This window comes from Mauremys mutica, chromosome 14 (genome assembly GCF_020497125.1).
Source record: "Mauremys mutica isolate MM-2020 ecotype Southern chromosome 14, ASM2049712v1, whole genome shotgun sequence".
NCBI classification, from domain to species: domain Eukaryota; kingdom Metazoa; phylum Chordata; order Testudines; family Geoemydidae; genus Mauremys; species Mauremys mutica.
In genome coordinates this window covers 21,452,449-21,724,675 of record NC_059085.1, presented here as the reverse complement: position 1 = coordinate 21,724,675, position 272,227 = coordinate 21,452,449, and the positions used below count along the sequence as shown (strand labels likewise).

The window sequence follows — 272,227 nt, the reverse complement described above, 5'->3', positions numbered from 1 at the left end:
AGCCCAGCTCTCTCGGGACCACGTCAGAGCCCCCGTGGGGGCTGAAAAGCCGTTTCTGCCCCTCCGTGTCTTGACACAATGACAGTTTTGTGTCCCCAGGCCTGCGGTGCCGTTGGGTTCTTATCACATGGACGTGGCCCATTCGTTTGCCTCAAAAAGTGCTGAGCCTTCCTGTGCTGATGTTCACAGAGTCCCATATGACTTCAGGTCACTAGCCCTGCCCCCCTTGTAGTCTCTGCACTTGTTCTGCACCTCTTATTGTCTCCCTTTAATGATTGACTTGTTTTCTGTTATCAGCAAATGATTGTCATACAGGCTACATACATACCCTGAATAGGTCCCTGGCAGTACTGAGGCAGCTAGCCTGAGCTGAAGCCTGTCCCACTGCATCTTCACTGCTATTATTACCTAAAGCTAGCACAGATATGCCTACTTGCATTATAATTACAGCTTCATTTACTGTGTACGCTTACCCTTGGTTTTCAGTTCTGTTAAGGCAAAAATTTATAACATGTATGAGTTGTAAACATGGTAGTTGCTCCAAATTGCTAATTATATGATAGCACTCCTAAGTGTGATGTCGAAAATCCATTAAAAGATCCCTGTGCCAAGGGTCTTCATTCTGCAATTGATCTGTACAAGCAAATATTTACGTGGGTGTCTGCATGAATCTGGGACCCCAGATCAGGTCCCAAATTAAGAGTTCCATGGCAAAACACCCCAGCTTTATAGTTGTAAATTCCCATTTGAGTCCATGCATTTTGCAATCTCATCCTGTAATCACTAGTCCGTAAGTGGTGTTATCATTTGATGAAAGAACAGGAGTACTTGTGGCACCTTAGAGACTAGCAAATTTATTTGAGCATAAGCTTTCGTGGGCTATAACCCACTGCGCATCGGATGCATAGAATGGAACATATAATAAGAGCGTGCACGCACGCCATACCAGCTCTAAGAGGCTAATTAATTAAGATGACCTATTATCAGCAGGAAAAAAACGTTTGTAGTGATAATTAAGATGGTCAATTACAGACAGTTGACAAGAGGTTAAGGATAGTTATCATAAGGAAATAGATTCAAGTAGTGTAATGACTCAGCCATTCCCAGTCTCTATTCAAGCCAGAGTTAATGATATCTAATTTGCAAATCAATTCAAGCTTAGCAGTTTCTCTTTGGAGTCTGTTTTTGAAGTTTTTCTGTTGCAAAATTGCCACCTTCGAGTCTGTTACTGAGTGGCCAGAGAGGCTGAAGTGTTCTCCTACTGGTTTTTGAGTGTGATGATTCCTGATGTCAGATTTGTGTCCGTTTATTCTTTTGCGTAGAGACTGTCCGGTTTGGCCAATGTACATGGCAGAGGGGCATTGCTGGCACATGATGGCATATATTACATTGGTAGATGTGCAGGTGAACGAGCCCCTGATGGCATGGCTGATGTGATTAGGTCCAGTGATGATGTCGAATAGATATGTGGACAGAGTTCGCATCGGGCTTTGTTGCAAGGATAGGTTCCTGGGTTGTGTTTTTGTTATGTGGTGTATGGTTGCTGGTGAGTATTTGCTTCAGGTTACGGGGATGTCTGTAAGCGAGGACTGGTCTGACTCCCAAGATCTGTGAGAGTGAGGGATCATCTTTCAGGATAGGTTGAAAATCTTTGATGATGCACTGGAGAGGTTTTAGTTGGGGGCTGAAGGTGACGGCTAGTGGCGTCCTGTTATTTTCTTTGTTGGGCCTGTCCTGTAGTAGGTGACTTCTGGGTACTCTTCTGGCTCTGTCAATGTGGTTTTTCACTTCAGCAGGTGGGTATTGTAGTTTTAAGAACACTTGATAGAGCTCTTGTAGGTGTTTGTCTCTGTCTGAGGGATTGGAGCAAATGCGGTTGTATCTTAGAGTTTGGCTATAGACAATGGATGGAGTGGTGTGTCCTGGATGGAAGCTGGAGGCATGTAGGTAAGTATAGTGGTCAGTAGGTTTTCGGTATAGGGTGGTGTTTATGTGATCATCGTTTATGTCCACAGTAGTGTCCAGGAAGTGGACCGCTTGTGTGGATTGGTCCAGGCTGAGGTTGATGGTGGGATGGAAATTGTTGAAATCATGGTGGAATTCCTCAAGGGCTTCTTTTCCATGAGTCCAGATGATGAAGATGTCACCTATGTAGCATACGTAGAGTAGGGGCGTAAGGGGACGAGAGCTAAGGAAGCGTTGTTCTAAGTCAGCCATGAAAATGTTGGCATTCTGTGTGGCCATGTGGGTGCCCATAGCAGTGCCGCTGACTTGAAGGTATATATTGTCTCCAAATGTGAAATAGTTGTGGGTGAGGACAAAGTCACAAAGTTCAGCCACCAGGTTAGCTGTGACATTATCGGGGATACTGTTCCTGACAGCTTGTAGTCCATCTTTGTGTGGAATGTTGGTGTAGAGGGCCTCCACATCCATAGTGGCCAGGATGGTGTTTTTTTGGCGATAACTGATGGTGATCATTTGATGGTTATTGTCAGGCTTCCCATCATTATCTTCTATTTGTTGTCTTCGGGGGTGCCTGCCTCACCTCTGAGGAATGCTGCTAACATGCTGCTAACATGTTTAGCGTTGGATACAATGGATGTTTTCTGATTGTCTCCTGGCCTTTCCAAGTCTCTAACTTTTTCTTGACTATCTGGACATTTGTGATGGCTTTCACACCTTATCTTTTCCTGATGCATGCATTCCTCATTCACACAAACAATCTCTTACAGAAATCTTCAAAGGTATTCAGACAGCAGTATTGTATATTCAGCAGAATACATTGTAAATCCAGCCTTGCTAAATCTTTTAAGTAAAACAATTCACATTGGGGCTTCAGGCCCTCAACATTCCTGTAACCTTAACATAGATACAATACAAGATCCTGTCTTACTTACTAAAACCTTAAAACAAAGAAATGTATATTTAACTAGAGTGCCTATTTTGTAATACATATAGGAAACCATAGTAGACATTATAACTTATCCCAAAACAAAAGGGTGACCATAATCAGTCAGAAGGATTGTTCTGGTCCGTTATTCCTTTCTGCTATTCAAAAAGGGTGGCTGACAGGATGAAATCAAATCATACATTAATTCTCATAGGACATTATAAAATCCTGTTCCTACAATTACATCAGTTTCTAAACCAATTTAACTACACAAATACAACTGTAAGTAAAGAGAAGCATATAATCTAAACCAATTTTATGGTGTTCCCACACTTTAGTTTTAAATATGCAAAGTTTTTTGTAATAATTGCATATAACTGCATACAGAAGTTGTCATGGGGATACTGCATCCATGGAATTGTGGAATATAAAGGGCCCTACTTAAGAAATACCTGTCCATTACTGAATGTGTGACTCCTTTAAAAAAAAAATCTTTAACTTTTATAGAACTACATTCAACAATTTATGTTAAAAGAGCATTATTTTGGTTGTAAAGTCAAGCACTTGAAAGTTAGGAAATGCAAGAATTAAAACTGCCCGTGCAACCTTAATGCAGCCCCCTCTGTGCATATGCAACATGATACTGCCTGTAATTACATGACTGCATACTATTTTTCCATAGGACCCTCTTCTCATTCACGGAAACAGTGAAACTGTCTTTAAACAGCGTGCTTTTTCATTTATAGTAATCCTTGGTGTTACTTGTAACAATAGTAGATAAATTATCAGTCAGAAATGTGATTTTTACTTGATGACAAAATAGAAAAAAAGGAAGAGAAAAAGTAGTTCAAACCAATTTATAGTACTTGTATTAGCATCACCTCCACCTGCATCTAAACATAGTCACACCTTTCTTCTCCGTTTTGCTGCCTTAGGCCCCAATCTTGCAAACAAGCATGTAAGTAACTTTACACATCTGAGTAGTCCCTTTTGGCTCAATGGAACTACTTATATGTTTAAAGTTATGCTTGTATTTAAGTGTTTGCAGGACAGGGGCCTTAGTGTATAGTCTTTCTCTAGTTTAAGTCAATGATAAAATTCCTATTGATTTCATCTGGAGCAGGCCCTTTAACAGTACCTTTCTATGGGCCTAATTTTGCAAGTATGCACAAGCTTAACTTAATTCACATGAGAATTCTCTTGACTTCAAACGACAACTCACATGAGCAAAGTAAAAAATGTGCATGAGCATTGGCAGGATCAGGACCTATATGATTATGGAAAAAATGCCACAGTTTCTCATATTATGCCAGCTTTCTCATCAGTTAATACAAGTTTACATAATCCACTTTAGGCCCCCATCCAGCAAATCACTTAAGCACATGCATAACAATTTTCACCATGTGAGTAAACCTAATGAAGTCAATGTAACTATTCACATGTGTTTAAGTCCTTTGGTGGATCCGGATCCAATTCTCCATGTTGGTTGAAGTCTTTCAGAAGTTTGGAAGAGGAGACCCATGTATATTTTTTATTTTCAATACAATTTTTATATGTATATTTGTAATGATGTTTCTTGATTTACTACTTAGTGACTGGATAGTTTTCTATTGTCTATTTGAATTTATTATCCAGATGGTTTTCAATAGCCTACTTGTTCCTTTCAGTGGCCAGAAAGCACTTAGTTTTGTATGCTGCTATTATGTCAGATCTGCTAAACCTCACTCTTATACATTCACATTTGGGATTAAGTTGAAGGTCACTTCTGGTGATGCAGGATTTTGCAATCAGTTTCAATATCAGAATTTTTTAGTCCTGCCTTGTGTAAACAAAGCTACTTAAAGATGTATAATGGAAAAATAAACTTCTCTGAAGTATAAATGCTTTGCACAAACCATTCTCTCTCCAAATCTTGTATTTATATGGTGCCATGAAATCTTTCCATGTAAACAGTCTGGTACACTGAATACCCATCCATAGTTAAGGTTGCAACCAGCTTTCATTATAAAGGCCTATTTTAGTACCCTCATAAGTTTGGCATGGAAAATTTTTCTGGCCTAAAAATTACCATATTTAATCTAAAGACTAAGGTGAGAGTATTTCTGCAATGTTCGAAGGAAATTCATGAGACTTTTTGAGTTACTCTGATCTGAAAATATGACTTTTGTCTGAACCATTTTTTGTCTAGCTCAAAGATGACTTGTTATTGTCCAACCAAGTTTTCCATATCGTTAAATCTCCTTGAAAATGTACATCAGCTATACTTGAAGAAAATAGGTCCAATTAAGCAAAATTATTAATTATTTTTGTTGTGGATAGTTGTGGGCCAAATTGTGCATCAACATGATGTCAGTAGATTTTGGGGATTTTTTTTTCATTGATTTCAGCATGGAGTAGAGTCAATCACTGTATGTATAAACACGTGCTCTATTGGCTGGCTGAAGTTTAGAAAGATTATAAGGCGCCTTCTGTAGGTGATAACTAAAAGAGATCTTCCTTTAGTTCCAACGGTAGAAGCTGGTATTTCTGGAGATCAAGGACCAGAATTCTAGTCCCTGCTCCAGAGGTCTATGTGACTTATTACTGGGAGGTGGTAGCATTTCCATAGTTAAGCTCCTGATCCTGCAAACACTTATTGCTTAACCATATGCATAATGTTTGCAAGATCAGAGCCCAGGTTTGAGATCGCACTCTTGTTATAATGCTGATTAGGATCCCCATTAAAGAAAGAAAGAAAGAAAGAAAGAAAGAAAAATCATCATATTGTTTCACAGCAACCTTATCCCTGACCTATGGATTGTTGATTTTTTTTATATTACTTTTATATTCTGTATTATGTTATCTAAATATTTGCTTTTAAGGGAATATCAGTTAATACGTTTTGTGACTGAGTAGGAATTTTTAGTAATTTTTTTAGTAATTGCTGTTTCATGAGAATAATTTTATATATATTGTTTAGTAGGAAAAGTGTATAATACAATCATTTTTTGTTAATATTATATATGTACGGGGACTTGCAGTTTAGGGTGATCTATATATGTATCATTAGTGGATAAATATAATTTTCATAAGGGTTTCTGTTTTTATATTTAAAGATTATGTTCACTGATAAAAATATTTATTTTGGGTCAAATTTAAAGTTGTTGTGTTATGAAGAAAATTACACACGTCATACCTAGTTTCACAGATCATAGTTTTTTAGTCTTGTCCAAAAATATTATGTTTTGTATTTATAGTTCTTTTAATTAAAGTATCTCCAAACACCTTAACACACCATATGATAATTAATCAGTTCAGCAAATCTAAGACTAGATACATTTTATTATTTCCATTTTACAAATGGAAAGTAAGGCAGAGAGAAGCAAATTAATTTATCCAAGGTTATGCAGAATGTCATGCTGAGAATAGACCCTAATTTTTTCCTCCAATCTTTAGACAACATTCCCTTCCTTACAGATATTATTATTTTGTATTTAATTAGCTAAAAAGAACAAAAATATTCACATTCATTTTTATTTAGTTATTGCTAAAACACTTAAGGTTCATTCACACTGTAAAAATTTAAATGCATCTGATTTTAAAAAATGAGGAGTGATATTTTAAAAGTCTCATTGAAACACATTCATTACAAGAGTGAAATACTTTCAAAACTGGCATAAAATTAAGCACAAATAAATTAATCTTTTCTCAACAGTGATAAAACTTGGCAGGTCTGCCTTGAGATTTCTCACTGTTTGAGGCTGAGAAGTATGGTGGCCAGTGGTTGGAGAGATCGATGCTCAGATTTTGTAGCTGAATCCAGCTGGTAGGGCAGAAGTCCAGCATCCTTTCAAAACATTTCATACAAGGCTTGATACTGCCAGATTCTGAGCACTCTAGACCCAACCAAGCAAAGCACTTGGGCACATGCCCAATTTTAAATTTGTGAGTAGTACCATTGAAGCTAATGGGACTGCTCACATGCTTACAGTTAATTACTTGCTTAAGAGTGATTTTCAAAAGTCCCTAAAGGAATTGAGTGCCTAACTCCCTTAGGCACTTCTGAAAATCCCATCCTAAGTACTTTGCTATATTGGGACCAGAATATTCAGCACCTAAAAGATCAAGTTCAGAATGACACACAATTTATGTATGCTTTCTTTGAGAAGGATATGAGTAAGAGGAATTGTTGAAGGTAATACAATACACCAATTGAAGAAAGAGCCATTCTGTCAGTGGCATGATGGGTACACTGGAGGTGCAGGAACTCTTGGCCAACCATCGATGTAAAGATTGAATGTAGTAACTTTTCTATGGAATAAAACAATTTAAATATTGAATTTTGGAAGCATATTTTGTTGAGTTGGACAAAGCAGCAAGAATGCAGTGCAAAACAGGCAATAAGAGGGTGATAACACTAAATTACCTGGCCTTTTTTTACATCTACTGTAATTCTGTATATGTTGTTTTTAAACATTTGCAAGAAAAAATACAAGGCTCTATGGGATATTTAAGCTATTTCTGCAAAGTGATACATTATTTACCATAAATACAAGCCCCAATCTTTTTCATTGTATTTTTGTTTTGATTTAACCAATGATCATCCTCCCCATAAATAGTAAATATTGTTAAAAAATTACCAATTTGATAAACCACATATGGTTTTTGCAATTCACATCTCACAGTATCATGGAAAGGAAGACAATAACAACTGTGAGTGCAAACATCCAAGAATGTTCTTAGAGTTTGGGGGTACAGTAATATTGTAAATTTGTTACTGGTTTCTCATTGCTAGCAAGACTACTTTGTTTCATTCACACTCCTCAGTGCATTTTCTATCTGTGTTATTTAGGAACTTGGAAGGCAAAGAAGCTGACAGTATCATAGTATGTTTACATGTGCAAAATGCGTTCATAAAAAAGCTATCTTACTTTTTCACATGTAAACATTGATCGTTACTTCTTAGATGTGGTAATTTAATTTACATAGTAGCACGATATTCTGAGCAAACAATATAAAATATCACAGGAAAGGAATTTAGGGATAGGCTAAAGATCTCCATATAAGGGTTGTTGGACTAAACCTACTTTCTACACATTTTTACAGATTTCCTGAAAAATGTAAGCTTTAAGACCCCAAATCTGCAAAGACTTAGACATATGCAGTGTTGCCAACTCCTGAGTCTTGCATATTTGATGTTTTTCTAAGATGCTTTTCTGACACCGATGATTACTTAAGAATCTCAGTTTTCATTTTAAAAAGGGTTACAGAGAAAAGCTTGAAAATGTGAATCATAACGTTTCAAAAGCACGAAGACAAATAACAAAATCCCAAATTTATTACTTTAAGTATCTCATGATTTTTAAGCCAATCTTGTGATTTTTGGAGTCTGAGTCATCATTTTGGATTATTTGGGATTGGCAATCCTGATGTGCCAATTGATTTAAGTCGGATTACTCACAGTAAATGAAGTTAAGCATGAGTGTAAATCTTTGCAGGATCGGAGCCTAACTAGCAACAAGCCACACAGGAAGCATTTGCTTTCTATTTATAGTGTAGCTGGATGAGGAAATCTTTCATTGGCAAGTCTTCGATCATCATTTAAAAGGACAGAACTTGAAAAATCACATTTTCATGTGAACGTTTTGTATTTACAATTGTCATAAGTAATCCCTACATTAACTATAAATAAAAGAGATTAGTGATTATTTTAAAATTCTCTTTTCTGTTTTATTTTTAACTTTGTGCACTTGACAGTATTTCGTGTATAGTTATTTTAACTATTTGGTTTATGATTTATGCCCTTCCTCAGGCTCTGCAAGAGGATGTTTACCAGTAACAGCAACAACAGAGCTGAAAGAGAGAATAGGCAGAAGACAAGTATTGTGCAAATAGAAAAGGGAAATACAAGAATGTTTAGTGTTGCTATGGATTTGCCCAAAGCACACTTCAAAACAACAAAAAGGGAGCCACACAAAATATTTTTTACTGACTAAAAAATCAGAAACTATTGAAAAAGTGTTCTGTCAGAAAATTGGCTTGTTTGGTTTTTCCTAATTCATCAATTTTAAAAAATTAAGTTCATACTGACCTTTTAATAACTGCTGATTACTTTGCCAATAATTCCTTTTATCAAAAACATATAGGTTTATTTTGTAATATGGATTTTTAGGACCTCATAGGAACTACTCTTCAGGGTTTCCTAAGAAATTACTTCTAATGCCTCGATCCTGCAAATACTTATGCATATGCGTAAACGTTATGCATGTGCCTAGGCCCATTGAAGTCAATGGAACTACTTATGTTTGTGAAGTATGTACATAAGCGTTTGCAGAATCAGAGCCCAAGTTGCAATATTGGATTAGCTCTTTGGGAGCATTGTGTAATTAGCATACATCTCACCTTTTATCAACCATCTTATAGGCCCTGTTCATTCCCTCTTTGATGCCTGGCCCTTGGATCCTGAGTTCTTCTAGCTGTCTTACTACGCAGAAATTTCAGGATTAGGCTGTTCTCATGATTTTTCTGTATGTGACTTTGACGCTGTTAGAAAAAAATTGGATATGGTAAGGTTTCTAACAATCCTTTTTATTTTCAGCCATATACTGGTATGTGACTCATTGTGAGTTCATGGAGCTCAGTGGAAACGCTTACGTGTGTCATGCCCTATAGGCAACTATTGTCTTGCTTTTTTTAGCAAGGGAGGGAAGCAAATGGGTGTCTGCTATTATGTGGCTGAAGTAGCCCAGGTAAATTCCTGTTATCAAATTTCTTCATTTAAGCATTAGCACTCAATAGCCAATACAATGTATTTCCTTGCACCATAGCAAGGCTCAGCCCTTATTTTAACCCAATGTAGATTTTATAATAAAATATTCTAAAGTCAATGCGATGGGGTTACAATATGGAGTTACTGAGCTATCGTGGATGCAATCAGCCCTGCCTCCCTACACCTGTAAGAGATGTCAGACTTGGAGGGAAAAACTTAAAAGGGGAGAACATAATACAGTTCCTTGATCAGAGGAGATTTTTACTCCTCAGTGTGTAGAGAACGGTAAACTGAAGGGAAGTGCTTCTTGGGTGGCTGTTTATTTTGGCCCCTCCTGGAAATGTGGGTAGGTGGGCAGGCTGGCGGGCTTAGTGTTGAACCACCGTTGTAAGACTATTATTCTATATGAACTGTGAGCCTAGTTGGGGCCACAACTTATAGAAGCCCTCTGAAGAATGACAAAGAGTCCCGTGGCACCTTATAGACTAACAGTCGTATTGGAGCATAAGCTTTCGTGGGTGAATACCCACTTCGTCAGACGCATGTGGTGGAAATTTCCAGAGGCAGGTTTAAATATGCAGGAAGAATCAGTCTAGAGATAACAAGGTTAGTTCAATCAGGGAGGATGAGGCCCTCTTCTAGCAGTTGAGGTGTGAACACCAAGGGCTGCCCTCATCCTGCTAGAAGAGGGCCTCATCCTCTCTGATTGAACTAACCTCGTTATCTCTAGACTGATTCTTGCCTGCATATTTATACCTGCCTCTGGAAATTTCCACTACATGCGTCTGACGAAGTGGGTATTCACCCACGAAAGCTTATGGTCCAATATGTCTGTTACTCTATAAGGTGCCACAGGACTCTGTCGCTTTTTACAGATCCAGACTAACACGGCTATCCCTCTGATATCTGAAGAATGAGAGTCCTACCATGCCTGGGGGACTGTTCATTTGTGTCTGTTGATAATCCCAGAAGGAGTGGACTATCTCAGGCTCAGTTGGAGAGCTGAGACTCTTATGAGCGGGGTGGTGGAATGCCTGGATGTCACAGATCGGAGTGTGGGTGCATGCAAAGATCCCATCCCTACCCTTAAGGGGTGCTCTGGGAGAGGAACATGGTAACATCCCTCAAAGTACATCTGTAGAGATGATGGGTATAGCTCTGAATTCTTGCACAAATCTGTTCTGGAATCTTACGTGTGTAGTCTCCTTAGTGCACACAACTTCCATTAATACTAATATTATTAGTGTGCCTCCTTGATGGATTTATAGATATCGTATCAAGAAAAGGGGAAAATGCATCCTTTAGATTGTAACCGTCTCCATAGTAGATTGTAACCGTCTCAATTGTATCTTCTATATTTGTACAGTGCACAGCACAATGCCGCTGACATCCCAACTAGGACCTTTAGGCATATACCAGAATATACATTCCTAATAAATAGAATAACAAAGCAGTGAATCAGTTGAAAAACTGAAGACAATGCACTAGTAATTAATTAAATGACTCATGCCACACAGTTCTAATGTAGCAGGATGAAGTGAGGGAGACTGACTCCCTTCTACACTGAAACAAGGGAGAGGCTGAAAGTAGCACACTCTACTAGTAACACAACCTGAGATCGCTGCAGGTACGATGTTTCTCTCTGGCAACAGTAGAATACCAGGAAAGGCTCTAACAGCCTGCATCTCTCTCCAGTTGCCTTGCGGGGGGACTGCTGATGGATTGGGCTCTATCTTTTGGCAGAAGAAATTATGCAGGGAGATGCAGTTGGCAGTCCACTCATTTCCCCCTCCCCACCACCCACCCTTGTCAGACATATCAATCACATACTTCAGGAGTGACTTTTGTACCTATTGCCAGAGAACAACTTTCTTTTCTTATTTGGGAGACAGCAGGCCAGATTCTTATGTGATTTACACCTACGTGAATCTAGATTAATTCCAGTAGATTTATTCTAATTACACTGGTGTAACTGAGGTCAGAATCTGTCCCAAGTTCTCTTTGGCCAGATCCTCAGTTGGTGTAAATCAGTATAACTCCATTGACTTAAATGGAGTAAGCTCAGTTTACACTGCTGAGGATCTGGCCCCTTGTTTTTAACTCAACTGATATGAACAGTATTTAGTAGGATTTATGCCAAGGTTTGTACTGCATTTTTTGTTTCAACATTCTTTACAATGATTAATTTAAATAACTGAATTTTCTCTTGAGAAAAAGAATAACTTTTTTGAGATTATATAAAAAGACATGTTTGGAGGAAGAAATCTTTAGATGAGTGACCGTACATGTTCTGTAGTGTGAACATAACAAAGACTCCACCATGCTACCTCATAACAGAATAAAAAATGAATGTCAGACTAGTTTTGAAATGAAATCCAAGGAAATCTTTTAGAGGATTATTGAAAGATGAGGTCATAACTTTGTATTGGAAAATAACATTTAGTACAAAGTAGCATTACATTGCACTGTACAAGTATGTAGCCATTTTTTTCATAGTGCCTTTAAAAAACAGTTTCATACAGTAATTATGTTAGACTTGGTTTGCACACATTCCAACAGTGCAGAAGACATCCAGGTATAATGAGTGATCATTTATGTTGTTTAAGGTAAATATTAACAAATCTATGTGCTGAGAGGTTAATTTTTATTGTATCATGCTCTGAAAATAACTTAAATAAGAAACTGAAAGTCACTTAGCATTTAAACTGTAAACTGCTAAGTAGGTGGGGCCTGGTACTGCAAACACCTATGCATTGGGGCCTTAGTTAAGTACCTGTATTTTTAGATAGATTTTTTGGTCAACATTCTGGTAAAATCATAAATTTAAAATAATAGGAAGTACAATGTAAGACTGTACAATTTATCAACTCAAAAGTTCTTTTGGTTTAGTCATTCTGGGGATTTATGATGATCTTTTGAAATTACATACAAATGTTAAAAAATATTAATTTAATGCTGGTGAAATGTCCCAGATAAACATCTACGGGACCATTTAAACTATCATCAGCTCAGTAAAGCAGGCTAGGAAATCAAGAAATGCACAGAGTGGCTACCCCCTGATCCTCCAGTTTTGAAACTTTAATGGCTTCAGAATTGGGGGTGAGGGGGAGAGTGTGTAGGTGGGAGAGAGAGAGAGAATGAGCAGAGCCTACAATTAGGCCCAAGTTTAAAACAGTAATTAAATCTGCCAAGGGTTAGCCTGACAGTCTAGAAACAGCATGCAGCCAAGCAGGGGATCAAAGTTTGAGTTTAGAAGTATTTTGGTTTAGTTTATTTTTTTAAATGCTAAAGCTATTACAGCTGGATTAGAGATAGCATGTTTTTAAGAAAATCAATAGGCTCTTTACACAGTTAATGCACATAGATGGTCATTTTACCAATTATTATGACAGAAAGCGCCTGTCTGGCCCTTCCTGTAATACAAGAGTCTGGCAATGCATATTCTGGGGAAAATAATGACAGTGATAGTTCTTCTGTAGGAACTTTCTCCTTTGCAACAGCTTTGTCAATAGCTACTACATGTTGCCTCAAATTTGTCCTCTTCTTGTGAAATTGCTGCATGTTACCATTTTACAGGTGCTGTGTGAATCTTATGGTATTTATCAAACCTTATGAAAACACTATTTTCCTCCACTGAGTAGAATGGAGAGATTACAAGGAATCCCACAGCTCTGTTCACCACATTGCATTACTGACCATTGGCATTTAGGCTCAGTTAGGCCTTGATTCAGCAAAGCACTGAAGCACATGCTTTCCTTTAAGCAGCTGAGTAGTCCCATCCCAGTTCAGCAAAACACAAACATGTGAGCTACACCCTCACTATTGGGGAAAAGCACTGAAAGACATGTTTAACTCATAGTGAAGTCAATGGGGCTACTTACATGCTTAAGTGTTTTGCTTAATCAGGGCCTTAGTTTGTTGCTCTTTTCATGGGAAATCTAGTGTGATCTTATGGCAATTCCCACGATCACTGTGTACCACAACAACATATGTTAGAATAAGGAGGGGAGATAAATAAGACATTGAGATCTTACTAGCAGGGGCAGATTTTACTACTTTTGGGAAATTCATAAAGACCTCCTGGTAGTTTCAAATTGTTTATAACAGGTGAGGATTGCTCATAAGCATTCTAGGCATTATTTTGCCCTTGCTTTTGTGTGCTACTCCTTTACATCAGGAGTGTAAACACAGCTATAATCAATGGAGTTACACCACTGTAGTACTGATGTAAATGAGAGGAGTATCAGGTCCTGCTTGTGCAGCTTTTCCCAAGGTAGATGGTGACCTCATCCAACAGTTGCACATTATGTGCATATTATAGGAATTAGGCAGCAAGCCAAAAAGACATAGATCTGAGTGGTCAGCAATGCAGTATGGGGCATGTAGCTGTTGAAATTCTAGCATACCCTTCAAGCACTGTGTGTTACTTCACTGCACTATGATGACAGATGATAATTTAGAAAATGACAAAATCACAAATATACATGTACATATACAAATGCAGTTTGCATCCCACCTTTTGCCATGGAAATGATTTGGTCAAGAAAAATGATGGTCAAAAGTCAGTGAAGATACAAAACATGGAGTGAAATTGTGGAGGATAAGTATACTATCTTGAAACAACTAATTAACATTATCACACTAAAACTGACTCCTCCCAAATAATTCCATAATCCTCCTACAGCCACCACCCCCCAACACACATTCAGGCAGAAGCCTAGACTGAATAAGATGAACCTCGTACCATGCTCTGAAGATCACATAGGGCTGGTAGACCTATGAGAGAAGCCTGAAACAGTCAGATTCCCTTTGTTATGAATGCCCCACCTCCAATACCCAGATACTGAAATCTAGGAACTATGGTCCAGATCATTAAAGGTATTTAGGTGCCTAACTCCTATTGAAATCAATGGGAGTTAGATGCCTAACTACCTTTGAGGATCTAGGTGTATTAGAGATTCTGTAGGGTGCTTTTTCTATTATGACAGAGCATGGGGATAAAGAGGTTTCTCAGGTGGTAGCCACTCCATGGCCCAAGCCATGAAAGGATTTTTAAATTAAGCTCAACACCTTGAATTCCTGCCCAGAAACAAACAGGAAGCTGGTGCAGCCTTTGGAGAACAGGTATGATATATGATCTGTAACTGACACAGCTAAGCAAGTTGGGCTGCTGCATTCTGTACTAACTAAAGCTTTCTGAATAGCACACACAGCTGCAATCAAATCAATGTCCCAGCCCCTGTATGTGTAATCAGCCTTCAGGGAAACCCCATAGCCCACATGGCCTAGCTTCTGCTCATGCCCTGCCATGCTGGCCAGTTCTTTAGATGGTGGTTCCTATTGTTTCAGCAGCCCTCATTACACCAAGAGGCATTTAACTGCTCCTTCATTTGGCCTGAATAAGAGGTGCTTGTGCCCATAAACTTCATCCAGGTCTGTGATTGATGGGGGCCATTTAAGACCTTCCAGTATAACAATATTAAGAGAGTGCCTCTTGTGAGTTAGGAGATGACAACGCTCTCTCTCTTCCTTCCGTGAGGTACCACAACAAAATGCTGCAGCTGGCTCTAGAGGCAGTACTGTAGTCAAGGGTAAACATGGGTAAATGGAATTTACTTGCTTCTCATTTGGGGAAAATGGAGTTTAATTAAAGTTAGTTTACCCACTACTTTTTTACCTCTACACCACTGCTTAGAAGCTTTGATGGTTTGTTTTCTTAATGAATCAGTGAAAATGACGGTATTATCATGGGAAAGTTTTTGGGTGAAGAAGTGGGCTTTTCACTGAGCTCTGAATGCAGCTGGGTTAGTAGTCTTTATTATTTCGTCAGGCAGTAAGCTAAGTATTCTCTAAACCCTGTATTCTGATGACAAAGTGCACTCTGGAGAAAAGGGGTAGATTTTTTGTTCACAGTCTTGCCCTTTGAAATGCATTTATAGACCTCTATAGCTCTCTCCTTCTCTATCTCAAAGATACGTTGTCACCAATAATTGCACATATATAGCACCTTTCATCATGTGAGCCTAACGTACTTTGAAACTAAGGGCTCGATCACAGAATGCTCCACACTGATTTTAATGGGAGGTTTGACTGAGTAAAGACTGCAGGATTGGACCTTAACAGACAGTAACGTGAGCTCTCAAATTGGAAAATGAGTCTCCTTGAAGAACCTGTCTGGTTCAAAGAAGTCTAATTGTGTATTCTCCCTGAGACTGCTGATTTACCAGAGCAGTGGGAAAATTATAAAAGACAACATTCTGTGTTCCACCTGAGTACTAAGGGAGCCTGAGGCATTATAATGTTCTTGGATATGAATGCCTATTTTATATTGCTAGTCTTTTTCAAGCAACAGTAACATCAATTACAACTGTACTACCTAGTGTTTTCTTCCAACCCACCCCGCCTAGACTGATCGTGTTTGTACAGGAAACCTTTGAATCACAAGCTTTCTTTTATTCAGTGAGGTCACTGTAATAAGGTTATCCTAGGTCTCATGAGATGCATCTTGAAACACGGCCTGGTTTGCAGCAGGATAATTCAAAGACGGTAATGTGATGAAATTGTTAGCCATCCTATTTGGTATGGTAATATTGAGCTTTGCCAGTTGCATCACTACAATTTTTCATATTAAAACTGCTTCTTTAGATTCCTGTAATGCTTTATTAGCTTGTCTCAGGTGTGTGAATAGAACACTTCTGTGTTCAACGTTCTCCATGGAAAGGATAGGATTGCCTTTTTTTTTTTAACTGAACCATTAAACTTCATTCATAAAATATTAAATATACATATACACCACTACCCCAATATAATGCGACCCGATATAACACGAATTCGGATATAACATGGTAAAGCAGCGCTCCGGGGGGGTGGGGCTGCGCACGCTGGCGGATCAAAGCAAGGTCGATATAACGCGATTTCACCTATAACACGGTAAGATTTTTTGGCTCCCGCGGACAGCATTATATCGAGGTAGAGGGGTGTGTATATACACACACACACACACACACGCACACAAAGTCAACACACAATTAAATAAAAAAATCTCTTAAGCTTTTATATGTGAAATAAATCCGTGGGGGTTTTATGATTAACTTGTAGGAAGATGATACAGTTATAGGGCTGCATGGGAGAATTTATAGCTTGTCAGCTGTGTAAAGATATCATCTTCCAAAGTATTTTCTGGGTGATATGGCAACAAAATTCACCCAGACATTAAACAGAAATCCTTTGTAAGCTCTGTCTGAGTTAGCTGTGATACTGATTAAAAGTGAATTTCTCTCTAAATGAGCTAAAGCAGACATCATTTGAACATATGCAGAGTAAAATAAACATCCATTTTAATAATGTAGGGACTAAATCCTGCCCTGGTTGGCCCAGCAGGGATAAGCAGTTTGGATTCCACAGGCATACCACAGGGTCGGGAGGTGCTTCAAGCAATGCCATACAATATCCATTGCTGCCCATCTTACACCAGGTCTCTCAGGAAAAAAGTATACTATACTACATTATTTGTGAAATCATATGCAGTTATGTAACTTGTTACTGTACAATGTTTACAAACATGGGCAGAGTTAAGGTTGCATGCACAGACCCAACCTTGCTATTCTTTACCTTTTAGTGTTTATACAAGCAAGGTCAATACTCTCTTCAGGCAGCTTTTTTAATGGAATTTCCTAGTTTTTCCTTTCTTTTTTAAAGAAGAAACAAACTCTAATATCCGAACATTTCTTGCAGCCACAAAGCTACTCTTGTGTTTAGCCTCTCCACGCACTCTGGGCTAGCAGCAGAGGAAGCTACTGCCACAGTGGCACATTGGTTATATGTACAGACTAGATTAACTTTTTAAAATCATTATAGTTTGGGGGCCAAATTCATCCATTAACTTTGGTGGAGTTATACCACAGATGAATTTGGTCCTTTATCTTCCTAGGATTTGCAATAATTTTAATTTGTTTAAACAGTAGCCACCAGTATATTTGCACATTGACCCTTCTGTAAACACCCTTGGCCTGCTGGGCTGTACTAGCTCTGGAAACCCTTGGATGCTGATTCCATGGCAGGCCGACCAAGCCATGACTGGCCAAAGACAGAAGGCCAAAGTGGAAAAATCCCACCAAAAGCTCCCAGCTGCATGACACAAACCTGCTTTGGACAGGGGAAGAGAGGTCATGCAAATAAGCTCCCCAACAATTCTTTATATTAGAACCAGTGCTCCCTCTACTGGGACCACGTAGTGCCTGGAATTCCTACCTCCCTAGGGCTAGAGTAACTTATCTGTAGAGAGAAAACCAACTTACCACATATTCCTGGAGGTGAGTTGGGAAGGAACCTTCTGACTACGTCTTTCATATCTGCTGCCACTGGCTCTTGGAGGGTGCTTTTCCTTTCCCCATTGGATCTGAAGCTCTTGCCTCCTCTTGCAGTGACTGCCATCTGAAAAGCTTTCTCCTGAAGGGCACTCACGCTGTACCCAACTTCAGGTTTTAGACTAATTCATTTTTCAGAATTGCAAACCTTCCTTCAACTCTCTGGTTGGCAGATCCATTGAGGAACCTGCTTTCAGCTGTGGCCCCTTCTAATTTTTCCCATGACTTAACTGATTACGACAAGCTCTGCAATATCATTCCTATCATTATGACTGCTTCCTGGCAATTAAGCACAGCAGAGTAAGAGGGTAACCCTCATATTTGATACCAAGTGGGAACATAAGAACCTGCAACCACAGGGGGTTCTTCGGGGCCCCTGACACCACCACATCATCACCACTAGAGCCTTAGGCAAGGCATTCCTGGGAGGACCCTGCAAAGCTAGGCTTGGCAGGAAGTACTGCACCACAGAGCCTGCGTGGCAACCCCTCACAGCCCACTGATTGGCTGATACCAGTATATAAACCAGGAAGCCATGATTAGAAGCTGTCTGAGCAACAACATAGACTGCTTGCCTGCTTCTGCTCCAGATCCTAAAATCTTAAAGGGAACAAGTCACTCAGAACTTTGAGATGTGACAGTTGGTGTTTCCTACATACTGACCATGATATTATATGTGGCACAAACCATGTAGAAAACATGTTACATTGTGCTTGTAACCTAGTAAAGTTCATTGAGTTAGGCAAAATTTGGAAGTGTTCACTTCTATTTATCTAGGAGCTTATACTTTGCTCATCACTGTGGTATTGGAGCACTGCTTCATTACTTGGGGATAGCTGTGGCATTTAGTCACAGTCCTGGCTAACAGGTGATGCAGAACTTCACAGTTCTAGGGGTAGCATGGGAAGGATTGTCTTGGAGGCACAGTCCCTCTGTGGGAGTGCGTAGAACACCCCCGTCCCCAACAACAAAATTTGATTGGCTGATGTGGGAAGTGCCACTCCAGAACAAGGACACAGAACTGGCTACAGCCCAGCCAGGAGGCTTTGAGTCAATGAGCAGATTTGGGGGAGGAGGGCGATGGGACAGAGGGACTAGTCTGTAAGTGCAGGAAGTTTGGAGGGGAACAAGGGGCCTGAACCGCTGCAGCAGGACCAGATCACAGATGCCACATTGGGGCAGAGAGACACCAAAGTGCAAGGGTGCTCAATCTGAACTGGGAGCTGTTGAAAGGACAACTCACAGCTGCACTGGTGATAGCAGATGCACAGTTTGGAGCTGACAGGACATCAGAGCCCACACATTCTGAGCTCACAGAGCACACCAGTGTCAGAGTACTAGAACGGGTTAGACTGATCCATGGGGGTTTGAACTGATGTGGGGTGGAGAGTCTATGTGCCTAGCTAATCAAGGTGTGTGTGTCAGGAAGGGGCTGTATGCTGTACTGGGGCAAGGAAGTATGAGTAACCCCTTCTAGGAATCCTTCCCTGAGTTTACTCCTAACTTTGCCTGAGTTAGATTAAGTGTTCTAAGCGTGGTACTTGTTACAGGGTTAACTCTGACCCCTAGGAGAGAGGGTTGGTGTTTGTGCAGAGGCATGTGGCTGAGACTTGGGACCCCTTCCTCAACTCAGGGAATCTCCCACCTGACAGCTGGTGTCAGGAACAGAATTTGGGGAGGTTAGGCAGGGACCCCTGAGGTCAGTGTCTGAGGTACAGGTATCTGGAAGGTCAGGGACATCTTTGAGAAACTCTCAGCCAACCCCTCACAACACTGTCCTTGTCCTGGCAGCCTGCCCTGTCACAGTGATTATGGCATACTACATTGGGGGCGGGCATGGATACCCCAGTTTACAGGTGATGGCCAGACCAACTTCATGATTTTCTGGAATCCACCTTTAACATGTACTGCCTCCCCGAGTACCAAATTTTGGGATCCTGTCGGGCCAGCTTAATCCCCCACCTGATGCCTTCTCAGGGTGTGTGCTCACGCTGCTTCCTCTCTAGATGGTGCAGCATGCTCTGTGGGCTGCTGTGGGAGAAGGGTGCCTTCCTGCCTGTCTCCTACAGGGAAATTTGTGTCCCCTGGGAGTGCTTGGATGGAGTAGTCCCTGTAATCCCAAGTGCAGGCACTGCAAGTATTCCCTTGTCCTTGTGTCAGGTACAAAGAAGAGTGTGGTCTACTTGTGCCCTTTTCCTCCTGTGCATCTGCAGAAGGACTAGGGAAGATCTGGCCACTAGCTGTCACCTTCAGCCCCCAACTAAAATCTCTCCAGCGCATAATCAAGGATCTCAACCTATCCTGAAGGACGAACCCTCACTCTCACAGATCTTGGGAGACAGGCCAGTCCTCGCTTACAGACAGCCCCCCAACCTGAAGCAAATATTCACCAGCTACCATACACCACACAACACTAACCCAGGAACCTATCCTTGCAACAAAGCCTACTGCCAACACTGTCCATATATCTATTCCGGAGACACCATCGTAGGACCTAATCACATCAGCCACACCATCAGGGGCTCGTTCACCTGCACATCTACCAATGTGATATATGCCATCATGTGCCAGCAATGCCCCTCTGCCATGTACATTGACCAAACCAGACAGTCTCTATGCAAAAGAATAAATGGACACAAATCAGATGTCAAGAACTGTAACATTCAAAAACCAGTCAGAGAACACTCCCTGGTCACTCAATTACAGACCTAAAAGTCGCAATTATTCAACAAAAAAAAACTTCAAAAACAGACTCCAACAAGAAACTGCAGAACTAGAATTAATTTGCAAAATGGACACCATTAAATTAGGCTTGAATAAAGACTGGGAGTGGATGCATCATTACACAAACTAAAAACTATTTCCCCATGCTAATTTTCCCCCTACCGTTACTCACATCTTCTTGTCAACTGTTTGAAATGGGCCAATCTGATTATCACTACAAAAGTTTTATCTGCTGCTTATAATAGCCCACCGTAATCAATTATTCTCATTAGAGTTGGTATGGCAACCCCCATGTTTTCACATTCTCTGTATATCTATCTATATCTTCCTACTGTATTTTCCACTGCATGCATCTGATGAAGTGGGCTTTAGCCCACAAAAGCTTATGCTCAAATAAATTTGCTAATCTCTATGGTGCCACAAGTACTCCTGTTCTTTTTGCTCATCATGATTGTAATTCATGGGGCTGTCCTACTAAACAGCCTTGTATGCCTGCATGAGATCCCAAAAAACTCTACTGCTGATAGACTTCTTCTCTCCCCTCATGTCATATCTGAGGCAGATCTTTGCAAGGGAATGTAGCAGGGGAAATGTGGTGAAATTGCCCACAAACAAAGCAGTGGACAGAGGGTCGACATAATCCAGCTGCAGATGGCCCAAACATGCAATGGGAGAGAAACAGCAGCCTGTGTCTTTCGAGGTCCCTTCCAGTCCTACAATCTATGAATCTATGAATCTCCCTGAAGTGACTTACAGTAGCTGGCAGCTGGAGAGCATTGTGGGTTACAAGATACTGAAGTACACTTTGGGACTTAGACTCCTTTTGTCAGCCGGACTGTTCAAGGGAACTTGTTCATATTTGCACACTTTTTTGATCATTGGCTCACTTTACAGGCTTGGGCCTAATGTGTGTGAAACCCAGTTTTACAGCTGAATGCATTACTTGGATAAACAACATAATAATTACACCTACATGCCACAAATCTGACACTTACACTGGCTCACATGGCTGTATTCATTGAGAAGACAGTGATTTACAGTGCTGAGTGCATCACACTGACCCTTAGTGTGGTTTTAGAAAGCATTTCACATCCACAGGGTATGTGTTTTTTAAATGAGAATCCTCAGGCATCACCCCAAGCTTAAACACATGTGTACACTCCATTTTTCATGCAATGATTAGAGTCCCCACATCAGGCATATAACATTACATACCAGAGGTGACTTGCTGTCTTCACCCCACCCCCTCCATTTTTCAGTGAAATGAGGTTTCTGTCTCCTCAGGGCTCTACCATTTCCTTTTACTTTCTCCATGCCTGTAGGCATGGAGCAGCAGGTGTTGAAGCCCTTCCCTATATCCTCTGTTGGCTGTAGTGAGTGATTTTCAGGCTTGGTGTATACAGGACCCTCATTAGGAGAGATTAACTTTAGCCAGGAGATATCTCTCTGGTTTGGAGAAGTTGAGCTGTCTCCTTCTGTTGTATTATGGCAGTAACTTCACCTTGTGAAGCAGCTGTGATAGGTCTGTTCACTCTAGTGAAAGTGTAGGTTGGTGCCTAACTACTGAAGAAGCAAGCCTGAGTATGCTGTATGCATTATTGTATATGTGTTACAGTCTTCTTGAAGATGTTTATACATGGGGGTGGGGAGCTAATGCCTCCATTTCATAGGAGGCTATTGATATAGTGGAATTATGGGAGCGGCAGGGCATGGAGAGGTAAAGTAGAAGGCATTCATACCTCATTTGTGCTGTGGAACACAAGTCTATGCCATCTCCACTGCAGACTCATAGGAGGAGCAATGAGGGACAGGACAGGTAAGCAGATCCCTTGCCAAGTAGATCCACTGGTCTGACCCACACAGAGCAGCATATAGGGGCTATGGATGCTACTGAACCTTTGATGCTGCAGTAGCTGCTGTGGGGGTACTCTGCCCCTTATTCTCAGTTTGTGAGAAGGATTCTGACTCCTGGCATAGTTCCTTTGTTCACAGAACACATACATTTGAAGGACCGGATACAAAGCTGACTGGGGTCTATGGAAAAGCTTCTGTTGGTTTTAATGGGTTTGGAATCATGGCCTAGATTACATTTTATATTTTTGCCTTCAGTTGTTTTTGTGTGTGCGCATGTCTCTCCATCTGCCTATCCTTGAACTGGAAGTTAACTCTTTTTATGCCCATCAATACAAATGCAATTTTTCAGGCATCTCTCCAGGCACCTTTTAATCACAGTGTAAGGTTGTATTTTCCCAAGAAAATTATAACAAAGTCTGGGTTATGGATGCTGGAATCTCTGCTGCCTTAAACTATTTGAGCCTAAAGTGCAGACTAATTGCTCAAGTCTCGAAATCTCCCAACTGGAAAGAGATTCCTACCTGTAATTGAGTCTATTAGCTGTGTGCGTACCTTCAATTCTCTAGGGTATAACTCAGGGATAACAAAGGGAATAATATCTCAAAGCCATAAGTGGCTCTAAATTAAGTCCCACAGTTACTGTATAATCTGTCTCTTTTTGTTTCTCCTATCCTAGTAATTATTGAGAGGCCCCACTGGATAAAAGGGAATGCAGAGAGAATTTTTGATGAAATAGCTAGGACCACTAAGAGGTATGTCTGGATGTGTGCAGCATGAATTAAGTCATTACTGGTACCCAAGTTCTGACTGTCCTAGCTTTGGTACAAAGATTTTGCAGGTGAGCCCCAATTTTAGGAGGGGCTGAATAGGATATAATTTATTTCATGAGAAAGCCTTTGCTGCTGTGAAAAATTCTATAATGTAGAATGTTCACTCTAGAGCTATACTGATTTACTCCCCACATACATCCCATCCCCAAAAGACTGTAGTTCTGTGGGATGACCCTAATCTGACGGTAGAATTAAAATGGCAGCGGCTGCTTCTCTTGCTCTTGCTTTACTTGGCAAACTTAAATATGAAGAATATTCATAATTTTAAAAATACAATTGAAGAGCTGGCACAGTGACCTAGCAATGGTGCTTTGCATTGTCAAGCAAACCTGGGGTCGATGCAAGAAATCTCCACTCCTCCTTGCATGCCGATTAAAGGCAGCAACAATAGAAATCATTGTGCTCTCTCCTGTTGCTTTCAGGAAGCAAGGTGGCTGAAAGTAGGTGGGGCCACAGCTACATTCTTCCCCATTGCCCCAGGGAGCTGGACTGACATTGTGGAGTAGCACAGGGAGAGACTGTACTGACATTGCTCCTTCCTGGGCACTGAGGCTCCACATTGTACCATGGTTGGTACATGGCACTAAATTCTAGTCCAGAATAGGCAAATCACAGGCAGCAGCAGTGAAAGCTATTCCAATTCTACCTTGCAATTTTGTTACTGTTCAGATTATAAACAAATTGATTGTATTTTGACGCTCTCACAATTTACATTTCAAGGCCCTAGACATTTTGACAAATGTCAGCATAAGTGTGAATTCATGCCAGGTCATTAATATGCTTCCCAACAAATGTTATGTAACCTTGCATCAATTTTAGCATAGCATCTCTATCATTTTTATGTGAATCCGTGGCTGTGTGTGCGTGTGTGTGTGCGTGCGTGTGTGTATGTGCACACGCAAGAGAGAGCGCAAGCACCTGTGTTTTTAAGATATATGCATGCACATTTGACATAGTTTCAAAATAAATTTCTGTATCCTCTAGGTCCATTAGCACACCATGTGGATGTCCTTCTACTGAAGAATGGAATTCTATTCCCTGTATTCTCACTGCTAATACTACAGACACTTTTATTTGCAAGACTCCCAAATAATGGGTGCTCTTCCTTTTTCTTTCTTTCTTTCTTTCTTTCTTTCTTTCTTTCACCTACCCATGAAATACCTGAAACTACCTGGATAAGGATCTCAGGAATTGGCCTTTCATTTATAAAGCAATTTACAGAATCATTATATAAATGCTAAAGGTCAACTTTCTTGGTGCTATCCTTGCAACCCCATTGAAATTAGTGGAATTACACGGATGGGTATGAGGGCAAGATTTGGCCTATCAAGAATAATCTCCCCACCTAATCTGTGTGTGTGTGTGTATGTGTGTTCGTTCCTTTTTCCAGTATAAAAAAAAAATCTTGCGGGAGTCACTGATTCCTGCAGAAGGCCTGCAGTAGCAGTGAGAGCGCAAGACACAGTGAAACAGGAGCTTAAACCAGAAGAGCGTTTAAAGGGGAAGAAACCATCAATCCTTCACTTTGGAAAGTATTAGCTACAGCAGGCTGGACTGCTGCAAAATTTCTTACCTGGAGCCTCAGTCTCCGTGGGCATATTAAGAGGTCCAGTAGTCAGCTGGAGGGGCTATAATTATCCCACACTTGGTCCTGACATCAGTAATGGTGGAGCTGGTGACTGGTTTTAGCAAGACACTAGACAAACCCACGAGCTTGGGGGTCAGCATGTAGGCTCTTATTTCCTCTCTGTACATTTTTAACTTTTGAATGGGGTCTCTGCTACTGCAAACACAAAGAAATATCCTGCAAATGACAGAAATATTACTCCACTGAGGTCAAGTTCAAGAAAAATTGTAAATATATATTGCCTGTGTTTGTGGTTGAGATTTTTTGTTAATATGAAGCAGCTGGTACTGAGACTTGATGAGGGACTCATATCCCCAAAGGCTAGAAGTCCCAGTCCCAGGAATTCTATTTTCACCTTACAAGATACAAGACACTCCCAGTGGTGACCTCAGCCTGTTCTCTACTATGGGCCAAAAAAAAAAAGCCAAACACTTAGATGGTCTGCAGACTTTGCTGGCAGGAGTTGTTCAGTCCAATTGCATGTGGTGTGTTCTGCACCTGTCACTAGTCCCAAGTCTAGTCTCTTCCTGTGCAATTCGCTAACTGTTACTAAATCCATAAGAGGGTTGAGGGACTGTGCTGGTACTGGTACTCTGGAGTCCTCTACTTCCACACTAGTTATAAAAACATTTGGGCCTAAGAGACAGATGGACCAGCCTCTTCCCTTGTGGCAACAGCAGACTTGGTTCAACCAGTCCTAGGGGTCCCCAGATCCGTGAGAGAATGACCCTGATCTGAGATGTAGAACTGCCGCTAGGAGTGACTTTAGAAGTGTAATACTCCCAGACAAGGCCAGTTTTAAAACTGGAGTTTTATTAAATTTAGTATTTAAAAAAACAAACCAAAACAGCTTGCACATTGCTGCTCCATCCTTTCACAGAACACAAAACTCTGCTCCAATCAGAGGTATCCCCTCAACAGACCTTCAGTCCTTAAAAAGGGACAAGGCACAGTAAATCTAACCATTACTTTCTCTTATGAGAGCAACAGAAGCACATTTACTTCAACATCACCCCTGACATATTGTTGATACATATTGTCACTATAGGAGCTCCAGGAAACCAATTATAGCGCCCTTGAATCTAGCAGCACCTGATATGAGTGGTTAGGGAGCAGTTAGCTAGAAAACAGGACTGTAGATGGTTCCACATAGCTTGAGGAGAAGGTCATTTGGGGAGTGGACCAGGAAGGATGATCTCCTGAGGAGACTGGAGAAATCAGAGTCCCTGTTTCTCTGTCAGGGCAGGATGGAGAGACTTCTTTGACTTTCCTGAGCCTCCCATTAACTCTCATCAGCATGAGCCAAATACAGAATGTTTGTTCCTTCTTAATAAATCTAAAACTGTATATTTGGCTTAACTTAATACAAAAGATTGATCATTCCTTCCTGTCTTACAACGTGTCACGTGGATTCAGTTGCCATGTGATAATCCCCTAAATGGCTGCATCATACCTCGTTTAGAGTCCAGCATGAGCATCTCTGCTTGAGCATCTTCACTCCCAATATGCCCCCTTTTCCTGTCCTGCAGGATGCAGTAGATCTGTAGAGAATTGGTAGTGGACCTGCACAGCCCAGTGCAGCATGTGGAATAGCCTCTGATGCAGCAGATGAGCTAGTGTAACTGTGAAGAATTACAGTGGTAGTCAGCTACAGAGGATGCACCTACTGTACTGAATGTCCCCAAGCAGGATCAGGTCCCTATACAAACAAATCACTAAAGGGTTGGGGAGGGGGAGGATTCAACTGAAAACAGTAACAAATGCTGCATTACAGAACCATCTCCAAGAAAAGGGACAAAAGCAAGGCAGAAGCATTTCTAAGCACAAATAATACAAGTAAACATATACCTATAAAATACTAGTATTATAAATTTAATTTTTTATTTAAAGTAAATCTTTACCTCGCTGCCACAAGTCATATTCTCTTACACAGCATCAAAATGAGGCTGTGTGAACGTGTAGACACAAAGGCAGCACTGAAGTTTCCTTAGCAACAGGATCCATATGAACATCCCTCCTCCTCTCTCCTTGTCTTATTGCTCAGATTTCCTATTGCTTTAGTAGCTCATGAGCTTACTTATCTAGGTTCATAGGGACGTAGACTAGGGATTTAATTAATCTTTTGAAGTGTGCTGTGTGAGAGAGCAGACACTCCCTGTTTGACAGTTTTGAAAGTACTTCAGCTTATTGGCATAACTCAACAGCATCTCTGAAAACTATCCTTTTAACTATTTTCTGGAGCAGTGGAGTACTGATAAGCCACATGAGACAAATTCTGGGCAGTGTTTGAGCTACACATAGGCCACAAAACATAGGAGTAAGTGGTGCAACAAGTGTCCTTCTCTGCACGCCCTCTGCTGAGGCTCCATAAATTATAACTAGGAGACCCATTCCCTAACTAGAGGTTTTACAGTGCATTATTAACCACAAAGAACATTTAATTCTTAAAATGTGTTTAAAATTTTGTGTAAAAAAAGATCTTGCAATACAAGTTTAGTTTAAATAAGAATGATATACAGTATCAAAAAGAGGAATTTTTTAATGGAAGTGCTTATAGCAATCTTGAATAACAACACTGTCCGAATATAACATATATTCTGAAATTCTTGGCGTCACTTTCAGTAAGTAGGTGAGCATTCATTTGTGAATATAAGCACACCTACTTTGTGCATGCCCTACTGGATGTGCACATGCAAATCCCCAATACACATGACTGGCTAAGCACTTACTAAATCCAGTATGCATGTGCAAAGTAGGCATGTATTTTTGTGTGCACATTTCTAGTTGCGGAAAATCAGGCCCATAAATTAAACATATATGGTAGTGCTGAATTACAAAAAATGTGAAATCTGTCTTAAGAAACCACACATCAGACCATCAGAAACTGTATGCCTGATAGAGAAAGCCAAACAAAATTTGTGTTGGTCATTTAAAAGGGTGGGGGGAAGCGGGGTGCCAATTTGAGGGCAGATTTTGATGTATATGAAATCCAAAAAAGGCACCATTGTGATTCTTTTGGTTCTTTAGTTCCACTCTAGGTCTGACTATGCTGGATTATATATTAAAAAGTGCCTTGTGTGTGGAACCCACACACCTTCTGGGTGTGGTGTTCTGTCCCATCTCGTGGCACCGAGACCACTTAAAGAGAGAGATAAAATGAGTCTGCTCTACAGCCTTAGCTAACAGCCAGTTGGCTTTTAGCTCATGCTGTAGAGGCTCATGCACTAAGCTCCAGAGGTCCCTGGGTTTGATCCTGCTTGCCGATGACCAGGGTCTGTCAGCGTTACATGTGCATATTGAGATCAGTTCCAACAAAGCCGCTGTTCAGATCTGACATTGTCCTGTGAGCAGACAATGTTAGCACAACGTGTAAGAGACACAATGGGTATTTTAAAAAAAAGTTATTTACAAAAATGTAACCTTGGCACATTAATTTCAAAACAGCTGTTAGTGAATCCTTTGCTGATGAAGGCAAAGTCAATACAATTCAACTACAGTAACAAAACAAACAAACCATAATCTCAACAGCCACCCAACAACATATTTGTTTTTCAGCTTCCTGGTTGCAGACCAGCATAATTCAGTGTCACTCCCAAATTTGTAAGAGAGTAGCAGATGAAGAGAATATTTCATAAAGTGAGAACTTTACTCCGCAGGTACTGAAGATGCTGCTTAATTCTTCTTCAAAAGCCAGAGTTTTCAGAAGTCCTCAGAGCCCATTAATGCACCTCAGCAATTGCCAGAATTTCAAAAGAGATCAGCACTTCGGGTGCATATTGGATGCTGAGCTCTTTTGAAAATCTGGCTCCAACTCTAGGTGCTGAGCACTTGACGATATGGCCCTAAATGCTTTAACATTGGGCAAAAATGTTGAAAATATGTTCCAGGGTAAAATCCTTTATCGTTTCTATTCCATTTTAGATCTTTAAACAACTCAGAAAAGGTTTCCACTGTTCCTAGACATACCTGTCTGGCATATGATCCATTAGCTGTGGAAGTCTGGGGGGAAAGGTGGCATGCTCCACTGAGATTTTATAAATGGTACTATGTGGTGAATTTTAGGACTATTTACATTTTATCTCCTCAGTCTTGCACAGGTGCCTTACAAACACACAATGGATGATTTAATACCTATATATACAAGAAGCTGCCAAAACTTTTTTTAAATTTCTCTAGTGGAATTAGGAGCTAAAAACTAGGACACTTGCTGTGCAAACCTTACCTTTATTTGCTGTGGGAAGAAATATGATCAAGGACACCAGGACTCTGAAAAAGTGCCAGAGCTTTGCTGTCCCAGATTTAAAAGAGAAATAGCAATAGCGGCGTCTGCTACACTGAGATTGACTCCTACAAGCCTGAGGGAAGACAGATGAAAAGCAATACTATTTTTTTTTTATGACAACAGAAGGTTCTAAATTTAAACTGCCAGGTAGAAAGATCTTGTCCGGATTTTAAAAAGATGCTGTATCTGATGTTTATGAGCAAGCTTTTATTTATTTTTTAAATCACATTCACATTTGTCTAAGCAACAGCATTGAGGTTATTGTAATACTTTGAAAATATTAATGAAGATAAAGGGCAACAGTCTGCTGGTCTTGTGCATCAAGGGAGAGATGGTGCAAGGTACTTCTTTCCCCTTCTAGTGTGTGCGCCCAGGAGAGAAGTAAAAGAGACACCTGACTCTGCCTTGAGTGCTAGTCTGTGCAATGGGGTAGCATGCCTGGCAGTTCATCAGGCATGGCCTGCTGGGTTGGAGCCCCTCTAGAGAAACTGGAGAAGTGATACATCAGCCTGAACTCTCCCAGTTCACTCACAGAGGAGAGTCGATGTACATCAATGGACTACACTCTGCTTTCATTCACATCAGAGTAAATCTTGAGTAATTCCATCACTACCAGTGGTGTTTACTGTGTACACTGGTGAAACTTGACAGCAGAACGTGGTCCAACAGCTTTAAGATAGGCCTGCCAGTTTCCTCCCAGAAATAATTCCATCCTCAAGTTCTTCAGAACAGCTTTCACTGTCCCTAAAGGCAATCTCTGTTAGTCACCCACTTAGCTTATTCTATGTAGCAGATGTAAGCAGTCCGGTCTATCAGTTGCTAATTTGCTGTCTATCCCCTTTGTTTTTTCAAGCAAGGTGTCAGTGGACCACGTCCTTGTACTTTGGACTTCACTCATTCCAGCAACCAAGCCTCCAGGGGAGACCTCTTATATTACATTATTACAGTGCAAAAGGAAAGTTCTTAAAATATAAGCTATTTCATGTAAAATACTTTAGGATGCCTTGGAAAGAATGCCTGGAATTCAATGACATTTCAGAAAGAATTAGAATCTGTATACAAAACTTCTTTTTACTTTAAATGTTTCCTGTAGAATTACGTCAGTAGAGTCGCTATATTATTAATCTCACTCTGAAGTGTACTACAAAGTGACCCAATTAAATTAATTATTTAAAACAATTAGAATGAAAACATAGCCCAAAGCCAATACCACAGAAACAATGTATCGTTTTCAACTACACATGCTAAAGTATGAATCAGTTTATTTTACAAGTAACCGAAGAAGTGAGAACCGATACAAGAGTAAACTTTCAAAGAAGTATACCGGAATTTGACTGCAAGACTCCTATTAATTAGGATCTCATGTTTTAACACACACATCCCCATTTTAAAACTTACCCTGCTGTGTTTTGAGATAATTTGAAAAATAATGGATAACACTTCTGAGATCTGATAACTTAAATTCAGTGGGCTGTACAATGTATAGGGCAGAATCTATTCCTTTTTTTTTTTAAATTTTGTTAACTTCAGAGGTGTGAGAACCCTAATAACTTTTAAATGTTGCATCTGGGCATAATCTCTGTGATTTAGATGCCAAAGGCCTAGGTATGTTTCAAACAAGCAATTTATTTTGGTTTAAAATCAGTCCATGCATATACCCACATCCCCCTACTGGGGCTTGGTTACCAGTACCACATGGACTTTTGCCCGCTATAAGCTGGGCAGTGGGCCAAACACAACCTTTCCATTGGCCTTTGATAGATTTTTTTTCTATCAAATCAACAAAAATTGCACAGGGACATTCAACAAGTGATTATTTTTATGCTCCAAAAATCTAGCTTGCTTATTTGTGTAAATAAAACCTTAAAGAGCAGCTGTCACAAGGCCAATGGTGACTGATGCTCACATACTTGGTGCTGCATGCGTTAATCCCGTATTCATGTTCTTGACATCCAAATTGTTGTTTGAAATTGTCTAAAACACTTAAAAAAGGTATCAGTTAATGTAGACCCCGTTAGACTAATGTTTACTCTGGATTCTGGATGTTTTTATAATTATCTCTGTTGCCAGTTACTAAATGTTTATACAGTTTCTCCACACATGCTAAGCATTTTTAATGTGCAAGTAAAGTGATGCATCTGAACAAATATATACCAGTAGTTGGCCTGATCCAGCAGTAGCTCCAAGGAATTCCCTTTAACTTCAAGGGGTGTTCTGCATTCAGAACTGCTCCAGGATCATGTGTAGAGTTTTTTCTACATTCACAATTGTATATTGCTCCAACTTTTTATTTAAAAAATTCATAACTTTCAGACTTATCTGTTCAGAAATGAAAGTAATTTTTACATTAACACATACCAGGGGTTTAAATGAAAAGACAGAAAATATGTTTTGAGGAAGGAAAATAGCTATAGAGAAAAAGCCACCAGGGGACCCAGCTGTGATCCAGCCTTCTGTATAGCAGAATGCCTTCCAGATGTTGGCCCACTCTGTCACTGGTCCAGTAGGACACTGTGATCTTTAATCCTCTTTCAGGTCCCTATGGCACCACTGCTTGACTTCTCTTTATGGATTCTAAACTTCTCCCAGTAGAATGTCACTGTGATACATATTTACAACAGTCCCACTTTCTCGTTGGAGGTCCCTTATGAAAGTGCAAGCAAATGTGAAGATTGGGGAGGACAGAATCTTCCTACAATCTTGTTTCCAATCCATTGAGCCGCTGGGAAATGTTTATTCATTCATTGGCTACTATTGTAGCAGATACAGTTCTTTATATGTCCCTTACATGGTGATGTTGCTGTTCTCTTTACACTTCTTTATATTGTCCTAGAGAGAGAGTTGAAGAGGAGCAGTGCTTTAAGATACACAAGGAGAGCAGAGTTCCCAGATACAGACACTGATCTTTTTTTCCTGGCTTTGCACTCACATGGGGGAACAGGAAAAGGGTGGGCAGATTTTGTCCCAAATCTGTCCTATTTCTGAATTTAACCATCTGTAAAATACCTACCTACTTACCTCATCAGGGAGCAGTGGGAGCTTAATGTAACAATATTTTATCATTACATAACTCTTCACATATTCAGCGAGCTTTACAAAATGAATCCTCATTACACATCTGAGACAATCATACTTACCAGTCTCAATTTTACAGATGGAAAACTGATATTTTTTGCTTCTGGGATATAAAGAGCTATGCAATTACAAGGTGTCAGCACACACATTTAATGGCAGCATACGTCCACACCCACAGCCACAGAAGGTTAATACAAACTGGGGTACATATGTTGTGTTACACCTGCACCATGCAAAAGAAATTCTTTATTAACTGCACATGGATTCAACTCCCCAAATTGTCCATAAATCACAGAAGGAACACGAGCTGCCCGTGTAATTTTCTTTTCATGAACAGGGCCTATTGTTTTGAAATTACAACTACCTTATAATAGCCAGAACTTTGAATTTATTCACTAACTAATCAGTGTCCTTCGGGGTTATAAACATTTGTAGCAGATGTGTGTAAATATTATGAAAGTTCACTCAAAAGTATATAGAAAGGAATATTTTCTGTAAAGTCTAATCCTGAGAGGTGCAGAGAATTCTCATCTTTCATTGTCTTCAGCACTTCGCAGGATTAGGACCTAAAGGACCAAAATACCTACACAAACCTATGAAATCAACTGGAAGTTTAATAAATGACTAGCAAAACAACCTATTATATTCATGGCAAAATAACAAACAATAGGGGGCGGGATCAATCCTTAGTGAAAAATCTCATTGATTGGGATTGCAGCAGGATCCAGTCCTCTATCTGGGCAACATTTTTCCTGGAACATTTTTATATATATCCACCATAAATCCCACTGTAGTAGCATTATGCAGGTGAACATCAATTTCCTCTCCACATTTTCCTTAAAATACTTAATATACTGGGTGGGGATATTTATCGAAAGTCAGTTAGCTGAATTGACAGTGAATTTATCTCAAAAGAGTAAGGCAAACAGAGCACTCAAAGCACCAGACACCTATTGCAGTTGACTGGAGAGATGCCAGTTTGCTCTCACAATGTTCCTTGACTAAATTAGATCCATATGTTTACATGGAATAAAATATTAACAAATGTCTCCCAAGGCAGCCAATAGTTAGTGAAGGAGTGCATTAATAATCTAGACCCAAATTTCTTTAAGGGGACAACCAGGACCTTAGCCAGAAAGATACTCTGGATTATTTTATTTTATATTTTCTAATAATGCAGGGTGTTTTATTCTAATTTAGTTCCTTGTTATCTTAATTAAATGTGGAGCTAAAAGGGACTTTGAGAAGTCATCAAGTCCAGCCCCGCCGCCCCCACTGAAGCAGGACCAAGTAAACCTAGGCCATCTCTGACAGGTGTTTGTCCAACCTGTTTTTAAAGACCTCCAATGATGGGGATTCCACAACCTCCATTGGAAGCCTATTTCAGAATTTAACTATTCTTATAGTTAGAAAGTTTTTCCTAATATCCAACCTCAAGTTCTCTTGCTGCACACTAAACCCAATACTTCTTGTCCTACCTTCAGGGGACATGGAGAGCAATTGATAAAAGCCCTTAACATATTTGAAGACTTATCAGGTCCCTCCCAGTCTTTTCTCAAGACTAAACATATCTGGGTTTTTTTTAACTTTTCCTCACTGGTCAGGTTTTCTAAACCTTCTATCATTTTTGTTACTCTCCACTGCACTCTCTCCAATTTATCCACATCTTTCCTAAAGTGTGGCACCCAGAACTGGACACAGTACTCTAGCTGAGGCTTCACTAGTGCTCAGTAGAGCAGGATAGATACCTCCCATGTCTTACATATGACACGCCTGTCAATGCACCCCAAAATTATATTAGTCTTTTCTGCAATTGTATCCCACTCTTGACTCATGTTCTATTTGTGATCCACTAGAACCCCAAGATCCTTTTCAGCACCACAAGTGCCTAGCCAATTATTCCCCATTTTGTAGTTGTAAATTTGATTTTTCCTAGTGTGATACCCTCCACTGGTCTTTATTGAATTTCATCTTGGTAATTTCAAGCCAATTCTCCATTTTGTCAAAGTTGTTTTAAATTCTACTCCTGTCCTCCAAAGTACTTACAACTCCTCCCAGCTTGGTGTCATCCACAAATGTTATAAGCACCCTCCACTCTATTATCCAAGTCATTAATGAAAATATTGAATAATACCAGACATGTATGAAAACAATAATAAAGTTCTTCTTCTAATCATATGGTTCCAATTATAGTTGTTTTTAATTTAAAAAAAAGCTCTTGTTATAGTTTTCTTTCTTTGGACCACAAATCAGATTTTTGGTAAGAGAAATATGTATGAATTTAAGTAAGAAGTTGAATTTACATTAGAAAACTTGGCTTACATAGCCCACCATTTTGTCCCTCTATCAGAGTAACTTAGCTGCTATTTTGCAGTAATCCAATTAACCAACAATCTTGCAGTCCTTCTGCAGGTAAAACTCACACAGATGCTATTATTTAATAGGAATTTTCTGCAGCTTTGCAAAGACAAATAGCTCAACTTAAAAATCCACCATCAAAATTACTGGATGGCAGAGGCCATCTTCAGTCTGTCTTTGCTGGCAAAACATTTCACAGTTTGGTGAGCTACAGCTAATGATATCTTTCATTTGAGAGTCTATTTAAGTCCCAGACTTAATAAAAATTAGTGGAAGTTTGCCTGTGTGGACTTTAGGGTAGGGATCATAACTGACATGCATCTCCATTAAGCCCATTCCTTTCTCCTGGGTTCATAGTATAACAGGATTCTAGCTCACACTTCCTAAGGTTGTGCCTGGCCCAGTGTTCTTTATGCTCCTAAACTTTCAGTTTGTTTTAGTTGGAGTCCAAGAATGCAAGACACGGCCTAACATATTATAAAATATAACTATTTTGAGAATTCAGATAACATATTAGATTTCTTTGTATTTAAACTTTACATTTCACTTCTTTAAAGACACCCCAACACCAGTGTAGTGAGGCGGTCTGGCTCCCGGCCGCACCTGAGAGGGAGGAGCCAGAACAGCCGCCACAGTGGGCGGAGCCATTGCCGCCTATCCCCGCCCCCCAGAAGTCAAGGGGCGGGACAGGAAGTATAAAAGCCCCTGCCCAGCGCTCAGTTGCAGCCCGGCGGCCGGAGAGGACAGTCGCTCCTGACCGAGCTCCTGCTGGACCGAGCCTGCCCCGAGCCAGGTACCCTGAAGAAGGCTGGCCGAGCCTTCCCCGAGCCCAGTATCCTGAAGTGGACTGGCCGCGCCTTCCCTGAGCACGGTACCCCGAGGAGGACTGGCCGAGCCTTCCCCGGGCCCGGTACCCCGAGAAGCTACCCGAGCGTAACCCCGACCCGCGTCCTGAGGAGCAGCCCGAGCTAGCCGACACTCAGCACGACGAGGAGCCCATGGTGTGGGACCCAGCGCCGGACACCAGTACTGAGCAGGTACCCATGGAGGGGGAAATGGAAAGTAGCCCGGGGGTAGCTGACCCCAGTCTGGCTACAGCAGACGTTGAGCCGATGTCGGTGTGTTGCGGTCAGGACCCCACCGACCCAGCAGCAGACTAACTGCTGCTGTTAGGGCCCCGGGCTGGGACACAGTGGAGTGGGTGGGCCTGTGTCCCCCCTGCCACCCCACTCATGGGTGGCAGTCTCCCCCTCACCCCAGCGCTCAGACAGTGAGCCCTGCACTATTGCTGTTGCTCAGCTCCTGCCAAGGACCTGAGCCCTGAACTATTGCTGTTGCTCAGCTCCTGCCAAGGACCTGAGCCCTGAACTATTGCTGTTGCTCAACTCCTGCCAAGGACCTGAGCCTAGAACTGCTGTTGGTTGCCCCGCCCTGACTGAGGGATGGGGCTTAAACCACTGACTCTGTGTGCTCAGCCCCTGCCTGAGGGTCTGAGCCTAGAACTGCTGTTGGTTGCCCCGCCCTGACTGAGGACTTGGGGCCTAATCTACTGACTCTGTTTGTTTTTGCTCAGCCCCTGCCTGAGGGTCTGAGCCCATGGACCTTCGGAGACTGACTTGTGGATTTAGGCCGTGTAGTGACGCGGCCTGGCTCCCGGCCGCACCTGAGACAGCCGAGCCCCCACACCGGACGCTTACAACCAGCCACCAATCTACGTAGTGGTCTGTCAGAGAGATACAACTTCAAGGATGATTCACAGTATTTGTCCTTAAAATAGTTTTTGGGTCTGGTTCATTGTAAGCCAAATCCAGAAGTGCTACTCAGTCTTTATTCAGGCAAATGGCCATTACTCAACCTCTCCTTGGCACACGTCCCCTCTCATTGGCCACATCCTTGGCATGCCCCCTAGTGCTGCACCAGTTCTGTATCACAGAAATCTTCAGCTGTCTGGTTAGAACTGATTTCTGGCATGTTTGCATCACCAGAGCAGTGAAATCTGTAGCAGTAGCATGAGCCAGGATCTGGCCCAGAGTCTTTAAAGGAAAATATTTTTGAAATGCGGGAAACTGTCTTTATTTTACATACCAATTCTATTAAAGTTTATCAGAATTAAACCATAACTTCTTATCTGAAAATATGCAGGCAATCTGGGCAGCCTCACGTGTCCTGCAACAAACTTCGTACAAAGCAGAGACTTTGCAACAATAGAAAAGATGCAATGAGTAGATCTTGTTTCCTTTAGTTTGCCACTGGAGATTTCTTTTAGAATTGTGCCATTCTACCAGAGTTAGCCCCTGCTAATAGTGGGACTTGCTTGGTCCTGAGTACACGCATAAATCACCATCTCACTTTTCACCTTGCTCAAATCTTAGAAAGCTGATATTAGTAAACAAGAGCAGATACTGAATGTGTAATTGGCATATGGCTGAGTTATTATGGGCCATATTCTGTTGTTAGTGACACACTGTTGTAAATATGTGTCAGTGGAGTTACAGGTTCGGATCAATACAATTATTCCAGATTTACATTGTTCTGAGATACTTTTTGATGCTCACTAGCTGAGACTGGGGCATTAAACTCCCAAGAAAGCACTCAGATACATGGAGAAGGTTGCTGTGTAAAACCTGGGTAGATTAGATTAAAGAGGCACCTTTGAAAATCCTAGCCTATTGGCTTGTGGGGGTTAGGCACTCAATCCCCATTTAACTTCCATGGCAGTTGGGTACCTAGCTCCCTTCGGCCCTTTTGAAAATCCCAGTCATAGGCAGTAACAGGACACCTTCCTCATTTCAAATTGCAGCTCTTTTGCTGATTATCTGACTCTGTTCCAAATGCAGCATCCTTTAATGAAAGCGATAAAACCTTCCCTGGTAGGTAGCGCTGGTAGTTAGCATCACAATTTGAAGCGAGGCCTCATCATTCTCCAACCTCCCAGCACCCACGTGAGGCCTTAGTGCTTAATTAATCTTCATTTGTGTTCAGTTCCAGAAAATTGATTGGTAGTAGGACCTTTGAAATGTTTCACTTGTTAACTGAGATAATGGGCTGGGATTTACATCAAAGCAAAAGGATATTGACTATATTTTAGGGCTGCAAGTACTACAGAACAAAAGCTTCAGTGTAATCTTTTTGACAGGAATTACCATCCACAACCTAAAAATACCTGCACTTTCACATATGGAAATTTACTGCACTGCACTCATACTGAACTGAAAATATCAGTAAATAAGGGGGAAGGGAAAGTATGATGCCATTTCTGATTTTCTTAGTAATGGTGCTTATAACTATGGAAACCCAAGAGCTAGTTAAATGAAAATTGTCACTAACAAGCTGACATCTGTGCTTTGTTTTTGTGAATCATGTCACCTGATATTTATATTTTCTGTTGGGTTTGGATTTGTCTACATTTATGTAGGTGGCTTACTGGGAAAGAGAGCTATGTTTTAAGGCCATATATCTGAGTGGCTCCATTAACTATGGAGTGCCTTTAACTTTGTTATGCCCACTTCAAGACACCTAGGACCCAGGTTTTCATTGGTGCTGAGCCCTCACAGCCATTAAAAAATCATCTCTAGAAACAGCAAGCCTAAGGGTGCATTATGACGGAGCTATTTTTTAAACGCATTGTGCCCAGCAGAATGAATAAGAAACTAAGTTTCACTGGGTCAGCCCTAGGTATATTGGAAGTTTTTGGTCTCTTTCTCTAAGCCAACAAAAGGAATCTCCTAGCTCTTTGCCCTTTCCAGGCTTTTCACAATCAGTCTCTCTTTCTCCCACCTGGTAGCTTCTCTATCCCTCTTTGCTGCCTTTTCCTCTATTCCTCTCCTCTTTTCCTTTCTTGCTGTCTCCCCACCTTAGCTCCCCTACGATTTCCTCATTATTGTTTCCTCACTTCTTGGTTTCTAAATCTTTCTTCCTTTCCACCACCATCCATCTCCATCTCTTTCCTTTCCACCTTACTGGGGTAAAGAACTTTATTGTGGCCAGTCATCCTCCAGCTGCAGCAGGATAGTACTTCTGTGGAACAACTTATAAAGTCATAACACCACTCAGAAGAACAGCACCCTAGGTTGCTATCTATTGAGTCAATGCCTGAAGTCATTTCTGCAGTTGCAGTCTTCTGCATTCCTTTTGTGTGATGCTCTGTTGGGATTATAGCCTTACTTGCGTGTGGCTAGTTCCTGGAAAGCACATTTTCCAGATGTCATTGAGGAAAAATATCTAGAAATGTTTTCATTACTAGATGGGAACCAGGAAAGGGAAGTGAAGGAGCTGTCAGAAATGAAAGGGCAGATCTGTGCATATAGCCTTAAACTCCAACATAAATTAAATACAAAAGGCAAATACTATCAGAACTAAATGAAAACCAGGATTGCAGATCTAACAGAATCTAATCATAATCATAATCGTAAACAAAAAGTGCTAAATTAATCCTGGTGTAACTGTAAGGGCTTCAGATTTTTACATAGTTTGTGCTGCAAATTTCAGTGGTCAGATACTGAGGTCCTTTGAGTTTCACCTGAAAAAGGACTGAGTAGTAACTGAGCTAGGACTTCAGGATTTGACTGTCTATCATAGGGTTCTACACAGCTGCTCACCACCATATATCTGAGCACTGTCCACATGCAATCAATAGCAACAGCAAAGCCCCTGTTGGACTCCATGAAGTATGTGGCATGTCTCCCTTTTAAGGATCACAACTCTGCTTGTGGTAGAATTTTTATTCATTTATTTTTGTAGGTAGATTATTTCAGGATCTCTCGCTCTCTCTTTTGTTTTGTTTAGCTAGCACTTTTTGGGCCAATGAGAGTATCAGCATCACTCTAATGGTGGAAAGGCCTTTTCCAAGAAGATTTTGCAGTATTTCCTACAGCTGGTCAGACTCTGGATTTGCCTACTCTCCCTCAGTTAGATCCCTTTGACTGAAAATGCTTCATTTCCCAGTCCTCATACGGTTTGTCCAGGGCTTTGGGATCTGCATCATTGCAGAGGATTGCTGTTACCTCAGTGGCTCATAGATTGAAATTCAGTATCTAACGTAGTAGGGGCTTGCACCATTAATTGACTAACATGTCTTGTAGTTAGTTTTATACATAAACTGAGATAGAAATATTTTGTTTACTTGTAGTCTATGGAACAACAGTATTGTTGATTAGCCAAAGCAATTAGCATGTGAGAGGTTCATGCTTTGCATATAAGTGAGTGGCAACAATCGCCAATGTCCTTAGCTTTATTTAGAAACAATCTGAGCACCCACATCGACTTATATGGGAATGAGGACTGGGCAGGGAATGATGCTGAGCAATTCAAGTAGTAGACAGATGACAGGAGACACATCTATGGGAATGGGTTTATGGTGGACAATCATCTTGACATAGAAATTATAGCTTCCTATAGACCAGAATCATTTCCGCATACAGTGGGTGAACGCCCCATTCCTAATAATGCAATTGGTGCATGGGAGGCATCAATGTTACAAACAGTTTGAACATATAACAACAAAGTCCATTTAACTGGAAAGGAAACTGCAGGTTCAGACATACATGCTCCAGCTACACTTGCTCACACCACAGGCAAAGCATGTCACCTTAAAGCAGATTAAGTTTCTAGCAAGTCACTGGAACTTATCTATGAAGCTATCTCAGATGGTCCATCTTGGCTTGACACCTACAGTAGCTGCCTTGATGACAGGAGTAATTAAACTCAGTCATTTTGTTATGGTAACCAGGTAGCTAAAAGAATATATTGCTGTTGGAGGGTCCCTGGAGAATTTTCATGATCCAGTTAAATGCCACATACCATCAGTATCTAAAAAAGACCAGTTTCTTACAGATGTACTGGGATAATAGTTTGGGGGCTTCATGAGAGACACCACAAGAAGTGATGGTTATGAGATAAACTGAATGTTATTGTTACACGTTTTTATGTATAGAAAACCATACCTAGAAACAAATCTTTCAGTGTAGCTCTTATACAAACAAATCCCAGAAGTGCTGCTGAAAAATAAATCCCCTCAGCCACCTCCTACAAATAACACCCCATTTCCTCACCCTCCCTAAACAAGCCACTAAAAATGAAATGAAAGTAGTTTTTAGCCTTACCCTTTGATTCTGTCACTCTTGGCTTTCCTCCTTCACTCCCCTCTTAAATGTCATTACAGTCAGAGGGGGTATCATGTATAGTTAGATCAGAAGCTCCTCAGGGCATGTACATACAGCATCTAACTCACAAATAGATACCACAGACGGCATACTTGGCACAAATTGGAGAACACACTAAAGTCTCAGAGGAGCTATAGCATACATTGAGTGTGTGACCATTTCCAGAATCATGAGCTCTGGCAGAGATAGCCAGTCAGAGAAAGCTTTTGCTTCCTTTCTTCTCAAGATTTATTGTGGGATTGCCAGCCCTGCCAGCCCCTGTTTATGCCTTCATAACATTAAGGGGTGAAATCCCGACTCCAATTAAATTAATGGCAAAATGCCCATTGACTTCAATGGAGTCAAGATCTTACCCATAACCTAAAAGTGGAGGCACATTGCAATAGGCAGGCAATACAGGCTAAGGGATAAAAGATGGAAAAGGGACGCAGTGGTGAGGAATGTTACATTTTTCTAACTCTTTCTCATAACAATTGTGTATACAGTCACGTGGGGAGGCGGCCAAGGAAATTTTGGAGATGTGGGGATTATGGAGAGTATGAGTGTTGGGAAAGTTATGCAGGCAATTTACAGGAATTAGCTGCATAACTGAAAAACTACAAAATATGAAATCCTACCTCAGACACATACTTAGATTCAGTGGATTGTATCATCCCCTACAGTCCTGCTGTTATGAAACAAGTCTTGTCACGCAGCGTTTTGTTGCTGATGTTTCATTATGACAATATCTTCATCCCCTTACTACGTTTAGGGTCTAGAGTTAGAAATTGCAAATTCTGGAGACAAAATGTCCTGCAACTGTATGCTTCAGTGATTAGATGCCTAGGGGAAAGGTCCACAGCAAGAGGTCCATGCTAATGTAGTATGGCCTAGGCATAGATAACCAAATTTATAATTCTCACTTATATGTTCATTGATTTCAAAGCTGATTGTTGGAGACAGAAGCCTAACAATAACTTAACCAGTTCCAGAAACCCTGGAGACACTTGGCTATTAAAATGCCATGACCTGCTATGGAAATCAGATATCTCCTGCCCCACCACTCCCCTAGCACATGATCATGATAGAGATATTTCCAGATTTATTTTCTGTAAGATTAACAAATGGCCAATCCAGAATGGCAGATTTATATATCCTTTAAAATAGAGATGTATAAACATTCTTTTCATCATAGCAGCACAAATGGAATCCAAAGTACTGTAAATATTTTAATTGATACTGACACCTTTAAACAGGAAAAGCAAGTATGAAGACCCTTAGGGGAAATCAGTCTGAGAAGCCTATGTGGAAAACAAAGAAATTACGACTTCATGTCATTACGGAATGCAGTTGAAGTCTCTTTTATCTGGCAATAAATATTCACATTATTCAACCACATAGTAAGAATTTTGGAGCCAAATTCTGATCCTCTTGTGCAAAACTCCCACTGACTACAGGACAACCAACGTTTGGCCCCACAGAAATTCACGGGCATGTCATTATATACTCAAACCCAAAGAAACCATTGCGTGCATATAATTTTATGGAACTCCACCGACATTCCATAATGGGGCCTGTATTAATCTAGTTTTGATATGCTGAACTACATGTGGAATACACAGCCTGACTCATGTTTGCAAAACAATGGAAGCAACAGGACATTATCATTTAAGTTATCATTGTTTTTCTAATATGATAGGGAAGATAGAATGTAATTCCCCCCCTCGCCCCAATGATAAGCTCCAATTCAAACAAGAAGTAATTCAGGGAAGTCCAATGGCATAAGTTAGACAGATCAGACTTGATTATCACAATGGTCCCTTTTGGCCTCAATCTATGAATACTAAACACTTATCTTTAATGGAAAATCTCATTAAATATAAAGTGGGGGACAAAGGGAAAATGGGGGGGAGGGGGACTGACCAAATTCTGCTCTTCGTTATCCTGTGTCTCTTGAATTTCATGCCTTGCAAATGCCAAAACCTCATGAAGTTGCCTCTCCGATGCAGACAGAATACTTCCTGTTTCCATGCTATTCTTTTTGGCCATGGTCCTTTGGATCGACATGTATGCACTGTCCACAGCCAGTATTTGGCTCATATAATGTACAACATCATGCCATGCCATGTAGGACCCATGCCATGTAGCAACCCTTACTTATTGTGAATAGCTCTCACTCACATGAGCTGGTCCCACTGACATCCAGAAAAGTTTCAGAATTAAGCTCATAGTTAATGAAAACAATTAAAAGCCAGCAGCAAAATCAAGGTGGGCTTTTTGAATGTAGTATTAGGAAGAAGTTCCATGAGAACTTTTGTTCTTTAAAACCGAGGAATTTTTTAAACTGTAGCATTATCTTACTACATACTAGCATTACACCATACTGCACTAGCATTCAATAGGTAGTATTTTCAATTACAGACCTGAAAAAACTCAGAGGCAAAACTCTCATCAAAACCAAACTGAATTTTGTCTTAGGCCACGTTTACACTTACCGGGACGGTCGACGCGGCGAGTTCGACTGCTCGGAGTTCGAACTATCGCGTCTGATCTAGACGCGATAGTTCGAACCCCGGAAGCGCTAGTTCGAACTCCGGTACTCCACCGCGGCAGGAGGAGTTGCCGGAGTCGACCTTCGAGCCGCGGAGTTCGCTTCCGCGGCGTCTGGACGGGTAAGTAAGTCGAACTAGGGTAGTTCGAATTCAGCTACGTTATTCACGTAGCTGAATTCGCGTACCCTAGTTCGACCCCCGAGCTTAGTGTAGACCAGGGCTGAGTAAAGTTTAGGGACTTAGTCCATTGAGACCTGTACTTGTGAATAGGAAAACCTTTTTTTTTTTTTTTTTTTTTGCCACAAGCAACTTATCAAAAACACTAGGAAAAAAATCTCACTGTAATACATTTTTTATGGTGGGATAGTACTATATGTCACATTGGACTGAGCTTGCATCTTGGGACACCCTTGTGGTCTAGCTAGCCCTGTGTGGGCTTGGCTACACTTACAAGTTGCAGCGCTGGTGGAGGCTTTCCAGCGCTGCAACAACACCCCGTCCACACTTGCAGGGCACAACCAGCGCTGCAACTCCCTGGTTGCAGCGCTGGCTGAAAACCCATCCCGGCAGGGGTATAAGGAGTGCAGCGCTGGTGATCCAGCGCTGCCCAGCAGGTGTGGACACTCACCAGCGCTTTACCTGTCCTCCAGGGAATAAGTAGTTATCCCAGAATTCCTGTTCAGCCACTCTGCACATCAGTTTGCACTCTACTGCTCTTGCCTCAGGTGACCCGCCCTGTAAATGCCCCGGGAAATTTAAAAATCTCCTTCCTGTTTGCTGCAGCCAGGTGTGGAGTGCAATCAGTTTTAATCAGTTACAGGTGACCATGCCTCCACGCGGCAAACGAGCCCCAGCATGGAGCACTGGTGAATTGCAGGACCTCATCAGTGTTTGGGGTGAGGCATCTGTTCAGGCACAGCTGCGCTCCGGCCGTAGGAATTACGATATCTTTGAGCAGATATCAAGGGCCATGCTGGATCGGGGCCATGATCGGGACGCAGTACAATGCAGGGTGAAAATTAAAGAGCTGCGGAGTGCCTATTACAAAGCCCGAGAGGGGAATCGACGATCCGGAGCTGCTCCCACGACCTGCCGTTTTTACAGGGAGATGGATGAGATACTTGGGGGTGACCCCACTGCCAATCCCAGGATAACGATGGACACTTCTGAGCAGGCTGGGGACAGGAGGAGGAGGCGGAGGAGGCGGCGGAGGCGGAGGCGTGGGGGGGGGAGGAAACCGCGAGTGAAGCTCCTGGCATGGGGGAAGAAACCGCAGATTCCCTGGAGGCATGCAGCCAGGAGCTCTTCTCAAGCCAGGAGGAAAGCACCCAATCGCAGCAGCCAGCAGTTGCAGAAGGACAAGCAGAGGAGCGTGTTACCGGTAAGCGGCTTTTATTTTCTGGGTGAAATGTTTCTGGAGAGGAGGGGGGGTTATGGATGCATGCATGCCAGCCTCTAGATGTGGAATAGCCCGTTGATGTGGTCTATCACGTCGCGGTAATCTGCCTCAGTTATCTCAGCAAAAGCTTCATCCAGAGCGTGGGCAATATGCCTGCGCAGGTTTATAGGCAGAGCCACTGTGTCCCTTGTCCCAGTGACGGTGACGCGTCCGCGCCACTCTTCTGCCAGTGGTGGGGGGACCATTTCTGAACACAGGCAAGCCGCATAGGGTCCCGGGCGGAATCCACATTGCTCTAAAAGAGCCCCCCGCTGTTCCCTAGTGACTCGCAGTAGGGAAACATCTTCCAGGATTAAGTCCTGTGAAAAATGTTGGGAGACTCTTTAGTGAAGAGATAGGGAGATAAGATCACCCCTGCATCTGCATCTTCATTTCACTCAACCCCTCTAGCACTCCAGATTACCCGAAGCAACCAGCTCCCCTCTATCACCCAAGCCCCACTTCTCCCCATATAAGCACTGCTCACTCACCATGTCGTGGCTTCTGTAGTGTTATGCGTGTGGGTAAAAGAATGCTTAAATAAGAACTCACTCCCTCAGTGTAACAATTCATGTCTGGAGATAGTGGATACAATGCTGCCCGTGTTAAATGTTGTCATTTCTGTTTCTACAGTGACCTTGACTACTGGACTGCCCAGATGTTCAACATCACAGAGGCTTCAAAATTTGAGAAAAAATCCCCGAAAGAGCAAAGAAGACATGCTGAAAACTGTTCTTAATCAGTCTGCTCGAGAGAGTAAGGACTTGAAGGATTGGCGAGAGAAAGAAAGCAGGACACGCAAGAGAAATGCAGTGGCCAAGAGGAAAACCACGGAGCGGCTGCTAAGCATCCTGGAGCGCCAAGCGGAGTCTATAGAGTCACTCGTTGCCATGCAAGCAGAGCACTACCGTGCTACTCCCCCACCCGCCCCGTCCTTTGTTCCTTGTGCCCCAATGTCAGCTCAAACCACCTTTCCCCAGCATCCAGGTTCTTACCACCACCAGCTGCCTCCAACACCTGTATGTTCCCCAACCAGCCCTGATACCTACCACCACCCTTACCCTCTGCATTCAACCCCCATCACCATGCAGTATATGAACCCTGAAGTGCAGGATTCATTAAACAGCAATCCAGACAGGGCATATGCAAACTTGTGACTGTACAGTTCACCAACCCACACCCCTGCCCTCTTGTGTTCATGAAATGTTGTGTGTCTGTCTGTCTGTCAAGGAAGTTTTTTTCTTTTCAATAAAACAATTCTTGGCTTTGAAAACAGTCTTTATTATAGCAGATAGTGAAAGATACCTTAGCCCAGTAAAGAAAGAGGCACTACAAATCATATTATTATTATGGATAATAGAATAACAGTGTAAGCAGTGCAATTCACTCCCATGCAAGGCAGCAAACATTATTGTTGGCTTTCAGCCTCAAATTCTTCCCTCAAGGCATCCCTAATCCTTGTAGCCCTGTGCTGGGCCTCTCTATTAGCCCTGCTCTCTGGCTGTGCATATTCAGCCTCCAGGACTTGAACCTCGGTGGTCCATGCCTCACTGAATGTTTCACCCTTCCCTTCACAAATATTATGGAGGGTACAGCAAGCGCATATAACCGCGGGGATGCTGCTTTCCCCCAAGTCTAGCTTCCCATACAAGCAACGCCAGCGGGCTTTTAAACGCCCAAAAGCACACTCCACAGTCATTCTGCACCGGCTCAGCCTGTAGTTGAACCGGTCCTTGCTCCTGTCAAGCTTCCCTGTATAGGGTTTCATGAGCCAAGGCAGTAACGGGTACGCGGGGTCTCCAAGGATCACAGTGGGCATTTCGACATCCCCTACTGTGATCTTCCTGTCTGGGAAAAAAGTCCCTGCCTGCATCTTCCTGAACAGGCCACTGTTCCGAAAGATGCGTGCATCATGCACCTTTCCAGGCCAGCCTGTGTAAATGTCAATGAAACGCCCGCGGTGATCCACAAGCGCCTGGAGAACCATAGAGAAATACCCCTTCCGATTAACGTACTCTGATGCCAGGTGGGGGGGGGCCAGAATAGGAATATGCGTCCCATCTATCGCCCCTCCACAGTTAGGGAAACCCATGTGTGCAAAGCCATCCACAATGTCCTGCACGCTCCCCAGAGTCACGGTCTTTCTTAGCAGGATGCGATTAATTGCCTTGCAAACTTGCATCAAAACGATTCCCACGGTCGACTTTCCCACACCAAACTGGTTCCCGACCGACCGGTAGCTGTCTGGAGTTGCCAGCTTCCAGATTGCAATAGCCACTCGCTTTTCCACCGTCAGGGCAGCTCTCAATCTTGTGTCCTTGCGCCGCAGAGTGGGGGCGAGCTCAGCACACAGTCCCATGAAAGTGGCTTTTCTCATACGAAAGTTCTGCAGCCACTGCTCGTCATCCCAGACTTCCATGACGATGTGATCCCACCACTCAGTGCTTGTTTCCCGAGCCCAAAAGCGGCGTTCAACGGTGCTGAGCATTTCCGTAAATGCCGCAAGCACTTTAGTGTCACACGCGGCAGGCAAATCCATATTGATATCATCGTCGGAATCCTCACTGTCACTTTGGAGCTGAAGGAATAGCTGGACTGCCAAACGTGTTGTGCTGGTGACACTCATCAGCAGAGTCCTCAGCAGATCGGGCTCCATTTGCCACAGAAATCGCGATTCACACAGAGAGTAACAGAAAGACACTCACAATGGCGCCAAACGCTGCTGGAAAGAGTGAATGCTGGGATGTGAAGCGATGCACCACGGGGCGCTGGCAAACAGGAAGCGGAATGACCCGCACACTTCCTTCCCCTTCCCACAATACTCAGCGCCAAAACGGCGCCAAAACGGGACGAGGTGCTCTGTGGGATAGCTGCCCACAATGCACCTCTCAATACAGCGCTGGAAAGTGCTGCAAGTGTGGCCACACTGCAGCGCTGGTAGCTGTCAGTGTGGCCACACTCCAGCGCTGGCCCTTCCACAGCTGCATGACCAGCGCTGTAACTCCCAGCGCTGCAACTTGTAAGTGTAGCCAAGCCCTCAGACAGTGACTCTGTCTATCTTGTTAGCAACAAGCGTGTGGGATAGGGGAAAGCAATAAGAATTTTTTTAAAAATCTATTATTTCTGCAAGTTCCTTTTCAAAGTGAATCTTACTTTTCTGTTGATTTACATGTACTTTTCATCCTTCAGATAAGCACAATGCTCTGATTATAACCATTTACATAATTATTCATAATTAGCAGGGCTATCTATGCACTCCTTGTTATCTAGGCATTTGTTTATTACATGTACACTACAAAGCAGATCCCCAAAATAGAAATTTCCATTTAATCTCTTCTGTGTTACACAGAAATATCTTGGCATTTGTTCATAATACATTAGCTTCTCAGTAATATAATAGAGCTAACTGTGATCGTCCGGGCTATTTCTGAAGCTGCTAATTTATTTATTTTTTTGCAACAAACAGAAACTCTTTTTCCATTATATATACAATCATATAGCTCTTCTGCTCACACAGATTTATCCCTGATTGCAGTGTAACTAAATAATCCAATCAGACAAGTTGTTTTTGTTTTGTTTTTGCTTTTTCTGTTTTGTCATTTTGTTTGTGTAAAATATCTTTTAGCCAAAGGGTCCCATACATACTGTGATGGGACATGGCGTGACTATGTAATAATTCATGACTATTATACATTTTATGTTAGTCTGGTGTAAAGGGGTCTGCTCTCTAAACACAAAGGATTAAATATTGGAATGTTTACTGTGTCTCTGTATGGGGGGTGGGAAATGAACTGAGGCTGTTTACAGGCAGGCAGGAAAACCAGTGGTATCAAATAGCTACTTGTCTACCAATACTTAAGGGACAATTAGTTTTGATAAAAGTGATATTCTCAAGGATGGTTGACCTTGCCCCTCCAGTGTTTATCCAGAGCCCAACATATTTGATATTTAGTTTTAGGTTTCATTATTAATCACAGAGCCTATGGAAATAGAAAAGACAGAATTCAAGTTACTTTGTATTTACATGGCCCTGCCAACTCTGCCTTCACTCCATAACTGCTGAATTGGTAGGTGTATGGCGGCACCTCCTGGATTTATTTACTTATTTATTACTCTGGGCCTGATCCTGTACTCCTTGTTCTCTTAAAATTTAGACGTTAGTGGGCATTTTGCCTGAGCCTGGAGTGCAGGATCTGGTCCTGTTAGGAGGGTGCAGTTTGACCTACCAAAAATCCTGAACTATTCTAGGATCAAACTGGATTTGCACACTGCCACATAAGTGACATATTTAGATGCCTCTGATTCAACTCTATTATCCATCTCTCTCTTTACTTATTAAGTTGTTGGCCAACTTCCATCCACTTGCTTATAGACGGAGACCTGGGCTGCCCAGGGGAGATTAGGCAAATCAAATGTAATGGTATATGTTCTGCCTTTGAGATATTATAAGTCCTTGATTTGTGGATTTCTCAAAGCAGATTTAACCACTACCACCAATAACCTCTAGCCATATTGCATTACTAATATTCAGCTGATGTTTTAGAATCTGTTTCCAATTAAACAATTGGAGATACTTTGAAGGGTAGTAGATAGATTTAGCTTGATCAAATCCAGAGTGCTCTGAGTATTATCTTGAATTGCTGATCCTATTTCTCAATGTTTTCATATAATACATTTATGAATTTTTAGGAAGCTTAAATTGCAGACATTCCAAGACATTGATCTGTAGAATTCCTGTCAGTAGTGGCTTCCAGTTTTATATTCGTTTGGTTGAACCAAAAGTAGGTTGAAAGAATTTGATTCAGAAAACTTTCCTCAGTTCATATTAAAACACTACTTTTTGGTCATTTAAATTGAAACCAAATGTGATTCACTTAGCCAGGCTTTGGTATACAGAATGAATCAGGAGTCCGGTGGCACCTTAAAGACTAACAAATTTATTTGGGCATAAGCTTTCATGGGTAAAAAACCTCACTTCTAGTCTTTAAGGTGCCACCGGACTCCTTGTTGTTTTTGTGGATACAAACTAACACAGCTACCCCCGATACTTGACAGAATGAATTAGGTAAATAGTTTCATCCCTGTAAATCTGAGAAACATGTCAAATTAAATATTTAAAGCTACGGAATTTAAGAAAATCTCTCAGGTACTAGAAAGAGGGACAACTGCTTTAATCTAGTTGACTAACTACCATGGTAAAGGTGATAGCTAAGAAATGCCTGAAGATATATCTGCTTGACACACTGAAAATTAAGATTTCTAAACTTGGGGAACCCATCAGCTTTCCTGTTTGTTATCATAATTTGTTGTTTTTAGTTTCTGCTATTGCCTGCAATGTGCTAGGTGCTGTACAAACACAGGAAGTCAGTGTCTCTGTCCTGAAGAGCTTGTAGTGTAAAAAGACAGAACAGGAAAGGGTAAAGGCAAAGGTGAACTACATACATGTAAAGTAAGTTGGGCACATTTTGGTAATACAGTGGTGTTGAGCTAGTGTATAAATCTTTTTAAATATGTCTCCTGTAATCTCTCATAGAATTATAGAAGATTAGGGTTGGAAGAGATCTCAGGAGGTCATCTGGTCCAACCCCCTGCTCAAAGCAGGACCAATTCCAACTAAATCAGGGGTGGGCAACCTGAGCCTGAGAAGGAGCCAGAATTTACCAATGTATATTGCCAAAGAGTCACAGTAATATGTCAGCAGCTCCCCATTAGCTCTCCCCATTGCTCCCAGCGCCTCCCACCCACTGGCAGCCCCGTCCATCAGCACCTCTCCCTCCCTCCCCGCACCTCCCAATCAGCTGTTTTGTGGTAGTGAGCACCCCCTGGCACCTTGGAAAGTTGGCGCCTGTAGCTCCAGCCCTGGAGTCAGTGCCTATACAAGGAGCCACATATTCACTTCTGAAGAGCTGCATGTGGCTCTGGAAGCACAGGTTGGCCACCCCTGAACTAAATCATCCCAGCCAGGGCTTTGTCAAGCCGGCCCTTAAAAACCTCTAAGGAAGGAGATTCCACCACCTCCCTAGGTAACACATTCCAGTGTTTCACCAACCTCCTAGTGAAATAGATTTTCCTAATATCCAAACTAAACTTCCTCCACTGCAACTTGAGACCATTGCTCCTTGTTCTGTCATCTGCCACCACTGAGAACAGCTGAGCTGCATCCTCTTTGGAACCCCCCTTCAGGTAGTTGAAGGCTGCTATCAAATCCCCCCTCACTCTTCTCTTCTGCAGACTAAATAAGCCCAGTCCCCTCAGCCTCTCCTTGTAAGTATGTGCCCCAGCCCCTAATCATTTTCGTTGCCCTCAGCTGGACTCTCTCCAATTTGTCCACATCCTTTCTGTAGTGGGGGCCCCAAAACTGGATGCAATGCTCCAGATGCAGCCTCACCAGCGCCAAATAGAGGGGAATAATCACTTCCCTCAATCTGCTGGCAATGCTCCTACTAATGCAGCCCAATATGCCATTAGCCTGCTTGGCAACAAGGGCACACTGCTAACTCATATCCAGCTTCTCATCTACTGTAATCCCCAGGTACTTTTCTGCAGAACTGACGCTTAGCCAGTCGGTCCCCAGTCTGTAGCAGTGCATGGGATTCTTCCGTCCTAAGTGCAGTGTAGAACCTCATCAGATTTCTTTTGGCCCAATCCTGCAATTTGTCTAGGTCACTCTGGATCCTAGCCCTACCCTGCATTATCACTGTTAGACAGCTAATTTCTTGTAAACTGCCTTCTTTCTTATGACTTAAAACAGCAAAGTTAGATGTTCAAGTCTAAGTTGGTGATCCAGCTGATTGCTTCAGATGTTGCAGAGTGGATGGCAGAGATACTACCAGGGTATGATCATTTGGAACATTGGCTGACAAGATATTCCACAGTTTGAAGTCAGTTTCCAGAGTCGCAAATACGACTGTATCTCAGTCCCCATGTATGGAGAAGGTAGATGCCTCTGCTATGTGATGTGCAAATGCAGTTCAAAAGTGGACCATGGGAGGGAAAAGCAACTAGGTTCTTTGATTGGGTCCTCAATGAGATGTTTGTTCAGGATGTTGGCATCCTTTCACTTTGCTTGCCACCAGGAGCGGATTTTCCATTAAACAGGCAGCGCTGCGTGGAGATCCCCTGCCCCTGCCCTGCCTAAGAGCCACTGCCAGGGTGGGGTGTGCCAGTCGCTTTGGGAGCTGTGCCATCCAAGGTAAGCCCCCCCCGCCTGCCTCCCACACCCCAACCCCCTGCCCCAGCCCAGAGCCCACACCCAACATCCAAACTCCCTCCTAGAGCCCGACCCCCGCACTCTCTCCCACACTCCTGCCCCAGCCCAGATCCCGCATCCAGCACCCAAACTCCCTCTCAGAGCCCGACTCCTGCACCTCCTCCCACACCGCAACCCCCTGCCCCAATCAAGGTACCTCACTTTATTTTCATTTACTTCCCATTACTTATAATATAAGAGGACGATGAAGGGAAAAAAAGAATGAAAAATGGTGGGGAGATAAGAGAGAATGTTCTTTTTCTTGGCTGGGTCCCAAGGGGGGCCCCACAAAAATGAAGCTGTGCACAGGTCCCCACTAGCTCTAAATCCACCACTGCTTGCCACTGATCTTCAGGGGAAACCCCCCGAGTCTTCATGCTCTTGCACTGAAAGCCAAAAAGGTTTTCTAGATTTAAGTCAGAATCTTGGTATGCTTTTTAGGCCCTCATGTATTGGGAGATCTTTATTCCCTAGAATATAATAGGACTCCTGAAGAATTCTCATGTCATGACAAATTTGGGGTAGGTGGTATGGGAAGCCCTGGTTGTGGTGTTGATTTTACTATGCCCATAATGATCCATATGGCAGTGTTAAGAATTGATGTGTGATGTGTGGGAGCTTTGTGGTGGAGTATATGAGAGCCAATGAAGATGTCCCAAGTACTTGCATCAGCTCCCCAAGTTGTTCCTGCTAGTTTCTGGATGAGATTTACATGCATCTTTATTTTGTGGTGGATATTTTTCAAGTGCTGATAGTATGTCAGTCTAATGTCATACCAAGATGTTTTGGGGGTGGGATAGTGTTTTATCTGCTGTTACAGAAGCCCCGGTGCAGTTCCACACTAGTCCTTTGATTGTTTAAATGAAATGCCCTCAACAGTCTTGGGGTTTGGTTTTAGCCATGAATGTCAGAAATGCGATTTGTTCGATGGTAACTAAATCCTGTGCATGTGCAGTTAGAGCAATGCCATCAGCATAGGCAAATTTCCAAAAGGATGACTGAGGAAGGTTGCTGGTATTGATATTGAACCCTAGAACTGATCTCTGTGGTAAACCATTGTTAAGAGTATGTAGCCTACTGACCTGGTCACCAAAGAAAATGCAAACCCTATTATTTGACAGAACTTCTCAGAAGAATTTTATCTTGCATTGCGTGGGATAATTTTGCTAGCTTTCAGAAGAAGGCTGTTCTTCCGCATGGTGTGGTAGGCAGCAGATAAGTCTAGGAAAGCTGGGGCAGGTGATGACAATCTTCTTATATTCTGCCATGTTATGTTGTCAAGGCACAACCAACATAATCAAAATGGCATCCACATGTTGCTCAGTGAAGTCCCATATTGAACAGCAAAAGGAAATAATTTTCTTACAGGTGTCCTGGTAGAAATGGGTCTTGCGGAGTCATCTGAATGCAGAGAGGGTAGAGACTGTGTAGTACAACTTCAGAAGGTCACCCAATGTATAGGAGCTGGTGAGAATGATATTGTGGAGATAGTTCTGGGGGTGAGCAGACTAACCATGTGTCAAGGCTGGCATCATTGATAGAGCTGAGGAGACTTGAGTGATGCAAAAAAGGAACAGGGGCAGATAAATAGGAAGAGGTAGAGTTCTGTAAGACCTTGAAAATGAGGACAAGAAGTTTGAACTCAATGTGGTGAAGAATGGGAAGCCAGAGGAGGGATCCAAAGAAGATGGATGCTTCATGATTCGAGTGAAGGGCAAGGAAGATGGCCGTGTGAGCAGTATTTTTGAAGGGCTGGAATGGAGAAATATGGATGTCAGGCAGTTTGGAGAGGAGAAGGTTACAATAGTTAAGATGGGAGGCAATGAGAGTCTGAATGAGAGTTTAAAGGGACAGAAAGAAGAGGGCAGATCTTATAAAAGCTGTGGAGGAAGAAATGGTAGGATTTGAACACAGTCCAGATGTATGGAGCAAGGGAGAAGAAGGAGTTAAAGATGACTTCTGGCTTGTGCCTTGGACTGACAGGGAGGGTGATGGTGATGTCAAGAACAGCAGAGAAAGGATGCGAGGAGAGGAGAGGGCTTAGGAAGGAAGATTTCATATAGACGGGGATGTTTCTTGTATACCACCTGTTTTTGTTGGCATTGTCAGTATGCACTGATTGTGGAAAGCAATGCACTTAATAGCACATACCCGCATGCTGACACACATTGGCGGGGGAGTGTAGGAAGCCTCCATTGCTACTGCCCATATTGTCTCTGTTCTGTAGATAAACAGAGGACTTCAGTCCATGACTAGCATTCTGGCATCTTTCACTATCCATTAAAAAGATCTTTTTTCCAAGCAATGTTTTTCATTCCTTTTTAAAAAAAAAACCTGAAGCCTCTTTGAATTAGAGGATATACAACTTTTAAAAGCAGGGAACTCTGCAAAAGGAAGTAAAAATGATTGCTTATTGCTGCAGACATCACTTATGGCTGCAGATTTCTTTGAGTTTCATGCAAGTCATGCTGAACAGCTGTTTTCTGAAGCGATGGCAGCTAGTCAATCCCCAAAATATCACACAGACTTCTGTAAATGTTAACTCATCAGTATCAAAATGATTCTCAGAGGGGCTGATCACCAACAACACAGTGACATAAGTGTGTGTGTGTGGCGGGGGATGCGTGGTGCTGCTTTGCACTTTCTGCACTTCAAGCCTCAGCTGCCTAAAAGCTGGGCACCTAGAAATTGTGGCCCCCAAAACCAGGGACTAATTGTGAGAATTTTTCTACAGTGGACAGGGAATGGAGTGGCCAGTTCAGGTACGGGAAAGATAATCTTTCCCATCTCGCGCTTCCAAGGAGATCTTCAGCCACACACCCTTTTCCTAGAGCCAGGCCCTTTACCCTGGGAACTAGGGGAGAAAAGGGCAGCACAGAAGCAATTACACTAACTCTATGCCAGCAGAAGCTTATCTGATGCTAGGGGGAGCCTCCTGTGGCTGCTTACAGTAGCCCAAGGACTGTTTTGCCTAGATTATATGTAGCAAACTGGCCACACTACAGAGCAGGAGCTGGGCTGGGGTGAGACCCTCGCTCTTTATCTGCTTAAATTTTATAGCATGCTACTGGGGTGGCGGTGGGGGGAAGTAAGGTGTATTCACGCCTGTAAAAGTTGAAGTCAGGAGCTGGGTAATGTGCGCTGTGAAGGAGTTAAAGAGGTTTCTTGTTAAAGCAGGAAGAATGTATAGCCCAAAGTTGCAATAAATCTCAGTTCCCTAGGGCCCTCAAGGTATCTCCACAGAGCCCTGTCAGCACAGAGTGGCAATGTAGCAGAACATATCATGCAACTATGAATGGCCTCCACTACTGAAATGGGGGTTCCTTGTGGCTGCCAGTTTGGGAACTATACTTTCATAAGTATAGCATGGATGAAAAGTGAGTCTCTCCCAATCCAGGGTATTTGTACAAGCCTTTGAGGACTGGGATGATCACTAATCTTAGTTGGCATGATTCAGTTTCCTCCATGCAGTGCCAATTGAGACGATTCTGCTAGTAAAAGGCCCCAGCAGTTAGTGTGGTATGAAAAAGTTTATTTCATCCCACAAATGGGATATGAAAACAACAAAATGGTGCATCATTTAAAAGTGAACAATAGCAGCCCCATATACAAACAAAACCAGTCGTGCATTTGTATTATCTCTTTAAGAGTTAGAAGCAGCAAAGAATCCTGTGGCACCTTATAGACTAACAGACGTTTTGTAGCATGAGCTTTCGTGGGTGAATACCCACTTCTTCGGATGCAAGTGGGTATTCACCCACGAAAGCTCATGCTACAAAACGTCTGTTAGTCTATAAAGTGCCACAGGATTCTTTGCTGCTTCTACAGAACCAGACTAACACGGCTACCCCTCTGATACTGTTATTTTGGTAAAAAATTGCACAGGAATCTGGAAGCTTTATTATGGAAAATTCCTCACAAAGATATTCTTTCAAGCCGGGAAGGGGAGGTTGGATTGGAAACCATGTTATGTAAATTTATTGTTCCAAAAGCCAAAACCCAGCCCCACAGATTGCACAACACACTTGCAAGAGAGAGCCAAAATCTGTTACATAAAAATGGAATGCTGATGACAATTCAGCAACAGCTACTGACATTCTCATCTGGTCCTGTTGGGATAAACAAGGCATTTATTGTCACTTGTTATTTACTAGAGCAGATTCTGTGCAACTTGACTTTTTAATTCCACTTTCACAGCATAAACAAAGAGATCAATGACTTTTTCTTCTAAAAAAAAAAAAAGACTGGGCAGAGTGGATCATGCTGACATCACTCTGCTGTTCTTTTAAATGCTGAAGGAGCTGTAAACTGATGGTATAATCTCAACTGCTAAAGGAAGTGGGAGAGGCAGAGGTCAGCAGGATACTCCACAGAGCAATGACAAAAAAGAGGGGCAACCAAACAAGATGAGCTCTTCTGAGTGTGGAGAACACCTAGCTAATCAACCCCACTAATTTAAACCAACATGAGAGAATAAGGTTGTGTGTATTTTTAAAGGACCTGATTGTGTGTGTCCACTGAACTGGATAGGTGCAGGTAAGCACTGAAATACTTCCTATTTCAGCTGGACAGAAGAGCTAGTGAACTGGATTGTTCAGCTAGAACCAGTCTCCTCATAGGAGGCTGATCTCACAGTGCTTCACATGGTCTATCCCCGGTGGCTGGTAGGAGGATATACCTGCTTGCCACAGGAAGCAGAGAAATGGAATGCTTCCCCCATCCATCCCACCATCTACACAGAGCAGTGTAACTTTCTGACTATCACATGTACTAGGTGACTTAGGGTTTACTAATTAAGAAGCAAGTGTCCCTTGTCAGAGTCCTGACTTACTGTCTACCTTTCTGCCTTCTCAAGCTCTGTCACATATTAAATATGCCACAAAGGAAAATGGACCAAACTTTAGACAGTTAAGGTTCACCGTTACACAAAGTTTGCATCCAGTGAATTATAACAAATGTATTTTAAAATGTGTTGAGTCTGTGGATCTAGCTGACTGAGTGCCTCAATACCTAATTTACTTCAGTTAAAAAATTTTGCAAGCAGAGTACCTACAATTTCTAGTTTTGTTAAAATCAAGCACTTCTCTATTGGGCTTACAAAACTTTTCTTGCATGACTGTATGTATAACAAGTTACAAATACAGAGAGCTATCTAGCTAGAGTCTTTAAAAGAGAAGTTTAATTAAAAGGCATTTGTTTCCATAATGTGCTTGTAATGGATCTTGTATAGCTATTAAAATGTTATTTTGCTCATATAGCTACTATTATATTCCAAAACATGTTATCCTGAGTGCAAATTTAATTAACAATGATCAGTGCAAACAGAAGCAAACAGTTAGCACACACATATTGCATCTTTGTTCTTCCATTACAGTGAATTTACAAAAAAAAGTATAATATACTATACTGTTACCTTTTAAATGCCGAACACTGCAGGTCACATCCTGTCATGTTTACTCAGACGATTCATTCTCCCTAATATACATTGTCCCAATGGCTCGAGAGTGGCAGCAGGGAGACTGTACTGTCCTCTCTGCCACCTGCATGTCAACGTGGGAATGACCTCATTAGGTCCTGTTAAAATCTTTGGTATACTGAGCAGGTTCAGAAGAGATCTTCTCCCAGACTCTTACGAGTGGTTTTAGTGCTTACTACTATGAGTAATCTCATGCTTTTTTAAACTAAGGTAAAACAGACATAGAAGCACCAATCAGGTTAGACCCACTGACTTTACATTTTAAAATAAATATCTGTTGCTTGAAACTTTCCAGCAGTGATTCTTAGCTAAACTAACGTTGGCTAAGATGTCAATGGGCTACTAATAGCAGTTAGCACTATTCATGGTAGTAAGAGTAGAATCAGATCCCTAGCTAAAAGATTGTTCCTCATGGAGGACTAGCCACATTCTAAGTTTGAAATGGTTTTTTGTTCAGTTATTTCTCAGTTATTAGTTAGCAAAAAACAAAAGAAGAAACTGTATTTCCCACCTTCCCCCTCCACTCTCACATAATCAGGATGAATAAACTTCACTCGACCTTTGGACCTAAGCATGGGAAATTTTGGCCTCAAAAAATGAAGCATTTTCAGAATGTTATAGACTGGTGTTAAGGTGTTTGAAGGGTACTCTCTATATAACATTAATTACACCCAATTTAAAAGCAGAATGCTTGTTGTTAGTGTTTCATCTGTTTAAACATTACATTTATTGATTTATTAATGAGGGAATTCTTTGATGTAACTGCAGGCTAATTTAGTTAGATCTCTCTTCCTTTGCAGCAACAGTTCTCTAACCAGGGCCTGTTGAGTCTTTTCTGGTGATCCACAGAATACAATGTTTTGAGAGCCACAAAGTGAGGGATTGGGAGAGGAGGTGGGTCAATATTTCTCCTGCAAAGTTGTCAGCAGAATAAAAGTTGGAAAACTACTGAATTGGGTTCTTTGAGAAGCACTGATATCTAATAGTTTTAATCACTCTGATTTCTTTTTAGCTCTGTAAAACGAGGCACAAGTAATACCTGAAACCAAGGAAGCAACCATGTATACAGTCATATAAGATAAATGTATTCGCCACTTCTCCACCAATTTATATCACAATTGGCTTAAAAAAACCTGTTAGTATTGTGCAATATAACAAGACATACTAATATACCCATAAAACAACCTAGCCCAACATTTGTATTGCTGATTGCTCTCCAAGGCAGGGAGGATTAAATGAGTCTAGAATGCAATTAGAAGCTGTACTGAATCCAGAGCTCAGTAATTAATTATATGTACTGGGAGCGGGTGTACTAGAAGAAGGCTTTTTGCATCTCTGATTTTTAAGATTGTATGATTCTAACATTAAAATCAAGAAAGTTTACCATGCCCACACAATCATCAGCCCTTCCTACACAGCCAAATGACGAGTGACTAGTCCATATATCCTAGCTACCTCTGAGAGGTATGAAATCATCCTGGACATGCCTTAACAGATCCTACATTTTATTAGTATTAACAAATAACAAAAACCAAATACAAAGACAACAAGAGACACATTCAATCCCAGCATTATTTCACACAGTTATCCACACAATGGGCTAGACACAATTATTTGGTGCCACATAAGTGATCATCTCCTTTGTAGGCCCCTACATCAACGTTGGTGCTTTCCCCAAGTTCGGAAAATGTGTTTATACTGGATAGCCATCTGTCTTGGATGGTTTAGACACAACAAATCTTGCATCTTCGCAGAGGGTTAGGCTAGCTGTCCCTTGTGGTCCCTTGTTCTAACCCAATGATTCTATGATTGCATCCGACGAAGTGGGTATTCACCCACGAAAGCTCATGCTCCAATACATCTATTAGTCTATAAGGTGCCACAGGACTCTTTGCTGCTTTTACAGATCCAGACTAACACGGCTACCCCTCTGATACTATGATTCTAGGTTGCACATGGTTCCAGCTAAAGAGTTTTCTGAGTATATCTGGCTAACAAACATACATGAGGTCAAACCAGCAGAGACAGCGTATATCTTTACACCATCCCTACCTAGCCTATAATAGGACTCTTAAATGCGGTTCTCCATAGTTTGGCCCTGTTGTAGAAACTGGTTTAGCTGGAATCAGGTTTTCAACTACCTTCTCAACCGTGGTCACAGGTCCAGCCTAGATACTCTCGGATTCTTTGCAGCTTCCCCGCCACAATGGCTGTGCTAGAGATGAAGTTTTGCAAATGAAGTTACAGCATCTCTCTGGACCCTGATTTAGGATTTTACTTATCTCCTTGGGCGCAGAGGTCAGGCTCCTCTAGTCTCCTTTGAAAAAGGTAGTGGACTGCTTCACAGTCAGTTCTGGCCTGATGTTTTGCTTTGGATGTTGGCATTCCCCAGATGATCAAAAGAGCATTTTGGCCATGTATCTTTACAGTTCCCTAAAAATTATTTAAAAAATTAAAGTTAAATAATAGATGGTTGATTAAACAGACCTCTGTGAAAGGTCTTTCTACCTAGAGCTCTAAATATCCAGCTCTCAGACTGCTTTTCATTTATTACAACATTTGAATCAATGCCAAGCAACGCAGACTGTTAGTTAAGTTTCCTTTGAAACTTCAGGCAGTAAGCTAGACAAATTGTGCAATCTTTTTAACTTTTGTCAAGACAAATTTGCATATGGCAAGACAACTTTCAATAAAGCAGGTAAAATGTGATAATGTAACAACCTTACTAGGGGACAGATTTTGTAAAGGTACTTAGGCACCTACAGATGCAGAAAGGCACTTAGAGATAGATTCACAAGGTGAACATTTAGGCATCCTATCACCTAGTGGAATTCACAACCCTGAGTTGGGTGCCCAGGTTTCCTGTACAATGCGTGGGGATAGTTAGAGAAACCAGTACACTGAGCAGGGAGCTACCTATGCTAGCCACTACAGCAGTGTTTCTCAAACTGGGGTCGCTGCTTTTGTAGGGAAAGGCCCTGGTGGGCCAGGCCCATTTGTTTGCCTGCCCCGTCTGCAAGTCCGGCTGATCGCGGCTCCCACTGGCCACGGTTTGCTGCTCCAGGCCAATGGGAGCTGCTGGAAGTGGCGGCCAGTAAGTCCCTTGGCCTGCGCCACTTCCAGCAGCCCCCATTGGCCTGCAGAGGTGAACCGTGGCCAGTGGGAGCCGCAATCGGCTGGCCCTGTGGACGGGGCAGGTAAACAAACGGGCCTGGCCTGCCTAGGGCTTTCCCTACGCAAGCGGCAACCCCAGTTTGAGAAACACTGTACTACAGAATGTGAGTGAGTGAGTCAGAATGTGAGTGAGAAGAAGAGGGGTGTGGCCTAAGTCTCACACTTCAAAAGGAGTTAGGTGCTTAACTCTGGATGGGAGGGAGCGGGAGATGCTTCCCTCTATCTGAGATTCTCAGGCATGAACCCCCTCCTGGGTTTAGTGACTAAGCTGGGTCAGCCAATTCTCATGAAAAATCAGTAGTGGTGATGCCCTAACACTCCCAGAGTAGTTGTTTTTGGACTCCTTTTCTCATCTCATTCATGATTAGCGATTGCAGTTTATGATGTGACCTGTGGTTTGTCCTTAAAGAGGCATTTGCTAAATCAAAGTGGGTCCAAATTTATCATTGGTGTAATTTCACTGAAGTCACTAAGTTATGCTGAGAATGATTTTGAGCCATACTGTTTAGGAAACTGGTCAAATGTTTTTCGATAGCAAGTGGTACGCACTTAATAATAAGAAGAACATTAAAAGTACTGGCAGGAGATACTATACATAAGTAAACTTGTTAGCTGTAGTCTATATCATGGATAAGCCAGGCTACTAATGGGCACAATGAAACACAGACAAATTCAGCCCCATTATAAGCTGGTATCTTCACTGAGATGAATGAAGTTGCAGCTGTACCTGCTTCCACTAAGGTTGAATTTCCCTCATCACTCCAGTCCAAACCAACTTCCCAAAACTTCAAGCGTTTATTAAAGGCATAAGGATGATGTGTCTTGCTCTTTACACAACATGCATATAGGAAGGAACCACACCGGCAGAGTGGGATTAAAATATCCATGTTTACTATTTACAGCATGCATGGCCTAGCTACGTATACACACTGCTGCTTTGGTACAGGTCTGGTGCCTTCTCAAGCCTAGAAGACAGGGATGGCCACTCAAGTGCTCACAAATTGTTTAAAGGGATGCTACTCAATTCCCATGCACGACATATAATAAAGAAGTAAATTACAAAGCTATACAGAATTGCTAACTTTAGTACACAATGAGAATGATCAAACTAATGTGGAATAGCACGGTTTCTATTCTAGAATGAGTGCCTGGCATGCTGTTAGTGCTACACAAACACAAAACCAACTGACCAGATATGTATCCAATACCAATGTGATCACTTTGCATGGACATTACAGCCCTTTCTTTCCTTTGTTCTTTAAGTGTTTAATCTTTGAAGTCAATGGCAAATCTCCCATTGACTTCAGTGGTGCGATATAAGGCTCTAAACTGCATAAATAATAAATACAATAACATTTTCCTGGTTTTATATTTGTTTCACATTTAAACAGAATTCCTGAACATGTTGCCAAACTAAGGGTATGCGCAGCTTACTTTAATCACTTGCAACTCACAAGGTCCATTTACTCTTCCAGTTCATTTCAGCACACTGTAGATGTCATCTTCTTTATAATATTCACTTCCCAGTACTGTAATTGACTTACCATAATCATCCAGCTAACCTGATCCATAGAATTACAACTGGAATTACTGATTAAGATTACCCACTTAAATGTCCTCTATTGTATGGGAATATGCATGATGGATTGTACTATGCAAAACTTATGACAAGATCACATTCGTAGGCCAGGATAGTCTACAGTGCCTCAACATTAGCAAAAATTGGACATTTGTAATACAAATTGGTATTGACCCTGTTACTTTTGTTACTACTCTACAGTAGCTCTTGCAAGGCAAGTAGAATCTCTAAGCTTACCATACAGCATGACTCTTAAATAAAGGAACTCTTCATAGTATTAAAGTGCCAGACCAGTTTTTTAGCAGATGGAGTTAATTAACAAATGCAGCATACCAGGCCAGTAAAGAATGTCCTGAAACAGTACGAACTTAAGGCAGAACTTCATATGTGGAATATCAATTGCATACAATTTGCTAATTGTTTTCCCCTTTAAAATCTTATCTTTCTCAGATTCACCTCGTTGACTACCCAAGCATATAATACAGGAAATTTATACTCACAAAGTGTGTACGGTGGGGAAAGTAGGGGAATCTGTAGCTTTTTGGTGGAATTTTTTTCATGAGATTTCCTGTTGAGTTGTTCTACTTGGGTATCTAGCTAGTTTTCATTGGCAGGATTTACTGCTGTTGAAGGGCTGGAATGCTGAAGGGTTTACACACACAAAGACACACACACAGACACACGCAGAAAAAGAGAGAGAGAGATCTCTGATTTACGTGCTTTGGCAATTCTAAAAATGCCAAATCTAAATCAAATGCAGCACATGAGGAAGATTATTTCTCTTCCATAGCGCATACCTTAGGCAAGTACTGTGTGTGTGTCAAATTCTATTTTATCTACTCTCCTACATAAAGGGGACTAACAGTACTTGTAAAATAGTCTCCTGGAATTTTAATGGCCATAATAATCTGCTAAAGAAAAAGAAGGTGCTTAATTATCTTAAGAAGCTACCTCCTGATACTGTAGGCATACAAAAGACTCATCTCACAGGTGATGAGTCAGCTAAATTAAAATAAAACTTGGACTGAAGAGTATATTTTGCATCCTATCAAAGGAAAAAGCAAAGAAAAAATAGAAAACTCTTCATTCTAAATTATGCCATCTTTATCTGACAAAGAGAGTAGAGATGTACCTGTATCTGGAAATATAAACAGACAAGGAACTATCTTAATAAATCTTTATACCCTGATGAAACAAGCAAAGAATTTACTAATAGTATTCTTTTAGACCTTACTCCATAAATTGAAGGGTATCTTATTTTTGTTTAGGGAAGTCAGACTTAGAGCTACGCAGAAAGTCTGATAAAACATTAATATGTGGAAAGAAGGAAAATATGATAAGCAATCTTCAAAATCAGTCTCTGAAATGCAGTTGGTTGATATGTGGAAATAATCGCATTCTGGAAGAAAAGACTAGAAAATATATTGGAATAGTCAGTGTTCATATTCCAGAATAGAATGTTTATGTTTGTCAATTGTAAACCTTTATATAGAGACTATAAAAATGGCATAGACAATATTATTTTTTCAAAACAGGCCTTAATGTGAGCTGCTGTATAAACTGTAGATATGGGAAAAACAAGGAAAGCACTGAATATGAAATTATACTCTACATCAGAACATCAGTGTCACAGATTTAAAATGCTGGAATATGTGATATTAAATGATATAGGAGTTACCAGTTATGGTACTCTGTGGGATGCAGCAAACATTGTATTTTGAGGGAAATTGCTTGGAATGGCTAGCAATGTAAAGAAAAAAAATGACAGGGAAGAACTGCTTTCCTTGAGAAAGAAAAAGAAAGACTGGAGGCTCTGCGTAAGAGCACATAAGAACAGCTATATTGGGTCAGACTAATGGTCCATCTAGCCCCTTATCCTATCTTCTGACAGTGGCTGGTGCCAGATGCTTTAGAGGGAATGAACATAACAGGGTAATTTCAAGTGATCCATTTCCTATCATCCAGTCCCAGCTTCTGGCAGTTGGAGGTTTAGTAACTTCCAGAGCAAAAGACATTACCTCGTCCACCTTGCCACCTCAATGTGGGACAGTTTCTCAAATTTGTCACCTAAAAAGAATGGCTCAGGTGAGAGGATCGCTCCCACATCCTCTGCAGTGAAGGCAGATACAAAGGATTCATTTAGCTTCTCTGCAATGGCTCTGTCTTCCCTGAGTGCTCCTTTAGCACCTGGATTGTATAGTGGCCCCACTGACTGTTTGGCAGGCTTCCTGCCTCTGGTGTTTTTCAAAATAATTTTGCTGTTAGTTTTTGTGTCTTTAGCTAGTTCCTCTTCACATTGTTTCTTGACCTGCCTTATTATACATTCTCACTTGACTTGCCAGAGTTTTTGCTCCTTTCTACTTTCCTCACTGGCATTTGACTTCCAATTTTTAAAGGATGCCTTTACTGCCTCTTTTTCTCTGCTGTTTAGTCGTGGTGGCAGTTTTTGATCCTGTGTTTTTTTAATGATTTATTATTTTTGTTATTTATTATTATTATTTGGGGTATACATTTAGTTTGAGCCTCTATTATGGTGATTTTAAATAGATTGACTGCAGTTTACAGGCATTTCACCTTTGTATTGTTCCTTTTAATTTCCAATTAACTAGCTTCCTCATTTTTGCGTAATTCCCCTTTTTGAAGTTAAATGGTACTCTGGTGGGTTTCTTTGATATTTCCCCCCCACTAGGATGTTAAATTTAATTACATTTTTGTCACTATTACTGAGCAGTTCAGCTACAGTAGAACCTCAGAGTTACCAACACCTCAGGAACAGAGGGTTTTTGTAACTCTGAAATGTTCATAACTCTGAACAAAATGTTATGGTTGTTCTTTCAAAACTTTACAATTGAACATTGACTTAATGCAGCTTTGAATCTTTACTATACCGAAGAAAAATGCTGTAAGAAGCATCTTTAATTATGACTACAATAAAGAACTGGACCTGATTAAAAAAGAAACTTGGAAAAATAAACAAGTTAACAATAGTTACCTTAACTACTGGAAAGCCTAATAATTGAGAAAGTAGCTTATCAGAAAATATTATATACTACTTTATTTCAGAGTTTATACCACTGAGGAATATCAGGAATAGAAGGGATTTTTTTAATTTCCTTTCGTAATTGTTTCCAGCTGTGTAGTGTTTCAACAGAAAAAAAAGATGTACAAATAACTCAAGACATAACTGAATTGAAGACAGTTTTATTCCAGGATTCTCCATGGAAAGGAATAATAGGTAGAACAAAGGGAACAAAATAAGCCTTAAAGAATGGGGGAAAGCAGTTGACTTCTAAATATAAGAAGAATGTAATCAGATAATATATAGTGGATGCCATGCTACTGCCTATAATTTGATGGGAACACCATATCACCCGTACATAGATTCTGTTCCTCTGCTTCCAGATAATGGGCTATGGAAATTACATTGTTGGAGAAACTGCAGTGGAGAAGGGAGCTTGGACCAAATTATATGGTACTGTCCCAAAATATATAGACATATTGCCAGAAACAGCAACTGTCACCAAAAATGAAAGATATTGAGATCTCCCTGCTGGGAATAATGAGAAAAATACAAATGTAAAGCTGCATGATCTCCTTTCTTAAGTGACATGACAGAGCATCCTTAGGTGCTGCAGCACAGGAGACAGAGACAAAAGGACAATTTAAACTGAAATTGGACAGACCCAACTCAGCCTTTGTGAAGTATCAGATTTTCCAGGTGCCTTGTGTCACCGGAGTATGGTGTACAACTATTATGGTATGCAGATATTGGCTTTCAAATGTACATAGAGCCAAATAGATCATGACCTGCTGTTATGCAGGTGTAAGGGGAAAGAAGGGGAGAGAGCAAGAAACCTTCCTCAGCCCTTGAATCATCAACAAGATTTGCAGCCCCTGCACTTGGGGGAGGACAGAACTGCATCCAAGTTGTGCCCCATCAGGAGCAGACCACCACCTCCTGTGCCTACAAACGGAGTTGTGAGGCGGTAACTATGCTGCACTTCTACATGTGGTGTAGCAGTGTCCATGCTCCCCCATGCACTAGAGAGCTCTGGGGGCTTTCTGCCTATCATAGACTGAAGGGTCTTGGTGATCCTCCTGGAATGATACCCCACACCACCTCCAGCTCAGGGCTGTGCCTTAAAAGTCACAGTCTAGCCCATAGTGAGTATTAGACTTAAGATAGATCATAGAATATTTATCAATATTATTTATTTGTATTACAGCAACACCTAGAAGACTCAACCAAGACTGGTACTCCATTATGCTAGGTGCTGTACAAGCAGAGTGAAATACAGTTCATTCCCAGAAGAGCTTACAGTGTAAACATACAATAAAACAAAAGTTTGGGGGTGGGATATGAGTACAGGGAACAACGTGATGCTTGTAATATATTTAATGTTTTTCCTTTGAGTTTTTGCTGTTTAATAGTTTTCTTTTTGTTTTTAGCTCTGTCTAATAGTTCCAGAGCAGGTGAGCTCAAAGGAAGAAAGGTTGAAGTCTCAAGTCAATGTACAGGTGTGATTATTCTAAGAATGTTTACTCACAGTATATTTTGTATCTGATTCTGATGTATTGACAAGACTTCAATAAAAAGCTACAGTGAAAAGCCAAAACTTTGAACTCAGATTCTGAAAAAAAGAGAAATTACTCCCCATTTATTAGCACCAAAATCCCCTCCAGCATTACAAATATGACATACATAACTATATTGCATCTTCAGTAAAATATTACTAAATTTTTTTACCTTGATATTTTATACAGAGCAGCAAGATAGTTAAAACTAAACACTTGTCTACATGGGGAAATTAACTGGCATAACTATTTTTATAATTGTTCCACGACAACTCTGCTGGTATAACTCCCCAGGTGAGGACACTATTCCAGAAGAAAACTGATTTTAGAACAAAAAGGACTTCAGTAGGCGGTAGGCATCTAGGCACTTCTGAATATCCTGTAGACATCTATCTGCATCTGTAGGCATCTAACTCCCACTGCCTAGCAATGAGGCTCCTAGGGCCCAGCTTCTCAAATGTATTTAGGCACCTAACTCCTATTGAAACCAACAGATGTTAGGAGCCTAAATACCTTTAATGATCTGGGCCTAAGTGCCTAAATCCCCTTTGAAAATGGGACTCAGGCTCCTAAGTCACTAGTTTTAAAAAAATTATTCTGTATCCCTTCACCACCACTGAACTTCAGGTACTTCTGGGATGGAAGGTGACTATAAACTATTCCACAACACTCTGCTTATGGAGCAAGGAGAATGGTGACTGAGGACATTGCAGCAAACCCTGCTTTTAGTAAAACTGAAAGCAATGAAACATTGAAGCAGGTAAATTTATGTCTGTGTAATTCCCATGCTGGTAATCACTGATCTTGCCTGCATGTCTAAGGTATTAATTACTTGGGAATATAACAGGTTCTTATCTTGCCAATAACTGCTATAATGAAGTAGTGATCGCATGAATGTTCATGTGTTGATAAAGTAGTATCTGTTGTAGTAACTTGGCAAAAGGCATAATTGTTTTGCTATAAATTATTAAAAATCATTCTGAAAGGACTGACATTCCCCTGCAGCACAATGGCTATGAGCATGATACACCAAATGGATGTTCTGGATGCCTGCCTGCTGCAGCCTAGCTGATTTGCCCCGTAACATGTGAAGGTTTGATTGTATGTTGGTATGAAATCAATGCCTAACGGCCCAAAAGAGCTCCTGACATACTTTCAAAATATTTCATGGTTTTTGCTTTCACGGTTGTTCCCAGGCCTTAGTTTATCCTCCACCAAAACTCCTGTTATGAATGTTGCCCTATAAGTGTTTACTTAAAACTTTTGTACACAAGCTATTTTTTAAAAAGAGAAACTGTTTGTGGTTTTAAGAAAACATATACAGCAGGCAATGAATGCGCTATATAAAAATGAAATAACAATCACAACATTCTTGGTATAACTGCCATGCCATTAATCTGTGTGCACTAACAGTTGTGAGGTAAGCCTCTTACAAGTGTTTGTCTCCTTCGGAATTCCTCTGTATTTAAATAGTGATGAAGAGATGACTGGTCTGTTTAACCACAGAGAATCCTGAGCAGCTGCCTCTGTATTTATTAGCTCAGCCTCCTTGAACAAAAATTTACAATATGGTGGCATGACTCCCAGGTTACACAAGTGTTTTGTTAAATCTTCCTTGTCCTGTGGAGAGTCATATATAAAGTGGTTGTGCAGAAATACTAGCCTCTTTAAAGTTATTGAGCCAATTAATTAAGTTGCTGTGACTGACAAACTTGCAATCAGAATATGGAACACATTGGTTCTTATAATTCATTAAATGAAATTATTCATGGACAAAAAATTAACGAGAGCCAATCTGCAAACTAGTGTAACACCCTGTGAAGTTTGGAGGTGCCACGTCTCTTATGCCAGATTTTGCAAGATTAATATATTATGGTCAGACAATTTGTTCCATTTACCTCATCAGTTGTATCTGGGATGTGTCCTTACCTGGGCTTTTATGTTATTTTAAAAATCATATAAAACCAATCTTCTAAGCCTATGCCAGATGTCTATAGATTTCTACTGCTTCTGGCAAAGAAATCAAAGCGCTGTGACAATATTGAAAAAAGATATGGAAAAACTCTCAGCTAACTCGTCCTTTTGCGGGCTGGCAGAGTCTGTATTTTTTTTTTAAATACCAGAGGTTCCATTAGTTGTTCGTATGGTCTGCAAAGATGCCATCTGCTGGATATAGGTTCACACACTGAGTTAATCCAGAACTGTCACAGAGGGCATATGGTCAAGGGGAGAGAGAGCATATGGTCTGGGGAAGAGCATTTGCTTTAGCTGCTGAACCCTCCCCAGCTGGCTTATCTGTTGAGTAAGCCTAAGAGTTCATTGAAGAAGACTGACTGTCCGGGGGGAGGGGGGTGTCAATATAAAGTGTCCATGCTCAAGCCAACATGCTCAGATCAAACTGAAATCTATACACTGAGGTTTTCGTTTTAGAATGGGTCAGAAAATAAGTAAAAACCTAGGTAAGAGAAAGCAGTCTCTGGAAGTAAATCAAATACAATTGAAATAGCTATCCATGAACCATGGCACAGACTTCTAAATAGAGACTCATTAAAGATGTCTAGTACACAATATAGTATTTGATTGTTATACAGCTCAGCAGGAGCCCAACCTGCAGACTTTACTCAATTAACCTTAATGGGTCTATGCACTTGTCTAAAGGGCTGAAGAAGCAAGTCCCAAGTGATTCCACACTCCTATCCCTGCTGGTTGTGATGTATATTTGCTTTCTTTGGCCCTGATTCAGCAAAGCACTTATGTACCTGCTAAAGGGCTTTGGTGAGTCAGAGCCTTGATTATGACATTTAAAAAAAATTGAAGGGAAAAAAGAGGAACGGATAAAAAAAGAGCTTGGATGGAAAAATCTAAGCGGAAAACCAAGTCTTATATCTCCATATCTGATCACCCAGAGGGGATGCAATGACTGAAATATAGACAGTACAAAGGTTGGTTGGTTCTCACAATTGTCTTAATTGCCAATTCTATTTTCATTACATTCAACCAGAATTCAGCCAGGGAATCATTAGAGAGGGACAGTGTCCCATTTATTTATTTTATCTGAGACAGACATTGTTTTCCCTCAGCTCTTTATACTCTATTCACCACCAATGGTGGGGGACGAGGAGTGAATTTATGGCAGTTTATAATGGAAAGAATTAGGAAAATCATGGCTTTGTTATGACAAAAACCGGCCTGGGCTGCCAGGGGCTTTCCCTACACAAGCGGCGACCCCAGTTTGAGAAACACTGCTTTAATGGGATTACATGTGTGTAAAGTGGAGGGTTTGAGCATTAGCCTGCTAAGCCCAGAGTTGTGAGTTCAATCCTTGAGGGGGCCATTTAGTTGGGGATTGGTCCTGCTTTGAGCAGGGGGTTGGACTAGATGATCTCCTGAGGTCCCTTCCAACCCTGATAGTCTATGAGAAGAGATGGTTCTATGAGAAGATGTGCATGTTTTCAGGATTGGGGCTCTATAGTATGAGGAGGCCCTGATGTTGGATGGGACCTTCAGGCACTATTACAAAGAAGAAGGTGAAATCATGACACAAAATCCTTTAATTGAAGTTATGAGTTATGAGAAACATCAAATAAAAAGATATTTTATTTCACACTATGAATTATTCAAAGTCGGATAATATTTAGTTGATATTTTAAAGCCATTTTAATAGCCACCATGAAATACACTGGACATACCGACCTTGATCCTGCAGACAGTTAAGCATGTTCATAACTTTACTCATGTGAGTATACCTAAGTAAATGGGGCTACCCAATAGTTACTTATATGCATAAATGTTTGCAGGATCAAGTCCTTAACAATGACAAATTCTGTCAAACTGTGGTAAGCCAACGTATTTGGTGACAAACACTTTTGGCACTTCTAAAAATAGACTTTTGATCTATAACAAATATATCCATTGTATTTGAAAAATGAGCCTAGTCTCTGTTCTGTTAGAAACACAGTAAAACAACACTTCTTCAATTAACCAATTTCTTTGGGTTTGGACTAGACTCATGAAAGTTGTCAGCAGGAATAAGCACAGCTCTGGGCAGCATATCTGCCTGGATCTGAGATGGTCCACTACTGGGGCTTCTCAGCACTATGATAATTCAAATAATATTGATCCCCACAAAAACAGATGCTATTTTCTGTTGCCTTTTCAGTGGCGAATTTTTTTTAAACTGGAGAATGTTTTCCAATAGCACACATTTGAAGATAGGTGAATGTGGGGCTTACACCACTTTACAATTTGCTTTGAAATTAGAAACCATAAATATCCCCATCCTTGCTCCTGCACAGGGAGCTGCTGGTGTGGAGCTCAGTTTAAACAAGAGATTCTCACCATTTATGTGAAGTGAGGTTCTATTCTGAAAAGTGACTGAATGGCCAGTGCTTGTCTACATGGTGCCTTAGTCTGCATCAGATGGGGGTGTAAACTCCAATGTGCACCAGTTAAGACTCCGCTGGTGCATGCTAAAATTTCCTTAGTATGGGTTAAGGTAGTACTGTTTAATGTATGACTACATTAATCCATACTAGGGAACTTTTACTGCACACCAATAGGGTTCAGACGGGCCAGTTAGTGCATAACACACTGGTGTGCATTGGAATTTACACCCCAGCTGGTGCAGACTAAGGCATCATGTAGACAAGACCTTTGTAAAAATAGCATCTTTTTACTCAAAGATGTGCCCTGGGTATACCCAATGTCCTATCTGTTCATTTTAGTGACAGAAATATGGCTTTGATCCCACAAGTTGTTCTGCAGGATTGCTGACTAGTGCCCTAATCCTGCAACGATTTATGCAGGTGCTTAACATTAAGCCCCTGATTAAGCATGTGTTAGTTTTCCTGTGTTTCCAATGGAACAGAAATGATGCACATTAAGCACCATTGAGTTCCATTTATTATATGCATAAATGTTCAAGAGGGTCTTCTCATGGTGTTTGAAGTTAAGCACATGGGTAAGTCTTTGCTGGCCTATCATAGCTCTGTAGGCCTATGTTTTTGCCTTTTACTCCTACGAGCCCTACACAGCCACCATAGATCAGACAGTGTGTGCTGGTGAGGGTGAGTCTGTGTTTTATCAGCAGGATTGTTGACTAATTCCAATACTGTACATCTGAGCAAACCTACTGAGGGACATAGGATTGCACAGGTGTTGCTGAGGGTGCCACTTGCAGAACCTTTCTTATTTGTGCAGAATCAGAAACAAGTAGCCCACCTTGAATCTTAGATCCTAAGGTGAGTTTGCAGGGCTGACAATTAGGGAGAGGAAAATAAATGATCTTTTCTGTCATAAATGGAGCTGATTTGATAGGGAAATAATTGCTATTGAACCTCATGACATGTCTAGAGAGTCTTTTTTTTCCAGAGGAACAAAGTACAAAGAAATGCCATCATTTACCTCATTTTTAATTGGCTTTTCCGAAAGGAAACATGAACTGTTTTTCTTTTAATTCATTATGGAGCTTCATCAATACTAGTGCTTCCTCATGCTCCTCTGCAGAGAGGATCTTTGTGAGGAATCAGGACCCAGTATAATCAATGTAGAAGCTTGTAACCAGCTTTTCCTCTTCCTCCCACCCTGTGTTACTATTGACATCAGCTGGAGTAAGATGGGGACCTATCTCTTACTCAATATGCTAGTTTATTCTTTGATGCTTATAGCAATGCTAAAGAAAACATTGAACTGCTTTTCTTATTCTGATATTAGATTGTAGAACTGTGTGTCTAGATGATATAAAATGTTTTCTAGGGAATTCACTTATGGAGAAAGTACTTTACATTGAAAGGAACTGGATGGGACACGCCTTTGCTTTCTTTTAAAGTATTTTTGGAGAAAGCTTATATATAAGCAAGGCCATCTTGGTAGGTTATAGATTTTAAAAAAATACCTGGTTGAGTGAGTGAATGTGTGTGTGTACCATGATTGCTACCAGGCCCCTGACTGTCTTCATTCTGGCTCCCGCTGCTTCCTCTGAGCTGCTGCTGCCACCCAGATATCACTGTCTGCCGCTTCCCAGGGGAAGTTGTGGGGTGAGAGTGCCTCTGGGGCATGCGTGACCCACCTTTTGGGAAACACTTCTAATTCAAAGCCCTCTGTTGTAAACATTTCCTGCGGAAAGCTATTTACAAACCACAGCATATCCTCCTCCTCCTTCCCCCTCGAAGTCCTGCCAGTCTCGGATCTGACCTTCATGCTCTTCCAGTATTTTCAGGCTCTTTGCAATTTCAGACTGATCACGGACCAAGACCCCATTGTGCTAGTCACTGTACCAACACAGAACAAAAGGATGGTCCGTGCCCTAAACAGTTTACAATGTAAGTATAAGGGCAAGAGACATCTGATGGATACTGACAGTGCAATGGGGGAGCGCAAAGAAACAGTGAGACAAAGAAACAAACTTCTATGTTAAGTCTGAGTAACTGTGCAAACATTTGCTATGATCACACATCCCTATATAAGCGCACACCTTTTTTCTTAATGCCTGAGAAATTGTAACTTTTCATCTCCTTCTGAAAGAACTGGCTACGGGCTCCCCCTGCAGTTACTTTAGTGCCATCAACACACAGATTTCCTAGTAGGGGATGTTTTTAATGGTACTATGGACTGTTTTCTGTTAGCTAATCATTTTTTTTTCTTTTGACCTGTTCTTTTTTTTTACTTTTGATGTGAAGTGTATGGATTTTGGCTTTACAAGTGACAACTGGTTCTTCATCTTCACGTGCTACCACTGTGCCTGCTTGTCTGTTTTTGTTTTTATTCGCATGAAAACCTCATTTTATTTTCTTGCCGGTATCCTTGCTGGACTGTGTTTTCTCTTACAACATATTTCATTATCAGTAGGGCCCTACCAAATTCACGGTCCATTTTGATCAATTTGGTCACGGTCATAGGATTTTTAAAATCGTATATTTCATGATTTTACCTATTTAAATCTGAAATTTCACGGTGTTGTAATTGTAGGGGTCCTGACCCAAAAAGGAGTTCTGGAGAGGTTGCCAGGTTATTGTAGGGGGGATTGTGGTACTGCTACTCTTACTTCTGCACTGCTGCTGGCGGCAGCGCTGCCTTCAGAGTTCTGGCTGCTGGCCGGGAGCCCCGCTCTGAAGGAAGAGCCGCTGCCAGCAGCAGTGCAGAAATAAGGATGGCCTGGTATGGTATTGCCACCTTTACTTCTGTGCTGCTGTCTGCGGAGCTGGACCCTCAGTCAGCAGCTGCCACTCTTTGGCCACCCAGCTCTGAAGGCAGCAGTGCAGAAGTAAGGGTAGTCTGGTATGGGATTGCCACCCTTACTTTGGCTGCTGCTGGCAGGGCGCTGCCTTCAGAGCTGGGCACCTGGCCAACAGTCGCCACTCTCTGGCTGCCCAGCTCTGAAGGCAGCTCAGAAGTAAGGGTGGCAATACCATGACCTCCCTAAAATAACCTTGTGACGCCCCCTGCCCGCAACTCCCTTTTAGGTCAGGCCCTCTAATATGAGAAATGCTTGTCTTCCCTGTGAAATCTGTATAGTATAGGGTAAAAACACACAAAAGACCAGAGTTCACAGGGAGAGACCAGATTTCACAGTCCATGACATGTTTTTCATGGCTGTGAATTTGGTAGGGCCCTAACGATCAGATATATCGCTGGCATTGCAGATTTTAAAAGACCCATCACCTTGAATAATGAACTTCCATTTATAAACTAGACAGTGGAACAACAGGTCACAGTGGGCTGATACTCAAAGGACTGGCTCACCTATTCTATCATTTGTGGTTGAGTACAAGAAATAAGGCCAGTTGCTCAAGTGGTGTAAATTGGCACAGTTCCACTGCAGTCATTAGAACATAGTTTCCAGATTTTGATCATGATATAAGTAATTGCTTTTCTTTCAAAATGTGCCAGTTATTTGCTCCTGAGAAGCTGTAAAATGTCACGTACCTAAATGGTGTTTGTTTTCTGAACATTTGGACCCTCTTGGCTCTAAAAGAGCTTTCTGTTAGAACATACTTGCCTAGAATTGGGGGTTTTAAAATGTTTTATATTCAGAAATTCAATACAAGTCTTAAAGAATTAACAATATTTTACAGAGTTAAATTGTCTCAATTTTATACTGACTATTCCTCATTCTTTGGAATGCGTTTTTTTTTAAATGGGGGAGACAGTGTCTTATTTTTGTAGTGATGATGCAATCATTTTAGCTATAATGAAATCTGATGGGGTTTAATCAGTTGTAATTAAGGTAGTAAAACTGGTTGGTTTTCCTGAGAAGTCACGAGGATTGTAGTCTACATAGCTGCAGTGTTTCAGGATGTAACCACATGTTTTAAGCATAAGTATGCACAGGTAGGTGAAAGAATTTGTATGCACAAAACCTATTTGTGCATGAACAGTTTATCAACTATGCCCAGGCATTATAGTCTTTCAGCTGTGTGCACAGATATTAGCATACCAAAATACATATGCACAAAAACAGGTCTGGTTGAGATTGCACTGAAAAATAGGTCAAACATCCTTGAGAGCCCTGACGGACAGGTACAGGCCTGTTGGGTTTATGCCCTCTGCCAGCAGGTGGAAATGGGAACATACCAGATATGTGCCTAGTTTTATAAGCAGATTTTTCCACATATCAGAACCCCTCTAGCATTAGAATATGACAACTTACTTAGCTGACAGCACATTAGGAGGTCTTAAATAAACTTGCAGATCAAATAATTTTCTTATTAAAAGAACATGTCATACTGCATACATCACAGTAGAGGGAACTACAAACTTCCCACGAGGGAGAACCATTCAGAACATAATCAGGCCTTCATCCAGAAATAGCACACAGTGCAGAAAAAACATCACTGAGAGAGAGGCGTTCATATAAAATGCAGCCCGTGGGCTTGTGAACTAGAAGGAGACCATATCAGAGTCAATAAAAGCACTGTATGAGTCAATGTCCTTCCCCAGAAGGGCTGTTCAGACACTTATGCCATTACCAGAAGCGCTCTTCCAAAAATTAGCTAGAGACAGATTCCAGCAGCCTGAGTAAGGCACTGAATGAGAGGCAGAGATTTAGAGCCAGATTGTGATCCCATTGCTTATGCTGGGTACTATATAATCTAACCCTTGGATCCTAAACTCTTCAGGACAGGTACCATGTTTTCTTGTCTGTTACACACAATATTACACAAATTTGTACTTCTCCTCAGCAACAACAGCAAGAACAAAAAAGCCAGGGTACAAAAAGCCAAGGCATTCAGCCACCATGGAGATGGGCATGCTATAAGACCCTACACATGGTGAAGCAGACTACACAATACTCACTATCACCCACTATTTAGACAGGACTGTCTCTACTGTTTCCCACTCAAAGCACTGACTCAGGAGCAGCCAGAGACTGTATTCTAAGGACTCCGTTCCCAGCTCTGGCATATGGAGTGTGCTGGAGGTGGGGAGTGAAATGTAGTTCTGTGAGAAGCCCCTGCAGGGCTAAGTTACATCAGGGGCCACTTGGACCCAAATAGCCCAGAATCAGAGGAGCACAAAGGTGGCCCAAAGCCTTACCTCACTCCCTCTTGAGGTGCAGCAGAGAACCGTACCTGCTTCCCCAAAAGTATTCTAATACAGTTGAGATGTCCATTTTTCGGCTTTCAAATGTTGGCAAGTATGAAATTGGGACAAAAGGACAAAACCACAATGTATATACATAAAGGTGCTGGACTCTTCTCATCAGCACTCCAAAGATGGAAGTTAATGAAGCCAGTATGCACATGAAAGCGGGCAGGTGTATGCAGTGAGTTTTAAGATTGCCAAATTCTGCAAGATACAAGATCAGATACACACAGATGTTCACCGACAGTATCGGCCATTGCCTGCATTAAGTTATCACAGTGGCTCTCATACTTTTTTAATGGTGACCCCTTTCACATAGCAAGCCTCTGAGTGCGACCCCGCTTATAAATTAAAAACACTTTTTTATACAGTATATTTAACACCATTATAACTGCTGGAGACATCTGTCAGTCAGGGGCAGGGAAGTGTGGCTCCACCTCTGAGAAACTCCCATTTAAGACATTTTCCAAAGAGCCCTTTCGGTGTGGGTGGATCCATGGACCTCATCACGCCGAGAAAGGAATTTTTTAGATAAGGCACAGTTAATTTTTTCTATTTTTATTCATAATGAGTTCCACAGGTGCATGGCATTGGGATTTTCATAGCAGTGTCCACTTGGGGTGGTGGGAACTGCAGTATAATTCCAGGTACCTGAATTTGCCTTCTCCAAAATCCCTAGTCATCCAGATCCACAGTAAGTCCCCCCTGTGAAAAGGCAGTTCAAAATAGCACTACTATTTATCCAAATGCCCGATTATCTGAAAGTTTCAGATGTCCTCCAGGCCGTTCAGATAAACAGAAGCATACTGTAAACACAGTTATGTACAGATGCAAAAGAATATAACCCTTTCCTAATAGCTACTCGGATATTACCCACCTACAGAAGGCTTCGTCAGATGCTGACAGGATGTCCAGTTTGTAGAATCTGAAGATGGTATGAATAAATGGCCAGCTGGTTACTTTACAAATGTCCTTGTATGAGGAATGTGATATTTCTGTCCATGAAGCTGCCACAGCTCTGAGGGAGTGAGCTCTAATATTGCAAGACAGTTACGTTTTTTGACTTTATGCTTCGGAGATACAATATCTCAGCCACCTGGAAATGGAAGTTTCGAAGTTCCTTTGACGCTGGAGAATAAAGCACAAAGAAAGCACTTGTCATGACTCCTCTTCTTCATCAGGGAGAGGCCATTAGGCCATGCAATTAAAAAAATTTTTTTTTAAAGAAATTGAGAGGGACCATCCTTGAAATGCCATCCACCCATGTTAGCATTCAGGGGTGGCCAAACTTACTGACCCTCCGAGCTGCATACGACAATCTTCAAAAGTTTAAGAGCTGGAGTACGCCAGCCAGAACTCGGGGCTTCAGCCCTGGGGTGGCCTGGTGAGGCTAGGAGCTCCTGCCCTCAGGGGAGGAGGGTCTCAGGGCTTCAGACCCACAGGAGGCACCTGCCAAGGCTCAGGGTGTCAGCCCTTTGGGGAGAGGTTCTTGGGGCTGAAGCCCCGGCAGGGACGCCCTGTGGGGCTGAAGCCTCAATATCCCCCTCTCCGCTGGGCAGAAGCCCTGAGCTCCCCCCATCTGGTAGGTGGAGAATGATGGGTTTTTTTTGCGGGGGGGGGGGCTCTGCAAGCTACACTTTAATTGTAAAAGAGCCACATGTGCCTCGCGAGCTGCAGTTTGGCCACCCGTTAGCATTGCTTGTGAAGGCATGTGGGGGCAATAGGGTGTCAGATAACAGTTCTTTTTTGTTTGCTCATCTTGGCCTAATGACCCCCATATTTATTTTCATGTGTGAAGGAGGGGGCTGAGATATGCTTGCTTGGAATTGGCTACTTGTCAAAGGCTATATAGTGAGGCGGTCCCACGTTTGATCGCTACTGCCAATGCCCCTGCGTGGGTTGGTGTTACAAGTGGTGGCCCGTATGGGGAATTCAGGCAATTCAACTGAGAAAGTCGCTGAAGCTTAGAGACGTGTTTCAATGCCCAGGAGGAGTATGTAACCCCGGCATGCTCAGAGTGGTGCTCTGTCCCCCTCTACTGGTGGCTAAGCCGCCTAGAGATTGATGAGCCTTGGCTAAGAGCAGCATGATATGGGGCTGCGAGCTCCAGCGGGCCGCGCGGCATCCATACACGCTGCCCTAAGCAGCATGGTAAGGGGTCCGGGCTGGGGCCGGGAGGAGGGGTTGGATAAGAGGCCGGGAGCGGTTGGAGGGGGCAGAGGTTTTGGGAGGCGGTCAGGGAACGGGGTGGGTTGGGTAGGCGTGGGCGTTCCAGGGGTCTGTCGGGGTGGTGGTGAATGAGGTCAGGGCAGTCAGGGGACAGGGAGCGGGGTGAGATGGGTAGGAGGTGGGGCCCTGGGGGGCTTTGGGGAGGGTGTCTCAGGCTTGTACTCACTGGGCGGTGCTTAATAACCGGTTCCCTACCGGGTCGTCGTCAGCACTTCGGTGGCGGGTCGTTCACTCACTCCGGGTCTTTGCCGGCACTGAAGGACCCGCTGCCGAACTGCCACCGAAGACCTGTAGCGAGTGAAGGACCCGCCACCGAAGACCCAGTATGGAACCGGTTATTAATATTCTGGCAGCTCATCACTGGGTGCAAGGCCCCAGCTGCAGGGGCACAGAAACAGGGGGCGTGCAGCCCTTGCTCTGAAGCTGGCTGCAGCAGTGGGACAGGGGTGCACGGCCCCAGCCACAGCCTGGGAGGGAGGTGCAGCCCCCGCTGCAGCCCCTGCTGCGAACAGGAGTGTGTGGCCCCAGCTGCAGCCCCCAGCTGGGCTGCAGCCCCTGCCACAAGCCACAGGGCAGAGGCTGCAGAGTCCTGGTTCCAGCCACAGTTGCAAGTCAGGGGTGCACAGTCCCGCCTCCTGCCCTAGCTTCAGGCCCTGACAGCTGAAGCAGAAGTCATGGAGGTCCAGTAAAGTCACGCAATCCGTGACTGCAGGGACCCCTGTGGCTAAATCTTAGCCGTACTCATAGGAAATGGATGGCAGCTCCCCTGTCTCAGGGGTGAGGAGAAGGTAAGTGGAGTCTCCATCTGAGCAGTCAGGCAGAGGAGTGCATTTTGTGTGCATTAAGGGTTGACTTTTCCACCTGAAATGATCTCATACACACATTGGCAGAGAAGTAGAAGGGAGTTCAAAAGACAGACTAAAAAGCATGAAACCATTTTTTTTTAGTCTCATGATTTTTGGGGTTCTGACTGATGATTTTTGATCTCTTGAAGTTAGCAATATTGGGACTGTCAGTCTGAAATTTCTCTCTCTCCACCGGAGGAGGATCAAGGGAAGGCATAAGAAAGACTCAGTTGTTCAAATGCCTCTAGCGACCCTAACCTAAAGCACTGAGGGAAGAGATAGTCCCCCTGATTTCCTTCATCTTCTGAAGAGTCTCACTTAGGGGATTCTCCAAGGTGTTCTAAAGGTTTGTCTACACTGTACCTCTGTTCACATTAGCTGGGGTGTAAATTCTAATATGCACCAGTGTGTCACACAGTAACTGGCCCATGTGGACCCTGCTGGTGCCCACTAAAAGTTTCCTAGTGCACGTTAATGCAGTCCCATTTCACACAGTACTACATTAATGTGCACTAGGGAACTTTCAGCGCATGCCAGCAGGGTCCACACAGATCAGTTAGTGCATGTCACGCTGCTGTATGTTACAATTTACTCCCCAACTAGTGACGACTAAGCCACCATGTAGACAAGCCCTAAGAGGCACAAAATGAAATCTTTCCCTCAAACTGCATACGTCTGCAAAGTGCAGTAAGGCAGGTAGTCCTCAGCTCCTGAGTTCCCTGTTGCTCTGCATGAAGTGCAGCACAGGGGATAATCATGAGGGCTGGGTTCCTCTGCTCATCCTCACCAGGGGCGGCTCTACAAATTTGGCCGCCCCAAGCAGTCATGCCCGGGAGGCGCCCCCGAGCCGCGGGAGCAGCGGACCTCCCGCGGGCATGACTGCGGAGGGTCCGCTGGTCACGCGGCTCGGCTGGACCTCCCGCAGCTGCGGGCGGTTCGCTGGTCCGGCGGCTCCGCTTGAGCTGCCGCAGTCATGCCTGCGGGAGGTCCAGCCGAGCCGCGGGACCAGCGAACCGTCCGCAGTCATGCCTGCGGGAGGTCCACTGGAGCCGCCGGCCGAGCGTCCCCTCCGCAGTCATGCCTGCGGCAGGTCCGCTGCTCCCGGGGCTCCGGTGGACCTCCCGCAGGCATGACTGCGGCAGGTCCGCCGGCCCAGCCTGCCGCCCTCCCGGGAAAGGGCCGCCCCAGGCGGGTGCTTGCCCCGCTGGGCTCTGGAGCCGGCCCTGATCCTCACACATGACAAATCAATGCAGAAAAGACCATGCCATAGATATGCTGTTTCTTCTAGGTGTGCATGCACAACCACACGAGGGAATTTTCTGAAAATACACAGAGGATAGACTTTGAGGAAAGAAATTAGTGAGAGTTGTAAACTGCTCTGAGGTTTGCAGATTCCCTAGACAAGCTATAGCTATATATCCCTCCTCGTGCAGCCTGTGAGGATGTAATAGTGGGATATAGGGTATCCTAATGCACCTAAAAAACTGAGGAAGACTTTCACTAAAAATAACCATGACAAAATCTTAGCCTTAACTATCAGTGTCTTGACTCCCTCCCCTTCTAGTTTATTTCCTTTGCTAAAAGAAGGTCTGAATGGTAAGTAGTTTGAGATCACTAACCTAATTAATGCATCATGATTCACACTTGCAAATAGAATATATATGACATTTTAGGGTTGATAAATTATAGATATACATATTAAAGAACTTGAAGTCCTGCTTTCAGAATATAGCTGAACAGCATGCAGCGTCATATTTCAGAATGGGGATCCTAGACAAAAATGAGCATTATACGCAACAGAAGAGAAGTCAGCTCTGTCATTACTTACAAGTAAATTCATATGTTTATGTAGTACAGTAACGCCTCACTTGAAGTCGACCCGGTTAACATTGTTTCTTTGTTACGTTGCTGATCAGTTAGGGAACATGCTCATATAAAGTTGCGCAATGCTCCCTTCTAAAGCAGTTTGGCAGCTGCCTGCTTTGTCCATTGCTTGCAGGAAGAGCAGCCTGTTGCAGCCAGCTGGTGGGGGCTTGGAACCAAGGTGGACCGGCAGCCCCCCTATCAGCTCCCCTCCCCGCTCCCCTAAATTCCCTGTGCAGCAGCTCCCAGCAGGCTATCAATTGCAGCTGTCCCTCCCCTCACTGCCATGTGCTGCTTCTGCTCTCTGCCTTGGAGCTGCTCCCCGAACCTCCTGCTTGCTGTGCAGGGGATGGGGGGGGGCAAGAGGAGGAGCTAATGTCAGGGTGTCCCCCTCCCCCTACACCCCGCTTACCCCTTCTTCTCCATATAGAGCAGGGTGGGGACACAGACCAAGAGAGACAGAGAGCCTGGGGCAGCAGCTACTGGTCTCAACTTCCTGATCCACTTAACAAGACAATGCACTTAAGAGTGGGTCAGCTTACTTAAAGGGGCAGTGTGTATTTCTCTCTCTCCCACACACAAGGTGTGTGTCTGTCTCTGTCTGCCATGCTGTCTCCCCTCCCCTCCATTCCTGTTGCCTTGTGGAGTGAGAGGCTACATTAACAACAATGTGTTAACCCTTGAGAGCTCAGCCCAGAGTTCATTATTTAGCACAGGGGTTCTCAAACTGGGAGTCGGGACCCCTCAGGGGGTTGCAAAGTTATTACATGGGGGGGTCGCGAGCTGTCAGCCTCCACCCCAAACCATACTTTCCCTCCAGCATTTATAATGGTTTTAAATATATACAAAAGTATTTTTAATTTATATGGGGAGGGGTCGCACTCAGAGGCTTGCTATGTGAAAGGGGTCATCACCAGTACAAAAGTTTGAGAACCACTGATTTAGCAGCAAGGCATTCCCTGGGAATATCCCACCCTCTTCCACCCTCTAACTGCACCACCTCAACCAGGCTTCACAATCATCATAGCTGTGAACAGTATTAAATTGTTTGTTTAAAACATATACTGTGTGTATATATATATATATAAAAATATATAAAATAAATTGTTTTTTGTCTGGTGAAAAAAATTTCCCTGGAACCTAACCCCCCATTTACATTAATTCTTATGGGAAAATTGGATTAGCTTAACATCGTTTCATTTAAAGTCACATTTTTCAGGAACATAACTACAACATTAAGTGAGGAGTTACTGTACTGCAATTAAAGAACAGATGCCATTTGCAAGTAAGTATGAAATAACTAATCAATGTTTGTGATTGGGCAACTAACACATAACCAGTATCTTTAGGGAGCACAGTGTTGTATAATCTCCTGCCACTAAAAAATGTGTTGAAAGTATTTGTAATATTCCAAAAATCATCTTATAATGACAGTGCTTCTTTGCAAAAAAAAATATCTATGATTCATATAAGCAATGTCACAGTAAAAACAAGATGGGATTGGTTTATAGCCTTTTGCAAGAAATACTTCCCTGATCTTCCAGTCCCCCTGCAATTCCTTCTTTGATTCCCCTCCCTGGCCAAGCACTCCTATTCTGGACCCCTTCCACTTCACCCCCTTCCCTCCTCTCTTCCACTGCCTTCTGCTGGGCCAGTGATTCAGCCACTCTTCTTGGGGCAGTGGGAGGCATGTCCTCACAAGAGCTCCTCCTGCAGGCTCCAAAATCCTGTGACTTGCCTGTTAATTTGCAAGGGCTGGCAATACTGCAGTCTGGGGGGTAGGGAGGGGTGGACCTTGTGGTTACTCTTTAGAGTAGTTTTCTTAAGGGGGAGCGGGTTGGGAAGACTGTGCTGGAGGAAATCCAGAAGTGTGTGTGTGGGGGAAGGGTACAGCATCCCATGTTTTGTTCAAGGGAGATTCTTGGACATGGCCTGGACATAGGCTGACCCCACCCTAGGAGCTTTTGACGCCAACCTTGGTGGGTCTAAGGGAGTCCTCGGCTCAGGAGCTGCACTGGGACTTGGTGCGGAACAGATGGAGGGGGTGGGCCTGAGGGCCTCTTACCAGGCTCTCGTTGGTGTCTCTGGATCCCTGTCAGTAGCTCCCTGCGGCTGCAGCTGGGAGAAGGGCTGGGTGACTGCTTCACGGTCACTCAAATCTGCGAGTGCAGGCTCCACTGGCTGGTTGGGAACAGGAAAGAGTCCTTGGACCTTTGATTTTGGATTTCAACCTACGTTCCCCCCTCCTGCCACAGGAAGGGAATGGGGGAACTGCCACTTGTACTACTCCCAGGGCCACTGCTTCTCCCTCTGCCAGGCCTGAGGGGATTGTGCTGCTGAGGAGCTGCCACTGCTTCCTGAGAGCACTTCCCAGGGAAGTCCTGGGAGGGAGGCTACAGGAAAGCCTGCCCCTGCCTGAGCACTTGAGAGGGGCCTGAGTCTCCACAGAACAACATAGACAGATCTCCATGCAGGCTCTCAATCAGAGGGGGAGGTGCAGGAGCCATGGTGTCTGGCTTTCCCTCTTTTCTTCACCTTCTCTGCCATTCTGCACTCCTTGTGAGGGAGCACAGGGAGTCCCTGTGACTAGGTAATCCTCTCTGACACTAAAGGCAGATCCTCACGGCCTAGAAATATTAAGCTTTTTCTTCTTAAATTTGCTCTGCAGCAGGGAGTAGCTGGTCTCCCTATTTGCAGCTGGAGAGCCAGACACAAGCAGGAGGTTTCTGAGGTGGAGTCACACCCCCTCTGCCTCTGACTGACAGCTGTGGTCTGCCTCCAAGGCTGTATAGAGGAGAGTCCCCACCATCAAGGATCTGTGGGCCTCATTACAAAGAAATGAAATGTGGTCTACCCTGACCTATTAGGGCTGAGATTTTACATGCAATACAGGCAAGAATTTCACTATGGTTGCTATGGGAACCATAACATGGCCAAATTGCACACTTAGTTACCAAATAGACCAAGACTACTACATACGTTCAAGTAGAATGAGTTACAGTTCAGATGGCAGCCACAGCGAGATTTTTTGAGAATTGCACATAAAAGTGTTATTTAAAAATGTTTCTCTTCTTATGCTTCTGAATTTACTCAGTTTTAGGAATATTTTATCCTGACTTGCTCAGTAGACTTTGCCTGGAGCTGCTAAGGACTGTAACTTTATCTACATATTTATAATTCTTAGATTTGTATTCTTGGAGCATGTGAGCACATCAGCTAATCCTGTAGCTGTGAGCAGGTGGTATATGCATTTTATGCCTGGTTAGGGTCAGGTGGGATGCTTTCTGAATCTTTCCATTTCAGTAAAAATACCATCAATAGACTAGAAACGGTATAGAGTTGTACAGTCTCAAAAAAAGATCCATCACTTTGCTCACACAGGCTTACAGTATTGCCAGCCTCGAGATATATATATATATATTTAAATCTCATGATTTTTTAAGTCCATCTTTTGAATTTTGAACTCCTGCACCCATCCCCCTCCATGAAAGACATTTAATGGTACCCACTCTCCCAAATGTATTGGGTAAGGTGATTTTGGCCCCAGGTGAATAATCTGTCACCACAGCATCTGCCCATGCCCTGACCACTGGTTAAATCTACCCTCAAACGCCCCATTAGTTCAGCCTTCCTCAGTGCAAACATGCATGAATTCAGCCCTCCCAGCGGTTCTGGCACTCCAGCTTCACTTCTTCTCCTCCTAGGATTCTTCATTCTCCTCTCCCCATTCCAGGCTGGGGGTGCAGCTCCAACAATTCTTCACCCCTCCCTATGCCTTTCCCAGGCCAGGTGCTGTAGTGAGGGAGAGGGGAGGAGTCACCCTGTCCTCCCTGCTCACAGGAGGGAGCAGACTCATCCTGAGTTGCTGGGCTCTTTAACTCTCCATTACAGCCCCACCTCTCTCAAGAATGGCTTTGGGTTGCTCTGGGGAGAAGAGAGCTCTGCCTGCACAAGCTCTGATTGGTTATTCTGGCCCAGGAGATGGACAAGTGGGGCAGGCAACCAGTCAGAGGGCTGGAGTTTCTCACATCATTTATAATAAATAAATAAATAAAAATAACAAGATTTGGCAACACTGTCCCTTCTAGACTACCAAAGGCATAATTTTTAATAAATCATTGCACAATTTTCCTTCGATTCATGTAAATTTTAAAAAGCCTAGAAAAAAGTTATATAAGCAAACTCCTTTTCTTCAGCTTAAACCAAGCTGCTGATGCGATGAGTAAGTAGAGCTACTGGTTCCAACAATGCTTTGAGGCTCAGTGTCCCCTCTGACACCACCTGGTGGGCCTCCAGTTTAATGCATCTTGTGCAGCTCCTCTGGGACCAGCACACCAATCCAAATCCAAGGTACTTAAGGGCCAAGATTTTATGAACACTCTCTTCAGCTATGGGAAGTTCTAGTCACCAACAACCCAGCATTTAATACAGTTTGTAAGAAAAGTCAAGAACAAGTTAAGATGACTGGTAATTATGTATAGGACAGAAGAATACAGCTTCATTTTCAGTAACTAAGTTGAGATCACAGTACTAGCAACTAAAACTGAACAGGTAACTTATAAACAGCAAGTTTTATATGAAAAGCATTGGACAAAATAGTGTAAAGATTTTTTATTTTTGGGGGGCCAAGAGACCCTTTCTGACCATAAAAAAAATAAAATAAAAATCAGTTACTTGGCATCTTCAAACTGTGGTGGTTCTTTTAAAAGCATTTTTCTGTTATAGTGGCTTATGGATGTACATTTCTGTTTTAACAGTCCTATGTGGAAATACCCTAAGGTATTAACCCCCAATCTGGATTAGTACGGTGAGTGAATTCAGTTTAAGAATGAAGTAATTTTAGAACTACCTGAGAACCAAAATCCCACGCATGTGTACAGACTAATGTTTATTTCCTGGCCTCCTGCAATAGCAGAATTCTTTCCTGTAAGGTTTTTATGTTAATAATGTTGTTTAAAATTATGTTCAACAGCCCTCTCACTATTTATTCCCTAAATGGTGCCACAGTAGCACTGTCTCAGTCATCAATTTAGTTCTCTTTGCTTGTATGTTCTTTTGATTATATGAATTGGCATTTTTGAATTTCAGTTAGAAGCCCTTTTCTTGGTCATTACAAACTAATGGATACAAGATGCCACCTAGTGGCATTACTTCTACAATACAGAGAAAATGTAATATTCTATAATAGTACAAGCAATTCCAACCCAGTGGCAAAACACAATTACTTGAAGGTGTGTACTTAATGCTAATGAGACTATGTGCATACATCTGGCAAATACATCCCCCAATGGTGAACTGTTTTAAAGGTTCCATTTTCATCTTATATTTTAAAATAAATATTCTAATCTGAGTATGTGTCAAACGTGACCTTCCCTCCCTTAAGTATAATTAAGAAATGAGTACAAATACACTATTCTAAAGTGAACTGCTACTTCTTTAATAAACAATTCCAAGGAGGCAGAAGCAAAGTTTTGTTTTCTTTCACAAAAAATGTTAATACAAATCTGTAATAGCAGCATAACTTAATTTATCAAAAAAGGTTGATGCCTGAAAGCCCTAGGGATATGCACAAAAAATAGTTCATATCTTTTTATACAAATAAAAGTATTTTTTGAATAGTCATAAAGTGACGATGACACGGAGCAACATGTATCTTCACACTGATATTCAAAGTTTAGATGGATCAGTTGCAATGTAAGACCCCTGTATCATACTCAGTCAAGCACCATGGCAGATAGTGCATTAAGGTCTCTCATGAATGGATGTTCAGCTAGTATTCGATCAATCTTCTGTCTTTGCTCAGAATCAGGAAATATTTTTATCAATGCTTCCCTTAGTTGTATTGTTTCTGTAGTAGATCTTTGTGGTGGAACTGTTAGACCAGTCTGTATGTTTGGCAAGTTTGGTTCAAATGGAAGCCTGGCAGATGGAGGACCACCATGTACTTGGTTCATAGGTTGTCTATTATTACTGCATGACTTGGGTATTGGCATGAAGTGTGAGGTCCCAGAAGAATGCAGTCTTCCAGTCGGTAGAGTTATTTGTGCTGGTGGAAAATCTCTATAGAACAAAAATGAAATCTCTGGTAAATTAAGGAAGAGGTGATACTGTTCTGAGTATAAAAAGTGTAGGCAAAATAAAGCCTCTGAACCCCTACATTCTAGTATTCTTCAGATTGTTTTGGATTAAAGATGCAGTTCACTTGATTCCATCAAAGTGATACAAAACAGTAAGTACACCTCTACCTTGATATAACATGACCAGATATAACACAAATTCGGATATAACGTGGTAAAGCAGTGCTCCAGAGGGGCGGGACTGTGCACTCTCGTGGATTGAAGCAAGTTCAATATAACGTGGTTTCACTTATAATGTGGTAAGATTTTTCGGCTCCCGAGGACAGCGTTATATCGGGGTAAAGGTGTACAACAATCTAGCTAAGGGACTTCAAATCTGAAACTTAAGAGATAGTAACATGGATTACCATTAGATATGACTGGCTATGATGCACGTTTTAGACAGGTAAAGAGTGCTCAACATACAACAAAACATTCAAGTAATCAGTTTAACATTTTTACAAAATGCCATGTACTAACTTCAGTATTACTTAGTTACAGTAGAGATGGATTAAAAAAAACTATTAAGTCAGCCAGTTCATTACATAAACTGTCATACATGATGCTGAAAATCAGCCAATAACTATTTTTATCTTATCTCTAATGAAATAGTCATGTTTTAAAGAGTTACATGTTTATTATTATGATCATCATCATTAATATAAATACTGTAGTATTTTCAAGCTTTAAGGTTAAGTCTCAAGAATCCCCAGATCAGGGCTCTTTCTATTCCAAATGCTGAAAATACTGCCACTACTTATCTGTTCAAGATTCATTTCACTGATTTAGAGACTAGGAAAGTCATTACGTGGTGCAATGGAAAAAACAAAAGTCTGAACTCATGTCTTTGTAAGAATATACAGGAATATCTGATTTTTAAATATATTTCTGAATATGTGGTAGTAAATTTAAATCTACACATTTTAAAACAAAATTAAGATTAAAAATGAAATAGATTTAAAAGTTATTTAGTTCCAGAAGTCTTGGCAGGCATTCTTAATAGTATGATGTAGTAACCTGAGGGTAGCTTGGAAAATGAAAAACAGAAATAGAAAAAAAGTTGTGTCTTTCTCATGTGCAGAATATACTGTTAATATGTCTATTTATCTTAGGTTTTTCTATAGTGCTCCTATCATCCAAATGCTGATCATCAGTAAGGGGTAATCAAGGATATATTTAGATGAACTCATTCTATTTCTTAGGAAACAGAGTCATTAGTTATGCATCATAGGTTTGTATAATACCAATATGCTATGTGGACCACCACATTTATGTAACGCCACCACAATCAAACCTCAGAGGAAGTTACTGAGGCACTTGCCTTACTTATTGTGAGATCCTGGTTAGATGCATATAATGTCACCACCACTTTTTGAACAGACTAAGGTAACAAATAAGAACACATTTTTTTCCTGTAAAGCTATTACATCTTTAGAGCTCGTGCTCTTAATATATTTTTCATACTGTACACTGTGACTTTGTTTAAGTAAATTGCTTCAGGTTTCAGTTAAAGCATTTATTGCCCCTTGTAAGCCTTGGCTCTCAAAGCAGAATGAAGAGACTGCTATACCTAAAACAGCATTCACTCCGAAGGAAATCCTCTAATCTAGGTCCATTTCTTCCCAAAGGATCATCAGGAACCATGAATATGTCCCCAACAAATGTGTATTGGAGCAACCTGCAACAGTAAATAATAATGAAATAGCTCTACCAATACAATTAGTTTTTTCAACCTCCCACTCCCAATATGTAGAATTAACTACCTCAGGATAGCCACCTAATTTCATAGCCAGAATCAGTGTAGTCTGATCAATGAACTTCTATTCTGCTATAGCTAAAAATGACATTCCCTTTCAAAATCATGAATTAATGGGTGATTATATGGAAATGAAAATCCCACCACTATTCCTGACTACAGTGGGTTCTTAAACTGGAAGGTCTGGGCCACTGCAAAATAAGAGACAGAGAAAGGACTACAGAAGATTTTATTGTATTATACTTGTTTAAACTCTCCTTCCTTGTCTGTATATTCAAATGATTAGCTCAAGACTCCTACATCATTGCAAGCCGCACAACTGATTGGGATCTGTGACCAAAACACAATAGAGTATCTCCAGGGGACAGGCACTAGATGCTGACTAGTCTTGTGTGAAGATTTTTTTATTTAAAGTTAGTTGGCTGCAAATCCTTAGCATTAATCAGAAGTTCCTGTGTTTATATATACTAAATATAAACTTGAAATACAATAGTGGAAGAGATTATTTCTGTATCATTTAAGCACCTTCTTCCTATTTAAATCCTTTAATACAGTGTTTCCCAAACTTGGGATGCCACTTGTAGGGAAAGCCCCTGGCAGCCGGGCTAGTTTGTGTACCTGTCGCGTCCACAGGTCCGGCCGATCGTGGCTCCCACTGGCCGCAGTTTGCCGCTCCAGGCCAATGGGAGCTGCTGGAAGCGACGCGGGCTGAGGGACGTACTGGCTGCTGCTTCCAGCAGCTCCCATTGGCCTGGAGCGGCGAACCGCGGCCAGTGGGAGCCACGATCGGCTGGACCTGCGGATGCGGCAAGTACACAAACCGGCCCGGCCCGCCAGGGGCTTTCCCTACACAAGCGGTGTCCCAAGTTTGGGAAATAATGCTTTAATAAAAACTACTTATTCAGAAGACAAAATACTAATAGACTATAGGGCCCGTTTCAAAGTTTACTGAAGCCAGTTGGATTCTTTCCATTGACGTGGGATTAGACTCTGAATAATATGGAATAACTGGTGTATCATTTAAATTTAATGACACACCCAATTTTTAAGATTTTACATTTAGATTTTAGACTTTGTTTACATAACTTTAAGAAACTAAAAGTTAATTGTTGAAGGAGGTTGTTTACAGGTAAACATGCAGGTGTATTGTACCTGCAATATGGCTCTTCTCCATGTCATTAATTGGGATAGTTTGACAAAAATCAACATGTTCAGAATAGAAAGCACTGAAAAAAGTCTATGGCAAAAATTATCAATGAAGTGTTGAAATTAATAAATACCCATATGGCATAGGCCATTGTATTTTTTCATTAAAATGAGAAAGGTACAATACAGAAGCACCAAAATGGTATTTTTAATATGCCTTTGTCACTTCATGATTAGACTACTGCAGTGGACCCTATAAAAGGCTACTCCTTAAAACCACCGATAAACTAAAGATTCTGCAGCATGCAATGACCCAGCAGAGAAATGGAGTATCTCACTGTAAGAATCTGAGGTCAGTGCTCTGTGAAATTCCATCCAGAAACCAAGCTACTGGTTTTGACCAGCAAAGCCTTAAATGCTTCAGACCTACTTAACTATCTGACAAACCGCCTTGCTCCCTATGCCGAAGTACCATAGCTGAGATTAGCAAAGGTTCTCAAGCTTATGTAACCATGCATCTTCAATGGGAGGGACTACTGGCAGGATGTTTGGAAGAGGAGGGGGAGGGAGGCACAGCTTTAAATTTTCTTCCCACCTCAGTCTAAAACAGCCCAAATAAGGATTACTTTCAGATATGCCTTTTTGCCTCCCAGACGTTTGAAAGTGGGGGTAAGTTGTTGGAGCAGGATGTCAGGTGAGGAGTTTTGTTGTATGATATTGCTAAAGTTTATGTCACAGCGTTATTTTAAAAATTATATTAAGGGCATCTAGAGCATAAGGATAGGACTCTTTTAGGGTTTGTATAAATCCACATAATTACCTTTTTTCAATAATCTCTCTCCAAGAATATGATTCCGTCACAAATTCTCTGAAATTATCATTGGTAACAATAATGCCTCCAGTTTTATCAGCAAGATGCAGCAAAAATCTACAACAACATTTATTTCAAAGACAGTTAAAATATTTTTTCAGTTTAGTCCTGGCCAAAGCCATTCACATCAGCTAGAAAACAAGCATCATAATCATATAAGAGGAGCCTTCCCTAATTAGACAGCGTAGTTCTGCTAATTAAAACACCTGTTTTAAAAGTTTTTATAAAGAGGGACTGGTTGACCTCAACCAACCAACTAAAAAATGAATCCCAAGCCTCAACTGACTGCAAGCTGCACTGCTTACTCAGGCATGTTTTTAAGTTAAGTCTTTGGTGCTGGTGGTTATCATAGAAATGCTAACTAAGAACGCTGAATTAGTTTTACAAAAAGTGTACGTAGAGGTAAATAAAGCTGCATGTCTAAAATAAACCAGTAAAGTTGAAAGTTCATTACGCAATTCAACCTAAGTCCACTGCCACACATTCTCTTTTGGCTAATCTGCTGCGTCCCCTTGTGCAGCAGGATAATACTTCAGCCCCATTGCATTACTACCATTATGCTTGCCTGTTTCATCAGCTGTTTTATCAATGAGTAATATATCCTTTTCATAATTATATGATTAAAATTAATGCAAGTTTTTATTATTGATATTATAATACAAGAAATACAGGGACCACCTTGAAAGTACACAATCCCACTTTTTGCTATTTAAAAATACCAATTATGAACTATTTTGGAAGTACAGAGTTTAAAAAGAATAAATTATTCTCAAAGAGTTTTGTGAACACAGATTCAATGTAAACACTCTGATTTCCACAGCAATCAGAAGTCTTTCCAATGAAAGTATACAGCATTTTGTATTATAATCAATGCGGTTCTATTTTAAGGCATAAGTTTAAAAGTATGTGAGATGACAGAACATAAAAGAACTACAGTGGGAACAACTATGGATTGCCTACATTTTGTACCTTTTAATTTTCTGACATAACATTGCATTAATGGAGGGGGTTTTGGTTATTTATTTTTAAGAACTACTAAAATGTGCTGGTGCATTTACTTTTATTTTCATGTTTAATGAGTACATGATGGTTAGATTGCATATTCAACAACATCAGTCATGCACTATGTGCAAGAACATGCCATCTCCTCAGTCAGTAGAAAAACAAAAGGGTGGATTGCTTACCAGCTGGGAGGGAGGGAGATGCAGCCAAAAAGCTAGCTTCCAGATGGCTAGCTCAGAACTTCAGCTGCTTGTCTTTGCCAACCTTTAAAGGGTTAGCTGATAAAAGAAACTTTTCTAGCATGCTCTTCTAACTAGTGGCCTTGCATTGGGAGACTTTAGTAGTAATCATTCAATGATTAAGAAAGCTAACTGACTGGAAAGAAACTCCCCACTTGCGATAAGTGAGACAGATCTGTTGAAAGACTTCCCCAGAACTTCAAGGTTGGAGGTGGTGTTTAAAATAACTATGATATTTTGTTGACATGTTTCTAAATAAAACTGGGATGCAAGTCTGACATTAACTTTGTGTATAGTTTACCACGATATGGCACACTAGGGCTATGATCACCTTGAGTGCAGCAAGTCTTAAGAGAGTCAACATTTGAACATATGCAACCTATGGAACTCAAGCACAAGGTAACAATCTCTTGTCTCTCCCACGCCATCTTAGGGGCTGGAAGGTAGAAAAAGGGTCAGGCAAAAAACTCCCTCTTTAGTTCCTCTTAAGTAGTTAACATGTTATTTCAATGAGCACAGATCCAGACACATGTGTATTCAATCTCCACAAGTCAATGGGTTATAAATTAGTAAACTTCAGCAAGTGATTTATACAAAACTTGTCAAAGACACTTGTCCTCAGTGAGGACTAAAATCCATGACAAGTTTTAATGAGAGAAGCTACCAAATTATACAGAATACCCACATCATGCAAGGATGAATGATGATAGTTTAAAGTTGCTAAGATTTGGCTACATATAATGCCATTAAAAATGCTGGCCTTACTGACATTCTGAAAGCAGAAGGTGTACAAGGGTAGGACAGATACACCACAGTTGCACATAAAGATATGGAACACCTCTTAGACATGAAATTGGTGCTTGGCTCTCCAGGTTAATGGCTATCTCACAATATCAGTCATGAGGTATGACAGAGTCATTGTGTATCTTTTAAAAGGGTTTAACTCCCATCTTTCATACCTGTCATCATGAGCAGCAATTGTTGCTCCCAATACCATCCTTGCAGGAGTTAGAGACAATATTCCAACATCCTGGAGCTGTGTTAAAAAATGCTGCTCTGTTAAAAGGGTAAAACAAACATTCAGTTTTAAAGGCAAGGCTTTCTTCTTTAAAGTGTTTATTTACAGAATTTACATCTCGTCTACATAACACACAAAACAGCTTATCTTCTCCGAGAACAGTACCTACTGATCTGCATGGGTGGCCCGCTACATCTTAGAAATGGACGTGGATGGAGTCAATGGCCCATAAGTTCCTAAATTCTAACCTGCCTCTAAAACCCATTTCCACCCGTGGCAGTCAGTTAGACTAAAAACATTTAAAACTAGAGTGCTTAAAGTTAGGCACCTAAACAGGTAGCTTGATTTTCAGTGATGGTGAACACCCAAAAGTCCCATTAACTGAGTGTTTTATTTTCCTAATTAAAGTGAAGCTACTGCTTCTTTACTTCACAGAACTGTCTCAAGGATGAACTAGCTTAGTCTTATAAATAAGTTTAAAAATTTAAAGTTATTCAAGAGGTGAGAATGATTTTAAAAGAAATTAAGAATAGTGGAGGAGAGGTAAAGCTGTGAGTTTAAGGACCTGTAAGCATTAAGGCCTTGCCTTCACTAGGAAAAAGATGTGTTAACTCACATTAGCTACCACGAGTTAAAAACCTAGTGAAGACAAGGTAGTTTGTAGTTTTCACACAAGTTAGGTCAAGTTAAAGACTATGGGAGCACCTAAGGTTTAACTCAACCTGCTAACTCTCATGGAACCTACAAACTGCCAATGCCGGGTTTTACTTTATGTTAGCTAATTCGAGGTAAGAATACATTTTTTATGATAAAGATGAACCCTCAGTGTCTTAATGAAAGTGAAATAAATATCAGCTCTTCAAATAATGGTCTTCAACACTGTTGACAAAACCTGGAAAGGTTTCTCTAAATACCCAAATGTTAAAGTAAAGTATATAACACCTAACTGGATATTGTCAAGTGATTCAATAAAATTCAGAGAGATGTAAAAAAAACTTAATAGAAATGTCAGTTACTTAGCAATTCAAAATTAGGTTATTTATCAATTACATTTTTGTGACAGGTCCCAAATATCAAGAGCTGAACTTGGAAAGAGAGTTAATTAGACTGAATCCAAAAGAAAATAAAGCAGGACATTATTTGCCTCACCTTTGATGTTAGGATGACGTTTTGTTCTCCACTGTGGAACAAACACAGTAATATTTCTGTGGCCACGTTTCCAAAAGTAATCAACAGCTATTGCAATTCCTCGACAGGAGAAGAACTTCTGTAGACCATGACTATAAAAAACAAGTGAGATTGGTTCATGATGAGTTGTGCAACTATGAACACTGAAGAAATTCAAAGTGTTACGGTGAAGTTATATCTTACACTATAAATACAATACCATCAAAAAAATAAAGGTAGGGGAATGCTTATTGCTCTAGTTACATACAAGGTGCTCCATACAAGGAAGAGAGTTTAGCGCAAAAAAGGGAGAAGTGTCTCTACTGCCATATTACCAGACTCCTCCCTCTCAAAGCAAGGCAGATACACAGATTAGCCCGCTTCAAGTTTTGTAGGCAGAACTACAGCCATCAGTCATGGCAGGGACCAGGCCCTTGTGAAGAGCCCAGCAGCTGAGATCTTCCGAAGTTGAAGCATATTCTAGTTTTATGATTAGCTATCAATTACAGATTAAAATGATCCATATCCAATGAATTATAATGAAAATAAGTATTGTGCCGCCAAGCACCAGACCCACCTTCTCTCCAGTTGGCACCAAAACGTATTTCACTGGGAGGGCCAGATGTTAGGATCTGCCTTGTTAGATTCCTTGGAATAGCAGATATTGAGTTTGGGAAACAGAAGGCCCTTCACTCCTTTCCTCTCCATTATTTTGGGCCAGTAATTTTTAGCAAGATCAATGGATTATGTAATACCTCTGAGGCTAAGCTTCCTGAATTTTTTGCAGTTCAGATAAACTATGACAGGAATAAAGTGGTACCACCTTCCTATTTTTGTGACCTAGCCAAGTGGCTCTAATAAAGGAAAGCAAACCAAGAAAGCATGGAACTAGCCTAACATGGAAGATACAGGTCAATTTACCAGAAGTTAAGATGTCTTGTTACACAGCAAGACTTGATGGAAGTTAAGAAATGAAAATAGGCGGCTAAGAATTTGATTCCCAAATCAGTGGCTAAATCCTTCAATTACAAATGTTGAAAGTATTTAATAACTGTATGATTATAGTCCTGAGGAATATTACTTATTACAGACTTTAACAAGAGTTAGTGATAATACACAGCAATTACAGTGTGGATTATAAAAGTGGCTACAGTTAAAATAAATATTGAGCCCTGAGTGTAAGAGCCCAATACTTCAATTTTTATCTCCTACTAAAGTTACTTTTGAAAATGATTAGACTCAGCTGTTCAAAAAATTCCAACTAGGATAGGATGTAAACAGATAGGAATAATAATGCTTTTATATGCAAAAGAAACCGATGCAGTTCAGCAAAAATGAATAGAACAGTATTCAGTACATGTAAAATTGGCAAATATTGAACAGAATTTAAGTTTTTATTCCAGAAACCATGATTTCCAGCATCCAACTTCCCAAATGAAAAAGCTGCATAGGCCACTTAGCAGTCCACCCAATTTCAAGAACTGAACTAGGTAAGAGAATTGGGCAAAGGGAAGACCTAAATAGCAACAGGTAGAGAGAGATCTCCTTATATTACAAAACAAAATCTCACTGAAAGTTTATGAAACAGATTAAACAAGACTAATACCAGTTTAAATTTTTAAAATCACTATGTTTCATATCCTTCTACAGATCAGAAGCCAGATTTATAGGAGAGCCACACACAGAGTAGAGACAGCAGGTTAGATTATAACAGGTTCAACAGAATTTAAATAGACAGGAAAGCAACTTAATGAAACATCGCTCTGAACAGAAACGAGGGCAGCAGGTTTCAACACACGTGTCATGTTTTCTAATCAGGCAGATACCAAGAGAATGTAAAGTTATGTGCATAAGGCAAGAACTAAACACATCGTGGATCATATGCATTTCAGATCAGGGATCTCAGAAATAAGGCAGTAGGCTGCATTATTCAGTACTTTAGGATATGTCTACACTGCAATTGGGAGGTGTGATGCAGCACAGGTAGGCACACCTGAGCTAGCTTTTAGTATCTCACTAAAAATACCAGCAAAGCCACAGCAGCATGGGCAATGACATGGACTAGCTGCCCAAATACATACTGAAAGTCCCAGAAGAGCTTCACTCAAGTGGCTCGTGCCAATTTAGCTACTTTGTCACTATATTTGGTGACTTTTTGGTTTCCCTAGTGCAGGGGTCGGCAACCTTTCAGAAGTGGTGTGCCGAGTCTTCATTTATTCACTCAGATTTAAGGTTTCCCATGCCAGTAATACATCTTAACGTTTTTATAAGGTCTCTTTCTATAAGCCTATAGTATAACACTAAACTATTGTTGTATGTAAAGTAAATAAGGTTTTTAAAATGTTTAAGCAGCTTCATTTAAAATTAAATTAAAATGCGGAGCCCCCCGGACTGGTGGCCAGAACCCAGGCAGCGTGAGTGCCACTGAAAATCAGCTCGCGTGCCACCTTCGGCACACGAGCCATAGGTTGCCTACCCTTGCCCTAGTGAGAAGATAAGTGTCAAAGTGACCAGTGACAAATCTAGCGAGTTTCACTGCCAATTACAGTGACATTCAGAGAAAGAAGTCACCAATATGTATAGTCACAAAATCATTCATAAGCAGCTCAATAGCGTTAATAAAATCCATTCCATGCTGTTCTTACTACATTCTGTTGCGCACCAAGTCAACATTATGTCTCAATTGAGCATGTCCTCGGAAGGAATCACAGTCCAGGGCTTATTGGGCTGAGATCACTCTAATCTGTAGGTGAGGAAAAGAAGTTTGTGGAGGCTAATTAAATATGTTACTAAAGTCAGGCACACTTTGGAGAAAGCAGCATTTTGCCAGGGCTTATTTTTACTCAAATGTGTTCTTTCTCACTGCTCCATAATAGGTAGCACACCCTGTGATGCAGGGAAATACGGCTATACTGGGTGGAGGAGGCAGGTTAGCCAGTGAGGAGAGCTGCAAGGATAAAGATGGGGGGCGGTGGAAATGAGACAGGGCCATGTGCCCCATTGGGGCATGGGGAGGAGGGGCACCGTGCCTTCAGGGATGAAGCCCTTACTACAGGATCAAAGGTGGAGCTAGCTTGATTTAAGTTCCCCTTTACTCCTTTCCCTGGCTTGGCCTGGGATTAGCTGCCTAGCTGTTTTCAGAAGTGAAACCCTGGAAGCATGGGGGGGAAGGGGTCTGGCTAGCGGATTTTTGTTTTTAAGTCTATTTTCTTGGGTCCCTGCAGCGCTGAGCTCAGGTCAGAAGAATGCCCTCTTCCCCCTGGTTCTGGGATCTCCCTTTCATTAACCTGTAGACTCAAATTCAGGCTGGCAAGAAAGGGAGGTTCAGCTGATTTTAATCAACCCCAGCTAACCTGGACTGCAGTGTACAGAGCACTCTTCCCAATGAGCAGAGGACTGCAGTTTCCTTCTCAAATGAGCAGAGGGCGCCCTCCTGATGATAGTGTACTGTTGTAGTTGCTTCCGGTGTGCAACAAAATGTAGTAAGAACAGCATGGAATGGATTTTAATATCACTATTGAGCTGCTTGTGAATTATTGTGACTATACTTGCCTGCGTGTGTGTGTGTGTGTGTGTGTGTGTGTGTGTGTGTGTGTGTGTGTGTGTGTGTGTGTGTGTGTAAAAATATATATTAATTTTTGGCTCCTTTTGAGTGCTTAAACAGCTACATCTAGAGACTTTTCAGGATTTGTCTGGGGTCTTCCTGCTATATGTGGAGTTGGCAACGTTGCGCACCTCCATGGCTTCATTGCTATTTTTAGCAAGCTAGCTAGATCAAAGCTACCCTGGGTATGCCTGTGTGTACTGTAATCACACCTCCTGGCTGCAGTGTGGACATACCCTAAATGTTTTGAAGTCTACACTTATTCCTTGAACAGCTAGTTTAGAGACTTTAGATCAACTAAATAACCAACTTATAAAATAAGATCTGCTAGCAGACATCCTAAATTAATGTCTGTACCGCACTTTAATCCCCAGTAATCCTCCCCCCCGTTTTTTTTTTAAATCCTCTTTTTCTAAATTTCATCCTTACTTTCTATTTTTGATGCCACCTACTTCAATCTCAGATCAATTCTCTGAGTGGGGCTGGAGCAGAAGGGGAAAGATAGACAGACCACTAATTATATTTGAACTGTAAACGAGAAACAATGTGGCTCCATTTATGTAACACAACATGATTGTGCTTTTTCCTGATAGAAATAGTACAGTGTGTGCTTCACACAACAAACATCAACATTTAAATAAAGTAATGCAATTGTCATAAAGAGTTAGCCCTCACAGAAAACCCTTACCTTCCAAACCCTACTGTGCAACCTTTTTTTTTTTTTTTTAATTTTAAAAAAGAAACCTATGCTTGATAATTTTAGCACCTGAATAGTCTTAGCTGGCTTTTGACATTCAGATCTTTGCTACTGATTCTTGTTTTGCAGAAAACTCTGCTATCAAAGAACACATTAATTCACATGATGACTGTATTTTTGTAAAAGGGTTATTTTTATTTAAAAGAGTGTAGCATTTGAAGGCTACAGAAAGCAGCAGAACTGGCAACGGCTCCTAAAACTGTAAGTTATGCCTCTCCTGCAGTCTCTCTTGTTGCAAGACTTTAAAAAAAAAATGACACGAATGATTTTGCCACCTGCATTTGAACAACAGACTTACAATCTCTCTCATGTAATCAAACTGTCCAGGCAGAAGCCTTAGAGCAGCAGCTCTTGACCCTCAAGACTCATGGAGCTGGCAGGCAGGCAAAATGTGCAGTGATAAAGAGAGTGCGTCTTCCTTAAAGGTGATCTGCATGGGCAAAAAGAGGGGAGGGGCATTTTTGCTGCTTTATTATGTATAGAGAAGGTAGGATTGGGTCGGGGGGGGTCTAAGGTTATCAATTTATAATTCATGGCAAGAGAAAACTGATAAAGAATTTAAACTGCTTGTGTTCTACCCCCTTCCCCATCTTGCATCTGTCTTGGCTGTTGAGACTATGTTCTTCAAGGCAGGGACAGTTGAGTATTGGATTTGTATAATGCCTAGCACAATACTCTCTCCCCCCCCACTCTTAGTTGGACCTTAGGCACTACTGTAATAAACAATAATAATAATAATGAAATAACGAAGCCTGGGTAAACGGGGCACTGCTAAAGAAGCTGAACTGTGAAATGTGGTACTTGAACTAGGCAGGCCTTTAAAAGACAGCAAGTAACTGTTGTTAAAGACTCATCTTATTCTCAGTTGCTCATGTCCCATGGAATTCAGTGTTCCCCAACTTGTGTATTTACAGCAAGGCAACGTAGAGAAGATAGTAAGCAGCATAGCATAGCAGCAGCAGGACAATGTCAGAGACAGCATTTGCTTTCTAAAACATGTAAGGTTTTTTCTTTTCTATAACTAAGAAAAGAGAAGCCAGCTTGGCTGGGCTTTTCCAAAGAATCCAGATGAGATGTTATTTTTTATGCCGCTCTAATTTCTCTCTCTTATTTTAATAAATATTGTTTAATGTTGCATGGATGTTTCCCACAGTCCACCTGAAAGGCCTTCTCTTCATTAAGAAAAAAAAGGTATGTTTTTAAACACAAATTAGCTGGTTAAGGTAAACTCTAAGCTGACTGAAGTAACACTCCCCTAGGGTTCACCTGAACTACGTAACAAGTGTTAAAACTACAACTTGCCTAAACCAGGATTTTACACATTAACATGTCAGACATACACCTCTTATTCTCTATCTAGACATAACCTAAAAGAATAAAGTTCTTCAATCTCTCAGGAGGGGTACAAAAGGCGTGTCTAGAGCCTGATGCCCACTCAGTTTCAGTTTAACAGGCATGGACAGAGATTTTCCCTCCCAAAGAGGTGTGTTGCATGGGGAGAGGGGTGTGGGTGCATCTCAGGGTAGAAGCCAAAATGACACAGAGGAGGCATGATTTGGTGGAGGTGCAGATGACAGTTTCAAAATCCCCATTTTAAAGTATATAGAAAGCTGTGGATTTAAACAAAACCAAAAAAACCTCAGGCCTTTCCTATACACAACAAGGCTGCAATAAACAAATCAAGGGCACAACCTTGACAAAAGGTCAGATACTCAGTAAAGTATTTAAACTTCTTGATGGTTCTGTTACTTCTAGCTAACTTTCCTCACCCTCATGTTTTGTAATCAAAGTTTTCAGCTGACTGAACAAGGAGGCAGGTGTCATTGTGAACAGGTTTAGGGAAAGCACTTCAGGGTATGTCTACAGGGGTTCTCAAACTTCACTGCACTGCGACCCCCTTCTGACAACAAAAATGGCCACATGACCCCAGCCGGGGAGACCAAAGCCTGAGCCCATCCAAGCCCCATTGCCCTGGGCAGGGGGGCCAAACCCCAAACCCAAGCCCTGTCACCCAGGGCTGAAGCCCCTGAGCTTTGGCCCCTGGCAATGGGACGTGAGCTTTGGCCCTGGGCCCCAGCAAGTCTAATGCCAGCCCTGGCAACCCCATTACAATGGGGTTCCAATCCACAGTTTGAGAACTGCTAGTCAACACTGCATCTGGGAGCGAACCTCCCACCCTGGATCCACAGATTTGTAGTGGTGAGGCTCAGACTAGTGCACTAAAAATAGATGTGTTGCTTTGATTTAGGCTTGAGAGCCTGAGCCAGAATGTCTACAGCTATTTTTAGCACACTAGCACAAGCCCCACCACAAGTCTTTCCACCATGGTTGGGAGGCTTGCTCCCAGATACAGTGTAGACATTCTGTAGGGGTTTGTCTTCACTGCAACAGTTATCTTGTTACTCTACTTGAGCTGGTCTAGCTCTAGTGAGCACAACCATACTGCGAAACACTCAAAAGCAAAAGCTGCCCAGAGTGATCGGATAAGCAGCATATAGTGATCTGATTAATAGCTGATAAGTTGTAACTCCAGCTGCTGCATCCCCACAGCATTATTAAGGCCATGTCTACACTACCACTTATGTCGGCAAAACTTAGGTCACTCGGGGTGGGGAGGGGGGTTGAAAAAATACACACCTGTGTGACAGTTTCGCTGGCATAAGTGGTAGGGTGCACAGCACTATGTCGGTGGAAGAGCTTCTCCTGCCAACATAATTAAACCACCCCCAACAAGCAGGGGGAGGGACAGCTCAGTGGTTTGCACATTGGCCTGCTAAACCCAGAGTTGTGAGTTCAATCCTTGAGGGGGCCACTTAGGGATCTGGGGCAAAAAATCAGAACTTGGTCCTGCTAGTGAAGGCAGGGGGCTGGACTCAATGACCTTTCAAGGTCCCTTCCAGTTCTAAGAGATATATCTATCTCCAATTATTATTATTATTATTTTATTGTAAGCAGCAATAGCTATGTCAATGGGAGAGCTCTCTCCCATCAGCATAGAGCAGCTAGACAAGAGAGCTTACAACAGAGCAGCTGCGCCATTGTAAGCTCTCTAGTGTAGACAGAGCCTAAACCTGAGTATCAGAAAGCACACAGGCTTCAACCTGTACCACTCCCTCAACCAGCAAGCTAGCCTGAGCCTAAAGGACCACTCAGCTCATGCTAGAGAGCTGTTTGTGTGGATGGGAGTTGGGTTAGAGGCAAAACTCAAGTAATACCTTGAGCTAACAATGTAACAAAAACAAGCCTTAAGAGTAAGGGTCTGTATGGAAGTGAAACTTTAGGCAATGGCTTAAGAATGCTTTAAGGTATTTTCTTTTTAATTCACTATCTGTTAATTGAGTGGTCATTTCAGAGTTTTTACACCAAGCATAATACATCTAATACATCCAGATATTTATTTTTTGAAGCATCCAATACCTTCTTGAGTGCTAGGAAGAACAATGCACATTATATCTTCTGACAGAATTTTGAGCTCATACTATTACATAAAACCCCATTCTCTTTCCCCAGAAAAATGCTCCTTCTGTAATAAGTAGATATTAAAGAGGATGTGGTGAATTTGTTACTTTCTACATAACCCCAGCAATTTGCATTTCTTTTCCATTAATATAAGTTTGGGAAATCAGTCTAAAAAGGTTAAGATAAATTATGACTCAATTATGACTTGCAGTTTGCATGACTATTTTCTAAAGAACAAAATCTGAACAATGAGGAAATAGTTCATTTGTAAAGCTATTTACAGTAATGAAAACACTGTACTTTTATTCAAGTAATGTCATACAGTTGTGGGTCATAAAAAATTTCCCCGTAAGAGCTACCAGGACTGCAACAGTCAAGTGACAGGAAGTGTTAATCAAATACTTCCGTTAACTCTTATAATACTGGCATTTTCAAGACTGGTATCCAAATTAATTCTTCAGAGGATATACCTATGGGTGCTTAAACTGAAGTTAGAATAATAGCTACCAAATTATCTCCTTTGGTTAATAACCTCATACTTTAAGGAAGGTAACACACTGTATTTGAAAGCTTCCTACATTATCTAACAATAGACTGGGTAAATTATTTATCTTGGAACAAATGGTTAACTCACTTCATTGACCATTCAAGATATGCCACAAGCAAAAAGAGGCCAATTTCCTCAGATATATTCATTTACTCAAAACTTGCTTTTCTGACTCCTTCCCCTCCCCCCCTTTTAGAAAAAAAAATCTTTCTGGACTGATTACAAAGAGGTCTATGAGACCATTATTAGATCTTTGCTCTTTAAAATGCATTAGTTGTATTTAGCCAGTGAAAGTAAGATTTGTTCTCTGACTGCAAGAGTGTGCAACTACTTTCAGCATGAATATTTGGCACCTGTGAATTTAAAGCCCGTCAGTGAAGTAGGTGCTCAGACATTACGGTGCTAGAGGCTACAAGTACCTTTTTGAAAAAAGGTATAATAAGAAACCTTAAGAATACTCTTAGAGATCTGCCAGAAAGCACTGAATCTCTGGCCATGGGTAAGGTTCCAAGAGATGAGATATGAGGATAGTAGCCAGTTCTGGAAACACTCCCAGGTCTACTCAACTATCAGCAAATATAAGTGGCCTGAAACAGAAGTCATCAGGCTAGCACTAGGGGAAAAAGAAAAACAGAAATCTGTCATAAAGTAGATGGAATAAAAGGGTGAAGGAAAAGATCAGAGAGTTTTTGTAATGCACTTAGTACTGTGATGTCTGAGCAGCCTTGAAAAAAATCTACACTTTTGGGAATGTACCTGTACTTTATTGTTCTTTATCACTAGTTAGACCATTTTTAAACTATTTAAAAAATATTGACAATAGACTAATAGGATGTTCTAACTAGGAAACACTGCACCCCACAAAGTAACATCTCTCAGACGCCAAAAAAATCAGTCCATGATATTTATGTTAGTAACCTATTTTAATTCTACTGAGGGCTAAAGAATTAGTCACTATTAATGTTTTGTATTCTAGGATTTCAGTCTAAATTGAAATACAGTTAAGAGCTACAATATGAACTCCTAAAGTAACATACTTTGTTAGGAATCTGACACATACCCTTAACTACAGTACTAACAGGTGCTGCTGTTTTAAGACAAATTGCTTTCTTTTAATCTTTCTTCTGAGAAGCTATCAGGCTTTAAGGATGATCTGTAGGAGTCCAGGGAACATCTGATGAGACCAGCACCTGTTGAGATCAAATTTCTGCCGAAAGCTCTACCTGATTTAACATCATGAAATTTCAACTCAACATGCAGAATTTTTTTTCCTTCAATTTTAATTTCTTTTGTGGCTCTAACAGCTATGGCATAAATTTCTTCCTGAGTAATGGAACTTTAGCACGTGAATGTTTATTCCTATGCAACAAAACAAAAATGTCCAGCTCAAAAGGGATGTGAAGGATCCAGGCCAAGCTGTCGCTAAAATATCCAATGCAAGAAAGGTATCTTTCTTAAAGCCTTGAAGGAATGAAATAAAGTTCAAACCTCCTATTCCCAGCAAAATAAGGGAAAAGCTATCTTTACAGTAGGTAAGTACACTCTGAAGATATGATTAGAAGTGGGGATACCTAGACTAATTGTGCAGCTTAACAGTAAGAGAGACTTCAGAAACAACCATGATCTGCATCTGAATAGCAGAAAATAAGGTCACAATCTGCATAACCTCAAATATCTAAACTTGAAATATTCAATTTATAATGCACTACAATACATTGACTTTTTATAAGCCATTATAAAGATAAATGAGAGGAGATTTCAAAACCAGAAGCATGATACACTACAAAATAATCCACAGTTAAGAGTTCCACAGAATATATATTAAGTCATAAGTACTTTGGTAAAACAAAGATATTTTTGTGCTAAATATTATTCTGTTGTACACAAGCATTCATTACATCCTCTGCACTCTCACATTTTCTATGACCGAGCATGATTTTATTTTTGCTGTAAGTAATCAATTTTTATTTTTTGCTGGTGAGTTTTAAGATGAGACACTTATTTTCATAGTAGACAGTTTCTTTGTTCTCATTGCAGAGGAACTCAAAGCAAGATAGGGTTACGTCTTATCTTAGCATTAGCCAGTGGAGCAACAGAAAGCTCAATTAGTCTATTCCTGGAAAACAGCACTTCCCCAAAAAAGAAATGAAATGTTCCTAGATTATCACACTTCCACATTCCATTTTTGTGAAGAATTCTCAAGCAAGTAATCATTCTGCTTCTCGTTTGCGATGCATGAGATCAACCAAAGGAGAGGGCAATTTAGAAGTCCCACCTCAGGGCTCATCTATACTTACAGCTAAATCAGCACTGCCGCAATCAATGCAGCAGTGTCAATTTAGAGAGTCTGGTGAAGACAAGCTAAGTTGATGGAACAGCGCTCTCCTGTCAATGTCTGTACTCCACCTCCCTGAGAGGCGGAAGGTAAGTTAGTGGGAGAGCATCTCCCGTCAACACATTGTGGTATCGGCACTAATGTAAGTCAACCTAAGTTACGTCGACTTCAATTACGTAACTTACATAACTGAAGTAGCACAACTTAGGTTGACTTACAGCTTTAGTGTAGACCAGCCCTCAGTCTCACTCTTAACAAGTACAGGTAAAAATTGCGAACACCTAAAATTAGTATAACTGAAAGGGAAAAGTATTTTCAGTAACAGAGGGGTAGCTGTATTAGTCTGGATCTGTAAAAAGCGACAAAGAGTCCTGTGGTACCTTATAGACTAACAGAAGTATTGGAGCATAAGCTTTCGTGGGTGAATACCCACTTCGTCAGACGCATGTGGGACTCTCACTTTTTTTCAGTAAGTTTACTTTGTATACTGTCCTTTTCACTGTTTCCTCTGTTTGTTAGTCTTTCACACAGCACCCAGTAGGCAACAAACAAAATACACAACCCCCCTTAGTCTGTCAACTTTTGGGGGGCAGAGACTACTTTTACTGCATGTTTTCACAGTGTCTAGCACAGTGGGGCCCTGATCCTTGATTGCAAGGGAGTACTAATGCACTATAAATATTTTTAGAGGCAGGAAAATGCAACTATAAAAAAAGCAAAAATTGGCAAGACAACTTCAGGCAAATGTAAAAAGCCAACCCCCTTTTACTCATTTTTTAAATAATTAGATTTTAAATGTGATGCTTACCCTTAACTCCATTGATAATTTATAAAATATTCTCACTGTTCAAGCATTACATTCTTACTGTTAATTATTTTTGTTTTCACTTGTTAAGAAGATGCTCATTAGTTGTCTGCCAGAACACAATGTCAGGTTACTGTTTATTTGTAAGTTTCAATCATACAATTTTTATAAAGCTATAGTATTAGGTTAGGGCTCACTGCTGAGTTCTCTTTCTGAATTTAAGTGGGGATGCGTTTCATTGAGATTGCATAGTGATAGTTTAAAGCAGTTGATTAAAAAAGTGCACATATCAGATTGTGTTTGATAGTTGCTTAATAAAAAACCCTGTAGATTTAATAAATGCAAAATGAAAACCGAATTACCTTAGAAAGGATCTCTTCTCTCCCTGGCCCTATCTGATTTTAGTTTTCTATATTACAAAACAATGTTAAAAAGAATTCTATATTGTATTAATAAAATATATACATTCTTATGTAAAAATATGAAGTGTGCATTTGATCATTTACAATCATGTCTATTAATGTGTTTGTGCACAAATATGAAATTAAAGAAATTAAATCCCGGGACACCTGTTGTATATTTTCAGGACTCTCCTCAGTTCTTGCCAAGATGCGGAAGTCAAATCTTTAAAGTTACCACAGAATAACATTTAAAATATAAAAACTTAGAATTAGGACAATAGGCTATATATAGTTTCTCAACTATTAGTATGTACTATTTTATTTTTTAATTGACTTACAAATATTAACAATTATAGTTAAACTCACACCTATTTTCTCAAATACTAAAAACTTTAATAAATAGATAGTAGCTCTATTTAGCATAAGGTCAAAGTCCTTCCCCCCCTCAAACATATACACTCTTCTCTGGGAATTGCTTAACACATGACAGAAATGGGACTGCTATTCTTATACCACCCACATCAGCACAGTATTTGAGCATCATTTCCGAGGTATGTATTTAGAAGAATTTCTAAAGCACCTAAATGGAACATGGCAACCATTAAAACAGTAACACCATACATGTTTATAACAGAAACTGGAGAATACAGGTATTAAACTGCAATTTCTTCTACAGTTTAAATAAACAATTAAATGAGGTTCATATTGCTCATCTAGCTTGCAATGGACAGAATTCACCACTATACACCTTACCAAATTAGCCCATTACTACAAGATTGCTGGGGAAATCTGTTGGAGTAGTAAATATATAGCTGGTCATATGGAGGCCAGTTAACAAGAATTTTTTACAAGAAAAGCTTTTATACCCAGGTTGTGCTCGCTCCTCCCAGTTTCACTTTGAAATTCATTGACACTTAATAAAGAAAAGTAGCGCAAACTAGCAATACTTACGAAATTGCAACGTTGCTTCCATCTATAATGATGTGTTTTAAATATGCTCTCCCAGGTTCATTTTTCAACTCCAGATTATACGGCTTTTTCAGAGAATCCATAAACCTTTGAACCCCAGTAACTGAGGCATCTGTATGATGACTGTATGGTCCCACTATCTTCCTCTCTCGATTTGAAGCATGCAGTTGGGATGGAAACACAGAAGTTGGAAGAGGACATTCAATGGGTTTTGGGATATCAAAAGAGGGTTGGTGCAGGAGTCTAAACTGGGAAGGATTGCCATGTCCTGGTCTTTCCACATGAACAGGTTGATTATTCTGCGTATTCGAGGGCCCTGCAGATTTTTGCTGAACTACAGTTTCAGTCTGAACTGATGCATGCTCTCGGTCTGAGCTCCCTCTTGCTACAAAGTCAACATCTTTTAGTGCTCCATATTTCTTTAATTCTTGTGCAGTGTTAAAAGACGGTATGTGACCATCAGTTTCTATATCATTTGTCCTGGAACTGGGACTCTGATCAGAAGAATTCAGATGTACTTGTTTACAATGCTCTGTTGAATTTTCAATGGAAGGAAGAGCAGTTTTATTTTTATAGTCTGTCACATGCATTTTGTCTTCTGCCCGGAGCTGTGCACGTGGTGAATTCGCTCTTTTTTGTTTTACGTTTTTTGTCTCCTTTAAAGTATGACTGGGTTTAAGTTGATTTTTACTGACAGAACCTCTATCTGCATTACCACCTGAATGCACACTTACGGTTCTAGATATCTGCGGTGACTGTTCCTTTTCCTTCTGAAATGTTGTACTTTCCTTTTCTATTGCTTCCAGCAGCATTAATGGTTCCATTGATTGTCCCAGTTCACTAATAACTTTCTCTACAATTTTTTGGGAATATCCCATGGTCCTGAAAAAGTTTACAAGAATCTTGTATTCCATTTCCTCACTAATGTCATCACAGTCTGTAACTGAAAAGGGTGGATCATCCGACTCACTGCAGGTATCAGAAATCAGATCAATAACTGCATCCCTATCTGGATCTTTATTGCATGGTGTAGGCCTGCCCTCCTGATCACTTTCTAATGAAAACTGTTTCTTAGGAAGCCTTTCCTCAGCATCAGAGCACCTCCTTTTACATGACTGTCTCTCTTTGGAAACAGATGCCTCAAGTGGAGTCAAACCATTAATAGGAACAAAACACTTTCCTGGTGCATTGGAAAACACCATATCCATTTGTTTTGTAAGCTCTGTTACAGGGGTTCCAGCTTTTTTTCTTGCTTCCTCTCCAATTGTTCTTCCATCTCCACTCATTACAGTTAGTTTTGTGGTTTTGTTCTGTGAAAACTCTGGTGTACTTTCAGAATCTGTAGTAAGATCTATAATATTGCCATCTGCTTCACAGCAATCATTTTGTGTAAGATTCAGAAGTTCTCTTTTAAGGGAGCTAGGCAAGATCAACAAGTCCATTGTATATTTATCTGCATGTGCTTCCACAAATTGTTTAAATTGCTTTTTTATGTTAGATTCTTTATCACTTAATAAGCCTTCATTGTTTTCAAAGAGCATCACAAACTGCTGAATATGACTTCTAGCCATCACAACAGCCTCTGCACCACCCTTAATACTAAGTAATCCTATTTCCTGCACTGTTATATCAGCACAGGTATCCTGAATAAGACAGTTAAGAAACAGGCTCTGTGCTCCAACAAAAATGCAGTGCATGTCCTTTGGATAACATTCCTTTTCTTCTAGTTCAGGTTCACAGAGTCCCTTAATATACTCCTATAAAGGGGGACAGGGGGAGGAAAAGAGAGAAAGCATAATGAACAACTTTTTACAAATCAAAAGTGTCTATACAATGTCAATATTTTTTGTTTAGGCCAATGATAAGCCACTATAATAGACAGTAAAGCCAGTTTATTATGATGTATGAAGTTATCAGCTTGAGGAAGATATCCAAGATAAGCGTAAACATTGCATTTCAAATGTCTGTTATGGGTTTCCCAGGAGACTACAGTCTAAGGCAGAGGTTCCCAAACTGTGGCGTGTGCCCCAAAGTGCAACGTTTCCGGGGGGAGACATGAGGGGGCCAGGCCAGCCCCTTTGGGGCTGGGTGTGGGGGGCTGGGAGGGAGTGCCACCCAGCCCCCAGCTGTGGCCCCAGCTCCCGGCCCTATCCCCAGCCTTGGCTCCATTCCCAGCCCAAGGCCGAGGCTGGTGGTGGGAGCGGAGCTGTACCTGGCTGCGGGCCCCTATCGCAGCCTGGCTACAGCTCTGCTCCCTCCCCCAGCCTTGGCCCCTGACTGCGGCTCCATCCTCAGCCCCACTCCTGGACCCAGACGCACCCCCAGCTGCGGCCTTGGCCCCCTTACCTTGTCTGCCCCCCCCCCGAGCTGTAGCCCCGCTCCCAGCCCCAGTGGCAGGGGGGCATGGACAGGGGTAAAGAGGGGCACAACCCTTAAAAGTTCAGGGATCACTGGTCTAAGGTTTGTCAAAGTGATAATCTTTACACAGAAGCATTTACATGCATAGAAAGTTCGGCTACCAAAGTTTCTAAATCTGCCTCAAAACCCTGAAATCTATGCCAAGTTAAAATAGTTATTCCCAATATTCATACAATATGTTAATTAGGTCTTATTTTCTTTTGGGATACAGATTGCTGAATGTATACACAGTCTGATTTTTTTTTTTTAAAAATCAGATTTGTAAGAATAGAAACTGTGTTGATTTATTATGCTTGGCTGTGCTATCAGCTAACTCATTTGAAACAAACATTGATTTCTTATGCTTTTTATAGCTGAAGTTGACATGGTGGTTTATTGATTCTCTTAAAAAAAAGACAATATAAGGATGCACTTTACCAATATTAGTCAGAGAAGAGACATGCTCTTCTGAAGTTGACTCAAACAATGTCATAAGGTAATTCTGGCTCATAAATAACATGCTGGAACAAAACAACAGTTTGCACAAGACTATTTTCAAGGGTTATTCTTATGGCAATTTCCCTATAGTTATGAATAATAAATCAAGTTCATCTGTGACATGCAGTCCTGCAATGTGGTCTGATATAACTAATATGTCCCAGTGTCAGCTACAAAGATATTCTGCAGAAAATTGATGCTGAAATGATGCATGTTTTTACTGGAGGGGTGAGGTTTAACCCACAAATTTATCTCTGTTTAAAAGATTATAGTATTCCAACACCAAAAAGGAAGAAAATTAACAAATGTTTTAAAATATTGCAATAGGTATTAGTAATATCAAGAATTTTTACAGTTATATTTTATGCTAGTACTGTTTAATTATTCACTCGAGATCAGTATTTAAACATCGGAATGCATACATCAAGCTACAAAAACATTTTTAACATAAAGCTAGTTTCAATACCAATCCTAATATAGGTAGTTATTTCCTTTAAGAAACCAACCAAACACACCCCATCATGGTATCCAGATGCCAACAATTATAGATTCTTCCATTACCTGAATAAAATATTCATTATATTATTTTAAACTGCAACTCCATTAGTCAGTCACGTATTTAGAACTGGCAGTTATACTTAAAGAAAGCCACACACACACACACAAAATCATCTACACTTTTTATAATTCAGTTTTAAAGAATAAGATTCTAAAAGGACAGATTCTGGTAGGAAATGGAAGAGTGATTGAATGACAGAGCTCCACAATCAAATCATTTCTATATCTAAACAGAGAAAACAAGAAAAGTCATTCCAAGTATGTTTGTTCCTTTATAGACACATTTCTGTTGTCATCACAATATAGGTGGCACAGCTAGCAACACCTATAGACAGGCAAACACTTTCCAAAGCTTTGTTTTCAGTTGCTTATAACTTTGCCAAACTAATCATTGGACTGAAGTTTTCCATGCCGGCTGTCTGTCTCTAGATAATTTTTTTTTTTAAAAAGTTTCAGCTAACATGGTTCAGCCATCTCTGAGAATGAGGTTAGGGAAAATTATATTTTGGCTATTTAAAAAAAAAATCCTGTAATTATTTCACTGAGATGATCTAGTGCCTACATGTTTTGGAGAAGGGACTTGAAATTTGGAGAGATGATTATTCTGATATCAGGGATGTAATTTTCATGAAAATTCACCCAAATCTGGCCAAGCTATAAACTTCAAAACACAAAAAAACAAACCAAAACCCAATTTGTACATGCTCAGTAGAAACCTGTTGGAACTGACAGCTAAGTTCTCTGAAGTCCATGTGAACTGAGCAGGCTTCAGCCTCAGTTCCTATATACAGACATGAAAAGATTTGTGCTAGTCCTACACAGCAACTGAATGCTCCATTCCAGGCTGCAGGGGCAGAGCAGGATTTTCCCTGTAAATACTCCTCCCCTCTGCCGGGGCCATTGCTATGGCAGGCAATGGAATCAAGAGCAACAAGAACATCTCTCAATGCTCTCACTCACACAGCAAGGTGAAGGAGGAGAGCAGCTTGACTTGAATACAGAGGGATTGAAGAATGGGGCGGGTGGGATGGAGCGATGGAGGAAAAAGAGACAGGAGCAGGTATCAGGATGAAGACCATGGAAAGGAAAAGGGAAACGGTTAAGATAAGGGAACACAGGTAGAAGCTGAGGGAGGGAGATGGGGGCAGGGGAAGGACAGGGCAAAAGTCAGGCATAGGGTGGTAGAATGGGCAAGAGGGGACAGGTCAGAGGGATCTAAGCACAGAGTGCTGAACACAAAACTTTAATGGTCTTTTCACAGGTTTTTTTGGATATAATTCTGTTTCAGAAAAATGAATGGCATCCATTAAAGAGGCAATGGAGGAGAGAAGAGCTACACAGAGCTCTCAAAAGCTTGTTTCTTTCACCAACAGAAGTTGGTCCAATAAAAGATATTATCTCACCCACCTTCTGTCTTTAATATCCTGGGACCAATATGGCTACAACACCACTGCAAATGACATCCATTAAAGTTAGTTTTAAATCTTACAATGGTAATAAATCAAGTCTCACAATGGACTGACAAAACTATCTTTTATTTATTTATTTATTTATTAAGCTATAAAGAGTACCTTGGCATTAACCTTGCCAATGTAGCTGGGTGTTTTGCAATGTCTGTTTTAAAGAATGAAGCAATATAGTAAATTTTTGGGTTTCTCTTTTCTCTTCTCTTCAGACAATAATCAAAGTGGTGACATGTCTAATTAATTCTCTATCTTCCACAGAGGTGTTTAAATATAATTTCTATGTAACAGACATGCATTTGTTTCTTTCTAGTACATAATTATCTTTCCTTTTTTTCAGCCAGTACACAACCCAGGCCTCTACTATACTGATCTTGGCTTTTGTGGCTCCCTACCTAGTCTTGAACTATATTTTATGCTAATAATTAGCATTAAAGATAAATGTCTAGCTTATTTCACAGCAGTGGTTCTCAAGACCATTTAATAAGAAAAGCCTTACCCTTCCATTTTCCACAGATCACCTCTTTTAACCTCCCAAACTACAACCGCCTGATTTTAACAAATATCTAATATTGAAGACCACTAAGAAAAGTTTTACAGCCCAGAGTGTGAGAATCAGGTTTTAGAGAATTGGTGTTCAAGCCATTTTCTTAAACATCCATAGTTAGAGCTCTGGTAATGGATTATAACCTGTAGAATAGTGCTTAGTAGAGAGCCATAGGAGATGAGCATGTCCATTGGCATCTTCAGAAAAGCAGGTCTAATTTTCATTTTCAGCTTATCGGAGCTTTCAAAATAAAAGTGGAGGTGCTCATATACAAAATTAGTTTAGTATCCAGATAGTCACAGTAAACACCACAGTTGCATCTATTGCTGGAGATAAATGATTTTTGGCATCTCTTCCTCCTTATCTGCTGCATTTATTTGACAATTCTTGCGTAACTTGGAAAGTCAAGCATGTTCTTGGCTCGCAGGCAATATCAGGACAAGAATTCAGACAACTTGTTCTAAATATGTAAAAGCCACCAACGAAAGCCTCCTGTTTCTACAGTTAACGTTCTATCATGCCATGAAGCCAGTTTCTAAACCACTGAAGTTAGCATACCTACAGGCTCCGAAACATCATGTATTAACTCTACACATTAACATGATTAATGGTAGTCCACCAAGATTCAAATCAACGACCTCCAGCTTCAAAGCTAGATCATGTAACTGGAACAAAATATATTGGCAATTCAGTCTGCAGCAGCTTCAGCATTGGTGATTTTAAAGGCCACTTGTGATTTATTGGTTTGCAACACTCTTACAACAAAACAAAAACAATAAAAAGAACATCCAACCAATTTTGTTCTCTATCTCCACTTTGTTTTGAATGGAACTGAAAATAAATATTATGTGATGGACAGTGTGACTGCCTTGTGCCATCTTTGATTCTCATCAACACAGTTTTAAGGATTGGATGCTGCAAGACTACACAGTAGTACAAACTGCTGCTGTAACATAAGCTGAAGGAGGCAAGTTTTTTGTTTTTTTTTGTGCAGGCCAGAAAAACTGAGTCCCCTCCCCCATAAAAATAGCAATACAATGGTAGTGAAAGTGAGACATTCAGTATCTGGAAAGTTTCTAAAGTCATATATAGTAGTAAAAATGCTTTCTGAAGTGACTTTACTGCTTGTGATTGACAGACCTGGAGTCTGAAGTTCTTTGTTTTTATAAGGCAACGGCAATGCACAGTTACACACACTGCCCAGCCAATATCCTTTCAGATCTTGACCTGGAGGGATCTACAAGGCTCATTCAAATGCTTGGATTCTCACTGAACCTGCCAACATGTGTCGATTATAACCACTAACTCATCCCCCACAGGCTATCAAACAGTAACTTTTGTTATCATCTACCTGGGCTAGGTTCTATTATCCATTTCAAATTTTTAAGTCATCTGATCAAATAAATAACAATTTTCAGGTTAGTTATTTCATGGATACTATAAATATTATGCAAAATGTCAGTCATTTTGGATTATACTAGCCATCTGTGATTGATTATTAAATATTTGAAATTGTAAACCCATTGTTTTATTCTACATTTTTGCTCTATCCAATGCAGAAGTAACTTTTCAAGTTGTTGCAGAAGACTATCATAGTGGAACTCTTAACATTTTATTCCCTGATTCGTTTTACCATGAACCTAAAATGAGCAGACAAATTCACACTTACATTACCTAGTAGTCAGGCAGGGTATCAGAGCTAAAACCCAGCATTACTCTATGCATACTCACTTTGTGTGCACTGTATCTATGTATAGTTTACTCATAAGGTTCATGATCAATGGGTAAATTCAAGATTTGGGTTGAAAAGAGTCCTTCCTCTATCATGTTTTGTAATATCTGTTACTCAGAATTGAAGAAAACACTTAAATGGGTTTCCACTGCAGCTCAGCTTCCCTTAAACAAAAGTATTTCTGTTACTATACCTATAAATCTCAGCAACATATCAATTAGTCATGAATACAGTTCTTAACACTGGACACTTCCACCTATAAAGAGCTGGTCAAATTCTTCCAAAACAAACTAGAGCGCTCTCTCTTTTAAATATAAATGGTAGATTCTTTTCATGGACTCCATGAACTAGGAGGTACAAATTAATTTCCAGTAGTTACAGCTAATAGTAATTGAAAATCAATACCATCACCTCTGTGGCTGTCTCTATACTAGTATGTCACAAGTTTTTCCAAAAAAAAAATACTACAGTACTACAGTGTCCACCAGATGACAGTTTTAACCACTGTGTCATCTAACCCTGCCCAGAGCAGGTCTGGGCAACTTTTAAAATATTTAAAATATTTTAAAATATTGACAATTTGTTGCTTCAGTTAAAGTAAGAATTTAAAGGGGACCTCCCAAACAACACCCACAACCGGCACTTTTTATGGTAGTCTCCATAGAGAAGCCAAGGATTTATTTGGAGCAGTGATACTCAGACTGAGATTTGAGAGTTACAAATGGCTCTTTGCGGCACATATTAAAACACTGTGTGATTTAATTATTAACCTAAAGTTATTAACCAATCAGGATGCTTTTACTTTGTTATTAACCAATCGTAGATGATAAAATAACAACATGGTCAATCATTTTACTGTGAGAATAATATAAACTAAGTATTTCCCCATCATACTGTTTAAATATGAATATATAGTACTATAGTAAATTAAAAGAAGAATTCACACTACTGCAACTCTTTTGGGTAATGTTGATGGCTAATTTGGTTCCTGAACCACAGAGGCCCGAGTATCACTGCTTTAGAAGTATAAAGTAGGGGATAATTATCATGCTCAAGTGAAGGCACATTAGTAGGACCATTGGCTTTTCCTCTGTATATGTTTTACCGTATTTTTCCGTGTATAAGATGCCCCCATGTATAAGACGCCCCAACTTTTCTAACCCCAAATTCAGGTTTTTTGTTTTGTTTTCTTTTCTTTGCCGCTCCAGCCGCGCTTCAGCTGTCCCCCCCGCGACTTTGCCGCTCAGGCACAGGAAGAGAATGCCGAGATAGGGGTAGAGGGGCCGAGGAGGGCCATGCGCCCCGGCTGGTCTCCGGCGGCGGCCCTGCCCGGCTCCTGCCGCATCCCTCCCCGACCGCGCGACTCCTGCCCTGGCCCCGCGTCCCCGGCCGCGCGACTCCTGCCCTGGCCCCGCATCCCTGGCCGCCCGGCTCCTGCCCCGCGTCCCCGGCCGCCCGGATCCCCGCGTCCCCGACTCCGCAGCCCCCCGGCCCCAGCCACCCAGCTCCCCGCGTCCCCAGCCACCCGCTCACCGGCCGCCCAGCCCTGCGTCCCCAGCCGCCGGCCCCTCGGCCCCGGCTCCCCGCGTCCCCGACCCACCGCGTCCCCAGCCACCCGGCGCCCGCGTCCCTAGCCGCCCGGCTCCCCAGCCGCCCGGCCCCCCGCTTCGCCGGCCGCCCGGCCCCCCGCTTCGCCGGCCCCGCTTCACCAGCCGGCCGCCCGGTCCCGCTTCCCCGCCCGCCCCTGCTTCCCCGGCCGCCCGCCCGGCCCCGCTTCGCCGGCCGCCCGCCCGGCCCCTCTTACCCGTCCCTGCTTTGCCAGCCGCCCGTCCCCGCTTACCCGTCCCCGCTTCCCTGCTTCGCCTGCCGCCCAGCCCTGCTTATCCGGTCCGGCTTTGCCGGCTGCCCGTCCCCGCTTACCCGGTCCCGCTTCCCTGGCTGCCCGGCCCCGCTTCCCTGGCCCCGCTTCGCCGGATCCAGCCACGTGCAGGCAGCGGGGTAAGGGGGCAGGGAGGGGGTGTTGGAGAGAGGGCAGGGAAGTTCAGGGGTGGGGGGGTGGATAGGGGTTGGGGGGGTCAGAAGGCAGGGAACAGGGGGTTTACTTCCGTGTATAAGACTACCCTCAATTTTTAGTCTAAGGATTTTAGGAAAAAGTATAGTCTTATACACGGAAAAATACGGTACTTATTCTGTAAATGACTAGAACAGTTAAATTTCTAGTGCTATGACTAGCACATTTACAAGCACAACAAATTAACTTTTTCTTAAGTATCAGAGGGGTAGCCATGTTAGTCTGGATCTGTAAAAAGCGACAAAGAGACCTGTGGCACCTTATAGACTAACAGATGTATTGGAGCATAAGCTTTCGCGGGTGAATACCCACTTCGTCAGATGCATGGCGTTTCTTGAAAGCAGTGTTTACAGAATGACTAGCTCATCCACAATGTTCAAAGAAAACTCAATTTTTCTAAAAACACATTTTAAAATTTTCTGCTACTTTCTACCGACCTTGCTGTTAGGAAAAGAAATACTTATTCAGTTGTAATGGAAGCTCTTTGGAGAGGGGAAACTTCTGTGTGTGTGTTTGTACAGCACATGGGACAATGAGATGCTGAGCCTGTTAGGGTTTCTATTATATAAATAATAGTAAAAACTTTAAGCTTCTGAGAGTTGGTGGCTTTTTCAATCTAGAAATCATTCATAGATTTAACTGAAATAAATTATTCTGCAGTTCCACAGCTAAAGAATCAAACTTAAAGAACTAAAATGTAAAGCTAAAATTATTATTGAATTAGACCTACGAATAGGTGCTAAGAACCTCTACTAATACAAGGAGGACACACACAACAGGAATTACTTTTTGCAGACTCGTTCCTAAACAAATTATGATGCTTAATCTGCCATTCTCCCCACATGCCTCAAATGGGCTACAGTTGCCAGGTTCATGTAATTAACTATTGGAGTAATGCCAATTGCAACATTGTAGTTGCACCCCCAAAAAGTTAGCCAAAGAAATTTGATTACAAAATCACTCTTAGGAGATTGTTTCACATCAGTTAGTGTCACACCCAACACTCCAAAATATCAGAGACTGTAAGAACAGGAAAGACTAGCTAGCCTTTTCCTGGCTTAGCATAACTCATTTTTTTGCTTTTTAATTGGAAAATTGCCACCTATTCCAAGAACTAAACTGATGAAATCATGTAGGCTCTGTCTGCTCTGATGCTGAAGAGGTATTAGCAATGTCAAACTGTTAGCATTCTTCAAGGAAGAACCGTGTTAAAACCATTCAATGCAATGATAAACAGAGCCTTAGGCTACAAAAATGCCATGAAAATAGACATTTAAAACTGTATAACATGGCTGGGGCATAACCACTTCATAACAGATTTTTCTAGACTGCGCAAGCAGGAAAAACAAAACAAGAACTATATTCTAAATCACATTAAAAAAAACATGTTTTAGTCAACATATTTTTTACCATCCACACAGCCCTCAAGAAGAAACCAAATTATTATGGTTGCAGCCTGACTGTCAGATAGCTCTCAAGGAGAAATCAAGTTGCATACATGGTAAAAACCATGCTGACTAAAACATTTCTTAACATGATTAGAATATGGTTTTTGTTTTGTTTTTTCCTGCCTGCACAGTCTAGAAGAAACTGATATAAAATGCTTAGGACACAGCCATTTTTCACAATTGTGACACAGCAGGGCTACACTTTAATATTGACAGAATCGTATAATGTTTGGTTCCTTATTTCCTTTATTTCCTATAAACAATGGCACAAAAAACAATACACTGGCAATCTGAACACACCAACTTGTTAGGACAAGTCAGTATCTGAGTTGGAGTTCTTTTTATACAGATGTATTTTATTTCTATTTCGTCCGCCTCCTCCCTTTACACACAAATACTCAATCTAAAGCTATCTGAGGTAGGGTAGGGCTGATCCATAGCTGTTTATGTTACACCAATACAAACATACACTAAGGCCATGTCTATACTATTGGGACTATAGTAGCACAGCTATGGCGCCATAGCTATATACCAGTATAACTCCATAGTTAACCTCATTTTTAGTTTTTACTGAAAAATTCCCAGGTTTTACAAAAGCTATTACTAAATTATTATTATTTAGTGATTTTCATCTGAATTTTGGACAACGTAAGTACATGAAAATACTGATTATGTTAAGAAAATCCAATTCATTGCATTGGGTAGATGTTGCATCTAGACTAATTTATTAACAAACACATGAGGCTGTCTGTTAAAGTAAGGCAACACATGCCTGCACATATGTGTATGTACTGTTAATGTACAGTTAATTGACAGCATTAAACTCCTTTTATTTTTAATACTCTTACTCTGTTGCTTTTTTCTATCTTCCTATCCCCCAATATTTCACCCACAAAACTTAATTTTTTTGTACTGAATTACACCCATTTTTCAAATTCCCAGGAAACTTAATAAAAACTGAAAATGGAGGGCCTTACCCATAGTTTAGATCCAGTTTACAGTGATGAAGGGATTTTTTGTGGTTTTAGGATCACTACCTGCCTGAGCAATGGTAACTAGGTGGACAGAAGCATTCAACCTAGCTGCATCTACACTGGGGGTTAGGTCATCATAACTACAGAGTTCAGGGCATGGATTCAAAAATAACCAAACTCAGGCAACCACGTGTAAAACAAAACCAGCCCTAGTCTGTGCTGAAGTGCCCCCCTCCTCCCTCCTGTGTGGCCAGTAGAGACTCAACATAAGCATCATCATTATTTGTTAGACGCTGACAGCGTGCTCAGCGCTGTACAGGGCCCCTCTCCCCGCCAGCCAGAGCGTGGCTGTGAGCCAGCCTTGTTCTCACACTGGGTCCAGCGCGGCACGGGGCCCTGTCAGGAGCCGGGGGAGGGGGTGGACTAAGAGGGGGGGCGGGAGGGACAGATGAGGAGAGTTCCCGGCGGGCGGGAGGGAGGGGGGACCCCCGGCTGGGAGCATCCAAGGGGCTGATGTACCTGAGGAACCGCCCCGCCCCTTGTTACCTTGGCGCTGCGCACAGTCTCCTTGTCCCCGGAGAGCCGCAGCCAGATCCTGTCAGTGGCCGGGCCCGAGCCAGGGGGCTGTCCCGAGGGGCCACAGCCTCCCGGCGCCCCCAGCACGGCGAGCCGCACCCCGAACAGGCTCTGAATGCGGCCTCGACTCTTCTCCAGGAAGCGGCTCTTCTCCGCCGGAGCCGTGAACTCGTCCAGCACCGGCACGGGGCCGCTGACCGCTCCGGGCGCCGCCATCAGAGCCAGCCAGGGAGCCCTGCGCTGTTGCCTCCCATAGTTCCGGACCCCAGGGACAACAACACCAGCGGGGAAACCCCTGCCGCCCTCATCACGGCGGGACAGGTACGTCATGCCTCTGCGACGCTAGTTCAGCGCGGGGTGCCCTGACTCCGCCCAATCACTCAGCGGCCGTTAACGTTATTGGGAAGGGCCACCCGCTTCCCCTCCGAGAAAAAGACGCGTGGCGACCATCTTTGTTATGGGCAAGACGCCTAGCTGCCATCTTTACTGAGGGCAAAACAAGCGCCCTGCCCGACGCTGTATCGAGATGAGCCATGTTTACTGAGGGTAGCGCCCTTCCCCCGCCCTTCAGTGGAACGCGAAACGCGAGACAGAAACGTCACCAGTAACGTCCTCAAAAATTCCCCAGCTCGTTTCAGTCGGAGCTGAGCCCTGGCCTTCCCTTCAGCATCTGGTTAGAGTGACTTAGGGAAAAGTCCTTCCTGGGCGGATGACAAACCCCTCCGCAGCCGCCTTGCCTTGCATTTGTGCTGTAAATAGTGCGACGCTGGCTCGGGACGGTGAGAGGGGCATGGAAATTGCCTTATGAAGGAGAGTGGCTAAGCAGCATTGTTTGTTTGTGAGCGCAGGGGAGCCTTTTCTGGAAAAGTAACCAGTGGCTTCAACTCCCCTCCTATAGTCTCACCATATTTGGTGGGTTCCTCTCCCCCCCTCCCTTAAAGTCTCAGTTCCTGGAATCATGTTATTACCTCAGAATCTCAGCTTTCATTTAAGAGAAAAGTAAGTTCCTGCCCCTCATAGTTGCAGATAAATACTTGTTATTTGTAAACTAATTCTCATGATTTTTTGAGACATGATGGGTGAGGTAATATTTTTTTATTGGACCAACTTCTGTTGGTGAGAGAGAAAAGCTGTTTCTTCAGAAGAGTTCTCTGTAAGCTCCAAAGCTTGCCTCACTGACTTGCCTGTGGCTTGGCAAAAAAATAGAAAAGACTATCAGAGGGGTAGCCGTGTTAGTCTGGATCTGTAAAAGCAGCGAAGAGTCCTTTGGCACCTTATAGACTAACAGACGTTTTGGAGCATGAGCTTTCGTGGGTGAATACCCACTTTGTCGGATGCATGTAGTGGAAATTTCCAGGGGCAGGCATATAAAAGACTATGAAACCAGAGCGCTTTTTTTTGGTTCAGACTTTGAGCAGATAAATGAGGTAATTCCTAGCACAAACAGACCGTGCTAAAAATGAAATTCTGGTCTCCAGAACACAGACTATTTCCAAGAGGATTCTCCTTTCCTTTAGCTTACATAGTTGCATTTTGTTTTTCCATCATGATGCTACTTTTTGTAACAAGCAAACCTAGACTATACATAACACCTCTCTGGCTGATTTCTTGAGATGATTGGTGCCATCTGTTGTTCAAATGCAGCTAGTGCAAGCTCTGGTAATTCCAAATGGAAAGTAGGAAGTTTTATTGTGGATACGAATTTACAAGCAGCTGAGATAGAGAACATCATTACGACTCCAAAAGCCAATGTTTTGAGATCTAGCTGTGCAGTCTGCTGTACATTTTGTAGATGACTCAGCACAACCAAAGGCTTAAGTGTTTCATAAACAAATTGGCCCCTTCTTGAGACTTAATTTATTTCTTTGTGCTGTTTTGTCATATTGTGTTTCTCAGTGCTTTGCATTTATAAGTCTTGATCCAAGGGTTGAATGGACAATACATTAAAATAGTCAATATTATATTAAATGTGGTTTGTAGCATACAATGATCTGAGCCTTCTTGTAATAAAGTTCTCAGAGAACATGTCCCTGCTCATTAAAATTAAGTAGCACGTGAGATTATAATGCTCAGGACAAGCCAAATTTTTTTTTTAAATTTCTAGTCTAAAATAGGATATTAAATTATAGGCTTAGGTTGTGATCCTGCAAACAGTTATTCATATGCTTAATTTTACACAGACGTGTAAGGGTATGGTTACACTGTAAAGAAAAACCCATGGTGCTGAGTATCAGAGCCAGGGTCAAATAGACTTGGGCTTGGACTGTAGGGCTAAAGATAGCAGTGTAGACCTTTGGGCTTGGACTCTGAAACCCAGCAAGCGTGGAGGGTCTGTCAGCTCAGGCTCCTGCCCAAGCCTGAACATTTACATTGCTATTTTTAGCCCCACAGCCTGAGCCCAAGTCAGCTGACCTGGGCTCCGAGACTTGGTGCAATAGGTTTTTATTTTGCAATGTAGACATACCGTAAGTGTATGAAGGAGCAGAGATTTAGTTTTAGGGGCCCTCACAAATTGAAATGAAAGCTAGATTTGTCAAAAGGTCTGCTGAGGTTTGCAAACATGCATCAAGTGTGAGGCAAATCTGGGTTGATTTATGACTTCAGATGGAACCTAGAGAAACTTTTTTTTCACGTGGCTGTGACTCAAAGCTAGACAAAACCTGTAGGTTACAGCAGAGATTTATTTTGTATTCACTTGAAATTATAGCTCACAACTAATCTCCCTTGTAATTTGGAGAATCACAGAATCATAGGACTGGAAGGGACCTCGAGAGGTCATCTAGTCCAGTCCCCTGCACTCATGGCAGGGCTAAGTATTGTCTTTACCATTCCTGACAGGTGTTTGTCTAACCTGCTCTTAAAAATCTGCAATGATGGAGATTCCATAACCTCCCTAGACAATTTATTCCAGTGCTTAACCACCAGTTAGGAAGTTTTTCCTAATGTCCAACCTAAACCACCCTTGCTGCAATTTAAGCCCACTGTTTCTTGTCCTATCCATAAAGGTTAAGAAGAACAATTTTTCTCCCTCCTCCTTGTAACAACCTTTTATGTATTTGATAACTGTTATTATGTCCCCTCTAAGTCTTCTCTTTTCCAGACTAAACAAATCCAGTTTTTTCAGTCTTCAGTCTTCTCTCATAGGTCATGCTTTTTAGACCTTTAATCATTTTTGTTGCTCTTCTCTGGACTTTCCAATTTGTCCACATCTTTCCTGAAATGTGGCAGCCAGAACTGGACACAATACTCCAGTTGAGGCCTAATCAGCGTGGAGTAGAGCAGAAGAATTACTTCTCATTTCTTGCTTACAACACTACTGCTAATACATCCCAGAATGATGTTTGGGTTTTTTGCAACAGTGTTACACTGTTGATTCATATTTAGCTTATGGTCCACTATGACCCCCCCCCCCCCGATCCCTTTCGCAGTACTCACTACAAAAATTAATTTTTCCTCTGCTGATCCTTCTTGTCAACTGTTGAGAATAGGCTGACATCCATCTTAATTGAATTGGCCTCGTTAGCACTGACCCCCTCACTTGGTAAGGCAACTCCCATCTTTTCATGTGCTGCTTACTGTATTTTTCACTCCATGCATCTGATGAAGTGGGTTTTAACCCACGAAAGTTTATACCCAAATAAATTTGTTAGTCTCTAAGGTGCCACAAAGACTCCTCATTGTTCTTCCTAGGCAGTCATTTCCCATTTTGTATGTGTGCAACTGATTGTTCCTTCCTAAATGGAGTACTTTGCATTTGTCCTTATTGAATTTCATCCTATTTACTTCAGACCATTTCTCCAGTTTGTCCAGATCATTTTGAATTTTAATCCTATCCTCCAAAGCACTTGCAACCCCTCCCAGCTTGGTATCGTCCGCAGACTTTATAAGTGTACTCTCTATGCCATTATCTAAATCATTGATGAAGATATTGAACAGAACCGGATCCCTGCGGGACCCCACTTGTTATGCCTTTCCAGCATGACTGTGAACCACTGATAACTACTCTCTGGGAATGGTTTTCCAACCAGTTTTGCACCCACCTTGTAATAGCTCCATCTAGGTTGTATTTCCCTAGTTTGTTTATGAGAAGGTCATGTGAGTCAGTAGCAAAAGCTTTACTAAAGTCAAGATATGCCACATCTACCACTTCCCCCCCCCATCTACAAGGCTTGTTACCCTGTCAAAAAAAGCTTCCAGGTTGGTTTGACACAATTTATTCTTGACAAATCCATGCTGACTGTTACTTATTATCTTCTAGATGTTTGCACATTGATTGCTTAATTATTTGCTCCATTATCTTTCTGGGTACAGAAATTAAGCTGACTGATCTGTAATTCCCTGGTTGTCCTTATTTCCCTTTTTATAGATTACACTATATTTGCTCTTTTCCAGTCTTCTGGAATCACTCCCGTCTTTCATGACTTTTCAAGGATAATCGCTAATGGCTCAGCTATCTCCTCAGTCAGCTCCTTGAGTATTCTAGGATGCATTTCATCAGGCCCTGGTGACTTGAAGACATCTAAATTGTCTAAGTAATTTTTGACTTGTTCTTTCCCTATTTTAGCCTCTGATCCTACCTCATTTTCACTGACATTCACTATATTAGATGTCCAATCACCACCAACCTGCTTGATGAAAACCGAAACAAAGAAGTCATTAAGCACCTCTTCCGTTTCTGCATTTTCTTTTGTTATTCTGTGTCCTCCCACCCCCCGCTTTCACCACCCATTGAGTAACAGGCCTTCCCTGTCCTTGGTCTTCCTCTTACTTCTGATGTATTTGTAGAATATTTTTTTGTTATCCTTTATGTCTCTAGCTAGTTTGGTCTCGTTTTGTGCCTTGGCCTTTCTAATTTTGTCCCTACATACTTTTGTTATTTGTTTATATTCATCCTTTGTCATTTGACCTAGTTTCCACTTTTTGTAGGACTCTTTTTTGATTTTTAGATCATTGAAGATCTCCTGGTTAAGCCAAGGTGGTCTCTTGCCATACTTCCTATCTTTCCAACACAGTGGGATAATTAAGGGCACAAGAGCAAACTATGTCGCTTTGAAAAACTGCCAACTGTCTTCAGTTTTTTTTCCCCTTAGACTTGCTTCCCATGGCATCTTACCTACCAACTCCTTGAGTTTGCTAAAGTCTGCCTTCTTGAAATCCATTGTCTTTATTTTGCTGTTCTTCCTCCTACCATTCCTTAGAATCATGAACTCTATCATTTCATAATCACTTTCATCCAAGCTGCCTTCCACTTTCAGATTCTCAACCAGTTCCTCCCTATTTGTCAAAATCAAATCTAGAACAGCCACTCCCCTAGTAGCTTTCTACACCTTCTGAAATAAAAATTTTTCTCCAATACATTCCAAGAACTTGTTGGATAATCTGTGCCCTGCTGTGTTATTTTTCCAACAGATGTTTGGGTAGTTGAAGTCCCCCATCACTACCAAGTCCTGTTCTTTGGATGATTTTGTTAGTTGTTTAAAAAAAGCCTCATCCACCTCTTCTTCCTGATTAAGTGGTCTGTAGTAGACCCCTACCATGACAGAGAAGTCTGAACTGGGATCTTAACTTCCTATCTCAGGCCCAGAACTGTACTTGAACCAGATTCAGAATTTGAGCAAATTCTTGTATTACTTTACTTTATTAACAATGAACATTTGCTGAGGAAGTAGGGAATAAATGACAAAGGCTTTCTACAGTAAACTCTCATAATTGAGGGGGCTGTTAGCAAGAGGGGAACTTCTCTCTGTAGCTGCATCCCATAGGTTTGAGGGAGGGAGACCTCTATTTATTATTTATTTATTTATTTATTATCTGTCAACAGTTAGTAGAGAAGACCAACCATATTCTTCTCCTGCTCCTGGATTTCCACATGGAGTACCAGAAGGAGCTTGTACCCCCAAGGACATTTTATGAATTATCCAAAAGCAGGACTATATGTGAGATGAATGCCAAGATATCGATTATTTATATTAGAGCTGGGAAAATACCACAAAACATTTTTAACTTATATTTGCTCAAACTGAAAAAATTAACTAGTTTCAACCATGCTACATGCCTGTGTGCTTCCCATGGACATTCCTGCAACTGAGTTTTGATTGCTCAAATGATCATGGAAAATGAACTTTAGGCTTTCATCCTGAAATATTTACACCTGAGAGATATACTTCATACAGGATGGGCTGTTGCTTGACACAGCATGGAGTCGAGACTCACTCCCATAATCACCCTTTAGAGCCTTGACAGAAGAGCTGTTCAATGAGCCAGTCAGGATTTGATGATACCTGTAACAAATACTGCCCTGATCCTGGCAAACACTTACACATGAGCATATAACGTTATGCATGTGGATAGTGTCACTGACTCCAATAGGACTACTACTGGTATGTGCATAAAGTTAAACAGATATGTACACAATTACTTTGTTGACTCCGCTGAGAGGAAACTAAGATTAAATCTGCACCAATATTAAATATTACAGTTGCCCAATTTTCCTGGGAATGATACATCAGGAATGATGATCCATGTGGCCCAGAAATGAAAAGATTTCGACTTTTCTAACATTCTCCAATCCTGATTATCTGCTACCTCTCCCTAAGACATACACACTTCCAAGGGCTCTGTCAAGTCCTCCTTGGGAGGTTCTGAGAACTTGTATTAATTGATTATAGAAATAAAAAAAGCTAAAAGCAAAAATAGATTAAAAAAAAGACTGAGGTGGATTCACAGAGCTGCATGAAGAAGACTGCATTGTTCAAGTTTCCAATTGTGTTCTCACTGAGCTCACGGCTGACTTGTATGCTCATGTGGAGATTGTTGGTTTGTAGGCAAGGAGATGTTGCCTGCATGGAGCTTATTGCTAGAGCTAGACTGTAGTGACCCTAGTGTATAATATGCTCTGCTCTAGACAGTGATGTTACTTCTTTGATTCCAAGAGCACAAGTTTATATAAATAATTCAACATGAAGTGTAGGTTTAGTACCGGTAATTAGGACAGTTCTTTTGACTGAGCTGAGTTTGTCCCTTCCGTTTCAAAAGCAGTTGATTTATTACCTCTTCCTCCCCCTCCCACAGCTGATTTTGAAAACCACTGAATTTTCAGAAAGGGAGTAAAAGAAGCACATTTTCCAATTACAGACTCAGCAATTGCTGAAGCTGGTGTTAGCTTTTTTAATTAATGGAGTCTGCATCTGTGTTTGAGGCATTTTTGAATGTGTTTGCTGGAGTTCCTTAATTAGTTACAAAAAGCTGCAGGTGTGCTGGCAAAGACTATTAGTGAGACTGGGAAGTATTCCAGAAGAGAGTTTTTTAATGTAAATATTTAGCTGTCTGATTATGAGTCATTTTAAAGTTTTTCAACACTATTTGGTCTATGCACAGTGGTGTTTTAAAATATGCTGGCTTCATTTGAATGGTTGACAAATAGATGATAATGGAGGAATATAATCTTCATTATGACAGAATTAAACACTATTTATTAAGTTACTTGCAAGAATGACAAGTGATGTTCTTGGGTTGTCACTGTAATACAAATCTCTTGTCTTTTAGGAGTAGCTGCCCCAAATTTAGCTGTAATGTTACACACGTTATGAACTTTAATTACTACACTATACATGAGTTTAAAAGGAATACACTTTGTTGCAGTTTCAGAAACTGTCAGTGAAGGAAATAGTCTTGCTGAAGTTGTAGTGTGGGAAGTTCAAAACTTTTTAAAATATTATTGTGTTTATAAATTATTCAAATGTAGACTTAGAATAGTAAACACTTTGTTTTTCCACTTCAGATGGGATTTTTTTTTTCTCAAATAGGCAGAGGTCAGGAATTAATTTGGGCTGTAGTTATTGGGCTAGATACTTGGATGTACTGTGGCCACTTAGTGGTGTATTGTTGATGGAATCTGACCTTAGGTCTGCAGTATCCTGCCCTAGGAAGATCATTCCAGGATAGGCAAGCTGGTGTAGGGGGCATGCTTGGAAGAAAGGGGGCTTTGTCCGGGAAGCCTATATGCTACACTGAGCTCTGGCTGTGATTTTGGCACTTTGGGACCATGAGAAGCAGTTAGGGTCTATGGACCGGCCCAACATGCAGCAATTCCAGGGTCAGAGGAATCCAAAAATGAGCTTGACACTGCTTTTTCATCTATTTACCCTTGATCAGAAGCGTATGCAGACCACATCATCTTTATGTGGAAGTATTGTGTTGACACAACTTATATAAGTCTTATTAATTAAATATAGTGTCCATGTAGGGGAAAGAGAGCTGACTGACCCCTACCTCCATGACAGTAGCTAGGGAGGAAGACATAGCTCCAAATAAAAAATGTGGTTGAACAGGAGGTGCTGGGATGTTGATTCAGCTCAGTTTTTAACCAGTTAAAAGATTGGTTGGTTAGTTCTCACGCTGTTACTTGGACAGCAGAGAGGCCACCAAACACGTAATGTAGCTCCATGATGTTCTGTCCTGAGCCAAAGCTGGTGCGTTATGGAGTAGGATCCCTCTGAGGGATAAGTGCCTGTTAACACCATCTAGCAATCACATTTTAGGTGTTCAGAAGGGGATGGGGTCAGGTGTGTTGTATTAATTTAGATGGAATATATGTGTTAAAAGTGTTAACATAAACCAGTCATGGTTTAACATTAAACAGGGTTCAACAAGTTCTGCGGTTTGATATACAGAAACTTTAGCCTGCTTTGTACTGTAGCAAACACGGTATTAGTTTTTTAACCATTTATTAAAGATGAAGAAAAGAAGGAAAAACAGTTAAAGCATTTGACATGTAAAGTAGTAACTAAGGCCTTCATTTTAACAACATTTTACTTCCTTCATTTTCCTTTTGGAAGGAAAACCCTGCTGTTTGACAGTATCTTAGGTGGCATTAAAAATGGTAATAATTGTCCTTTTGGGGAAAAGAGAAGAAGTTAGTAGAGATGGGATGAAACTGTCGTTGCTGTTGTTAAAGTCTGATCCCACTTCCAAGAGGCAAAACAAGGCAAACACACACACCAAAGAAGAGCAAAGGAAGAAAATGCAGCTTCTGTCTCCGGAGTGAACTCTCACTTGCAGCCTTACTGCTGAAAAATACTGGCCCAGCACACAGTCTTATCAGCCACCTCAAGATTTGGAAACTTGTACTAGCTGTGATGCTGCAGGAATGAAACATGACCATTTATATCATTAATATTTCCACTGTTAGACAATTGTAACAAATCCTGTACAAAGTATGTCATGTAAGGTGTCAATGGAAAAATTACGATTGGCTGAGTATGATTATCCTGTTTATATGCATATATTATTTTTGTATCTGAAATTATAAATATTGACTATATATTGGTATCCTACCTCTGTGCAGTATTCCTGGGCAACACCTATACAGTAGTTTATATCCAGTCTAGCCGGCGATTGTGAATGGACTATTCAAGCTTGATGGTCCATTGAAGGCAATTAAATCTCATAATGGGCATAGAAGAAATTCATCCCGCCCAGTGAGCCTTCCTGTGGATACCATAGCCAGAATATGGGTAATGGCTGCTCCTGTGAATCATCAAAACATGTAAAGGCATGTGATTTGCTCATGTGATCCTGGACTCCATCTTGTGCCTGAAAGTTTCCACAAACTAAGACTAAGAGCATTCCCTCCGTATGGGAGAAGGTATAAAGGACCCTGGAAGCATCTCCATTTTGCCTCCTTCCTGCTCTGATCTCTGGACTATGGATTTACACTAAACGGAGCATTCCAATCAATGGGCTGAGAACCTTCCAATCTTTTGGAAGTTGCCAGCAGTCTGTAACATCACTACTACAGACCTGATCCAAGAACTTTGTGACCATTGTAATGCTCTCCTTTTTCTTTTCTCTTATAAATAAACCTTGAAATATTAGACACTAAAGAATTGGCAACAGCGTGAGTCTGCCCTATTTCTCAGCATCGGGCTGTTAAGGGCACTGCTTTTAGCTGCCTCTTTCTGGTCACAGGCTTACAGCAGTGTTTCAAAAAATGCAGTCTTGTCTGGGCTAAGCCAGACTCTTATTTGACATAAAGAAAAAGGAGGCTAGGAAAGAGAAGAAATAAGGTGGAGAGGTGAAAGGACACATAGGGCTAGAGAGGGACAAAGTTTCACATGTCAGGTGTTATTCAGGACTCAGAGGTGGCAGTGTCATCTGCATCCCTCCTTCTGGCCCGGTCTGGTCAAGACATTTCTCAGGATCAGGATGACAAAGACCCAGGGTCCTAGGAAACAGTGGAGGTAGCAGCCATGTTAGTGAAGCACGCTCCAGTAACAATTTTTTCTCTCAAAGTCTCTTTCTTTAAGAACACCAAAGTGTTGCCAACTCCATGTAGCAGAAAGTCACTGGGCAAACCCTGAAAAGTGGTTAGATGCAGCTGTTTAAGCATTCAAAAGGAGTTAAAAATTCACTATACAAAATTTCCAGAGAATTCAACAGAGAATTTTATATTTTTACGCATGTGCACACGACCAGGTGAGTATAGTCACAAAATCATTCACAAGCAGCTCAATAGTGTTAATAAAATCCATTCTACATTCTTCTTACAACATTCTGCTGGACACCAAGTCAATATCATTATGTCTCAATTGAGCATGTCTTCGGAAGGAATCACATTCCAGGGCTTCTTGAGCTAAGATCACTATAAACTGCTGGTGAGGAAAAGAAATTTGTGGGGGCTAATTACAGTAAATATTTTGCTAAAGCCATGCACATTTTAGAGAGAGCAGCACATTAGCCAGGGCTTGTTTTTAGCCAAATGTATTCTGTCTCGCTGCTATGTAGTAGGTAGCACACCCTGTGGTGCAGGGAAATGAAGTGGGCAGGGTGCGGAAGGCAGGTTGGTCAGTGAGGATAGTTGCAAGGATGGAAGGTGGGGTGGGATGAGAAAGGGCCAAGTGCCCCAATGGAGTGGAGGGCACTGTGCCTCCAGGGAGAAAGCCCTGAATAGGGTTGCCATCTCTGACTGAAGCTATTCTGGGAGATTTCCCCCCCCCCCACATGACATAATGTTATTTTCTTAAAATATCCTATTAAAATCTCCTGGATTGCTTTCAATAGTCACCAGGAGATTGATGCCAATTCTGGGAGACTCCAGGCCAACCCTGGAGGGTTGGGAACCCTATTACTACAGGATCAAAGATGGAGCTAGCTTGATTTTGGCTCCCTTTTACTCCTTCCCCTGGCTTGGCCTGGAAGTGGGGGGGAAGGGGTCCGGCTAGTGGATTTTTGTTTTTAAATCTACTTTCTTGGTTCCCTAAAGTGCCGAGCTCAGGTCAGATGAGCTCTGTGCCCTCCCTTTCACTAACCTGTCGGCTCAAATCCAGGCTGACGAGAATAGCCCATCTCCTCATTATTCTATCCACCGATTAGGCCTAATATCTGACATACCAATTTTGATTTATTGATTTTTTTTAGTCTCTCACTGTTCTTGTTTACTAAGCTTGATTGTAATACAATTCTTTAATCATATCAGTAGATCTTTTTGTTCAGTTTTTCTGCCTCCCTTTTGTAACCTTTTCCCAGCAACTTTTGCTATTAAATGTTATTGTGACCTTTTATAAACTTTCACTCACTTTTTACAGTTGAGCTCATAATTAGGGTAAATTTGTTGGCCCATTATCACAGCAGGTCTTTTGCATCCTGCTTTCATTGAGTCAAAGTCAAAGATCATTCTTGCAGGGAAGTTGATAGGCATTCCGAGCAGAAGACCATACCACCTAAGAGAGCATTGGGCATCTGATTGAGAGAGTGGGATATTTTTAGTTAGAAAATGGATCTCTTCATTTGACTTGAATTCATACCATTTGATGGTTTTGATTGGTTGGAGATGATTTATCTGAATGGTGTCCAATTGCTTTTCAATCTCAACAGTGAGGGGCCATGTGTCAGTCCTCTAGATCACAATATTGACAAAACATTTTATATCCTAGGTTTTGTCTCTCTACTTATCATGGTGTTTGGTTTGTGAAAGATAGTCTCAATGAGGTGCTCCGTGACTGACAACGCTTTTGCAGTGCAGGCTTCAAGTTCATTCTCGACGCTGCCTGTGCTATCAACGACAGAGCTAAGGCAAGAGAAACCACCCTGTGTATTTGCCGACTAACATGCTGGAGCCCTCAGGGTGTTCAGAATCACTGATTAGAAGAATTTTGGTTTTACCCCAATTAATTTTCAGGCAATTATTTGCCACTTTGCTGCAACAAGCTCATCCATTGATTCACCAACTAGTTCTATATTATCAGCAAAATCAACATTGGTGAGATTCTTATCACCAAGGCATATCCCTAAAATTCATTTGCTTAGGCCAGCGTTTCTCCAACTGGGGTCCGCAGACCCCTGGGGGTCCAGGCGGGTGCTCCAGGGGGTCCGCGGACCCCGCTGATCAACTCTTCCCCATCCCTCCTTCACCCTGGGGAACAGCTGTTCAGTGGCATGCAGGAGGCGCTTAGGAGGAGGAGGAGCGGGGCCGGTGCACGCTTGGAGAAGGTGGCAGAAAGGGGAGGGGCAGAGGTGGGGTGGGAGTGGGCCTGGAGGGAAGGGGCGGAGGGGGGCAGGGCTTGGGATGAGCGGGAATTTGGGGGCCTGCAAATTTTTCAAAATCAAAATGGGGGTCCTTGGGTTGCTAAAGTTTGAGAACTGCTGGCTTAGGCCAGGTCTACACTATGGGCGCGACAACAGCAGAACTACAGTGCTGCAGCTATGCCTCTGTTATGCCATAGTGTAGATGCTTGCTACAGTGATGGAAGGGTTTTTTAATCAATGTAGTTAATCCATCACCCTGAGCAGCAGTAGCTAGGTCGATAGTTAAGAATCTTAACTATGGTGCTCAGGGATGTGAATTTTTCACACTCTGAGTGCTGTAGCTATTTCAGCCTAACTTTACGTGTGGACTAGGCCTTAGTGTCTATCAAGTATATAGCCTATGGCAGCATTGAAGAATTCTGGGGTAGCAAGATATCCTTGTCAAATGCCTCTCACTTCAGAAGAAGGTGGTTCTTTTCCTGTTTACAAGAACTCAGTTTGAGGAGGCATCATGTGGGAGATGGAAAATTCTACAGAGCTTGCAAGAGAGGCCTGTGAGTTTCATGATCAGCCAAAGTGATTCATTGTCAACAGAGTCAAATGTGGCTGTGGTATCCGAAAATGCAATGTGAGCAGGGCACTTGAATTCTTGTGCATTCTTAATAAGGTGGCATGCTGTGAAGATTTGCTCTATCATGGAATGGCTGAGAATGAAGTCAATTTGTTGTGGTCTTCTCTTGTTCCTTAAGATAGCAGCAGCTCAGGTCAGCAAGACAAAAAGCAAAAACTTTCCCCTGGATGGATAGAAGAGCAATGCTGCAATAGTTCCAACAGTCTTGTTTGCTGTCTTATGTTTCCAAAGCAGTAAAATAGTTCCTTTTTTTCCAGTCAGACAGAACTAACTCTGTTTTCCACATGATATAGAACAGCATCTGCAGTCACAAAACAATAGCTGGTCCCAGGGCCGGATTCATTTTTTGTGGGCCCGGTGCCAAACATATTTGTGGGCCCCCATTGGGGAAATAAGGCATGTGATGGGGAGTGGTCCGCAGAGCGAGGGGCCGGTTGGGGGCAATGAGTGCAGCGGGAGTAGCCCCACTCAGCCCAGCACAAGGGCACTGTTTACAAACCCATAACTGCTAGACGCACACTGGCCCACCCAGCCCTGCACTTCCAGCATGCCCCTTCCACAGTGCCCCCTTGCCCAGTACCCTGCCCTTATGCCCAGCACCCCCTCACCCAGAGACCTCCCCCACAGATTCCTATGCCCCCGGACCCGCTATGCCCAGCACCCCCCGCCCAGAGACCCCTCTCACTGACTTCCCACCACAACTGCACAGCACCCTGCACACCATACCCCCTGCCCAGCTCCCCAGCCACAGATCCCCTACTGTCCGGCATCCCCTTCATAGTCCCATCATCACAGCTGTATAGCGCCCCATATTCCTGAGGGAATTCTGCATCAAATTCTGTGCATAATATTTTAAAATTCTGCAAAAATTTTTTTACAATAAATGTGGCAGCTCCACCATGTCAGTGGGGAGCACAGGCCACTGGCTGCATGGACGTGGGAGAATACCCTGCAACCTTCCCGCCCCCTGGGACAGGGACTTGGCAGTGAGGCTGAACCTGACACAGCACAAGGGCCATGCTTGCCACAGAAACACCCTGGGGCCCTGCCTGTTTTGCGCCAGGCACACCAGATGTGGGCAGGGAGGCTCAACCTGGCAGCAGGATCCAAGTGCAGAGGGACTTAGTGTGGGGGGGATCAAGATGGGGGTAAGAGGGTTCTGTGTGGGGCAGTCTGGGTGCAGGCAGCTCAGTGTGGGATCTGGATGCACAGGGAGGTGCCAGGTGCAGGGCAATGGGAGTCTGCAGGGGGGACCAAATGAAAGTGGTTGGAGCTCAGTGGGGAGGGGGCGTGTCTGGGTACAGGGGAGGTGGGATTCATTTGGGTGGGGGTCCAGGTGTAGGTGGTTGGGGCTCAGTGGGGAGGGTGTCTGGGAGGGCTCATTGGGGTGGTACAGATGCAGGGGAGGTGGGGCTTGTCAGGGTGAGGGTTTGATGGGCCTGCTTAACAGGGGAGCCCCAGCTGCTGCCAAGGGGATCTGCATGCTGGGCCCCTGTGTCCCTTATCCCCTTTTCTTCCCTTTCCCATGCCTTCTCCACTGCTACATCTCCTCCTCATCCCACCCCCTTCCTTCCCCACTGCCTCTTTCCCCCTACCCCCGCTTTCCCTATCCCCTTCTCGTCCCCATCTCATGCCCCTTCCCCACCACTCCATCTCCTCCACATCCCACCCCCTTTCTTTCCCCTGCCCCCTCGTCCCCCATCCTCTTCTCTTCCTCATCCCATGCCCCTTCCCCACTGCTCCATCTCCTCCCCAGGCTTGGGGGACAGAGGGGAAACCGCCCCCCAGCACAAGCTGGCAGAGCGGGCTGGGGCTGGGTCACTCCACTTCCCACCACCTGGTGAGTGCAGGGCAGGCCCAACCCCTGCTGCAGTCCCCTGGGACGTTGCTCAGGGGAAGGGGTGGAGTGGGGGCAGGGCTGGGGTGGAGCAAGGGTGGGAAGAGGTGGGGCGGGGCGGAGCAGAGGCAGGGGCTTTGAGGAAGAGGCGGAGCAGGGGCGGGGGCAGCTTTCCTGGCTGGCTCAGCCAGCTGGGGAATCAGGCTGGCTGGGGCCCGTTCTGACTCTGGGCCCGGCGCCATGGTCAGCCCGGTACTGGCTGGTCCAGCACTTCTTAACAATTCTCAGGAATTCCACAGATTCCTGCTGCCTTATTTCCATTAAGCTTCTTTACATCTCTGTGACTTTTGTTTGTAAATGCATCAGGATCATTTTGTGCAGAAGAGGTGAACTTGGCAGTGGCCTTAATGCCAGGGTCCAAAGAAACTGGAGGTGTGATAAGCAACTGGCTGAAATGTTCGCTCCATTTCTGTATTAGTTAGCTGATCAGAACTGGAGTAGAACACACCAAGTGAATGTGAGGTCATTCAAATGTTTATACAAGAAGATGATGTTGTTTCTGGCAGAAGCTTTCTCAAGTGTGATGGCTTTAGCTTCCATAAAAGCTTTGTGGTCAATGTGTATCGCTTTATAATGAGTGCCATTTAGTTAATGATACATGACCATATCACCTCTCAAGTCATGTGATGCTGTCCAGTGATGGGTAGGGTATTAACGGAGATCCAGGGTTTCTTGGTTCTTTGTTTAGGACCAATGATGCTCATAGCAGCATTGGTTATTTGAGATCTGAAGTTTGTCCAGGTGGATTCAGTATATTCTGGCAAGGTCTCAAACCTGTTCTAGATTTCAGATGCATAGCAGTTTCAAATGCTATCGATTTGTAGCATAGATAGTTCAAATTTTGTTAACTCAATTATTACTTTGCTTGTGATTTTTAATCTAAGATGGAAATTTGCAGAGACTAATTTGTGTTCAGTGTTACCAAGCTCAGTGGACCAATAAGTTCTGCAGTTGCTGATGGATGATTTCCAACGACAAGAGATTATAATCTAATCAATCATCTTCTTTGTTCAGACATCATTACTCAACCAAATAAATTAGCGAATTTGCTTCCTATGAAACCACATGTTTGTAATGACAAGCTTACAAGAAACACCCAACTGTAAAAGGTGTTTGCCATTGACATTTAAAATATCTGAGTTAACAGGCCCAGTGACTTATGAGGAGAGGCTGAGGGAACTGAGATTGTTTAGTCTGCAGAAGAGAAGAATGAGGGGAGATTTGATAGCTGCTTTCAACTACCTGAAAGGGGGTTCCAAAGAGGATGGATCTAGACTGTGTTCAGCGGTACCAGATGACAGAACAAGGAGTAATGGTCTCAAGTTGCAGTTGGGGAGGTTTAGGTTGGATATTAGGAAAAACTTTTTCACTAGGAGGGTGGTGAAGCATTGGAATAGGTTACCTAGGGAGGTGGTGGACTCTCCTTCCTTAGAGGTTTTTAAGGTCAGGCTTGACAAAGCCCTGGCTGGGATTATTTAGTTGGGGATTGGTCCTGCTTTGAGCAGGGGGTTGGACTAGATGACCTCCTGAGGCCCCTTCCAACCCTGATATTCTATGATTCTATGAATGATGTTTTTCCATGCTCCACTCAAATTATCAACAGTAGCATTAAAGTTGCTGAAGAGAGTGATGATGGGATTCGAGATAGTTGAAAGAAGAGAGCTGAGCTGATTGTAGAATTCTGTCCCTGTCTTCATCAGATATAGAGCTGAGCCGATTGTAGAATTCTGTCCCTGTCTTCATCAGATATTTCATTGGTTGGACCATAGCAAGGAATAATTATTCGTCTTCCATGTTTATGCTGGAACTAGAATTATTTAAGTAGGCAACTGGAAATTTATGCAAATGATATATCGATATACAGATGTAAAGTTTAAAGAGGAGTCTGACTCCTTCCTTTCTCAAATTCCAAGCACTCGACCACATAAGATGGTAGTTAGCTGGGAGAAAAGAACAGGCATCTTTAAGGTAGGTTAAAAGGTGGAAATTCTAATTCTATAGAAAACAGCTGCTGATTCAGAAAAGTCTCTGAACAGATTTTACACAATGAAAGATCGACAAGACCTTGATCAAAGGCATGATTGACAAGGACAGAATAAAGGGCAAGATTCTGTAACTCTGACATTGGCCCAGATTTTCTGCTGCTTTACATCTTGTGCTGTTATTAACACTTGTACAAAATGAGCACAAAATACGTGTAAACACTGCCAAATCAGAACTGTAGCAGTTTGCTCCCACTTTGCTCAGGAGCAAATTACTACACAAGGTTCAAGGGAGCGGAGATTTAGTCTCATTGAGTATTATTTACTCATATGAGTAGTCTCATTGGATTCAGTCAGACTGCTGACATGAGTAAATAAATATTATTCTGCATGAATAAAGGGTTGCAGAATTTGACCGCATGTTTTGGGGTCATGTATGAACATTGATGTGAACAAGCAGTAAGCACTCTCTAAAGGGCCAGATAAACAATTCTGTTGTAATTAAATACAGAAACCTGAGTAGTAACAAAGTGAGACAGAAAAAAGTGACTGAATTAATCATTTCAACTTTTTAGATAATCTATTAACATAAAAAGTATAAAAGAAATACCGGTAATTACGCAATCACGCAGTGTCATATTCTTGTGAGTAATGTCATTGCTGCCAGTGGGACTGTAGGCATGAATACTGATTACTTTCAGGAGAAAGATTTTGTAGGATTTGGCCTAAATTTGAATTTTATTTTAGCTTCTAAAGGAGAGTGATACCATTCCATTTATATTCTTTAGTTCAGAAACAGGTAGAATTTTTTTAAATTAATGAAGACAGTTTCTATCTGATGAGTATGCTGTGTTCTAATATCCCCTTTGTTCTTTTGTGTTACGTGTATTTTCTTTATTTTAACAATAGACAGTCCCCTGCATTTCATCTTGTATAGTCATTTACAACTGCACAAAGTAAGTACAAAATGCTTCCATTCTGATTTAGTAGTGGTTTACACCCAATTTGCACACCCGTACATGATAACACAAGGACCAAGGCAGTGGAGAATCAGGCTCACAGGCTTTCAGTCAAAGTAGCAGACAGAGGTCTTGATCAAGAGGACCCTACTGAAGTCAATAAGCTAGATCTTCAACTGGTGTAAATCAGTATATTTCCACTGACTTCAGTTGAGTTTTGCTAATTTATACCAGCTGAGGATCTGGTCCAAGCTACACTGGTGTAAAACTGGTATACATGAGAAGTGAATTAAGCTCTGTGCTTTTACATAGAAACCAAAGAGGCATTTACACTGACTACACTATATTTTCCTGCATGCCTTGAAGCAAAAGCCATGCAATTAAATATCAGATGAGGGCTCTTTCCAGGCAGAGACCTTTGGAAATTGCTCTAACCCTTTAACATTTAGAGAAGCATGTTTATAGAACTGGAGTGCCTTACTATGTTTGCTTGTTTTCACAAAAGTAAAAACAGAAGAAAAAAATCCCAAGGATGCTATGATCCCATTTCAGTCTCTTCCAATAGGAGTACTAGAAAGACAGTCCACATTAAGGAGTGTGTGTTGGCGCTGAAGAATCTCCTGTCCAGATTCAAGAAAGAGATAACTTGGAGGTAATTTATTTTATACTGGTTTTCTAAAGAGATGACATTTCCACTTCCGCTTGTTATTTAATCTGCTCTCCCATACTAATGAATATTAATTCCTAGTGGTTATTTACAATCTATTAAATAGAAAATAATGGAGCATCCTAAAATATTAGCACAGTTGGATCATTATGAATGTACAAATGCCAGGAACTCAGAAATGATTTCTACAACTATATCTATCTGTTAATATTTGAACACAGCTAAATGTTATTGAGGAATGACATGAAAATGTGGATAATCAGAATTATTTATTCCTCCAGTGCCTACTGTTATGATGGTTTTTAACAAATCAGCTTATGCTGTGATTTAAAAAAAACAGAGCTCACCTTTTTGTATTACTAATATTAAGCTAGACCCTCAGCTTGTTTAAATCAGCGTAGCATTTGACTTCAGTGGGGCTACACTCATTTACACTACCTGAGGATCTAGCTGAATGATTATCATCAGATCATCTCAAAGTAGTCAAATGGGCAGAATTTAGCCCATTAAGACCAAAATCTTCCAAACTGATCCACGTGGGTGGATGTTTACATCTGTAAGATTGGCTTGCCGGTTCATGGCCTAATATTGTGGAGCAATAGGTCAGAAGACAGAATATTTCAAGTTAAGACTAGAAATCTTAGTTTTTCCTATGCCATATATTGGGCCTTTTGAAAAACACAATGTGGGTGACTAGCAGATATAATCAATAACATTATTGATATTTAGGCTTTTAACATAATATTAACAGAGGTGATATTTTATAAAATCTCATAAACCAGGCAGGATTGGTCTGGTCAGTATTTGAAAGGAAACCATGAAGGAAATGCCAGTTGCTAGAAGAAATATATGTCATCTACTGAATCATGAATGCCAGATCTCTGGTCCTATACTTGTGTAGACCCTATTGACTTCACCACTGGGCCTAAGTCAGTATGAAACCTTACCATGGTGGGAGGGGATACTGTGCAGTTAGAGGTGACATCTCCAAGATTACAGGTTCTGAGTGCTTGTGTTCATTAAAGATCTTCTAGCCCTTTTCACAAGAGTAAGGGAGTTCTCCATTAGAGAAAGTGTCTTTCCAAATTTAGGCTTGCTTTTATTTAATCCATTTATAGGACACCTAGCACATGCTTCTACATGTTGTACTTGGGCAATTACATACTGCTTGTCAGCATCTAAATTCCTCTTGCAGCATCAACAGGTTATGGTATTGTTCTTCACACTTTCTCCTGCTTTAAGATGTGTGGTGGTTCTGTGCACCATAAAATAGCTGATGCATTCAATTGCAGAGGCAGCAGCGGCTACTCAACACCTTTGTTGTATGAAGTTTACTCCCTCTGCCCCATGTGGCTGGCCAGTGCATGGGGTTGGGGGAGACGTTGACCTCTGCCTGCCCTTTTTGCGGAACTATGTCCCCACAGGGGAGCGGAAATGGTGCAACTCTTGTGTTCTCCAGAGTACAGGTGCTTCAGTTGGGCCTGGCCTTATGCTGCATAAGTATATGGGGAAGACTCTTTATGTCCTCCCATAAGGGCCACATAAGGTCCAGGCAGAATCTGGCCTTACAGTTGTAAAGTCTGGTATGTGCTTCAGGATCCTTTGGGTTGAAAAGCTAGAGATATGAGATAGTAGTGAAATATATATATTTTTAAAATACCACCAGAACAAGTGAAGCTTTAAAGCTTTGTATTAAACAGCTCATGCTACCTAAATAGTATCTGGTCTGATTTTACTGATGGTGTATTTACTGTTTTCATTTTGTTTCTGCTGTCCCATAAACACTTTTAAGCTGTGGACTTTTTGTGCCACATTCCCTTGTAACTCCTTTGGGCAGGGACAGGTGGCAGCAACTTTCAGATTTTTCCAAAATGTCCTTTCTAATCATTATTCCAACCTCTGTTTCAACAGTACTAAGACAAAAGACCTGATTCTTCTTTTATTTAGCATGTGTACATTTCTCTAGTGATGTCAATGGAGCTACACTGGTATAAAACTGGTACAAGTGAGAAGAGAATCAGGCTCTAGCTCTACAATATTTCAGTTTTTCTTTCTTCTGAAGAGTATTTCAAACAATGACCCTTCCCCCTTACCTGCCCATCAAGAAACTCATTACAACAGTAGCTGTGATCCAAGACCTAAACAACAGAGCTGGGAATTGAACTGTGGTTGTCCAGAACTCAAAGGCATTAGATGCTCTCTGTTATTTATTAGTGAATTGTATCACCTTAGTAGCTACCGACAGAAAAATCAATCCTGTCATTTCTACTATTTGAAAAACATAATTACCATATAAAGACTGATTTAATACTTGATGTATTAAATTTTAAATGAAAAATTACTTGCTAAGTTGCATGGTTTTTTTGTCCAAAATCTTCTGAGAAATATAAAGGTTTCACATTCACCCTAGCTGTATACATTTCATGTAATTTCCTCTGTAAGGTACTGTTCTTCATGTATTTTAATTAAAACGAGGAAAAGAAATGTATCATCTTTGCTATATCTCATGCTAAGGAATACTAGTTAGTTTGAAAATACATGTTTATTGATTTTACATGATAATTTCTTTTCTTAGATCCAAAAGATGCTATTTATCCAAGAACATTTCTAAAAACAGTAGGGGGCATCATTTCACTTTTGTAATTCTTCTGAGACATTATCCCAGAGCATTATGTGTGCAAACTGAATTTTCTTTTTTGTTTATGGCATTAATCCTGAGGTTAAGGTTGGCCTGTGGTGAGCAATAATAAGTTTAACCTTTGACTTCATACAATAAGATGTAATTTATCATTTCTATACTCTTTTGTAAGTCCTATTACCCTCACTTTTGTTTAAGATAAATTGAGACAAGTGAACACTTGATATCAGTGATCCACACATGCAAAACATAAAGAAAATGAGTAAATTAGATTCTTAGTTCTTTAGCCTCTGAATATATATTAAAAAGCTCACACATATGTTTAAAGAACTCTTGAACTGTAAGTCAGCTTTTGTACTGTGCAGAACATTCTGTCCTTTAAAAAGATTTTAAGCAAATAAACATAGCTCCTCCTGGCATTTCAATATTTGAAAAACTTTTCATTAAAAAAGGATAATCCTAATATCTTCAAGGAAATAGAAGCAAATTATAGCATGGGAAGTAGCCATGCATTTGTTGTAATTTACTTGCTGTGTAACTTATGAATGGAAAAGTGTTTTTTCAAATTAATGTTTAAAGACAGATTCAACAGTTTTATACAATTTAAAGTCAATTGAACAATTGTCTTTAAATGTATTATTATAGCTGTAGTTATTCATCTGTAAAGTATCTGTGTACTGTCTTTATGTATCATCTCCTTGGTTTTTTTTCTTGTAGCTTGTTAAATATTATTTCTTTGAAAGCTGTAAATTTTTCTGCACTTCCCTGTTTGACTATAGTTTCACTGTGGATTTAAAGGACAGATTTGGTTTTAACCCATCTATACTATAGCCTGGCCATTGGAAGTAGAGCCAAGTAATATCCCTTTCTGATTGGATTTCCCTTAAACCCAGAATGCCCGCATTCAACTCCAGAACCTAGTGTCTCCTGCTGAAAGGAATTGTCATCTCATTTTACTGAGAAGATCTCTTGCATCTGGGATGACTTCATGGGACACCATCAAAAACAAGTTGAACACAGAACTGAAAATAAAGTACCCTCCTTCCAAGAATATGGCCCATTTGCACAAGAAGTAGCCATGGAAGTACTAACAGCATTTAGAGTGACCACATGTGACTCTGACCCCAACCCTTTTTGTCTAATATAAGAGTAGAGAACATCTGAGATATTGTTAACAGTATTCCAAAGAATGATTCCTATCTCCTACTCTAAGCCTGCAGTTATCCAACCAGTACTAGAGAGTCTTTCACTTGATGCTGGTGGTGACCTATGAAGTGGCTTAGGTACCTGACTTATTAGTTACTGTCTAATGTCTAACCTTCCTGTTTTAAGCAAGCATAATACAATATCCAACATCAGCTGTTGGTTCCCAGTATCCTAGATCCTTCTCAGTCAGGTTTCAGGGTGAGGAATAGTATTGAGACAACACTTGTTCTGGTGGATGACCTCATCCTGGATATACACAGCATCACAGTTTCAGGATAACTGTATCTGTATTTGTATTAAACAAAAGAAAGATAAAGAAAAACGTGTAAGCAGCTCCCTCCAGGATAGTCCACTTCTGTAGTCCACTTCAGGAGTTCCCAGTCAGGTCTCAAGTCTCCTGCTGACACCTGTCTCTTGGCAGGGACGCTTGTCCCACTCTCTTCTGACTGGGGAAGTTTTAAGGCTGCACAGCTCCTTGCCTTACACTGTGATTAATTGGGCCAGAGAGAAAGAGAGAGAGTGATAATGACTGTGTATGTTAGTGGTTCAGACACCCACCAGGGAGGTAGGAGATCCAGGGTCTTGTCTCCTGCTCTAATGACTCTTTGATTATTTATACACAGTGGAATAGCTTCAGCAGAAGAGACTGAGGGAGCCCCATATCAGACTATCCCATAGCTTGTACTTAGAGTACAGCCCTGAGAGGTAGGAGATCCCTGTTCAAAGCCTTTCTCCCCAGGAGGAGAGAGGGGAATTGAACATGGCTCTCCCACATCCCAGCTGACTGCTCTAACCAGGCTAAAAGTTATAAAGTACTGTGATGGGGTATTATATACCTCACACTGGCATGGAAGGGAGGATGTTATGGAGCTGCTTTTGGGTTAAAAGGCCCCAGCCCACCTCCCCTCCCAATCATGCCAGGAGTGAAGGAGGAGTTAAAAAGAGGGAACTTCACTCAGATGGGGGAAACCCTACGAAAGGAACAGACTGTTGTGCTTCTCCAGCCTTGGAGAGAGGGCTAACACCCTATAAAAGCCCTGCCCTTGCAAAAGGAGGGTGCAGAACCCCTGAGTTAAAGGGGGAAAGAACTAAGGCTTGCTCTGGAACCCAGTGAGCTCTGAAATGGACCTTGATACTCACAATGCCCCTCTGAAGTAAGAGAGGCCCATATCCTGGAGGGAGCTGCTTACACGTTTTTTATCTTTCGTTTAATCCTTTTGCTGGCTAGGGGTTGTTTGGTGGCATCACTGGGGACACATAGTGGACGAGACAGTTGAGAGGCCCTGGCTGGAAGGTGAGCACTGGCTTGCTAAAAGGACACCCTGCAGCACCTCTGCACATCCCATGTAGCCTAAAGGGGGTGCTCTATCATGGACAGATTCATGACAGGTAGGCAACTCCAGCTGCTTTGTTTGGAGTGAGGCAGTTGCTTAACAAGGCGTGGCTTAGGTACCTGACTCCGAGACATTAAGGCCAACTGACTGAGTTATTGAAGTCTTTAAATCAGGATTTAAGTTACAGAGAACCCACCATTTATTCTAGTTTAAACCAGCAAGTGACCTGTGTCCCATGCTACAGAAGAAGGCAAAAGCCCCTCAGGGACTCTGCCAATCTGACCTTGGGAAAAATTCCTTCCTGTCCGCAAATATGGTGAGCAGTTAGACCATGAGCATGTTGGCAAGACCCACCAGCTAGAGACCTGGGAAAGAATTCACTGTAGTAACTCAAAGCCCTCCCCATCTAGTGTCCCATCTCCAGCTGTTGGGGATGTTTGCTACTAGCAGTCACATATGAGTCACATGCCATTGTAGGCAATTTCATCATACTATCCTCTCCATAAATTTATCAGACTCAGTCTTGAAACCAAATAGGATTTTTGCCCCCACTGCTCCCCTTGGAAGGATGTTCCAGAACTTCACTCCTCTGACAGTTAGAAACCTTCATTTCAAGCCTAAACTTGCTGATGGCCAGTTTATATCCATTTGTTTTTGTGCCAACATTAGTGCTTAACTTAAATAACTCCTCTGCTACCCTGATATTTATCCCTCTGATATATTTTTATAAAGAGAAATTACATCTCCCCTTAGCCTTATTTTTGTTAGGCTAAACAAGCCTAGCTCCTTGACTCTCCTCTCATAAGGTAGGTTTTCCATTCCTCTGATCATCCTAGTAGCCCTTCTCTGCACTTGTTCCAGTTTGAATTCTTAAACATCAGAGATCAGAACTGCACACAATATTCCAGTTGAGGTTTCACCAGTGTATTGTATAATGTTAATAACACTTTCCTATCTCTACTGGAAATACCTTGCCTGATGCATCCAAGGATTACGTTAATGGTTCATAGTCATCCTCTGATTAACTAATACACCCAGGTCTTTCTCCTTCTTTGTTGCTTCCAACTGATCTGTCCCCAGCTTATAGCAAAAATTCTTGTTGTTTTTCCCTATGAGCATGACTTCGCACTATTACATTTTTTCTCATTTCTATTACTCCAGTTTTCAAGGTCATCCTAGGGTGACCAGATGTCCCAATAAAATCAGGACTGTCCTGATTTTGAGGAGTTTGTCCCACATCCCGACCAGAGTATGGTCGGGGCGCCATTTGTCCTGATATTGTGTTTCCTGGTCTTCGTTGGCAATTCGGCGGAGAGTCCTTCAGTTGCGGATGGTCTTCAGCGGTATTTCAGCGGCGGGTGCTTGTGTCTCTGGTGGCTTGTGTTTTTGCTGAAATACTGCCGAAGACTGTCCGCGACTGAAGGGCTCTGCCGAATTGCCACTGAACTCCCAGATGGGTGAGTGTAAAAAAACAAAAACGCCCCCCCTGCGGCAGTCCCGATATTTTCCCCTTAACCTCTGGTCATGCTAAGGTCATCCAGATCTTCTTGTATGATGTTCCTGTCCTCCACCGTATTGGCAATACCTCCCCATTTTGTGTCATGCAAATTATATTAGCACACACCTACTTTTTGTGCCAAGGCCATTAATGAAAATATTAAATACGGTTGGTCTGAAGACCGATCCCTGAGATACTCCACTAGTAACTTTCCTCCAGCCTGACAGGTCACCTTTCAGTATGACTCCATTGTATTCTCTCCTTTTTAACCAGGTCCTTATCCACCTTTCAATTCTTGTATTAATCCCCAGCTTCTCCTATTTAACTATTCATTTCCCATATGGAATTTTATTGAAATCCATGTAGGTTAGATCTATTGTTTAAAAAAAATCAGTTATCTTTTCAAAGAAAGAGATACAGTTGGTCTCACATGATCTATCTTTTATAAAACCATGTTATATTTTATCTCAATTTCTGTTTACCTCTATATCTTTAACTAATTTCTCTTTCAAAATTTATTCTAAGACTTTGCATGCAACTGAGGTCAAACTAATGTGCTTGTAGTTTCCTGGATCACTTTTTTCCCTTTCTTAAAATAGGTTCTATTTTAGTAATTCTCAAGTCATAGGGTACGACCCCTATGACTATGGATTTATTAAAAATCCTTGCTATTGGGCTGGCAATTTCACATACCAGTTACTATAATATTCTTGGATGGAATTATGTGGGCCCCCTGATTTGGTCCCATTAAGCTGTTTGAATTTGACTTCCACCTCAAATGTGGTAATTTGTACTTCCATATCCTCATTTCCATTAGCCACCCCTAAGCTCCTTATTACTCTTATTAAAAACTCAGGCAAAGCATTCATTTAGGTGTTGGGCCATGCCTAGATTATCTTTAATCTCAGCCTCATCCTCAGTGTTTAATAGTCCCACTTCTTCTTTTCTTTTTATTTAAATGGCTAAAGAACTTCCAGGAGAGAGGTTCCTGGTTGTGGATTGCTAGCTGAGATAGGCCTGTCCCTGAAGCCTGGATTTAGGTACCTATCTCTGTGAGGGTCAGGATTTAGGACTCGCCTTTCTCATTTGCACCTCCCATTGGCTACTTTAGGCAGCTATCTGTCTAGCATGTATACTTTTGTGGATCGCAGTCTTAGGCACCTATCTCTCCCCACTGGGTAGGAGCCTAGGCATATAATTCAGGCTTTGTGAATCACAATGTTGTTCCTATGATTTTCTAGATTACTAAAAGGTAGATGTTGAAACATTGAGCATTGCAACAGCTAAGTTCCTTTGTGGATCTGAGCATTGGCCCATTCATAGGCCTTCAGATTGCAAACTTAAAGAGGAGGTGTGTATGTAGTTCTGTGCACATTAAGGCTATGTCTACCCTGCAAGCCAGGGGTGTGAATTCCCTGCACGTGTAAATATACTTGTACTAGCTCAATAAATAGAAGTGTAGTCATGATAGCATGGGTAGCAGCAGTGGAGGCAAAGCTGAGCCATGCCAAGTATGAACCTGCCTGAAACTGGTGGGTATTTACTTGGCATGGTTCAGCCATGCATCCACTGCAGCTACCCATGCTAGCAAGGCCACACTACTGTTTATACTCATGCTAACTTGATGAGAGCTGGCGCAAGTATGTGTACATAAGCAGGGGAATGACATCCCTTGCTCATAGCATAGACATGAAGATTGATGTATGGGTGTCAAGCAGGTGGTTGTTACAGACAGAGGTGCCCAATCTTTGTTGCACTGAAGGCAACTTTGACAGCTTGCTGGTAGTCTCAGCCCTACAATTTATTTCCTTGTAATATTATTTGGGAACAGCTAACTAACTAAATGCCTATATCCATAATATTGACTTGCACTAGAGTCTTTCTTAGTAAAATAGAGGTTGGATGGTGGCTAAGTTTGTCCAAAACAAAAAACCTGTGGTTGATCAGCTTTGCCTTGCTGGAGGGCTACAGGCAAAAGGAAGACATGGGCAGAATATTAGGATTCTAAGGGCACCAGTTGGCCCTCATGCCACACATTAGTCAATGCTAGTCCATAGGGATGATAATAAGTGTGCTTGTAAGTGAAATTTTATGCTCCTGCTGAAGTCTACATGCAACTATAATTTGGAGTTTTGTTTAGGTTTATAATTTTTTGGTAATGAAGGAGTAATTGCAAGAGTTGAGGATATGACCATTTAGGCCATTTTCATACTCCACAGATGTGCTGAGCGGAATGTGTTTATATATGAATTGAGAAGGAGCAAATTATCCTACTGATTCTTATGGGGAAAGGAAAGAAGAAAGGAAGTGCCCTTTTTTGAAATGTCACATATGTTCAAGAAAAACCTTTAATGTTTTTAATAGATCACAAGATAACACAAGAGCTGATGAGAAATGAAGAGGGTATTGGTTGGTGGTGAACAAAGGAAAAGAGATTGCGCTAAACCATCTTTCATATCTCAGCATACTATAGGAAGTTAAACACATTTGAAATAGAGGTCAATTTCCAAACACAACAACTTTCTTAAGTGGGTTTGGACTTGAGATCCTTAGCACCAAAACATGATTTCTACCACTTCAGCTAAAGAAGCAACTCCTTTAGATAGTAGTAATAGTAGGCTGTTATTCTCTGTATGGATCTGCTACTATAGGAGGACATGATATATTTTACAAGAACATTGTATAAATGCCTGCAACTGTCCTAAAAAAGTTTAGCAGCTCTCAGGATGTGTCCCATCATCAGTCAGCAGCCTTTTCTACTTTCTATAGCTCTCATTTCAGAGGTATTAATATTTGATGTACATTTGTGAAAATAATGTGGGACCAAATCCTGGGAACTTTGCATGAGGCAAAGATGATTTGGCCTGAAATGTCTGACTTGGACAGTCCCAATTTAATGAAAGCTCAACTGCCCTGACCTAAAGGATCAAGAGCATACTGAAATGCAATATATAATATTTTAGCAGCTTAAAGGAAAATGTCTGAGTAGACCCACCAGAAATATTGATAATATGGGATGCATGTGGCTTGTTTGCTTCCAGTGCTTCCATTCCTACATATCCTAGGAAAATGCTTTAATTCATAATGGTTTGTCACTTTTGTAATGCTGGTTTAGTAACAGGTTAAAAAGCTGTGGTTCAGTGGTCTAAAAATAAAGTTGCTGAAAGTTTGCAGGTTCTCAAGATGTTAATTGGAGAGCAGATAATGTAAATAGGTACGCGAGTTCTATGTGTTTTCTGTGTACACATTGGATGATAGTGACAAGAAGGAACAGTACCAATGCTGAACACTGGTAAAAAATAAAAAAAGTTTCCATTTGTTCGGTCAGTTATACTTACTCTCCAGCCCCTTTGCTTGGGCTGATGTCAAGGGTTTGCTAGCCTCTCTTGGATGTGTACTAGAGCATGGTATATAACAAGATCAACCCTCGATCTTTAAAACAATGGAGTTCTGTACTGTGACAATCAAGACCACCAGTCAACCCTGGGGCTAATAAGTCTTTAGGGAAATGTATTTCCAACACATTCTTGGTGAATGGGATTGTAACTCAGATCATATTTCTTACAACTTAAAATGGTAGGAGTGATGCCAAATCTTGTACAAACACGTATCTTATATTTTAGTTTCTCAATATTCAAACTGAAGGAAGGACAGCGGGAATTCCTTGATTATGGTGGAATTCATTTCCTCCATCCTGTGGATATTGCTAAATTATTTCTGGCAGAGATTACTTCTCTTGCCAGATCACAGTAAATTTCACCCCTTCTCCAGATTGCACCAAGTGGCAGATATTATCTAAAATATCATCCTGGATCCCCTTGAGACTCTCTCCTCCTCTCTTCAAACTACTCTATTCAAACATTTGCTTTTCCATCAGACTCAAAAATGTTTAGAGGTTGTGATGAGAAAATGTTGTGGGTGGTGTTTGAAGTCCATTTGGGATAAGGCCATGTATAAAAAGTTACATGCAAAACAGGTTTGCGATTTAAAAAATAAGACCTTTTAAAATATGCAAACCATTTAAAGTCTAAAATATGGCATTGGCCTATGGGATGCATGCATACATCTTAGTGCACCTATTGTGTCCTTTGTGCTTATAGGGCAGCTGTAGTAGCAGGGCACATAACTACTAGTGAGCATCTGACCTACAGGAAGTCAGATACAAGGCATGCTGTCTCCTGGGAAGGGGTAATAACCCTGAGCACCACAAGATCAGGGAAGTTCTAATATGGCTTTCTCCACAATAGCTAAGAGAGGCTCCTAAAAGGGGAAGGGTGTATCCTCTCCCTGCTGAGCTGATGGAAGCTGGGACAGCTTTGGGTGGCTCATACTCAGCTTTGTGAGTTTATTTGCTCTTGTTTTGGAACTCTTGTTTGAAAATAAAGCCAGCCCTGAAGAAAGGGTTTTGGACTGAATGGAATTAGGAGCTACAGTCTATCTTCCCTGACTTTTTAGTCTACTTCCTAGCTTATACCAAGCATTTGCATCTCAGGGAAATTATTTGCCTTTAAATATCATGAGTTATGGTGGAGAAGAGACAAAGTTATGGTTCAAAGGGAGAAAAGAAGAACTTTGATGGGTAAAGCTGCCTAAAAGGCTTGCAGCAGGGAGCTGATCTATCACACTTATTAATTCTAGGGTTTTCTCTGTGCTGGAAATTAGCCCTTATTATAGATGAACCAGTGGTGTAGTTTAACTGGTGCAGTTCCTAGTGCAGATGGGCAAAGCTGCTGCTGCACTGGTGGAATATATCCTGATTTCAAGATGGAATTTATCTTGGTTTCAAACAGGGTAAAATGTATTGGTGCAAATGGTAGTTCTGCATATCTGCTAGGGGTTTTCACTGGAGTAGCTGTCCACCAGTGGCTGTAACTGGAGCAAACATCCTGTGTAGGGAGCATAAGGGCTGAAGAAAAACAGTAGAAAACAGTAAAGTAAGTGAAAACTAGCTATCATGCAAATTAAGCTGAAATACTGAGAACTATTTTCAGACTGGCCTGTGAGGTTGTTCTCATTTTGGTTATTTACTTTCCCCTCTAAAAGCCTTCATTGGTTGGCCAGCAGCCAAGGGAAGAATTGCACTCTGACAGTTCTGCCTTTTTATTATCCTATCAAATACTCTTAACCACCCAATTAAAGCAGCTTCTTTTCCACTAACATGCTCTTTCCCTGGTATCTTCCATCAAGAAATTTCTCTGAGCTTAAATACTTGAATTACTGCTTCAAAAGGACAGTTGAACATTTTTGGTTATGCTGAGATCACTTCAGGTTATTTTTCCTGATAGGTTGTTATGACTTAAAGAGTTCCACAGATTCTGATACAGTGGCATCTGAATGAAGTTTCTACATCCACATCCAGAGTCTGGCAGCGGGTTTCAGTGCATTGTCTTCACCTCCCTATGCACACTTCTTTTTTTTTTTTAAGCATAACAAAATTTCTGGGTATTTCCAAGATGCGCAGCACACTTCATTTTCAGCTGTCAGTATAGCTGACAGCTTATTGTGGTATCATGAATAAATTTTTCAAAGGCTCACACCTAAAACAAAATCAGCTTTTGCTTGCTTTTTTTAAAAGCTGACATTTTAAGTTTATATTAAACATAATATCACCTTGATACACACTGCATGAAAACGTAGACTACTCAGAATGAATTATTAATGAAAAGATTTTACTCTCTCAGGTGTTCTGAAGTTACCGTACAGGCTACCAAGGGATATGTGTTTGAGAAAGAACTGGTGGCTTATGAGACATATAATAGGCTGCAGTACCTGCAGTTGTCATAGCTCAGCAGCTTTTCTCCATAGGGCAAAGTTCTCTATTGCGAGATGCTGCGTAGAGACAGTGGTGCAAGTAGAAATAATTTCTTGCTGGTACTGCACTCATGGGAGGGACACAAGGGGGGGCATGTGACCTCCCCACATGACCCTCCATGTGACTCTTCCCTGCCCAGCTCGGGGCCCCCACGCTCTCCTTGTCCCCTCTGACATCCCACTTTGTATATACAAACATCAGCATGCTTAACTACTCACTTTCCCCGAACATATGTAGTGTTCAGTCTATTTATATGGAATATGGGAGTTGGGTGAGGAGCCATTTCAGGATATGTATGACTTATTAAAAGACAAATTTTAAGTAGAGCTGTATCCTAAACTGCTTTAGGTAACATTGCATTTCAATGGGGGATTCAACTTCCTTTATAGGAACAGACTTCTGAAACTCTTACCAGTCCACAAAAGTGGTCAACAGTCATGCAAACAGTCCCATTTGTTTTCAGTGGGATTGATCAAATGATTAAGGGTTTACAGGATTAGGTTCCAAGTTTGTAAATTGTTCTGGATGAAACTGACAATGCCTGAGCTGTCAAATCAGAAGGAGCTTCATTTGAATAAAGGTGGGCAGGTGTATAAATTTTAGCTCCGTTGCTAAAATGACGAACATATTTTCAGCAAAGTTCTTGGCAGATTCCTCAGTCAGTTGGTTTAAGGCCGTCAGTGTCCAGCATTATAATTTTCACTTAGTTCTCTCACCCACAAAGTGGAAAATGAGGCATTTGGTTTCTTTGTTTTGCTGCTCCAGTTCCAGTTAACAAAATGCATGTAAGACTAGTTTGGCTGCAAAGAAGAATTCTGTACACTGGGGACAACATCTGATTTCTGTAAGGCTGCAGAACTGGGCTGACATCAGAATCCAAACATCCTCTGGTCAGTGCAAATAGAGGCCTTCCTCTAATGATTTGGATTCGATGTGATGCAGTATGGATGTCATGGATAATTCAGACCAATGAGGAGAAACAGAATAAAAAAAACACTGTTTAAACACCTTCCGTCCCCCACCCCTCCCCTCTTGAGGACTCCTGACCAACGTAACAGCATAAAACAGTAAGCTTTGTTTAAGTTTGTTAGTATATGTATTGTGCTGTTAAAGCCATTTAAAGAATGAGTGCCCTCCCTAGCCACATTAGCACACACACACACCCCGGAGCGGGGGGCTAGCCCCAAGTCTTTCTGGTACCCCGTACCTGCTAAAAATCTCTTGCTGGTACTGCATACTTGCGGGTACCACCCTATTTGCACTCCTGCGTAGAGAATTCTAATCATGTTATGCGGAGCAACAGTAGTGCTATGGTATGTGTGTTTGTTTATTTTAGGTCTCTTCTTGGTAATTCTAGGATGACTGCATATCCAAGGTTCTTTGTAGTTTAAAGATTGTCAGTACTCATAGAATCTAATTAGTCAATGAGTTCAGTATAGTTTTCTTAATGGTGATATTTAAAGTATGTCAAAGTTTAATCTTGTTCTAATGATATCTGAGCAGCTGTCAGTCTCCATGCATCTCTATGAGATTCTTTGAAACATTCAGGCTGCTCATAACTAACCAGAGGAATGAACTATAAATATGAGTTAAATGTTCAGAGAATGTGCTGGTAGGTGCTTTAGAAATAGCATTGATGGATAGGTAACAATCACTTATAAATAAAGGTTGCAGGGTTTGGCCCTTGTTCTTGTGGTTTGGTTATACTGGTTTAGAATTTTAGATCATTATATCTTTCTAAATAAGTTCTTGAAAAGCATCATGACTAATATTGTAGCATTAGGACTCCCATTGATTGCAGTGGGCTTTGGATGAGGCTGTAGGTATTTGGTTACTTAACATCAGAAGGTATTTCATACTTTTGGGTCTCATCAGGCTCCCACTGAAGTGGGAGTTCCAGAATTCCAAATTACATATCTATATAATAATAGGTTCATAAAAAGATATAAACCACATCTGGAACAGTTTGAAAACTGTGTCACCGTGCAAATTATTTTTAAAATAATGGGGGAAGTTGAATCCCCCATTTTAAGGCCAAGATTTAAAATAAAAATAACAAAAACAAAGTCAACAAAGCCTAAAGGTTGTTAAGTCTTTACTTAGGTTAAAACTTCTGAAAAGCACCTAATTGAATTAGGAGCCCAAGTTCCATTTTCAAAAGTGACTTAGACACTTAGGAGTATAGATACTGTTGCCTCTCAATGAAACTTAGGAGCCTAAGTCACTTTTGAAAATAAGGCTTGTGCTTTTAAGGGCTTGTCTACATGCTGGTGTAATGCACATTATGTGCATGTGCTTTGTAAAGCACACGAAAGTGTTGCGAATTAATTGGTCCATATAGACCCTGCAGTGCACACTAAAGGTTCCCTACTGCGTTTTAAGGTAGTTCTGTTTCAAATAGCACTCTATTAAAGCTCACTAGGTAACCTTTAGTGAGCATCAGCAGGGTCTACATGGACGAGTTAGTGTGCCTTAGAAATCACACTCCCATAGTGCACATTGCTGCACAGTGTAAACAAGCCCTAAGTCTCTTAAGTACTTTTGAAAATCGTATTTTTAGTCCCTTCAATAAGTGGTCTGATTTTTAAATTTTTTTTTAAAGTATTGCTCTCATCAAACCGAGTTTGCACTGAGAACAAAATGGCTACCATCTCTGCAAAAAAGGAGAGTTCTTAGAAATGTAAGGGTGTACTACCTTAAAAACAAAGGTAACTCAGCTTTACAGCTCATGCAGTGCATCACAGATTCAAAACTGAGTTTATTTTTAGCCTATTTCTCAGCTTGACTCATCCCTTCTAGTTTCCCCAATTTGCAGCAGTGGCTTTAGAAATTCTACAAAGTGGCAAAACAGGAGATTTTATAGCATATCTGCATTTGTCTCTAGAACACCTTTCCCTTTTATAAAATCCCTTCCCTTTCTTTGTTGGCAGGGTTGGGATCTTTACTGGTAATAAAAGTATGAAGTGTTTCCCTGTCTTCCTTTTATTACTGCATCCTCCTCTGCTCCTCTCCTTTATCTTCCTCCCTGTTGGGTGATTTTTCTTCTGGGTATATTTCACTCTGACTTTGTCACTGTCCACTACATGCTGCTATTTATTTCAGACAAAAAGAATCAGACCTTTTAAAACCCAATAAGAACAAATGAATAGAACTGTTGTTTCGTGCTGCTTTCTAGAACCTGGGATTCAAAGAATGTGTCTCGAATCATCAGTGAAAATGAGAATGGTTTCAACTACATGCAGTGAGATTAGTAGTCTTTGCTCAGGAGAGGCCCAAGGCTGGAATGTAGTGTTACAGGTTGGGACTATGGTATGCTGGTAGAGCTACTGACACCTGCCTATGTAAAGGCTACAGATAGCTCCTTTTCTTTAACCAATTATATTTAAAGGGCCTGAATGCCTCAGACTAGATCTTTCTTTCTTCCACTGGTGGGAGGTGTGACAATTCAGTCAGACTCAAACTGATGACTGAAGTTAAACTCCTGTTTCCCCTATATTAAACAACTAAACTGAACATCTCTAGCCCAACGCATTCGAAGAGTGACCAGTGGAACCTCTGTCTCAATCTTCTTTGCTACTGTCATGCTTCTCAGTAAACAGCACTGTTTAAAGAGTCCTGGACCTGAGAGATTTTTGTACACAGTTCTCTTCCTACATGACGTTACTGAAGTCTCTTTGATTTGTCTTTTAGCTCAAAGACTTGAAATTGGTGTGTAGGAAATTATTTTGTTATCGAGAGTCTCTGGGGATGAATTTTGAAATCAGGTTTGATGGGCTCCATTCAGATAAAATAAGATTTACAGTAAATGTGCATTCTGGGATTTTCCTGCAGTCCTCCTGCAGCCAGAGTAAGGAAAATTATTGCTGTGTCTAGAGGCACATTGGAGGGATTTAGGTGAATGTGCAAACTAGTGTAAAAAATCAAGCCTGAGAGAATGATATCGGTATCCTCTTTTCTCCAGCATGAGGATCAATCTGCTGCACAGAAGGTTCAATAACTGGGGATCAGGATAGTCACTGATAGATTATCAGACTTCATTTTGCAATAATAGTGCACAAAGGTGGAGATAGCTGAAAATGTAGGTGCCAGACACATCACTTTCACCTGCCATTTCCTTCTAGTATTTTTCATGACTTTCAATAAAGTAACTAATTGCTTGTAAAAAAAAAAATTGTGGAGTGTGAATACCAAATATCTTTGAAAACAAGTCCACAGGTGATTTACCGCTGACCTCTATGGGGAAGTATTGTGTCCTTGATCAAAAGCACCACCTTTAATGCTGAAGATGCAGGAGACAGTAATTAAAATATATTTAATAGATGCCACCCTCATTTTGAAGCCGCCCTCAGTTTAAAGCCTCAGGGAAAACTAAGTAATTAAGTTTAGTGGCCGCTTCTAAATGAAGTTATCTAGTAACTGGTTAAAAAAACTGCTATGATTTGGCCAGCATTAAAATAACTTGAAAGGCTCCCACTCCACCTTAGAATAAGGCTCTCTGAAATAACTTCACTGGATGCACTGTGTAAAGTAATGTTAATTTCATTGAACACTGGAGTCAGACATACATACATCTACATACACAGAGATCACAGTGTTAAGCCTACTGCAGTCTGAGCAACAGAATTTGTGTAATTCACTTGGCATTTCACCCAACAGTACGAAGCCATTGCCTCCCCAACTGCAGTGGAGGAGAGACTGCTGAGGTTTGCAAGCAAAGTCTCTCCAAGGGTCACTGGAGCAGGAAACAAAGAAGAAACACTCCAAGTGGATTGCAAAGTGGGAAAGATAGCAGGCAAAGTGGTCTATGCAAGTTGATGGGTGGGTAGGGCGGACACAGAGGGAAACGAGGAAGCAGAGAGAACTGAAAGCAGCACTAGGGGGTGTGTGTTCCAGACCTAATCAGTTGTATGTTATGTAAAACAAGAACTTTTAAAATTTATTTTTAATGTATACAAATTCTGGAGTTATAATTCCATTGAGAGGTTCTGCAAACCACCCAAACTTCTTTGCCATGGTTTACAATGCACCATAACCCTCCCGCCACTCACGTACCATCCTCTCAGGCCAGGAATATGCTTGCTTGGTTAGCTAATACCTAGTGTGTTGCTATTTTGCCACAGCCAGGCCTACTCTGGTTCACAGTCTTTGGTTCATACTGTTAGTTATGCCTAGGGCTCCTGCAAGGCTACACTTGTCACTTAGGTCCCATCTGGTGTAGTACTATTGTCCCACTGTTTATTTCAGGTTTACACATACAGCACTATGTTATGGGAAAGGAAAGGGACACATCTTTGTATCCCAAATTAATGATGAAACCCCAATAATACAGCCTATGTTGTGGGAGGATACGAGAGTCCTGCCCGCCTCTCTTGTGAATGAAAACTATACTCAGATCTTTTTCATGAAGGGAAAAGGAATAAACCCCAGTCCACTGGCCAATTGTCCTTTTAATAAGTTCCAGTGCCTAAAGCTGTGTGTGAGCTTTTGCTGAGTGTCTAATAGCTGCCACATTTTCCTACACAGTCATGGTGCTATCAGTACTTAAGTAATTGCTTTGTAAAATGCTTTGGGACACTATGTGCGTGAAAGGCACTATATAAAACCAAATTCTGTTCTCTTCTATCCCCTGAAGTGGTGCTATTCACTTTTTAAAAACACTGTTCATTGCCAAATTGGTGGGCATCATTCTGTTGTTTATGCATCTGCCACTGTCAATGCAACATTGTGCTAGATACTTAAATCTAAGAATCAAAAGGAAGAAGCAGGTAACTATGCTGGTCTGGTAGGAAAAGGGACACGATTGTCACAATATAAACTGGTGTTTTCATTCTAAACATGTTTACTTTGATTTTCTAGGGGAGAGAATATCCATTCTATCTAGATAAACTTGGGAATTTTCACTGTCCTCCCAAATAATTAAACCAGCATATGACTATTACAAAAGCCATACAAAATTATTGGCTGGTATTTATTATAACTGGGGATAATTCTCCTCACATTTATACCTGCAAATTTCCAGAAAGTCCCTTGTAGTCAATGGGGTTGCAGCAGTGTAACAGCAATGCAACTGAGGGGATGTCTACACTACGAAATTAGGTCGAATTTATAGAAGTTGATTTTTTAGGAAGCGATTTTATACAGTCGATTGTGTGTCTCCTCACTAAGTGCATTAAGTCGGTGGAGTGCGTCCACAGTACCGAGGCTAGCATCGTATTCCAATGTTGTACCTTGTTGCCTGCACCCAACATGGCTGTCAGGGAGAACGGTTTCTCCGCTTGCCTGCTGTGCGCTACCCTCTTCCTCCTCCTCATCTTCCTCGTCCCCAAAAGCCTCATCCCTGTTGCGTGAGACTCCCTCCTTGCAGGAGTCCACGAACAGGGGTGGGGTAGTGGTGGGGGCACCCCCTAGAATTGCACGCAGCTCATCATAGAAGTGGCATGTTTGGGAGTCTGACCCAGAGTGGCCGTTTGGCTCTTTGGTTTTTTGGTAGGCTTACCTGAGGTCCTTAAGTTTCACGTAGCACTGCTGTGGGTCCCTGTTATAGCCTCTGTCCTTCATGCCCTTGGAGATTTTTTCAAATATTTTGGCATTTTGTCTCTTGGAACGGAGTTCTGATAGCACAGATTCATCTCCCCATACAACGATCAGATCCATACCTCCCGTTCTGTCAATGCTGGAGCTCTTTTGCGATTCTGTGACTCCATGGTTACCTCTGCTGATGAGCTCTGCATGGTCATCTGTGCTGATCAGCTTGCCACGCTGGCCAAACAGGAAATGAAATTCAAAAGTTCATGGGGCTTTTCCTGTCTACCTGACTAGTGCATCTGAGTTGAGAGTGCTGTCCAGAGTGGTCGCAATGGAGCACTCTGGGATAGCTCCCGGAGGCCAATACCGACGAATTGCATCCACACTACCCCAAATTCGACCCGGCGATGTTGATTTCAGCACTAATCCCCTTGGGGAGGAGTACAGCAATCGATTTTAAGAGCTCTTTAAGTTGACAAAAATGGCTTTGTCATGTGGATGGGTGCAGGGTTAAATCTATCTAACACAGCTAAATTCGACCTAAACTCATAGTGTAGACCAGGGCTGACAGCAAAATCAATATCACTATTTTTACTATGTTTAAGTGTTCACAGTGTTGTATGCACATTCCTAGCTAGTGTTCTTCATGTTGATGAATCATAATTAAAAATATAGCTCTATTTCCAGCTAACATTCCAGATTTAATTGGTGTGGTAAAGATTTGCCTGTAAGAATGGGGACCTACTGCCATTCACACTCCTCTTGCTTCAAGGATGTTTCATTTAAAACACTACAGCTGGTGCAAATTTGTACACTTAACTCATACTTCTCGTCTATTTATGTGCTCCTGGAATAATATGGATGCTAGTTAAGCACGTTGTAAAAAAGTTCAGCATGTTCCATGTTTGTTCTTCCTAGAAAGAGGCCACTGAATCAGAGCATCTATAAATTATCAAGAGTTGGCAACTGTACACTTCATTTCCTTGATTTCAGAAAGTTCATTGTCAAGAATGTATTTGTTGTGTGTAAAGTACATACTTACTGAACCATCTAGGTTCCCTACTTTGATTGTACACTACTTATTATAAGGCCTTTATTTTTTTTTTAATTTTTTAAGGTGTTTATAGAAAGAGTGAATGAAAGAGGCAAAGGAGTGCTTTGGGCATTTAACCGGAGAACAATAGTCTAGAATCCACATATAAAATGGAATCATCATCAACTACTAAAATAATCTCTCCTTAAAGAGAACAACTACAGATTTAAAAGAAGGGAATTTTGTCACCATATTTAGGTTCTTCAAGAAAAGCTTGAATTTCTGTGACCTGGCTACAGCTCTAACAATTTTACCTATTGACCTTTTTTCTATAATCAGTCAACTGTTTTCAAACGTTGTCATTGGAAAGTAGAATTAGCCACTGTAATGTTTGTTGTTTAAATCTTGAAGTAACTTTTCAATAATGTCAAAATATTGAAGATAGGACTTTTCTCTCAAACTAAACCATTATGTATAGATAAAAGTTAAAAAATATAATACAAAAGGTAAATACAAAACAAAATTATAATGAAATAGCTCTCAGAACCTCTGGTTTTAATGGCTTGCTTGTTGCATCTTCTTCCAATAATTATATGATTATATTTAGAATCCTGTGACTGTGGGAATGTTCTAACCTTTATGATGTTCCAAGCATTTATCATGTAGATGCCATATTTCTGGTTTTCACGTGCCTTGTGAAAGAGAGTAAACAATCCACATGGCACCATTCCAATCATTTGACACTCGGAAGAACAACATGGAAATACAGCTGCCCTTATGAGCATCTTTGGAATGAAATGTGGTTGAATCCATCCCTTGTTTAGATGCTTCTAAAAAAGAGTCCTTCCCAGTCAGCACAGTGTTTTTCACATGCCAGGTGTGATACTGTAGCCACACCAATGGTGTAATTTGCTGCTCTCAACATGGGTAGTGGAAAAACAGCTGCTACCTTTTCCTTATAGAAATGTATCAAGGGTGACTGGCATGCAACATTCTCTCTTACTGAGATTGGGAAGGGAGTATAGTAAGTGTCAGGCACTCTATATGTTGTCTCATAGCACACATTTGCTTTCAAGGACAGAGGAATCTATAATGTGTGAAGAAGCACAATGTTTCAGTAAAGAAAGAGTTGAGTTTTTAGTTTCTATTCCATGTATGTTGGATGATGAGAATGAGAAATAATGTAGTTTGTCTGCACCAGAGAATCCAGTATATAGAGAAGAGATTCTGTCTGTGCCATTGTAGCTCATGAGTTTTATGTGTAAATTAACTTTTAATTTGTCTAGCTGTATGTTAACCTACAGTTAAAACTAATACAGAGAACCTCAAAAGTCCAGTAAGATAAAATAAACAAAAAAAGTATAGCAAAGGAAATCAATTTTTTTTGTTTTTACTGCATGTAAATCAGAAAATCTTTGTGGTTTTGTCATACCCACAGCTTGAAAAAAAACAATTCACTTGTTTGCCTACAGTAAGTAGGAATCTTTCCTGGAAAATGCCATCAATTCTACAGAATCTCATCCTTCCTCTTTTTCCTTTTTTTTTTTAAATAAAAGGGTTTAGCTCCCCCCCCCCCCCCACAAGAAACCTTCCAAATACGAACTGGGTACAAACCAACAGATTGCTACCTTTCTAAGGCCGTGTCTATGTAAAAAGGTTGTACAGTTTTAATCACACTAGTATAGTTAAAGTGGGACAACCCCCCTAGTGTGGACACAGTTATACCAATATAAATATGCTTATAATTATACTAGTATAACATGTTCCTGCCAGGGAAGGGAAATAAGTTATACTGCTATAAGGCAGTTTTATACTGGTATAACTACATCCACAATAGAGGTTATAACTATGTTGATAAATAAATCACATTCCTAACAGACATAGATAAGAAAAAGTATACAGGCTTCCAGTGGCTGGTGAGACACATGGGAGACTAAGAGAGCTAGACAGCAAAGTTTGATTGCAGAGGAAGGCAGGGAGGTAATTCCCCCTTCCCCCAGTAATTTGCAGGTACTGTACAAGGAAAAACCTGCAATGGGAGGAAAACAGGGTATGGCTAAACACTATTGCTAGCTCTTCCTCTGCCTGCACCTGTGGGGGAACCCCCACCAGACAGCCATCCTGACCCTGGAAACTTCCACTGATGTCCTGGTATGACTTGCTGGGAATCCAGCCTGTATGTCCCTGCCTGTCAACAAAAGCCAGGCAAGGGGAACCACCCAGTGTGAGAGATGTCTGGGGGTGAAGTCCTTCAGGAAGCAGGTCAGAGAGCTGCAGGTGGAGGCAGCTCATCTATGTAGCATACAGGAACATGAGTACTTTACCAACAGGATCCACATGGAAACTTTTGGGATGGAGGATGCTAGCCAAACACAGATGAATTCAGCAGCATCAGAGGAGAAAGGAGAATCAGTTGCTGTATGGGGAGGAGACAGGCTGCTGGCCACTTTGGGCAGTAGACAGTACTCAACCCTCCCACCCAGGTCCTCCATCCATTGTGTCTGAGAACCAGTATTGACAACAGGAGGTGACGAGCAGCCCCCAGTGGCTGAGGAGGAGCCACCTGCCTCCAGGGATGGGAGGTTTACAGGAGGAGGTGTAGGGTGCTGGTGGTCAGGGAGTCCCTTCTGAAGGGCACTGAGGTATCCATCTGCCAACCTGACATGATGTCCCAGGAGGTGTGCTGCCTGCCTAGAACCTGGATCCAAGATGTTATGGAAAAGTTGCTGAGGCTCATCCATTTCTCTGACTACTACCCCATACTACTCATCCATCTGGCCACTAATGATACTTCCAGGCATGACCTTGAGCAGATCAACAGTGATTACAGGGATCTGGCAATGAGGGTGAAGGAGTCCAGGGCACAGGTAGTCTTCTTGTCTGTTCTCCCAGTTGAGAGTAAGGGCATAGGCAGAGACATGCACATCCTGGAGATGAGTGCACGGCTGTGCAGATGGTGTCAATGGAAGGGCTTTGGCTTCCTCAACCATGGGATGCTGTTCCAGGAAGGACTGCTAGGAAAAGATGGGGTCCACCTGACCAGGAAGGGGAAGAGCATCTTTGCATGTCAACTCACTGACCCAGTGAGGAGGGGTTTTAACCTAAGTTCAAAGGGGACAGGTGACAAAAGCTCACAGGTAAGCATTAAAAAAGGCAACCTTAACAGAGGGCTAGGTGTTGGAGTGGGACCTGAAAAGATACTGGAACAAATTATTAAACAATCAATTTGTAATCACCCAGAGGAAACGGGGTGTAAGGAGTAGACAGTATGGATTTCTTAAGAACAAATCATGCCAAACCAACTTCATTTCCTTCTTTGACAGGGTTACCGGCCTAGTGGATGGGAGAGGAAATAGCCATGATATATTTTGATCACACAGCCTCATGACATTCTTATGAGCAAACTAGAGAAATGTGATCTAGATGAAATTACTATAAGGTGGGTGCACACCTGGTTGAAAGACCATACTCAAAGAACAGTTATCTGTGGTTTGCTGCCAAACTGAGAGGGTGTATCCAGAGGGCTCCCACAGGGTCTGTCCTGGGTCTAGTACTAGTCTATATATTAATTAATCACATGGATAATGGAGTGGAGAGTATGCTTATCAAATTTGAAGATGAAACCAAGCTACTGGGAGTTGTAAGCACTTTGGAGGGCAGGATTAGACTTTGAAATTACCTTGACAAATAAAAGAATTTGTCTGAAATCAATAAGATGAAATTCAATAAAGACAAGTGCAAAGTACTACATGTAGGAAGGGAAAAATCAAATGCACAACTACATAATGGAGAATAACAGGATAGGTGGTTGTACTGTTGAAGCGTATCGGGGGGTTATAGTGGATCACAAACTGAGTATCAGTCAGCAATGTGATGCAGTTGCAAAAAAGGCTAATATAATGCTGGAGTGTATTAACAGGAGTGTCATATGTAAGACATGAGAGGTAACTGTACATCTCTACTGGTGAGGCCTCAGCTGGAGTACTGTGTCCAGTTCTGGGTACCACGCTTTAGGAAAGATGTGGATAAATGGGAGAGTCAAGAGAAGAGCAACAAAAATAAAATGTTTAGAAAACCTGACTTATCAGAAAGGGTTAAAAAACTGAGATTGTTTAGTCATGAGAAAAGAAGACTGAGGGATGACCTGATAATAGTCTTCAAATATAATAAGGGGTGTTATAAAGAGGATGGTGATCAGCAGACATGCCAAACCTGCGAAAACAATGCAGAAATTGGCCTTGTTTTTGGCTTAATTGGCTTGTGAGTTGCTTGTTGGCTGGTTTTTGGCTTGTAGCTTGTTGCTGCTTTTTTTTTTTTTGATTGGCTCCTGGCAAGCAGAGACAAGGGGCAAGCAGGGGAGAAAGTCAGGGGTGCACAGCGGGCTGACCACAGTCCCAGACTGCATGCTGTGGGGGATCTAGTCACAAAGTGTTGGGGTTCTTAGGGATTGGCTTGTTTTGGCCTTGTTTTGAAATGGGATTAGTTTAATTTTTGGCTTATTGTGAAAGTCGGGGTGCTTATTTACCGTGTGAAAGTTGACAACTGTGGTGATCCGTTGTTCTTCATGTCCACTGAAGGTAGGACAAGAAGGAATGGACTTAATCTTCAGCAAGAGAGATTTAGGTTCAATAACAGGAAAAGCTTTCTAATTATAAGGATATTTAAGCTCTGGATTAGACTTCCAAGGGAGATTGTGGAATCCCCATTATTGTGGGTTTTTAAGAACATGCCATACAAACACCTGCCAGGGATGGTCTAGGTCAGTGGTTCTCAAACTAGGGCCACCGCTTGTTCAGGGAAAGCCCCTGGCGGGCTGGGCCAGTTTGTTTACCTGCCGCATCCGCAGGTTCGGCCAATCACAGCTCCCAGTGGCCGCTGTTCGCCGCTCCAGGCCAGTGGGAGATGCAGGAAGTGGCGCAGGCCGAGGGACGTACTGGCCGCCACTTCCCGCGCCCCCATTGGCCTGGGGTGGCGAACCACGGCCACTGGGAGCTGTGATTGGCCGAACCTGCGGATGCGGCAGGTAAACAGACTGGTCCGGCCCGCCAGGGGCTTTCCCTGAACAAGCGGCGTCCGTAGTTTGAGAACCACTGGTCTAGGTTTACTTGGTCCTACCTCACTTCTTGGGGCTGGATTTGACGACCTCTTGAGTTCCCTTCCAGTCCTATATTTCTATGAATCTATGATATCAGAACAAAAATGGTGTGTAGATCAGGCCTACATCTGCAGAGTCTCTGCTATCACATCTTAGAGCTTTGCCAAACTCTGTCAGAGGGAAAACTGGTCAGATTATTTTTTCTGTTGCTATTTGGCATACTGTTGGTAGCAGCGACACTTAAAAGAATCAGAGCAACAAGGTGGGTGAGGTATATCTTTTATTGGCACAATTTCTTTTGGTGAAATAGAGCTCTTCTTCAGGTGACCTAAGGAACAGCTCTGGGGAGCTTGAGAGCATGTCTCCATCAACAGAAGCTGGTCCAATAAAAGATATACCTCACCTACCTTGTCTTTCTCATATACTGGGACCAACACAGCTACAACAACACTGCAAACAGTTACAAGAATCAGATCAACTGTGACCAGCAACAGAAGTAGACTTTGGAGCTATTAATGGAAGAGGAGGAGGAGGACAAATACAGAGGCTAGTGGAGGGAAGATTAGGAGAGACCTCTCCTCCCTGCCAGCATTCCTTCACTTGCCAAGAGGTTCTGTTGTGGGAAAAGTTGGGGTAGGAGGGGGAGAGAGAAAATAAAATTCTTCTTTCTGTAAGCCAGACAATTTTTGGAAGGGGGAGAGGGCTAAGGGGCTTCAAATGTCAGACATTTACTAGCTAAGGCTACAAAATATAGAACTGCTAAACTAGGTCCAGTGTTAATCTGGAGATCCTGGTCATAATGCAAGCACCAACCGCTCTTGCAGCAGACTAGGGGTGAGGGTGGCTTGGCTTCTCAACTGGGCATTGTCTCTGGCTAATGGGTCCCCTCATCTTAATTTAGTCCTCTGAAAATTCAGGTGTATGATAAACTATTCAAGTTCATTCTGATTTAATTCTATTGTTGTCACATTCTGCATATACTATGCACTAAGATGTGTGAGTGCGTACATGCACACACATACACATACTGGCTTCTGAGATGTTCTCAGTCTTTTAGAAATTGTGATCATTGCTCTATGTTGGACTGATGTATTCAAAGCTGAAAGAATAGTAGGACTATGTAATGGTAAGAGCACAGTGTTGTCTGACAATTTACAAGCCAGCAGACCTTGGGAACATTGCCAGCATCCTGATTACTCCTAGTTCAGGGAAGATTCAAAGCAGAACTGCAGCTAATGAGCTGAATTATTTGATGAGGGAAAGTCTGTCTAATCATGCCCTAAAGTTGTGAACTTGGTGCTATTTGTGGGTTGGTGTTACTAAACTGGATTTTATAAAAAAATCTGCCCTGTGTAAGTATAACAGCTGCCATCTTGTTTGTCACTGGGGATTGAACTAGGGACTCCAAAGCAAAAAGCGTGGGCTAAAGATCTAGGCTCACAAACTGAGAGCTGTAAGAGAGCCACATCCATCATGGATCAGGCACAGATGGAGGAAAATGTAACACTCACTGACCAGGGAGTTACATATGTACTAGCAGGAACTCATTAAATTGTGATGTAGTACTCCACCCCTCCATGTCTGTGTTTCACTCTCCCTTTTCCTTTTCTCCTCCTTTCCCTTTCTGCCCTCTGAATAGAGTATTGCTGAGTAATGGCATTTATCATCCCCCTTCTCTATTCTTATTCTTTCTTCCTTGCTCATCTTCTCCTTTGCTTTGAGAGTTCGTGTATCTGTTTGTGAAAGTGCTTGGGGAAATCACCAGGATGGAAAGAGTTATTCTGGATCTAATTATTATACAAGGGCAAATTATTATAATGCCAATCATAGTTGCTCTTCCGGTACAGTTTATATAATATGCAAAAATGACAAGGAAGACAATTCTGGTTGGATGAGCAAGACATGGTAAGTAGTATGATATGTATAGTCATGCTTACAATTGCCAATAGAAAAATACTTAAATGTGTATACAGCAGTATATGGTGTACACATAGGCATAGGTTTATACCAATGCATAGTACATAAGCAGGTTGGTAGCAGAACTACTGCCACTGTTAAAATCTATTTGATTATATATTAAAAAAATAAAGAAGAGACATGGAGGTTGTGTAACACCATGTTCCTATAACTGTTATCCTGACCCACTTTCCTCTCTTTCCTGCATTTGTTTGTTACATCCACACGTTAGATCTTATCTTAATTTAGTCTCTAACCTCCTCAAGAAAAGGACTGCCTTTTGCTATATATTTTAACAGTGTCCCCTGCCCAGCACAATGGGGCTCAGATTAAGGCTCCTGAGTGCTACCATACAAACAGAGCTGAACAAATAATTGTGGGGTTTTTTTTTTGGCTTGGTGCCCAAACCGATGCCCTTGTCCCCCAAAAATATTCAGTGTGTTTTGAGCCCAAACTGAATATTTTTAGTTTTTCTTGCTAAAATAACAAGCAAAAAATTTTTTTGTTGAGGTTGATTTGGCATTTTTTAAATTAAATATCTATTCGAATGTCAGAATTAACCTTTCTGACTTTTTCAAACGTTTTCCCAATATGTTTTATTTGGTTATAACTGCATTTTTTGGCTAATTTACTGTTCACCAAAATAATTCACCCACCTCTAAATATAGATAATTATTTATAAGTTGATCACTACCTGTATTTCTCAGAATTGGTGATATGGAAATCCTGCTCACAAGCAAAGGTTTGCAAAAAAATAAGGTGGGCTGGGGGTGGAGGGCAGAAAATCTTACTGCAGCTACTGATATAGTCTAGTGAGAAATCTACTCAAATTTTTCTCTTATACACTCTTTATTTCAAAAGAGTCTATATTTGCCCTAAGGACTGAAACAACACAAACAAGCTAAGTTGTGAATACTTAGAATATTTAAAAGTGCCGTGGTCTATCTTTCACTTGAAAGTGGTATTCAGCTGAAATGTAATGGGGCCTCCAGTTTTTATAACAAATAAAGTCATTAGACTCAGAAAGCCAAAGATTAGTATTATATGAAGCTGAATGAGAAAGGAATTGGATGTTTGTTCGCTGCTATAATCACTTCCTTAGCGGTGATGCTACCAGAGAGAAATCTCACAAATGTAATCCCAGACAGAAGTTAGTTGTCCTTGAGAAAACTTAACAAGAGGACAGTTCTTAGTGCTTTCCTCAGTGAGAGAATATTGGTTTGGTTTAGAGCCACATAGCAAGCTGTTACCCAGGTGGTTTCACTGTACCAGGCTGAATGCATTTATTAGGTCTGGGGGGATATAGACTGAGCCTCACAACTGTCCACTGCACCAATGAGAAATTCAAAATGCTCCAAACATAAGCAACAGTTTTCCTGAAGGAAATGTACAGTATGTTTAGAATGGATGTTTAGAATTCGCATCCTGTAACAAATTAGTCCTGTGTGTGATGCAAGCCCAGGACACAACTGGTGTATCAGCAAGGTAGACTGGGGGCCTGAACCTCCTCTTACTTACACCAGTTTAACAGTAATACAACTTAATGGATTCTACTGGAGTTGGATCTGATTTACATTACTGTGAGAGGAGAATTAAGCCATAGAATTGGTGCGGGAGGGGGAAGGGTAGGCAAAGAGTCAAAATGCTGGAAATAACATTGTAAGTACTTAAGCATGTGGAATCTGAGCCCTGGTCTACACTGTGGGGGAGGCGGGGAGGATCGATCTAAGTTACTCAACTTCAGCTATGTCGATGTACTTAGATCGACTTACCATGGTGTCTTCACCGTGGTGAGTTGGCTGCTGCCGCCCCCCCATCAACTCTGCCTGCACCTCTCGCCATGCTGGAGAACAGGAATCGATGGGAGAGTGCTCTGGGATTGATTTATTGCATCTAGACTAGACACGATAAATTGATCACCACTGGATCGATTGCTGCCCACTGATCCGGCACGTAGTGTAGACATAAAGAGGGATAATTCCTACTTCCATGTGTTTTACCTCTCAAGTCTATTGTATATTTTAGACTTGATTTTATTTATTTTTTGTAATGCTATGAAATAATAAAACTATAAACACTAAAAGAAAGAAAACAAAGGTGAAATCCAAAGGGCGATCTTGCAGTAATTCTCCTTTCCACACACCAAGCCTCAGAGAGGGGATGACAGTAGGGAAAAAGTGTGTGGGCTGAGATATAAAATGTTCACCATATAAACCCCCCAGTTTCATATTGTTGGCATTTTCTGATTTTCAGGTATTCTTAGCATACGTGCAATGTGCCTCAGGTGGTACGTGATCAAGATTCATCACTGAATTTGGTCTGCTGGTATTTATCTCCATGTATCATTTTCCAGTGCTTCATTGTTTATCTCTCCTGACTTAATTAAGCTCCCCTTAGGTTGCAAGCCTGGCAAATGCGAAGAGCTTTTTAATTTTTCTAAAATGAGCTTTCCTGCCAAGTTGGTTTCCTCCTAGTTCACTTAGATCCAGCTTTGTTTACTTTCAAATGGCAAAGGTCTCTAAGAAGTGGTAACCTCAAACAAAGTGCTCAGAAGAAAGCATCTGAAATCCCTATTGCAGTTAGAAATATCTGAGGAAAGGTGTATGTAGTATACACGTGAGAGATGCAAAAGGAGAAGATGCACTGTAAGATATTGATTGGGATGTAGAACAGATGCTATTCCTGGCATTTTACAAAAGAGCACTTCTACACTGATTTTTAAAGGAAGCTCAGCTAGTGTTACTTCTGTCCCATAGATGGAGGAATGTAGATATTTTCACAATAATAAAGATGTTTCTCTTCATGTCAATGAGTATTTCTCCGGCTTTAGCATTGTGCAGATCAATTTGTAGAAGAAAATCTCTAGATCCCCAATACTCTCACTGTTTGGTTCTTAGTGTTTCTGTGGATTATCGGGAAGGACTCTGCGGACTGCTTGTGGTCCACAGATCAGTTTGAGAACCACTACTGCAATTTTTTTTACCCCTTGTGCATGCTGTAAAGAATCTAAATGAGAGACCACATAAGGGATTCTCAATCAAGACATGAGGTTAGCTAACAAATGATTTCTCAATAACAGAGCTTTTACTCATGGAAAAAACTAAGAATATCCACAGGGAAAATCTTTGCTTCTGTAGCTTTATATTTAGATTACAGTAGCTGGAAGTTAATTAGCCTTGCTAGCCTTTATCTTTCTGGCTAATTAGAAAGAAAACTGGATTAAAGAAAGCTGGAGTCATATCAAGAGAAAAAAATTTAACATTTTATACATAACAGCCCCTTTGGAGGATATTATCTCCATAATGACCATAAGATGCTTTGTGTTCTGACAGGATGTAGTTCTGCAGTCTCTGGACTCATTTAGGCACCATCTAAGGCATTAATGATTTTAGGTCTAGCTGCTTTGCAATAGCCAGATGAAACCACATGCCACATTGTTTAATTATGCAGTGATCAGCAGCTTTTACATGTTAATTAGGCAGCCACTGTAATGAAGCCGTCCACTTTTGCATGTGGCTTATTGGGCTGAAAGGTCTTCTTCACTAATTGGTTGTTTGGAAACTTAATCTTGACATAGCAATGCAGGTACACTTGTCTTTACCTCATTTCTAATGTGTTCTCTGGTCTTTTTTCATTTGGCTAATTAGCGCTAATAATTTAAAAGTTACATGGCATTCTAAAGCTCCCACTGTTTACTATACCTGTAGCTGTTTCATTAACAGATTTTAAATACTGCTAATATGTGTTGACATATTGTTATCACCTGCATCCAATCATCTTTAGTTTTGCCAGATCACAGGAATGACCTATCACACTTTTCATTCACTAGGAGTTGCTAGTGAAAGAGGTTCCACTGTGTTTTTATAACCATTTTCAATATTCTTTCTTGTGCATTGGCATTGAAAACGGCATGATTTATTTTGTGCTTAAGATTTTTTAATGATTAATTCATGAATACATCCACAAGAATGCCAAGGTCTCCAAAATAATGAAAACCTATCCTTTTGTTGTTGTTGTTAGCTTTGATTTGAAATGAAAAACAATCTGTCTTGTTTGTTTAAAAAAACAGTAATAGTCTGTTCCTTCCACTAGGGTCTTGATAGCATTTTGACAAGTAAATGAATTAATTTACATTTATCAAATCAAGTAAATAGGGCTTCCATCTTCCCCTGCTTTATTCTGTAAGTTTTTGTGAGCAGGGGAACATTTCCCAGCCTGCTCTGCAAACAAAGTCCACACACTATGAAGAGTCCAAACTTTCCCTCTCCCTACTGTTTTACTTTATTAAGAAAGAAAGAAGCAATAACATAACAAAGTTCATCTCAAACCTTTTCCCCAGTCTTGGCTGCTGGTTAGGATCCTACCTCAGGACTTCTTTATGCACACCCATAGCCTCTCTCCTTAGAGAGCTACTCCCATTTCCCTTATATTCAAGTGGGGTGAAAAACTTGCTTCAGTGGATCAGCAGAACCCACTTAATCCTTTCCCAGCAGGATCAGCATGTGCTAATAGGCTGGTGTATCCTAGACAAACACTGCCACTGCCATCTTGTTAGAGTTCCACTCTGATTAGTATTGATTAAACTAAGGGTCAGATGCTTTCATTTGTCACTTCCCAACCAACCACCTTGTGGCAGCCCTATTAGGGCCATGGGCGATGGGGATAGGGTGACCAGATGTCCCTATTTTCTAGGGATAGTCCCGATATTTGAGGCATTTTCTTCTATAGGCGCCTATTACCCCCCATCCCCATCCCGATTTTTCACACTTGCTGTCTGGTCACCCTAGATGAGGATCCATCTACTTCAGGTGTTATACAGCAATTCAAAGTTTAGATCCAGAGGCACAACTTTAAAAGGAATGCTTCATCTAAGTCATTTCTTGTGCATTTCAGGAAAGCAGTTTAAAGAAACCAATAGCTTTATAATCTAGTACTAGATTGTAAACTGTTTGGAGCAGGGACTGTTTCTTACTGTGTGGTTTTACAGCATCTCGCAAACTGGGGCATCAGTCCTGACTGGGGCATCTAGGAACTGTTTCAATACTGATAATAATCTATTAACAAAAAAAATCTTGGCACTAACAAGACATGTGCCCTCTATCAACTCGCTGCCCCATTCCTGCAAACACACAGGTGGGTAGTCCTATTGTTTCCTGTGGAACTACCCATGTGCATAAAGTTATTTGAGTAGGTGTTTGCAAGATCAGGGCCTTTGTTTGTATATTACATTCCTCCTCTGCATTTTGTCTGTTTTTAATCCATTTAATGTGTAAAGATTTTGCATCAGTGACCTGTCTGTAGAGCATCTAGCACACTTTGGGTGCTATGGAAACAAAAACACCATTAATTCTTTTTTTCAGAAAAAAACACAAACGATTACAAATGTAATACAGGCTGGTTTGTGATAGTGCTGTTTGTGCTAACCTTCACATTCTGGGCTAGATAAGCAAAGAATACTTTGTTACCTTTAAAAAGGTGTTTTGGCATAGATTAAGTACTAGATATAATTTTTTTATGTTTAAATAATTTCCACAGTGGGATGGTCTGATGAGGTATAATATCATCTCTTTTATATGGATAATATACTAATACATTCACATTGCTTTAGTGCAAGGGAAATTCATATAATACAAGATCTATCATGTATCAGAGGGGTAGCCATGTTAGTCTGGATCTGTAAAAGCAGCAAAGAATCCTGTGGCATCTTATAGACTAACAGACATATAAGATCTATCATATAATAAATACTTGGGTCCAAGTCTTAGTTCCACTGAAGTTAGTGCTAAAACTCTCACTAACTGTAGTGTGGAAAGGCTAAGGCTGTAGATATTGGTAAGAACCTTGCACATAAATAAAGTTCAAATTAAAATGAATAACATAAGACCAGATCTTCCTGAGGGGATATGCACATGAACCTTCCTTGCTTGCATGGAAGGAATATCATCTCCAGGTCAAAATCTTGTCTAGAGGATCCCATAAAGAGTCCTGCATGAGGCTTGGGCCTTGTCTACACTACAAGACTATTTCGAATCAACTTAGTTCGAATTTGTGGATTTGACCTTATGAAGTCGAATTTGTGTATCCATACTAAATACACTAATTCGAATTTCTGAGTCCACATTCACGGGGCCAGCGTCGACTTTGGAAGCGGTGCACTGTGGGAAGCTATCCCACAGTTCCCACACTCCCCGCTGCCCATTGGAATGCTGGGTAGAGCCCCCAATGCCTGCTGGGGGAAAAAATGTGCCGAGGGTGGTTTTGGGTAACTGTCATTATTGAACCGTCACTCCCGCCCTCTCTCCCTGAAAGCGCCGGCGGGAAATCTGTTCGCGCCCTTCTCTTGTCAGTTACAGCGCGTACGCCACAGCACTGCGAGCATGGAGCCCGCTGCGATCATCGCTGCACTTATGGCCGTTGTCAACTCCTCGCACCTTATCGTCCACCTCTTCCACAGTCAGCTGCTGAGAAATCGGGCGAGGAGGCTCCGGCAGCGCGGTGAGGACAGGAAGTCACAGAGTGGCGCAGACCTCTCACAAAGCAGGGTACGCCGCGCCGTGGAGATCATGGTGGCAATGGGTCAAGTTCATGGTGTGGAACGGCGATTCTGGGCCCGGGAAACCAGCACGGACTGGTGGGACCGCATAGTGCTGCAGGTCTGGGATGAATCACAGTGGCTGCGAAACTTCAGGATGCGTAAGGGCACTTTCCTTGAACTCTGTGACTTGCTGGCCCCTGCCCTGAAGCGACAGGACACACGGATGCGAGCAGCCCTGAGTGTGCAGAAGCGAGTGGCCATAGCCCTCTGGAAACTTGCAACGCCAGACAGCTACCGGTCAGTAGCGAACCACTTTGGCGTGGGCAAATCTACCGTGGGGGTTGCTGTGATGCAAGTAGCCCACGCAATCGTTGAGCAACTGCTCTCAAAGGTAGTGACTCTCGGAAACGTCCAGGACATCATAGATGGCTTCGCCGCGATGGGATTCCCAAACTGCGGTGGGGCTATAGATGGGACTCACATCCCTATCCTGGCACCAGCCCACCAGGCCAGCGAGTACATTAACCGAAAGGGCTACTTTTCAATGGTGCTGCAAGCACTGGTGGACCATAGGGGACGTTTTACCAACATCTTCGTTGGTTGGGCGGGCAAGGTTCATGACGCGCGTGTGTTCAGGAACTCTGGTCTGTTTAGACGCCTCCAGGCAGGAACTTTCTTCCCGGACCACAAAATAACGGTTGGGGATGTGCAGATGCCTACAGTGATCCTCGGGGACCCAGCCTACCCGCTAATGCCCTGGCTCATGAAGCCCTATACAGGCGCCTTGGACAGAGAGAAGGAACTCTTCAACTACCGGCTGAGCAAGTGCAGAATGGTGGTGGAGTGTGCTTTCGGACGTCTCAAGGGGAGATGGCGGAGCTTACTGACTCGCTCGGACATCAGCGAAAAGAATATCCCCGTAGTTATTGCTGCTTGCTGTGTGCTACACAATCTCTGTGAGAGCAAGGGCGAGACCTTTTTGTCCGGATGGGAGGTTGAGGCAAATCGCCTGGCTGCAGTTTATGCGCAGCCAGACACCCGTGCCGAGAGAATATCCCAGCGGGAAGCGCTGTGTATCCGGGAGGCTTTGAAAGCAAGTTTCCTCGGAGAGCAGGGTAACCTATGACTCTCCACTTGCTTTCAAGAGAAACTGACCCTGGGCCTGTGTCTGTATGTGTCGATTTCGATCTGCGGTTACATACCCCGTTCTCCAAGTTTCCCCCACTTCCAAAGCACGTTTTAAAGCAAATTAATTGTTACACTCATTATTAATAAATCTTTGTTTTACTTTGCATTTCTGTTCAGGTGTTGAAACATGGACGCATACTGTGCTGGGTACGGTGTGCACTGATGTACATACAGCTTGTACAATACAGGACGGACATCCTCCTGCTCCTACATAGGTCTCTGGGGTGGGGGACGGTTTCAAGTGGTTGTGCATGTAGGGGTGGGTTTGCAGGAAGGGGCGAGTGGTGCCGTCTTTGCATACGGAATTGGATGCAGGCTCTGGGCTGTGGGTTTGGGCGTAGGGGAAGGGTGAGTATCTGTCCGTGGATGATGGCTCTTGTTGGGGCTCAGGGCAGCGGAGAGGATCGCGCCTACGGTGGAAGTGCATGGTAAGGGCAGCATGCCTTAACATTAGGGGGTGGCAGGCGCTAGGACCGTGGACAAGCGTACACATCACAGAATGACCCGGGGCAGCATACACCACACAGAGGGACCCTGGTGACTACTGAATGCAGTCTGTGTGTGCCCTGCAGTTGATCCTGCCCCCGATAGTCTGTACCCTGCTAATGTAGGCTATCCCGTGCAATTATAAATCCCCTGCCCCCCCCCACATACACAGTCTTCTGACACGAAAGACGTGACGGAAAGAGTGAACAACAGCAAACAGCTTTTATTAATCTACTACATAGTGGGGTGATGAAACTTGGATTTGGGACTGGGTGATCCTGTAAGGGAAGCGCTTCTAAACAGTTATAGCGTCAGAGGTGTGTGGAACATTAGCGCTCAGCTGTGGTGCAGTGACAGTTCTCACGGCCCCTACCGCCCCTCCGTCTTGTAATTTTCGGTGAGGGGGGGACAGGACTTCTTGGCGTTGGAGGGTGGTTGCAGATACAGTGCAGGGGGGCTCTCTCCTCCTGCCTGCGGTCCTGCAGAACATCAACAAGGCGCCGGAGCGTGTCCGTTTGCTCCCTCATTAGCCCAAGCAGCGTTTGAGTCGCCTGATGGTCTTCCTGCCGCCACCTATCCTCCCGTTCGATGTGTGTGCGATGCTGTTGAGAGAGGGTCTCCCTCCACTGTCTCTGCTCTGCCGCTTCGCCTCTGGAGCAGGCCATCAGTTCCGCGAACATCTCTTCCCGAGTCTTTTTCTTTCGCCGCCTAATCTGAGCCAGCCTCTGCGAGGGGGATGCCGGGGCAGTCCGGGAAAGATCAGAAGCTGTGTGATGGGAAACAGTAAATGATTTCCTTGAACAGATACATGTTTGCGAACAGTGAACACAGTCTAGTCAGTTTCTCTGAACAAGACCATACAGGGCACCAAGTCTCACGAGATCTCAGGAAAAGTTCGAGATTTCGGAATACGCTCTCATTGGCGGCGCCATTGCACAGGAGAGCGGACAAGCGGGGAGAGACAGCATAATCCGTCTTGCAGACAGTCCTGGTTAGCCTTAAAGTAGATCATGCTTATCAGTTAGTGGATAGCTGTGCTCTCCTGCTAAAGGCAATCTGGAAAGCAGAAAGGCTGAGCCTTTTCCAGCCCCTCCCGCCAGTGCACGGGAAAGATCAATGTCTGCTTGTTCTCTGTGGCCTCCAGCACGTGGCTGTTAAGCGAGGGTCGTTGTTATGCAACCTAATTGTAAACCGTTAACAATAGTAACAATACACTAATTGCCCGACTTAGATGCAGCCTGTCCAGACCGACATCACCCTGAGGCGGGTCACTCGCAGTCAGAGAGAGCGGATGCTACTGGAAGCCTTGCACAGACCAGGACCATATGCAGCAATGCTGGTGGAGGTGATGATTCCTCTCTACATTAGGATCTCCTGGCGCGGAAGAGTGTGCTTCCATGGAGCACCGAATAAGGCACCTCTCCCCAGGAACCTCCTGCGGAGGCTTTTCGAGCTGCTCTCTGAGAGCTTTGTTGAACTGTCCCAAGAGGATTACTGTTCAATCCCTATATGTGTGGACCTACTATTTATATAGTTTGACATGTAAAATTTTGTATATAGTATTTCTATTTTTTCTATACCCGTTTTTAAAAAAATAAAAGTTTCCATGTTTATAGCACTTACCGCCTGATCCTTCCCCTGATTCTGAGTCCGGGTTAACGGGCGGGGAGGGTTGGTAGGGGATCTCTGTGAGGGTGATGAAGAGATCCTGGCTGTCAGGGCAAGCGGTATTGTGTTCGCTGTCGCCTGCGCCGTCCTCCACAAACCCTTCCTCATCTTCCCCATCGGCGAACATCGCCGAGGAACTGTCCAGGTTCACTATGCCATCCTCAGAGTCCACGGTCACTGGTGGGGCAGTGGTGGCAGACCCACCGAGAATGGCATGCAGTGCCTCGTAGAAGCGGCATGTCTGGGGCTGTGCTCCGGAGCGTCCGTTTGCCGCTCTGACTTTTTGGTAACCTTGTCTCAGGTCCTTGACTTTCACGCGGCACTGCATCGCATCCCGGCTGTATCCTTTCTCTATCATGGCTTTGGAGACCTTCTCGAAGGTCTTTGCATTCCGCTTGCTGGAGCGCAGCTCCGAGAGCACAGACTCCTCGCCCCACACAGCAATCAGATCCAGGACTTCCCGGTCTGTCCATGCTGGGGACCTCTTTCTATTCTTGGATTGGCCGGACTCCTCTGCTGGAGAGCTCTGCATCGTTGCAGGTGCTGCGGAGCTCGCCCCGATGTCCAGCCAGGACGTCAGATTCAAAGTGCCCAGACAGGAAAAGGAATTCAAATTTTCCCGGGTCATTTCCTGTGTGGCTGGTCAGAGAATCCAAGCTCGGACTGCTGTCCAGAGCGTCAACAGAGTGGTGCACTGTGGGATAGCTCCCGGAGCTACTAAGTTCGATTAGCATCCACACCTAGCCTAATTCGAGCTAGCCATGTCGAATTTAGCGCTACTCCACCTGTCGAGGTGGAGTACCAAATTTGAACTAAAGAGCCCTCTAGTTCGAATTAAATGGCTTCCTGGTGTGGACGGTTGAGCGGTTAGTTCGAATTAACGCTGCTAAATTCGAATTAAAGTCCTAGTGTAGACCAGGCCTTGGACAAGAACTTTGAGCCAACAAAGCTCTAAAGCACACACATGCTTGAAGGCAGGAAGGAGAAAAGCAGGGATGGGGGCCTGGAGATATATGTGCCACGTTCATCATCGCCCACTAACAATAAACAGGAAATCCACTGAAAAATTAATACAGGCTAAGGTTATGTTAACTCTTCTGCAGAACCCCTCTACGTTGTGGAGTCACTACTTCAGTGAAGAGCAGTTCCAGGGCAGCAGCAGACTATGGAATCATTGTTCTCTGTCTAGTCTGGTGGAAGGCAAATTGCCCCACCAGGGATCAGTCTGGGAGAAGCTCTCACAGAATTTTCCTCCCAGGTGGTGATCTGGTCCAAAGATTGGATCAGAAGCTTTAACTTTTGACAGAAAAATATATTTTTTCATTGTCTAGTTTTGGAACATTATGTATCTGGATCAAGTATCGTCAAAGCTCAGATGACATAAAGAAAATATAAAATAACGAGGCAGGTTTGTTCTAGATGAAGTAAATAGTTCAAAGGGATCCCCAAGATCCTAAGAGCAGTTTAGCTCCAGCAACATGGGAGGCTGAGAAGCAGGAAGATGAAGAGAAAGAGAAAGAGGGAATATTACCTTTGATACAGATGCACTTGTAGGGCGTGGAGTTTAATAGAGTCCATATTATTCCAAAGCCTAACTAAGTCCTTCAGCCCCATACAGGTTACTACACAAAAAACCCACTGAGCCTCCCACCAGAGTTTAATGATATATCATGATACCTTACTATAGTGCATATTAGTATGCTGTGCTTTGCAGTATTCTCTTTATGATCATATAGCATAAAACATCTATTTATATGTTCAAAGATGCACTTCAAAGCAGGGCTGGCTCTACAGTTTTCGCTGTCCCAAACAGCGTGCTGAATTGCTGCCGCGGGCAGCGGGGGCAGTCCGTGTGCCCTTAGGGCGGCAGGCGCGTTTCTGTGGCGGCGGCAATTTGGCGGCAGCTTCTATGTTTAGCTGAAGCCACCCCGGACAGCTAAACATAGAAGCTGCCGCCGAATTGCCCTCACCGCGGAAACGCACCTGCCACCCTAAGGGCACACGGACTGCCCCCGCCCTCCGCGGCGGCAATTCGGCGTGCTGCTTGGGGGCAAAACAACAGGGACTGCTGCCCCTTGCAGAATGCCGCCCCAAGCACCAGGTTGGAATGCTGGTGCCTGGAGCCGGCCCTGCTTCAAAGAGAGCTTAGGACTAACCTCCCATTCTTAGCAACAAATGGTGATTTAAAATAGAACCATAACAAATTACTTTCCCTTAAAAATATCGATCTTGAGGCATAGACTTTAAGATAGAGTGGCCATGAATGTGACAGACATAGGGTACGTCTACACTACGGGATTATTCCAAATTTACATAAACCGGTTTAGTAAAACAGATTGTATAAAATCGAGTGCACGCGGCCACACTAAGCACATTAAATCGGTGGTGTGCGTCCACGGTCCGAGGCTAGCGTCGATTTCTGGAGCGTTGCACTGTGGGTAGCTATTCCGTAGCTATCCCATAGTTCCCGCAGTCTCCCCCGCCCCTTGGAATTCTGGGTTGAGATCCCAGTGCCTGATGGGGCAAAAATCATTGTTGCGGGTGGTTCTGGGTAAATGTCGTCAGTCATTTCTTCCTCCGGGGAAGCAACGGCAGACAATCATTTTGCGCCCTTTTTCCCTGGATTGTCCTGGCAGATGCCATATCATGGCAACCATGGAGCCTGTTTTGCCTCTTGTCACTGTCACCGTATGTGTACTAGATGCCGCTGACAGAGGCGATTCAGCAGCGCTACACAGCAGCATTCATTTGCTTTTGCATGATAGCAGAGATGGTTATCAGCCGTACTGTACCATCTACCATGCCATTGTAAATTGGCAATGTGATGACGATTACCAGTCCTTTTGTGCTGCACCATCTACTGCTGTCATAGGTGCCCCTGGCTGAGATCGGCTGGGGGCGCAAAAGACAAAAATGGGAATGACTCCCCGAGTCAATCCCTCCTTTACGGTATCTAAAAATAGAATCAATCCTGCCTAGAATATGGGGCAAGTGTACTAGAGAACCAGTGTATCAGAGAACCAGAGAGCACAACCGCTCCGTGTCAGATCCCGCAGAAATGATGAGCTGTATGCCATTCACAGGGGGCGCCCCTGCAACAACCCCACCTGTTGATTCCCTCCTCCCCCAGCCTTCCTGGGCTACCGTTGCAGTGTCCCCCCATTTGTGTGATGAAGTAATAAAGAATGCAGGAATAAGAAACAGTGACTTGTTAGTGAGATATGAGGGGAAGGCAGCCTCCAGCTGCTATGATAGTCCAGACAGGACATTAAGCAGTGTGGGGGAGAGGAGCCCAGCATCCCGCTGCTATGATAGTCCAGGCAGAACAGAATCTTTTCTTTACACATGAAGGGCGGGGGCTGATGGAGCTCAGCCCCCTGTTGCTATGATGAAGATGGTTACCAGCCGTACTGCACCATCTACCGGGAATGATCAGGAGTTTTTTACCCAGGCGCCCCCGGCCGACCTCACCGGAGGCCAGCCAGGAGCACTCACGGACTGATGATGAAGACAGATACCAGTCCTTTTGTACTGCACCATCTGCCACAAGGCTGATGATGACGATGGATATCAGCCATATTGTACCATCAGCCACCCATGGGGGGGGCGAGGATGCTGCCGTTGACTATCAGCAGCATTCAGTAAACATAGGGTGACATTTTTAAAAGAGTCAAGAGAGGATTTTTTTCCCTTTTACTTCTGAGGGTGGGTGAGGGGGGTAAATTGACGAGCTATGCCCTGAACCACCGTGGACAATGTGTTTGACACTACAGCCATTGGGAGCTCAGCCAAGAATGCAAATGCTTTTCGGAGACTGCAGGAACTGTGGGATAGCTTGAGTCCTCAGTCCCCCCTCCCTCCCTCCATGAGCGTCCATTTGATTCTTTGGCTTTCCGTTACGTTTGTCACGCAGCAGCGTGCTGAGTCCCTGCTGTGGCCTCTGTCTGGAGATTTTTTAAAAATGCTTTGGAATTTCGTCTTCTGTAACGGAGCTCTGATAGAACAGATTTGCCTGCCCATACAGCGATCACATCCGTACGGTCCACGCTGGAGCTCTTTTTGGATTTTGATTTTGGACTGCATCGCCACCCGTGCTGATCGGAGCTCCACGCTGGGCAAACAGGAAATGATATTCAAAAGTTCGCGGGGCTTTTCCTGTCTACCTGGCCACTGCATCCGAGTTCTGATCTGATTGCTGTCCAGAGCGGTCAGTGGTGCACTGTGGGATACCGCCCGGAGGCCAATACCGTCGATTTGCGGCCACACTAACCCTAATCCAATATGGCAATACCGATATTAGCGCTACTCATCTCGTTGGGGAGGAGTACAGAAACCGGTTTAAAGAGCCCTTTATATCGATATAAAGGGCCTCTTAGTGTGGATGGGTGCGGCGTTAAATCGGTTTAACGCTCCTAAAACCGGTTTAAACGCGTAGTGTAGACCAGGCCTAACTCTTATGGGAAAGCTGGGATTTCTGAAAAGAGAGCAACATCTGGGTAGCAGAATGGCAGATGTTGCAATTCAACAGCACTATTTACAGTGAGCACTATTTGTCTCTCAAGGTAGCTGATTCAATCACTTTGCCCAGGAAGTAATTTTTTCTTGTGGCCACAGGAACTGAAGTAACCCCTCGATGAAACAAGAATTCTGAGTCCTTTTGATGAATCTCTTTATGAATACTGGTGCTACAGTTACAGCTGTGCAACTTTCTAATTTGACTGGGATCAAATGTCTTGTGACTAAGCCTTATCTTTCAGCCAAATGAATTTTGTTGTGTGTGCAGAAAATGAACTTGTCACTTAAGACAACAGGGCTGTATGGGTAAAGAGCTGAAGTGGTTTTAGCAAGACATTGTATGTGCATGCTGTAAGGCTGAATATGATGCTTATTTTTGAATTCCTTTGTCTGTGCTATTTCAAACAATACAAGCTTCTGTTTAAACAACTGGGCTTGAATTGCTGAAGTTTCCCAATTAACTCTCCCTTTCCTCTAGGATTGCATCTCTCAGGACTACTACTCACTAATGACTCAATCCTTCACAGTGCTGAGCACTTTCTCTGATACAGCAAAGTATTTAAGCACATGCTTAACTTTTACCATGTGAGTAGTGCCATTAATTTCATTAGCCTTGTTGGAGCTATTCATATTTCAGTGAAGCCAGCTGGGCTACTTTCATGCTTAGAATTTAAGCATGTCCTGAAAGTGCTTTGCTGGATCAAGGCCAGAGTGCTCAGCAGGATCAAGCTCTAAGTAATGGATAAGGGATGAGAACCATAGCCATTAATTTGTTCTTAAAGGTCTATCGTTTTGAAGATATGACCAATTCTGTGACTGTTGAGGGAATGTGCCTTCTGAAAATAATTTCATGATTTAGGTTTCTGATTATTAATAAGAATGTGCTAAAATATGGCCTATAAGATGCCTTTACGAAGAACATTATACTGCATTATGACTAGATAAATCTTGATCCCTGACATTCCTGAAATAGAAGAAAATACTCTGTATCTCTTATCTTTTGCCAAATCTATTTCAATTAGCTACATCTTTGAGACAGCCATGTTGATTCTCTCTCCCAAGTGAGACAATGATTTTCAAGAGATTTTTAGATCTTTGAAACTCAAGCAACTTAGGTGATTTTGTGAAGTTGTATATAGAGTTCTTGGGTGGAATCTCTCTTATGTATATATTATTGCCTTGTATATATTATTGCCTCCAGGATAAATGGAGACTTAGGCAACAGGTTAGCACAGCAGGTGCTTAAGCATTTTGACTTCAATGGGACTTAAGTGCTTTGCTGAATGAGGACTGAAAGGTGAAGTAAATAGATAGCTACTTTGAAGCAGGATTTAAAGGATGCACCAGAAGTGGAACTATTTTATGTTCTTGGGCCTTCCCTCCCATCTCCTCCCAAACAAATCTTTCCATTATCTTAAAAGCAAGTTATTTTAGTAAAGACTGAACTCCTGAAGGAAAGATTTTTATAGATCTTTTCCTTTTCTTATTAGTGAGATCCACCAGAATCTGATTGAGAGACTTTATCTGTGATTGAGGCACACTTGATCTTTTCTTTTGCAGGAACTAGAAGTGGAATAAGAGAGGGGAGGAAAGTGAAAATAAAGTCACATGATAAAATCCTGGCCCCAGTGAAATCAAAGGGAATTTTGCAATTGACTTCAGTGGGGCCAGGATTTCACCCACATTCTTTTGAATGAGGTATAAATATACAGGTACATTGCTTTGAAAGTTTGTTTTGATCATTCTAGTCTCAATGGAAGGGAATGATTTCAAAGACTCCTTAATGGGAGTTGGATGCCTAATTCCCTTAGGCTCCTTTGAAAATCCCAATCCTACATCAGGAGGTGGAAGGGCAGGGTGTTGTTATTATGTATTCTGGTATTCAGAGATTCATTGCCAAGGTAAATAGCAGGAATAATCATTGTGACTTCCACAATGCCCCATGTCACTTTGTCAGATGCCCAGCCCATGGGGAGAATGGGGCATCAAGCAACCAACCTGAAGTACAACACTGTGAGGCAATGTGCTTCAATAGGAAAATACATTTTTCCACAGGAAACTCGTTCCAGTGGAAAATTCCTGTCCAGCTATTATCAGCCTTCTCTGGTGCCCTGTCGAATTTGAAGAGTGATGATTTTAAGATGTTTGCTTGGACTTTAGAAGGAAGGTCTTTGAAGGTTTGTCTTTGAAAATATATTAATCGCTGATATATACTATGTGGTATAATAAGACAAACAGATACAGCCGCTTCTGCCAAATGCTTCCTTTGCATCTAGATCCTGATTCAGAAATCTGTCTCTATTTAGCAAAGCACTTAAGCACATAGAATCATAGAAGATTAGGGTTGGAAGAGACCTCAGGAGGTCATCTAGTCCAACCCCCTGCTCAAAGCAGGACCAATCCCAACCAAATCATCCCAGCCAGGGCTTTGTCAAGCCGGGCCTTAAAAACCTCTAAGGATGGAGATTCCATCAGGTCCCTAGGTAACCCATTCCAGTGCTTCACCATCCTCCTGGTGAAATAGTTTTTCCTACCTCCCCCACTGCAACTTGAGACCATTGCTCCTTGTTCTGTCATCTGCCACCACTTTGAACAGCCTGGCTCTATCCTCTTTGGAATGCCCCCTTCAGGTAGTTGAAGGCTGCTATCAAATCCCCCCTCATTGTTCTCTTCTGCAGACTAAATAAGCCCAGTTCCCTCAGCCTCTCCTCATAAGTCATGTGTTCCAGCCCCCTAATCATTTTTGTTGCCCTCCGCTGGACTCTCTCCAATTTGTCCACATCCTTTCTGCAGTGGGGGGACCAATACTGGACACAGTACTCCAGATGTAGCCTCACTAGTGCCGAATAGAGGGGAATAATCACGTCCCTCGATCTGCTGCCAGTGCTCCTACTAATGCAGCCCAATATGCCGTTAACCTTATTGGCAACAAGGGCACACTGCTGACTCATATCCAGCTTCTCATTCACTGTAATCTCCAGGTCCTTTTCTGCAGAACTGCTGCTTAACCAGTCGGTTCCCAGCCTGTAACGGTGCATGGGATTCTTCCATCCTAAGTGCAGGACTCTGTGCTTGTCCTTGTTGAACCTCATCAGATGTCTTTTGGCCCAATCCTCCAATTTGTCTTGGTCACTCTGGATCCTATCCCTACCCTCCAGCATATCTACCTCTCCCCACATCTTAATGTCATCCATGAACTTGCTGAGTGTGCAATCCATCCCATCATCCAGATTATTAATGAAGATGTTGAACAAAACCAGCCCCAGGACTGACCTTTGGGGCACTCTGCTTGATACCGGCTGCCAACTAGACATCGAGTCGTTGATCACCACCCATTGAGCCCAACGATCTAGCCAGCTTTCTATTCACCTGATAGTCCATTCATCCAATCCATACTTTTTTAACTTGCTGGCAAGAATACTGTGGGAGACCTTATCAAAAGCTTTGGTAAAGTCAAGATATATCATGTCCACTGCTTTCCCCATATCCACAGAGCCAGTTATCTCATCATAGAAGGCAATCAGGTTGGTCAGGCATGACTTGCCCTCGGTGAATCCATGTTGACTGTTCCTGATCACCTTCCTCTCCTCCAAGTGCTTCATATTTGACTTTAGGCACATGCTAAAATGCTTTGATGAATTGGGGCCTAGTTATTAAACTTTTTAGTTATACAGAATGAAGTTTCTAAAAGCTTTAAAATGAGAGGCCCAAAGAGCTAGAATCATTATGTTTGTATAGAAAGCTGAATGCCAAACATAAATAATAGCTGCATCTCTCAGTTTGTGAAGTTCTCAGAAGACTGACCTTCTATGCAAAGAGAATTCTTTGCAAAAGTGCCCTCAAGTGATATGAGGTCTTTGAAATGATGGGAAGCAGCCATTTGTATTATAGAGAGATTAGCATTTAATTAGAATATTATCAGCATCATGCCATCTGATAGAGGTTTTGATAACGCGGTCCCAGATCTTCCTTGGTAGTTTTTAGGTAGAAAAATATATAGTTTAGGTATATTTTCGATAACATGTTGCACATATTGTTTAGTTTAATTTTTTGTGACAGCATATAGACTATTTGTTAATATAAAATTCCTACAGTTTTTATCATATTAAACTATCAAGATATGACTATTTTTTAAAATTAAAGAGGAATAGAACTGTTCAGACTGCTAGTTATTTTTTCAGACAAAATTGGTATAACCCCAAGAGCTTCAAAGCATATATTATGAGGAGAACCCAGGACTAAATTTGTAATAGGGTTACTAGAGACTTCAGTGGGGTTATAAAGGGATTAATTTGGCCCTAGTTGTCTTATTATTTTATTTAAACTCAGGAGTTTTGTTAGGGTTCATTTTGAGGAAAAGATAAAATCCAGTGTCTATTGACCTCTGACTTGTACAAGTGAAAAGTATGATTATTCTTGAGTATAACCAAACACAATTGTATATAGAGCTCAAGAACCATTGACTATCATCTATAAAATCCCTGAAATATTGCAGGTTGGAGAATTTGAATACTCTAATTATAACAATATCAAGATTAAATGTTTCTCATATAAGTTTTATACTATGCTATGTTTGATTTCATATGGAACATGTATTTGATTTCATATGAATATATCACCTATTTTATTTTCCATAATACAGTGCCTATCTAAAAATGGTGCTATAGAAAGCTCAAGTGGACTAATTTTATGTTCCTTAAACTGTACAAATATTTTTTTAATTTTTTCAACCAACTCATACTTTTCATCTGCAGTTTTGAAAGACAGGAGCTTTTGACACTTCCAATGATAACCACAGAAATAAACAAATTTACATTAAGTATATAGCGCTTTAATTGAATTTATGTGCTATTTCAAGGGAAGTTTTGGTTGGATGCAAATTTACATGTGTTTAGAAAGTGTTTTTATATCTTTTTATGCCATGTTTATGTAAATGAACTTATCCTCTTTCTGTAAACGTCTTTATTTTGATTGCTTAATGGCTTGGAACAAGTCAGTGTATTTAAATGCAGTTAAAAAGATGAAACTGAAATATGCTGAACTCCAAATATATTAAAAGAGACTCTGAGAAGCTGACATGATGATTCATCCTGCAGGGAAAAAAATACTCATAGTTTTCTTTTATTGTGTTGTATTCAATTTATAAGATGCCCATTAGAATAATGTAAAAAACTCAAATATAGACTATCGGTTGCAACATGCCTTTTGTATTTAGGTGACACTATTTTTTAAAAATGAAATGCAGTATCAAAATGTTCTTCAGAATTATTTGCAGTGGGTGGATATAGTAATATTTAATTTTTTAACATCTTGAGAGCATTAGTTAATTAAAACTCACCACATCCCTGGGAAGTAGGTCATTTAGAAAAACATTTTACTATACACTAGGGGTGATATCATGGAAAACTCCCAATGACTTCAATGGGCCAGGATTTCACCCTAGGTATTAATCAAAGTCCTGATCCTTTTCTGTTCTTTATAGGTTCTTGTACCGACCTCATCACCACAGTGTCTGAATGTCTTCCAATAGTACATTAAGTGACATGACTAGCATCTGTCCATTTGAAGTCAATGTGAGTTTGACCATTAAATAGCAGTAGGATTGGGCCTCAGTTTGGGTGCATTTTAGTCTATCCAGATCTTATTTTTCAATTACACCACTATTTGCTTGCTTTCAGCTTCTGAACTGAATAATCATTTGCCAAAGTACTTCTTTCTTCTAGCTAATACTGGGAAATAACAGTTCAGCATGCAGGCTAATTTAGGAGATAAGTCTTGATGAATTATAAATACCGAGTCTAGTTTCCTTAATGTGTAAAAGTATGCTGTCCTGGATTATGTCAGGTTAGTCAGTTCATCATGTGACACAGCATACGCTGATGTCACATAACTCAATATAGTTGCCTGGGTGTACAAATATCACAAATTCACAAAAAGCACTGTGGGTAAGAAAAAAGATAAACACTATTAAAGGTAGCAAAATACAGTACTGCATGCAGATGATGTAGATGATAATACTCACATCAGCAGCTGGTGGTTCATCATATCTACTTAAAGTTTGTAACACTAACATTTCCCATAACAGATTTAAATTAGATACTTTTGGAATTCAAAGCAACTATCTAACTTGAAAATAGGATGCTGAAATTTTAGAGGTTGTATTTGGATTTTTATGACTAAATTTTAATTATGCCATATCGACATAGCTGGTAAAGTGTCTGTGAAACATAAGCAGAGGTTCTTATTCTCCACAGCCATCTTAAAATAGTAAGTATTTCACTATCTGTACATCTTGATTTGTGTATTGCCACACCATTAAAGTATGAAGTTAGTGAATCCAGTGTCACAGAAGAGTGTGATCTAGTTTAGTAAACAATAATTTGTTCCTAGGAGCCATTGCATGGTGAGGAAGGGAAATAGTGTATCTGCTGAGGTGTATTCATATGCACTTAAACACTCAGCAAGCCAATTGAAGTCAATGGAAATCTTTCCACTGACTTCAGATCAGGCCCCAAGTGCATCAGCATTGCATCCATATTATGAATAGAATTCCATACCACACTCATATTGGTGAGTTGGGAACTCCAGCTGCTTATGTACAGAGTAGAACAGGGGCATACTAGGGACAAGAAAGTGGTTGTGTGTATGGCATGAGTGCAAATTCCACATCAAGACATGCTGATGAAGCACACAGCAGATATTTGAAAGGAAAATTGCGCCTTCTGCTGCTGAGCAAGGCTGGGGGACTGTCTGCGAAGAGCCAGAGCTCTGTGAGTGGCCAGCCAAGCCTCTGGATAGAAAGTAAAGTAACACCTCCTAGTGCTGGGCACCCTTTTGGACACCTGTGGCCACTCTTTCCAAATCTCCCTCCTCTCTTTTAGAAGGATCGGGCAGAGAATTTTATAAAGTAACCTATCAATATCACCATGGTACTAACTTTCTGTGAGACAGCAAACAAGAAGCTGATATGATAACTCAAGCAGAATACTCATGCTTTGGCTTAATAGTTATCACCTGTGAATTTTAAGTTTGATCACTGAGAGTTTTAAACTGATACCAATTGCCCTCAGAAGGTTAAGGTGGCAAATGTCTTCTGAAAAGACTGTAAATGACACCATCACCTAATTATACAGAAACACCTGTAGAGGTGTTTGGCATGACTTTGCCCTCAGTTTTGGGAAATTGCATGAACCAAAGACATTAAACCTAGAAGTTATAAGGAAAAATGACACCCTTTCAGAAGTGATAATGATAATGATATGGGGTCAGAGTACACTATAGCACTCTATAGTTGAATCACTAATTAGTAATGCTTGATTTAGCAGCTGTTCTATGTTATGTTAGAAAGATGTTAGACAGTAGATGAGGAAAAATGACTTCAGTTCCTACCCTTCAGTTAACCAGGAAATAGCTTTCTTTTCAAGAAAATATGGAAGTTTTGCCACTAATTTCAGTGGAGTCAAGATTTCCCAAGGTGGTGTAGACTTTTGTAGGTCTCTTAAATATTCCCCTACCTTCCTTTCCTAAAATGGAAATGGGTCAACTAAAACTGAGAGCTATACTTTGCCAAGTGGCACATCCATTTGCTTCTGTGGCACATCAGACTTCTCAACTCTGTCGGCTTCATGTAGGTCTTTTTTTCCTCCAGTAAATCTGCATTAAGGATCTCCATTCCAATACCAGCCTCAGGCATGTGCACAGAAGAGTCTAGGGCAGGGGTCTCAAACTCAGTTTACCTTAGGGCCAATGCCAGTCCTCAAATCTTCCCAGCAGGCCAATGTCACTCATGCTGCCCGGAACTGCCCCGCAAAACAACTCCACCCCCCACCTGCCTAAGGCTCTGGGATGGAGTTTGGTTGGGAGAGGAGGTCTGGGATAGGGGATTGGGGTGCAGGCTCTGGGAGGGAGTTTGGGTGCAGAAGGGGTGAGAGGTTGGGCTCTGGGAGGGAGTTTGGATGGGGGAGGGGATCTGGGGTGCAGGCTCTAGGATGGAGTTTGGGGGCTGGAGGGTGTGTGAGGAGGAGTGCAGGCTCTGGGAGGGAGTTTGGAGGCTCGGGAGTGTGGGGATGGGGTGAAGGCTCTGGGAGGGAATTTTTGGGGCTGGGGGAGTGTGGGGAGGGGGCAGGCTCTGGGAGGGCGTTTGGTGGTGGGAGGGGTGTGTGGGAAGGAGAAAGGGGCGCAGGTTCTGGGAAGGAGTTTGGGGGCGGGAGGGGGTTTGTGGAGAGGGGGTGCAGGCTCTGGGAGGGAGTTTGGGGGCAGGAGGGGGTATGTAGGGAAGGGGTGGGGATGCAGGCTCTGGGAGGGGGTTGGGGGTGCAGTGCTTACCTGGGGCTCCAAGGCGAGGTGGGCCAGGGGGCCTCCACGCGCTTCTGCCCCCAGGCACTGCCCCTGCAGCGTCCCATTGGCCGCAGGGGCGCTCGGGGCAGAGGCAGCACATGGAAGCAAAGCCCTGCCCCGCCCCTGGGCTGCAGAGAGGGGCCGGCAGCCACTGGAGCGAGCAGGCAGATGCCGCTCAGCTCCGTTGCGCTGCCGGGGCCCCTGAGGGGGGAGCGCCTGGGGGCAGCAGGTGGGGCCAAAGGAGAGACCTGACCCCAAAACTGCTGGAGCCCCGTGGGGAGGCTCACGGGCCGCAGACAGCGGGAGTTTGAGATCCCTTGATCTAGGGCAAAGATGTTATCAGATTATATCTCTTCACAAAAAGGTATCATCTCTTGATCAATTTCTTCATGCGGCAGTTGATCACTAATGAATAGGCCCCTACCAAATTCAGGGTTCATTTTGGTCAATTTCATGGTCATAGGATTTTAAAAATAGTAAATTTCATGATTTAAATCTGAAATTTCACAGTGTTGTAATTGTAGGGGTCCTGACCCAAAAAGGAGTTGTGGGAGGGTCACAAGGTTATTGTAGGGGGGTTGCGGTACTGCTACTCTTACTTCTGCACTGCTGCTGGCGGCAGCGCTGCCTTCTGAGCTGAGCAGCTGGAGCATGGCGACTGCTGGCCAGGAGCCCAGCTCTGAAAGTAGAGCCGCTGCAAGCAGCAGCGCAGAAGTAAGGGTAGCATGGTATGGTATGCCACCCAGCTCTGAAGTCAGCACAGAAGTAAGGGTGGCAATACTGTGATCCCCTAAAATAACCTTGTGACCCCCATGCAACTCCCTTTTGGGTCAGGACTCCCAATTTGAGAAATGCTGGTCTCCCCCCATGAAATCTATATAATATAGGGTAAAAGCACACAAAAGACCAGTTTTCAAAGGGGGAGACCTGATTTCACAGTCTGTTATGCGTTTTTCATGGCCGTGAATTTGGTAGGGCCCTACTAATGAGTTTTACAGTTCTCATCCACATACCCCTTCCTCCAACTGTACACTGAATATTGTAGTTTTCTGAAGAATTTAATTGCTAGACTGTTCTTAAAAAGATCTTTGCTAGGAATCTCCTGGGCAACTTTGTAAAGCCCACAATTTGATTTTTCCCCTTGCTTGTAAGAGATGCCTATATCCCTCCCTTAGTCCCTCTTTGAATAGTTCATTTATGAAATGCTTGGCAGGGCATTCGTGGGTTTAGATATATAACATGGTGGGTCTTGTTCACATGCAAAATGTTGAATTGATTTTTCCAGTATTCCAGTATTGTAATGGTGCACTTAACACATAACAGCTGTTGCTAGCTCCTCCCAGTATGAACCAATGCATGAAAATTATGAAGGGTAACTTGGGGGGGGTCTATATTTTACCCACATTTTTAATTATCTACTAAGATGGTACCCTATAACATGATGCTGGGTGTACCCAGAGCTGTGAGCCACTGTGTTACCTCTCTGCCTCAGCAAAGGTGAGTTTTGCTGGCTATTAGACTATCAGCAACCTGCCATGCCAGTCTGTCTTCCTCACCAGCAAAATCTTCAAGTCTCTCCCTTTCCTAGCAGCTAACAATCAGTGGACTCCAGCCCCCAATCTCCTCAGAGATATATCTTTGCAATTCACAGACCTTACCACTGTGCATTCACAGAAGTTATTAAGTTCACTGCTCTGTTAAAGAGTCAGTACATCACATCTTATTAATTTAATTAGGGTAAATATACCAGTCCATTCAAATACAGCACTTAATTGGTTTATAGTAAAAGTAAAACAAGTTTATTAACCAAAGAGCATGGATTAAGTGGTACAAAAAAAAAAAAAAGAGAGATAAAGGCAGAGATGGATACAGGAAAATAAAAGTGAAAACACATCTAAAAGTTTAATCTAGCAAGATACAGTTCAAGATGGTTTCTTTTACCCTCAGTCTCCTTTCCAGCTGTTTACTGACCAGCCTGGCCAGGATCCATCACAGAGTTTAAATTGCTAGGTTGCTTTGTCTCCAAAGGTGAAGGATAAAGATGGAGTCTCTGTTTCTTATATTGCTAGGGATGGCTGTGTCTTACAAGTCAGGAGGGCCTCCTGGGGATTCAGTTTCCTGTGTCTCTCCGGGGTTCAGGGGCCATTTTAAATCTCTATCTCTCCAGTTTAGAAACAGGATAACTCCTGCTAGTTTAGCTTAATAGGTTCATTTACTGCTAATATGTAAAATGAGGTAAACCCACATTCCTTTATCTAAGGACAGACCTTTCATCACCATTACCTAGGCTGGCCTGTCTTGACTTAAACATGTTCTAGTAACATACAGAGGCAATTCATAACTTCACAAATAATGTTAACACATGCACTTTACAATTATATTAATAACCTGTGAGTTATTAGCTTTCATATGATATCTCACAAGGCATATTTTGTACAAATATCATTGCAGTAGTGTGTAGGGTGTGACTACAAGGATGCCTAGGGTCACACACCCACCACTGTAATATATAAATAACTCCCTGACAACACGCCTCTGAAGAAGGATTATCCCTGTTTTACAGATAACAAACTGAGGAACAAAGAGATTAAGTAGCTTCATTAAAGACGTACAAGGAGTCTAACTGAGTCATGAGCAAAACCCAGATCGCTGGCAATCCAATCCAGTGCTTAACCATGGGCTGGTCCACACTGGGAATTTACATCAGCATAGCTACATCTCTCCGGGGTGTGAAATATCCATACACAGGAGAGATTTAGCTATACCCACCTAATCCCTGGTGTAGACAGTGCTAGATCAATGAAATAATTTTCCCACCAATTTAGCCACTGCCTCTTGGGGAGATGGATTACCTATGCTAATGAAAGAACCCCTCCTAGCTGCATCGGTAGTGTATACACTGAAGTGCTCTGGCAGCACAGCTGCAGCAGTTTAAGCATAGACATACCCCACAAAGCAATCATTACATCCTTTAGGATTGTGTGAACGTCTATAGCATATATTGATTAAAAAACCCTAGGTTTTCTATAAGGCTACATACCATATATTCAATCCCATGTAACCTCTATTGGCTTTATAGCTGGTGTCAGAGCTTTCCAATTCCTCCACCCTCAGTCCCAGCAAATATTTGAAGATGTTTGATCTTTGGGAGATGCTTAAATTCAGCTTCTTGCTGTTTTGTAGAAATAAACCCTACAATAAATGTTGAACATTTATTTAACTTAAATTTTCCATGTGGAGTGAGTGGAATAGGAATTAACATCACAATCTCATTGAAAATTATATGGAAACCTTGGATATTTTCATTTTTTACTAAGAAAGATACTTCATTTTACAGAACTGGCCTTGAGATCCTTCTGAATGAGCTTGTGGGGGTCATTTATAGTGATAAGGCTTTTGGGTCATCAAGAGGAAAAAGACATTCTCTTCTAGCAGAATAGAATGCTTTGTTAGAGAGTCCTTGTACTGAAAGATGTGTGTGTGGTGTCCTGAAAATTAAAATTCACATCCTGTTACTCATCAACATGTCAGAATATGCTGCTGGGGAAAAAGCATGATCCTCTATTTTTTCATTCAAATTGGTAAAGGTAGATACAACACAGTCTACTCACTATTTGCTGTTTTCCTCTAACTCATGAAAATACCAGGCAGTAGTCAACTACATTTTTACTGACATGGGTATGGTAAAAAAACAAGGTTAACTAACACGTGGTCAATAAAAGTTTTTTTTATTGTTTCAAGCTCTAAGACACATAGTTAACTATATCATGGCTATTTAGGATGCTTCGCTTCATGTTAATTCAATTATATATTTTAAACAGTGACTTTATTAAAATATCATTTTTCTTCCAGCACAGCTGCCCTGTAGCATGACAGATTCATTTTGCTGTGTTGGATACTTTACTGATATAAAGAGTAGCTAAACTGCAGTAATTTAGCACTGTCCTAGGCTTTCCCAAATTTTGTTCGAATCGGGTACAGTCCTTTTATGAGAAGTGGAGGTAATTGTTATTTATAGCAGGTAATGCTTGTAAATAAACTTACTGTGTCTACTTTTTGGTGGTGTACATTTTATATTGCATTACATAAAAAAATGTCTTGTGTCTGGCAGAGCACCCATTATTAAATTACTGTGTAATCACAGAAGTTAGAGATGGAAAAGACCTATTGATATGACTACTTTTGTTCATCCACAGCCTTTGGTCTCTGTTCCACATTTTCTAGTGTGCTGTGCAATTACGTTTTTTAAATGACCAACCAATGGGACCAAGTAATTTAGACCTAACCAGTTTTGTTTATGTTTTAAATCAAAGTTCCTAAATGCAAATTAAGACTCTGATTCTGCTGTGAGCTCCGAGCAGTCAGTCCCCTATGCTATAGGTAGCCCATTGATAAACTGCAGATTGGGCACTTTTGAGGCGGGAGCAGCTGAAACTCATTTTGTTCTCCTTCAGGTCTTCATTCTCTTTCTTCCCTCCAATAGTTGCTTTCCTATAGGGAACATTAACATTGTCCAACCTGTTAATTTTTCCCCACTGAACATAATTGGTGTAGAGATTTTCTCTGTGTGTTTAAGTGATGGGGTCCCAGCTGTGCACAACTGAGTTGGGCATGTCTGTGATGTAATCAAAAAGGTCATCATGCAGCTTTGGTAATCGGTATTCCCAGCCATATTCTAATACTTGCTCAATATCAAGTGCCAAATGTGATTAGCACTGCAAAAGAAAAAGCTGATGATGTGGTCCCTGTCACAAGGACAGTAGATTATTAGGACATGATTCTCAGGTACACTGGAAGTGTAAAAGAGCCTTATAGTGGGAGTGAACTGTTCCATATCAGTTTAAAGATGTCTTCCTGTAAATGAGAATTGGGTGCTTAAAGGTCAACAAGCTGCTTTGAAAACCATTGGAATTGAATAGAAATGCAGTATGCCAACAGTATTATATGGACAATGAAGACACAAACAAACTTATAGTTTAAATTTATATATATATTATATACGCTCAGCAAAGAGTTGACTGATTTTTTTTCATGTTTTCTTCAATTCAATAGATTATGCTGAATAGGTGATGTCGTATTCTGCTGGCAAAAAATGAACCCTTTTTTGTCTTTGTAAAATAATATACTCAGCAGATTTTTAATAGGCATCAATAAACTACTTTTATTTCCCTCTTAAAATTTTTAGTATCTTTGTATTTTTGCAATGTTTTATGGCACTTTACTTCATTTTATGAAAAATTTTCATTAAGTGGGGTAGATTGACATAAACTGAGGACATTCCATAAGACCATATAAAAACTATTTATATAGTTGAATTTGTTTTCTTAAAAAGAAAAGCTTTAAATAATACAAGAGAGGATGATTTCTGACATTGCAAATTCATCAGGATTGTGTTAAGAGTGTGGGAGGGGGATGTTTTAGGGTTAGTTACAATTACAACACTCCATGTTGGATACACTTGCGTAGAGTGACAGATGCTGTATATTTGTGTAGGCTTGGGTAACTTTTGAATCACTCTCAATAGCACTGAGACTAGAGCCTTACAAAATGACACATGATTTGGCTGTGAAAAAAAGACGATGAACATGCATTAAAGTGTATTTGGTGGCAAACTGTGCAGGGACTGACTTTTATCAAGCTGGTATCTATGGCAAAAGAAAACCATACACCCTGATCCTTGTGTTTGGTTGAGATGTACTTGGCATACAACTGAAGGTGGAAGGACAAAAATGATTTTTAGCGCTAATACAAGAACAAAAGATTTGTAAAAATATTCTAAAATTTGTATTGTTTTGTTTTTTTCAAAAATCAACATTTTTTTTTTTTACTATACCTAAGTGGCTTTATGTGTGCCCACCCTGATTCTGGGCTCTCTGAAGGCTGACTTGGCCTTTGGTACCAACTGCTAATGAGCCAGATATGGGAGAGTGCCACTCCCATTCCATTTTCTATGACCAGAGGGCAGTAATAAAAAAGGGTAATAATTGGAGATATACCAATCTCCTAGAACTGGAAGGGACCTTGAAAGGTCATTGAGTCCAGCCCCCTGCCTTCACTAGCAGGACCAATTTTTGCCCCAGATCCCTAAGTGGCCTCCTCAAGGATTGAACTCACAACCCTGGGTTTAGCAGGCCAATGCTCAAACCACTGAGCTATCATGATCTTCAAAGGTCATTGAGTCCAGCCCCCTGCCTTCACTAGCAGGACCAATTTTTGCCCCAGATCCCTAAGTGGCCCCCTCAAGGATTGAACTCACAACCCTGGGTTTAGCAGGCCAATGCTCAAACCACTGAGCTATCCCTCCCCCCAATATGTTAGACGGGACCTCAGGCGATCATCTAGTCCAACCCCCTGCCCAGAGCAGGATCAATCCCACATCCTTAAATGGCCCCCTCAAGGACTGAACTCACAACCCTGAGTTTAGCAGGCCAGTGCTCAAACCACTGAGCTAGATCCTTTCTGGACTTTGCTTCTCATATGAATAATATTATTCATGTGTGTAAGTCTTTGGGGCTATGCATTAGACACAAGATGACAAGGCTGGGTAAAGGAAGGATGAGAGAACTCCATACTGAAACCTTGATTGTTCATATTGTGATGAAAGACTAGAAAAATACAAAACTCTATTTCCTGATCAGCAAATTCCAAATTATTGTGTTCCGATGAGAAAAGTTACCCTGAATGAGTGATAATCCCCTGAATCAGTGGCTTTGGGCATTACAACGCAGTCATGTTAACTTCTTTAATGCTGAGGCAAAATGTTACCGTTATTACCTTCAAAACCAATCTCTCTCTGTCTTCCTTGTTTGTTCCCAAATGAGGGCGTGGAAGACTTTCAGAATAAACTACATGCAAAACTTCATTTTCTCTAAATTAAGCTATTCTTTGTCTAGAGTTTAGTGAAAAAAGTATAAGCTAATTGCTTTTCAGTCATAAACTACAATGATTTATTTAACGTATTTTGAAATGATTGATTTGTAAAAGAATGGGTAGTGTGGATCTGACTAGAGATACGGGCTTGATTCTCCTTTGTCATGTACACCAAATCAAAATGAGTGTATAATCCTACCAAATCAGAATAGTAGTGTTGTACAGTCACTTTGCACTTGTGTAAATGATTTCACAAGGTGCAGGCAGGGCAATAGAGAATCAGGTTGACTAGGCACAAGTTAACATTATTCATATTATAATTATAATTATTTATTATTATTTATTTGTATTACCATAGTGATGAACATGGAACCCTAGGCATGGACCTATTGTGGTAGGCACTGTACAAAAGCAGAAGACAAAGATGGTCCCTGCTCCAAGGAGCTTACAGTCTAAATTTAAGGCAAGAAACAACAGATGCATACAGACAGAGAGGGAGTACAAGGGAACAACAAAACAGTATTGGTGAGCATGAGATGCAGTGGTCTCTGCATACCAACAGCCTAACCATTGTCAGTTTTTTTGTAGGCCTCCACACAATGAGGAGTTTAAAGGAGGATTTTGAAGGAGCATAATGAGTTAGTTTTGTGGATATTTATGGGAAGCTCATCCCAAGCATGAGAGAAAGCACAAAAGTGATTGAAAATTTTACAAGTGGGCAATGGAGGCTGGCATTGTGGGCCACTCAAAGGCAAGCTTGATAGTGAATTAGAGATGCAAGGTAGCGTAGCCATTGGCTGCAAACACCGTGAAAGTAAATACAAACAGCTTATGAAGGGCCATGAAGACAAATACAAGCTGTGTATGTTTGATGTAATAGAGAAGGGGAGCCAGTGGAAGGATTCACAGAGAGGTGTGAAATGGTCAAAGCAAAAGTCTAGGAAAATGATTTTTGCAGCAGCATTCTGAATAGATATCAGTGGGACGAGATTTCATTTGTCAAAGCCAGAGAAGAGAATGCTTCAGTAATTGTGGCACAAGATGATAATACCTTGGATGAGAGTTTTAGCTGTTTGTATGAATAAGGAAGGCTGTATCATAGAGATGTTATGCAGAAAGACTCAGCAAGATTTAGATATAGCCTGGATGTGAGGCCCGAGACAGAGGTCTGAGTTGAAGATGACACCCAGGTTATAGGCCTGAGTGACAGGCAGAAGGGTGGTGTTGTCCACAGTAACTGTTAATGAGAACTGAGGATGTAGCAGCGAGTATTTTTTTTTTTTTTGCAGGGGGGAGTTTAGGAGCTCTGTTTTATCTGTGTTTAGCTTAAGCTGATGGCTAGACATCCACAAGGAGATATCGGAGAGTCTGACGTGTTCTTAAAGTGGCCAAGATATCAAACCAAAAGAGCAAAAAGGGGCAATGGACCTTCCACAACAGCAATGCTGATGTGCCTCTATCATAACTGCCAAGAGGAAACAGGTCAATCTCAGCTGGACTCTATTGACTGTTGGCGCCTGTAAGGGTTGTAAATATTTGCATCATGACTTACAGATGCAGCAGTAATAATTAAGCTAATTGCAAAAGGTGACATTTCTGCCCTTTAGATGACATGAGAACCAAAAATAAATGCAGTTAGTCCATTGTGACGGATTGCATCATGTATATGTAAATGTTTTCAAACTGGATTAACTTGATTTACCCCAGTTTAAATCCCTCATGCAGGCAAGCCCTAAAACTTAAAGAAACACCATAACACATTACTATTTTACTAATAATATCTAACTACTAAAATTAATGTTTGAGATTAGGCATATTGCTTTTCCCAACCAGTGGTTTGAGACAATTCAGCACTTAAGCACATACTTAACTTTAACCATATTCTTAGGACCTCTTTAAGGTAGAACATATATATAATAGAAAGTACATCCTTCAAATGCTGTTCTGAATAGGGATGAACATAAATACACAAGTGCTTTGTTTAGTTAGGTCCTTAATGCACCTGTATTTACATTAATTTCAGAATCTAACCATCATCAGCATATGGAGGTGTCTTCCATTTCTACAGAACAATGTAATTGCAATATTATAATGATGATACAATGTTTAAACCAGGATACATTGCCAAGGAAGCAAACACCGATGTTTCTACATTTCTGAATAGTGTGATTTTGGGAACCATTCAGTAGGCACTAATTTAAAGAAAATGGGCATGTATTTTCTGTCTTCTTACATTATTGTAACAGAGCAAATCTCACTCAGCCTCTTAAAACTTCAAAAGACTGTCTTTACATGGTTGGTTGACTTCTTGGTTTATCACTTCTTTAGCAGTAAACAAGCATTTTGGACATGTTCTTTGATTAACTTTAGTGATTTAAGCACTCAGCTTTAATTACTGATAGTTTTAGATACAGCACAATAAAGATAGACTCCTACTTCACTAAATCAAGGAGATGTGACTGAAGGCCTCCTGATCCAATTGTTCTCATTTAGTCCAGCACTCACAAACATGGTTGTAAAATATTATTGTGGCTTGAGCTGACATGAAACACCATTGTCATCAATCAAATAAAAAAAAAGCGAGAGAATCAATACATAACACAAACGTGGAGGCTTCAGCCACTTAATCAATTGCACATATTTCACAGTTTTGTTCTCTCTTTCTCTCTTTTTTTAACACTTGTCATTCTGCAATCTGGTGAGACTTAGCAGCTGTGGAGATGAAAAGATCAATACTTCCCAACTAGGGTGGCCTCTGAAAGACAACTGTAACACTATGACCAGATCATTCAGGCTCTAATATTACTTAGTCAAGCTCTGTGTGTTTTAGTCACTTAATGAAAGGCAGTATTATAATAATCTTTTGTGTCCCTGCTGATACAGTTATGCACAATATATTGAATAGTTATGATTGTGTAGCCTGGCAGGATTCCAAGGTTTTTCTAAAGTTCCTGCTATATAAAACTCATTCACAACAATGAGGCAGGTTTAATGGGCAAGTTGGATGAAGTGAGAGTCCAGCTGGTGTCATGTGCCTCTAAACACAGTAATATATATCAGTCATTCTACATGTTTTTTATTGGGATTTTTTTTGTATCTTTGAAAATTCTTACCAGAACTATTTTTGGGAGGGGTGGGGGAGGTAATAGTATACAGTGCATAGATTAAAATCATATTAAAAATAAAGCAGCAATCTGAATAACAAAGTGATTGTCCAATTTACAGCTGATGGCAATGCTTCACTGTGCAATATTCCCACATTCACTGAATAATTACTTACAAGTGATAGAACTCATTCTTGACCCTCAAAACAGAATAAAGATAATGTTGGTAGAATTATGCACTGCAGCTCTAATTACCACTGTGTTCACTACTAATGTCTTAATTTAAGCTTGTGTCAAATGAATACTCTTCAAACAAAATGAAACTGACACATCTGCAATGAGGAAGATAATTCACTGAATGAAAAAAAAAGAGGAGTTCTTGTTTGGGGCAGAATATATCTTATCAAATGCATCCTCATTGCAGAGAGGTTTATATTCTTTTCTGTTCTTTTTTTAAGTAATGTCACATCAGGTGGGAAAATAAATTGTAAAAAATGGATGGTCTCAGAAATATTTGGATCAGATTTTGCTCTCTCTGTGTTTATGCATAATAACTAGGGCTGTCGATTAATTGCAGTTAACTCACGTGATTAATCCCCAAAAATTAATCGCGATTAATCGCAGTTTTAATGACACTGTTAAACAATAGAATACCAATTGAAATTTATTAAATATTTTGGATGTTTTTCTATATTTTCATATATATTGTATTCTGTGTTGTAATTGAAATCCAAAGTGTATATTACTTTTGATTACAAATATTTGCATTGTAAAAATGATAAAAAAGAAATAGTATTTTTCAGTTCATCTCATACAAGTACTGTAGTGCAATCTCTTTGTTGTAAAAGTGCAATTTACAAATGTAGATATTTTTTGTTACATAACTGCACTCAAAAACATAACAATGTAAAACTTTAGAGCCTACATGTCCACTCAGTCCTACTTCTTGTTCAGCCCATCACTAAAACAAACAAGTTTGTTTACATTTACAGGAGATAATACTGCCCTCTTGTTTAAATGTCACCAGAAAGTGAGAACAGGTATTTGTGTGGCCAGCATTGCAAGGTATTTATGTGCCAGATATGCTAAACATTCGTATGCCACTTCAACCAACATTCCAGAGGACATGCGTCCATGCTGATGACACTTGTTAAAAAAATAATGTGTTAATGAGTTAATGAACTCCTTGGGGGAGAATTGTATGTCCCCTGCTCTGTTTTACCTGCATTCTGCCATATATTTCATGTTTTAGCAGTCTTGGATGATGATCCAGCACATGTTGTTCATTTAAAGAACTCTTTCACTGCAGATTTCACAAAATGCAAAGAAGGTATAGTACCAATGTGAGATTTCTAAAGATAGTTACAGCACTTGACCCAAGGTTTAAGAATCTGAAGTGCCTTCCAAAATCTGAGCGGGATGAGGTGTGGAGCATGCTTTCAGACGTCTTAAAAGAGCAACACTCCAATGCAGAAACTACTGAATCTGAAACACAAAAATAAATAAATAAATAAATACATTAAACCTTCTGCTGATGGCATCTGACTCAGGTCTATACTTACCTGCCGGATCAACGTGTAGAGTTCGACTTCTCGGAGTTTGAACTATCGCGTCTAATCTAGACGCGATAGTTCGAACTCCGAACGTGCTCCCGTCGACTCCGGAACTCCACCACCGCGAACGGCGGTGGTGGAGTCGACGGGGGAGCCGCGGACTTCAATCCCGCGGCGTCTGGACGGGTGAGTAGCTCGAACTAAGGTACTTCGACTTCAGATACGCTATTCACGTAGCTGAAGTTGCATACCTTAGTTCGACACCCCCCCTTAGTGTAGACCAGGCCTTAGATAATGAAAATGAACATCAGTTGGTCCGCACTACTTTGGATTGTTATCGAGCAGAACCCATCATCAGCATGGACGCATATTCCCTGGAATGGTGGTTGAAGCATGAAGGGACATATGAATGTTTAGCGCATCTGGCACGTAAATATCTTGCGATGCCAGCTATAACCGTGCCATTAGAATGCCTGTTCTCACTTTTGGGTGACGTAAACAAGAAGCCGGCAGCATTATTTCCTGCAAAAGTAAACAAGCTTGTTTGTCTGAGTGATTGGCTGAACAAGAAGTAGGACTGAGTGGACTTGCTGGCTATAAAATTTTACATTCTTTTATTTTTGAATGCAGTTTTTTGTACATAATTCTACATTTGTAAGATCAACTTTCATGAGAGAGATTGCATGACAGTACTTGTATTAAGTGAATTGAAAAATACTTTTATTTTATTTTTTATAGTGCAAATACATGTAATCAAAAATAAATATAAAGTGTATTCTGTGTTATAATTGAAATCAATATATGTGAAAAAGTAGAAAACATCCAAAATATTTAAATAAATGGTATTCTATTATTGTTTAACAGTGGGATTAATCGTGATTAATTTTTTAATAACTTAACAGCCCTAATGGTAAGTACTGGATTGTTGGGTAAAATACACTGTTTAGAGAAGCTGAACTTAGACCTACATGCTCTGATTTAGGAATGCATGTAAGCATATGCTTAAATCCATCTTTATTCTGCACAGCACTTATGCATATGCTTGACATTAAACATGTACTTAAGTCCCATTGACTTTAATAGGAATTAAACACGTTTAAGTGCTTTCCTGAATAGGGATGTTTTTCTAAATTAGGACCATGGTAGGTTCAAATCTGGAAGCCTGATCTTCAGTTGGTACATACTATCCTAGCTCCACTGAAGTTAATTAATCTATACTGATTTATACTGGTTTAGGATGTGGCTTTAGGTTTTTACCAATGAGTCCTGCCATCAAACTTTGGGTGTTCAGATACAGGATGGCAGGATACAGGATTTACATTTCACAGCTAGGGCCTAGCTGTGAAATGTAAATCTAGGGTCCTGTCTGGATTTTTACCTTCACGCTTCCAAAGTTTGGTATAGTTCATGGGATTCTGGTCTGGGCCCACTTCTGTTTACATAGATAATATACCTATATACAAATGGCTTGATTATCAAATGTGCTGATTGAATGCATGCAGCTTCTTTTGACTTCAAAGGGAGTGGCTGGTGCTCAACACATCTGAAAATCAGGCCAAATATGTTTAAATATATTCAGAAGGTACTGAGTCTATGTCTGAATATTGTTAAGGGCTTGATCTTCAAAGCCCAGAGAGAGTGAACGTTGAAGCTCATAATCAATTTGTCAAGGTACTGAACACATGCTAATGATTATCTACTCTTAGGAAACCTTTGCCTTACTTAGGCGCACTAAAGCAAAGCAAGGCAGGATTTCAGCCTGTAAACTCTTAACTTTATTCAAGCATAGTTTTGTGAGCTTCACTCTTTAGTGTTTTCTCAATAAACAAACAAAAACAATGCTTCAGAAAAGATTGACAGCCTGGAGACTGAAGTATGCTGTATCCAAAGAATAAGGACTCTTTACACTAGCATTAAAAGAGCCTTTCTCAGAAATGAATGAAAAGTGACATGACAGACTGTAGCAGTCCTCTTGGAACCATTCCATTGTGTTTCATGCATACATGAATAGTCTAGTACTTAGGAACTAGTTGCTAGTATGTATACACTTCATAAGAACAGCCATACCGGGTCAGACCAAAGGTCCATCTAGCCCAGTATCCTGTCTTCTGACAGTGGCCAATGCCAGGTCCCCCAGAAGGGATGAACAGATCAAGTAATCATCAAGTGATCCATCGCCCATTCCCAACATCTGGCAAACAGAGGTTAGGCCCGAACCCCTCCTGCACCCCGCCCCCCAACTCCCTGTCCTAAGCCCTCTGCCTGCACCTCCCATCCCTCCTGCACCCCTACCCCCGCCCTGAGCCCCCTCTCGCACTCAGCACCCCTCCTGCACGCCAACCCCCTTCCGAGCTCCCTCATATGCCCTGCACCCCTCCTGTGCCCCAATCCCTTGCCCTGAGCCCCTTCCAGCACACCACACCCCCTCCCACATCCCATACTCCCTCCTGCACCCCAACCCCCGCCCCGGCCCTGCATACAATTTCCCCACCCAGATGTGGCCCTCGGCCCAAAAAGTTTGCCCACCCCTGGGCTAGACGGTGTTGCCTAGGGGTTAGAGCCCGTGGCCGAGAGACAGGATTCCTTTTTGCTTTCAGTTTCCTTGCCTGTTTGTTTCTTTTAAACGTCTGTGCTTAATAATGTCAGCTGCACCGTCCTGTGCTGCACCGTCCTCTGCTTCACTCAAGTCTGTGATCTGGGATTATGTTTCACTCCTCCCTTTCCTTTGCCCAACACATCCAGGCTATCTCCAAAGCCTGCTCCTTCAGCCATCACAACATATATCAGGTCTCTAGGTATCTTTCCATCCCCACCTGCAGTTCTCTCATTCAGACAGTGCCTGACTCAGCCACTGCAGCAGCTTTCTGTCTGGCTGCCCTGCCATACACATGGCCCATGCGAAAACCAGCAACTAAGATCATCTTCCTTGCTTGTCATTTTGACCATAATAATAAATAATATACTACTGCTACCTAGATCGTATACAGTGGTTTTTCATCAGGATATCTGACAGTACTTTACAAAGGAAGTCCCTGTCATCCTTGAGGTCAGAGGGTGTAGGGAAGCAGTGAGAAAGGCAAAGCGACGGGTGGAGATGGACCTAGCGAAGGGGATTAAAACCAATAGCAAAAGGTTTTTTAGCCATATAAATAGGAAGAAAACCAAGAAAGAAGAAGTGGGACCGCTTAAAACTTTAAACGGAGTGGAGATTAGGGATAACCTTGGAATGGCACAATATCTGAACGAATATTTTGCCTCGGTCTTTAATGAGGCTAATGAAGGGCTAAGGAATAGTGATAGAGGGACCGATGGGAATGAAGATATGGGGGTAGACATTACGGTATCTGAGGTAGAAGCCAAACTTGAACAGCTTAACAGAAGTAAATCGGGGGGCCCGGATAATCTTCATCCTAGAATATTAAGGGAATTGGCGAGTGATATTGCTAGCCCGTTAGCGATGATTTTTAATAAATCTCTAAATTCGGGGATTGTACCGTTTGACTGGAGATTAGCTAATGTAGTTCCTATATTCAAGAAGGGGAAAAAAAGTGACCCGGGTAACTACAGGCCAGTTAGTTTAACATCTGTAGTATGCAAAATCATGGAAAAAATTTTAAAAGAGAGAGTGGTTACGGAGCATGAGGCCGATGGCAACTGGGATAGATTACAGCATGGATTTACGAAAGGTAGATCGTGCCAAACCAACCTGATCTCCTTCTTTGAGAAAGTAACAGATTTTTTAGACAAGGGAAATGCGGTGGATCTAATATATCTGGATTTCAGTAAGGCGTTTGATACGGTACCGCATGAGGAATTACTGGTTAAATTGGAAAAGATGGGGATCGAAATGAAAATCTAGAGGTGGATAAGGAGCTGGTTAAAGGGGAGACTGCAGAGGGTAGTATTGAAGGGGGAACTGTCGGGTTGGAGGGGGGTTACCAGTGGAGTTCCTCAAGGTTCGGTTTTGGGTCCGATTTTATTCAATCTATTTATTGCTGACCTGGGAACCAAGAGTAGGAGTGGGCTGATAAAGTTTGCGGATGACACCAAGTTGGGAGGTATTGCCAACTCGGAAAAGGATCGGGATATCCTCCAGGGAGATTTGGATGACCTTGTAAACTGGAGTATTAGTAACAGGATGAAATTCAATAGTGAGAAGTGTAAGGTTATGCATTTAGGGATGACTAATAAGAATTTTAGTTATAAGCTAGGGACGCACCAGTTGGAGGTAACGCAGGAGGAGAAGGACCTAGGAGTCCTGGTTGATCGTAGGATGACTATGAGTAGGCAATGCGATGTGGCCATTAAAAAAGCTAATGCGGTCTTGGGATGCATTAGGCGAGGTATTTCTAGTAGGGATAAGGAGGTGCTAGTCCTGTTATATAAGGCGTTGGTGAGACCTCATTTGGAGTATTGTGTGCAGTTTTGGTCTCCCATGTTTAAGAAGGATGAATTCAAACTGGAACGGGTACAAAGAAGGGCCACTAGAATGATCCGAGGAATGGAAGGCCTGTCGTATGAAAGGAGACTTGAGGAGCTCGGTTTGTTTTCCTTAACCAAAAGAAGGATAAGAGGAGATATGATTGCACTCTTTAAATATATCAGAGGGATAAATACCAGGGAAGGAGAGGAATTATTTCAGCTCAGTGCTAATGTGGACACGAGGACAAACGGATATAAATTGTCAGTCAGGAAATTTAGGCTTGAAATTAGACGAAGGTTTCTAACCATCAGGGGAGTGCAATACTGGAACAGCCTACCGAGGGAAACAGTGGGGGCGAAGGACCTCCATGACTTTAAGATTAAGCTAGATAAGTTTATGGAGGAGATGGTATGATAGGATAACGGGCTTAGTCAATAGGTCAATTAAGTGCCACACTGGTAAATAGTACAATGGGTCAATGATATGATATTCTTAACCTTTTTCCAGAGGGTATGGCTGGAGAGTCTTGCCCGCATGCTCGGGGTTCAGCTGACCGCCATATTTGGGGTCGGGAAGGAATTTTCCTCCAGGGTAGATTGGCAGTGGCCCTGGAGGTTTTTCGCCTTCCTCCGAAGCATGGGGCAGGGGTCGCTTGCTAAAGGAGTGGGTGGATCGGCTTATGTGGCCTGCATCTTGCAGGAGGTCAGACTAGATGATCATAATGGTCCCTTCTGATCTTGAATTCTATGATTCTATGATTCTATGATCATCCCCATTTTACAGGCGGAGAAACTGAGGCACAGAGCTGGGAAGTAACTTTCCCAACATCACCCAGCAGGCCAGAGGCCTGGTTGGATGGGGCAGGGGTTTCAGGGGCGGTCAGGGAGAAGGAGTGGTTGGATGGGGCAGGTATCTTGGGGGGGGGAGGGTGTCAGGAATGAGAGGAGAGGTTGGATGGGGCAGCGGGGGGCAGTCGGGGCAGGGGTTCCAGAGGCAGTCAGGGGACAGGGAGAAGGGGTGGTTGGATGGGGCAGGTATCTGGGGGGGGGAGGGTGTCAGGAATGAGAGGAGGGGTTGGATGGGACGGCGAGGGGCAGTCAGGGGTGGGGGTTCTGGGAGTGGTCAGGGGACAGGGAGTGGGGGAGTGGATTGGGCAGGAGTCCTGGGCGGGGGGTGTATAGGGGGTGGGGGCCGGGCCATGACCCCCTCCCCTAACCGGCCCTCCATACAATTTCCAAAACCCGATACAGCCCTCAGGCCAAAAAGTTTGCCCACCCCTGGGTTAGGGACACCATCCTTGCCCATCCTGGCTAATAGCCATTGACGGACCTATCCTTTCTGAACTCATCTAGGTTTTTTTTTTAACCCTATTATAGTCAGAGGTAGATATGATGGATTAAGTGATATCCAGTCTAATGTGTCTGTCATGCAGTTTCTTTATCAAGTGTTTTGGATGACAGACATGTATATCTCTATCTATATTTATATATGTATATTACAAAAACCCTACATTGAAAGAACATGAATTAGGTTGCATAGTCAAACCCTCAAAAGTATGGAAATGCTAAGTTTATAGTTGCCCATGCAATCTTATTTTTGCCCTCTTGTGCATCCGACTGATACACTGAATAAATCAGTCCTGTGTAAAAATAGTATGTTACCATGTAATTAAAAACTATATCATACTGCAGATGTTCAAGTGGGCAGAACTGATGTTGCATGGGCAAACTTAAATTTGGCATTTCCTAACTTTTGAGTGCTTGAATTTCCAATCTAAACAACACTCTTAATGTATTTGTTATGCATATAATTTCCTAGGTTTATTCCAAAGTAAAAAGGTAAAAACAAATGTACAACTATAAACAGCCTCCCACACTCCTCCCAAATTATAATTATCTGCAGAACTGGTAGTAATGCTGATAATTAAGGCTGGCACCTAAATCAAAGTGGCCTGACATTCATAAGTTCTGAGCATCTACAGTTCCCCTTAAAAACAATGGGAATTCTGGGTGCTCATTGCATTTAGGTAACTGTGCATATAGGGCTTGTCTACAGAATGCTGTAGTCCACACCAGTAGGGTGACTATACAGCAAATGTGAAAAATCGGGACGGGAGTGGTGGGTAATAGGAGCCTATATAAGAAAAAGACCCAAAAATCGGGACTGTCCCTATAAAATTGGGACATCTGGTCACCCTACGCACCAGTGCGCCCTACACCAGCATGTCTCTCACTAATTGGCTCGCATGGACCCTGCAGCTGGGCACTAAAAGTTCCCTAGTGTGTGTTAAGGTAGTACTGTTTCGGGAATACATCAGCACACATTAGGAAATTTTTAGTGACCCCCATGGGCCAGTTACTGCCTGACACCCTGGTTCAGACTAAAATTTACATCCCACTGGTGAGGACTTGTAGACAGACCTTTAGATGCCTAATTTTAGACACACAAGTTTTAATTTTTTTCATAGTATATGGAAAATGAATCTTTCCTTGGTCAGAATAGAAAGTCTGTTCTCTTGCAAAGATGACTACTTTGAAATTTATTTAGCAATTCACATGCCAGTTTGGAACATTTAGCTTTTTAGTCCATAACTGCAATTGGCTGTTTACAATTATCTCTTGTAATTTCATTACTCTTGTATTTCAAAATGTACTGCAGATTTTTTGTCTTCTCTGACCAGTGGTTGAAAAATGAATTCATTAATCTGCTTAATCTGTGTTTATGACAGAAAAAGGTTTCTTTGGCTGTTCATTATGATTTTTAACTAAGTAATATCTTTACTACTTACGAGGCTGGAAATCTGCATTTGAAACTAAGAAGAATGGGTTAATCTTTAAATGATCAAAATATAATAGCTTTGCCTGTTGTATGCAAACCACTTGAGTTCCAGTGGTAAGAACAAGGGTTCTTTTATGCCTGCATGTGTAATTTTCACTCCATGCATTGGAAGAAGTGGGTTTTTTACCCACGAAGCTTATGCCCAAATAAATTAGTTAGTCTTTAAGGTGCCACCGGACTCCTTGTTGTTTTTGTGGATACAGACTAACACGGCTACCCCTCTGAAGGGTTCTTGGTTATCCAGATTGAAGAGCTCACATAGCAGTCCAGAGAGGGGCTGCTTTGACTCCCGGCAGGGAATAAGAAAGCTGCTGCTGAGTCTAATTAAAATGCACTTTGTTTGCAAGAGGAGGAACTAGATGTTAAATTGGTGAGATAATTTTAAAATGCACTTCTGGGTAGCTGAAGGAAGGGTAGCCCCCACATTTTCTCAGATAGGAGAAGGGAGGGGCAGAAATTAGAGAAAGCTGTATGCTTGCTTTTTCTCATCCACATCTTGCAGATGTCATGATCTGAATCAGGGTATGTGTTCACTGCATAGTGAACCCTGGTTATAGCCCAAACAGTCATGCCATCTGCACATAAAAAATTCTGCCCCAGGACAGGTTTAGAGGTGCTTTCAGCCTGGGTTAGTTTACTCAGCTCATGGTATAGATTAGAATATAGGGTAGAAGTTTAAATGAGATCTCAAAGAGAATGAACTGCAAGGTTTAATAAGTATCTATACCTCTTTCATTTACAACTGACCTCCTGGCTTCATTATCAATAAGGTTACTCTTCTGTGCTTGGGATATTTATAGTATAAATAAATCCTCTTTGATTTCAAAATGCATCTGTTGTAGGGGAAGAGTTTTGGTTCCTCAGTAGCTGTGACGTACAGGAGAGTGTTTGAATCATAATTCTAGTGTCTAGGTGCTCCATTTATTTAAAGTTTGTGAGCTGTGGCATTTGCACTGAAGTGCTGTAAACATAGATGACTACTGAAAGTTTCTAGACTGGGATCTCTTGCTAGAAGCCAATGACATGGTTCCTCCTTATTTTCCCTTTTTACATGTAAGCAGTATTCCCATCCAGTTATATAGCATCTATATAGGTGTATGCTCAGAATATGAAACTTGCCTGCCTAAAGTTAGGTATCCAAATTCATATTTAATTTATATAAGTAAGTAGTGTGGTTTCCAGAGTTACTGAGCATGCAACAGCTCTTATCTGGTGAAAAAAATCTGCATTTTTGATGTCAATAGCTTAAAATGAAAACAAGTGGGAGAGCTTTAGGTGTGTATGAGACTGAAGTGAATCTGGGTCTAAAGGGCCCAGTGTTGCAAAGTGCTGAGTGTTCTCCACTTTCATTGTTGTCAGTGGAAGTTGAGAGTACTCAATGTTTTGCAGGATCAGGGGTTAAGCCCCAGATCCAATTCCCGTTGAAGTGAATGGGATTCTTTCCCTTGGTCTAGATGGGCTTTGGATCAGGCCTGAAATGAAGAACTATTTCTCATGATGTTGGTACTAGCCTTGCTGTAAAATGAGAGTTAACCTGCAGGTAGCAGTATCACTATGTTCAAAGATACATAATATTTTCCCAGCACCCCAGTGCTGCATCTGTTCCACTCAGAACCAGCTTCTGACTGCTAGATGTTGTCCTGTCCATACTCCCGTTGTACCCAGTCACATTGCCTTTAGGGTATGGCACACTGCTGGACACAGAATTCCACCCCTTTGTACTCAAGACATGCAATCACGGCTAGGTTGGGACAGGGGAAGGAAAATCTTGTGACATTGCCCCCATTGTTTTGTACCCATAATGAGACAGTCAAAACCTAGCCTGAGGTATTCAACAAATCCTTCTGTGACCTTCTCCACTCTTTAGACCCTTGTGGTCCCTTCTAACCCTCTGGTTTTGTGATTCTAGGACTACCTCAAATAGCAATATATGTTCCATTCTATGCATCTGATGAAGTGGGCTGTAGCCCACGAAAGCTTATGCTCAAATAAATTTGTTAGTCTCTAAGGTGCCACAAGTACTCCTGTTCAAATAGCATGGACACTTATGAGTTTGTAAGCATCACTGTCTTATTTATTGAGTCCCCTCCACCAGTTCACTAGTACAGCTTTGTGCAGCAGTGTACAATTGGAACTAAACTTCCCCTTTAGCGTATTTTCTAGGGAAGGAGAGGGAAAGATCTCCTCCTCTTTAGATCCTGTCTTCACTAGTCTCTGCCAGTGTTTTCCCTTGCACTTCCTTCTAGTCCTGTAACCATTCCTAGTTGATGGATTGATTGCTCTTTTTAGCTTGTCAATCCCATTCCTAATTAGACCATCTCCCCAATAAAGTCCATTCCAGGGGATGATAGCTAGTACCTTAGTGACCAGAGTGCTGGGTCAGCTCTAGGCTTGTAACACTCTGTAACGCTTACTTAAAAGAGATCCCTCAACAAACAGAAATAAACAAGCTGCCTATCAACATTTTTCCTATATGAGATCCCTTATATCTCACTTTTTAAAATGCTTCAATTTATGAGAGATTCATTTAGACCAGTGGTTCCCAAACTTGTTCCACCGCTTGTGCCGGGAAAGCCCCTGGCGGTCCGGGTCAGTTTGTATACCTGCCGCATCCACAGGTTCGGGCCAATCGCGACTTCCAGTGGCCCCGGTTTGCTCATCCAGGCCAATGGGAGCTGCTGGAAGCGGTGCAGGCCGAGGGACGTACTGGCTGCTGCTTCCAGCAGCTCCCATTGGCCTGGAGTAGCGAACCACGGTCAGTGGGAGCCGCAATCGGCCGAACCTGCGGATGCAGCAGGTAAACAAACTGGCCCGGCCTGCCAGGGGCTTTCCCTACACAAGTGGCGTCCCAAGTTTGGGAAACACTGGCTTAGAGGTATCAGAATATGACTTTCTAACTCAGGTTGCTCATGACTGGAAATAGTATGAAGAACATGACATGACTGGAAAATAATACTGCAGTGGCTGGACTTGTTATCTGGGACCAGCTGTGACAGCAGGGAGTCCTTTGTTATTAAATACTGAACTGTATTTATGTAGATATTTATTTTAATGCTTTAGCAGTTTGTGCCTAATCAATAAATGCTGTATGTGAAGTAAGTGCTGCATTTGTGTCCATGCTGTTTATATTTCTAACCTTATAATAAATGGTTTAGTGGGGTGTTTTTGTTTTTGTTAATATAAGCTTGTAAACTTAAATCCCGACAAAGTTGAACGTTCTGTTCCACCATTGCTTGCATTAACACCATTGTATCTGTCAAAAAAAATGTCAGCCACACCAGAAGCAATAGATCCTTTTTGACATATTGTTTGAAATGCCTACTTAAAAAATACCCCACAGAATATCCTGCACCATTGAAGGGAAGTGATTTAGTTCATGTAAGATGCTAAATGTCCTTGCCATTACCAAAAGAAAAAAAAAAAGAATTTGAGGGGGAAAAAAAACTTTGAAGACAGAAAATATTGTAGCCAATTAGCTAAAATGTTACAGTTGGTGCATTCGAGGCTTGATGGGCTCATTAAGCATTAAAACTCCTTGACATTTCCCGGTTGTAGTGAGAAATAGGAACAAGCAGTTTGCATTTTATATTTTACTAAATTGTGCATCTTTTCAGCTTCTTTGATTGTCATCTTTTACATGTTTAATTTTCCATACATTTTATTAAAAAATTCAGCATTAAAGAGTCCTCATTCCTCTCCTAATTATCTTTCCCCAAAAAGCCCGATCCTTGTATCAATTATATTATATTATTTTAAAGTTTAATAGTTAATGCTCATTGTTAAATTGCCAAAAGGGTATGGACTAATTTAGGACATCATTGTCACTTGGCGAAAATGCCATCATTAGTGATCCATGAGTCGAGGACTTTAAAAAAATAGAAAAGAAAAACAGGCCAACAGTCTTGCAAATACCCAAAATGATATTAAATGTCTTCTTTAATTAAACAGGAAAACAAACACAGAAAAGCCTTTATTACTTGACATATTTAAATAAATTTGAATATTATGTTTGACTGAAATTGTAAGTATATTGCTTTAATAAACATGAAAGACTAACAAAATGCAGAAGTAGCAGATTTGGAATGAGATTTTTGTTAGCTTCTTTATATTAATGAATTTAACCTTAAAACAACCCTCAGATCCTCTTATACTTTTTAATGCAGAGTTTTGTTTTGTTTGGAAGCATTACAAAACCGACACAAGCTTCCTGAAAGTGGGGCTTTTCTGGCAAAGCTACTGGGTGGATTACAGTGACATGGACGAGTGACATAAACTTTCTCCTTATTTCCTACTCAGCAGCAATGGCTCCACTGTTGCCAGAAATCAAGAGTCCTCTTTGTCTTTTCAAACCTAGCAGCTTGCTACGTGTTACAGCCTCTTTAGACAGTGGGAATAAGGCCACTAAAGTGCACTTTGTGTTAGATGGACAAAAATAGTTAATGCAGCACCTCAGAGTCCACAAATATGGGGCTACCTTTGTTCCTGTGCTTAGGGCTTTAGGTGACCCTTCCATTTCTCATATTTGGGGCCATATAGGAATGTGCCTGCACCCTACTTAGGCTGCTCTAATTTATGCTTTGCTTCTCGTAGCCGCTTAGTGGGCCTCGAGAAACAGAGAATAGCCAAAGCACAGTTCAATCCAATACCACCCCTACCATGCCTCCTTTTTCACCATGGGGTGAGAGTGGAAAGCCTTTATGCCAGCTCTTCATTTGCTCAGGAGACCCTTTGAGCAGGGATTACTCTCAGTGGCCTGTTTCCACCCACTTTAAGGAACCGTAACTATGTAAAGAGCTTTAATGTAACAGAATCAGGCTCGATAGGTGAGTTTTGTGGCACTTTTCTGTACTGGTGGAAGGACAAGGGAGTGTTTTCCTGTAATCTGACATGAAAACAGTGTAACCATATGTCTCGATATTATAGGGACAGTTCTGATATTTGGAACTTTGTCTTATATAGGCAGCGGCGGCTTCAGACACCAGCACTCCAAGCGCGTGTCTGGGGCAGCAAGCCGTGTGGGGGGTGCCCTGCCGATCCCTGCGAGGGCGGCAGTCAGGCTGCCTTCAGCGGCTTGCTTGCGGGAGGTCCGCCAGTCCTGCGGATTCGATGGCAATTCGGCAGCGGGTACGCCGAAGCCACGGGACCTACAGACCTCCCGCAGGCAAGCCGCCGAAAGCAGCCTGCCTGCCATGCGTGGGGTGGCAAAAAGGCTAGAGCTGCCCCTGTATATAGGTGCCTATTACCCTCATTCCTCCAGTCTTGATTTTTCACACTTGCTATCTGGTCACCCTAGCCCATGCTGCCACTTGCTACTGCCTGTGCTACCACGGCTACACTACTATATTTAGCATGCTAGCTGGGTGAGTGCTAGCATAAGTTAGTCTACTTGTACTTGGAATCATGCCCCAGCTCTAGGTGTAGACAAACCTAAATTTCAGGGCTTTTTGTGTTCTGGCTTGCAGGCTAGGGAGCTTTGAAGGGAGGTGTGCAATTTGGGGCTAGAGCAATTGGTCGGCAGAGAGCATGTTAGAATAAGCTGGATTAAGTTGTACCTTTCTGTTTTAAAGACCAACCTGCTTTGTCTCTCTCTGTTTTGGGGTTCTTGTGTATTATCATTCATAATTCTAACAACTAAAGCAGTGTTAATGTTGCAGCAAGAGTATTTTTATGCATTTTAAAAATCTAATTTATCTGGTTACATGCCAAGAACATAACAGTTTTGAGAAATGTATCCTCTAGGGAACATCCAAAGTTAACATGATGATTATGGATTGTTTGCTATTTTATGTGTTTTTTAGAGATATGTGTGTATGTTTTTATCTTCATCTAAAATCTTACCGGTTTATGTCTTCTACATTAGTTTTCCACCTCCTAGCTGGAATACACAGAGGTTTTTGTGATGTATGTTAAAATTGTAAGTTACCACTTTGAGACTACATCTACACTTAGAGCTAGGGTTGTGATTCCCAGCTTAAGCAGACATACTCATGCTATCTCTGACATGACTTTTAAAGTTGTGATAGTAGATTTAATATTTGGGTGCACTGAGACAAAACACCCCTTTTTGACCCAATAGCATAGGAGCAATGTTTCTGCATTGAAACGAAGTCGTAATGTTGATAGTGAACCTTAAAGTTGCCTCATGGATCCGATGGCAAGATTTTGCCCTTATTTTGCACAGCAGCCTGACCAGTCATGCTGGAATTTGAATTCGGTGTCACTGAGGGTAACAGAATCAATATATTATTGTTTTGCCTCTCTAGACCTATCTAGAGATGGAATGCTTTCAAGCAATAGTAGACTTCTGTATAGGGTACATACACTAAGGCAAAGTCTAGGACTAGCTGCAAAACACGTCTCAAGACATAAATTTACAGCCCCTGACTGCTAGATTACATGAGCTGCTTACTTCCTAGGTTTGCTTTATACTAACAGATTGAAAGTATGGAAAAGAGGTTTGTCATTGCAGGTTTAACGTGTAGACTTTTCTGAGATAATTTGCATAGAATTTTAGATCATGGTTTAATTCTCATAAAATTTGGGATTTTATGAGAACACTATTCATGTGAACGCTATTAAATGCAAGTTGCAAATTTCTACAGATGCCTTATATGAAAACCTGGAACTGTCCTACTATATTAGAAACCTAACACAGACTATAGGCCTTGATTCTTTAGCAGAGTAGTATAAGAGGCCTTATTCTAAATGAGAGCTGGTATACACGCAAACTTGCATTAAAATAACAACCAGTTTTAATCTTCACTTTTTGTAATTTTGGTGCAAGTCTATGTGTGAACATCTTAATTATTAATTGAAGCTAAATTGAAATAGGAAACTTTTTTCTGAAATAAGAGTGTCCATGTGCAGACTTAAACTGAAATAACAAATGATGTGAATTACAACTGAAATACAACTCCGGCCCTATTGTGCTTAATCTCCAAAATTACTACGGGGTGCTATTTTTCTCTCTGTTCTATTTTATTCAGGTTTTTATACCATAAACATCATTGTGATGTCTGAATGCTTTTTAAATTATAGTTGAAGGGCCAATGAAGTCCCTCAAAACTCGTTAACATTAGTTACAACTTCAAGCAGAGCTGGATCAGCTAGTTTCAGCAAACACTTTGTCAAATGAAGTCCTTTTTTCTGTTTCTGAGTTGTTTATAAACAGATCATGGTTTCTACTTGTTCATTTGAACTTATTTGGATGTTTTAAATGAACATATGTCAGCATGTGAGTTACTTGTAAGTATTGTTTCAATATTCATAGTTAGAAATTCAAGTTGTTTTGATTGGATGCTGTGTTCTTTTTCCAAGTACAGGTATGTCTTCACAGCAAAAGCTGTGCACAGGCTAGACAACCTGAACTAGTTTGAATCCAGCTAGTGCAGGTAACAATAGCAGTGCAGACAGTACAGCATGAGATTCAGAGTGTAAGCTTCAGTACAAGTCAAGACCAGGGCCGGTTCCAGGCACCAGCGAAGGAAGCAGATGCCTGGGGCGGCCAATAGAAAGGGGCGGCACTCCGTCCGGTATTGGGGCGGCACGTCCGGGTCTCCGGTGGCAATTCGGTGGCGGGTCCTTCACTCCCCTTCTTCTTCTTCGGCGGCAGCTCAATCAGGTTTTCCTTTTTTTTTCTTTTTTTCTTTTTTCTCTTCGCCGTTTGAGGCGGCAAAAAAGCTGGAGCTGGCTCTGGTCAAGACTGGACTTGTTTGGCTTCTAGCCCACTCTGAAGCTCATGTTGTGTTGTCTTCACTGCTCTGCTTGAGTTAGCATGCTAAAAAGAGCAGTGTGGCTGCAGGTGCATGAGTAGTGTCTCAGGCTAGCTGCTTGAGTACAATCCCAGTCAGGAATTGATGTCATTCATTGCTGGAAATAGCAGACTGTTTAGGCTGCAGCACCAAGCAAGATGAAAGATCCAGGTAATACCTTTAAATAATATTGTTGATCATAGTGATCATAATCACACTCAACCTATTGATTATTGATTAATTTAATTTAAATGTGACTCCTACTGTCTCCATTGTCACTGAAAGGTCCTCTGACAGTGCATTCCAATATAAATCCAATTCCTCTTGGGCTGAAGCTACATCAAATAGAATTTTAATATTTTTCATTGAACATTTTAGATAGCACTTTGGGTCCTGCTCTCATTGACGTTTCTGGCAAAACTCTCAATAATTTAAATAAATTTTGCCCCTTGCATTCACTAGATGGTGCTGTAAAAAGTGTGCAGGATTTCTATATGAGATCAGTTGGCCTGATTCTAATTTCACTTGTACCAGTTTAACACCATGGTAACTCCATTTACCTCACTGGAGTTAGTCTTGACTTACCTTGGTGTGAAAAGAGATTCCCCCTTGTAGTGACCACTTCAATACAAAAAGAACGACAAGGGATGTGAGGAATTTTTCTTTCCCTTCCTATTTTAAATGAACTGCTTCCAACTGCTGCTGTATACTCTTTATCATGGTGGTTATATTCATCTGTCATTTTGCTTATGCAGTCACTCTTTAAGCCTTGGTTACCCTTGCTTTGGGCAATTCCTTAGCTTTTAAATTGTATAACGAAGACAAATTCAGTGAGGCTTACACAATGAGACCTTTAAGGTGCCATTCAATCCCATTCAGTCATGCTGAGGCAGAGATTGCTCTTTCCCTTCACAGAAATAACGATCACAAGAACAGTTGTCATAATATTTATAACAGACAGCATGTAAGCGCAAGTTGTTATTAACTATATTGATGCATGGCTGTGGATAAAACTCTTTCTCATGTTGATTAATTTACTTATTTATGGAATGTGTATTAGTACCAATAGAGACAAAGCATATTAGAAAGCACCCCAGCTGAGAGGACCATGATAACCTCTCATGACAAACCACTCTATTGACTTCAGGGTGACCAGACTGCAAGTTTGAAAAATCGGGACAGAGGTTGGCGGGTAATAGGAACCTATATAAGAAAAAGACCCCCAAATTGGGACTGTCACTATAAAATCGGGACATCTGGTCACCCTAATTGACTTCTAACTTCTTCTTAAAGTAAATGACACAATAGAAATATGAACACAGAAAAAAATCTGTTTCAATATTACTAGGGATTTCCTTTAAACTGATAAAAGCCAGAAAATTCAGAACTAAGGCTGCAAAGTTGCCCCAGTCCTGCGCCTAGATTTGTGTGGGTGGGCCCTGTTGCAAGAACAGGGTTTTAGGGCCAGGTTTACAAAGGTATTTTTATGTGCTGGGAAAAAAAAGGAAGTTAGGTGCCTAACTCCCATTGAAAGTCAATAGAGTTAGGTGTTTCTCTCACTTAAATACTTTTGAAAATTCCAGTAGGCACTTATCTGCATCTTTAGGCATCTAAATAGTTTCTAAAATCTGCCCCTAAGTCTTTACCTCACCCTGAATAGTCCAAGTAACAGAATTTCAATAAATTACCAAAGAGATAATGCAAAGGAGTTTAGGCCTCTAATGTAAGGCTAGATTGAGGAAAAATACTTTAAAGATTGTGAGATACTATGGTATTGGGGGGGAGGGAGGGGGCATATGAGTATCTAAAATCAGTGCCAGATTAAAGAATTTTTGGGGCTTTGTTCACTATGGAAATTGGGGGCCTCCCACCTTTACTGAAATTTGGCCTGGACACTCTCCTGTCATGATGCAGGGGCAGTTGGGCCAAAACTGAGTGGCACTGTGGCTCAGTGTGATAGGTTTTAACACCACTCATCAAAATCTGGTGGTCAGGCCCCGCCGCCCCCGAGATGGGGCCCTGTGCAAGTGCACCGAGAGCACATAGGTTAATCTGGGCCTGTCTAGGGGTACACCTGCACTGTGAGCTAGGTGTGTGATTCCTATGCTTGTGTGCCCATGCTTGCACTACCTCTCCTCAAGCTAGCGCAAGTATCGATAGCAGTGTAGCCGCAATAGCACAGGTTGTGGCAGAGGATCTGTGCCAAGCACAAACCCACTGGTTTTAGAGAAGGTGGGCTCTGCCTTGCCCATGACCTAGCAGCTATCCTTCAGCCTCACTCATGAGCTGGCACCAGGTCCTAATTAGTGACCCCAGCTGGGTGTAATGGAACTTAATTAGAAAGGCTGATCAAAGCTTTGGTGGTGCAGGATGAGCAATACTTAAATAGACCTGGGAACGCAGTAAAGGAAGGAAGACCCTGGAGAAAGAGACAAAGGGAGTGTCCCTCTGGGAAGGGCCTGAGGCAGTGAGGCTGAGTCACCACAGGAAGCAGGGCAGGCTCTTATTGGAGAGAGCCCTAGTTAGGGCCAGCAATGGAGAAAGAGACCCACAGGGAACAGAGTAGGCTTCTGGGGGTGGGGGATCCTTGAGATAGGGCCTAGAAGGAGCAAAGAGATCCCCAGAGGTAAACTCCTGGAGTCTCAGATGAAGGGAATCAGTGGGGATATCTGACTGGGGAAGAAGTGGTTCAAGAGAACCTGTGCAGGGGCCAGGAGAAAGGTCCAGGAAGCAGAAGATTTCAGTCAAGCCCAAGAAGAGGGAAGATCTATAAGTTTGGACATTGTTTGTTTGTGACCTTAAGGTGGACCTTTAGTAACCCCAGAAGGGGAGTGAATTTTATGAGCCACAGAAGAACCAGAGAGGGAATTGGGAGAAGAGGCTGGCTGGGGCTAGCCATCATGGGGCCAAGGAAGTGGTCACCGAGGAGGAGGGGGTGCAACAAGTGCAATGCCATGTCCAGCCATGAGGGAGCACCTTTGAGATACAAATTTTCCCTGCTTCCTCCTTGTTTCCAGGAGTAATTTATTGCTGGCCTATATCAAATTACTACTCTGTTTCAACTGCTCTGCCCAGCAAATAGAAAATCTGTTCAGTCCCTACCCACCTGCTCCAGGGAAGGAATAAGCAGGTGAGTAGTTCCACTTATTTATATGCATCTGGACCAAAGGTCCAAGTTGCCAGTGGAAGTGTGGTAAGGGAGAGTTCTTGTTCTGTCTTACTCCTTTGGGCAGATGCATAGTCACTATCTAGCCCTTAGGTAATACAAATCTTATAAAACCTATTGTGAATAGAAATGGTGGTTTCATGGATTTAAAAAAACCAAACTGTTATTTGGCTTTAACCAATTTCCGTCAGGACTGGAATGGCAAATGCAACAGTATTGTGATAAAGCACGAAAACCATAAAGCGAAGTGGACTATAAACAAAAGCATCAGTCTAATTCCACTGTCCAAACGGAATCAGATTGGGCTAGTGAGCAAACAGCAGAAGCGGTGAAAAACACAAATGGCTAGAAGCCACAAAATTCAGATCCAGACTGTTAACACTAGGGAATTGCTTGTAGTGGTGCCTGCATTTGTGCAATCTGCTGGAGACATATATTCAGATTATCATGGACACGTACAAAGGTAGCACAAGAGTAGTGAGAAGCAGCTGTGGCTACAGTGATCCATTCACTGTGAGGGTAGTTCTACATCAAGGATCAGTCTTAAACCCGTTCCTATTTGTGATTATAATGGACGCCTGGAAACAGGATTAGGAGAAAAGCTCCATGTAGGGTTGCCAACTTTCTACTCAAACAAAACCGAACACTCTTGCCCCGCCCCCTACCCCAACCTTCCTCTGAGGCCCTGCCCATGCCCCGGCCCTTCTCTGAGGCCCAGCCTCTGCTCACTCCATCCCCTGCCCCCATTGCTTGCTCTCCCCACCTCGCTCATTTTCACTGGGATAGCTCAGTGGGCTGGGGTGTAGGAGGGGGTGAGGGCTCTGGCTGGGGGTGCAGGCTCTAGAGTGGGGCTCAGGATGAGGAGTTTGGGGTGGAGGAGGGTGCTCCGAGCTCTGATTGAGGGGTTTGGAGGGCGGGCAAAGGGGTTGGGATGCAGGGGCTCAGAGATGCAGGGCTCTGGGCAGTGCTTACCTCAAGCAGCTCCCAGAAGAAGCCGCATGTCCCGCCTCAGGCTTCTATGCAGAGACGCGGCTATGTGGCTCCGCGCGCTGCCCCGTCCGCAGGCGCCGGCCTGTGGTTCCCGGCCAATGGGAGCCTCAGGGGCGGCGCTTGAGGCATGAGTAGCATGCGGAGTCCCCTGGCTTCCTCTATGCATAGGAGCCGGAGGGAGGACATACAGCTGTTTCTGGGAGCCACACGGTGCAGAGGCTAGCAGGGAGCCTGCCAGCCCTGTTGCACAGTGGTGCCAACCAGACAGTCAATGGCCTGGTCAGCAGTGCTGACTGGAGCTGCCAGGATTCCTTTTTGACTGGGTGTTCTGGTCGAAAACCGGACATCTGGTCACCCTAGCTCCATGGAGCATTGTGTTGTGCTGTGAAGATAAATATGAACTGGAAAGGGATCTAGAAAAGTGAAGGACCACATTAGAAGAAAACAGCTTATGAATCAGCTGACAAAGGATGGAATACATTCAATGCATCAGTGAGAGGGACAACAAGAAGTCAGTAAAACTAGATGGCATAGAGTTTAAGTCCTGTGCAACAATTCAGATTCCTTAGTTCGTTGTTGAGCCATGGTGGGAATGTAGATGTGTATGTTAGGAGCTGCCTAAAAGCACTTGGTGCAAATGGAGGGAGCTGACAGGAATACTCTGTGATAAAAATATGCCAAGTAAACTAAAGAACCAAGTGTATAAGATCATGATTATTCAAGCCATGATGTATGGGTTGGAATGCTGGCCAATGAGGAAGAGAGAACTCTTCACACTACCAAAATGAGAATGCTCAGGTGGATGATAGGCTACGCAATGAAATGGTACATGCCATGATGCAGGTAAGCCCCATCATGGAAAAGCTGAATGAGTACTGACTGAGATGGCTGGGTCATGTGAGATGACAACATGCAGGATATGTTGGCCAGAGAGTGCAAGGTCTAGTAGTCACAGGACATGGACAATCAGCAAGACCCAGAAAAATGTGATTCAAGATACTGATGGAGGATGTGAAGAGGATTAATGTCAGCTTGGAAGTCACACTCAACAAGAATGCTTAGAGATGAAGAAGAAAAGCCTCCAACCAAGGTGAAGATGATATTGGGTGTATGTAGGAAGGAAGTCTGCTTTATCTTACACCTTCATGTTTGCTTTTCTTGCTGCAATCCTACCCTCATACTTTCTCCAACAAGCCACATACATCAGCATTAATGTAGCATCTGAATTCCAACCGTAATTTGTATGAGACGCTACCGTACATGAGGATCCTGTCCTTGCATGAGAAAAGCTGTTACTGATTCCCCAGATCAGACTTTATAAAATTGTATTGTAAAGATATGTAATTAGAAATGTCTATCTTAATGTTCCTTTACCAGAAATTTATGAAAAAGCTACAAATTTAAATTAGAAATAAATAGCTTAGGCCCCAATTCAGCAATCCATCCCTAATCAGCAAGTATTCAAGCAAAATGCTTAACTTTAGGCATGTGTGTAAGTCCCATTAGCTGCGATCAGACTTAAGCAAATGCTCAACTTTAAGCTTTAGTGCTTTGCTGAATAGGAGTGGAATTAAGTACATGCTTAAGCGTTTTGATTTTTTTCTATTGGCTTTGCTTAGTGAAAGTTGGATAAGCCTAGGGTAGGGCCTGATCCTTCCCTACACTGCACTTCACTGGTCAATCTCAGTTTCACCACTGAGTGCTAGTGGCCACAGGGAAAGACCATTTTTGTTTGAAATCAGATGGGCACAGATGAAATTATTACAGCCAGGAAGGGAAAAAAAATCATTTGTGAAGACGAGTTCTGGAAAACCCAGAGTTACAAAAATGCAAAATGTTTTGTGGATTTTTTTCCTGCATGTTGCTGCAACATCTTTTTATCTCAGATGAAAAACTGCCATTTAATGCACAAAAAAGAAAAAAATGTTCTGTAAAAATGAAATGTCTCCCTGGAGCTATTGTGAGATTTTGATGATGGTGAAATTTTCATGACATTAAAAATAAAAACCTGTGCTTGCTGGTAGAAATGACAATTTCCCCTTAAATCAGGTTCACAAATATGCATGGGGATGTTTGTGAAAAACGGGCAGCTTGGCACAGTTCTAATCACTGTATGATGGCACTTTACATGTGACACCTGTCATCAGTTCCTTAGATTTTGTTATCTCTACAGCAGCTTCATCTTTAAATAGCCCATCCATTGGAGAGGAAGGAAAGGTCAGTGGTCTCTTATTGTTCAACAATACCATGGGTTTGCTGAGATTGGCAACCTGCAGCATTTTGCAGGGAAAATATTGTATAGATGTGTCAGCATGGGCTATAGGCTTGCACAGATCAGCATTTTATTACAAAAATAGCAAATGACGAATGTATTTTCTAGGTCAAGGTGGAAGAAGTTCAATGGATAGTGATGCTGATGATTTTAGTGGGGAAAGGTGGTGATGGGTATGTGTGTGATATCCCATCAGATGCAGATGGATGGAAAACAGCTCAATCCTCCTCCTTTGTTTCACTTTGTGTTATAACAATATTTCTCCTTTAAAGGACCAAGCGCTATATTCCTGTCCTGATTTTAACAGTTTGGCAACTAAAACTAAGCTGCTCTTCAAGAGTTATGTCTGTTGGATGCTAGACCAGTAATACTGAAATTATGGGCAGCAGCAAGGGAAGGGGTAGCATGTCTGTTTGAGTTAGTTTGATGTGGAACCTGCAGTCAGTGACAGTGAGCTATATAGTGATGACTGCAGGGATTACTTTTAAAATAATTTCTCCTTTCTCCTTCCACCATGAGCGTATCTAGCCCTGAATGGGCATGCAAGTTGGAGCCCACCTACAGCCACTTAATTCCCTTAAGGAATTTTACAATATTTGCAATTTTAAAAGAAAAGTAGCTTTAGTAATGATGTTAAAGTATTTGGTTGCTTTTTCTACAAAATATCATAAATGTAATATTCAGTCTCAAATAAGGTATGACAACAGCAGAATTTGCAGGAATGTTCTTAGGAGACCAAGGACAGCAAGACAAATGAGGCAGTAGAAAGTGTTCCAACCCTGTGGGCCTTTGGACAACCTCAGATTCTGAAGCCCATCCAAGTTCAAGGAAGTGGCCTGACTCAACTGCAGTCTTCATTTCAGATCTATTATGGCAAGTCATATTTTCCACGAAAAAAGTCTTTAGAAATCAACATGTCCAACAATTTAAATAATTATTCCAATGCCCTTTAAAGAGCTTTGTTAAGAGATCTAAAGAGTTATAGAGGAACCACCATGTTTTTCAATTTTAACTACACCTCTACCTCAATATAACGCTGTCTTACCACATTATATCCAAATTCGTGTTATATCGGGTGGCGTTATATCGAGGTAGCAGTGTATTTGCTAATTTTTCTTTTCACCCAAGAATTAAGACTCAATGAAGAGGTTCTGCCTCTAGACAATGCATGTGTATAACTCCTCCTTGGAAATTCTGTGCACTCGTTAACTATAGAATACACACTTACTTTAGTGTGATGCTGACCAAATCTCTAGTTGTCTTTTGGCAAAATTTGATAAAAATTATTTTTCACCAAATTTAACAAAAGACTTCTCTCTTCCTCCCCTAATCCCCACACAACCTTTTCTGAAGGAACCAAAAGAGGCTCAAATGCTATTTTGTTTACCTGGGGCTGTTTTGTTTACCAATTTTTAAAAAGGCTTCAGAGGCCATCCTGGCAATTACAGGCTGGTAAGCCTAACTTCAGTACCAGACAAAATGGTTGAAACTATACTAAAGAACAGACACATAGATGAACATCATTTGTTGGGAAGAGTCCACATGGCTTTTGTAAAGGGAAATCATGCCCTATCAGAAAGGCTTTGACGTAGTCCCTCACCAAAGGCTGTCAAGCAAAGTAAGCTGTCATGGGATAAGAGAGGAGATCCTCTCATGGACCAGTAACTGGTTAAAAGACGGGAAACAAACAGTAGAAATAAATGGTCAGTTTTCAAAATGGAGAGAGGTAAATAGTGGTGCCCCCTGAGGGAGCTGTATGGGGACCAGTGCTGTTTAATATATTCATAAATCCTCTGGAAAAAGGGGCAAACAGTGAGGTGGCAAAATTTGCAGATGAAACAGATTTACTCAAGATAAGTAAATCCAAAGCAGACTATGAAGAATTACAAAGGGATCTCACAAAACTGGGGGACTGGGCAAAAAAATGGCAGATGAAATTCAATGTTGTTAAACCAAGGTAGGATATTGAGGAGATTAGGTAAAAAGCTCTTTTCCCCATGTAATCACACCGTTCTTCTCCCTTACGAACAGGCTTGTTTACAGTCACAAAAACTATTTTTTCAAGGTTGTGAAACCCCTCTCCATCACAGAAATGTCTGATGAGAAGCTAGAGGTTTTCACATTTCACTACAGTGGAATTGGGGAAAAGTTAGTTGGCCAATTTGGATTTATTGGGAACATTTATTTCTGCACAATGCTTGTTTTCGTATCTGCATTGTGGGTTAATCACTTTGGACTGTTCCAAATGTCACTGTAAAATATGGGGTAAAAGTTCAAGATGTGTTTATTAGTAAATGCACATTGTCAAGGGGATGTCAAGGAAAAACAAGGCTGAGACCTAAGGTCATTGTGCACTCTGTACCAGGCAAAACCCCCATTTAACTTGACAGGAGCTTTGCTTGAGTAAGATGGCAGGACTTGCCCTTAGTCTGGAATTATTTTCAGTAATATCATTCTATTTTTAAAATCAATTGGATTCCAAGTTTTAAAAAACAAACAAACAAATATTTAGCATTTTATTTTCAGCCTCCACAAAAATCAGAGTCCTTAGCCACAAGACAACTTAGGGTTGTCACCAAGCCGCTAGATAACAAGCTTATATTGCTCATTGAAAATATATTACAGTTTTATCTACTTGTACTGTTCAATAAAACATTAGTATCTCAGCATTTTTATTTAACAATAGGCAACCTTAGGCCAGTAATTATGCAACAATTATAATCATAAAAACTGTCCCCTGCTGTTCACCTAGAAACAAGAATATATTAAACCAGTACTACCCATCTAAAAGGCAAGCAACAAACTACACTCATTTTTAATACCCCTGCAGTGCACCATGGGAAGCTAATAATTCACCCTCTAATTAGTATCCCTTCTGCTGCTGTTGGCGCAAGGACAGACAAAGAGGTATCCGCTTCATTACAAACTTGTCTTGGTAATCTTTAAATGTCTTTCTTCTCTGCAGGTTGAATGCATAGAGCAGGGGCAAATAGAATGTGCAATTAAAGAAGGTTTTGCTAGTATTGCCAGTCTGACCATGCATCCTTAGTCTAATGAGTACACTGAAAAATCAGAAAAACCCATCAGAATGCACTGTTTCTCTCCTTGGCTGTGTTATAATTCTTCCTTATTGTCTTTCATTAGCTTCTGCATTAACAGGAAGAAATGAAGGGGGAAACACAGAAAGGACAACACAATAACTCCACAGTATGCCCCAAAATGACAGTATTTTTCAGAACCTGAACATTTGGTAAATGGTATTAAGTTGGCCTGATAAAAGTAAAGGACAATGGGCTTTAATTAATGCTTTAGAAGAGTGGGATGTATTATTTCAAAGGAAGGAAATCCATATTAATATCTTTCTGTTTTGAAATCCAGAATGGTTTTTCCACAGGCCAATACAGCTTTGAAATATACAAATATTCCTTCATTATTTTCAGTATCTCAGTGATTATAGTGATAAGATTATTGTTACAGTGATGTGTTTCTGTAACTAGCTTGTTTACATATGCACAATGTATTTGTTGATTAATTTTAGCTTATTAAAGAAAATGTTATGTGCCTGAGAGTATTTTCAACCTGCCAATAAACAGCTGACTATAATTACTATAGAAGAATTTTAGCACGTAAAATATGGCTGACTGGTACATTAAGAATCAAGGCCAACAGGATACTGGGCAGCTCCAAGGGTAAATTGGTTACTTGTTCAATCCAGTCCATGTCAGTAAAGATATTGACATTTGAGAGCCTTTTAAAGATTTGTGTGAAATGAACAGTGGTCTCATTACCAACTGTGGGTGACTGACCCTGTTGAAGTCAATGGGAGTTTTGCCATTGACTTTAATAGGGACAGGATCTCATTCCTATCCTTATATCTGGTCCTACTTTCAAGCAAAGCTCTGTGTGCTATGTTTACTTGCAGTAAGAGTTGTGTGTGCATTAGTAGGAAGGATGGTCTTGGGGTTAAATCACAGGACTAGAACACAGGAGATCTGGGTTTAATTCCTGGCTCTACTCCAGAGTTTCTGTGTGACCCTGGGAAAATCATATTACCTCTCTGTGCCTTGGTTTCCTCATCTATAAAATGGGGGTATCATATTTCACCTACTTCACTGGGGTGTTGTCTGTACAACTCATCAAATAATTTGAAAAAAAAAAATTCATCTGATGAATGTAGTCTTTTTTCTGCTCATAGACTATTCACAAGACTAAGAATTTCCTGACAGTATTTGTTCAGAATTATTTGGATCTTTAAATGAAGAGAAGTCCCCTGCTCCTGGCTTTTGAGATTGGTAGTCCGTTTAATTCAATTCAATATAAACTCTCAGCCCTGGTCTACACACAGCCCCTGGTTCGAACTAGGGTACGCGAATTCAGCTACGTGAATAACGTAGCTGAATTCGAACTACCCTAGTTCGAATGACTTACCGTCCAGACGCCGCGGAAGCGAACTCCGCGGCTCCAAGGTCGACTCCGGCAACTCCTCCTGCCGCGGTGGAGTACCGGAGTCGACCGCGGCGCTTCCGGAGTTCGAACTATCGCGTCTAGATCAGACGCGATAGTTCGAACTCCGAGAAGTCGAACTCGCCGCGTCAACCCGGCGGGTAAGTATAGACGTGGCCTCAGAGGAGATGCACACTGTGTGCTCACTCATGGAGACTTCCCTTTTGTTCTTTCTTGTGTTTTTCCTTTAATCTGAAATAAAGACCATTTGGATGTTTCTTTGTGTGGAAACATAGTAGTACAAAATAATGGAAAGATAATTGTTTGACTCAGGGGACTAGTAGTGACATGTGGAACTCTTCTGTTTGTCACCAGTTCAAATATAGCCAGCTCAGAAAAGAGAGAAATTTGTTGCCCGAGTAGATGGGTGTCCATTTAAAAAGAAAGCTGTTGGCCATCTCAGCCCAGATGGCAAGAAATGAATGTGGCTGGAGATTGAGTCAAAGCAGAGGTAGTGTGTAGGAAGCTTGCACTGCTGCTGTAAGTGCTATATCTATTCAGTGACTAAATGAAGATAATAATTGTCCCGATCTGTGAATATAGCCCCAGTACTAAATTCATTTTAAATGTCTAAATAGGATTTGCTCCATGGCAAGTGATATGAAAAATATTTTTAAAAGAAAACTCCAATGTTTCTATTGAAATAATTTTGAGTAAGAAGATAATAATTAGGGATAAATTAGTTATAAAAATAATTAGATGCTTTAGTGCAGCATGAAGCAACATACAAGATATTGCATCACTGAGAATAGAAAGGAAAACAAACTACAGTGTTAATATTAAGCATTTTTAAACAAACATACATGCACATTACACGTGCATACACTCTCTTTGCCAAAGAGCTAATGACTGGATGAAATTAATGGCCCTTGGCATTGAATTGGAAGATCCACTTTCATAATCAGCCATTAATCTCAGAGGAAATGCTCCCTGCCTCAGTCGTTACTGCTTGTTGATCTACCAGAATATTCCATAACTTCTCCTGTTTTTGTCTTGTATAAGTTGCTTCACATTCAGTCATATGGTGCACTGTATCATGTTACATTACCTTATATGAAACATTGGCTTGATTAAGTAGTCATTTTAATAGCAATTGTCTGATTAAAAATGTGATGATATGCTTGGGTCAAATTTTCTATGGGCCTGTATGAATGCACCTGCAAACACTTGGCTGCCAGAGGAGCAAGCCGGCTGGAGAATGAAACTCCTGCCACCAAGCTGCTGAGAAGCTGCACAGAGACAGCACCCTGAGAGGCGATGACAAGATCTACAGGTTGGAGAAGCCTGCAGAAACCAAGGGAGGTAGGAAGGAGATCAGGGCACAGCAGGAGGAGCTGTTGAGGCCTGATTCTGCCTGCCTGGTTTAAGGGTCCTGAGCTGGAACCCAGTGGAGTGGATAGGCCTGGGTTCCCCTAATGACCCCTCAAGGACTTAGGAACCAAAGGGATTTCCAGACCCTCTGGCTACCAGGACCAGGTGACCCTGCCAAGTCTAAGGGAAAACCCACACACTACAGTGGGACTGAAACTAATACTCTTCATAGACCAGAACAGGACTACCATAGAGATTCAGGCAGAAGTTGCTGCCTGACCTCGCCGGTCAGATCAGCAAACTCTGAGCAATGCCCTCTCTGACCAAAGGGGGCACTATTGCATTATCTTACCAGCTCTGACACATGTAAAGCCAATCCCTGGGGAAGTGAAACAACCCCATGTTACCAGGGCCTTACTGCATGAGCAGGGCAAGATTGTGAGGGTGGGAATCATCAGCATCAACTAGCCGTGCTGCATGTGCAATGAGTCGAGCTGGTCAGAAAACAGGCTTTCTCTCCTGTGGAAAATGTAGAATTTTTGAAAAATCTTTTGTCCTGACAAAAAGTCAAAAATTCAAAATTTTTCCAGAAGGGGGGGCAGGATAGCTCAGTGGTTTGAGCATTGGCCTGCTAAACTCAGGGTTGTGAGTTCAATCCTTGAGGGGGCCACTTAGGAATCTGGGGCAAAAAATCAGTACTTGGTCCTGCTAGTGAAGGCAGGGGGCTGGACTAGATGACCTTTCAAGATTCCTTCCAGTTCTAGGAGATAAGATATCTCCATTAATTTAAAAAAAATATTTTGAAAGATTGAAAAAAAAATCAGTTTTGGGAAAACTGAATTGGAATTTTTCAGCATGCTTCCCATGCTGCCAAAGTCCCTAGGTTGCTTGGGGTCTCAGGCAACCCAGGGAGCCATCTGTCAAAGTAGCCAGCTGCCTGAAGGATTAGGGAGTCTGAGAAGTTAGGCAATCTGGGACTGGTGATCCAGACTCCCTGGGGAGTTGGTCAACACCAGAAGCTAGTGCTAGGGGAGTTGGGGAGCTGGCTGCCCAGGCAGTCAGGGAATGGGGCAGCCAGGCAGCTGGTGGGCTGGGGATCTCAGTGACCAGGACAGCAAGAAACCTGCCAGGTTTCCATCAAAAGTTCAATTGAAATTGAAACAGTCCCATGGACCATTTCAAGTTGAATGAATTGGCATTTTTCCATGGAAAAACTTTCTGTTGGAAAACTTCCGATGGCATTAAGCAATAAGCTCTGGTCACCAGTACAGGCCATACGGGAGGACCAGACCTCTTGATATTATCAGGGCCATCCCAATTTGAGGATTTTTTCCTTATACAGGCAACTATCTCTCTCCTCCCCACCACCCCCTGGAAAAAAAAGTCTCCTGATTTTTCACACTTGCTATTTGATCACCCTAAGGCCATAAAACAAAGAAGCAGACATGGCCTGCTATGTTCCTCCTCTCTCCCTGGTCAGAGTGGGGTTTTGGACCCGTGATCTGTGCAGTCAATAGACTCACTGAGTGTGCCTCTGGCAGGCCCACAGCCCACACAATGCAGGGAAGTCCTCACCTAGTGCTTTCTTCCATGGCACATGAGGATGCAGACGCCTCCTTCACAGGGTCTCTACTGCTATTGTCCCCCTGCACATCCTATCCCCATCTTTACAGCTGCCTTTTGGCCATCTATTGGGCACTGCAGGGGTTGATCCTTATCTGTTTTAGGAATATATAAATGTTTTATGAACATTTTGATGTCTTCACTTCTCTACCAGAACCTGAATACTCACAACAACCTATGAAAGTCTGAGCATGTGAACTTAATTGAGTTCATATTCCCCAAAAGGTGGAACTCTGGAAAAAATTTGACATGACTTATTCTTTTCAGAAGATATGGACCAGATTGTGAAAAATGCTCAGCGTCCTTGTTCTCAATGGGAGCTGTTGACTTCTAGACTCTTCTGAAAATCTACCCACTTACTTAGGTGCTTAAGTGGAAGCAGTGGACTGCTGAGTGTGACCCAGGCACCTCTTGATGCCACCTGACAGAGGGCACCGAAGGGAGGCATGCAGCTTTACTGTGCATATACCTAGTTCAGATACATGCATAGTAATTCACCAAAGGGTGGCTTGTAAGATCTCTACCAAGAGCCAGTAGCTTACTGGTCATCATAGTCACTGCAAAATGTATGTATGAGTAAGATATAAGAAGTTATGTTTCTGTAAGGAAAATTATGTTCTTAAGGTATGTAACTTAAGGCAGGTCAGCACAAGATGATAAACATGCTCCTGTCAGATAGGAAGGAAGACATTCTTCTCTCTCTGTGGCTGGTCATTCTGTATGTTGTCCGTTTCACAATGGTAGTGGTGATACAAAACTCCTCAAGATAGTTAAGTCCAAAGCAGACTGCAAAGACCTTCAAAGGGATCTCACAAAACTGGGTGACTGGGCAACAAAATAGCAGATGAAATTCAATGTTGATAAATGCAAAGTAATGCATGTTGGACAACATAATCTCAACTATACATATAAAATGATGGAGTCTAAATTAGCTGTTACCATTCAAGAGAGAGATTTTGGCATCACTGTGGATAGTTCTCTGAAAACATCCACTCAATGTGAAGCAGCAGTCAAAAAAGCTAACAGAACGTTGGGAATAATTCAGAAAGGGATAGATAATAAAACAGAAAATATCATATTGTCTCTATATAAATCCATGGTATGCCCACATCTAGAATACTGAGTGCAGATGTGGTTGCCCCATCTCAAAAAAGATAGATATATTGGACTTGGAAAAGATTCAGAAAAGGACAAAAAATGATTAGAAGTATGGAACAGCTTCCATATGAGGAGAGATTAATAAGATTGGGACTTTTCATCTTGGAAAAGAGCCGACTAAGGGAGTTTATGATAGAGGTCTATAAAATCATGACTAGTGTGGGGAAAATAAATAAGTAAGTGTTATTTACTCCTTCTCATAACACAAAAACTATGGGTCACCAAATAAAATTAATAGGTAGCAGGTTTAAAACAAGCAAAAGGAAGTATTTTTTCACATAACACACTCTCAACCTGTGGAACTCATTGCCAGGGGATGTTGTGAAGGCCAAAGCTATAATGGGGTTAAAAAAAGAACTAGATAAGTTCAGAAAGGCTAGGTCCATCAATGGTTATTAGCCAGGATGGGCAGGGATGGTGTCCCTAGCCTCTGTTTGCCAGAAGCTGGAAATGGGTGGCAGGGGATGGATCTTTTGATGATTACCCGTTCTGTTCATCTCCTGCGGGCACCTGGCATTCAGGGGCGGCTCCAGGCCCCAGCACGCCAAGCGCGTGCTTGGGGCAGCATGCCGCGGGGGGTGCTGTGCCGGTCGCCGGGAGGGCGGCAGTCGGCTCTGATGGACCTCCCACAGGTGTACCTGCGGAGGGTCCGCTGGTCCCGCGGCTTCGGTGGAGCATCTGCAGGCACGCCTGCGGGAGGTCCCCTGGAGCCACGGGACCAGCGGATCCTCTGCAGGCACATCTACGGGAGGTCCACCGGAGCCATGGGACCAGCGGACCCTCCGCAGGCACGTCTGCGGGAGGTCCACCGGAGCTGCGGGACCGGCGACTGGCAGAGCGCCCCCCGCGGTGTGCCGCCATGCTTGGGGCGGCGAGATGGCTAGAGCCACCCCTGCTGGCATTGGCCACTGTCAGAACACAGGATACTGGGCAAGATGGACCTTTGGTCTGACCCAGTATGGCCGTTCTTATGTTCTGATGTGGCCTATCTACAGTCTGAGCTGAACACTTATCAAGATATTGTAAAATCGACCAGAAGGAGCACATGGGGGGAAAAACAACTAGTGGGGCGTGGGGAAGAATCCAGTTTGAGTTAAAACAATGGATTGTTGGGGGTTTAACTTAGGCTGCAAAGCTTCACCCTTCACCAAGGAGACAGGCAGTGAGCAGTTTTATCTTATGAAAGGCGGGTCCCAGCCAGCCTAGCTGGAAAACACCTGCAAAGACTTTGGGTGAGTTAAACTTAATTAGACAAGACAGTATCTTGTTAATTAATTATATGCTCTAGAAGACAGGCTATGCCTTTATTTTACATGTAACTGTTTGTTTCCAATATTTTTTACTTGATTCGCTGTACTTTGTTAAATAAACTTTCACATGTTTTCAATATAAATGTATTTAAATGCTGTGTGTTAAACAGAGCGGTGATCTGAAGAGAAACTGGTAAGTGGGTGCGTACAGCTATTTTGGGAGCAGTGGGTCTGTGAATTGTGTGTGACTAGTGGACCAGGGGCTGGTCACTCCAGGGGATGCTCAGAATGAGCGCTGGAATGTGCCTCTCGCTAATCTGTAGAAAGAGAGCAGGGCCTGATTAGGCCTGGAGAGCAGTGCTTATATTGCCCGTGGCTGGTAGGGTTGGGGAGCTGACCCCTGACAGGCACAGATAAGGCTTCTTCATGCTAAGGGTGGGTGGTAGTGAGGTATCTCACAACCCCCGGTACCACTGGGAAGTGTCACACCGAGTTTTTTTGAAAATGCTTTCATTTTTTAAGGTCAACACATGGAAATGGAGGCTATCAAAGCCAAGTGTCTCAGTGACAAATATCTCTGCCTTTGCTTATTTTTGCTATGAGTAGCAGTTACTAGTGAAATTATTGTGATAATAAATGTATTAGAATTATATATATATCTAAAGAAATTTGTATTGATTCCACATTCATTACAGTGATATTTTAATCATATTACATCATTTAGTTTCAGCCTTAACTCTTGGAGAATGACTATATGTGCAGAAATTAATCATCTAAATCAAATTATCATTGATTTGTTTTTAATCTAGAGAACTTCTTCCTAAATCTATTTCCAGCCTTTGATTATTGTGATAAATGGCTTAGAGAGTTTGTTGCTCCTGTAGAAAGTATGTTTTTCAGCTTGAAGGCTATAGTTCAGATTCCAAGGATATTCTAGTGAAATGAATTAGCTGGTCTTAACTGAGCTGCAAAGAGACTGGAATTCACACTATAAAGACAGTACTTTTGTCTTACACCATGCACCTTACTTCTGTTTGGCTTAATGCAAAATCTTTGCTAAGGAAGAGAGTGAGTCTGATATTGATTGAGGTCTGATTTACTGCAGACATCCAGTGAAGTCCTTCTGATCAGTGATAGAATCCTTGGTGTGGCAGAAGTGTGGTAAAGATTTGGGAGGGAATCATTGCACTTATCAGAGAATTCTGCTGTGTATTGTTTCTTATTTAAAGATTTAGAAAATTTCCAGAAGTCCTCATGCTTTTTCAGTATGTGGCAAGTGCCTGAACGTAAATGTTTGAAAACCAGGAAATACAAAGTTAAAGCAGCTCTGCAGTGCACCTAGAGACTTGCAAAAGGGGTATCTAAATCCGTGTAGAATAATATACATCAATTAAACTACGAGGCCAATAACATCTTCACTGTGTGAATTTCTTATTTGTCAGTTACACCACTACATTGTTTTTTGCGTATGTGATATTACAATGAAGTGAGTAGTGTCTATGTGTAACACTTGTCTGTACTGGATAGAATCAGAACTGTTAACTGGTTTTCTTTCTACTACCTAATTGTCTTTTAGCTTAAAGAGTAGGGGGCATTGGAGCAGGAAGATCTATGCTCTATCCTGTCTCCAGGAAGTTCTGAATAGCTATGATGTGCAGCTAGTGATAACTGTGACATCCTAGGAGGACACGGATATGTAAAAATATTCTCGTATCTACTGTTGAGCAGTCCTGGTTTGCAACTTTGCTTATTAATTTAACAAACCTTAGCCCTTCAGAGCAACTTCATTATAAATCTCTCTCTTTTTTTCAGAGTCAGACTAATCTTACTGGGCTGTGTATGCTGTGTGTGTACAGGATCGAACAATAATAAATAGTTCCAGCCTTCTGTGGGCTGCTGGCTGCACAGTAATGAAAGAGGCAATATGTTCAAGGTACAAATCAAGATTGAAAGATCTCTTGTGAACTTTTAATGTAAATGTATACAATGCAATTAAAACCCCTGTACTTACATATTTCTTTTAGACTGCACTAATGGATTGATGGGAATAAGGTATGATATAAGACGGAAGAACTGATTAGAACAGACTAGAATAGTGGACAGATCAATAGGAACAAAACTTCCTAATATTTTGCATGCCTCTAGATTAAGTATTTATTCCACTGACTTTCAGCTCAGTGGCCTTCACCTAGAATTTTATAATTGTAAGATCGGAGTGCTTGATGCTCCTCAATTATCTTCTGAATAATATATATACAAATGTTGGTTGCAGTAAAAATCCTATGTTCATATAAAGCAAGCATCTGAATGTAAGGCCACTGTCATGGCAATTGAATCCATCTCACTAGAGTCTGCCTTTAGGAATGAGTGTAATGGTTTGAAGCCTAAGACAGTGGGCAGTTTTACTTGGAATCAAGGAGTGGCCTTACTTTCTTGATTTGAATCATGCTGAGAGAGCATGACCTATTTGCAGGGGCGGCTCCAGGCACCAGTGCACCAAGCATGTGCCTGGGGCAGCAAGCCATAGGGGGCTGCCTGCCAGTTGCCATGAGGGTGGCAGTCAGGCAGCATTCGGCAGCATGCCTGCAGGAGGTCTGCTGGTCCCGTGGCTTCGGCGGCAATTTGGCAGCGGGTACGCCGAAGGCACGGGACCGGCAGACCTCCGGCAGGCAAGCCGCCGAAAGCCGCCTGACTGCCATGCTTGGGGTGGCAAAATACATAGAGCCGCCCCTGCCTATTTGGACTTGTTTTGGGAATGAGGACATCTACTGATAGGTGCACAGATTGTTTACAGATAAGGTGTGCCTTGACTCTACAAAGCTTAAACATTTCCCAAAGAAATCAAGATCCTAACGTTTGTGTGGGTTTGGGGTGAAAGGACTCTTGGAATTTTCATGATTGCCATAATGACCAGTGACAAAACATGGATGAGGGAGAGTTATAGCACCCAACAGACTTGACTTTCTGTCAACTTGTGTTGTCAATAGCTGGTTAGAAAAAATTTACCACCATATTTTTTTCATTGGAATTTGCCATTTCAATTAAATATAAGTGTTTTGCAGACCTGTTTTGATTTTGACTAAGACAATTTGAAATGAAGCAAAATAAAAACATTGAATATTTTATTTCACTTTGACTTTATTGTTTTGTTTCATTCTGACTTTCTTTAAGAGTTTCCCATTCCATTTTGACTTGTTGCAGGGAAAATTCCATTTCAATGTAGTGTCAGTCACTCTTGTCACATATTGCTCGGTGTGCTTTTTCATTGGATGAGTGACCATTGAATTGGATTGATTAAGTTTGCCCACCACACAGTGACCTGCTGCAGGCTGACTGAGTGTTTATTTGGTTTGTCTGAAGCTGCAGATCCACTGATGCAGCATCTTATTCTCTGCTGAAAGAAACAGGCTGAGGAGTCGGACTATTAGGACAGGATTCCAGCAGCATATAGCAGGTATTGTCTGTATCACCCTCCTAGCTTGTGCTGCTGGCTACCACTGCTGTGTGAGGCAGCAATGATTCACTGATTTATTTCACCTTGTGAAGGCTGCCTCTACCCCCATTCTTCAAGCTGAAAAGAGGGACTTTAAAGTAGCAGTTGTCTGAGGGGAAAAATGTTTCTGATGCTGGTGCTAGGACAAGCAACAAAGAGTTTGCACCATCCCTCACTGAGACCCTGTCTCAGAGCTATCAGTGGAAGTAGCAAACCCGCAATGCAAGGCAGCTCAAAAGTGGGAATCCTCATGGAACAGTTTAGGATGGCGGGAAAAAGGAAGACCACTTCTAGAGGCTTGAGTTTGCTCAGTGGAGAATCTGTTGCATGAATTCTGCACCATGAATCCCAGGAAGTGACTGGAGAAAATTCTGAACGAGAATCCTGTCCTGGCAAACAGTAACTGGCAATGTTTCATGTACCATATACTGGGTAATAACATGAACAGACTCCATGCTTTTAAATCTAAACAGACTCTTTAGTAAGAGAACTAAAAATTTACAGAGATGTTGTAATTGCAGCTACTCTTCAAGCCATGTGCACACAGATGACTTTCTAGTGCTGTCTCTAAACTTTTCCCTCCTGCAACTTTTGCTCCTCCCTCTAAGTTCCATGCAGGTTGCTACAGACAGAATCCATTTTGCCTGAGGCAGATGGCTCCTCTGGGAGAGGAATATGCCCTGAGGCATGATCAATCAGTTAGATGCAGAGGTGGTGTTAGTAGTGAGAAGGAGGAGGAGGTTAGTGGTGCAACTCCAGTTACTGCACACTGATCACAAGCACCTTATTGCCATGAAATTGGACACAAAATGTATGGATGCTAACTATGGACAGGTTTCCTTTCTCTCACCTGGAAGGTGAGGTCTTCAAGTGCATCATAGCTACAGCTATCCTCAGGTGGCAAATGTCTAGACACTCCTATTTTGTAAAAAAGATCAGATCTTCTGTGCTGCTCTGGGAGTCTTGGCTAACTAAAAGGTGGGAGGGTGTACCTGAGTACTGCCATGTGGACCAGTGGTCAGACAGCTGACTACTTGACTGTTATGGTGAGCAGCAGCAGCAGCAAGACCAATATGGCAACATTTATACTCTCACTTGGTGGCATACCATGCTTTGCATGTTTGGAATTGAAGAAGATCATGTCTCCCGGAACATCTTAGACAAACTGCATGCAGTCATGGAGGAGTGGGTGGGACCGTGGAAGACTCGTCCCATGGGACAGCCTGGCTAATCTGCAGGGCTGTAGCCTTGGCTTGCCACTTCAGGAACCCCTCACACTCTTTCTGAAAGGTGGTGTGGATGCACTCCTGGGCCTCTTGCCCTTTCCTGAGCTGCAGCTGCCCACTCCCACAGCACCTCAGACAGAACGTGCAGCTCCTCCCACTCCTGCCACACTGAGGAGAGCACCTCAGTTGCCTCTCCCTTGTGACTTGCAGATGCGCCATGCCCAGTCCCATTCCTACAGGACAGGACCCACATAAGGTGTTGGCAGCTGCATCTGGGCCCACAAGGGAGTGTGGGGCTGAAGAGCCAGCCCAATGTTGTATGACCCTCAGTGGCCAGTACAGGGCAGGCAGCTCTGGTAGGGGGCTCCGGGTCATCCCTATCACCTCTAGGTACCACCTTCTTAGGTAGCACCAGAGAGCACTGGTCCCAGACTCCCTCCCCCAATGAATATATTGGGACCACCCTTCCCAGTCATAGACTCATAGACTTTAATGTCAGAAGGGACCATTATGATCATATAGTCTGACCTCCTGCACAATGCAGGCCACAGAATCTCACCCACCCGCTCCTGTAACAAACCCCTAACCTATGTCTGAGTTATTGAAGTCCTCAAATCATGGTTTGAAGACCTCAAACTGCAGAGAATCCTCCAGCAAGTGACCTGTGCCCCATGCTGCAGAGGAAGCCATATTTTTCTGCTCTGCAAACACTGAAAAGTGCTACCATATATTGGAGTGGTATTGGGACCAGGTGAGGGCTCTGTCCTCCACCTCCTCTTGCCCTCACGCCCACCTGACCTTCCCATCATCCATCCTAGCCAATTTTTTTAGGTCAGTCCTACTCTTCTTCTACCTTCTCTTCAACCCCTTTCCTACCCTGATGAAATGATGCACTGAAAATTGCAAGCTAAATGACTACTAGTGGACTTCCTTTTCCAGGTCAAAAATGGTCAGGTGTTTCATTTTTACTTTAATCGATACAAAACATTTTAGAGACACAACATGGGTGAGGTAATATCTTTTATTGGACCAACATCTGTTAGTGAAAGAGACAAGCTTTTGAGCTACGCCGAGATCTTCTTAAGTCTGGTCTAATAGGTGTTACCTCATGCACATGTCTCTCTAATATCGGACCAACACTGCATAAAATATTTTTACATTCTTGACATGAAAACTTTCACAATTATTGAAATGAAATATTTCATTTTTTTCAAACAGATTTTTTTTTCAGAATTTTTTCATAGAGAATTTCAAAAATTTTGGTTTTTGTTTCAAATCTGAACAAAACCAAATTTGAAATCTCAAAATCCTCCTTAAAATTGAGCAGTTGTCTTTGCAGCTCTAGTCTTGTCCCTTTTCTTTGCTCTTATTTTTTGCTTTATGCTGTGGGTCTAATGGGTGTCCAGCCAACTATGCCTCAGGCTTTGGTGTCACTTGGGATTTGACAATGGATCTTAGCTATCTTGGATGTGGTCCTTGTCTGATGCTGCCCCAGCTGATTCTGCTGTTGACAGTGAGATGGAACCTTTGCCTGTTAAACTGACTCTGCCTCCAGCTCTACAGCTACCAGCCAGACTGAACTTCTCTGGAGGCAGGCGTTTGTTCCTGCCTGCCTGAGAGAGGGTGCCAGTTTTGGTCTGATGTAACAGCTCTACAACCAGCCACCTGCATCTGGCCATAACAGAACATTTTTCTTTTCTTTTCTCCCCCCCGCCTTCTTGGATCTTTTCTTTGGCTCTGTTTGTTTGAGCAAAATTGATTTAACAGAATCACAGCTCTGCAAGTGAGCTGAAAACATTTTGTCTGCAACCTATTTAATGGTGTCAGTATAATCTTAGTGATATTGCCATTATGAACATATTAATACTACCATCATAACTTAAGAGAAGTGTGAGAGACAAAGCTGATTTTGTAATTTACATTTTCCCAGTGGTACATAATGAATAAAGTAAGAAGGTTACATCATGTGTGATTATCGAGAAGTTAGAGCCTGAGATCATAGGAAAACCCCCCAAAATGTAGTACTAGCTGTGAATTGAGAAGTATACAAATTAATCATGGCACCACTCACTATCTAAACTGGGGAGAGGGAAACAGTGGAGAACTAAGGGTTGGGAGGGGATAGGATGCTTAAGCTATTATGCAGTCTTTAGTAGATAGAGGCCATTGCAGAGGTACAGAGTCACCAGGATGTATGAATACTGTGACCATGCTGCTCTCCCACCTTGGAGTTGCCCATGTCATGGCCTACAGGGGGCCATCGTAAAAGAGGAACAAGCTGTGCCTGCCTTCTGTCCCTGTGCAACCCTAGCACTGTTGCAGCGATGAATCTGCCCCAATATCCCCTAAAGGTCTGCAGCAGCAGCAACTATACGAACCCCTTTGTGGAATCTAGACCATCAATGGTATTAGATGATCAGGGTATATCTACATTGCATTTAGATACCCATGGCTGGCCTGTGCTTGCTGACTTGGGCTTGTCAGGCTTGGACTCGTGGGGCTGTTTAATTGCAGTGTAGACATATCATCAGAGTCCTGTGTGCCAGGATTGTGCAAGGCTCCTAGGTAAGTTTTGCAAGGGATTGTGGGAAATAGCCTTTTACTTCTCTGTCAGGTAACCACATGAGGCTATACACAGTCTGGCCCGTTCTCCTCTGTATCTCATGCTAGCTAACAAAATGAGATTTTTTGGATGACTTTCTGAAGCTGTGAACAATATTATTCCATAAAATCTGCTATAAAGTATATCCAGCACTATCTGAGACTAATTCCATTTTGGGCAAAAACAGCATGTTAAACTATGTTTTACCGCCCCTAATAAACAAAGATTCATATCTACATTTATTTGGTTTGAGTTTTATGGAAGCAGCAGTTTTCTCACTACAATATGCCCAGATCAAAAAGTGTGTTCTTTTGAATTCAGATCAACCAAATAGGCATCTCTTTCTGAATTCATTCATGCAGCTGATCTCTAATCTTCAGCATAGCTGGGAGTTTCATATGATAAAAAGGGTTTAACTCATTTAGACTGAGTATTTTATGCATATGTACTATGTGCAACAGCTGGAAGCCAGAGAAATACCTCCCAGTAAACTATCAGTGGTTAATAAAAATTACTTTCTTTTCATGGATTTCCAATTTGCCAATTACCCACTAAAAATTTAGATTAGATGTCCTTTACCTAAATTATTGTACTATCTGCCAAATGCTTTCAGCATGTTTCTTTTCTGAAAGAAAATAGGGCATTGGTTGAAAAGGACAATAATGATAATTGAATATCCCAACACAAACTATATTATCTAACATGTAAATTCTATGCTCCATTCAAGACTCTGTGAATTTTGGTGTTATTTTGTTGAGACTAGTTCTCAGCATTTTCTATGGATGTCACTTTAGAAGACAATGTACTCATTCTCTCTCTCTCTCTCCCTTTTTTTAAGTTGAAAAGGAGTTGTGTGGTTAAAGAATTTCCAGGATACGTTTTTCTGCAAGTCAGCTGGTATTCACCATTTCAATTTTGATTTGAGTAATGACAGAGTTTTCTGTGACACTAAATAGATACTTTGTTGGACAGAGTGTAAATCAATAGTCAAGTTACTAATATTTACATAATAGCTTTTCTCAAATCCTGTTTAGAGAAAGGTGTAGGGCCTGATTTTCAGAGCTGCTGAGCACTTACAACTCCAAGTGAAGTCAATGGGAACAGCACATGCTCAGCACCTCTGAAAATCGGGGATCTTATATAAAAACAAAGCCACCAGTGGTAAATGTGACACAAATACAATAAGAGCCCAACACGATGTCCATGTTACAATATGAATGCTGGGAAGGTTGGTCTCTCCACCTGATGTGATAAGCTACAGGATGAAGAACTGTACTCACAGAATGAATCCTGTAGCAATCGTTGGCCGTTTCTGCTTGCTTCCCTAACACATAATTTGCAGAGCCCTGATTGTTACTAGTGGTGCCTCCAATGGCCATAGATGTTATTGCTACTTCTCACCTGCAGCTCATCACCCGTCTTTGTCAAACTTACTCTGTGAGTGCACATCCCCATTGCGATTATACTTGTGTTGGCTTGGTAGTATTATCACGCACACTTCTGGATTTGGACTACTTCTTACAATTAACAATTGTCTGTTCATAGCGCTGCCTCACACCATGTAAGTGTGGCCCCTTTTGCTCCCTGGCCTTATGACCAAATGATGTGTCCTTTGTTCTAAATAGCATTGCTGGACGGAACAGTGTTGGCTGCTGCTTTGGCATTTGAGCAGTATCTCTGTCCTTATCAGTGCATGATACACTCTAGGGGGACTCAGCTCACCCTGAGTGCAAACAGTTTAGTTTTCTGCATTTACCTTTTAGCATAGACATGTCGTGGGCTCTTGTATTTGTGTCATTTAAAGTTTCCACTGGCAGCTTCACTTTGATAATAATGAAAATTACTCTAATTTCTGTATAAAAATACTAATAAGAACTTAGGCAATCTCTTGTTTTAAGTGACCACCCAAAGAATCCCCAAACACTGAATACACGGCTATTAATCTACGTTAACCTCAGATTTGTGTCAGTTTACAGTTTGCAATAACATTTGGCCAGCTATGTAGTTTTTTCAGTCCATCAGTCTCAAAGCAGTTTACTAAGGTGGATGTGCATCAGCAGGTTGGAGGAGCCTCACCTTTACGGGACGCAACAAATACAGCAGCAGCTGCAGCAGCAGCATGCTCCTCACACTTTGCTCTAGCAGCACTAATGAAAGGTTTTGGCAAAGGCAGAAATCCCAGTGGGTGCCAGATTGGCACTGGCAGCTACTGTGTTTTCCTTTTAGGATTTTTAAAAAAAAATTCAACCTGTTCTATAAGATGCTGCTGCAGACTGAGATGAGGGGAGAGAGAGGGAAAATAATTAGTGCTCATTTACAAGTCACTTTTCTGCCACAGCCTTTTGCCCCTGTGTCTCTAAATTCTCCATCATACTAATTAGGAATAACACTTGAAGGACTAAAGTCAAGGACAGTCTCTGGAAAGAGCTGTAAAGGGTAAGAGCTTCTCTGAAACATTATTATGCTGTAGCTTCTTATGGGGGTTGGCCAGTATTTTCAAATGGAGATGCCTAAAGATGTTCACTGACTGTCAATCCACACTTAGACACCTACAAATCACGTCACTTATGGCCCAAGCCTGCCGCAGTAAAGTCAATGAGAGTTTTGCCAATGATGTCAATGGTAGTAGGATCAGGCCCTTATTTAGGTGCGTATATCTATATTTAGGCATCTAACTTGAGGCGACCAAATTTTATATTTTGGCCACTGTATATTTTGAGGAGTTGTGGGTACTCATCATCTCAGGAGAACAGGCCCTTTGTGTACTGTACTGCTATGTGCAGTTCTGCATGTACTATGGCTCCTTATTCTGCATGTTTCTCTTGTGCTTATTGATTTGGAGCCAGCATTTTTTCTACCCATATTGGAGAGCCTGGCTTTAATGACTGGTGCCATGATTGACCACTGGTGAGCATCTGTTGGCTCAGTCTTGTGCAAAGTTGTGGTGGTGATGGAGCCCTTTCCCCATGCCCTCTTTCCCTGTCCCGTATAAAACTCTTTCATTGGGTGATGCCAGGAAAGAATGTGAAGTACAGAGTGTGGGGGAAGGCCTAGAGGAGTTTGAGTATTATGAGGAGTTTGGGAGCTACTTGAGGATGTTGGTTGAAGTCCAGGTTAGCGTATTGGAATGTATCGGCCTGGTAGATGTGTACTGTGCTCAAAATGGAAACATGCTTAAAATATGCTGCAGCTGGAGCTTGGTCCCAGGTTTGATGTTGAAGCTCTAGAGTGACCAGACAGCAAATGTGAAAAATCGGGACAGGGGGTGGGGGGGTTATAGGAGGCTATATAAGAAAAAGACCCAAAAATTGGGACTGTCCCTATAAAATCAGGCTATCTGGTATGTAGCTCTTCATGTATATGTACATGTACATGTGGCACCCTATGTAGAACCTTATTTTCAGAGATGTTGAACGCCCACAGCTCCCAGTAGGTTCAGCAGGAGTTGTGGGGGGTCAGCATTGCTAAATATCAGCCCATTATCTCCTTGTGGATAATCCTGCTTTAAGTTTTGAAAATCATACTGAATTCACACATGGCTGAATTGTGCTGCTTTTCTGTTTCTTACATCGTGGGGCTGCTTTTTACTTTTAAGGGGCTCCCACAACTTTGTCAGCTTTTACATTTAGTGGGTGCTAAAATATGGAGGGGATGGCATTATCACAGCACATTATTGCTGCAGCATCTTCAAAGTGAGCTCCAGACATGTGCAGTGTTTTCACTAAACAAGGTTATGTCTACACTGCAGCTAGGAGTGTGCCCCCCGCCTGAGCAGACAGACAGGCGCTAGCTCTGCTCGAACTATTGTGCTCAAAATAGCAGGGTGGACGCTGTGGCACGGGCAGTGGCATGGGCTAACTGCCCAAGCACAATCCTGCCTGATCCCTTCAGTCCAAGTTGGGTCCAAATGTGCCACCACCTGTGCCACAATATCAACACTGCTATTTTTAACATACTAGTTCTGTTCAAGCTGATGCATGTCTGTCTACTTGGGCTGCTAGGCACATTCCCAGCTGCAGTATAGACACACCTCAAGAGATGTTCCAGGAAGAGTGTGATCAGCTTTGGTTTGGAGCTAAACAAGTGATAGATTTCTTCTCAAAATCTGTCTGCAGGAGGAGCAGATATGGCTATGTAAATTAGTGCAGAATGTGTCTGCTTGTTTATTAAGTGATGCATCACACAGAGAACATTCTCTGCTAACTTCACTAGCAATCTTCACTAGCTCCCAGTTAGTTTTCAGGTTAAGTTTAAGCTGTTGATTTTGACATGTAAAGCCTTAAATGCTTTGGGACTTGGTTACCTGAGACACCATGTCTCTCTCTGCGTGACACTGCTGCAGCTGTGATCAGCATGGTTCCTATGCTGATAGCCCCCTGTTTAAAAGGAATGGGGCTATGTGCAAGGGTGTATTCTATATGAGTTCTTCAACTCTGGACCTCAGAGTTGGACTTATAGTGTGTACTGCATAGTGCCTTTATTTTCTTAGGCTTTTGTTGCAGGGTTAGGTTAAGCAATAGAGAGTGGTCTGATACTGGGGAGATGAGGGCCATATAACCACATAAGTAATGGTTAGCCAAGGTAAGTCATTTTGTTCACCAGTTTTTATTTTATCTGTGGCAGTTGGTTTAGATAGGCATCGTAGATGTGTACTGTGCTCCCATCAAAACAACAAAATCAGAAGAGAGAGAGAGATCTTATTTCCCAGCTTATCAGAGGATATTAAAAACAATGGACCAAAGGAAATAAACAAACACCAATATTTTAGTGACCTTCACAAACTGGCATAGAACAACTGATAACAAATACAGAATTTTAAAAAAGCTCATGATTAATCATGTAGAGTAAGAACTTTTGGAGAAGCCCAGCGTAGCTTGTGTTATTCATGCTTGTCAACCCTGCTGAATAATTTACTTAAAATAAATGAGAGAGAATAGCAAGTTGCTATGCAAAAGGAGCCAAATGGTTTTTGCTTTATATTTGAAACCTGTTCAAACTACTTAAACAGGTGAACCCATTTTTGATAGTAGTTATTTTGGGTTACAGACAGTTATGTATTAAAAATATGTGGAATATTTTTGGAAGAAGAAGAAAATGTTGTTAGGATATCCGCACAGCGCCTGCTTGGGATTGCAGGTGTATCAGCTTTTGGTAATAACTGATTTTAAAGAGTTAAAGTCCTGTTTGTCAATTGATATCTAAATCAGTTTGATCTAGTACAGCAGTTACATTATGTTAAAGGCCTTTTCTTAAAACTTATTTTGGACAAAGTTGGGCTGCAAAATGTGTGTTAAGAAATAAGGCCGCAGTCTTCCAAAGGATTTGGTACATACTTAACTTTATGCATCTAAGTAGTACCATTGAAGTCAATAGACTGCTTGTGTGTATAAATTTAAGCATATATTTAAGTCTTTGCAGGACTGGAGCCATAAACATTAATTTACAATTTAGTTCTTCTCTGGTGAAATTATTTTCTAAAAATAAAATGGACAAAAATGCAGAAATACGTGATATAAAAGTGATAGGACAGGTTACAAATTTTTGGTAACAAATACAGGAACATCTCTAGACTACCCAGAGTTTGGTGTATTTCTTCAGGTTTTACATTTATATTTCATATATTTTTCAATACTATTTCTTTTTAAACTACTTTTCGTAGGCAGCTGAAATTTTTTCAAGACACATTTTTAAAAAACAGGACAGATAGCATCATTATTTACTAGTCTCTGTCTCCCTGAAAAGGAATTAAACACACAATGATCTGATTTTAGCTGACACAAGCTGCATAGATCAGTCATTCTGTCCTTAACTCACCCCATTGCAACCAGGAGAAAAAAACCCACGGATTTGGAACCCCATCCCTACACAATTATCTGCTCCCTTGATGTTCCCTGCTTCTAACTATAAATGTTTTATCTTGCCCCAACCATCGTGGCAATGAATGTGCAGGTCAAAAGTATTAGCAGGCTGTTCCTTCTCACACTCTGTTTTATTGCCCTTATCCCTTGTTGGTTTCATTTCAGTGATTTTCCTATTTCTCTTTCAACTCAGCTGATCTGCATAAACCAAGTTTTGGATTTTCAACACTGTTGTGTGTGTGTGTGTGTGTGTGTCTCTCTCTCTCTCTGTGTTATGTTCTTTTCTCTGAACTCTCTTCTCCTGGAAATCCTCTTCTCAGTTGCTGCCTCCTGCAGCTCGTCTCACTGATTTTCAATCATTTTCATAATTGTTTGACTTTTTCTATTCTAGCATGAATCGCTCCTCTTCCTTAACTTTGAAATGAATATCATCCCAGGAGTCTTATGCATCTTCACTCTCTGCAGTCTCTCTCAGGCCATTTCTATGCTACAGACTTGCCAACACAAGTTACATTGTCACAAAGCAGGGGTAGACAACTGTTTTTTGTCCGCGGGAAGTGGCGCGGGCCGAGGGATGTGCTGGCCGCCCTTCCTGCAGCCCCCATTGGCCTGGAGCGGCGAACCGCGGCCAGTGGGAGCTGTGAACGTGGCAGGTAAACAAACCGGCCCGGCCCACCAGGGGCTTTCCCTGAACAAGCAGCGGACCGGCTTTGAGAACCACTGCTCTGCTTGACCCTGCAGTTTGGGGGCCTGTTAGGAATTGTGTGGTGCCTGGTGTACATCTATGAATATAACACTGTCAATACACCTATTAATTTTGTGGTGCTTGCTGTACATTTATGATCATTACACCGTATTTATCACTGATCCTGTGGGTTGTCACACTGTACAATAACAAGTAAGTAGGTGCTTTTCAGTATTGGTAGGCATTCTCCAGCATATGTTGGGAACTAATAAAAATGAATAATTTTCCAAACAATAGAATTTTATTGAGTAATGAAAATACTTTTAAAAAGTTCTGTGCAAGTTAAAAGCGAATACCATAAAAACTTAATACATTTATGGAACAGAGCTTAAGAAGTTACAAATACAGCAATCAAGGCTCTCACAGGTCAGTGTATGTGAAGCTGTGTTTGTCCTTAACGTCCCCTAATGTTTTGTGGTAGGGACGTGACCCCTGTTGCCAAGTGGAATGTTGAGAGGGTGCTATAATGGAGATCTCCCTTGACTGTAAAAGGAAGCGAGCCCATGACTGTTGAACCTGTAGGTCCACAAGAGTCTGCGATATCTGTGGTTGCTGCCAGAGAGGCCCCATTATGCCCTGGTGCATCTCCCTCTCCTTTTGCTGTTGGGACTCCTTGGCCTTTCGCCTGTCCACTCTTTCCTTCTTCATACTGTCTGCAATATTCATCTTCCAAGCTCTTTGCTCATGGTCTGATGCATCACTGGCTTGTGGGACCTTGTTGAGCATGTCATCCCAAGACCTCTTCCTTCTCCTCCTTATCAGGCTCAGGCATTCTGCTGGTGTGTAGGGGGCATCCCTCAAGGGTGAAGTGGCAGCAGCTATAGATAAAACACACACGGGTACCATTGTCAGTGTAGTAATAATGGAAAGTGAAAGTTAAGATTCAGAACTCCCTTCTCTTGCCCCCCTAAAGTGTTAAACAAGACATGCTTATTGACATTTCTGTTTTGGTGTGTTTGTGCCATGGCACCACTGACAGCACCAGCCTTGGTGAATATGGCCTGCCAGGGATGGGGGAAATGGGGAGGGGATTGCTCAGTTGCATGAAACTATGAGTATAGGGTAATAGCACTGAATACTGGCACCACTTTCCACAGGCAGTAGTGATTTTAGCTAATTTCTCATTCCTGAGGGTAACAAATGCACAGAGAGCACAGCTGCTCTTGGTGTTCTGAAGCCACCCATGTGCCTCTAGCCTGTTTACTGTAATGGTGCATGCTGACTGGCATGGGAAAGTGTCCTACTGGGGAGGGAGAAATGAGGCTGCCATCTCTGGAAACCTTCAAGAGAGGACTGTGGAAAACCTCCATGAAAGTTTCATCAAGATATCTCAGGATTCAAGGGACATCCCTGTGTTCATAAACAAAATGTTCTGCATAGACTCATGGACTTTAAGGTCAGAAGGGACCATCATGATCATCTAGTCCAGTGATTTTCAACTTTTTGCGGACCCCTAACAAATTCTAAATGGTGTGGATCCCTTTGGAAATCTTAGACATAGTCTGTGGACCCCCAAGGGTCCACAGACCACATGTTGAAAACCACTGTTCTATAGTAATGACAACGTTTCATGGACCCCTTAGACATAGTGTGTGGACCCCAAGTTGACCCTCCAAGGGTCTGTGGACCCCAAGTTGAAAACCACTGATCTAATCTGACCTCCTGCACATTGTAGGCCACAGAACCTCACCCAACCACTCCTGTAATAGACTCTTAACCTCTGGCTGAGTTACTGAAGTCCTCAAATCATGATTTAAAAACTTCAAGTTACAGAGAATCCAGCATGGCCTCTTCCCGCCTAACTGTACAGGGGAATGAAATCAGATAACTACTCTATTTCTCTTTGTTGTGCTATCTCTTCTAGTATGAGTAAATTAATGAAAAGTCAATAGTTGTGTCATATTAAGTTGGGGGTGCCATTACTATAATGGGAAATATATTTACACACTTACCCCCATGTTCCTTCCCTTGAATCGGGCTTGCCTGTGCTTGACTGCTGCGACTATTTGGACTGTAGTGGAGTCTCAAACAGGTCCTTGCTCATGGCATAGTTGGACTCTCCATTTGCATGTCCACCAATCTCCTCCTTCTCTTCCTTGCTGTTCATGGCAGGAGCCTGTGACGTTGGCAGCTTGGAGGTGTCCACAATGATGTGCAGGAGGTGGGGGTTTGTTTTTTTTTGCCAAGTATGGCATGCAGCTCTCTGTAAAAGCTTTAGGCCTGTGGCGTGGCACCGTATTGATTATTGGCCTCCTGGGCCTTCAAATATGCCTGCTACGGTTCCTTTTGTTTTCATGTGGTGCTGCTGCTGATCCCCGTTGTACCCTTTTTTCTGCATCTCCTGTGCAATTTGCTCAGAGATGTCTACATTTCTACAGCTTGTCTGTAGTTGGGCCTGCACAGCCTCTTCTCCCCAGAGAGCCAGGAGATCCACTATCTCCTCTCCAGGCTGGAGTGCATCTGGAGTGTGTCAGCTGGGCCGTTGCAGACAACAATGGAGAGCTGCTAGGTGTGCTTGCCAATTATGACCATAAAAAAAAGGCATTTGAAAAATTTGTCAGACTTAAAGTGTGTGTGTGTGTTGGGGGGGGAGTGGTTTCCAGTCTCCATGACCCATGATCAGTGGACCTCACAACTGTGACCAGAACAGTCAGTGTCAGGCTTTGTAGGACAGTTGCTGGAGGACTGTTAGGGTCGACATAGGTTATGCAGTGTCCACACTTGTGCTGTGATGACCTCAGTATGTCGACTGTGGCTCCATGCTGTTCGGGGAGGTGATGTTACTATGTCAGTGTAACATGGCACTTACATTAGTGGGAGACCAATTTAAGTGTAGACACATGCACAACTAGGTCAACACAAGGTGGCTTATGTGACCTAGCTTTGTATGGTAGACCAGGTCTCAGCCTCCTGAGGTCAGGAAGTACTATTAATTAGTGTAGAATAATTGACTATTGACTGCATTAATGTTTGAAAGTCTGTTTTTATGTCCATGTTGTGGGTTTGCCTTATGCTTTTGTCTTACTTTTACTTCAGCTACAACAAGATTGAAGGATACAGTTTCAAGTACTAGAAAACATACAATTAATTTTTGTCCTCTGGATTGTAATTACATTGCTCATCTCTCTTAATATAAATTATTTGGTTTAGTAGTGCCACTTCATCTTTTGTTACTGATTTTACTGATCTTCGGACAGTATCACTTCACTTGACAATTCCTCTTCCATTCCTTCACTTTTCAGTAGTCTCACATTGCATTAGCATTGTGGGGTAATAGAGAGTCCTACTCCAGAGACTGGAGAAAGGCAAATATAGTATTTGTCTTTAAAAATGGGAACAAAATGGACACAGGGAATGATAGACCTGTCAGCCTAACTTCAGTACATGGAAAGATACTGGAACAAATTATTAAACAATCCGTTTGTAACAACCTAGAGAATAATAGGGTAATAAGTAATAGCCAACATGGATTTCTCAAGGACAAATCATGCCAAGCCAACCTAATTTCCTTCTTTGACAGGCATACCGGCCTAGTGGATAGGAGTAAGCAGTAGACAATATATATTTTGATTTTAGTAAGACTTTTGATGCAATCCCACATGACAGTCTCATATGCAAATGAGAGATATGTGGTCTAGATTAAATTACTATAAAGTGAGTGCATATCTGATTGAAAAACTCTACTCAGAGACTGATTATCGGTTTGTGTCAAAATGGGTCTAGTACTTGTCAACATTTTCATTAAAGACTTGGATAATGGAATGGAGAGCATGGTTTTAAAATTTGTAGATGGGAGGGGTTGCAAGCACTTTGGAGGACTGGATTAGTATTCAAAATGGCCTTTACAAATCGGAGACTTGGTTTGAAATCAACATGAAATTCAGTAAAGACAAGTGCAAAGTACTACACTTAGGATGGAAAAATCAAATGCACAGCTACGAACTGGGGAACAATTGGCTAGCCAGTAGTTCTGCTGAAAAGGATCTGGGGCTTATATTGGATCACAAATTAAACATGAGCCAACAACAATTAAAAAATGGGGCATATTCAGTCTTGAGAAAAGAAGACTGATGGTGGACCCAATAACAGTCTTCCAATGTGATAAGGGCTGTGTGATAGGGCTTACAGACTCCACACAGTGACAAAGAGAGTGAAGGAGCAGTACTGGGCCAAGAGGGCCCCCACCCTATAGCAGCTACAGAGCCTCCTCTAAATGAGAGGTGGGCAAACTATGGCCCGCGGGCCAAATCTGGGAGCCTGCTCTGGCCCCAGTGTGCGCCGCTGCCACCCCAGAGCTGCTCCAGGTAAGCGGTGCTGGGCTGGAGCCCGCACCCCACACCCCAACCCCCTGCCCCGAATCCCTTGCAACCTCTTCTGCACCTCAACCCCGTGCCCTGAGCCCTTCCCACACTCTTCACCCCCTCCTGCACTCCAACCACCTGTCCTGAGCCCCCGCCGCACCCTGCACCCTTCCTGCACCCCAACCCCCTTCCCTAAACCCCCTTGTGCACCCCCACCCCTCCTCTGCCCCAACCCCAACCCCTTGCCCTGAGCCCCTTCCTGCACACCAAACCCCCTCCCACACCCCTCACTCCAACCCCCTGCCCCATCCCTACATTCATGGCCCTGCATTCAACTTCCCCACCCAGATGTGGCCCTCGGGCCAAAAATTTTGCCCACCCCTGGATTAGGCAGACACCACCTATTTGGTCAATGTAATGCACCCTCTGTACACATGCACACATATCATACGTCTTTTGAAAACTTATTGTGTCCACTTTAAGATGAGGTATGATGTGGAGCTGTCAAGTGGTGCCATTACATAGAAATGGGGATAAACAATGATACCATCAACATGTTAAAATGACCACTTTGAAATAATTGCATTTGTTTCTGTTAGTTTAATGCCTCTATGTGTTGTTTAAAGACTATCATTGGATTTCTTTGTGACCTCAAAGCACCACAACAACTATCTAAAGGGTAAAACAAAATCTATTAATAAATTGGTACAGGAATCATTGAAATGTAATAACGCTGCTGACATTTCTAGTTAACATCATTATCATCATCTTATTCATCATTATGATCTCTGTCAAGAGTGCGTGGGTTACCACAATCTTAATTGCCTTTGTGCATACACAGTTCTGTGCAGGGAAGACACCAGAAGACATCTCAGACAGCATTCATTTGTAGGTCACAAGAGTTTATTTTCTCAAGTACTTTTTCATGATGATTTGGTTCTGGATGTGTTCTAGGGTTTTCAAATGCTGCACACTGCATAAGAGACTCTGGTTGTCTGGGGAAAGTAAATGACTTTTCTTTCCCACGCTTCAGTGATATTTCTTGGGATGCTAGTCTAGCTGTGGATTGTTCTTGAAATACCACTCTAGTCACTGAATGGAAGGCATTCTTTTCATCAGTGGTCTCTACATTGATTTCTATATTATTATCTCCTTTATGGACGAGAGTTCTACCAGCTTGAAGTGGTACAATTCCATTTGGAATGAACACATCTTCCTGGATTCTTTCTGTTCAGTTTTTGCAGCACTAGTGATGAACTGCATCACCTCATAACTGATAAAGAATCCATGAAGGTGTAGTATGTCAATTAAATTGTGAGACCCAAAACTCATGGTGTAGCTGTGTAGCAAGGCTTAAATGCAGTGGTGCGATAATTGTGGAACTGTTAAATACTATGGACTCTATAATTGAGAGGCACCTTCTTTGAATGTCTTTTGAAGGATGATACTAAATGCTAGCTGAATTATATGCCTCTTTATCTATCAACCAAAGGACAAACTCCTGTGCTACTTGGGACACAAAAAGAGCTGACCTCTGTAAACTACAATTACTTGGCTTTGGATAATATTCTGAGGCTCTCATTTTGGCTATTTCAGACCAAAGGATTGAAGTGGCCTTATACCAAACCACTTGTTGATTTGAAAGCTGATCATCAGGCTCACTTGCCAGAAGAACATCCACAAAATGTTTGGATGACTTAAGTTCCTGCTTCTGATTACTGGCAGCTTGGATAGCATCAGCTAATATTATTGCACTGCATAGAACAATCGTAGACTGGCCTTGCTGTGCATGGAATAAAATGCCAGAACCATGGTATTTTTCTAATCTTGGCTATGATTTGATACTGGAATAAGTTGCAGTTTCTACATCTTAGGGAAGTAGGGCTTTATATCTTTGTAACAGCTTAGATAGCAGAAGAGCCTTTTTGTTGTAGATAAGATCATTCTCTCTCTCTCTTCAATTAGCTGATAAAATGCAATTTTATCAAGTGCAGTATAACTAGATGGTTTTGCTTTAAGATTTATTTTACTCAAGTAGGAAGAAAGGCATGTTTGAGTGATAAACTGCATCCTTAGCAATCAAGTCTTCCACAAATATTCTGTACAACGTCATCATCTCCTCTTTGAAGTGCAGCTTTCCTTAGATTGGTTGCTCTCTCAAGTGTTTCTATTTTATAAAATTTCTTGTCTTTTCTTGTGTTTTTCTCAAGCAAACAGTGCAACAGCACCAATTGCTGGAGGATGTGGCTATCGAAGCAGGTGAACATGATGCTGTCTTATCAGATTCAATGTCTGTTTTCTTTCTTGGTTTCAATACAACTCTGACATGTGCCAAATTCAGCTTGGTTGTGTATTTCTGAAAGCAACCTCTGTGACAGAGTATTGGTGGAACATCATGTAAACTAGAAACCTCATCCAGTTCCTGCCAATGCAATTCATCTCTCATGGCTTCTGCTGCCATCATCCTAGAAATCCGTCCAGCACTGGTGGCTTTAGACAGTTTTTCATTCTTATGATTTTCTTGACAAATAATACATTCTTTTGAAATTTGTAGACAGTCTTTTTCTCTTTGATATAAGCTTTAAGGGGCTTGTAGCCTCTATGTCTTCATATACTGTAACTTACCGGTAGAGGTAAAATTCCCAAAGTATATTGTTAGCATTACTACCACCACTACCACCATTTTTCATGTACAAGTATACAGAAATAGATATACATTAGATCTACATGTTAGTATCAAAATTGCCATTTTTTGTGAACTCTTTGGTTGAAGCCCAATATGAAGCTGTGTATTGTCATCTCTAACACTAATACTGAGCTGTGCATAAGTGTTATAAGTGTCATTGAATTTAAAAGGTAGTTTCTAGAATATTTCAAATGCTAGTAATGCATGCACAGGCAATTACAAATTAAAACCTTCTATCAGGTGTACTAGATGCTACATTGTATGTACTGAAGCATTACATGATAAATTCATGTACATTTATGTCTACCCATTATACAGTACAAACTATGGACATGCAGTCTGTTGCTGTTGGTGCACAACTTTCAGTCTGAGATTTATCTGGTCAGCAAATTTCAGTTTGCTGAAATATGGAAAACTATTATAATCACTTGTGAGATACTTTGATAATTAAGAATATGTGATGTGAAAACATTTAGTATTAGTATATAGCAAAACGATATTTGCAATTTTGGCCAGCTTAATCATCTCTGAAAAAAAAACCTTGCCCAATAGCAAACCCAATAAAAATCTTTTAATACATTGTCATTTGGTAGCTTTGACAAAGAACCACATTAAAGTGTTGAGATTAACTTAAACAGTAAAAACTATAGTCATGCTGCAGTGTTTCTGGAATTGTGCAAAAAATGACACGTTCTCATTTTGGGTACCGTTTCACCTCGCGTATAGGCTAACAGCACCACTTGATAGGTCCACATCATACCTCATCTAAATGTGCATAAAATAACCTTTCAAATGATATATGATGTAGGTGTGTGTAAGGTGGATACATGAAGTTCCAAAAATATGGACCTTTTTGGAGAATTGCCCATGCTAGATTGGAAGCACCTTATTAGGAGCTGGCAGTGATCACACCCCAAAGCAAAGAGAGAGAGTGGGAAGTTAGGAAGTGGACATAGGGAGGTTGGTCAGGTGCACCAGGAAGAGGAAACTGAGACACTCCACACCTCTCCCCATTTGGCCCTGAGCCAGGATCTAGTGGAGAGGAGGACCTGGGTTCCTCTGGTTTCTTGCAGCAGCCCCCCCCCCCACCTGTCTAGCCAGGACAATTGTGGAGCACTGGGGAACGATGGAATGCAGCTTGGCCTCGAGGCCGGCTGACTGCCAGGCAAACCCATCCCAGGACTTTGGGGGTGGAAGGATTGTTGAACCACTGCCTGCCCACTAGGCCTGCTGGCCTCTGACTGAAACCTGCTGCAGGTTGTTGCAAAGAAAATGAAGGTAGGACAAGAAATAATAAGTTTAGGGAGATTTAGGAAATATTAGGAGATATTAGGAAAATCTTCTAGCTCTAAGGATAGTAGGCTCTGGAATAGGCTTCCAAGGCTTTCCCATTATTTGAGGTTTTAAAGAACAGGTTAGACAAACACCTGTCAGGGATGGTCTAGGTATACTTGATCCTGCCATAGCACAGAGAACTGGACTAGGTGACCTCCTGAAGTCCTTTCCAGCCCTACATTTCTATAATTTCTATGATTTCTGGCTAATTTCCTCCAGCTCACTATCTCAGTATTGGAGACCCATATGACCGTAGAGTACTTTTTGTCAGACTGTTATTAATTGCGTAGAATAAAACTTTGTTTATATACCTCTCATATGCAATTGCTTCTCAAAGTACTTTACAGTATTAACTTAGAAACCAATAGCGAAATGATTGTAAAAACAAACATGGCAGTCACTGTGTACTCACATGAAGGGCACACCCATGTACAGCAACGCTCTGAATCTGAGCATCAAATTCTTTCCTCCTCTGACATGGGTCAACACAAAGCTTGATCCAGTCACTTTGCAATGCCTCTCTTTGTAGATCCTTTGCGAGCTTCAGAGTACAACACACTCTTCAGGAACCTGTAATCCAGCATTTGCTTGACATTCCCAAGCCACCTGAGTCTTTCCTTACTAATCAATGTTCCCATGAATGACATACCAGCACAATTTAACACTTCCACATTTGTCACCCTGTCTTGCTATCTTATTTGAAGAATTTTATGTAAGCATCTGATATGAATGCTGCTTAATCCTTTGGTATGTTTGGCGTAAATCATCCATGTTTCTGAACTATATAGAAGAGTGGATAACACATGTCTCATAAATATGGATTTTCATTATATATCTATATGCATTCAGCAAAATATTTTATAGTGTAAAGGCATGCATTAATTTGGCAAAATATTATTTTATTAATATGGATTCTGAACAATAGTAGTTTTCAAAGGCTTTCTGTTAATCTACATTACCATTTCCAGCATGTTATTTTCCTACACTGTATTCTGTTGCCAGCTATCCCATTGGGAATTTTGCCTGAATGAAGACTTGAGGACTCTTATATTGCAATAAGATTGGATCATTCGTGCACTTCCAAATTACTCCTTGATGTCTCTCATTTTTCCTAGAACACTATAATGTATGGATAATTTTATTTAAAGTGAAATCTCTCAACATATTCCTTATTTCTTTTAGAGATTATCCTTTTAGAAAACAGTGTGTTTCTTCTGATCTCCTGGTACTATCAAAGCTAAGAAATGCCTGAGGGTATTTCTGAATCTGATGATATTATGATCATTAGATTCTTCATAGTTGTTTATGAACTTGTAACATATTTGCCTTACTGTTTTATTTTCAGTGACTAACTTTAGAATAGCCTCTGATCATAATAGTTGTTTAGCCAAGTGAAAGAAAAAGGAACATGCACATTTCCTTAGCCATTTGGAAATTTTTATGGCAATCAGTATCACTAAATTTCCCCATGACATGACTAATGGTCAAGCTTTCATAGTGGCTTCATTTATCTGCATAAGTAGTACTAAATCTATGGATATTCTCTCAGTTTGCATGGTCTACAATAGCTTATCGTTAATGCTTTCCCCATGCCTACTTTTCATCTCAATGAATAGTATCAATTTTGGTAGTAGATCTTCATATCATTCTCTCTTCTCTGGACATATTGGCTGAGCTTTCAGTGGGAGACCTGGTGACAACCATGTCGATGTTATTTATGAGATTCATGTGGCTAAATCCTACCTTATTTACCTCAATCTGTTCACTTAATATCACCACAGCTTCCTTCCATCCTGAGCACTCTACTGTGTTTTTGAAATACTTTACTTTTGTATGCAAGTCATTTTGTTGGTTGTAGGAACTTTTGGTAATCTGTTTCATCACATTTCTTTTAACGCCATATGCTTACACTGCTGGATTTTGGATTTCCTTGGGTATTTGTAGAAGCAGTGAAATTACATTATTTCCCCTGATTTGTCTAGTTGCTTGCATTCTCCAGATTTATTCTTTTTTTGTTCTAACATTTAACAGTTCCCCTTTGGGTTATCCCAAGTATTCTGTGCTTTTGTAAGGCTCCTTTAAATTATAGTTGCAAACATTTGAAAGGAATAATGTTATTTCTTTAGCTCTGTGAATCAGCCTTTCAGATCCATTGGTAGTAAAGGATGGAATAACAGTTAGTGCCAAGGAATTTGAAGCGTCTGTGCTGCAACAATTAACTATTAAATTAACTGGAGAGCAGCTTGTCCATGTACAACAACCAGCTAATGATAGATGGTTCTATTAGGATAAGCAACCAAAAGTGTATTGTTAATTCAGGAGGTAGCACTATTCCCCCTGAGTCATTACTGAACTAATAACTCTGCATAGTGTAAGATGGTGCTCTTTTTTCCTCAAGTGCCATCTTTTGGATGAGACATAATGATGAAATCCTGAACCTTGGGACTATTAAAGAGAAAATTGTGAAAATAAGGGTGCAATCCTTGGGGTCCTGGGTGGATTCCAGTGTGAGCAATTATTGGACCTGTGTGATCACAGCAAACTTTTCCCATGATTATTCACTTGAATTTAAAAAGCATTTGCCTTGGTCAAGCCTGCACCCATTTTGTGTTCAGATTCTGTGAGTACTGACATGATTAAGTGTTATTGGCATGCATGCTTATGAAAAGTGAGCTTTCAGCTCACATGCTGGGTATTTGTGAACAGCAATTTTTAAATTTGCCCTGGAAGTATTTACACTTTGGGATGTGAAAGTGTATGTGGAGGAGTTAGGTTGAAAACTAAGAGAATAATCAAACCAGTTAAAAACAAAACAACAAACAAATGAGAAGCAGTAAGGATGTGAGATCATCTAGGCTAGGAATAGACTTTCAGCAACCATAGCATTCCTACCAAGCACAATTTCTGGGTTTTGGCATGGCTGGATTGGGAGGAATGTGGACACTTTGGGTATGTCTACACTGCAGTTGAACATCCGCGGCTGACTCATGCTTGCAGGGCTTGGCCTAAGGGGCTCTTTAATTGCGGTGTAGATGTTCAGGCTTGGCCTGGATCCCGGACTCTGGAGGGTCCCAGTGTAGACATACTCTATAAAGTCTAGATAGCCAATCTTGCTGCAGCAGCTTCAGACCAGCTTAGCGTGGGGATGCTGACCCATCCCCCTGCAGGAAGAAGGGAGACACTTCAGGTCCACACCAGTGTAGGAAAAGCTGTCTTTACTTAGACCAGTCAGAACAGTACCCACCCTCCCAACCATGGAAATAGTTAAATATCAGGTTTTGTCATGATCAGCTGTGGGCAATATGCTAGTTGTTCCTTTCTCAGGGGGCTGGGAAGGAATTTTTTCCTTCACTGCCAGATTGGGAAAGATGAGGTAGGGTTTTTTGCCTTCCCCACAGTAGCTTGGTGACTTAGTTGGGACAAACATAAAATGGGGGTTAGGCTATGATATCGCAACTCATTATGTAAGTGTGGGGCAGCTGTTGAGTGCAGATACTCTGTAGGGAAGGGATATGGTGATCAGATAAAATGGATTAGTAAAGAATTTAAAGGCGGCATTCTTTAAAGGAGTTGAAACAGGGAGTGTTTACAGTCTCCCTTAATCTTCTCCTTTATAGTCCTCCTTATCCCTCATTCAAGATGTGGGGTGGTGAGGTCCCAGCAGCGAGTTTGCTGGGGACCAGAATGGGTAAAGGGGGAGGGCTGACAGCAGCCCCCTCTAGATATGTGTAAAATATTATGGAATTTCCTGCACCGTACACTTTTATCTGCTGGGTACTCCCCGACATTTAGGAATAAAGCTGCAGCCTAATTAAACCACATTGTGTTTCTCATGGTCCTTCTTCCGGTATAGCCAGACAAAGAGAAACCTTATACTTCTGTAAAAGGCAACAAAGAGTCCTGTGGCACCTTATAGACTAACAGACGTATTGGAGCATAAGGTTTCGTGGGTGAATACCCACTTCGTCAGACGTGCATCTGATGAAGTGGGTATTCACCCACAAAACTGTATGCTCCAATACATCTGTTACTCTATAAGGTGCTACAGGACTTTTTGTTGCTTTTTACAGATCCAGACTAATGCGGCTACCCCTCTGATACTTATACTTCTGGTGGGCCAGCTGGGATCAATTATCCTCCTCCTGCTGCTGCTGCTAGGAGCTGTTATATCTCTGCTGTCCCCCAATGTAGCACTTCCTAGAGATGAGGATAGTTATGGATGTGCTTTGTTTAAGCTTCAAATGACTCAACCAATTGGGCTTTCACTGCTTCCTTCGGGCAACTACTCCGTAGTCTGATATTCCTCAGAGTTAAGGAATATTTCCTATTGTTCAGCCTACATTCTCTTTGATTAATTTCATCCCTCTACTCCTAGTTATGTGAAATGAATCAGTTTCTGTAGACAGATTTCCATGTGACAAAACACTCCACCAGAACTTGCACGCTTGTTCACTGTCTCAGCAGAAAGGCCAAAAATTGAATTCAGTTAACTGTAATGTGAGTCATCTGTGTAACTAAAGGCATATCTTGGCCCAGTTTATTGAATGTAACTAGAATGCTACAATTCTGCCTGAAGGAGACACTGTGGAACATATCTATGCTGGCTTGTATGTCTTCATTTCTTTATCAATCACAAACCTAACTGGAGTAACCATTGTTAGTTCTAATTGTCTTTTCTGAGACCATCCCTAAATACTATTTCATGATTGCCTCTCAAAGTGTAATTGCAGTTTTAGATGCACAATGCCAACTGAAAATAAACATGATGAACAAAATCAATCAGATAAATATTAGTTAAAATCAATGCCATCTTTATCTTATATAAATGAGAAAGTTGTAGCAATTATCTATCATCTTAAAATTGAGCAACACTAGCATGACAATCATATTAATGTACTCAAAATGTTTAAGATCACTGGGAAGTCATGCATCTAATTATGTTTGCTTACAGGAGTTTTAAATATAGAGGAAGATAAGACTGTCTAGTAGTAATAATAGGGGTCAATATTCCTTGATTTTATTCTCAACTCTGCTATGAATTCACATTGCTTCAGTTTATTCATCTGCAATATGTGTACTGTAATACCTCATTATTTTTTTGCCAGTAATATTCAGGATGTGCTAGGTGATTTCAAAACAAAGTAGTGGTCACAATCTTCTACTGAGGAGTATTGTGCAGCTTAATTTGTGTTTGTGTTTGTAAAATACTTTGAGATGATGCTATGTTGAAAGGAGCAGTTTATATTAGTGGAAAGTAATGCTGATGTTTATGAAAAAAGTAGCGAATGATACTGATAATGTAACCATACGGCATTCTGTTTAGACTTTCTTTTTTGATAGGTTTAACAAAGTAAGCCCTCTAATAATGAACACTCGTTTTGTGCAATAAATTACATTCTATCTTCCTGTAACATAAAACAACTAGCATAGCCTGAATACTTTCTTTAAAGAATAACTAGCTTTGTATTCAACTGGATAGTCCCCATTAAAATTGCTGCATTTTTGTCATGGCTGTCATGTAGGTAATGGATTCCATGATTTTCATGCTTTTAAACAACCTATGATTTAAGCTATTCTGTGATTTTGTTTTCTTGGGTCAGTGGATGTGTGAACCGTCAATGTGATAGGAACAGCTGAATCAGTTTCATTAAGGACCTTGAAAGCTGCTATGACAAACCACAAGGCTCCATGGGACAATAATACAAAACAGGAGCTCCAAAACAAAACAAAACAAAAACGTGATTCAGAGGATCAGATCAAAGAACTCTGTAAGAGATGCAATTCCTCTAGGAGGTTTCTTCTTCCATAAGGTGAAGAAAAAAGACTTTTAAAAATGTGGAATTAAGCCCAGATCCCACAAAAACTTATGCACATGCTTAAGTTCTGGGACTACTCACATGCATAAGTATTTTTGGGATCATCATGTTAGTCTGGCCTTAGAATGGTCACCTGAGGTATGGCAATTACTGTGTTCATATATAGTGTTTGTCAACTGTTCTCACAGTACAAGCACATTCTAGTTAACTCAGTTCCAGTTATTCCCAGTGTGACAAAGTTCCTCCTCTACCACCAGCAAAACTGGAAAACAAAGGTTATTTTGGGTTATATCTGGAATATGTATAATATTTTCGACAAAATAACTAGAACTTTTGCCCTTTTCATCACAGCCATCCCATGTTTTTTCCTAATAAAAGGCTACAAAAAGACAGACCCTGTATCTATTAACATACATAATTGACATCACATCTGAAGCATGGATAGATAATTCATAAAAGCCGAGCTGATGCTTTGATGCTACAGAATCTAAAATTAGTTTTCTTAAACCATACTTAAAGACATTTCATTTGTTCACCTTTGAGATGTGGTGTGAGCACAGCTATTCGTTCTGAAGGACAGGCTGTAACCATATGTAGGTTCTTTCCTACCTTTCACTGAGAAAACAAACAAGGCAGTTTCCCTTTTTTTTCCCCTGTGAAGCTTAAACAGATATTCATCTCTGATATGGGGCAATATGGAAATAAATTACTGTTCTAATGGAACAGTCAGTGAAGAGTCCACCTTCATTTAGCAAATAGTCCTTATTGGTGGATCTCAGCAACAAACAAAGTACTGGAATCTTAAATAATTGTACATTTTGTAAATTGCACAATACACCTGGTGTAGTGAATAGTGCAACTACATAATTGGTTAAGCAGTAGTACTTAGTTTAATCCTGACTGGGTTAGTGAAGCACTGGAACCAGTGGAGACTGGCCCCTGCCATGTGGCAAAGCTCTAACTTTTTGTAATGTTGACCCATATCTTGCAACTGGCACCAAGAAATAAATACCAGTCTTTATCAAAGGAAGAATGGTCTTGTGGTTAAGACATTGGATTGGGACTCAGGCCTTGTCTACACTACAAGACTATTTCGAATCTACTTAAGTCGAATTTGTGGATTCGACCTTATGAAGTCGAATTTGTGTATCCACAGTAAATACACTAATTCGAATTTCTGAGTCCACAGTAACGGGGCTGGCGTCGACTTTGGAAGCGGTGCTCTGTGGGAAGCTATCCCACAGTTCCCGCAGTCCCCGCTGCCCATTGGAATGCTGGGTAGAGCTCCCAATGCCTCCTGGGGGAAAAATGTGTCGAGGGTGCTTTTGGGTAACTGTTGTCATTGAACCGTCAATCACGCCCTCCCTCCCTGAAAGCTCCGGCGGGAAATCTGTTTGCGCCCTTCTCTTGTCAGTTACAGCGCGTACACCACAGCACTGCGAGCATGGAGCCCGCTGCGATCATCGCTGCACTTATGGCCGTTGTCAACTCCTCGCACCTTATCGTCCACCTCTTCCACAGTCAGCTGCTGAGAAATCGGGCGAGGAGGCTCCGGCAGCGCGGTGAGGACAGGAATTCACAGAGTGGCGCAGACCTCTCACAAAGCAGGGTACGCCGCGCCGTGGAGATCATGGTGGCAATGGGTCAAGTTCATGGTGTGGAACGGCGATTCTGGGCCCGGGAAACAAGCACGGACTGGTGGGACCGCATAGTGCTGCAGGTCTGGGATGAATCACAGTGGCTGCGAAACTTCAGGATGCGTAAGGGCACTTTCCTTGAACTCTGTGACTTGCTGTCCCCTGCCTTGAAGCGCCAGGACACCTGGATGCAAGCAGCCCTGAGTGTGCAGAAGCGAGTGGCCATAGCCCTCTGGAAACTTGCAACGCCAGACAGCTACCGGTCAGTAGCGAACCACTTTGGCGTGGGCAAATCTACCGTGGGGGTTGCTGTGATTCAAGTAGCCCACGCAATCGTTGAGCAACTTCTCTCAAAGGTAGTGACTCTCGGAAACGTCCAGGACATCATAGATGGCTTCGCCGCGATGGGATTCCCAAACTGCGGTGGGGCTATAGATGGGACTCACATCCCTATCCTGGCACCAGCCCACCAGGCCAGCGAGTACATTAACCGAAAGGGCTACTTTTCAATGGTGCTGCAAGCATTGGTAGACCATAGGGGACGTTTTACCAACATCTTCGTTGGGTGGGCAGGCAAGGTTCATGACGCACGTGTGTTCAGGAACTCTGGTCTGTTTAAACGCCTCCAGGCAGGTACTTTCTTCCCGGACCACAAAATAACGGTTGGGGATGTGCAGATGCCTACACTAGGACTTTAATTCGAATTTAGCAGCGTTAATTCGAACTAACCGCTCAACCGTCCACACCAGGAAGCCATTTAATTCGAACTAGAGGGCTCTTTAGTTCGAATTCGGTACTCCACCCCGACAGGTGGAGTAACGCTAAATTCGACATGGCTAGCTCGAATTAGGCTAGGTGTGGATGCAAATCGAACTTAGTAGCTCCGGGAGCTATCCCACAGTGCACCACTCTGTTGACGCTCTGGACAGCAGTCGGAGCTTGGATTCTCTGACCAGCCACACAGGAAATGACCCGGGAAAATTTGAATTCATTTTCCTGTCTGGGCACTTTGAATCTGACGTCCTGGCTGGACATCAGGGCGAGCTCCGCAGCACCTGCCATGATGCAGAGCTCTCCAGCAGAGGAGTTCATGTTATCTGTGAATAGAAAGAGGGACCCAGCATAGACTGACTGGGAACTCTTTGATCTGATCGGTGTGTGGGGCGAGGAGTCTGTGCTTTCGGAGCTGCGCTCCAAAACACGGAATGCAAAGACCTACGAGAAGGTCTCCAAAGCCATGATACAGACAGAGGATACAGCCGGGATGCAACGCAGTGCCGCGTGAAAATAAAGGACCCCAGACAAGGCTACCAAAAAATCAAAGCGGCAAACGGACGCTACGGAGCCTGCCACCACTGCCCCACCAGTGAGCATGGACTCTGATGATGGGACAGTGTCGACGGACAGTTCCTCGGCGATGTTCGCGGACGGGGAAGATGAGGAAGGGTTTGTGGAGGACGAGGCAGGCGAGAGCGCTTACAACGCTGGTTTCCCCGACAGCCAGGATCTATTCATCACCGTCACGGAGTTCCCCTACCAACCCTCCCTGGCCATGAACCCGGATCCTGAATCAGGGGAAGGAGCAGTCGGTAAGTGCTTTAACCATGTTAACTTTTATTCTTAATATAACAGGAATCTTAAGTGTGTGAAAAGAAGTGCTCTCTATATATGGGGATAGAACAGAAATCATCCTTGGAGATCTCCACGAAGCTCTCCTTGCGTTAATCGAAAAGCATCAGCAGGAGGTTCCTGGGGAGAGCTGCCTTATTGGGTGCTCCGTGGTCGCACATTTCTGCGCAAGGCTTTCATGAGGTACTCAGGGAGCACTGCCTCCCCGAGCACGGCTGCATCGGGCCCTGGTTCGTGCTAGCTTTCACGCAGCATGCGCTCTCTATCTCCTTCAGTGACCGTCCTCAGGGTGATCTCGCTCGGAGACTCCTGCATCTAATTAGGGTAATTACTGTAATTTTATGCCTGGTCCAAAGTATTTTTAAAAAATCTACGGACAGACGGCATAGCACAGACTCAGCACGCAGCTGCGTGACGAGCGTAACGGAAAGCCAAAGAATATAATGGACGCTCATGGAGGGAGGGGGGAATGAGGACGCAAGGTATCCCACAGTTCCTGCTGTCTCCGAAAAGTATTTGCATTCTTGGATGAGCTCCAAATGCTTCTAGGGTCAAACACAGTGTCTGCGATGGGTCAGGGCATAGTTCGGCAATTTGCGCACACACCCCACCCACCACCAGAAGTGAAAACAATCCTCTGTTGACTCTTTTACATGTCACCCTATCTTTACTGAATGCTGCAGATAGACGCGATAGTGCAGCACTCAACACCAACATCCTTGCTCCCCCCACGCTATGGATGGCTGATGGTACAAAACGACTGGTATCCGTCCTCATCATCAGCCTATTGGCACATGGGGCAGTGCAAAAGGACTGGTAACCATGCCGACTAGCATCTGTGAGGTCGATCAAGGGCGCTTGGCCCTAATTTTTCATGGTAGATGATGCAGTATGGCTGGTAACCGTCCTCATCATTGCAACAGTGGGCTGAGCTCCATCAGCCCCCACCCTTCCTGTGTAAAGAAAAGATTGAATTTCCCCTGGACTAGCAGAGGGATGATGGGCTCCTTCATCCACAGTAATTAATGTCCTGCCTGGACTATCATTGCAGCTGGAGGCTTCCTTCCACTCATTTCTCACAAACAAGTCACTGTGTCTTATTCCTGCATTCTTTATTACTTCATCACACAAGTGGTGGGACAATGGTATGGTAGCCCAGGAAGGCTGTGGGAAGGCCGGAATGAACAGGTGGTGTTGTTGCAGGAGCACCCCCTGTGAATAGCATACAGCTCCAAATTTATGCAGGATCGGACACAGAGCAGCTGTGCTCTCTGGTTCTCTGATACAGTGGTTCTCTAGTACACTTGCCCATATTCTAGGCAGGACTGATTCTATTTTTAGATACCAAAAAGGAGGGATTGACTCAGGGAGTCATTCCCAATTTTTGCTTTTGTGCCCCTGGCTGCTCGGCCAGGGGCACTTATGACAGCACCAAATGGTGCAGTGCAAAAGGACAGGTAACCATGCCCATCTTATTACCAATTTATGGTATGGTAGATGGTACAATATGGCTGGTAACCATCTCTGCTGTCATGCAAAAGCAAAAGCATGCTGCTGTGTAGCGCTGCTTGACCGCCTCTGTCAGCGGCATCTAGTACACATACGGTGACATACACAAAAGGCAAAACAGTGTCCATGGTTGCCACGCTATGGCGTATGCCAGGGCAATTCTGGGAAAACGGGCTTGAAATGATTGTCTGCCGTTGCTTTCCCGGAGGAAGGAATGACTGGCGACATTTACCCAGAATCCACCGCGAAAATTATTTGTGCCCCAGCAGGCACAGGGGTCTCAACCCAGAATTCACAGAGACAGCCTAGACTCAGTTAATTGTTCGCAAAAATGTATCTTTGCAAGGAATTCACTCCCTGTTTCCCATCTCACAGCTTCCACTGTCTCCAGACCTGCCACAGCATCCCCCTCGCAGAGGCTGGCAAAGATTAGGCGGCGAAAGAAAAAGACAAGGGACAAGATGTTCGAGGAACGTATGGGCTGCTACCTAGCAGAGGCGGACCAGCAGAGCCAGTGGAGGGAGACCGTCTCTCTGTGCCAGCGCTCACACAGCGAACGGGAGGAGAGGTGGCGTGAGAAAGACAAGCAGGCGACTGAAACGCTGCTTGGACTAGTGAGGGAGCAAACGGACACGCTCAGGCGCCTTGTGGATGTTCTGCAGGACCGCAGGAGGACAGAGACACCCTGCAGTGTATCTGCAACCTCACTCCCCCGCCACAAAGTCCCATACCCCCCTCACTGAAAATAATCAGGAGGAGGGGCGGCCGGGGATGTGAATACTGTCACTGCACCACAGCATAGTGCTCAAGTACCCAAAAGCCGAAGTCCTTCACTTCCAGACTCACAGTAGTCCCAATCCCAGTCCCATCCCCTAACTGTCTACTTAATTAATAAAAATGCTTTGCTGTTAATTACTGTTTCCGTTATGTTTTTTCAAAGAAGACTGTGTTTGAATGGGGGGCGTGGGGAAGGGGGTGGTTAATTGCATAGGACAGTCACCTTTCCCAGGGTACAGACACGGGGGCAGGATCAGCAGTGGGTCACACACACGGTGCAGTCAGTAGGCACCCTGGTCGGTATGGGAGGTGGTTTCCAGGATCTGTGTGGGCGGGGGAGATGTGATTTTGCAGCGGGGGAGGGCGGTTACAGATCTTATACAGCGGTCCTTGTCCTGGACCGCTGAGTCACACAGCTGAGGAATCTGTATCCGTCCTCCTCCACCACAAGGTCACATATCTGCCCGCACACAGAATTACATAAAGAGGGTTGGCAGGCTCCGTTGAAAGAAGCATTCCGGCACTGCGGACCGCTCTAGGAGCAGGAGCCTGTCATTCCTTGAGTTTAGAGGCGGTCTTTACATCACCGCACACCCTACCCAGCACAGTCTGCGTCCCAGTTTCAACCCTTTCACGAAAAGTCATGAATAAAGAAACCTTTGTTAAGTAATAATGGGACATGTATTTTATTTTTACATGTGTGCTGGAAGTGGGGGTAACGGGGTGAACGGGGTATGTAACCGAAGAGGAGAGTCAACAGCAACTGGGTAAAGAAACAGGGGCAGGTTCAGCTTCTCTGTAAAGAAACTGAACAGTCACAGGTCACGCTGCTCGCTGGTATTTGAAGAGTTCCTTATCACTGTCCCAGGCGCCTGTATAGGGCTTCATGAGCAAGTGCATTAGCGGGCAGGCTGGGTCCCCGAGGATGACTATAGGCATCTGCACATCCACAACAGTTATTTCGTGGTCCGGGAAGAAACTACCTTCCTGCAGGCGTCTGAGCAGCCCACAGTTCCTGAAAACACACGCATCATGAACCTTTCCCGGCCACCCGACGTTGATGTTTGTAAAACGTCCCCTATGGTCCCCCAGTGCTTGCAGCACCATTGAAAAGTAGCCCAATTTCTCATCAGCTGACTGTGGAAGAGGTGGACGATAAAGTGCGAGGAGGAGAAAACGGCGATGATCGCAGCGGGCTCCATGCTTGCAGTGCTGTGGCGTCCGCGCTGTCACTGACCAGAAAAGTGCACGAACAGATTGCCCGCAGGCGCTTTCAAGGAGGGAGGGAGGGAGGTTGTGATTGACGATTCAATGACGACACTTACCCAAAACCACCCTCGACACATTTCTCCCCCCAGCAGGCATTGGGGGCTCTACCCAGCATTCCAATGGGCAGCGGGGACTGCAGGAACTGTGGGATAGCTTCCCACAGTGCACCGCTTCCAAAGTCGACGCTGGCCCCGTGAATGTGGACTCAGAAATTCGAATTAGTGTATTTAGTATGGATACACAAATTCGACTTCATAAGGTCGAATCCACAAATTCGAACTAAGTTGATTCGAAATAGTCTTGTAGTGTAGAGAAGGCCTAAATCTATTAGTAGTGTGAAGCACTGAGGTACTATGGTGATGGGAGAGAGGTAGTATATATGTGTGTGCGTATACGTATGTGTATATATATATATAGAGAGAGAAAGAGAGACAGACAGAAGCTTAATTAACATCAGTGTATTAATTTTAATGGCATCCATATATATTAAAATTGATACACTGATGTTAATTAAGCCAGTTCTTTTCTATTTCAAGTATTGGTAATGGCTTTATTGGAATCAAAGGACTGACAGTTATTAATGAGCGTATAGCAGATAAGAGTAAGGTGGTTTTGGTGAGTTAAAGGGATTGATTCTAATCTCATTTAGCACGCAAGACAGCTCAGTGGGAATCTTCTTTTCCTTGGCTTTAATAGTAACTCAATCAGACCCTCCCACCGTTATAAATCCAGAGTAACTCAGATGAGAACTCCATTATAGAATCTGGTACCAAGACTACATTAAATGGTCTCTGTCCAGCTAAATCACACTTCTGCCTGGAATTTTACCTACTGTTGTTACAAATAATGACCAGGCTGACTACAACTGAAAGAGATGAGAGAAAACAAATAGTTTTCTATATGCTTACTCTTTGTGCATTTGATAGCACTCTCTTTATGGTCAGGTAATTAGTTAGTTTCTCCTTTTGTCTGTGTAGGTCTTTTCATGCAACAATGGAGGAGAATATTTTTTTAAAAATCAGGAAAATATGATTATAAAATTGGCAGGAGGGACTATGGGGGTTGTGTAGTACCTGAATTTTTTTAGTTGATTAGATTAAAATATGACGTTATCCTTTTAATCATCTAGAGTTGGTACTGAGCCCAACAGATGGTATGATCACCCCAGTTATCTGAAAAGATAGCCAAACGTAGCTAATGTATGTAGCTAAATGGCAGTTCAGTTCTGAAGTGGCAGCTTCTTACCCATTGTATATACCCAGAATCAGAGCTGCTCACCATTGTGATAAAAATGTTTATATTTTAAAAAAAAATTATTATCCCTATTAGCATTTCAGAATCTTTTAGTAGAAGAAAAATACATTTACACTGGCTTTAGGCCCCTTTGCATTGCCAGAGTTGTGTCAAGGGGCCTTAATGTGAATGAGAACCAGCCCAATGGAGTCTTGGGTAATGATGTAAGTATTAAATCAGCAATAGGTAGCTGTTTCTTAGGCAGAGTTACCTGAATCAGCAGTAACTTCTGTAATACAGACACTTATAAAGCTTGCATAGGACAAGAGTTGTGGAGGTGATTTGATCTGGAAGGAATCATAAGATGCAATCATTCAGTATTGCCACCTTCAACCATTTAAAAATCATAACTTGGGCCCAAAAAATCATGAGATTGGCTTAAGCATCACATCACAAGACTTTTAAAAATAATATATTTTTTCCTTTACCTTCTGGTTGCTGAGTATTTGGGGTAATATTAACTTCACATTTCAAACTTTTCTCTGCAACCAGGAGGGCTACAAACATTCTATTTTTTTAAAAAGAAAACTGAGTTTCTCACATAGTCTCTTCATTCCAGCAGCTGGGGCTTTAAGAAAAATATTCAATATCACAAGACTCACAAGAAAACCACAAGACTTGGCAAAACTGAGATGTGACCAGATATTTTCACTTGGTATATAAAACCTATCATTTTGAGCATGTGACTGATTCCATTTTAATTTCATTTGCCAGTTCCATAATCATGGTAATGAATTTTACCGTTTTAAAATGAAGTTTACTTTATAACATATAGAAACATAGCTATTTAGTGGATGGTAAAAGATTTAATGTTTTTTTCTCATCTATATTTGTTAGGTTGAAATGTAATATTGCTTTATTATATGTCAACTTGCTTGGAGTGCTTTCAAAAATGCATATCTATTGCAACACTAAAAATCTGGTAACATGAATTTAAATCTATATATTTCACTGGTAATAATACAGCACCACATTAATTATTATTATTTATTTATAGTGTCTAGGAGCCTTTATCAGAGATCTGGGCTCCATTGTGAAAGCCGTGTACAAATAAAAACACAGTTCCTGCACTGAAATGCTATTATCTCAGTATAAAAGTATCTAATTGAAGCTGAACTGTAAACTATATGGCTTGCTTTTCATCTAATAAAAATTACCTAAATTTCAAACACGATTGCAGATTGCTCTCAATATTTAATAAATGAAAGATCCTGGCAATAAATATGCTGTTTATTTTCTGCCCAGAAGAATATTGATTAATCCTGCATTTCTCAAAAGAACTGAATTCTGGCACCCAGTAATATACCACTATTCCTGTCATCCTAAAATGATCCCAGATGGACATACCAAATCAGCTATGAACCCTTCCTTGCTTCATTTATATTCTTTAATAAGCTAATACTGGACTTCAGTCAATGATTTCTGTCAGATTCATGTGTATGCTGTTTTTAAAGCACGTTCAAATTTCACAATAAATCTCTGTTTGAACTGTCAGCATGTGCACTGTGCAAAAACAGCGTACACAACATTTCAAAGGTAGGGCAATTAAAACATCACATTTACTTTAACCATTTTTCTCATTACTGCCATATATAGGTACTATGAAAGTAATGGAAAACTGAACAGATCTGCTCAACACAATCTTGACCTTCTTTAGAAAAGCCTTTTTGTTATGCTGAATGCCTTCTCAGCTTTCCAAAACCATGTGCAACTTATTTGTCCTTGCAGTCAAATAGAAAGGTTCTGCTCTAATGAAGACTTAGTAGCATTTTAGATATGGTAGAGGCAAAGGATGCTTCATTTGCAGTTTTAAGTTGCCACTGAAGATTGGGTTTTATTCATTATCAGTATGGCTTGTGGGAAATTTGTTTCAGAACATACACCTGAGTCGTTCAGGGTTAATTTTAGCTATTGGTGAAACATTTTTTCTCTTTAGAGATGTCCAAGGTTCTCTTGTTTTACAGTTGCAGTTCCTCCTCTGTGAAATTGGGACACGTGCATATGACAGTCAGTTTCCATGAAGACAGATCACTCTCTGTACAAGGTCAAGCCTCCATAAGTCCATGATTTTTGGCAGACACATAAGTCAAAAGTGACAGAAGACAATCACCTTAGAGTCCCTTGTCTGTCTAGCTTGCCTAAACCTTTCAGAGGCATATCATCCCTTTTAGAGAATTTTTGCAACATGTATGTAGAAATAATTTGGGAAGTGACAAAAAACCAAAATCAAAACAAACCAAAAACACAAATGAATAAAAAACACCAATAAAGGGGAACCTAAGGAACAAAAATGGTTTGAAGATATTTTGCAGAAGTCACTGTAAAATGATGTGATATAGAAATGTGGGGGCATTTAAGGAGGCACCTTATTTCTCTTTTTTTCACTAATAGCTACTCAGACTATTTAAGAGCCTGATACTCAGGGATGCTGAGGACCCACACAGCTCATGTGAACTTCAGTATGACCTGCAGGTGCTTAGCTCCCCTGAAAATGAGCCTAAAATGTAACACTTCTCCAGTGCTCAGCATTCATTACTGGGGCCAGATTTTTAAAAGAGCTCAGCTCCCATTTAGGCACCTAAAGAAGGGCCAGATTTTCTAATGCGCTCATCAGCCAGCAGCTCCCACTGTGACACCTATGACCAGAGTTTGCAAAAGATCTCAGCATGCTCAGCTCAGCTCTTTTGAAAATCTTGCACTAACTCTGTTATTGTAACTGAACTTTGTTGAAGTATAGTATTTAGATCCAGGAGTGAGGGAAATTTCATATGGTTCCACTTGTGACATCCCCCCAGATTATTCCCATATGAAATGAGTAGAGGGTTTTCCCCCAGAATCTAGAGATGCCCCAAGATATATATGGATCCATTGGAAGACCTCTGTGCCCCTTGAAGCTCCTTGACTGTGCAGCTCCAGTGAAACCATCTAGCCAGGGATTTCTCCAAGCACCACTTCCCATTGAACCCTTCCTAAAATGGGTTTCACAGCATGGAAGGCCTGAGTTTCAAAGTTAACACACATCCTGAAGCTTTGTTAATTTCTCAGTGGATTCCCCTTGGGGCTGATGCACTTTTCTCCCTCTCCCCCTTTCCTCACAGGGGACCCCCGACACCAGAGAGAGCTCTCCATGGGCACTGGGAACCAGAGGATAGTACTGCAGACCAAGCTGGAGCTGCCTCATGTGTGTAATGCTCTCCACTGCACATCTGTTCAGGTAGTTGAAGGCAAGGTCATCAATCTAAAGATTGATGGGCCTCATTCTGTAGTCCTTACCCAAATAAAACTCCCATTGGGCCAGTTATGCTTCCATTAATGGCAAAGTAAAAGTCCAACTGAAGTTAATAAGACCAAATTTTCACCACCGGAAGTTTTGTCTGGGGGAAAAAAAAAAAAAGCAGGATTGGGCTTTATTTATGGCAAACCAAAAATTAATTACTAGAGCTGCTGGTGGAAAAGTGTAAATTGTTTATAATGAAAAATTTTCATTTCAAAATTCCTACAGTTTTTTAAAGTTATTTGATGAACTCTTCCTCCAAAAATCCCCCTAAAGTGGAGGGGGAAAACCATTGTTCATTGAAAACCCAGACAATGAAATGGTCAAGAAGGCCATTTTCAAGGGATAGTTACCAACATAATTTTCAATGTTTTTACAAGTATAAAAAATGCCTGAACCTCCTCCCCCAAAAAAACAAACAACCCTCCCCCCAAACCAAACAACAACAGCAAAAAACCCAAAACCCAAAAACCTAACCAAAATTTTTGTGGAACAACCTGGTAAATCACTTTTGATAGGGAAGAAACACTGCATGAAAAGCTGTTTAATTGGCAGTACTAGAATTATTGGTGAAAGTAAGTGAATTTAACATTTAAATTTCATTTTAAAAATCCACTATGACTGTGGTCTTTTCCTTTTTAATATTTAGCAGAATACAGATGCACGACTCAGTATATTTAAGCATTTAATAAAATGCTTCAGTCCTTGAATGTTAACTAGAACTCACAGGAAAGAATGCCCTAAATGTGTAAATATAATTAGTCTAGCTATTATAAACCAAATCCTTCATAATCCTAGTACATACAGGAACTGAAAGATCTGATTTGTTTGTCTTTGTGACTCCTGAAGTAAAGCAAATTTGCAACGGTTACACTAACTTGACTTATCTGTAAAATGAGCTCATATTACAAGTGTCAGTTTATAGTTTTAAAATGTTGCAATTAATTTATAGTTACAGCTAATTTAAAAACTGAAGTACTAATTGATTATTATATGAAAAAACGGTATTGGCTTTGAAAAGGCACTTATATAATTTAATATGTATTCTAAACAACAACCGCACTGTCAGAAACTAAAGCTTCACTGACTCTGTATTTTTTACTTCATTAGCTCAAAGCACCACATAAATGTTAGTCTATCTCCTGCCATAAATACAGGGATAGTACTAAGGGTTTAGTTCTCGGGAGAGTTGTCTCCATTGTATATGTTCACTGTGTGGTATCTCTGTGGTTTATTTGTTTCCAGTGTCACATGGTCATTGCTTGCTGATCTGAGTTAGCCTTACTAGGAAAAAAGTCATCCATAATAAAATAAAAAATAAAATCTATTGTGTTAACGTTATATGGCAAATGGTGCTGGTTGAACATAATAAAGCCTAAAATAGAAGTGGAAATGTTAAAACCTGGTGTGGAGAATAAAGGGACTTATGTGTATTATTTTTATAAATATTATATGCCCCTCATCTTATCTTTGTGATATTCTTCTGCCTGATTGCATAGAGTGAAATCAAAGGAGGCTGAAAGAAAGAAGCAAACAGAAAGAGAAACAATGGCAAAGATAAGCTGC

At 41.8% G+C, this 272,227-nt stretch overlaps 1 protein-coding gene and 1 long non-coding RNA gene across 2 annotated transcripts; one reads left to right on the top strand and one right to left on the bottom strand.

Moving 5' to 3' along the window:
• Positions 1–85,587: 85,587 nt before the first annotated feature.
• Positions 85,588–120,394, bottom strand: N4BP1 (NEDD4 binding protein 1). Its single transcript, XM_044987173.1, has 7 exons — positions 119,883–120,394; positions 107,631–109,405; positions 94,754–94,884; positions 93,546–93,642; positions 91,295–91,402; positions 89,143–89,250; positions 85,588–87,516 (listed from the first exon to the last, which is right to left on the bottom strand). Exons 1-7 carry the CDS (start codon positions 120,240–120,242, stop codon positions 87,171–87,173), a joined length of 2,925 nt encoding a protein of 974 aa, XP_044843108.1. The 5' UTR covers positions 120,243–120,394; the 3' UTR covers positions 85,588–87,170.
• Positions 120,395–120,562: 168 nt separating this feature from the next.
• LOC123349265 lies at positions 120,563–271,678 on the top strand. Its single transcript, XR_006573447.1, has 4 exons — positions 120,563–120,911; positions 138,472–138,558; positions 233,024–233,144; positions 270,486–271,678. It is a non-coding gene; the product is annotated as an uncharacterized LOC123349265 (long non-coding RNA).
• Positions 271,679–272,227: the final 549 nt, after the last annotated feature.

Coding starts and splice junctions, on each gene's coding strand:
- N4BP1 (XM_044987173.1), bottom strand. CDS start 120,242: ATGACGTACCTGTCCCGCCGTGATGAGGGCGGCAGGGGTTTCCCCGCT. Junction 109,406..119,882: donor AGACTGTGCGCAGCGCCAAG/GTAACAAGGGGC, acceptor CCCCCTTTATAG/GAGTATATTAAGGGACTCTG. Junction 94,885..107,630: donor GGAAGCAACGTTGCAATTTC/GTAAGTATTGCT, acceptor TGTTTTTTATAG/TCATGGTCTACAGAAGTTCT.